Source organism: Argiope bruennichi, chromosome 1 (genome assembly GCF_947563725.1).
Source record: "Argiope bruennichi chromosome 1, qqArgBrue1.1, whole genome shotgun sequence".
NCBI lineage: Eukaryota > Metazoa > Arthropoda > Arachnida > Araneae > Araneidae > Argiope > Argiope bruennichi.
In genome coordinates this window covers 141,479,249-141,736,383 of record NC_079151.1, presented here as the reverse complement: position 1 = coordinate 141,736,383, position 257,135 = coordinate 141,479,249, and the positions used below count along the sequence as shown (strand labels likewise).

Below are 257,135 nucleotides of genomic sequence, written 5' to 3'. Positions count from 1 at the left end.
TTTTGGTTTTTCCTATTAACTTGATTCTAATACTTTTGTTATATATATATATATATATATATATATATATATATATATATATATTATGGGAAAGGAAAATTTAAATTATTCTACACGGAAATATTTTCTGAAAGTTCTTCGTTTGAAAAACTTTTTAATAAAATTTTGATTTAATCTTCCCAGAAAATTTTAGAATTATTTTAATACTATGCATATTCCGAAGTCTTTCTATCTTTTAATAAAAAAAATCTTTAATTTTCAATGAATTTGAAAACTACTTTAATAAGCACATTTGTAGATAATTATGCAGTATATTTAAAAAGGGATGCTACTTACTTTAATAAATAGTAGTTTTATCAAAAGAAATCATTTATTTATGGTCAAAAAAGGACATAACGAAACTATGTAAAATAATAAGACCGAGGGATCGAAGCCAATTTAAAAGAATGGTATAAATGGTATCTTTGTAGAGTCTTTTAAACATGTTATTCCACTACATATCAGCTTGATTCGTCTGTGAGCCAAGACTTTTTATCTTATAAATCTATTCATAATTTGCATCAATTATAACAAAATACATTATAAAGTGTTTCATAAATATAGATTTCTAAATATTTTTTTAATCAAAAATGCATTATAAATTGCAAAATAACATTATTAGTTTCAATTTTCTAAATTTTTCATGAAAAAAATGCAATTAAATTTTTCTTGCAAGCAAATTTTAAATAGCAAAAAAAAAAAAAATAGCAAATTTTTCTGCTTTTTTTATTTCTGTATATGAATATAAGACACGATATTTATATTAGATGAGAAAAATAATTCATTATTTTTTTGCGAAAAATTCAGTATTTTTTTTTTCTTTTGCGAAATGTGAATAATTGTGATATATGATATTGATTGTTAAACGAAATTTTTCAATTGAGTTTTGAATTATTTCGCATATTGAAAAGGAAAATGGCTGAACTTACGAACAGCTTTCGATAATCCTGGATCCAGAACGTAGGGAACGATGGCTCCGGGCCAAACCATTCTTTTATCCACCACTGCATTCCTATCCTGAAAACACAAAAAAACACGTTTCTTTTGGTGAAGAAAAGACCATGAATATAAAAAAAAATCTATATGAATATGTATTCAACATAGATTTCTATGAATTAAAGAAATTCCTCACTCAACAATCGCCCCTAATCAAAAAGAAGCCAATCGATGCAAAATTTAATCACGCTATCAGGTAAAAGAAAATTTAAGGAGAAGATCGCCCAGACAACCGAAAAAAGATTTGTAACAATGTTTAAGATATGTAAAACGTAATCAGTGCCAAATAAAATGAACATTATACAAAATTTTGCTGATGTAGAATCCTCTATAAATAATATAAAAATTCCTGTGTGAGAGAAAATTCTTGTTGTCGCTAACTAATGTTTTTAATAAATTGTCAGTCCAGAAAAACTGTGATGAATGACTGTTAGGAAATTAAACACAGGGCAAATCAGACAGAGAGAGTCAATTGGTATATGTCAGTCATTTTGTGGATCACAGCTTTTGGCGACTATTTTAAATCATAAATTCGGCATTAAAGATTCATACAAAAATGGGCAAGAAATTCAACAAGTAGCAATAGATGCTTTTGTAATTATTCGCATTATAATCTCATTCTCAATTCATTTTAGGTCTTGTCATGCTATAAACAGCATATAGATGATGTACGTAGAAGGTTTCATGTAGTTCTCTATACGCTAAGCCATCAACTATTTTAGTGTCAAGACCTTTTGCGTCGCAGAAGGGAAGACTTGAACCGATACATAATTATGCACACTGGATTTCATATTAGTCAAAAACTATTTATTTATTTATTTTTGCAAATGAGTCTAAATTTAACTTGCAGAACTTTGGATAACTTTATGAATGGTTCAGGAAAAAAATCTGGAAATTAATTAATTTCATCAAATATCTGGAAAAGAAATTTATACGAATGAACTAGAATCTGATGGATGTAAAGGTTTCCATGTCTTTCTTCAAATAGTTGTGATTGCTCAAGTTTGCAAGAATGGCATCCTCGATGCTCATAAAGGCTCTAATGGTGCAATTAGAGAAAAAAAATTGCAACTTGACGGCATAGTAACACCCTCAAAAGATTATCATTTGCAAAAAGCAGACCAACAATAGAAGTAGCTTCTTCTATTTCCCAAACTTGAACCACACCGAGTTTCCTGAGATTCTCTAGGAGATTCTTCTAGGTCTTTCTACAACCTTCATTTCCCCTTTTCGGATCCTTATTTCGTTCAGACTATTATTGCAAAAAAGTGGATGCCACTATTTATCATAACATGGCCCCTAACTGTGTGTGTTATACAATTACTCAGAGCTTTGTTTCGTTTAATTATATTAATGTTTTGCAACATTGAGTCTATTTTAGATTGACCTCATAATTTTGAACCTCGATCAGACGATAAGGAAGATTTGGTCCTTCTCCAAGTTTCCGTACAGCACTAAATGTAGAGCATTTGTCGCCTACCACAAAGTTAGTGCTCACTAGATCCACATAAATAATAGAGCCTTAGTGAAATCTCATCTCGAGTCTGAAGTCCTCCAGCCTCAAATTTACTTCTTCAATTGAAATTTTAATAAATTTACCAAGTTCAAGATATCATATCTATTAGGACAATTGTTTACGATATGGAATTAACTTCAGAGTTTAAATTTCACAGAATGCTTTTTATAATAAAAAATAGTTATATTTGTTTGATATTCTTGTATAGATATTCTCCATATATTCCATATATTCTTGTATAGATTATCCACTGCCACAATTTAGCTCTTCAATCCAAATTTTATATTCAGTGTTTTTCAAGACTGATTATTGTTTACATTCTTTTCATATAAATTTTAAATGTTCACAGGTATAAAAATGATCAACACTTTGTATTGAAGGCATTATCAATATACCAATTTGAAAACTCAGTTTGTCAAATTAATACAAGATATAATTTCTAAAAACAAAATAATTGTACAGTTAATTGTTTATTGTCACTTTTATATCCCAGCAGGAGTTGAAATATTTGTTTCAATTTCATTGAAACCAACAAATAATTCTTTATAATATCATTTTATGTGATTTTAATATTTGAAAATTAGTTTAATTAAACAGTAGAATATGCCAAAAATTTTCATTTTTTGAGAAAGAAAATGTTTACCTCTGCATCTTCAACTCCTAAGATATCTCCTCCGAATAAGTCGGGGTTTTCCAGGGGGAGATCTCCCAAGTAGTCTAAAAAAAGATTTTTTGAATAAATATTTGTAGTACATAAATTATATGGGGTTCAAAAAATTTGTAAAATATTTCATTAAATTGATCGTGATTTTAAGGTTTGATTGGATAGGATGAAAGGCGACAAAAAATGACTTCAAATTTAAAATGACGGTGAATAATATTAAATAAAAAAAGAAATCATCTTATCAAAAAGAAATCATTAATAAGTTATTTATAATTTCTGAAGATAAAAATAGATATCTTGGGAATAAAATTTACTCATTTCTACTACTTTCAGTTGAAAAAATTGATTATTTCATTTATATAATTAGGTTTATTTCTTTTGCTTCACGCATTTAAATTCTGAGCAAACTTGTGCAATAAAAAAGTAAAATTTATATTTCTTATAGATTCTATAATTCGCGTCATTTATAACGTTATAAAGTTTTTTTCTTTTTGCTAACGGTTATTATGATTACAAATTTAACAAATTTACTAACAATGAAGAGTAATTATGAATATTAATTAAAATGTCAAATATTTCACCTAGTTAATAAAAGAACTGATAGTTTGGATTGAAGAAAATAGTCAGTTTTGTGAACGCAATGCAAGTTCAATCAGCCATCGTGAGTCAGACTTCCGATGATGCTTTGATATGCAATTGTGATGATTTGGATGCTTATTCACATGGCATTTTAGTCATCTGACCAAAATTAGTTTCACGAAATCCATCTCAAAATAATTCTCTTGGCTTTCGTTAAAAGATATAAATCGAAGAAAACAAAGTAATAATCAATTGAAAATAATTTATTTAAAAATGTGTTCATTTATTTATTGCTCTATTTTCTAATTATGGCTTTGAAATTTTCTAATTAGGGCTTTCTAATTATGGTTTCTTCTTTTATTATCAGTTTGTGTCCTTTTCAAAGATTCTTACCTTATTTCTTCTGATGAATTAAAAATACTCTTGAATCAAACGTATAACAGATAAAAAAACATCTTAGGAAATATTACTATAAAACAATACATAATTAACATTGATGCAATTTTCTAAAGAACATATTTTTTAAAAATAAGATTCAAATATTTCTCTTTAAACTGTTTCTGGTTAGTTTTGTCTGAATACTATTTCTTTAATTTAGATTAAAGCAAAATATATTGAAAGGAATTCATTTTATATTTTAAAGCATAATTTAAACTTTCAAAATGCAGCATTTACCTTCTTCAGCGGCATAAGAGAAGCATATGCAGAGAAAAATAATTCCACCCTTGAAAATCCCCATTTTACTTGATTATGACTTTGGGAGCTTTAAAGCAAACCCTTTCGATAAAAAAATGTTTTACATTTATAGAAATTGTTGCTTTCGGTATGGGAATCCTTCTGCAGAAGCTGTCTGTTAAACAGATGTTCTGTTCTCACAAATGATAACAGAATATTTTCCATCATTTGCTTCAGTCAAATAAATTCACGATGTATTATATTTTGATTTTGTATCTAATTTTTCAAAGAAACATTTAAATAGGAAATAAAATTTGATTGATGTAAAAAAGAAGAGACAACGTATCTAAACAATAACTTTTCTATATTTTCAGATAACAAATTTACTTCATAAAAATTATGAAAACTGATTACGTTCATGAGATAATTTCAAAACCAGGTTTTATTAGTGTATTTATCCAGATAGAAAAACTTAAATTGGCTTAAAGTTTCAAATGATATACGTTTTCAAGGATAACGTGATAGGCATAATTTTTAAAGTCTTAAAACATTAACACAAACATTTGAGAATTAATAAATTTAAGTCAAAAATAAAACAAAAGAAACTTCTTAATCAGGATTTAGTAAATAAATATGGGAATTTCAATTCTCTTTCACAGAATGACAATATTTATGTAATGTGTTGAAACAATATTACATCTATAGGCTTTGTAAACAAGAACCTGGTGATAAAGTCTCGGCTTCGGAACTGGAGGGTTTCAGGTTTGAGATCCGATTCCACCGAAGAACCGTCGTGTAAGCAGGGCTGGTGCTTGTTAAACCTCCTAGGCAAACGTCCTCCTGCTGGTGCTTGTTAAACCTCCTAGCAGACATCCTCCTGCTGGTGCGGCGTGGTGTGGAGCGAGGGGTGCCGCTCAGGTGCCGTCCCCGTCATCTGACCGCGGTTCAAAATGACGAGGTCCATCCCAAAATAGCCCTAGTGTTGCTTTAAAACGGGTCGTTAATATAATTAAACTAAACTAAACTGTAAACAAGAATTTTTGAATAAAGGAACTCTGCTTAAATAATCCCAAATTAAAAATCTGTTTTCGAATAGAAGATTGCCCCCCTTTTTTTATTTACAATAAAAATTGTTTCTGATATTACAAAATACTATACTATACTTCTTATATAACATACACAAACTTATTTTAATTTCAACCATAATAACCTTACAGAAAAAATTTCCATTAAAATTTTTCACAAGACAAGAATTAAATGAATGCAATATTTGGAATAAATAATATTTTATTTGTACTGCGATTTTGTAGTGAAAATATTTTATTAAGTATGAACGAGGGAATAATCGGATGCAATTATTTAGATGGAATCCAATTTAAACCTTTTTATTATTTCTCATTGATGCAGCTTTTATATTCGAAGAATCTTTATAAATACGTTTCTTTTTTTTTTTTTTTTGTATTTATATACACTTGTATTATGCTACACTTTCTTTTTTTTTGTAAATATATTTATGGATAATATTTCTTCCTATAGAATAATTCCATCTCAATTTTATATAGATTTAAAATTTTCAAGTAAAGGCTACGTGTCAAATGTCAGCTTTCTACTCACTGCATACTTGAATGTTTCATTCACTATGGAGAAAAGTAATACCAAAAATGACTTGAAGTTCACTTGAAAGTTGATTGAAATAATGTTATTGAAATTTAACTTTTTTCATTGATTATTTCATATATAATAATGATAAATAATAATTCAAGTCCAATTTAGAAACTTAGAAACGGCTGAATGACTGAAATGCAATGATAATAATACCAGAACTATAACCTGCTAATTAATGGTTATCATCATACTCAATGCAAAACTATCTCTTAGGATGGACTCCCCGTAATCGGACATGGTTTCGCATGCTTTCTAGAAAACTACCAGTTTTATTAAGCTTCAAACTATAGCTTGCAGAGCATCTTAAATTCTTAAAACTAAAATAATACTCCAAACATTTTAAAATTCCATCGGCTTGTTTATTCTTTCAACTTAACAGCATATTACAAACCATTGCCGGATTCCAAAAGGTTTACAGTTGATCATCAGCTATTATACAAAAAATAAACGAAATAATATTAATAAAATATGTTTATCAAAGAAAAAATCGTTTTCTTTTATCTTTTAATAATATTTTAACTAAATAAAAATAGTAGCAGCTATAAAATGTCTGAAAAGAAATCGTCTGCTAAATGTTTATTAACAGATTTAGATTATGATATTTACCGAACACATGAAATTAGAATGATCTCATTTACTCTCTTACTTATTCGATGACTTCTTTCCCCCGTATTCGTGGTGCTACTATGTATGAGAATTTCTTATGCGAAAAATTAAAAATGTCTTATTTTAAACATATTTTTCATGCATTATGGCACCAGTTGTAACCTTGTTTTAAAATGTTTTGCAGTGGACAATGCTCATTGTATAAAATATCCTGTGATATTCTATTAAGAACATTATTATTAAAATTATGTTTATATCCAAATTATGTGTCACTTTTTGATAATTCTATCAAAAATAAAGAAATAATATCAATTTTATCATTTTAAATTGAATAATAGGAGTAAAAAATAATCCCTTTTACATTACTTGACAAAATTTTTATAAGGGCAACCGAGCTCTAAAAGGTTGAAAGAAGACAAGTCATCAAAAAATATTTTCAGAAATCATTCAATCAACAAGAACATTTAATGTACACTGCTTTAATTCATCGAAGAGCAAAAAAAGTGCGCTAACCATGCAATAAATAGTTGAAAATTATATGCTATATTCTTAAAGTAAATGTTCATACTATTAATTATGAATCATTTTATCTCAGTTTAAGAAACGTTCCTTTAACAAAGAAATCTTAATAATCTCTATGTTATACAAATTATATTGCTGCATTTACAATCTTCCACAAGAATCTAACCATTAAAAAATCGAGGAATATTGGATAATTTTCTAGTTTTTATAAATATAAGAAGAAAGTTTTAACTTAAGTATGCTTTATACACATGCATTTGTGCAAATGGATAGTTTTACTACTAAAACTAGAATATATTTGGTTTAATGGCAGCTGCTTGATAATATTCTTCTATAGATGAATAAATGGAAAACTTGGAGGAAAAAAATTTCTGTACAGTGAATTTTAGGATTACTGTATGATCAAAGTTTTAATTTCAGGTTGATGTTTCAAAAACAGTCTTTGTATTCTACTTACATTAATATAAAATTCATCATGTCATTTCAAATTTCAAATTCATTTTGTGTCCTACCATTGGTAAAAAACTTAACAATTCTTTTATCAAATTTAATTAAATTAACTCTTTTACAATTTAAAATAATTTTTTTTAAAAATTTTCTCAATAAATTTTTATATATCAGGATTTAATAAAGTTTTTTTTTCTTTTAATAACATGACAATATTTTAGGCCGGTATATTTTTGTAAACTCCATGACATATGATACAAAAGTAAGTAGTATCAGTTAAAATGCTATACATTGTTGATAGTTGGGGAGAGAAAGACCAAAGTTACTTCACTTAGTTCCCTCGTGTAATGCTGGTGTTTAGAAAGGAAAAAAATCTTCATTAATTGAAAATTTAATCGGAATTTTAATATTTTTCTTCAATATCCTTGGGATATTAAATCACTATTTTACACAACTTTTCAATTTAAAAAAAATAGATTATAAACAGCACCAATTTTATTTCCGAACAAATTATTTACTAGTTTTAATAAAATGTTCAAAATTAAAAATAATTTTCAAAAATATATTTTATTGCTAAACTGAAATTAAAATTAATTTTAATGTTTCATTAAATATAATATTTTATTTGTGTGCTTTTTTTTTTCAACCATCATAACGTTTACGTCATGATGAAAAAAAGAAAAAAACTCTTTTTGATCATTCATTCGAACAGAATTTTCACTTTCAGTTTTATTAAAATAATATTATTTTTTGACTGGACATGAAACCTTTTGACACAGAGAACAACGGCTAATATTAATTTATAAATATTGTGATAACCAAATAAAATGAAGTGAATCCAACAGACTCTAACCAATTATATTTGAAAAAGTGTTAATATTATCCTAATATTTTTTTAGTTAATAACATCTGTATAGTTTTATTAATTTAATTATTCGAGCATGGATAGTTAATTTCTGCTTGTATCATCGTCTTAATGGGCTTTCCTATTGCTGTAACCAGCAGTCTAATTTGCCAAGAAATCCGTCGCTGTTATGCAACACGGATCACAGTAGTGTTTCCAAAAATGGAGGAGCAAGATAAAAGTGCTAGTACAATGGCAATGTTTTAAAAACTGGAAAATCACCGGGTTTTCGATAATTCAGTCATTTATTAAGGCTCTCTGTATTAACCATAATGGGATTTTTATCTCTGATTTTAAAAATTGCAGTATTTATATTTTGAGAGGCAAGAGTAAAATGAAATATTAGCTTAACACGCAAATTATAGCAAAAGTACTTTAATCTCTTTATTAAACTAGAATTTTATTTATTTTTAAAGCTAAGCAGTTTATAAAAAATATCATTTGCATGCACCACTGTATTCGAAAAGCCATTATAAAGGGTGTTCCAAAAATAACGCAAGATTTGAGTTTGCTACCATTCGTGCAGTAAAATGTTGGCAACCATATTAAAAAAACCATTTGACAACTGATAGTAGAGGGTTAGTAAAAGTGGAGCGTTACACGATAGAACAACGTGTTGACATGAGATTCGAATTAAATAAAAAACACAGTTTCTTAAGTTGTTTTTATTTAATCGTAAAGTATACAGGATAGGGTTATATGTGGAATAACACATAGGGCAAATATCTTCCACTGCTTTCCTAGCACATACGCACACTTTTACCGAATTTTTCAATGACCAGTTTGCATAGATGTGGCTGAATTTTGTTGATGCGGTGTTGAATTTCCTCCCTCAATGCACACGTGTTTGTGGGTTTGTTGGCACAGACCTTTGACTTCAAATAACCCCATAAAATGGTGTTAAATCACGCGATTTAGAGGGCGAATTCTCAAATTTTCGAACTGTGGCCACAAAATTTTCATTATTTTTGAAATATTGTTCAACAATGAAACCAATTTTGTTCTATCGTGTAACGCTCCATTTTTACTAATCCTAATTTATCAGTTTCAGATGGGTTTTTTATAGGGTTGCCAATTCTTTACTGCACAAATGGCGGTAAATTCAAATCTTGCGTTAATTTTGAGACACCCTTTGTCTAAATTAATGCAATGTCATCTAAACTTTCCTTTCCATTAACACTACTATTATTTAACAATTTCTAATTTTTAAAAAATAAACTGAAATGAAACTTTTGAGCTACAAATGTTTTTCCTTTTCGTTTAATAACAATCAAAATCTATACTTTACACTAAAAGTCTATGTAAAATGTAATCTTAGCGTAAGATATCAAACAGCAGAAACATACGCATTATGTAGATGTTAGCACCATAATGTTTGGTGCTTATATTTAACGTGATATGAATTATTATCCGGTCGTTGTATTAAATATCGTTACTATTTTAATAATCAAAGTGTGCATTCGGAAAGGTTCGTTTATTCCAGTTAATTTTTATTTATTTTCTTTTCTTTTGAGTGAATATCAAACATTTTCATCTTCACATTATCAAAGAAATGTTGAAATGTCATATTTGATGAAACCTAGTTCCAAGACTATGCCCATTTACTCGTGAAAAGTGCAACTATTAAATCCCTGTCTTTATTTTATTGCTCTGCATAGCTTCCTAGTTCGGATAAATATAAACCAAAGGTTTATTTACAAAAGTCTGTTCTTGGAAATATTTCCGTACCAAGTAGAACTTTTCTGAAACATTTCGAAATTCAGGGAATCTTTCATGGAAGATTCTTTCGCCATCTACTATTTGTTTTCTCTCTACCGAGTGATTTTTGTGTTTTGTGTAACAAAAATCATTACATTTTTATAATAAAATATTTATCTATCCCTTCAGTTGTATTCGAAAGCAACAATCCGTTTTTATGTACAGGATGATTACAATTGAAGTATATCAATTTAGAACTCAATTAGAAGAGATCATCTCGTAAACGTATAAATTTTTATACATAATATATAAATCATAAGAAATTGATATGTGAAGAAAAGCAATTCACAATTTCATTACCAGGAGCAAAAGTGGTATTTGAAAAGTTGAATTTGGAAAATGAAACAGACATAAAAAATAAATGTATGTAAATTTTATGTGATTGAATAAAATTTCAGTATTCTAGCACATATATAAATATTCAGTATTAACATTTTTTAACATTTGACTTTTTATATATAGATGCAATGGGTTTATTAATTTAATGATTCAAATGTTATTTTTTAGCCACTCTATTCTTTTATATCATAATTTAGTTTACAAAGAGTGTTTAGCATGTTTTCCTTGCACATTTTGTACTCTCCCATCCTTTCACAAAATGTCTTTGTCAATTATAGAATTCAACATGTTTTAATCCATCTGTAAGACGTATAATATAATGCACTTTACATAGGCTAAAATTTTCCTGAATACATAAACCGTTTTATAGGAATATCTGAGAAAATTTAATGTCAATAATTTTTTTATATTGTCTTTTGTTCTTTGTTGTATCGCCTTAATCTTTCAGATTCCAATTAAATTTGCAAAACTGAAAACTTATTTCTTGGCAAAATTAGAAGATTAGAATTTTAGTAGAATACCGTTTCTTATTTTAAGAAATAAATGAGAAATTTTCCAAGTAAAAAAGCATTTTTTTGAAATGCAATGTTTCTTTATTCTTTCAATTACATAACCGATATAAAAGGAGAGTACAAATTGGGAGCAATTTCAACTAAAATATCCAGTATTAAGTAATATCATTGATTATAAATTGTATTTTATGTCAGTTTTAAAATTGGAGATACATAACCAATAAACTATAGTCATTAAAAAATATTTAAAAATATCAAAACAATCTAAAAAAGCAAAGGAGATTATTTTTATAAATATTTATTGCGGTAAAGGATTCTTAACTATTATATCATTCCATTTCGAAATCAGGATCAAGTTTATCTTTCAAGCTTTCATTTGTTTTTTCAGTGAATTTCAAGATTACAGTGCACCCTTGAAGAGTGCGAAATTTGAAAATGCACTTTATCTTAATTGTTTCCATTAAACTGATCAATCCAAGAATTTTAATTCTATGTGGCTGCGTTGTCACACTGAAAATGAAGCCAGAGAAATCGTACATATCAGAAAAGACAATTGCCTGTAAAGGTTTTCGGATGTAAAGAAAGAGAAATCAAGAAATTAATATAGACTGATGACAAGAAATGAGGAATGAAAAGTTGAATAATCTTGTAATACCAGCTAGAAGTGAAAAGAACAACAGTGAAGAAGAGGTTAAAGATCTGTTTTACAAAAAGATATGAAGATTGTAAAAAAAAGGGGGTAGGGGTTAGCGTTAATTTGCTTTGGAAGTCTTCTCAAAGGAAGAAAGAAGAGTACACTTTATAATAGGTATGGAAAACTCTACCCTTCTTACTACTGAACATATTAAAGAATTGCGTCAGTTCAGGGTCCCAAGTAAAACTCGCCATAATAATTTTTAAGGTTTTATAAGACTACTTATTAAGCAATATTAAAGAAACTTTTCAACTAACATTTGCTTCCTTTTTCTCTTTTATTTTCAACAGTATTATGTTTTTTTTAAAATTATGCTCATTTTCTTAATTAGAAATATTATGATCACGATGGTCTAGTATTGGATTTAGCCCTAAAGACTTAAAATAAAACAGAATAAAGAAAATTAAAAATTTCTAATCTGCATAGCGTTACCCCAACTGGCGTAGAAAAATTCACGCATTTGCGTTACCGTAACTGGCGTTGAAAATTCATACATGTGCATTGTGTTCTGATTATTTACATCTATTTTCAACGCAAGCGGCCTTGATTTAAATTATTTTTAGGTTAGCTGTATGTTTTTGTAATTAAATTGTATTTATGTTAGTTTAAGTTTATCATTTTTTAATTAATTTTTTTTACCTGTTTTCGACCGATTATTTTAAACGATTCGTTTTATTTTCTTAGTGTTTGATACATTTAAAATGAAACATTGTTAATGAATTGATCTGGTCATGATGAATCTGAGAAAATTTTGTTGACAAATTCTTGAAATATTACATAAATTAAGAAAGATATTCTTGAGTGTCCATAAAGTTTAAACGCTCAGTGACTCTGTTTTCAGTAATCATATTACAAAAAAAAAAAATACTTTGTTTCAGTAAAAAATATTATTATATTAATTGCAGATTAATCCTTTCTACTTTAATTTAAAGCATAAATTCTACGGGAGCTAACAGAAAATTAGAGAGATACAGATTACGTTATGACTGAAGGCCTTTATAATATTATGAGTGAATTGAAATTTGAAGTTTTAAAATATTTTGATGAAGAAGCTTTAAAGTAGGAATTACATAAAATATTTAATTACATAATTACATAAAATAATTAAAATTTTAACGAGCATTAAGATTGGCGAACCGGCCAAAAGCGGCTAGTGTTATATAAATTAAGTTTAAGTTAAGTTTTAGTTTATTTTGTTTAGTTTTGTGATTACTATCGCTTTTATCGTACAATAATGAAGTAAGCCTATTATCTCTACTCCGATGATGAATCACACCTCTGTGTGAGGGTTGAAGGAAATACTTTGAATTATTGCACTTATAGAAATGTTATAGAAAATATTTTGAAATAGAGCTGGGATATAGGAAATGCATTGAGTTACTGCTTTTATTCATATACAATTCCGTCGAGTTAAAATTTTTAATACATTTATTTGTGCATAATTTATAACGTTACAAAATTGAAAAAAATATGTGTAATTAAGTGACATTATTTGTATATAATTAACACAACAAATTTTTTAAAAAAATTAATATTATTGAAATCAAAACAAAAGTAGATATCAATCAAAGATCATTCAGAAAGCATAATTATTTTAAAATTTTTAAAAGGACATAATTTCATAATTGTTTCTTTTGATATCGACTTTCGATGTTGTGTTCTGATATGGTAATTATTATAAAGGATTTTGAAGAACACTTATCGTAAAAATAATATCTAAAATTTTCTGTCCCCCAATTATTGTTGCAAACTCATTTAAAAGATACAAATTAATAAAAACAGTTTGTTTAACGTAAATAAAACTAAAAATTCAAACTCGAAGTAATAAATATAATAACTGTAACAGAAGAAAGGAAGAGCGATAAACAAAACCCGTGCCTTCCTTCTTTTTATATAGCTTAAACCGTTTTCACAAGCATGCGCAGAGGAAGGCAAATGAAGATTTTTATATCAAAATTTTAAAAAAACTGCTATAGCACCATATTATTACATTTTTTAATTTAATGCCTTTCTTTCATTTACCTAGTTTGCAGGTTAACTTATTTGTTAGAAATATCTATTTCGTCTTTCATTTCTCGTGTACAAAATATACGAGAAAAAAATCGTAAAAAGTAATCTTAAAAATTCAACTTCGAGATTTTGGTGAATTTTTAATATTCAGATCACCCCGGGTCCATGAAAAATGTTTTTCAAAATATTTGTGTAGATCTGTGAAATAAATTATTATTTTAAAACCGCAAGGACCTATATGATAAAATTGGATACGAGTTTTTCTTGCTGACATCGGTCTATTTTATGGTCACAAATCTGATAATAGAATGTTTGTCTGTTTGTCTGCCTGTTTTCTTATGAATATAATAACTCAAATGTCCAAACAATTAGTTGAATGAAATTAATTATACAGGTTTTTCAAAATTCGGTACCAAAATTCGTGTTGAATTTCGTATATTACCCATCAAATTTTGGCCAGCTGATTATCTGAATTTTTGAGGAAATGTGAAAGGGTCAAAAAAGCAATGAAATAGGTAATGAAACTTGGTCCATGGTCTTGCTAGAAACGTTGTAGATATATATAAAATTTTAGGCTCAGTTAGTCGAAAGGAAAAACACTTAAAAATTATATTCAGCTGTCTTTACTGTATAGTGAAGTATCTATTATATTAACCAACGAGAAAGTCGCTGAGAGGAATACTCTCAGTAGTCATAAAATTAATAAAGTAGTTAAAATAACAAAAATGAACAAGTGAATTGAATTGCAGTTTGTACATTGTCCAGTTTTTCTATCTAACTTTTAGATACGCATAGTTAAGTAAAAACATTAGCCTTCTATTGCAACAGAAAAATTAATTATCGTAGAAATAAGACTTCAAGTTTATGCTTTTATTTTCCATCTTTTCTGTACACATAATCTTCACAATTGTACAGCTTCTTTATTCTCGTGATGTCGGCTTTGCTCAAATTCTTCCATCCAACCTCTTTCAAAGGTTTGTCGCTCTTTTTCGGGGACATAGTTTTCAGCTTGCCGTATTCCTTGGAGAAGGCGTATTCTCCGTAGAGCATGACAGAATCGTAATCGAAATCCGTCAACATCTGGTGCAGTTTAAGTGGAAGCTTGACGAACTCTGATTCCATACCTACAAAGAAATATCGAAAATAAGTGGAAAATAATACCGTAGATATTAGCTTCACAATAAGTTCGGAAAACTCATACAGGATAGGAGAGCGAATGTTTCCCAGAGCGACGCTAAGGAGACTGCATATAAAATTTCTTCCCTATTAGCACAAAATACTGAACAACATTGTAACGACATCTTTCCACCATTGGCCCACATTCAGAATATCGAAGAGCATCATGGAAATATCGTACAATATCTTGTGCTAATAAGGTTAGTTTTTATTATCATCTGACTTTTATAGCCTCCGTATTCTCTCTCTCTTGATTACCAAAAGGCAGATAACAGAGAAGAAAATTTTTTGTAAAAGTTTGAGCCTCTAGTTTGAAACTTCATAGCAAAATAATTTTCTAAGGCTAGATTCGTCTATTCTTATGTTTTTAAAAATAGCCATGCATTATAATAAAAATAATGTGTGCAAAACATGTATTTAATACTGTAGTAATGCGTGGGTTATAAATTATGTAAATAATGCTAATGAACTAATTTTTTTTTCTAACATGCACAAAAATGAATTATTTAACTCTTCAAAACAGTTATATATTCAACTGTCAGAATGCGTTTCCAGTAAATCTTCATAGAATTAAGACATTTCGATTTCATTTTTAGTTCTATGTTCATACTTATCTCGTTGTCTGGTAAACAACTAAATTGGGTAATTCTGAATCAAAAAATCTAATTTGCAAAGGATTTGGAATATTTTTTAGATTACGCATGTCATATAGAATACTTTACATATAGAATTCAGCCTATTAATCTAATGATTAAAATAAAGCCAAGTTGCAGAAAAACCACTTATGAATTCGTCAAACAAAAATGGATATAAACTAAAAAAAAACTAAACATGAAATCAAAACTTCTTATTTCTATGAAGGTTCATTGGAAATAGAAATTCTGATAGATTAGAAATAATTTAGACTAGATTTAAAAAAAAATTGAATTAAATAGAAATTCTGGCCTATCCTGAGGTTCACTGAAGGCATAAAATATATGCATAATATAATGAAGATTTGAAGATTGAATATATATTATTTCATATTTGAAGATTATAACTGTATAAAATCATCCTCAAAAATTGTAAAAAGCAGTAAAAGAAGGCAGAAGGGAAATGCTTAAAAGATTGATTTGAATTATCATGGATTCTTGCAGTCACTGCAGTGATTTTCTTGCAACTTGCAATTGATACAATCATTCCATACTGTATACCCAAAAATTTACTTCGATACTTCTAATGCAAACCTAAGAATAAAGGCAGAAGAGTCTCCCGATTAGAAAAAATATTTATGTTTATGTACAATCAATTTTATTATTATACTTAATATGTCATATCTCATATTAAGTCATGATATTAAGTCATTAATATGTCATCATATTGTCAGTGTTTTTTTATCATTTTTTATTACTATGGAAGAAGCTAATAGAAGAATGAGCTGTTTAATGACTTAACCAATTTTTAAATGTTTGGATTAATTTCTTCAGAAATTAAAAAAATGCTAATTGCAAATGGACGCTGTTAGCGAAATCCAAGAAGTTTCTCATAGATTCTTAGCAAGAAAGCAAATTTGTAAAAGATTGTCTACATTAAAATAAAAACTCAATCTAAAAACCCAAATTTTTTCTCTAATATTGGCATTATATTTTTTCAAGGAAAAAGTGTTAAATATTTTAATTTTACCTTTTGTATTTAAAAACTCTTACTGTACTTGATTGTTTCATATTTGAAAAGATCCAATTTTATAGATGATTTTTAATTATCTATTTCCAAATAAGTTAGAATTTTCAAATTTTGCATGCTTGTGTGGTCTTGATCGTAACGCACTATTTTAATAATGCCTTAACTTAATAGTGGATTAATTTAATTAATTTTTTATTCTATATTAATTGAATGTATAATATATAGATGACACAATCTAGTTTTAAAACTAAAAAAAGATCTATTATAAGATTTCAGTTTTAATAAAAATAACTTAAAAACTACTTTTTAATATGTTAATAAAAGTGTATTTAATTTTTTTTATTAAATTACTAATTTTTTTTCTTTCAACGTTCACATTTTTCCTTGGTATTCATCATAATAAATGGGCAGATGATTTTCTTTCTAGGGAAAAAAATAATTTACTCATTTATCAAACAAATTCTGTTTTGAAACTTGATTATATTTTACATGCAAGTATGAAATCTCACCTGCTTTAATATTGTCCCAGTAGATGTTGAGCCAATCGTCTCTGTCATCCCTGTTTTGTTCGTGAAAAAAGCCGATAGCATGCCCTAATTCATGTAACACTGTACCCATGTAATTGCAGCCGATGCCTATGGAGACAGGTTGAGCTCCTCCAATCTTACCAACGTAAGAGTAACACCTTGGGAAATAAGAATTACAATTTTTAAAAAGTGGAACTATCACAAGCAAACTTCAGGATATTATTTATTAAACTTGATGGATACATACTTGAATTATTGATACTTGTTTATTAAGTTAGGTATCGCATGTACAAATCCGTCTGGCAATTTTAACCCGTAACTGGAGACATAAATCTCCTCACGTGGCCAGAGACATGGAATCAAAATGACTCCATTGATTTTTTTTCTTTTTATCTTTTGTAAACAACACTGGAATTTATTTTGGAAACACAATACATTCTGGAAATAATGCATTTACCAAAAATATTTAAAATATTAATATTAAAAATGTTTAATGTTATAATATTAAATATTGGAAAGATGTTATAAGAAAAACCTGAATAAGGTTTTAATGACTATTTAATTCGTTTAGATATTACGGAATGACACTAATGTTAATAATTGCTAGAATTTAACAAATAAAATTAAGAATACCGTATTTTATAGATATTTGTTTATTTTTTTTTTTTTTGAATTATACAAATTAAGAGCAATTTTAGAGATATAAAATCGATGACTCCATAAATAACAATAAAAACTTAAAAAAAAATAACTCGGTTATATGTCTGTATTCATATCAGATATTTGCCAACATACTGCTGAAAGAACAACTTTAAGGTACTGAGATGATTGTAGTACAAAATACCTCTTAATAATCAGAGCTAATGAACAACGAGGAGTCACTTTGACTTCCATCTTCAGTTACGGGTAAAAAATGCTGAAAGCAAATTCTGAATAATAATAATAATAATTGGAGCAGTGAAGTTTTTTAATTCATGGATAATTGGCATGGCTAGTAAAATTTTGTTTTACATTTCATTTTCATTTCCCAAAATTTAATAAACTGAGTTAGGTCTGTCCTGAATAGGAATTAAAAATTTTAGTCAGTAATCATGTCATCCAATCTCCAAATTTGTTTCTTTGGATTTTTCGACTAATGTAAAAGATAGTACCCTTCAAGCGTTTTGCATTAATTTATTAATATTTTTAAGGATTTAAAACGTCATATTACAGCCTCTTTTCAGTCTATATTTCTCAGGTGCTTTATGAAATCGAGCTATAGCGTTAAATAGCTATTGCGAGTACCGGTTGAACACACTATATTTACCGAAAGGTCTCGCATCGAGGATAACTAACTTCTCTAACTCTATTATAGTAACTACATTGTGTTTCTGTGTTTTACATAATTTTGTATTGTGTCCAAGGCTTTTTGAGCACCTTGAACATCATAATACAATATGTCACTGATTAAAAAAGATATCCATTCGAGCATAAAATTAGCCCTAATATCCAAACCATTGTCAATAAGCTCTCATTTATCTGGTAATGATGTGTTTAGGAACTAAACACTAAAGCAATACATGAAAGAGCATATTAGACTGAAGCGGACTTTTAAAAGCAAAAACTTTTCCTTTATGTCTTTTTAACATTGATGCTTTGCATCCAGACATTTGATTAAATAAATTTAAAGCAAATCTTCTGAACGAAGATTTCAAAAGAACTAGTCGTTAATGTTTTTAGTTTCAAAGAAATTTGTAAGATATTTTTTCATAAGATTATAAGCTCTGAACTTTTTTGGAAAAACATATTAAAACTTTCTTAAATTTTTAATTAATTTAAAATCTAATCAAATTTTTGAAAAACTAGATAGGGAACTGTCGTCACTTAACTATTCTAGAAGTAATTATGAATCCAATTTGGCAATTTCAGATAGAAATATCTGCCCGACAGAATGCTTTGAACGATTTTTGCAGCGTGAAAGACACACGATGCATCAAAAATTTATAGGTAATATGCCAGCTTATAAACATCATCAAGTTAGTTAATTAATATTGTTTTTCGAAATTTATCCCTAAAGTGGAAAAGAAGTGTGTTCTTCTCTCTGAACTGATTTGATATGAATCCATTCAAACACTCAATGACCCACTCACACTATATCAGTGGTATCAAAGTAATTGCCACTCGACCATTACTTTTATACCACTTTATAGTGCACAAGAGCATCAGCATTAAGATTTTATCCACATATATTAAGAAATACTTGATACTTCCTTATAGAGAAGATACTTTAAAAATTGGTCAATTTTTATTGGGCGAACTTTAACTCTTTGAAGGGTGATAGGATTGCATCTATCTCAATTTTTTAAAGATTTTTTGGGAAAAAACAAAATTTACATTGAGATTGTTTTTATTTGTAGAGAAACAAAATAATTTTTCTGAGAAAAGATTTGTCACAATGGAAATCTTTAAGATTCCATGAATATATGCAAAATAAATTCACCCATTAAAAATGCAATTTCCTTGTCAATTATTGAACTCATCATCCTTTAAAAAGCTTTAACCAGTGGAATGCAGTTCTTGAATTTAAGGATCAGATGCTTTCAGTTTTGATTGAATGTTATTTTTAATTAAATAAATTTCATATAAGTTTTTAAGGTTGATAGTCGGAAATATTGTTATTAGTATCACAGATATACATTTTTTCACAGATATCTATCACAAACACTCTCAAGTATGACATTCTTTTACAGCATTTTAATAGAAACCACCCTCTTTGAAATAACCAGACCGAAATTGGTCATCGCATTCAATAAAAAAAAATCTTTCTATCTTCCTGGGATTTTTAGCAGGAAAAAAACAGAAATTCTTTGTCAGTAGGAGTCGTGTTTATTATTCCATTCCAACAAAGAAACAAGAGCTAAAATCCATTAGTGGACGCTAACCTCAGCGGAAAGCATCACTAAAAAAATTTCCATCCCAGTTGTAAATTATCCCCTCAAAAAAAGTGGCATGGACTTCCTATTGAATATATACACAATCATTGTATACATAATAGAGTGTGCCTTGGGAACATCGGATAAATTTTCAAAAAAAAGCAAGGAATGGGAAACTGAAAGGAATAGTTCGAGAAATTGCAATGCAGTTTATTAAAAAAAAGAAAAATTATGAATAACTTGGTTTATACGAGCTGTGAATTCGCAGGAAATAGAAATATATTTCAACAGATCCGTTCAAAATAAATTGAAATGTGATATTTTTTGCAAAAGCGTCTGCACTTTTGAAGGATTAATTTTTTCTTCTGAAATACTTTTATTCTAATGTGTTGTAAATTATTTTTATTCTACAGGCATTCATTTTAAAATACTAGTTAATAACAAGTTATGGTAACAATTTGTGATAAATCCATTAAAAACTAATATAAAAGCTTATCTAAATTAATAATGTTCAATCAAAACTGAAAGCATCTGATCTTCAAATTCAAGAACTGAATTCTACTGGCTAAAACCTTTCAAAGGATGGTGGGGACATCCCATATTTGGTTTATTCTACTTTTTCCAATCCCAATAATGGACAATGAAATTCTATTTTTAATGAATGGATTTATTTTGCATATATTCATGGAATCTTAAAGATTTCCATTGTGGCAAATCTTTACTCAGAAAAATCATTTTCTTGCTCTGCAAATAAAAAAAGAATTTCAGCAATTGAAAAGACATTAATTCAAAATTGCTTCTTTAAGGTATTCTAATTTATTTTAAATGGTACTGAAGATTTTTTTTAAATATAAGACGTGCTCAAAAAAATTTTTCTTTTGTAATATGATAAAAATAAGTATTTAAAAAATCTTTAAAAATTGAGATAGAGGCTATCCCGCCTCTCCTTAAACGATTAAGATTTATTCAGTCAAAGTGTTTATCGAAATGAGGCTATTTATAATACCTTTTTTGTATGTAATATTTGGCGTTGGGAGCAATCCTATTGAATGTCGTCTATTTGCAACCATGCTGAGCAAATAATTAAATATCGGATTATGTTAAAATATCGAATTTATGTATGAGTCAGTTTTGTAAAATGGGACAAAAGTTGATATGTAACTACGCATAGGCAAGGCAACAATGTCAATGATACTTAAATTTCCGTGTAATTTAACTTTAAGCAAATAATATAATTTAGCGCAAACTGAATTTGTTATGCCAATATCTAAAAAAAATTCTATCTACAAATGGCGTATTCACTGCTGCTCAGTCGTTATTAGTATGATATTTCCTTTTAAACTCAAATTTCAAAACAAGTAATGTACTTTATTGTAAAGTGAATATGCTGTGTCAGAAGCTGATGGAAAAGAGATATCTTAAAAGTGAAGTCCACTGATACTTTATACATTAACTTAAGTTTTACATTAGTTGAAAAAAATGGAATGTTGATTGTTGAAATAATATATAAATTAATACATTTCCCTAAATTGTAAATAACCTTCTTTTTTTCAGCAATGTCGAAATAAAGAGTCAGTTATTACAAAAAATTTCGTTTGCCGTATCAATGTTTTACAGGAATTACATTAGACAATCATAGTCTTGAATTACATTATACTGTTACTACGAATCACACCAAGATATACCTCAGATATGGTTATGTCATACAACTAAACAAATTCTTGTTCTTCTTGTAAGAAAAGAAATGGTGGGAGGTCGAGTTACTTCCCCACCGATGGCGGAATGTACTTTTTAAGTAAGGCGTGGATCATGGGTCACGCTGGGATGGCACTTATTTTGAATTCACTACATATTAATTCTCATAGAATTCCAATAATTCACAATACCCAATAAAATTCGGTAGGTCGGGGGTGGCACAATATTATAACAATATATAAACAGCAATTCGCTTCGTTGCGAAAGTATTTTGACATATTCAAAAGATCGTATCTAAATAAAGATTAAAAATTAAATAGTTATATTAATGGAAATATACGAAAATACTTACCCTTGTCCTCTAAATATTCTGATATAATCCGTTTCGTTGGTTCTTTTCACAAATCGGATGCACGTATCTTTTCGGTACAGATAATAAGCACCGAGAAACTGGCTCTCATAAGAAGCTGTGAAAAATTTTGAAAATTTTTTATCTCAAACTATCTACGAACTTTTTGTACATGTCAGGGGTATTATTATTTCGTTACAGGATATCATATCTAATCGGGAATAATTTCTAAGTCATTAGAGGTATTCATATATTTTCACTAAGAAAATTACTTTAAAAACCATAAAAAGCTATATTTTATGTTGTTTGAAATAATAAATTATAAACTGAAATAAAATCCCGAAACTAAAATTTAATATAATTCTCGGTGTTATTAGCTATAATTTTTTAACGTTTTTTACTTACTATTATTTTAAACAAAAAGCAGCATTTTCATAAAAAAAATCGATTTATAAAAGCAGATCTCATAGAATCAAAACTATTTAAGTGATGAATATTTCTCGAATATTTGTAATTTAAATCAATAACTGAGTTACATCGAAAAAATTGCATGTGCACTACTTCGGTTTTATGCGATAATATGCTCTATGCTATTCATATTCGAAAACTAATTTCCTTTACTTCCTGAATGTTTTCTCTATTTATTATTAAGTCATTCACAAAGTTTTACACCTTTCAGGTGAACGATTATGTTTCTAGAAGCTATGGAAAGAGAAATTTTAAGTATTGTAAACAACTAATTCTATATCTTGAATGAAATAATTAAAAAGGCCCTATATTAGAGCTTTTAATATAATATAAAATGAAAGTGATAAGTTAACTTAGAGTATAGATATTTGTAAAGCTGTAAAAATGAGTAAAACACAATTTTAATAAAAAAAAAACCAAGTTTTAAAATTTATATTGCCTTAATAATAAACCTACGAATTTATATTAAAGGCAATAAATTATTAACAAACAGTGATAGATGAATTATTGATTAAAAGATATATTATTTAGGATCAATGCTTTCAAAATGAGATATTAATTATTTCGAAAAAAATAAATACTTTCTTGGACTTAAAAAAGTTTCTAAGGGGCACTTTTAAGGAAAATCTCAAATAAAAATGGGATTAATGATTAAACTGGGAAAAAGATAAGTAAACAATAAAAATAATGTGATTTTTAAGAATATTTTTTGTTGCAAAACTATTCATTATTTGAAATAAGATCTCTAAATGTTATTTTTCTTTTTCCAGAAAAAAGGGTTTTGACTTCAGATGCCAATTAAAAAAGGATTAACTTTTAAAATTCAGACTTACACAATGCAGGATCTAAAGTGTATGGCACGATTCCTCCAGGCCATATCATCCTTTTATCGATGATGGCATTGCGATCCTTAAATGTTAAAAAAAGTCGTTAATATTTGATTCATAGTTCATTCACTTCAGGTTGAGTGAAATGTTTTCTGCCAAATTTTTTCCTTTACTTTTAAATGATAAATACATACGGCGTGTCGAGACGAGATTCAACTCATTTATTACTTCCGCATTTGAACTGGGAATTGCGCCATCGAGATACAAATGAAGATGCGAATATATATAGAAATCCGAAGGGGGCTTATCTGGATATTGCATCAACCTCACATTCTAGCTTGTAAAGTACCCCGTGAATTATTTTGATGCATGATATTATACTTTCTTCGATACATTGGGATCATCCCGTTGACCTGTCAACGCTCTCGAAAATGCACCAATCCTCAAGTAATTCGCCAAAGGATACTTTCGCGAAGCTACCTTTTAGCGATAATATCTGGTTTGGCGAAAATGGTTGACGGGATAATCCCAAAGTATCCTTTCTTCTTATATCATTTTTACATTTTTTGCGAATAACATTATTAACTTTGATTAGCAACTTGCTGCATATTGCCCTGTCCGCTTTTTGTATATTGCCGCATTGAAAAAAGGCAGTTGATTCTCCATGGAAGAATGGTTATCACACTGGTATCATAATCAAGAGATCGCGAGTTCGAATCCCTCTAACGACAATGCAATTCACAGTTTGTGTAAATATTTAATTCCTTGATTTATGTTTCCCTTTATTTTATGTCCCAGAAGATTCTGGACATTTCTTTAGTTTGCCAGACAAGTGTTCTGGACTTTTCTTACTGTCTCCAGAAAAGTATTCTGGAACTTTCCCTGCTAATATAAAAGCAGAAGATATGTCAGTCACTGTGTTCTCAGTTGAGTTAATAAATGAGTTTAGCTCTACTTCTTGTGTGTGTCATTGAGTTCCACACTAAAGTACCTACGTGACAATATTAATCCGCGATAATATCGATAGATTCTGAGGAGAACCTTCTTGTTAGTTTGGGCTCGTCTTCAACTGATTCCCCAAGTGTTTCCTTTACGGCTTTTACTGTTCAAATACATCCATTTTCATCTCAAATTGCAATTCCATTCCAGAATTTTTTCATTTTGTCTCTGAGAAGAGCAAAACAGGCACCCCATTCCCATGCGTTTGCCTTCAGCAATCAATTCGTGGTGCACCAAGTGATTGAAATTGAATCTTAGATTTATGATTTTCAAAGCAGCATTGTTGTTTTTTAGCAAACATCAAGTTCTAAAGCAATAATTCGTGTTGAAGCCTTTCTGTCTTTATCAATGATTTGCTTTAATTCCTCACAATCAACTTTAATAAAGAACTCGTTTCATATTCAGTGCTCGAAATTTCTAGCTTTAAACTTCCGAAACAAAATTTTGATTGAATCATAATAAACAGAACTGGTGTTTAACTTCAGCAGTACTCCTATATTGTATAATATTGCATGATATTAAACAATATTCGCAATATTATATAATGCTATTAAATATTGAATAATATAATATTACACAATATTATGCAGCATTACTGTGCTATTTAGGAAGCTTTAACTCATTTTTGTGAAATTCGGTCGCACTGAATTTGTTATGGAATTCATTGTTAATGAACATTCTGATGAGCTGACGTGATGGCTCCATTTTAAACACTCATTTTGCGCACAAGATTATAAATTCTTAACAAATAAATTATACAGTCGTGTAATTTCAATTTTCATCTTCCGAATGCAAAATTTCCTTTATGGAAAATCTAACAATCACAGCTGTTGAAGCGAAGATATCTCCCTCTAGGGGAAAGCTTTTTACTCAATCCGATATGCAATATAGCATTGGAAATTTAAAAAAAAAATGTCGTAAATGGCAAATTAAGACAACAATGATCCTACCAAAATGTATTAAGTACATATTTTCAATCTGGAAATGCTAAACACATCTAAGTGATTAGAAAAACTCATATTCGACACTAAATACAAATACGGGTTTACAGTTTTCACTTCTAGGGGGCATAGAGTCCCATTTATGCCCCTATAAAACTATGGCAAAGCGGCATAAGTGGGATATACAGGTATGTAATCTAGAGAACGTAGTTAATATCATATATGTCAGCAGGACAGAATACAGTGAGAATCGTCATCTTGGAAACATAGCCAAAATTTTAATGAAGTTACTTTTCTGTTTTTCTGTAAAATTTACAAGTATGATTCGTTTTTCATTTCCAGTCGTCTAATAAAAATTCCTTAATATTCAGTTCTAAAATTTATTAATATTCAAACAACCATATAAAATTAATGAATGTTAATATAATCGATTACTACTTCCTAAATCATGTAAAAATGCGTATTTTGTGCAGCATCTGCTCTTATTTATTTTTAAATTTAAGATATAATTTTCGAAATAATATTACCAATGATTTCTTTGTGGGTTTCAATATAAAATATTTTCAACTTTCACAAATAAAAATATTCGTTTACAATTTTGTAAAAAAAAAACAAAAAAACAAAAAAAAAACCTGCAGTATAGAAAATAAAAAATGTTTTGAGATCAGAGCCTTTTAGATATCGATATTTTTTAAAAGAGTAATAAATAAAATAATCTCTGGCCATTTCAGAATTTACCATTTTAGCGACCTCCTGTTTTCCCATAATATAAGTAATATTAATTTAGTAATGTCAACTAAATTTTATTAATTACATCTTAGCACATCAAGTTCCAAATTAAATTAAATATATAGATGTAGTTCTATGTTACATTAAATATAAAGCATTCTGATTGGCTCTGCATGCATTCAAAATGGAAAAATGCATTCGCAAATGAAGCTGGAGAAATCGGTCTCGGTGTTGAGACTGAGGAATGTATCAATGCTTTATTCTGCAATATCTTTAGAGAATGAAGGCAGAAGAGGGCAGATGACTAATGATAAAATATCTAATCCTCATGAGTTTATAATAAAACTTGTCGAAATGAGACTAATGTTTCGGACTAGGAGATTCAAATATGTTTTTTTCCTCATAAAGAATGTATAGTAAAATTTTATTTTTACGATTTTTTTTTCTTGAAAATGAGGGGGGGAAAAAGAGACACTGATGACTTTTTTAGGGGCCATGAGCTTTCATAAGAAATAAAAATTGAAGAAAATTAATTAAACTTTAGGGATGGGAGGAAGGACTTTGATTTTACTAAATATTTTAGAATTTAAGATGAGATTGTCACTGCCCTATCGCTTAAATACTATGCTAAACTAACTAACTACTTTATTTTTTCGTGTACGAAGTACGAAAAGCACAAGTTTTTAATTGTCAAAATATTTGGTCTTGAGATATTGATGAATCATAACTGTTTATATTATTTTCAATTCTAATAAATAACTTTGAACCCTCTGTCTGCCCATTTGTACATGAGCTCTTAACTCAACTACAGAAAGAATAAAATTTGATTTTTGGTCGTTACACAAATATTGTAAATTGTCACGAATTTTAAATACAAGTTTTTGTAGGAATGTCTTTCAATCTGCCTGTTGTTGTATATGAGAACTTAAAAAAAATTTTACGAGTTAGGTATTTAAAATTTGACTCATGATTTCATCATCTAAATTGCAAATCTGCATCAATTTTAGGGTCAAATCCATTGAAGTGTAGATTAGATCTCTAAGTGCGTAGGTCCATTATACTCTTAAACGGTACTAGTAACTCGAGTAAAATTTGATATCCTATTTTGAATTCCAAATTGGGGAATCGTATATCGATTTTGGACAAATTATGTTATTAGAAAGATGTTTCTTTCAAAATATATACTCGGTTATCTTCAAAATATGTCTCGCTTTTCCCAGATTTATGAAACAAAAAGGCTGATACTATTTTGATTCAATTACAAGTAGGACATAAAGATTTACTCGGGGTCACTTACTAATTGTAAAAGAAGCAACAGTATGCCTGCAGTGCAACTGTTCAAACATGTGCAGTGCAAACATGTCTGTGCTACATATGCTTTGAGAATATCCGAAACTTAATTTGCAACGTTTGCATTAAAAAAAAAATATTTCAGTTTTATAATCTGCAATGCATGGAAAAATTCAGCATGTTTATCATTTTAAATTTTAAAAATCAATTCGTTTTTCATCCTTTAATATAGGCACTCTTGATATCGATTATTTTTATTTATTTGTAAGTCATTTTTTATCTTGACATTATTATTTACTATTTTGTCTGATATATTGTCAGATCAAAATATTGGCACAACTTGTACTTTAAAAAAACAGCTATCTTCATTTTTTATAAGGAACTAAATCCATAACGTTTTGTGATGGTAGAATAGAAAATAGTTGGGGTAGAACACACCAATTCAACACCCAATTTTCTTTAAACTCTCTGAATTTGATGATAAAATTCTCTGTGTTAAAAGCTGAATAGAGCATTAGTTTATCTTTTTTTATTCTTAACATCTTAACATCCATAGAATTTTACTATCAAGTTTTAATGTATCAGTCAGTCTTATCGCAATGATTTCTGATTACCGTTTATTTAAATTCAGTTATTTGATTAATTTTGCAAATAATTCAATCTTTTTCTACTTCTAAGATTATTTCTAACTTATTTCAGATTTTTTTAAAATTTATTTTATGAAATAATTTTTTTTTATTTTTTTCTAAATTTTAAATATTATTTATTTAGAAATATCTATAATTTTGTGAAAGCAATCACAAAAATTGATTAATTAGCGAATGACTCGCTAACTAAACCAATGCATTTACCTCTGGATCGTCCACTCCGAGGATGTCTCCTCCAAAAAGATCGGGATTCTGCAACGGAAGATCACGAAACTGTTCTGTCAATAAAATGCGCTTTGTTATTCACGAATTTCAACTTAATACTTAAAAAGATAGAATAAAATTCGTATCTCTAATTCTAAACATCATCATAAAATAACATCATTATCTTAAATATAATTATTTATTTTATCACTTCCGTTTCAATAATGTCATTTCTGCAGATTCATAGAATTATATCGAAATAATTTATGATATAAAATACTAACTAATAGGAACTATAACACTGAAACAAGTCTTAAAATTAAATATTTTTGAACTATAAAAATATTTTTTTGGGGGTGGGGGAATTATAGGTTATTCTGTGAAAGCAGTCTCATACTTATCCACAGAGGTTATTGAGCATTTCGAAAATAAATAGTAAAATCTATTATACTAGCAGCTTTATAAAATGTTTTGAAAACTTTTTTACGATTGAAAAAAGGACAAGTGATTGTAATAAAATGAATATTACTAAAAAAAGGTGTGTGTTTTTAAAGATATAAGCGAGATAGAAAAAAAAACAGCCAAATTTTTGAGGATGGTTCGATTTTTTTCTAACCTTGATTAAAAAGATTTTTATTAAATTTTTTATTAATAAAAATTTAAAAACCACTCCCAGTGAGTACTTACTACCAAAGAAGTACCTATGTGCCGAGTTTTCGATCCAATGGTCGATCTTGTACAGCGTTATGAATGATTTTTATGCTAAGCAATTTAAAATAATTTAGGCATCAAAACTTAATTATTCATCATACAATTTAAAAGCTATTAATGTGCTAAAATTCTTATCCTGTTCATCCATCTACTTTTCACAATTTTAAGCTCAAAAATTCAGAGATTTTACTATCATTATCTATATATATATATATATATATATATATATATATATTTATCTATAAAAACATAGAACAAAATTTTCATTTGCAAGAGAAATATTTCATCTATCAAATTGCGACTTAAAATGACAAAATGAAATGAATCATGCAAAATTATTAAATATAAATTTTGTAAGCTCATGTTTTTATAATTGAATTCATAATTCAACAGAATAATTACACAGTTTACATTAAATTATTCAGTTTAACATACTTAGTTTCTTTTCAGATAGGAAATCCAATGTAAACCTAATACCCGATCAGATTAGACTATCTCAAATAATTTAACGCTCATAAATATAAAGTATTTCTTTCAATCCCAATTTTTGCACGTGTAAGAGAATCTCCTTTTCTTTAAAATTTTTAGTGAATTTAGCTTCATTTTTTTACAAATTAGTATTTAATTAAATGCTTAAAAAATGCAATACGGTACAAAAACATTCCTAAACTAGCAATTGATAAATTCATTTTTCTTCCTTTTTTAAGGATTTATATAGTTCTAAAATATAATAACAGTTTAAATCATTTATTAGCTATAACCATGGCTTTATAACAAATAAAATTAAATGCTGCAGTAATTAGACGCTATGTGGTAATTGAAAATGATAAATCTGTCAAGAGATTATAATAATATATATATCTTCTTAAATTAAAAGCTAAACATTATTGTTTGTGAGTCAGAAAAAAATTTCTCGATTTTTTTATTTTTTATAAAACCCTTTTAATACTTAGAATTACATATAAACAATTTCTGTTTCGAATATTGGCTTCTAAAACGAGTTGATATCAATTGAAAAGATTTTGTCAATAATAATTTACTTATTTTAATTCCAGTCATAAATTAGTATAAAAGATATAGAAATAGCAACATTTATATTGAACATCATTTTCACATTTTTCAATAGATTTGATTTTTTTTCTAAGAGCTCAACAAAAAAAAATTAAATTGATTTGTCTCACCAATTTCGCCATAACATCTTCCTGACCATAAAAGGAAGAAACACAACGACCCGAACCAAAACATGATGTTAAATAACAGCAATCGGCAAGGAAGTCATATTTTTATAAAAAGATTAAAAATGTCACACATTTTTCCTTTCCCATGATTATTATTGACTTTCTGATTACTTGGCATTGGTCTGGATAAGAATAGTTTCAATAATATGAGCTTGTAACATTTAAGATATGTGGCCACGTTCAGGTTGAAAGTTTTAAAAATATTATAAATTACTTTTACTTTTAAATTTTGACATAAAACGGAGTGAAATAAAAACAGTTATGAAATAATAACCTTTTAAAACTAAATCTTTAAAACCTTTAAAACCAAATCTTTTTAAAAAATCAGTTTTTTTTTTTACTAAAAGAAAGTATAAAACAAAAACTTTTTTAGTTTAAAGGTTTATAAATGATTTATTCAAAATCTTGTAGATAAATATTATTATATAATAGCTGCTGTACTGAAGGCTCTACCTATGTATATTTGTTCTAAATATACAAGAAAAAGCAAAAAGTATAATTTTATGTCGTACAATTTTTTCAATTCTTGTATTGAATTCCTTAAAGTGTTTTAAAAATATGTGTTTGTTTGTTTTTTGATAAAAAGAAGATATAAAGCAAAAATTTTCTAATTTAGAAGTTTATAAATCATTTGCTCAAATTCTTGCAAATATTTATTATAATATATTAGCTGCTGTACTCAAGATTCCATCTGTGTTTATTTGTTCTAAATATATAAGAAAAGGCAAAATAAAAATAATTTTGCATCGTACAATTTTTGAATTCTTATTTCCAACCCCTTAAGAGTTTTATAACTCCGAACTTCAATTGCAATAATATAATTACACAAAAATTTTGAGAAATTGATTACAATTAGAGAAATAGCAATATAGAAAAAATTAATATAACGGAAATCTTTTTTTTTAATTTTAAAATCATATAATTTTTTTTTCAAAATTATCGCGGAAAAACTTAAAATCGTTTTACACACAATTTTCCTCTTTAGAGAGGTGTAAAAAAATTTTTTAACAGCGCTATTAGTGCTTTTAGTAGTTGCTAAAGAACGTGTGTGCTAATTTTTATTCAATACTGTCTAGGGCTATAGAAAAGCGCAAGATTCAAGTCACTTTTAATTTTATAACATATATTGTCTAAAACTGAATTTAAAAAAAATATGTTGTACTTTCTTTTAGCTTTTAAATGCTCAAGTTCATTGATAAATAACATTAAATTTTCGCGTTATAAAGAACAAACAAATCGAAAATATGTTTAATTAAGTTTATATTTGTTAGATTTTACAATAAAAAATTTACATTCTCTTTAATTTTTTTAAAACAAGTGCAAAATTCTTTAAACGAACAGATTGTTTAGTCTGACATTCAGAGGTTATATAATGTGAAATTATTATAGAAATTTAAGCAAAATTATGCATTGGGTTTTAATTATTTATTTTAATTTTTTTTATCTAAAAAACTCTGCCAAAGTCTAGAATTTGATAAAATAGGGCATAAAGATTCGAACACAATTAAAGCAAATATGCAAGTATATAAATCAATGCAAATTACAAAAAATGAATACGAGAATAAAACAAAAGATTTTTTTAAAAAGAAAAATACCCAAAGATTAAAAATATTGAACAAAAAGAATATCTGATATTTTCCTCAAAAATCAACTTTTCAACTTAATCACCATTCTTTCTATTACAGTTTTTCTTGGTGGAATCATTCATTCATTTTCATTCGACGTCTTTCGTTCTGTTTAACCCTTCAAAAAGCAATTAAAAGCTTCAATTCTTATTGCCGCCATATTTTTAATTGCTTAGTAAGAATCTAACAACCCTTGAGATTCTATTTACTCCCCCCTCCCTCATCATTGCAATGGCGATAAAGCAGGTGCTTTATATCCTGGTATTAATTGTCATGACTCAATGTCTTCTCGTTATCTGAACATGGTTTAAACATGCGTGATAAAACTTATTCGAAGTACCATTCTCTTCTTTTTAGTGCTTGTGAGCCTCACTACAAAAACATAACAAAATGTTCTTTTTTTCTCTACTTCTTTTTTCTTTAGTAGAAATGGGATGCGATAACCTTTAATGACCTTACATACTGATTCGAATCATTTAATTTTTTTAAAATTTCATGAAATTTCACAGGTACTTAAACTAATGTCTTTGGAATGTTGTGTTTACATTTTACAAATCATAAAGTTTTAAATGAATTAAAATTATGAAATGAAAGCGGAAGTAAAAAGTCCGTCTTGATGTTAAAAGTAAGCAATGTTTTTATTACAGAAAAGAAAGCATTATTAAAAACTGTATTTAAAAGAAATTTTGAAAACTTTATTTAAAAGAAATTTTGAAAACTTTATTTAAACGAAAAAATTATATGTTAATTAAATTCATATAATTTTAAATGCTTTATATTTGTTGTTTATAACGGAATGGAACACTTATCGTATGATAATTGTTTCAGAAATTATTCACTAGAAACTGTGCAAAAACATTGAAAACTTAATATTTGTTATTTAATTGACTGTTTTAAGATCAAATTTGGAAATTCTAAATTTATTACTTATTTGCACTTATCATTTTAGTACCCTGAAACGATAAGTGCAAATTTCAAGTAGCTACTATTCGGCACCTCAGAAAATTCTTGTAGAAGATAAAAGCGTGTATTTTCTGATTTATAGTATTCTTTAAACTACTTTTCAATATCTATTTTAAAACTAATGTTAAAACAAAAATTAGCATATATATTAATTTGAATTCTGAGAAGTTTTGCATTCTAAATCAAACAAATTTGTTTTTCCAACCTTTATTTTTATTTCAATTTTCTAAATCCAGCTGAAATCTGAAAATTTAATAAAAATTTGTCCTTAAAAAAATATTTTTTTTATGATTAAATTGTTAAAAATCCTTTTTATATTGAAATATTTCTCTGCAGCTAAAAATTCGAAGATCAAATATCGCGAATATATTGATGAATTTGCCTCCTGAATCATGCAAATCTTGTAATCACTTTGATAAATTTTATAAAATCTAGATGGCAGCATGAAGTTCTGTGTAAATATATTATAGATAATTTTAGTTTTAATGAATGTCACTTGTAAACAACAATTGATACCAAAAGTTTTAATTGGAATCCAAAATTATTTTTTATTGAAAACAAAATGGTTTTTATATTATCTTAAAAGTAAGAAAAAATTTTACCCATTCGATTTTATCACATTCATGTCGAACTTTTTTCTGACTTTCCCAGGATTTTTTAAAAAAGTCTCTTTTAACAACTAAGATTTTGATTAATTATCAAATCCATGTTAAGTATAAGCAATTGAATCCAATTCATTTTTTTTCACTGGATATAATGTAGAATATGTTTATTGTATTTTCCTAGAGAGTGACTTGCAGCATGCTTGAAAAAAGTATGTGCATACAGCACCTTCTTTTTATTGAATATAAAATTTAAGGAAGAGACGCGAATGAATGTACATTTTGCGACATTTTGCATTTTAGTGTAAAGACCCAATGACAAATTTCGTATAATAATTTAATTTTCGTCACAAAATTGGGCAAGATAGAATATCATTTCCTTTATTGAATATGACCTATTCCCTTCTAATTAAGGGCAGCGGTGACTTGGTGATAAGGTATCGAGTTCGACCGAAGAAACGTCATGTGAACGTGTCTGATGCATATTAAATCCGTCGGGGCCAAACGTCCTCCCGCTGGTGTGGTGTGGAAATTTGTCGAGGGTGTGCCTGCTCAGATATAGACCTCGTCATCTAACTGCGGCTCAAAGTTACGACGCCTGTTCCAAAACAACCTTAATGTTGCGTTGAAACTGGATGTTAATGTAACTAAAGTAAACTATCCCTTCCAAATAAAAATCTTAGGACATGTATGTCTTCTGTATGTGTGGTGATAGGAATAGTAGGTACTTCCCTACAGCATTGCATCGGATTTTACTGTGTCACTGAGTCGATATCACTCTTACAATCTCAATACATCTAAAGAAAACTGCACCAAATCGCATTTAAATATTGCTCAGAAGGGTGACATTTTGCTACTCTCATAGAGTATTCATAAAGTAATAAATCTCCTTTTCTAAAACAGAGTACTCTTTTAGTAAATCTTACTCTTTGATCTCCTCAATAAATGCTAATGAATTCATCAGCAGATTTAAAAGGGAAATTGTGTAAGATAATTGAAGAACCGCGGGGTACCTGATTATTTGCATAGTGTGTTCTATTCGGAATTGCGAATTGCGAATATGGGTTGAGCTATTTCTGTTTATTTGGTTCACACGAATTTAAAAAGTGAAATTAAGAATTAAATAGCTTTTATTTTTATTATTATTGAATCTATATATGAAAACTACGGTTTTAAATTCATTTATATATTAAATTTATGATTTTTTTTTTGTTTCTTTATTTTACTCCCCTTATCTAAATATTTTTTTTTAATGTTTTAGCATTATAATTAAAGCTTCTCTTACTTTTTAATATTTCACATTAGGACATTTTTAATTTTTAAATATGTTGTCCCATTTTCAGAGTAAATATCTTATTTCCATATTTTTCTGTGCTATTAATCCCAGTTTGCTCTCATTTTATAGATTTTCGAGGTTTTAAATTTATGTTTTGTAGTTACATAAAGTCAAGCATAAACGCACCTATTCAGCCCCCAAATTAGTTACAGTATGAGATTCATTTCTATTTATACAGCCTGTTGCACTTCTTTGAGTTCACATGCATATGGATGGACGGGCCAAGAGATCTAATTACAAATTTTCTTTTCCGACTCATTTAGCTCTAAAATGTCGGGATTCGTTAAGAGTTCGAGTCAGTATTTTTTATTTTCTTGTATCTGAAGAATAGAGAAAATATTGTATTCGTCAAAAAATTCGAGCTCGAAGTTTTGACGAGTCTTCACGCTTTGGATTCTCTGAGTTTAAAAAACAAACTTTTGAAAAATGTCTATCTATTTGTATTTGACGAAGATAACTCAAAAACACTTTGAGTTAGAAGGTATATGATTTTTACACCAAATTTGTAGATATCTCCTAAATTTGGTGCAAACTCTATTTAGAGAATATTTGTCTAGATGGCTGTTCGAATGCAAGTTAACACAGATTTTTTATATTTCAGAGTTTAATCAAGCAAGGGCTTGAACGTCTGTCGATCTGTACTTTCAATAGCATGCAAACGCGATAACTCAAAAAGTATATTAGATTTGAAATGTGATTTTTTACTGCAACTGTATTTCTGTGTCAAGTTTTGGCCTTCAGTCCGTTGTAAAAAAAGTGCCTAAAATTCACTTTTTATTAGAGACTAGCCGCCTTTGGCGACCAGCCGGTTCGCCAATCTTAATCCTCGTTAAAATTTTAATAATTAAATATTTTACTTCTTCATCAAAATATTATAAAACTTCAAATTTTGATAGTCATATAATTCACTCATAATATTATAAAGGCCTTCAGCCATAACGTGATAGGTATCTCTCTCATTTTCTGTTAGCTCCCGTAGAATTTATGCTTTAATTTAATGAGTAAATGATTAATCTGCAATTAATATAATAATATTTTTTATTGAAGCAAATCATTTTCTTTATAATATGATTACTGAAAATAAGAGTCACTGAGCGTTTAAACCTTATTGGCACTAAAGAATATCTTTCTTTATTTATGTAATACTTCAAGAATTTGTCAACAAATTTTTTTTCAGCTGCATCATGAGCAGATCGATTAATTAACAATGTTTAATTTTAAATGCATCAAACACTAAGAAAATAAACAGAATTATTTAAAATAATCGGTTGAAAACAAGTTAAAAAATTACTTAAAAAACGATGTACTTAAACTAACATAAATACAATTTAATTACAAAAGCATACAACTAACTTAAAACTAATTTAAATCAAGTCCGCATCCGCTGAAAATAGTTGTCAACAATCAGAACACAATGCGCATGCGTGAATTTTTAAAGCCAGTTATGGTAACGCAAATGCGTGAATTTTTCTACGTCAATTGGGGTAATGTTATGCAGATTAGAAATTTTTAAGTTTCTTTATTCTGTTTTATTTTAATTCAAAAATACTTCAGAATGAATCTAAAAGATCGATTAATTAACAATGTTTAATTTTTAATGCATCAAACATTAAGAAAATAAACAGAATCGTTTGAAATAATCGGTTGAAAAATGTTAAGCATAGCCTCATTAGTGAGTGAAAAAAATACTGAATCTTTACTCATTTAGCGGTGGGGAAATGAAGATTTTTTTGGGGGGAAAGTTAGTTTTTAATTAATAATTAAAATATCAAATAAAGGACCTCCGGCGCACATTCCGACCTCCAAGGTATGCATGTGCCAAATTCGGTAGCTGTAGGTCGAACGGTCTGGTCTGTAGAGCGCCAACACACACACACTTTGAGCTTTATATAAGTATAGATTATACAAGAAGTTTGTGAGAAATCACTCCCGATGGTTAAAGATTACAATTATTTGGCCTGAACACTTCGTATGCATAAAAGTAAAGGAAAATTGCACTCATGCTTGTAAAATGAGGAGAATCTGAATGATTGTGATATTTCTGGGTATTTTGATTTTACATTTAAACAATAGTTTTATAAATTTGCTAAAACAATAAAAATAAATTAACTTTTATCTTCTCGGCAAGCATTCTCATCAGCATTTTTGAGCTACATTTGCATAGTAAGACGCGACTCAAATGAATGCACATTATTAGTTTAGTTTTAAGAATATGTTAAAGGTTTCAATTTCGTCACATTTTTAAGGTGAAATATAATCATATAATTCTAAATTTTTTAAAATTTTAATTGGGAATATCCTATTCCAGACTTTTATAAAGTTATTTCTGTTTGGTCACTTAATTCGGATTACTTTGTTTTGGACGCCACTCTAATTATTTTAAAAATCCTTCCTAAATGTGTGATTGGGTTATAATCATCAAATTAATAGGGCAAGTAATCATCTATTCTTTTTCAAAAACAATAAGAATTTATCATTTTTAGTAGTTTATATTTTCTATTGAGAAGTTCTTCTGAATATAACTGAATGCCTATGGCAAAAGGAGATATCGAAAATGAGGAACTTTGATGTTAAATTTTTAAATGTATCATTTTCTACTAACTCAGTCACTTTTACTGTTGCAGCTGTCTTTTTATACTAGGAATTAAATTTCGAAATGAAATTAATTATAAGCAAAACCAGTTATCGATTTCCAAAAATTCTGCTTGCTGACATTAGATAAGAAATTTTTATAGTTCTTTATTTGCTATCCAAGTATTTTCATAAAATATATGTCACCAGCCAAACAGGAAAAACATTTCATATTGGCACATAACAGCAAAAAAATACGGTTTTACTAGCATCTATTGTTGTGCCATACGGAAAATCCTACAACCAGAGAGGAAAAAAGAAATTGAGAAATAAGCTTATCCAGTGATCGATTGATAGCTTTGTTAGATTAATTTCCTCTTTCTCGATTTCTCAAAGCTTACACTTATTCACTAGGATTAAGGAAAAATAAAATAAATATTTCAAATGATTTAGAACGCAAGCTTTTTAAAAGATTGCCAAATAAAAGTTAATTTGAAACAAACAATTGCAAAACGGTACATTAAACATCCACTTCTTGTATTATGATTTTTTTTCGGTAATACATAAATTCTTACCTGACTTCTCCTTTTCAAAATAATAATATTTTATATTTATTACGGGTTATTTTGCAGGAAGATTGATGTAAAATGTAGTATTAATTTATGATGTTACGATCTTTAGGTAATATTATGATGTGTTACCAAATTAATTAAAAAATTCCAAGATTTTAAGTCCAAAAGGCATAAAAATAAAAAAATAATTTTATTGTTCAAAAACTAAATAGACTGAAAATAATGAAAAAGAAATATTAGAACAGTCAAAACTAAAAAAAGAAGCATAAACTGTGCAGAAGATGAGCTTATAAAACATAACATAAAAAAACGTATACGCGAGAGCCATATATTTCATTGAGAATTTTAGAGCAAAACAATAACAATTTGTTACTTACGCAACTGTCCCACAGCCCAGACTCTGCTTCGTGCGATTTCTATATATTCAAAGTTGGCATCTTGAAAAGAAGTGAAAATGAAATAAAATGGATGGTGAATAATTTTCGATGAATAATTATTGCAGCAAATGAAATTATAAAATAGCGAATAAATGTAATAAATTTAACCCTAAATTGTTTCCTTTATTTCTATCTTTACCTGTAGTCTACCTTATCATTAATCCCTATCAAGCTCTCTTATCATTAATGCACTACACTGCCTCGGATCAGCAGATAACTTAAATTGAAAATACAAATCTCGTGTGTTCAGACGGCTATCGGAATGCAATGATAAATGGAAAATTGTAATATTTTTGTTTAACATGACATTTTCTAAAATAGTTAAAAGATATATATTAAAATAGTTTTTCTCATAATGCTTTACATTTCTTTGCATTTGCATCAAAAACTGGAAGGAATTAAAAAAAATTCTTTCATTAAAAATAAAAACTTTTCCTGAATATATAAGTCCTTTAATAAATAAACAAAAATTGATTCTACAGGTTACTTTTTAAATAAATTTTTTTCTTCTCTTTTTTTTTTCTCTCTTTTCTCTTCTTTTTGTAATTAGAGGGTCTTGTAACATCTAATATTTATTTTTCAGCTATAAATTTCCAGAAAACTATTGCATTCTGTTTTTGAAATATCTATATATAAACATTTTCTGAGATAATAATATTTTGCTTTCGAAGGATCAGTTTCGCAATTGGCAGATTTTAATATCCCACATTAAAAAAGATGAGATTAAAAAAATCCCATCAGTTTAGCAAAATTTTTCGTCTGGCGTTTATAATAATTTGGTAAACCAAAATAAAACGTAAGAAATCAAAATTCCATCAAAAATAAATTTTCATATGAAATACTGAGTTTACATTTTATTCTTCTCAGACATTTAATAAGATTTATTTTTAAATAAATAGCTGTTATTAATACATCCTTCATATTTGTTTATTCTGTGATATCAAATGCTGAAAAAATAGCGAAAAAAATAATTATAGAAATATTTAAATTTTATTAAAGTACGAAAGTAGAAGAAAAATGAAAAAAATTATTTTTATTCCTTTCGACGAACGTTAAAATAGTTTTTTTTAGAAACTAATTTAATTTAAAAGTGGGATTGAAATAGAATTTCATGAATTCATCCATGCTTCTGAGAAAATTACGAATATCAAAAGTAGTCTTGTTTTTTGATGATTCCTATGCACAATTTTTATGGAATAAATTATAATAAAAATATAAAAACAGCAATTATATCAAAAAAATTCATTTTTCTGATATATTATACCGTTTAAAAAATCAAAAGAAGTTTTCATCAATTTTTTATTATTATACTATTATCGGTGCAATCCATAAATCTCCGTGAGATGGTTTTTTCTGAGATTGAAAAAAAAGAAAAAAGAAAAAGAAAAACACCTTTTAAAATTGTATCCACTGAATTGCTTGTTAATGAAAAGAAAATTTGAAAAAGTAATGAACTAAATATTTGGAAGGTATTAAATTTGTACAGAAATTGATAAAACAGAAAATTTAATTTCAAATAAATTCTCTCAAAAGAGATGTCCTTCTTTGTAGTAAGAAATCGCATATAAAAGGGCCACAGTTCAAAGATTTTAGACATAATATTTTATACCGACAAATTTTCTGTGAACTGCATTATATAGGGAAGGCAATTCTCTTTGAGGCCGTTTTGTACTTTGAGATATAAGTTTTGGCTAGTAATTACTTCTTAGGTAGTAAGTGCTATTAAGAAAGAGTTTTAAAATGCTACCAAATGATTTAAATAATTAAAAATAAGCAAAAGTTTTTTTTTTCTTTTTTCAGGAGCCTATCATCGCATTAAAACTGTTTAGCCCTACTTATAAATTTAAAAAAATAGCTTTTCATTGACTCAAAGTTTATTTGCGCGCAATTTTGTTTCCTTCATCATTATTAAATTTTTCAAAATTTCTTTTTAAAACTTTATAGAAAATATTTTGCTTTCGTTAAATACAAGCCAATGTTATTCTTTTGTCAAATTTTAATATTGCTGTAATCATAATAAAAAAAGAAGAAAGAGAAAATTTAAAAACAGTATTTCCATCTTTACTTTTATTAACATAAGAAAGATTTTAGGCAGCCCTTCTTTCTACAAATTGCGTAATATAAATATTTGTATGAATAATACAATTTTTAATCATGCAATCAAGCCAGATTAATGAATCTTAAAACATTATAACGTAAAAATTTTACATTATGTAATATGGCCTTTCATTTTATATTACCTTTAATATTATATAAAAATGTCAAAATAATTTAATTTTTGAATTTATTCTTTTTAAATCTGACAAATTACTTTTAAAAATAATTAAAAATATCTTATTTCTTTCATAAATGTTTATACTTTGTGTCTGTTCCCATGCGATATTGATTTAATCGCTGTTTAAACTTAATGAATTAATTAACTTAATATTCCTAGAAAACATAATTTCACTTGCCATCTGATATCTAAATATGATTTTTCTATTATATTGCTAAGATGTCACATAATTTCTATTCTCTCATATACAATGCTAAAGTATAATCGTCAAAAATTTCGACGAATCTCTTCATTTCAGGCCTGAAAAATACATTTTCGGAATTATGTCAGTCTGTATTAAGTTCGTCTGTCTGTTAGCAATATCATAAAAGCGTTTTGAACTTGACACATGAAATTTGGTATGTATGTTTTACACTCAATTTGTATACTCCTATAAAATTTTGAGATGAATTCATTGGAGGAAAGTTCTCCCGGCTGTCGTTTGACAGTTATCGTATGCTAGTGGATATTTCATGCTTTTGTGAAAGTGGCTAATTGAGCCTAGTTAAAGATGAGTTCAACTTTGTTCATCAGACACATCGATAAAACCAAGACCTTTGTAATATCTTTTTGTATAGAAAAAAAAGGAAGAACAGTTCGAAAGAAGTAGAGTGAGCACATATCACAATCTAAAGTATGAGATAAAAGCATCAAAGTTATAAAGAAGTTGCTTTGGGTTATAGGAACTTCGAAATGTAAAGGCAAAAAATGAAGTGGAAATATGCAAAAGTTCAATTAAAAATGAAATATAACCGTTCAAAATTTATAAATGTATTAAAGTGCTCATTAAATTTTAACTAATCACATAAAACGCTCCATTATTCATTTTTTATGTTTATTTTACTGCAAAATGTGAGCTTTCTTCTTTATAAATCGATTTTTCAAGATCTAAATAATATCACTGCGAATTCTATAAAGTGAAAATATTTTAATTCTATGTCGAGTTATTAGCACCAAATTTGGGAGACTTGGTGACAAATTTTGTGATGTGGTGACATTTGTCTTAAAATTTTGTTTAGGAAATTTGAGAGTTGTCTCTTGTCTAGGAAAAGTGAGAATTCTCCAAGAATATTTAAAATCTCGGCTGCAATTGCCGAAATTTTTTTTCTGCTATCAGGTAAAGATCCCACTGACCCTACAAACTAATACATACCTATATCATTATTTCCTATTATCAGTAAAATTACTCAACATTGTATACGGCAATAAATTATTGACTATCTGAATAATTAATTCTTACTAATTTGAGTTTAAATCAAGATTTTTCTTTATTCACCATCTCCTGAGACCAGTCGAAAACATTTACATCTGATTTGCAAACCAATTTCAGCAGAATAGCAGCTCTTTTCTTTTACATTCAAAAAGTTTTTAATAGAGTATAGATAAATGGTCTAATTTACAAACTCATTGAAATTAAAATGCCGTTTCAATCATCAAACTCATTGCAAAATTTTTAATTCCGTCTTTGCAATTCAATTCTAAATAGCTATAATCAAATTACGAGAATCCAGTTTTTGAATTCAAGATGAATCAATTCCATTAAGTCGGCAGAGTTAATTGGCAAGGAAAGAAAGGGAAGAATAAAAAATGTTGCCAATCAGAAAATAAAAATTTCTAGAATCGCCGTCAAAGATTTTTAAATAAATTAGTTCACTAGTTTGCCAAACACATCTTACAATAATGAATACAGCATTAAATTTCAGTGAAAACATTTACCCATTTAGTAGATTACATCTGTAAGTTCCCTTTGAAAATAACAACTATTCATTTAACCTCCTTTGTTACGAAAAAAGCACGAAACAGCATCCAGGTTTCACAATCATTCCTTATTCCGCAAATGAAAATTAATTTGCATATTATAAATTCGTAAAAGCTTACATGTCAGCCTTTTTTAATAAAATTTTTTGATAAATTTGTTTTAGATAACTAAACATTTTTCTATGAACTGCGACGATTCAAATATTATATTTTACAAAGTGGAGTAAGTCATATCATTGGCTCTCCGACCCGGCCGAAGGCACACGGATAAATAATACTGAATGACCCGACCGCCGCAACAGCAACACCGGCGAGAACTGTGGTTGAATCCTAAGGGCCATCACCGGTCACGGTACAACCCTCCCTTTGGAAAGTACGTCCCGTCATCTATGGGAGGAGCCATACCCCCCCATCCCTTTTCTTGTATCCTCCAGGTTGGCGAGAACCAACCACCATGTCGGAAGCTTCTCATCCTCATTTCGAGGTGCCCTCTGGGTGTGTGTGGGGGGGGGAAGTACAGTAATAAAATTTAGATTTTAATTGATTGTTCCGAGCAAGAATTCTAAGAATATTTTCCTAATTTTAGAGAGCTATTCAGATTAATACGCAAAATAGAATATATATTATTGGAGTTATTAGCATGCATTATACAAAACATGATTAAATTCCGTGTAAATTTTCAAAAAAAAAAAAATCAAATATGTCAACTGAGAGAATTAGGAATATTAAAGTACATTATTTCACACTCCCTAATACCATTATTCCATCATTTTGTATTCTACTTGATTCAATGTAAAATTTGCACTATTGCTTCTCAACTTAAAACATGAAAATAATGAAAAACAACGACATAAATGATAAACTACAGTTGTTGAACTTTTAGATGTTACATCATAATGCTATTTGAAATGCAACGGTTCAGCTAATTAAGTTTTCTAATTACATGTTATATTTCGCGGAACAGTAACTCACTTCCTCATTTCTCAAACAAATTGGACAGATAGTAAGTAAAATTCTTTTTTGCACACACACACACACACACACACACATATATATATATATATATATATATATATATATATATAGTATATACGTTATTCAGCCTGCTGAAATTTTACACGGATTTCGAACATTATTCGTAACGGAATCAATTCGCCTTTTATCAAGAAAAAAAAAAAAAAAAAAAAAAGATTTATCATAGTCTCGAAATTATTTTGTTCCGACATCAAAAAATTAAAAACATTTTTGATGTCTGAAATATAATAACAAATATATGCATTGTATCTATCATTAGAATCATCAATCGTTTGAAAGAAGATTCCTTTAGTTTAAATCATGTTCCATATATCAATTTTAGCCAGTCCAACTTGAACCTAGTTCAAAATAATTAAAGTACTGATATACAAAGAAATTATAAGACAGCTTAAAGAAATTTGAAAGAATGAGAAATGGGTTAATTTGTAAAAATCATACAATATTTTATTTTTAAAAAATAGAAATGTAAAACGAAAATGAAAAACCCCTCAAATTTTTGTGGTGGCAAAAGGTATATATCTTCTAAATTTAAAATAAAAAGGTAGTATAGTCTTTTTTTTTCGAATTAAAAAAAAACAAACATAAATTTATTTTAAGGTAAGTGGGGGGGGCTTCATATAACCAGCATGAAAGTAAACAAAATAAATCACCAAATGACACGAATTCACATTATTATTTTTTATTTTATTCATTATTTATTTATTTTTTCTGTTTTAGTAAACAAATATGAACAATGGAATAGCTGTAAAGAGAGATGCTCGATTTGTAGAAAGAAGTTCAAAGAAAAATTTATTATTCATTTCTCAGATGCTGAGTAGTAACCCGATTCTCTGGTTTAGAAAAACAATTGTTTGGAAAAGATGGATTATAGAAGAAAACAGTTTTCGTATTAAAAAATGTGCCACTTTGATTCCCCAAAAACTCGAATTAAGAATTAGAATTGTTGCGTTATTTATTCAAAAAAATTGATTTTAAAGTGGCAGACAATTTCCTTATCTATTATTTCTTGATTATTTTTGTTCCAAATTGGAGTAATGAGAAAATTCAGCTATATTAAGTTAAGAATTCTTATTCAAGACCATGTAGGATAAGAGTTGAGAATATTTTATTTTTATATAATATTGTTACGGATTTCCCTCGATCACTATCAATCCGCCGGGTTCGTTTACTTGTGTGTATTTAGTGGTTGTGTATGGTATGAAGATAACACAACACAATGATCAGTCCTAGACGAACGTTTATTGACACTACGACACACAGGACAGCACAAAGACGACAACTATATACAGCACAGATAAGACAATTATCTTCAGCCGAGACGTGCACACAGCAGCACACAACAAGACTCTACTGCAGACAGTAGAGCACAGCTTAGTTCAGCACTTGACTCCGTCGCTGCTCTGCTAATCTCTGGAAGACCCGTTGTTTACCATCAATTCCGACTACTACTACGGCAGCTGCAGACTGCATCCTTTTATAGGTCTCAGGAGGCGGGGCTAGAAGCCTCTCAACCAATCAGAAACTTTCGAGGCGTATCTTGGTTCCTAATGGACGAATCGGGAAAATTCTCGATGTTTCTGGTATAATCTATTTTGGCGCCAAAGTCGCCAAATTCGTCACCAAGTCGCCAAATGGTTGCCAAGCTTTGGGACCTCCAATGCGGCACCCGGACTCCGTCCAATATAGATGACTGTAAAACAGTCTTTCTGATGATGGAACCAACTATCAGAAGTTGCATCACAGATTCGTAACAATATAATATAAATTCTAATTGATTGATCTGATTGATTTATTGATGGATCAAAATCCTCTCAATCTATTGGATTTGGTATTGACTTTCCAGAGGTTACATAAAGTTAGCGCCTGCATGATTAGTGCTCTGTCTTGACTGCTGAACTATCTGCAATTTTGTTAGCTTTCAAAAAAATTTCCTTTTTTAAAGAGACTTTTTACAGTATTTATTCAGATGGTAAGAGTGCTTTAGAGACTCTATGTAACTTTGCAAATTGCAGGCATCCTTTTGCAATTGATATTCTCTGTTGTTTAAAAGATATTCAGACTAAGGGGTATAAAATCTTATTCAGATGGATTCCTAGTCATGTTGGCATAACCAGCAATGAAGTGGCTGACGCTGCCAAAGCGGCTATTCATATTTTACAGTGCCCTTGCCCACATATTTATCTAATTGACGTGTATAATAAATATATACTTTCAGTTTGGCAAGAATCTTGGAAGCAAGAAATCCAAAACAAACTGTATTTTACTAAACCGACAATTGAATTGTGGCCTGTTACTTCGGTTTGATGGACCGATGTAAAATTAACTAGACAACGAACTGATCACACCCGCCTAACTCAGACTAATAGAGATTCAATCTTTTGTTTTGTGAGAGAGTGCCGATGTGCTCGGATTGTAAAGTTAACCTTACAGTTTTACGTATTTTAATTGAATGTCCCAAATTTATTTCTTATAGTATGCATTCCTTTAATTCATCATCATTAGATTTGCGTGAAGTGGTTGGAGAGCAACCTCACCGAAATATTCTTGAATTTTAAAAAGCTACTAACTGTATCCATTGTTTGAATTATTGAATTATTGTCCATTATTGAAAATGTTTTTAATCTTTTTGCCAAGAGGAGACATAATTTTAATCATTTAATTGTGTGGTAATATATTCTTACAATGTGTTCTGGCACAGCATAACCAATTCTGGCTCTTGTGCCATAAAAATACAATCCAATCCTAATTGAGTTACTAGTAAGTAACATATCAAAAGAACTATAAAAACAAATATGTAATGTAATAGCCAATTCTGGTTTTTAACATTTATTCTATACTTAAAATGTAACTGTATTCAAATAAGACCGAAAGATGGCAAACAAGACAAAATTTATAAAGATTTCAAACTTTGGTTAGATAGTCCATCGACCTCAGTGAAATAAAAACCAGAAAACCTGACCTACTCTCAAAGTTTCTCCTGTGATTTTGAAATCTACTTATACAATTCCATTATAAATATTAATAGTTAAACATAAAATGCGTGAAAACTTTGAATAATGCATAAATAATTCTTCTAAAAATCCTTTCACAAAATTATACTCTATTTATTATTTTTTTATATTTATTTATTTGAAAAAAAAAGAAAAAGAAAAAATAATTCCATGAGAAATGATACGGCAAGAAATAAGATCAGAATTTTGGAAAGTTTAATACCAGGAAATGTTTCAAACATTTCACAATATTTGCTTTAATTAGAATTTCGCGATTATTACTATACTTTCTTATTTCTATATATCTTTCAACATTTTACACTATTCTGAGTAATGATCGTTCATTTGAATATCAAGTTATATAAAATTTCAAAACATTATATATTTTTTTGTAAATTCCATACTTATTTTTAAATTTTTTTATACTTTTTCCTTGAAAATTTTAAAATTTTTCCTTGAACAGTGAGATTGTCAACAACTTTGATTTAAAAAGAGTAATATTTTGTGAACTGTATAAAAGAATCCAACATTAAACTCAGGGGTTGACTTTTCGAATTTCATAAAGCTTCGGATATTTTTGTTAGATAAATTCGAGACATCAAAAATGTCTTTTCAACAGGTGTTGTTATTCCTCACTTTAGCCGTTTTTGCATCTGTTTTTACCGAAGCGCATAAAAAGGTGTTTTGTAACGGTAAGTATTTTTGCTGTAAGTTATATTTAATTTGTGCCTTTATTTTACTTGTTTGCTTATTGTTATAGTTGTGAATGTTATAGAACTGATTGTTCCAGATTAATGGGAACAATCTTTATTTAAGAGCCTACACTTCGGGCTAAACCATGTTCCAGATTTGTGCCATTTTTGAATTATTATTACTCTTTTATTTATTTATTTATTTTTTACTTTCTGGAATACCAATATACAAAGGGAAAACAGAGCATTGCATCCTCAAGCAATTCGCCTCAAGATTTTTCATTACAATCATAAAAATTTGAGATTGTACAGGTTTTGTATCATTAAAACACCCATAGATTTGATTAAATTATTGTGGATTATATTATTGGATTATATCTGTCTGTCTTGTGATGAATATCATTACTAAGAAAGGCAACAAGATTATAATGAATTTCGGCATTCGGTCTTCTCACCAAATCGTAAATTTATGTAAATTTTCTACGAATTCTACTTTGGGCAGCTTATTTATCTGACCTGAAGATGAGAGCAGGGTGATTCAAAAGCGAAACAAATTAGATGGATGAAAATCGGCATATGATTTTATAAGTAAAAGTGTATATCTGAATCTAATTTGGGATTAAATTCCCAAAAATCAACATATCAAACGAAAAATATCCAAAATACATACTTTTTGTTTCGTTATATTAACTGCTGCTGAATATTTGAAGCTAACAATAAAATGAGCTATATTCAGTGCGAATACGTGAAAGTACAGGAAAAGCAATTCTGCATTAAAGAAACATTCTTAGCCGCCTTTGGTGACCAGCTTATTCGACCCTATTATTAACTTTTTAGGTTGTTGAACTATGAATATAGAATGCTTTTTTAAAGGAATTTTCATTTGATAAGACTGATAACTATGAATTTTGTTGAATCAGTCCTATACAAATTACTAAGTGAGAAAAGTGAAATGCCTGCTTCTGAAATGATCTCCAAAGAAAATAATTTTTTAAATCTTAATTTTAATATTATCAAAAACAAGTGATGGCGTGTTTTCCATAAATGAATTTGATTTTCATCAAAACATTAAAACCGTTGTTACAGATTGCCTGCAAAATTGAATTTTTAAAACATATTAAACATAAAAAATACTATATAAAAATAAAAATAATACAAATAATTATTACAATTTTTGAACTTAAAGGTAATGCTAAAAACCATTTTTTGTGAAATTACTACTTTAGAATATACGATCTTCAATTTCTATAATTAAGTCATAGAGATCACCTATCTAATGGCACTTAAGCTTATTTTCATTCTCGATTAAACTTTCAGTTTGATGCCCATTTATTTCATCTTGATTCACATTTTCTTTCCTCTGACTGAATGGATGTTTTGGTGGCATGGGGATTCGTGTTTTGAGCATTTCTTATAATATTTTACAGCTCCATCAATTAGCGAAATGAAGCATTAAGTGCGGCGGTAAAAACGTTCAACGAAGTATTCTGAAATATTCATGCGGCAATTTGTATACATTTGATTTTTTCTATTTAACAATAAGTAATGGAAACAATTTCTGTGCCACGCACGTTAGTATTTTATACAGATAAATAGTTCCTATCAAGAGCTTTTTAAAAGATTAGTTTGATTTATATATATTATTATTTCTCTTTTCCTATCTTTAAGATGTTTGCTTGGTTTTAGAACAAAGAGATTGCTCATTTTGATATATAATATATATACTAATGAATTACAAATTAAAAATTAGGAAATAATTTTAAATATTTTTAGAACAATAATAAAAATGAGTTTTAAAGTTTTTTTAAAAAATTAAATTTTATTTAATAAGATTTAAATGCTTCTTAATCTTCTTAAAGATTAAGAAGCATTTAAGCATTGTTGATTAAGTACTTCTCAATCAACAATGTGATTTACTAGAGATTAATTATGCCTATCAAATTGTTTTAATGTTAGTTTTAGAAACAGATTCGTAGTCATTAAATGTTTCACTAAAAATACTCAAACCTTTGAAGAGGTCGTTACTAGTAGCATCACCATTTCATCAACTTGTTGTTTAACACGATGAAATTCTATTTATATCAATTTATATAAATTTTGAAAAGAATGATAGCAAGAACATATATGAAGTGTTTTCCATAATTAATTAAGTTCATATTGGTTTGATCCATATCCATTAGAAACCCACTTAAATATAAAACAAGCTTTTAAAGGTGCTTCATTTTCCATAATGAATCAGTTTTCCATCTACTTTTATCTGATTAGGATCTTTCATTACAGAAGAAAGACTTGATCACGTTTTGTTTGCATAGATCTTATCAATCAGTACTTCACGAGACAGTGTATTGAAACAGAGAATGCTTAACAATGGCTTGAGGGCTCACTTTATTCCTTCGCCTTCCGTCCTTACACATTATGAAAGAGATTGCATAACTTTTAGGGAAACTGTTCAATTTCCTTATTTCAATAGTTAATGAAATTTGGCATAGAAATTTGAATTCGTCGATAACAAAAGAAACTTGAGTATTGTTTCTAATTCTCTCTAAATATGATTTTGGTTTCGAATCATTAGACAATGTTATATTTTTTATGATCCCGTTGGATACTTGAAAAAGATTTTAGAATCATAAAACTATTGTTTTTTGAACCTGTGAAAATGTTTTAACTTCGACATTATACGGCGGATGACATGGCAGAACATGATAACATGATATGATTGATTTTGCGCTTCATAAGTATTGTGAAATAAAAGGAAAATGAATTTGGGATATTTTCCCTACCACTGACTAGAGTTCAAAATTTGATATTTCTAAAATGTTGGCGACATAATCGCATACCAAATTTTATTTTTCATGCGTTCATGTACTGACAAAGATACAAACTGACCGAAGGTTAACCAAAATTTGATACATGTTTATAAACTGAAGCATAAGACGAGAAATCCACATTCTTCATTTCATTTTTCTGTATATTGACATTTTTTAAAAAATGTATTCACATGTATATGGAAGGATGAAAAAAAATGGAAGAACGTATTTTCTACACATCTAGTTAAAACGCAACATTCCATACTCTGAAACATTTTTGTTTTTCTACGTTATCGGTTTTCCAAACAGGCAATAGGCATAGTTTTAAAAATAAGTTTTTTTATATTTAAGGGACCTCTAAAGCTTGGAAATACATTAAAATTTCGAGGCGATATTTTTTGATGATTGCAATATTTTCTCTTTGTGTACTCATGTATGAGAAACTAAGAACTCAAATTATTTAGATTATCTAATGGTAGCGCAGTGAGGATAAGTTGCGCTCTGTGGATACGATAATTTTTTTCCTTCCTCCTAACATCAATAGAGACTTAACAAGTACAAAGGCATTGCGAAACGGTAGTACGGTGTTATTTTATCGTCCTCCCAAAGTATTTTAAGATAAACAAACTAAAACTCTGTCATAAATGTATCTCTTAAGACAAGAGTTCGGACCATTTTAACCTTTGTTATTGCGCCACTATTATCAGATATTCTCTTTTAAACCTTTGAGAAGTGCTGATTTTAAAATTTAATAACCATTTGTTACTGTCCCATTGAAGTCACGTGGTGATCCTGAGGTAGGCATGACATTCTATTGTGAGCAATAGTTGGCCTCGTATGAACGTCGTATCGTTGTAGACAGATACAATAAAAAGCGCTTATCATAATGTTCAGGTACAAACTGCATTGTATAAATAGGAAATTCACCAAGACCAAATAGAAATATCATTATTGTCAAGTTTATCGTTATAGCCGGAATAGTATGTACACGTTTCTCTATATAATGAAACAATGCTATAGTTTTGACTTAATGACTACAGTATCAACACTCGAAATATTGAATAGTGTTTAATAGTAATTTTAGAAAATGGTTATAATTGGGTGCACTTATAAAAGATCTTATATTTAATTCCGAATTCAAAGAAAATCAAAATACAGCTGTTTCCCACTATTTGGTTTAACATATTGGAAAGTAATGACAGATAATAAAACAACTTGATAAATCTGAATTTTAAAATGCATATCTCGCACTTCCAGTATTATTAAAAGCTTTCTTTTCATTTCAGAACAAACTCTTATTTATATTTTTTGACCTCTTAGTACACTGGTCAGAGCGTTGTAAATATTTATACGCTTTATTGTATATTTTAAAATTTAAGTCTCAAGTCTAAAAATGAAAATATCGTATACATTTTAAATTAATTTTTATAATTTCTATCTCCATTGTAGGAAACATAAAATCATTACACTGTGTAATAAGAATACGTATAATTTTTAATAAATAAGACATTTATGTAAAATGTATTCACACAAATGTATTCACAAAAATTTTCACAAAAATGTTTAAATTTTGTTTTTCGTTGTTGCTGTCATTGTTCGACAACAACAAAAGTCACTGTTCGTTGATAAATGACATAAAAAATCAACGAAAGATAAGGCTAAAATGAATCAAAACTGACACTTGAAAAAATCCTTGACAGATAACTGCTTCTTCCTTTTAATCCTCTTCCACGACGCCCACTTCCTTTGCCCACAAAGCACAAGGGAATTATTCCTCCGGGTAGAAGAGAAAATTGTTTAACTGGATCAGACTATCTCAAGCCGGACAATACAAGCCTGATACCAAGAGTCTACTGTGTCTCTTAAAATATCTGCAGTTATTGATATTATAATTTCATGCAATTTATGACATTTTTAAAAAAATTAATTAATTAGATTCTGCATGACGATAAATTTTTTTTTTTAATTTTTCCTATTTTGTACAACGTATACCTATTCGGAGTTGAAATCTCTTTAAAGGCAATAAAAGAATAATTAATATGTTATAGTTTCCTCTGTTCTGATATCTTCCGGGTATTTTAAATTGTTTCTTTTTTACTCCGACATTTAAACTATGCTGAGGTATTTTAATTTCAGTTTTTTTGTATATATATATATATATATATATATATATATATATACAGTACACTCCCGAGTAACCGGCCTAATGTGGCTGAAGGGCAGGCTGGATAACAAAATTCATTGCTCACCAAAACCAGAAGATAGAATTTTTATACCAAAACTCATGGTTATAATATGTATTTTCTCACGAAACCCTGCATTTATCTCTAGACAAGTAGAATGTGAATGCAACTGAGGCCCTGTGAATCGTAGAAGCAGTTGCCAGTAACGTATGGAGTTAAAATAGAAGACTCTATGCTGGTAGTTTATATATGTTTAAATACTGCAGTGCAAATTTCAAGAATTTATTAGAGAAAATGTAAGTTAAAATATACAAACTGTTCACATTTTAAACATAAACTCTGTAATGCTTAACTTAAATGCAGGAAACATAAACAAAACATCAACGTAAATGTTAGCCCTAGTTCTTAAGAAAAATGACTGAAATTGCTTTTATTTTTCACTGATAAATGATTACACAGATTTGAAAAGGTAATCTTAAGATAAGAGTCAAAACTTGATGTTACTTTTTTTTTGTTTTGTTTTTGAAAAGTTCTTAATAAATGCTTCTGCGTTTTAGCCCTGTTCCGAGACGCTATGTCCTTCCACTTACACAAACAGACGATATCAGCTGGCGTCGGTTGTTCAGCTGCCTTCCTCATTTAATTGCAATAAAAGAAAACTAGGCAAGATAGTACCGAAACCGAATACTCGGGAGAGTACTGTAAAGATCTGATGACCGTGATGTATTATTAACGGTGTTTATTCATAATCACCAATAAGTTTAATGGTGATTATAAACAATCACTAGTAATTGTACGTAATCACCGATTAATCACATTATTATACCATAACATATATATACTCACTCACAAATGTGTTCGTGAATATTTTTTATCGTTTTTTTTCTCCATCTTTCTTTTCTATCAATTACGTATTAGTGTTTTTATATTTATTTATTACTTTATTATAATTTATCTTTAATTTTATACTTAAGTAATTTCCACTTTCTTTTTTAAAAAATTCATTTATTCTGTTTTCAGCTTAAATCCTGCAAATACTCTTATGTTTTTCTGTGTTACTAACTTCTGTTTCTGTTTTTTGTGTAATTTTCTTTTCATTTGTAATGTCTTAAGAATTTAATAAGCTAAATGTATTTTTTTATTCTTACTAAAAAAGATGTTTTCTTGTCCATTTAACCTTTCAATGTTCACAATTGCTATGCGGAGATATCAGGTGGATTTCTATATGCTGCTGATTAAAATCAGTAAAATAAAAAAAAATTATGTAATATATGGTATAGTATTTCTAACAATTGATTTTTGTTTTCATGAATTTGTGCATTAGAAAACTTGATGCAAGAAGTGCAAAGTGTGATCGACGGTGCTCCTAGCTTGGTAAGTTTTATTTATTTATTTATTTTTAAGATTTCGAACTCTAATTTAACTATAAATAATTACAATTTTGAAATCAGAAATCGCAACAAATTTTATATATTCATTATTCTTATTTGTAATTAAATATAATATATAAAATATATAAAAGTCTTAAACTTTTAAATATGAAATCGGAACAATTGCATTACATTCCACAACAAACACTTTACAAGGAAACCATTAATTTTGGAAAATGTTATTTTAGATTTATTTTCTATGATGCTTTGCAAAATCAGATGCACATCAAAATACGCATTTTGAAGTTGTTCCTTTATTGTATAGCAGAGTCCTGATGGAGTTGATTATTTTTAAATATATTGTAGACATTTTATATATATATATATATATTTGACGATTAATTATTTGAAGTGTGATATAAGTTTAAAATAAAAAAATCAATTTTTTGAGAAAATTTTATGCAAATTGCTTTTTATCCCTCAACGGCTTGATTATCTGCTGACTTGTGTATTTGTGTATACATGACTTACGAATAACTTGAAAAGGATTTATATTTAATGGAAATGATAAATATGGATGATTTTCTCATGACCTTAAAAATGATTTATGAATATCTTAAAAATGATGAATATAGAAGATTTTCAATATGAATATCTTGAAAAAAATTTGCAGATCTACATCTAGTTTTCATTGAAAAGAGGCTTCATTTTATCTAATCGAATGCTAGTGAACACGGTAATTCATTAATATAACAATCAAGATAACTGAAATTTGGTTTGGTGTACTGACTATAAAAATTTAAATGTGAAATTTTTAACTTAATGTGAAATTTTTAACTCAATCAAACAAACAGAAAAGGTAAAAATACATACTCAGTCCGCTTCATTGTACAAAGAATGTATTTCACTCACAGCATGGCGTATTGAGTAAAATACAAAAAATATGAGGGGTTCTTTCTTTTATCCTATATGTACAGAAAGGAATAGCTGCAATCGTCAAAAAATTTGTACACTAGATTAGAAGGAATTTCGATGTTTTAAATGTTCCTGAACCCGATAAACTCTTTTTACAAATGGTTTTATTCGGTCTGTCCGTTAGCGTGTAACAGAAAAAAATAGCACAAATCTTACAAAACAATAGCTTATCATCCTTTTATAGAAATAGTGATGATTTCGACTAGTCAGCTACCTAAATTCGCTAGGCTGAGAGAAATCTGCAAGCCAGTCGATTGAAAAAACTTTATTTTGTAAGTTTCAAATAAATGTTTGCAAAAATGTCAAATTTTATGAATGATAAAATATTAGGATACTGTTAACACTTTATCAAGCATAATTCGTCTGGTTCCTGTACGTGTCATTAATCATTAGATTATTTATAAAACCGAATATCTGCTTCAATAATATTATGTACAAACATGGATGCCACCGATTATGGAGTCATGATAGATAAACATGAGCATATGCATATTTACAAAGTTAATAAAATTATATATCCAAAAATAAATTGACATGTTAAAAATGCGCTGAAATGTAAAAATCTAGCAGTTGCATTTTTCTATCTTGTTTTTTGGATAATAGATAGCAATATCTGATTAGGTTCGCAGCCCACAGTGCACCACTGCGATTGTTATTAAAATGAGATGAGATGCTGTTCCGTAAGGTGCGCGTATTGATGTCTTTTCTTGTCTTTCGTGTTTAGTGTTTTGGGTGAAATATGATTATTAACGGAATGTACCCAAAGACATACGTCTACTTGCCTCCACTGTACGGATCATAAGGATGTTCATTCCACTACAAAACTATTTTGACCATCTTATTAAAGGAAGGATTTCATATTATAAACTACTTAGGGCCAAAAAGTATTTTTCAGAAAAACTTCAGAACAGATGAAAAAAAATATACACATCGTTCGTTAAAATCATATCGAAACATCTAAATTCTACTTTCAATGCCATTACAAATAGTGTTTTTACTCCTATTGTATCAATATCTGAATTTTACCCATCACACGCACACAAGCACAAAGTCTGTAGGACTGTAGTTTTATTTTGGAAGGGTTAAGAGATCGCATATCTCCGTCCCATTCACAGCAAATAAAGACACACACTCAATGGAAGTATTTCCACGTACAGACTGAGCCTCCCGCGATACATTAGACAAAAGGCTCACTAGATGGTGCTGGTGTTAGTTGAGAACAAACAGATTAAGATTTTGACATTCTTAATAACTTTTTGTAGCAGATACGGAATCTGTTTCTTTTTATTTATTTTTTTAGATTCTAGATGCAACACTTAAATGCATGAGAGCTGGCAGCCCTGAGGATCGCGAAGCAGAGACGACAGTGAATTGCAATGGCAATGTGAGTATACGTCTAAATTTCTTCCTAAAACTTTGAGTTTGAACATAAAGAGTTGCAAAATAAGATGATAATGTGCAATTATAATTATTATTGCACAAAATAATTATAATTATTAGAATACCAATAAGATGAAAAATGCGCAATTTTACATAAATCTGGTGGCACGAATGTAGTGTAAAGAAGAGATACGTAAAAGCATACCCTACAAAAATAAAGCAGAAATAGCATTATATTTGTATTGATAAAAACCATTGTAAGAACACCCAAATTTTTTGGTCACTTCTGACTTCTTAACCCTGCCACGATTCCCATTTGCGGATTTGTTAATTTATTTAAACTTCCTTATAGAGGATTTTTTTATAATATTCCATTGAGAATTTATTAGGTTGAAATTCTCAAATACTCTTCAATAAACCTCGAAAAAAGTATCGCATCCTCGAAAGATATCGAAGAATTTACTTATTGTCAATAGTCTAGTTATCGTTAAGAAATAGTGAAGTGATTCTAATATGTCATCCCCTTTGGAGTTTTAACAAAACAAAATTTTTGACGAAATCGTACTAGCAAACAATAAACCAAAAAAATGAGAACCATGCATATTGGTTTAAATTTTGATTTAAATTAACATTAATTTTTACTGCACGAAACGATTTTTATAGCTATAACTGATTTTTTGAGAAGTAACTATCCTTTTTCTTATGATTTATCGTTTCTACGATTGTTAGATTTAAACGAAATTAAAACTAATAACTGCAAAAATAATATATTCACAATATAAAACATGATGGTTTATATACTTTTTTTTCATACTGGTTGTTAAATTTTTATTGTTGATTTTAATTTAATGATTTTAAAAGATCCTTAAATGTTATCTGAGAGAGAGTGTAGCGTATATTCTATCCACAGTAATGTGTGAAAAGCATTTTGTAGCAAATATATATATATATATATATATATATATATATATATATATATATATATATATATATATATATATATATATATATATATATATATATATATATATATGCGCAAAAAAATAATAGTGATTGTTAAATTTAGAAATTAGGCTATATGGATATAACGCATTGTTTCTTTTTATTTTAGATTAAGACGATAGGAGTGAAATATGTTCTTGGTGTCCATGAACCAATGAAGGTAAAACATTTATTTCCTTTTTTTATAAAAAAAAAATGCAGCAAAACTTCTCTTAACGGGCATAATCCTTTCAAGAATCTTACTCATATATATATATATATATATATATATATATATATATATATATATATATATATATATATATATATATATATATATATATATATATATATATATATAAACATAATTTTCAAAGCAGAGTTGTGGCCAAGGAAGACACTTTGAATTTTTAACTTCTTTTTATTTACGTCCCGAGAAGCATGATTTAAATACAAGCAGATGCGACAAGGACAACACAGAACGACACAACAAGAAATGAGGAAAAGCTAAAAGAGAGGGAAAGTAATTTTCCCAGTGCTTATATACTTTGAGATTTTGATAGGGATTTTCTGCACGTGTCGAGCACAGGCAAGTGAATCATAGAGATTTTTTAAAAATAATGTGCTTGGCTGGACCGTTTTTATCCCTTCACTCGGAGTGTGAGAACTTGTCGGCTTTTAGCCGACTCGGCAATTTTAGAACTCGTGTTCTCGTGTTGAATTAATTAAATAAAAGTGGAATGGGATCAGGAAATAAGAGAATATATTAGAATGAAGTTGATGTGGGCTAAATTAAACTGAAAGTTATAAAATTAATTAAGTTTAAATTAGATTACACACACACACACACACACACACACACACACACACACACACACACACACACACACACATATATATATATAAATATAACTATTGATACCTCCTTCGTTGTTTCAAGTTCATTTCCACTTTCTTTTTAGTGCTTCTTCGGGCGATAACTTCTTACAAATATGCCCTTTATTGGCCAGACGGAGAATGGGTTACAGGGCGGACATTTGCGCGAAGTAATAACATTTTGTTGGCGATAAGTCATCAAATGTGACAACCATCTTTATCACTTTCTAATAACCCGAAAAGCGAAAAATGGATGCATCAAAAGTGATAAATCGCCAAATTTTTGGCCATGTATTTTGAAACTTCAAAAGTTTCAAACCAAAGCAACATCATATTCTCGCATGATAAAAAAATTACTCAAAGATATTCATTATTTGTAATTATCTTTCTTTTATAACAAAGCTTTTTAAAGACATTTGTCTTATGCTATCTTTTAAAATTTAGCGAAAATTAGATACATTATTATCGTTAAATGGATTTTAACTCGCATGTCTTTTGATTAAGCTGGCCCTTTTTAAGCCAATATCTTATATTTGCAATCTCTCTCTTTTTTCACTGAATTTTATTGCTCTACTAAGGTTATTATTCCCTCTTATCCTGTTCAAAACGCATGCCCAATTTTTTTGTTAGCATAACACAGAATGGAGCTCCATAAGTTCTTAGGTAGTTCTGGATATGCTCTTCCATCAGCTTGTTGATGCCATTGTTATTTACTTCTAGCCCCATAATCTTGGTCGGAGAGGGCACCTCGTGAAGGCTTTAAAAAAACTTACTCACACTCCTCGGAGTATCCGGCTATCTAATACTATCGGCTAAAGCTTCTTCCATGCAAAAACAAAAATTTTCAAAACAAGGATATGATGTTACGATGTCTCTTCTTCATTCATTCTGAGAAACATCGCTCGTTAAGCAAGCCATTTTTTTTTAACATTTTGTTTTGTTCCTTATGCGATTCACTCGTTACATGGGGTGCTCGTTAAATAAGGTTTGGCTGTAATGATAATAGAACAATCAAAATGGTATTAAAGGGAAAAGAATAATACAAATTTCTTTTGTCTTTTAGAAAAGATCTTTAAGAAAGAAAAGATCAAATGATGTGGAACCCCCTCCCCATCGTAAAGCAATTTTTCTCTTGCCCAGGCGTTCCTTCAGAATGTGCAGCACAGTCGTGTGCACAAATTCTGTCTGTCGGGCCAGCTCACGAATGGTTTGGCATCGATCACTGTCCATTATTGCGGCAACAATATGCACTTCTGCTTCTCTGACACTAGGACGACCTGGCCGGTGCCTGTCTGCCACATTTTGGCGTCCTTCATTGAAGGCTTTTACCCATCTTGCAACAGTTCTGTAAGGCAAAGTAGATTCCCCGGAACCTCTTGAAGCCCTAGATGACATTGTCGCGGTGTACGACCTCTGGCACATTTCAATTTTTATCTAATTTCGTTGTTCTTGTTTTGAAAACATCCTGACAACACTTACTTTAGACCACAAGCTAAGACTACAAGGATCAGTTCCTCGTGTCACTCCGCATGCGCGTGTCGTAGGAAGGACGAGTCTTTTTGCTGAGAGGTAAGGTAGGTATGTAGCTAACGTGTGGTATACGTGACATTGGTTTTGTTTCGAGGCGTTGTTGCCACTATTAAAGTTCCAAACCCGTATCTTGTTTCGCCTTTATAATTATCTACATTTTTTTTTTTTTGTCATTTTATTTACATTCTAAGTTGTTTATGCTCTTCAAAATATCTAGAAATAAGTTATATGAAATTAGATTCCAAGAGGCCTTTTAGTATATATGCTTTTTTTTAGGAGACCAATGTCTAAGCTCATATTGCTTTGATACTCTTGCTTAATCACCATTCTAGAACTGAATTCCAAGACTTTGTTTTCGAAAGGATACAAAATTCATTTCGCAAAAAATACATACATTAGTACTTCATTAATATTAAAATTTCGTTGATAATATTCGTCGTTCTTCGATTCTGGAACTAGGATTCTTTTAACCTCAAATTAGACACATAAGGTTTTGTTTTTCTGAGAGTTGAAACTTAGAAGAAAGACAAAAACAACTGAAATTCATTTAATTCGTAAATATATTAATTGGATTATAGCATGCGAATAAAAATCAAAGTATAGTAAATATAATCAACTGCATTAGTGGATATGTTCGTAATAATTTATTTAATATCATTGAGAGTTTTGCTAATATATTCCACAAAAATATATTGCAGTCAGGTATCTTGCTTTATACAGTATAATTTCATACATGTCATATTAAAAATATTGTTCTTAACCTAGTTTGTGAATTTAACAGATTTTCGATTTTACTCACATCTTTTCGCCCCTATACGACCATTCATTTTAGTATTTAATACACATACTTGTAATTTCTTGTATTCAATGTATAATTTTGGATAAAAAAATATTTAATAGGTAAATTTTATTCTGCCTTTTTTTTTTGTTTCATTTTCCAGTTTGCCGAATGCGCTTCCTCTGCTATAGTAGACTTAGAGGTAAGGAACATATTATTACTCTAATTTTAATCTGAAATTGTATTATTTTGGTACAAATGTATATTTTTCCTCGTAATTTATCTGAATGGCTAATGCTATATTACTTTTCTGACAGGGTTCAATCTCAGATGAAGAAAGAAGACGTATTGATCAATTGCAGGTAATAATTTTAATCCTTAAATTTCTTTCTTTAACGCTAGTCTTTGAAATCCAAAATGGGAAAAAAAAAAAAAAACATCTGGATATCAAAGATAATTGTTTAGATTCTCATAAAATGAAATTATTATTGTGGTCTTGAATATATATATTATTGATATTTTTAAATATGATAATATGGGGTAGAAATAAGTATCGTTATTATAGAAGACGAATGATATTGGCTTGGATTTTCAAATAGTCTTATATTATAGTCACTTACAAGTAATAATATCGATTCTAGAGTTATTCTCGTTAATTTTATTTTAATTTCAAAATTAGGAAACCAAAATACATTTTCATTGCTGAAGTGGTATCAACGATAAAATTCTTCAAGTAATAATTTAATAAAACTTAACTCATTTTAATTATCTACTATTTTAATATGATTTTATTCAAGCTGTTACTTAATTGAAATAATCAAAAAAGTATATAAAATTTTTAAAAACACTTTTTATTGCTACCCTAAATTATTTATAATTCATACTCTTGGATTTCTAAATAATCATCTTACACCGACATGTTTTTACTTTTTCAACAGTATATGTGTATTTATTATGTGTATTGAGGATTTAAAATCACGAGTACAAGTTTTAAGGAATATAAAGAACAAAATAAATAATGAGATCTGAAATATAACTCTACAGAATACGTTTAGACCAGTGATTCTCAACCTTTTTTTGGCTTGGCACACTTTTATCGATTTCAAAATTTGGCGGCACACAAAGAAAGAGATAAGTTTCAAAGTTGTTTACTTACCTATAACACACTGTGTAAAATATCGAAGATAAAAACAGTAAATAATTTTTTCTAGAAAATACTTTTCTTTTACAGTGTACTTTTCTTTAATTTAAACAAACTCTCTTGTAATATAAGAAAGCATTATAATTCTTACTATATACATTTTTAAAATTTGGTGGCACACTTTGAGAATTCGGCGGCACACAAAAGTGCCGCGGCCAAAAATAAATTTATTACACACACACACATACACATCAATAAGATAAACATTTTCATTTGAAATATTTTTTTAAATTAGAATTATATGTCATACTTTATTGGTATCATGCATTTGTATTAATTATATCCAAATTCAAAAGCTGTTATGAATCATAATTTTTCCAAATAATATCAAAAACAGTGATACGTAAAATTAAAAGAATACGCCCTACACCATTACCTTCAGTTCAATAATTAGTGTATCGTATTTAGAAATAACTGATGTATTAAACAGCTGTATATTAAGACAGTTCGGAAACGTCGAGATTTTCCGAGTAGCGTAGAAATACGCGCAATTTGATGTTATAATTATTTTACGTCGTAGCCAATGGAGTTGTCACTGATTATTGTAAAAATTAAAATATGAAATCAATTTTTTTTTTTTTTTTTTTTTTTTTTTTTTTTTTTTTTTAGGTCAGAGCCTTGAAATTATACGAAAAAATTCATGAGATGAGAGATTAATTTATCCAGTCTTCTTGAAGATAAATCCAGTAAATCAAGAAACAATTTAATATGTGGATAAAGAAATCATTGATGCTTTAATAAAATATTAACAATAAAATTCACTATTTTTTCATTTTACTTTCAACCAATCTTGATTTATACATACAATCATATGATACTGAGCGTAGAACATTTACTTTTGTGAAGCCACCAATACATCCTATTGCCTTGGATCTAACCTTCTATTATCAAAAATTTTGATTAATAGAATTAATCTTTTTTTTCAATGTAATCTTTTATAACTCTTCCATTTTAACCTTCTCACTACTGACTCAGTCCAACCAGGCCTTGTGTATACTAATGGGCCGTTTTTTACCCATAAATTTTTAAACAAATTCTCAGTGTAAATTTTATAAAAATACCGACATCAGATGTAAAATTTCGGTTTCTTTTTCTTTTTTTTTAAACATTGTAATCATATTTTTCTAAATGTCATCGATGTCTCAAATAAATATCACGTTCGAATATTCATCAAATACTGCCGACTAACGGCTTCAAATTTTGTCTTTTCGGGGGAAAAAATATGAGGCTTGGGGAGGACATCGTACCCCATTTTTTCCCTTGGCTATGTTCTTAATTACAATTAGGTTTAGTTTAGTTACATTAACGCCCCGTTTTAAAGAAACACTAGGGCTATTTTGAATGACGGGCAGATAATGAGGACAACACCTGGACTGGCACCCGCTTCTTCCACACCACAATAGTGGAGGACGTTTGTCCCCCACGGATTTAATATGCACCAGAGCCGCTTACACGACGGTTCTTCGGGGTGTCGGGTCTCGAACCTGAAACCCACTGATTCCGAGGAGGGGGCCTACCACCAGTCTACAGCAACCTTAATTACAGTTAGGAAATAGAGTAAGAAATTACAATCTGCTCATCTTAGTAAAAGAAGGATCTCAAAAATTAATTTTCAAATGTTTTTTATTTGCAAACTGGACTGAGCAAACCAAAGTTTAATATGAACAAGAATAGAAAATAGGAATAGCATTTTGCTCGCGAAAGTTAGCAATTATTTTATTACCTTTTAATTTCTGCTTACAGAAAAACCTTCAATTTCTCCATTTTTAAACAAGCATATATCATTACTATATCCAATGCTCAAATAAAAATAATTATTTAGTTACAAAAATGCCTTTTCTCACTGTCAACAAAAAAAATGGAGTAAGTATTTAATTTTATTAACCAACTAGTCGCCTCAAACTACCAGCTGGCTAGCCAGGGATACTGGTCATATTTGATTTTAGATAAATCTTTTTTGTAACTTTATATTCATGATTCTGTCACATTGCCTGACATAAAGGTCTTAGTTAAGTTCCCTTTATTTAGTACATGAACCTTTCTAATAGAGGCAGTCTTAAAACAGTAATCGCTATTCAAAACGTAAATATCTGATTTATCTACCTTCTCAATTTCGGAATATTGAAAATTTCACTTTTTTTTATTTGTCTCGTGAATGGCACAGATATTAAATAGCCTCTTTCTTTTTTAGCTTCCGACAATGAAAGAAAATCAAGTGATTAAGTATGTGATAAAACAATGAAAACGGCTTCAATTTTAGCGCAATAATGAAATCTAATATTGAAAATCAGGCAAAAAAAAAAAAAAAAAAATCAAAATTCCACAAAAAAATTGCAAGATTATCCAATAGATATAATATAATATATATATATATATAATTTCAAATTTGTGTAAATTTTTTGTATATTTCCGGATATTATCGCGAAAAACGACACAATTCTACTTAATTTTTAATTAATTAAAATTTTAAAAAAACCTCTCCAAGATGCCTATTCTCACCCTTCAAGATACATATGTGCGCAATTTGGTAGCTGCAGGTCAAACAGTCTAGCATGCAGAGCACCAACACATGCATCTCTATTATAAAAGATAATTAAAAATTAATTTTAAACGATGCAGAAATTAACCATTGTGCAATATTGGCTTTATTGTTTAGGAAAACAAATGCTACAAATTATAAAAGTATCCATAAAATGTTAAATAAGAAATGCACACACAATCTTGGACAGAATTTACAATTTTATTGTTTGAAACTTACATTAAATACATCAAAATCTGTTCATGTAACAAGTTTCAGATCATATTTCTCATCATGCACTGATACATTCAATCTTTTAACTACACTTGTCACTACAGCTTAAAAAATTTAGGAAAACATGATTATGTTGAAAAACAGAAGTTAAAATCAAAGTAAAAAACTAACAGATTAAAAATCTGTTATTATCCTATTCAATATTAGATTGAATGGCCACTTAAAATAGTTTCAAAAATATGTAGGTAAAAAAAATATATATGCCAACATCAATAATTTAAATGGCTTAGTTATAATTTTATTTAAATTTCACATTTAATACATATATATTCAACCTTAAAACAAATGCTTATGGTAATATTTAGTTGTTGTCAATAATTTTACACCTCTTTTATAAGAATTTTTTTTAAAAAAAATGTGTCACTCAGTTTAAATGGCCATTCATTAGTGATAACTATCATTCAAGTTAGTTAAATAATTAAGGTTTAAATCATTGCATGGACTAATTATCTACAATGAAATTCAAAAGATATGAATAAAATTTTAATTAGCATAATATTTATGTGTATAGCATATCGAAATCAAATGAATATATAACAAATAAAAATTGCTTAAAGATTCTTAAATAAATACAATTAAAAATCAATGTTAATTGACTAGATTAAGTAAAAAGAAAATACAAGTTAAAAATTGAAAAAAGAAAGGGGGGGGGGAAACCTAGATAAAAAAAAGTAACAATGAAAATGACAAATATAACACTTAAAATTTTGGCCTAACTTAAAAACATAAATCACCGGTAAAATTTGTTACAGTCATAAAGCAGGAAAACTAATTTCATTGCTAATCAAAAACAAGTGCAAAAAAAATAATTAAAAAAAATGAGCAAAATAAATTACAAAGCAAAATTTTTGTATATAAACTTGGCATATAATTATGTAACATTATGTTAATATAATCTCATGTGAGTACTCTGTTTTAATTTCAGATTACTCAGGAATTGTTAAAAATAGCCAATAAAATTCAATTTTTGAAAATTCTAATCAAAAGTTCCTGAGGGAAGTACAAAGCTGAAAATGATTTTTAAATTATAATTATCATTGTCAACAACATGGAAATTATATAGCATCAGTTAAATACTTCATATTTTCTTCATATCATTTTCAAATAAATCAACATTAAAGTAACAGAAAAAACATTTATCTTTACTGAAAATACAAATATTTGAACAAAAAAAATATGTATAAATATATATGTTACATAATACACAAAACACAAACTAATAAAATTTATCACACAATTTTTAAAAAAATTCTTAAACACTCATTCAGATATTCAAGTAAAACAGTTACTGAGAAATTAAAACATTCATTTTAAGCTCGAGCCAGATGGTATTTAAATAAATGTTTACGATCTATACGCTTTTAGATTAAAGAATAAACACATTCAAATTAATATTAGGGTTATGCATTAAATAGCAATCCAAAGGCTAATGTGAAAATCAATATATAAGCTAATGCTAGCAAAGCAAGGAAGAATCGACAAATGAACTAAGAACATAATCTCTCTTATTTCATTCAAGAAACAGAACTTCAGATTGCACAAATAATCAGTTTCTGAAAGCAGAAGAGATCGGCCCGCTGAAAAGCCGATGAATTTAGTCTTGATGCTTGGGTACAAAGTGTGGAAAAAGAAGTAAAATAACCTCAAGTGGGGAACAGGCTGTCATATTCAAAAGATACAGGAAATCAAGATTATTTTTTCACATTTTAAAACTTTTAATAAGTCTGATGCAGTACAGGCTTTTCATGTTGTGACTTTATAGTATTTGGTAAAACGAACTAACCTGCCAAAGAAATTTTTGGGAGAGCAATGATACCATTCACATATTGACAAAAAGAATGTGGCTCACAAATGGTTCATAAAAAAAAAGCTCAGCTTTACGCACATACACACACACAAAAAAAAGATTATTTATTTGGAGAGCTAAGGAGTAAATATCTTTAATTAAGGTACAAAAATTTCAGTTATAACAAATCCAGTTTGGTTTATTATTTATTTGACAACCCTAATAATATAGAGCAAATGATGTAGATGCCAAAATTGAAAACTTAATATTTTTAAAATTAACAGTAAGTGTAAAAATTATACAAAGAATTGCTTATAATGAAATAACATCCTTTTAATTCAAATTCAGATTAAAACATCAATATGAAATATTGTTTATTGTATATTTTTTCTAATACCTAGAAACTGGATGTGTTATTTTACAATGAAATGAAGTACTTCCAACAATTGATAAGATAGAATTTTTAATTTGTTCACCTTTGTTCAGGAGAAAGCTAGAAACATCCTTAAGAAAATGATACAAAAAATAAAAGGAGATTTAAAAAACAAACCAAGTGCAGTGAAAACAAATAAGAAACTAAGGAATAACAAAAGTATAAATTTATAAAAACAAATCTCATTGAATAAAACAAAATGTAATGTAATACAGAGAACAATTTTAAATATTTGCAAGAAATGAAATACTTAATAGCACAAAATACACAAACGTTTTCAGAATATGAAGGAAGACAAGGAAAATATTTTAGGTGTCATTATTAAGCTCCGATGACCAATTTGGGAAAGTAATAATTAATGTTATTTTTGGTAATATTTCGAACGAAGTGAAACGTATAACAATTATGAAATTATAATATAGTGTTTATACACAATACTTAAGTATATAATGAATAACTTGTCAATCAAATACAACAAATTTAATAATACAAATTATAACCAAGTTAAAATTTAATCAGTTTCCACCATTAATTTGACGGAACAGATAAAAACTATTATGTCAGGTATATCCACATACACTTTTTTTTTCTGACTTAATATTCAACTGTGAATTTTATGATAAAAATTATTCAAATAATAACTCACATAAAATAAAATGTAATTATCCAATAAATAATAATAAATAATTTTTGATGTCAGAATTGTGAAGTTTTCTCAACAGGGAATTATAATATATAAATGCACTGCACATGAGATTCTGATGACGATACACTGCTCTTATGATAGTAGTGCTAGATAATTCTATTCTACGGAACTACACATACATATACCAGTGGTAAAACTGTAATAATATATTATGTAAATAAGGGGGCTGAGTCATAAATTGACATCATAATTGAGAAACGTTATCAGATCCTATAAATGAATAACCAATCTACTCAGAGAAATATCTCAGTTACATGAAATAATGTATAAGAAAACGAATGTAAAAAAAAAATTAGGGGAGGAGGGAATAAATAAAAAATAAAACTTCTCAAAAATAAATAGAAATTTTATTCTCCAAAAAGGATAATCATTATTAACTGTAATTAATAATTAAAACTGGCCAATATCTTTAAAAAGAACCATAACCTTAAAATTTTTTTAACGATTGCTGATCTATAATACATATGGAATACGTAAAATTTTCTTCAATCGAAACTTGTAAGTTCCAAAAAGAACACCAGATAATTTGAAAAGAATTCTGTTTCACTATTTACATAACAAGAAGTCATTTGAAAACCTTGCTTGGAGCAATGATGCAGCTGAAACTTTAAAGCAAACAAAAAAAATCAAAGAAAGGGGAACCATGGAAAATTTGGTATTCTGCAGTTAAATCATTATTTAACAAAATTTGTATCTTTTTTTAATACAAACATTTTAACAATAACTGTACAGATTAACATTAAAGGCAATTAATTTTTATATACAAAGTGGTAACTTCATTATTTAAAATCTGAAAGAAAAAAGAAAATGAACCAAGGTTCAAAACAAAAAGATTAAAATAATAAAAAAAAAACATAACACACAGCACAAATACTACTTTGGTAAAAATGCAACCACAGAAAGTTAACACAAAAATCAAGTACACAAGATCACTGTAATAGAAAAAAAATAAATTAATTTGTTACAATACATATCTAAAGTCGAAATTTAACAGGAAAAAAAAAAATACTTTCAGAATATTCTCTAATGAGATGCTTTAATATCCTACATAAATAAATTAATAATGATTAGATAATGCACAAACACAGCATAATGAGGTTAAGAGTGGATTCAATATCACAAAACACAAAAGCTCCCTGTAATAATTTACTTTCTATGTAAACAGTCTTAATGTCCATCAAATAACTTTTTTTGCTAAATGCAAAAAAGAGTATACTTATGCAAATTGCCACAGTTCGAAGGTATGAATCAGACCCCTAATTCTCAACATCTCCCAACTAGTGAGCAAATAATCATTTCCCTCCAGCAAATGAGGGATTATATGGTGGTTGATCATTGACTGGGTATGGTGGTGGGTTTCCAGAGGGAGGTGGGTATCCTCCTTGGTAACCTCCAGCAAGAGGGTATGGAGCCTGAGGTGGGTATGGTTGAGGTGGGTACTGAAAGTGTTCTTGGGTAAACTGCTGCTGTGGATATTGTTGTTGGAACTGTTGCTGTGGATAGCCAGTGGGAAAGGTTTGAATAGGGTAAGCCGGTTGGGCTGAATAATGAGCAGTTGTCGTCGTAGTGGTCGCTGCCGGCTGACTCGCAGCTATAAAGGAAAAGAAGATGTAAATATATTACATAATGGTAAGAACAAACACTAAATTTAAGAAATTACAATCTTAAATTATTCATTTATTCAAAAATTAAATAAAACAGTCTGGACAATATAAGTTCTTTTCAATTATTAAATAAAAATAATTACATTTTGGGTTATGCTTTACATTTTTAATATATACTATATTAATCTAAAAGCACAGAAATTCTTACTTTTAGTGCTTAAACAATTTAAATAAAGTTATATTTTATGAAAATATTTTTCAATAAATTCAGTCATAAGGTGTATAATAACTGTAACAAAACTTATGTACTAACTGTATGATGTATTTCCTCGGCGATTGCATCGTTTAGCTAGGAGGCAACAACTGCAGCAGAAACATGACACCACCACTATGATAACAACAACCACTATAGCTGTCACCAACACACCCACTATAATGCCAATCGTGTTGCTAATAAAATAAAAATAACAACAACAAAAAAACATATAGTTTACAAATCTTAAACAGTATCACATACATACATAAAAATACAACTAATTATTAAGCCAAAAACAGTATTAACTAAACTATATTACATATAGACATAAAAACATGCAACATTATTTAGTCAAATGAATAAAGTAAAGAAAATTACAAAAAAGTGAAATACAATGTAAAAATAGCATTTAATCATATATTTTATTTAGTTATTTTTCATAAAAAAAATTTGTGTAGAGAATTTTGAACATCATTCTTCCAAACATCGTCACATCATCAATATTTTAAATTGTACATAAAAACCAAGAATAATTGCAATATCACTTCAAAAACATTTAAATTATTAAGGAGTAAAAATTACATAATAATTTATTAAGTAACTGATGCAGATATACATTATTTCTTCATATTTATTAAATCTACACAACATAATTTCACAAAATTACTTACTTGTTAGACTTCTTATTTAAATAATAATAATGTCTGATCCTTTTTTTTTTTGTTAAATTTTTAGTAAGGGCATTACGTTAATTACTTCTTTTGCATTTATATTTTTCTCCGACTGCAATTTAAATCTTAGTATGATCAGGAGAGGCAGAAATTTAAAAATAAGTGGCAAGATATCTACAGCAAGCAGGCAACAACATTTCTTTAATTTATCCTCAAAATAACACACGATAATTTCATACTTAAATAAAGCTAATAAAGAATTTAATAGCTAATTATAATTTTTGGTAATAATTATTTGCATGGTGTTGGGAAAATAAGAATCATGCAACCAAACGATGATTAATAGCAGAAAGCAAAGAATCAAATAGCTTGTCCAGTAATGGCCATGATCTGCATATATAAAACAATTGGTAAAGTTAAAGAACCAGTCCCTCATACAAAACCATTGAAATCAATTTCACTAATTTTTATTTCTAACGAAAGTTAAAGACACCCGGAATGTTATCAATTGTCCTTTGCACAAACCACCATCTATCTTCAAGAGAAATCTCAAAAACTGCAAATTTATCTGTGGCAAGACAGAATTTCCTAGTCAATGTCATTATATAAAAAATATCTCAAGTACTGCTTTCTTGAATTTGTTTTTTTCCATATGAAAATTCATAGCTTCTAGATGCATCATCGAGAATCATCTACACCCCTTCACTTCCATTTCAAGATATTTCTTTCACTTCCATTTGCAATATAAAACTTAGAGGAAATAACATCAACATAATTATCGTCAATTTCTGTCATCGATGAATTTTGCCAGATTGAAAGCATGGATAAGTAATCAAAATGCTCTAACATTACTAATAATTTTTAAAAAACCACATTTTCTTTTGTTTTGATAGTATATTTTATCAAAATTGATCCACATGACTATATTAATTCCATTAATCAGGTCATTAAAATTGGCTAGAATTAGATTAATTTGGTCATTTCCCCTCACTTTGAAAAACTACATTTAATCACAATAAAAGTATAATAAAAATTTAGTTACATTAATAGAAGTAAAAATTACACAATAATGACAGAACATTCTGGTTGGTTAATTCTATTAAGTGGTGAAACTGTCAAGTTGGCACTCAAAATTAGTGTAATCGCTCATGTAGTTGAGATTGATGTTTGTGTCAAAGTTTTATTTTAACACAACTATCTTGAAATCAAGTTCTTCCTTTTTAATTCAAGAGGGGAAAAAAGATGGTAGAAGATCATAGACAATGAATTGAAATGAATTCATATCCATATGAAGTAAAAATCAAAATCAAATAATGATTGTGGCTAGGAACTCTGTCATTAGTTTTCCCCACAGACATGAATAATATTTTTCCATCTTCTCTCAAAAATAGAGGGCAAGTGGCCATTAAAAACACAACTAGAGGACATAATCTTTTATGTCAAATAGAAACTGGTAAAAACAGACAGCTATGTTCTATCATTATTGTGTAATTTTTGCTTGTATTTATGTAACTAAATTTTTATTATATCTTTATCTTTTTTTTTATTGTGATAAGATGTTGTAATTGATTTTTGTGGTAAATTTGTTTATGGCTTTCCTCATTATTTTAAATTTATACATAACATGATATCAAATAAAATATATTGGACAAATTTTTATATAATTAAATGAATGTAATATTATTGGATGTGGATTTTCATATTATTTAAATCTTATAATAAAGTAAAGTGACAGCCAAAACATGTGAAAATAATAATTAAATTATTATTAAACTTAAGTAATGAACAATTTTTTAAGTTAAATGAATTAAAATTATGGCAATTGAATGTATACTATGTAAAATGATATCAACTGTCAAAAAAACTTTTCAAATCAAAGTTAGACTGTTTACCAAAGCAATATAACTCAATTATAACTATTACTCTACTAAAGAAGTTAATAAATACTTATTTAAAATAAATTATTGCTTATTTATTGCTTAGTGAAAATTTGAGCATTAGTATTAAATTCTCTTAATTAAAAGTATTCATCTTCATATTTCCTCTGATGAAGAATTTTCTTGATTATCAGTTTGTATTCTTCAATTCCTCAAGTAAAAAAAAAAAAAAAAATACCTGTAAATTTCTTCAAAAGAATTATAATGAACAACATGAAAAAATATTCATACACCTGCAAAATTCAGACAAATCTTTTTAATGCTCTAAATGTATAAAGAGCTTTTCCATATGTTTGAAAGTATAAAAAACTAGCATCTCCCCCTTCCCCTTTTCTTATGAGCTCAGTAAAAATTTAATCAGGGAAAACAAATCGAAAGATGGGCATATATTTGTTGTATTATCTTACTAATCAAATCTTGTATGCAACTCTAATTTCCCTAACAGTTTCAGCAACAAGTGATCAAAACTGATAATGACAGTAACAATCTATACAAATTTTAATCTATCTAAGCAGATCAACCAAAAATAGTCCATAAAATATGACACCTGATTCACTTGTTACCATATTGGTTAATCCACAAAATATAGTTCAAATTATAGTCTGAATGAAGAACAATTAAATTAGGCATCTAAATGTCTATTGACTTAATATAGTCAACATCTATCACATTGTCATATTGATTTTGTAACCAACCAATTAAAAACAATTGGTAAAAACACAACATCTTATTTACATATTGTCAAGATTGGACATAAATTTCTAAAAATTTTAAGGAACATAATGAATTTTGTTGTGTAACCAATTAATATTTTATTTTCAGTAAAGAAATGCAAACCATAAGGATATATACAATAATTAACTTTTTTTCACTTAATATAAATGAAACAAATAAAAAGTTTGATCACAGAAACTGTATTTCCTTTCTTTTTTTATTTTATAACATTTTTTTTCTTTATTCAGTATATAAGAATATACCTTCTATTCTGTTTTATCACAAATTAATAAAAGAATTACAGCAGAAAAAATATCAAATTTCGTAATTATTTCATTTTAATATTTAGTATTTAATTAATATTTAGAAGTATTCTAAAAACAACATAAAATCAAAATTTCTTAAAATGAAACATCAAACATAAGACTTACATTGCAGATGCATACTCTGCATAGCTGCAACAAAATCGTCGCTTTTTAGGACCACAACAATAAACTTTATCCTTAGGATCATAAGGTCCAGGACAAATCAAAGGTGTTGTGTCAAATAATTCTTCTTTAGTGCATACAATACTGGAGACTGAAAAATGAATTTTAAAAAATTAATATAAATTATGAAATTTTTTTATAAGATTATTTATGGTGTTCCATTAATGCTATAGAGAAGAAAAAAAAAAAAAAAAAAAAAAAAAAAAAAAAGAAGGAAAAAAAACTTTAAAATAACATATATTCAGCATTAGAAATTATGAAAAAAATCTTTGCATGTCACATGTAAATTGTATAATACAATGCATAATTTCAAAATGTTTTAAATTTTATTAAAAATAACTAGTTTATACAAAATGTTAGTTTTTATAAAATTTTTTATAAAAATACTCTCATTTATACATTTGTACTTCGTTTAATAATATTTCATCAAATACTATTTTACTATTAAAAATATTTACAAGATTATCAGTCTTTTTATAGTGTGAGCAATTTCAATTTTAAGTGCATTATCAAGCACATTCAAATTATTTTTCCTTTACTAAATAATTAATACCAAATTTAAAATCCAAAATAATTTTAATATATAGCTTGATATATGTAAAAGACAATATAAAAAATAATTATTGCTAACGTTTAAGATATGAAACATGTTAGAAACAAAAGAAAACCTCTTTAAGAATTTTAAATTTATAACTGTTTGTTAAATTCGATAATAATAATGCACTATATATTTGAATAAGATCGACAAAATAAAATTAGATTACTTTTATATTGTTATGGGCCAGAGTATATTACAGAATTCAATACATATACAGAAAAATGGATTTATTGTTAGGGTCTTAGTGTATATAAATAAACAACAAAATGTACGTATTTATCTCTCCTTTCGAATTCGAGTAATTGGCTGAATACATATATAATATTAACATACGTAAAAGATTTACTCCATCCTTTCTTTATATGATTCAAATTTATCATACTATCTATTTAGTTGCTGATATACATGAGTTAACAAAATATACTACATATCTATAAAATAATAAACTGGAAAGATCAAAGGAGTTTTTAAATATATACATAGTGATGAAACAATCCTAACTTAAAATATAAATATATATAATTCAAAAGAAATCGAAGACCGAAAATATTTCCCGAACATTCAAACACATAATGAAAGATGAATTCAAGCAAAAATATGGAATATTTAAATGAAAGATATACACACCTTCCGAAACATAAACAAACATCAATATCACAGGTAACAGGACACAAGCATACCTACACATTTTGCCGTTTCCTACGCGTATATTACTATTCTAAAGACTAAGGACTTTTCCGCACATAAATTTCACGAATAAATTACTTAGACCCTCACGACATTTTAATGTAAAATTAATCTCAGCCCCTTCCGGAAAGATTGCACTGCCTCTTGACTCTCAAATAAAAATAAAAACAATAATAATAAAAGCTTCTGCTCTGACGTATGGCTTCTTTACACACATTTTGGCATCATCAAAATATAATAATAATTCTTTAATATTTCAAAATACTTTTTTAAAATTAAAATCATGGCAAATTCTAAGTGAAATCTTGAAATAAGGTGATATATTTTTTAATCACAGTAGATTCAAAAATTTTTTTCCGGAAAAGAAAGTAAATATTCCTCAATATTTTGGCAATTTTCCAGAGAATATAAATTTGATAATAAGCTGGCAAAATAATTATAAAAATATTCTGTTTTGAGAATTTTATCATATAATATTTATTTTAAAATGAATATTCATACTCTGCAAAAAGAAAAATTATTACGTCATTTCACCTATTATGAAGGAATCTATTTGCTTGAACCGGCTTAACTGTATAATTCCTCAGAAATTATTCGTATCTGTGTTAAATTGAGAAAACGGCGTGTTTTTTATTTGTTGATTCTCATAACGTGGACGAGATCATCGTAATTGTAAAAGATGTATTAAATTTTCCGATTGTAAACTCTTTGAAATTTATTGTTTCTTTATTTATATCAATTTATTTTATTGAATATAAATTTGACGAACATGGGAATTAGAAATTGACAAAGGTATTGTCGGAATATTTTATAAATTATTTTTCCAATAAGTATTTTTTTTTAAATCAATACTAACAAAAGTTCTAAATGTATAAAGCACCTTCGAATTTCGAAAGAAACGATCTTCCTTTTTTTATACATTTTTTCTGTCCTTGTTTCATTATTTTATTGCAGAAATGAGACCACGTTTTCATAATCATGAAACACATAACTATCATTTAATATAAGTCACCGTATCAGCTGGAGATTTATATAGCATTATAACATATAAAGGTTACAATTTCCATCGAATATGAAAATTAGATAAATATATATTAAGAAATATTAAAAGAAAACCGTATTAGGTACATATTGTAAATCAATTTAGAATGCAAAGGTAATTAATACCTGAGAATTTTTAAGGTATTTTATCCATATCTTGCTCCAGGTTTAGAAATATTTAATATCAGGGTTTGTCATATTTAAACTCTGAGGATCATGAAAAATAAATGATATTCATTGACTAATGCCAGTTTTTTTTTTTTTTTTTTGCTAGTTTGACATTTGAATTTAAATAGCTACAAATGTTAATTACCATGCACATGTCATTAAAACTCAATTTTGTCATTCAGCTGTCAACATACTGCTTGTATGTGTATGATTGTCATTCTGACGTAATTTATGATGGATACATCAATACATAAAACATTTGGGGTAGCTGAAGAATTGCCGATTGATGTACTTTTTCTGCATTGCTCGAAAGCTAACTTGGGCACCACATTTGGTGTTATAAAATGCACCCCCCCCCCCAAAAAAAAACTTCACCATATAAATTGGCATAACCAAAATAATTGCATTAATCAAAAATTCATTGTGACAACGCTTTCATGTGTATACCCATTCTATATCTCCTTCTTAGCAATCCAACCAAATTTAATCAAACTTTTCATATTTATTGCTTAAGAGAAGATAATGTGTTTTTATTTATGTGTGTACTTTTCAGTAAATATATTTTTACTTTCTTACATGTAACATTTACTTGAAATATGGCATAATGGATTTTATGCTATAATTGTAAACGCGTTGCTGTGTTATAAATAATTCAACTTTTGCTAATGAATATTAAAGCATAATGAGGTTTCCTGATAAATTATTAAATAGTTTTTTTTATTAATCAAAAGCACAAAAGTATTTTCATTCTGAAAAGCTGTAAGTTTTTCAATTGTCTTAATGTTTGATTTTATTTCTTTTGCCCTGATTGCCTGGTACAAGTTAGTTGCACTATTAGTTGAATATTATACTTTCAGCTATTTATCTTAAATTACCCTGAATATATCTAAATTAAAATATATTTTGCACACAATACAACATATTTAATATTTTAATTATTTTTTTCCCTGAATGCTTCATTATGAATTTTTACCAATCAATTAAAAAGAATTATGTGCATTGAAATATATTGATAGTTGATCTTTTATTAAAAGGAAACCAAATATAAGAAGAGTATTTAGTTAAAATTACTTGTTTGCTTTAAAAAAATTTGAAATAAAAAAAATATTAATCAAAGTCGAAAAAAGCTGTTGCTTTTTAGCATTCAATTTTTTTTAAGGATACAATAAGTATTTACCTTCTTTCTAAAATTATTGCATATTTTCTTTTTTATTTATCTTTTATTTCCTAATCTTATGAAAAAAAATTGAAAAATGATTACTTGCTATTTGTAATATGCATCATCAAGATGAAAAGATGAAATTCATTAAAAAGTTGGATAAACATAAATCCTGACCCTACTAGCAACTTTATAAATTAAAGCATCAAATAGCCGAGGAATCAGATGCTTAGACTCTATTCTTAACTAGCATTATTCAGAAACTATAGGTTGATGTGTTTCTTAGCACTGTGTTACTCCTTGCATTTACTTTTATTAGTGATTGCAGAGAATATTGAGTCCTAAAATTAAAGACTTGAAATTACAGACTTTTATAGATTAAATCATTATTTGGCTGTGAAGTCAGATCCTGCTGTTAATTAGCATAATTCAGAAGCTAGTTATTGATATATACTTTATTATTACTTCCTGTTGTCAAGTTGGTTGGTGGAGATTTTCTTGTGTTATTCTCCATCGTAAGCACAAGTATGAACAGTTCCTCTATAAAGCATCTTAATTTACTCAAACTAAAATCAAATTCCTTTCCTAATATATATTTGAATATTCCAAGATTGCCTTGACTAACTAAGTTTATCACAGTTTTTTCCTTATTATGAATTCTTAACTGATATATTTGGCTAAATGTACTTAACAAATTGAGATTAGTGACCCCAATAACAATGTGTATACACCCTGATTTTTTTTTTTTTTTACAAATTGTGTATTGAATACCAATGCTTTATTTCCCGTTGCTACATTTTTCTTTTTTTTTAATTCTTATTCAATTCTTTTTTGGTGTTATTTTTTATCTTGTTTTTTTGGGATGTTGCCATTTTTTTAACACATGAAGATAAATGGGACTTGCCACACTCATTTTCACTGATTATTGATTTGTATTTAAAAGGAAAAATATTTTATTTTCACTATCTGTTTGAATTTGATGTGGCAGCCTGTGAATTTGGGTCATTGAACGGGCAGAATTTTATAAACCTCTGTTTATTATTTATTTAGTGTACACATTTATAATATTATTTGCTGATATTTATAAAGAGTATGATATTTATAATACCATGCACATTTGAATAGAACTTTTCAAAACTTTTTCTTTTTTAAATCTTGGAGATTTTAAAGTGAGTATTCCATCTTCATGCAAGGTTTTAGTAGGAGTCTTAGCTAAGACAACATCTAATTCATTACATTACATTCAATTCATGTGAAATGAGTCCTATTGAAAGTGGATGAAGTGTTTCAAGGATAGCTGAGAGATAAGATCTTAAATATCTAAACTTTTTTTTTCTTCTTATTTGTCCAATCAAAAAGGTACGAGAAAAAGGCTCGCCCTTCTCCTCTTCAACTATACATTTACTTTCTCTTTGGGTAACTCCAAATCATGGTAATAAATTAATATATCAGATTAGTGAAATAAGCTTTTTTATCCTATTTTTAGGATTACATGTTATTATTTTTTTTTCACAGAACTCCTTTTTATAAATTTAATGTCTATAATTTTGTTGCATTCTCTTCTTCCATTTAGACTGGCAGATTTTCATGTTAAACTTATTCTATTTTCTTTTTCAGATTAGGAAATAAAAATGGATATTGAAACTATTCAAGGATTTTTAGACCATACAAATCCTTTGGCTCGTCATCAAGTAAGTTCATTCCAATAAGAACAAAAATTTTGTATCATTAAGCCCTATGAATGTGAAAAAGAAATTAAAAATAGTGTGCATTTGCAAACTATTAGCATTTAATAAATAATTATAGCATTCAGAATACTGTTGCTAATTGAATGAAAGATTCAAGATATCGTGCAAATATAATATCACCAAATTAATAGCTGACCCAAGACATTTTAATTTTAGCATTGTGTGTGGAGAAAATTGTAGCATTGTATACATTTTATGAACATGCAAGCAAATGATGCAGAAAGTACTTGCTCTTTATTTCAACATTTAAAACTTGTTTTGGGAAACAAAATCAAATTTTCCCTTGGAAGATTTGTTATGTGCTAAGGCTTTAATATAAAAATTGAGATTCTTAGCAGATACATTTAACCCTTTGTGGTTGTATGCCTACACTCAATCACCAAAGTGTTTTTACCGTTCCGGTCGTATGTCTGCTCTCAGCCACCGCAGTAAAGAAACATACTAAACTCATTGTATCTTAATCTCCATTTAGGATTTATCAGTTTACACTTTCTATGAAAGAACAGAAATGGCTTAGGAGCTTATTCAAGAACCAGTACAGTGCTTCTACCACTTCGTGGCAACAAAACCTAATATTAATAGAGCTGCCTCTAACTCACAATGAAAAATCGAGGGTGGGAAATGCCAGACAAATTATTTTCGCAACCCTTGTCATCAAAAACCAGGACTTCATAATGGAGGCTGTTTTTAAAGATATCACACGATGACAAATTATAAATCATAATTTTTAATATAAAACATTGCATTAAAACATATTGTGTTTACAATATTGAAGTTTGCAAAAGAATGAATAAATTGTGCTTTTCCTTCATAATCTTGCATATTATGTATTGCTCACTCAATGGAAATTAATTCCAACAAGCATGACACCAATGTCCAAATTTAATATGACTGCAAAATGATTAAGCAATCATTTGGGTGTTCTATTTTTGGTATAAATATTCTTGGGGGGGGGACTTCTGAAATTTTAACAAATTTATCCAAAGTCAAAAGAAATTAAAAGTGTTTTAAAGCTAACCTTTGAATTAAGCACATAATGGATATTTACATTTCTTTCAAAAGACTCTTGAATATTTTTAATATAATAGTATACACTCTTTTAATCAGTTTCTGTTTTATGCTTCCTCATAGGGGAAAAAAAAAAAAAAAAAAAACTGAATATTTTTTTAGTGAATGTAAAATGTAGAAATTTATTATTTTATGTACTGTTCTTTTACATAGGCCCTTCAATATTTTGAACAACTGAAAGAATCGGAAGATGGCTGGAAATTAAGCATAAACTTATTATCTAATATTGATAAAAAGTATGTGATTTCATATTGTTTTTTATTTTATTAAAGTTTTTTTTTTATTTGCTGTTTTATTTTTCTGATTGAAGATGTTGAACTTCTATAATGTTTCTGATTTTGCCATGTAAACTTTTTTTTTATTTTCGCTATTCTTATAAATATATTGACTTTATGGATGTGAATGACAAATTGTATATACATATTACTAATATGAAATTAATTAATTACTAATTATGAAAAAATTATTTCTATACTATGTATTATTTGTTATAAATTAGTAATTAGAGTTTTCGAATACACATCTTGGACATTTTTACTACATGACACAAATTAATTTTCTTGACCTGCTTCTATAATTTCCAAAAATCATGAGGTTCTGATTCTTATTCTGAACACTTATTCTGTAGTGCACATATAATTTTTAACAATTCAGAATGTCCTAAAACCTCTTGCATGCATATTATTGCACTGGTAGAGTGCAGAAACTTCTTATGCCTTATTACTTCTGTAGAGTGTATGCAATTTTTATTAATTAATTCATTTCATAAAATCCTTGAACAACTTAAGAAAAGTACTGTTACAGTTGTAATAATGTTATTTATTTGCATTTTGTTTCCTAATGAAACTAAACACACATTTTGCTGATCCATTTTTAATTCGTGTAATTTGCAATTGTGCAGTTTATTAAATGCAGTGATATCTTCAAAAATGTTAGTAACTGTGGCACCAAGGTTTTTATATTTAACAACATCTAGAACTCATCTATTCATTTGTGAACATGAAATCTTGTATTGTCTCTGGTGAAATAAAGAAAAGTTGCCAATAGGGAGGAAATCGCAAAGCTTTATTTTCAAAGAAAATTATCCCCACGCAATATTTTTTGCCATTATGAAGAAGGTCTCATCAATCTCAACAAGGGGAATGTGGATCAAGATATAAGTAATGCAATCTCATAAATTTTAATTATAAAGCAGGGTTGCATGCCACCAGGAGAGCCGGGAAAACATAGGGAATTTAAAAATCAACTGAAAAAAACTTCAAAATTTTTCTTAAATATAGGGAATTGTAAGTTTCTTAGTTATTTTTTCCTCATCTAAAAAAATACCATCTTCAAAGATTGCAAGAATCAAAAATAGTAGTCATGACTTCCAAAAACAAAACAATAGCAATCGAGATTGTGTAGTGTGGAAACTCACCCCTTCTCTACTCTCTCCCCTTTTTTTCTTTATAGATCATTCCAGTTTCAATTTGTGAGACAGGTCTTTTCCTATGAGATTCTTGAATTGAAGCCAATGAGCATGCTCAAGACTTCTGTAACTGCATGAGAATTGAATACATTTCTCTGGCAGGAACATTTGATCTGCCAAAGCTGCATGGTGGTGTTTAGTCCACCATATTTGAGTTTATTGAATGGTTTGCTTATTATTTGAGAAACTGTGAGCCTTTTGAAAGTAGATTAGAGATTTTTTTTTAAACAATGAGCTGCTCAAAATCCATATTTAAAACGAATTGGGTGGATTTAAAAAAATGAAATCTGATTTTGCTGAATGGTTTTGAGGAGTGCTGCAAAGTTCAAAGCAAAACTGCCTGCCTGCCAGTTCAAAAGAGTCATCATTGATGTTGAACCTAATACTAAATGGAATCAGGAAAGAATGATATGTCAAATCTGAAAATGTCAAATTTAATGTCCAAAAATAAACCTATTTTGAACTTTTTAGTTAATGAATAATAATTTAAAGCTGAATTTTTATGGACATTAAAATTTGTTGCATCACATTCATTCTTCAATGCACTCAATGATATATTGTAAATATTTTCACATATGTTGACTGAAACTGAAATATCTAAAAAAAATGTTCGTGAGGCTGTACAAAAATGCTGCATCTTATTTGTTGAGGATTAGCTCCATAAAACCTGCAGAAATTGATGCCTATATGCATGAATGGGCAAAAAATGAGCAAATAAAAAAAGTGATGCTGCTTTGGAATGTTTTTTGTTAAGTTATCATTAAATGATTTGTATCATGATTACAAAAATGTTTTTTTATTTATTATTATTTATTTATTTAATCTGAGTCCTTAATTTTATGTGACTTAAAGTTAAAGAGCTTGAGAGATAATATATCCCCCACTTAATATATAAATTTTGTCTTGCCAAATTCTAGATAATAAATAAACAGAATTTTTTCTTGTTTGTAAATATAAATCTTCTCTTAATATGCTATTACTACAAATAATGTTAAATTGTTTCTTCCTTTTCTTGCTTTTTCCATTCCTTAAACTTATATTGCATTATAAGTAGCACATGAGTGTTGTTTGCACATCTCCTCGTGTCTTGAATATATATGTACAGTGAAAACACGGGGACTTCTTTTTCCAGTTGTGAGTAGTTCCAGTTCCAATGTAATCAAGCCATACAATCTGCAGGTATCACTTTAAAAAAATCAATATTCATGCAAACTAAGCTGAAAATATGTCTTTGCGTTGATCTGTATGCATGCATTGAGCTGAGGGAACTACATTTAATCACAAATATTACAAAAGATGAAATTAAAAAATAATAAGGTACCCTTTAAAATGATTAAATGTAAATAGAGACAAAGATTTTTTTTAAAAAATATTTACAAAAAGACATACTACAGACAGTGGATTTTTATTGCTACAGGAAAGAAAAATATTATGAATGATTGAATCAAATGGGATGCCACAGCACTAGAAAAATACAAGAAATTTAAAAATCATCTAAAAAATGAAAATTTTGAAATTTTCCTTAAAAACTGGAAAAATACAGGGAATCTTATTTATTAATTAATTATTATTATTATTGTCTAAAGAATGGCTATCTCTTTAAACATCGGAAGAATATAAGATCATAGCCATAGCTTCAAAAGCAAAACACCATTCATGACTACTAAACCATGGAAGCTCTTCCTCTTTTTTCTACATAGATCAGTCCTATTTACAAGACTGGAAAAAAAAAAAAAAACATCGACAGAGGAATAATGACTATTAGCCTGCAGAGCTATTGAAATTGAAAAAGAAAACATTTTAGCAGAATGTTTTGTAGTTATAGAAAATACTACTAAAAAAAAGTATTTGAAAGCATGTCTAAAAACGTAACAATTTTAAAAACTGCATTTTGTTTAATACATATTGAAAAACAATGCAGTATTGTGTGAAAAGCAAATGTTTGATTTCCTTCAATTAATTTCTTTTTACCAAAGGAGAAATTTTCCCTGTATGTTCAAAATGTGTTAATATCTAGTTTAAAATTTTCTTGAAAATACTAAAACTAATACAAAGAACAACAACAGTTGGATTCTTTTATTGAAGAAATTTGCAGATAATTGTTATTCTAATACTTTTTTAGTCTAAAGAATTTTCCGATTTTGGGGCATTTATAAAATTTTTTATATTCTCACATGGCATCTTGGCTGTGGTAAGTGAATTTAATAAAATATCAATATGCACACCTTCTATATAATGGTCTTTATTGTAGGTAGAGAGGATTAATATATTTATCCACTGTTTATCATATTTAAAAAAAAAAAATTTCCCCCAGAAGAAAGCTTTCTTCTGTAGATGTGGAGATTCCATTAAATGTGTTATCATATATAAGAGGATATTTTTTTATTTATATTGACATATCTTTTCTTATTATTAATCAGAAATTTGACTTTATTAATTATTATCATGTTTCTGATTTGTCATAAAAAGAAAAAAGTCAACTTAATTTTAAATAGTAAATACCATTTTATCTATAGAAATTTATATATATAAATAAAATATGTATTTTAGAGTATTTATTTTGAGATTCCACTAAATTTCAAATCATTCTCTTATAGGCAAGATCAAGTAAAATTTTTCTGCTTCCAAGTTGTTTTACATTTTGTTAAAAACAAGTGAGTATCAATGTCTGTGTATTATTATTTCTAAATGTTGTTTATTATATAATTATATATAATCGTTAAAAATATCCTTCCCCTTTTGACCCAGGTCATTATCAGATGTAAAAACCCTACCTCTGTACTATTATTGATGACTAAATTAAATTTTTTTAATTATTATTTAAATTGACTAACTGATTGATATCTGAATAAACTTAAATATGAATACAAGTAAAGTTCAGTAATTTCAGATCTGCAATTTTTATTATTTTATGTTATGCAGAATCATTTTATTCTCCCTTCATAGATCAAATGGAAGGTTGTTGCTTATATTTTCTTTCAGCATATATATATATTTTAAATTTGTAGTTGGCATTGCATTTTTTTCTATTAGTGGATCATTATTTGTTTTAACCAAATTTTGTGATTGAATTGAGTTTTCATGAGAGGAATTTCCCATTTCAAGGATATAAAACTTTTGTTATCATATATTTATTTGTGTGTAAAATGTACTGCATATATATCTATATATATATATATATATATATATATTAATCACTGATATTTTTCACTACAACATTTGTTAATTTATATATAACTATCAGAGCCGAGATATTGTCAGCAGGAGATGATAGCTCATTCTAGATTATTCTTTTGATTTGATGCTTAGGATGCTAGAATAACATTCTAATACAAGTATTTTATACTGCAATAGTTTATAAAGATTCAGTTTAAACAGTCAATTTATTTTTTTTTAAAAAGCAAGCAATAAGATTTTTTATTAAATATATATATTTTTTAATTCTTAATGAAAATTTTAATGATAGGAATTTTGACTTAAATTTCATATTGAACATTCATTATATAAAAAATTAATAAATCTTTGAAAGGTATAAGACCCTTCTAGATTTTGTCTTTGAAATATTTTAAAAGTGCATTGTCAATGTTTAGGAGTGTTTTTTTTTCTCCAATAATTAATTATTCCATATTAAGACAAATGAAATGGACAATGGGATCTTAATGGAATATAAACACAATATGACTTCGGCGGTAAACTTTGAAATGTTTTTATTCATGTTTCACATAAGAAATTTGCTTTTTATTTTATTGGTATATTATTATATTCTACATTGTTGACAAAAGGATTATTATTAAAAATTCTGATTAAAATGTGATCAGTATTTTCGGAATTCTATGCTAATTTTTTATTTTAAAATCTTATTTACTTTTATGCTTATAGTTATGATTCATTTACTTTTAGATATCCATATGTAAATTCTGAGCAGCAGCAAATCGTACGAGATTTTGTTAAACATTGGATTCAAACACAGGTAGTTTGCAAAAGACTTTGATTTTTGAAAGAAAGTTTTCAGTCACTGTATTTCTTTGTAGATTGTTTTAATAAAAATTCACTTGTCATTATATCAGCATTCTGTTAGATTTTTAACTTTAATTTAAAAAAGAAGCCATAATATATTGCATGATATAAATGTGGCTGTTATGCAGTCTGCTGTTTCAAGCATCTAAAAACCACTGTCTTGTTCATAAATATATATGTATAACACTCTTATGTTCCTGTATGTGAGTATAAAATGCATAGCTGTTTTTATACATTCACTTAGTATGTGGGAGCAAGATTTGTTGCTTCATAATAATGCTTACATGTTTTCAATCATAATTTTCCAATGAATTTTAATAAATGTAAGTTTGATTTCACCATTGAAAATTTTCAACTTCTTTTATTTTGCATGGAATTAATATCAATTCTGAAATGTGATTGAGGATAAAAATAATTTATATATGAGTGGCAATTAATTATTTGAAGAAATATAATTTATAAATGACTTTTTCATAATCATGGAAAAATATCTTGTATTGGTTTCAAAACTTGCTAACGTAAATTATTTTATTGCGAACTTTTTTCACGTATTTTGATTTTTTATGGATGATTTCTATTTAATATAGTGCAGTATAATTTCATTTCTTTTCATATAGTGCAGTATAATTTCATTTCTTTTCATATAGTGCAGTATAATTTCATTTCTTTTCATTTTCTACAGAGTACATCATGTCAACCTGACGGCTCTTTAATTCAAAACAAAGCTTCTCAAATAATATGCATGGTTTTTCTTATGGATTTTCCTACTCGTTGGCCTACATTCTTTGATGATTTATTACAAACTCTTAATTTAGGAATAACATCTACAATTATTTATCTTCGAATCTTATTGACAATCAATTCTGAAATTGCCGACAGAGAAATTTCTAGGACTCAGAAGGTAATTTTCATTTTATATGTAAAACTGATAATTCTGATATTTTTTAATGTATACTTGCCTTTTTTCATGTTCTGCCTTACATAAGTGTTATAATTCAAATATGTAATAAATTTTATTTTTTTATTTTATTAATTTTTTTTTGTTGTTGTTTATGCCCTGTAAGCATTTTTTATGCCTATTATATTTGTTTTTAAATGTGATTCTAGGAGCTTGAAACTTTCACCTTTATAAAAGACACAATGCGAGAAACTTGCATTACAAAATTAGTAGATTCATGGCATCATATATTGGTAAGATTTACATCTGTTATGAAGAAAATTGCCTTCCAATCCTTAGCTATTAATTTCAAGATACAAATGAGTATTTAAAATTAGATATCTTTTTTACTATGAGTAAGACTTAAAGAGCTATTTTTTGGAGGATTTTCGGTCAGTTTCTCTCTATTATGATATTCAGTTACTTCTGTATGCTATTATTTTGTATATTTGCATCATATTGCATTACCAAATGAAAGACTTTTATAAAGTTTTAAAGTATAAAAAAATTAATTTATTTAGAAAAGTCCACTATTAATAAAATTTAATTGTGTTGCAGCTTGCCTTTAATTGTAATGTATTTAATATTTGAAAATACTACAAAATTTAAAAGATGTGAGATTGTTCTAAGTAGAGTAGCAATAAAAATGATTGTTTCCATTGAAGAGTCTCATTATGAAGGGAAAGAAAAGTTGTCCCCTGTTTTACGTGAGCCATACAATTGAATTTCTATTACCTAGTATTAAAATTGTACTTTTTTTTACTTCATTCTTTTCTTGGATGATTGTATAAAAGCAACTTTTAGATTAAAATATTATCTACAGGTTAAAAAACAACAACATCTGTATGGTTATTACTCATGCATTTCATGGCCCCTCAAATTTTAAAATATATCGTAGACTATAAAAGTCACTACTAGACGCATGTTTCATTTTTAATTTTGTAGATTACTTAATATTTATTTTGGAGATATAGGATCTCTTATTTAGGAAAAATTAGAAATGTTGGTTAGTGCAAACATAAGAATTAATAAAATTCTTTCCTGGATTAGGAAAGCTTTTGAGCTTAGTATTAAAAATTTGGATTGAATGCTGTTAAATCATATAATTTTTAAATTGCATTATTATATTTTAATTCAAATATGATATATTATGTAGATTCTGTGTTACTTATATATTATTTAAGATAATTAATGCGTTAAAATTTTAAAATGTTTAGGTAGCTTTACTTTAGACTTAAGTATTGGCAACATATTCCTTAGTTTTGAAGCATGTATTTTTTCATTTTCAGGTTACATACAAAAATGTTGATACTGAAATTGTATGCCTTTGCCTTGAAGTAATTGGTGCTTACATAGCATGGATTGATATTAGTCTAATTGCCAATGATCGTTTTGTCCAAGTATTTATTTCTTTTCTGTCCATTCCAAAACTTCGAGAATCGACATGTGATTGTATTGCTCAAATTATCAATAAAGGAATGGATCCAGTTGCGAAAGTAAAGCTTGTGGAATCCTATGCTACTGTCTTGAAGCAAGCTGGTGTATTAAATTTTACTGGGGTTAGTTTTTTTTTTTTTTTTTTTTTTTTTTCCCCTCCATCTGTTACTTCTTTGATTCCTTTTTTTCTTCTTCATGTATTTATTAATTACACAGCTTTGCCATTGTTTGTGCTTGCAACTAAATTGTATTTGTGATTTTTTAAAAAAATATTTTTTTAGAGCCCTGATGATGAAGACTTTATGGTAAAGCTTGCATCTTTGGTAAATACTATGGGAACTTCTATATTAAACAGTTGGACTAGGTAATATTCTATTTCAATGCATATTTCTGGCTTTCACTTTGCATCTCAATTGATATTCATGTATTTTGTTTCTATGGTTATATATATATATATATAATAAAAGCCATCATATCCATCATGTGTGGATTTTAAAATTGGCAGTTTTATAAAATTTGAAGAAAATAAATAAAGTCTTTTTATTATACTCTAACCACCTTTGGTGACCAGCTGGTTCGTCAATCTTAATGTTCATTTAAATTTTAATAATTAAATATTTTATGCAATTTCTACTTTAATAGATTCTTCATCAAAATATTTTAAAACTTCAAATTTTAATAGTCATATAATTCACTCATAATATTATAAAGGCCTTCAGTCATAACATAATATGTATCTCTCTAATTTTCTGTTAGCTCCCATAGAATTTATGCTTTAAATTAAAGTGGAAAGAATTAATCTGCAATTAATATAATAATATTTTTTACTGAAACAAAGCATATTTTTATAATATGATTACTGGTAACAGAGTCACTGAGCGTTTAAACTTTATGGGCACTATAGAATATCTTTCTTAATTTATATAATATCTCAAGAATTTGTCAACAAAATTTTTTGAGATTCATTATGAAAAGATCGATTAATTAACAATGTTTAATTTAAATGCATCAAACACTAAGAAAATAAACAGAATCGTTTAAAATAATCGGTCAAAAACAGGTTAAAAAATTACTTAAAAAACGATGAACTTAAACTAACATAAATACAATTTAATTACAAAAGCATACAACTAACCTAAAATAATTTAAATCGAGTCCGCTTCCGTTGAAATGTAAACAATCAGAATACAGTGCGCATGCGTGAATTTTCAACGCCAGTTACGGTAAGGCAAATGTGTGAATTTTTCTACACTAGTTGGGGTAAAGCTATGTAGATTAGGAATTTTTAATTTCCTTTAATCTGTTTTATTTTAATTCAAAAGTACTGCAGAATGAATCAAAAAGATCGATTAATTAACAATGTTTAATTTTAAATGTATAAAACATTAAGAAAATAAACAGAATCATTTGAAATAATTCGCCGAAAAAATGTTAACCCTTGCCTCATTGCTGTTGGGGGGGAAGAAAAAAAAACCTGAAGCCTTACTCATTTGGCGGTGGGGAAAAATGAAAGGATTTTTTTGGCGGGAAAATTAATTTTTAATTAATAATTAAAATTTCAAAAAAAAGGACCCCAGGTGCACATTCCCAACCTCCAAGGTATACACGTACCAAATTTGGTAGCTGTAAGTCAAATGGTCTTTTCTGTAGAGCACCAACACACACACACATTGAGCTTTATATATAAGTATAGATAGATATGATATTTATGTTAACCGTTTGCTTCCTACTGAAAAATTTTGTTGAAACTATTAGGAATTGAATTCTTGTAGTTGCTTATCTGAAAGAAGCATTGATATTCAATATAAGCACCATTTTTATATACAAAATTTTAGAACAGTTACCTGCAAAAGATTGCTTCAAAAGCAATATTTTACTTAATATAAAATCTGTTTAATTGCTGCTGTGGGGTTTTTTATGATAGTAAAACACTTCTATTGTTTTTATTGGTTTATTCTGCTAATGTATGTCATCATATTAAACATTTTAATATGTATTAAATTGGGTAAGTTAGATAATTTTCCTGAAGTTAAATTTCTAAATTTTTGTCCATTTGAATGAATAGAGAAACTGCAGCTGTTTTGCTTATTTAAAGCATAGTCATCTAAATTTCACTTTTAAAATTCCATCTTTTATTACAAATATTTAGGGTTTAAAAACTGCTAAATTAAATTTGATGTAATTTAATTCATAGTTATTACCTCTATAAAGATCAAAAGGTTATCTGAATATCTAATGATGGCTAAATTCATCTTTCCATACATACCATCAGAATATATATATATATATATATATATATATATATATATATATATATATATATATATATATAGCTAGCCCAGTGTCATCTGTAGCACTGGAGAGAGTTTTAAAATATCACTGCTGATTCGAAATTTTAACTTGTGTTTTAAATCCTAAGTGGTTTTTTTTAATATGTAAATAAAACTATTCATGAATAGAGATTAATTATGAGATCATAAATTTCATGGGGTATTTTTAATGCTGGATTGTAGCAAAGATCAGTGAGCTGAGGTCTGCAATTTTTATTATGCTGATTCATTATATTCCCCATTTATGGTACAGTTGGATGTTATTTCTATTATTTTCTTTCAGCATTTTTTTAAATTTTGTATTTGACAATGTTTTTTGTTATTAATAATTCAAGATTTGTTTCTATCTGTTTTAATGTTTGATGAATTTGTTGGTTCCTCTGGAAACTTTTTGGTAACCTACTTTTCTCTATTTATCTGTCCTGTAATGATGCCTACAAATAGTGGTAGTTTTTCAAATTTTTCATCAAACATTGCTACTCCTGGCATTAGTTCTATAAGATTATCATTATCTAATTGTTCATTCATCATCTAATTTATTTATAACAGTAACATTCTTAAACAATTATATACTTTATATAATAAAAAATATTAAGGATTTCAATCTCAGGATACTAGTAGAAAACAGGATTTCTAATTTATTTGATTAGTAGATCTGAAGCTTATGATTTTTTTACATCCTTAATTTTATTCTATTTAGTTTGCTAATTGCTAATTTATATTAAATTTTCTCTTTATCTAGGCTTCATAAATTAAAGGATACAGCAGGAATGACTGTTGTTGCCAATGCTATTCATGATAAAATTGAGCTTCTTTTAAAATTTTTAAATAATGATGATGATGAAGTATCTCAAGGTGTTATTGAATTTGCTCGGGAATATTTGCAATTTTTGAAAAATAAAGCCAGTGCTGGAGTGTACACAGCTTCCGATTCTGTTAACGTTGAGGTAATTAATTCATTTTGCTTGTTTTCTGCTTAGAACTTTTTAAAATAGAGTTTTATCTGGAAAAAAAATTTATAAGTCTGCTTTCTTCTAAATAAGAAGGTTCCAATAAGAATACTTTAAATTATAAATTGGAATCTATTATTAAATTTAAGGAAAATAATATTTTTATTATTTATATCTTGGATTAATAATTAAAACTGAAATGATTTACTCTTCTATCTATTTATTTCCTTACTTTTTGCTATAAAATAAAACCAATAAGGGTACATTTAAAACTGAATAATCATATAAAAAAACCTTTTTCTGAAAACATTTATTTATAAAATAATTGTGTTCTAATCAGCCTTTAAATTAAAATTTTATGATAGATTTCTTTCTTTTTTTTAAAATTTTATTTTGTGATTTTAAATTGTTTGAATTTTTTTAAAATGTAAAATGACTGTTTAAGTGTCTACATATTTCAATAAAGGATATTTTATTATACATTTTTAAAAAAAAATATTTATATTGATAGACTATTATGCATGCTATATATAACTGGAATGCACAAACTTTGGAATATTTGTCCCTTCTGTCAATTATCTTAAAGTAAAAATTATGCTGATCTTTGTACTCCTTTCATAACTTAAGATCAATTATATAAATGAATTGAAAATATGTGTTTTTGCTTTAAAAGCAAACATTTTAATTTCTAATTAAGCAGGTTCATGCAATCAGGGCATATCAAATATTGATAGAGCAATTTTAAGCTGAAATAAAGGATGTAGAATTTTGCTGCAACTTCTTTGTGCTCACTTGCAATCATATTGTGTAGCACATAATTCAATCTATAGATCAAACATATGATTTGATTTCTATTTCCTTTATATGGAGTATCTTTTAGTGAATTTTAATAGAATTTACTTTAAAAAGCAAGGTATGTTTAACTTGTAAAGAATGAAAATTTCATCTTTTAAAATGTTTGTTATGTGTAAAAAATTAAATACTGTATTTGCTATTTTTAGAATTTTGATTAGATTGCTGATTGTCTTCAAACTGTATAAATTTTTTGCATACTCCTATTGAGAGAATTCATGAATAGTAATAGTAACCATGGCCATATAACTAATTTCTAAACTATTAAATATAGCTATGATTCAAATAGTGTTTTAAATTACACTTTATAAATGTCACATTGACATTGAAGCACTGTAGTTTATTTCATCTAAAATTTCACTTTTTTCGCAATATATTGAAATGTCCAGTATATTTTGTATATGGATATAAAAGAAATTAAAATGCTTATAGTTAATATTTTTCTTAATAAATTTTTTCAATTCCATTTTAAATATGTGTTTTTGTCTTTAATTTCTGTATGTTTTTCTTACAGACTATTTTGTTTATAGTAATAAATAAATATAAGTATGATCCGTCAACTGATTTTTCTTGCCAGGTAAGCATTATTTTGACCCTTTTGACATTTATTTATGTGAAATAAAATTTTTATTTATATAAATGTTGCAAAATAAATTTTTGTAAATGTCAGATAAAGTATGCTGATTTGTGAGATGTTTAGAGTTTGAAAACAGCTGATTTGTGTTTTCAAACTCTAAATTTTTCTAAAAAAAGTTTCAGTGTATAAAATATTTCTATTGTACTAGATGTATTTTATTCACTTTTTGACTGACATTGATTAAAGGAAAAAAGTCCTTTATATGATGTATATTACATCTTATTTGTTTTACATTCTTTACTAAAAACATATGCAATGAACCTAATTAACTTTTATCATTATTTTTTAGCTGTATATGTAAATACTGAATATTTATCAAGCACATTTTATCTTTCAATCATTATTTGGCTTTATTAATTGCTAAGTTCATATGCTATGCATATAATATGCAACTACAGTTATGTAGTTGCATATTACAAATTATTTTAATTGTTTTGCACTTAAGTGTTCTTGATCAGATATATCAAATTTCAAAAATCTTTTTTTTTTATTGCCTATTCTGCATAAGTACCCAAATTCCCCTATAAAATTTGAATTTTCTTTTTTTACTTTCATTTCTTTTTGTTTTGTTTTGTTTCAGTTTTTGATGCATTTGCTTTTCAGGATCCAGAAGACGCTTTCTTTCTAGAATATAGGAAATCTTTAAAAGTGCTGTTTGATAATTTAGCTATGCTGGTAAAGAAATTTCATTTTTTCATCTATCTTTTATTATTTGTGTAGATATGCAAGATCCATGTTTTATTAATTAAACATGTGTATTCATTTTTCATTGTTTTATTTTCTCATACGAATCTTCTCATTGTATGAAGAAAATAAAACTACTTCCACATTTATTACCCCATAAATAGTCCAATTTTTTAAAATGTAATATGTTTTAGCTGAAATTTATCATACATTTTTCAGTATGTGAAGTATGATTTTTGTTATAATGAATGAGGCCTAGTATAATCCTTATTAATTATTTCAAAAATAGAGTAAATCTTCACAATTATTGAGAAAATTAAAATTTTATAATACATATTTTGCATGCTTTTACTTTATTATGTAATATACTTTAACAGAGAAATGATATATTTCATGAATTTTTTTAATTGAATTGATTGTATCTCTTGTATATATATATATATATATATATATATATATATATATATATATATTATTAATTGCACAAAGAAAATTGTTTGCTTAGCAAATTTAATTTAAACTAAGGTTATAAAAATGAATTCCAGATTTAAGGTTTACCTATTTCTAAAATATTTGCAGCATGTAACTGAAACAGTAATTAGTTACTACTTTAATTTTCATTCTTCCCATCCAAGCAATTGCTTAAATTTTTTTTATTTTTTATTTTTTTATGTTTGCTTGATTATATTTTTTAAGTAGATAAATTATTACTGAAAATAAATGAATATAAAAGCATGCTTTCCCTGTTAGATCTATCATAAAAATTTATAAGCAGTTTAATCTCTCTCCCCTTTGTTTCAGGCTTTGCACAGGCTCATTTACTCTTCTAAGAATAATTTTGATATCTAAGTATTGTCCTTCTGATTCTTAGTTAATGATCCTTGAAATATAGTTTCATTTAATATTCTGCCATGTGATTGCAGTGGTTCTTAACTATAATGTTTGTCAGAATTTTCAAAGTTTATGAAATGTATTTTTCTTTGTTAACATTATTTGATTCTATTACAGCTTTATATTTTCTCTTAGGACTTGGATCTTGTATTTTCTCGGACCAAAGGTGTGATTACACAAACTTTAAACCAGTGGAGAAACCTTCCATATAATGATATTGAAGTAGCTATTACTTTTCTATATCTTCTTGGAGAAGTTGTGCCTGTAAGTGTTTATAAAATTTCCCTACTTCCATCCCATTATTTATTTATTAGCATTTTAGATACTCATTTTCCTTCAAACTTTTCAGCATACGAACAGATGAGTAAAATAATAATTTATTGGCCAAAAAGGGCCATGATTTTTTTATTTTTTATTTCTTTGCAATTTTCCATATTGCAATTATATCAGTTAAAAATAATACAAGATCTTGCCTTGACTTTTACAGCTAAAGAATAAGGAAATCAGGGGAGGGGGGACACAGGATATTTGCAGTTCTTGGAAAAGGCTGAATGAAATTCTTGAAATATTGAAGGAATTTGCTGAATGAGTAAATTCTTGAAATGATGCTTTCCAAATCGTTTTTACAAACATAGTTATTATTTGTTATGATTCTAGAAAAGAAACTGAAATAAAATCAGTTTCAAACGGCTGGATATAAATATTTGAACTTCTAGATCAGTGAAAAAGTTAAACACATGGAACTGAAATGCTTATTAATTGCTGCATTATCTTTTATACTTCTTTTGAATGCAAGTGATTGTTTTATATATATATGTAATGACATTTTAAAATTTTAATTTCAATTTAATTAATTTCCAAGATTTTATCTTAATTTAGCCCATAGTAACTTCATTCTAAAAATATTCTCTTATTTCGTGATCCAATTCCACTTTCTCTACTTAATTAATTCAAGATAAGCTTTATAAAACTGCTGAATCGGCTAAACGCCATTACTTTCACACGCTCTGCGTGAAGGGGTAAAAAATGTCCAGTAAGCACATTCTTTCTTAAAAGATCCCTGTGTTTCCCTTACATTGATTGACATGCGTCAGAAATCCCTATCAGAATCTTATTAATATATTAGCACTATGAAGAAATATTTTCCCTATCAAAATCTAAGGTTATATAAGACGAGTGATAATTTATTTCGTCCCTTCTTCCCCACTTCAGCTTTTGTACTGCACTGTGGGGGACGTCTTGTCCGCGTCTCTGCTTGTAAATAATTATGCTTTCCCGATGTATTAAAAAGAATTTAAAAACGTAAAAAGAATCTTTTCACTATCTTCAAAATTGCATGCATCCTGCTTCACAACAAATAATGTTATATAATATGGCTACTACTTTTTTTAAGTGTATCACTTTTTAACCTTAAAAAGTATTATTTTATTGAAAATCAAGTAATAAAAAGTTATAATATTGCCGCATTGAAAAGAGGCAGTCGGCTCTCCATGGCCGAATGGTCATAGACTGATCTCATAATCAAGAGATCGGAAATTCGAATCCCGCTAGAGACAATGCGATTCATAGTTTGTGTAAATATTTAATTCTTTGATTTTATGTTTTCCTTTATTTTATGTTCCAGAAGATTCTGGACCTTTCTTTAGTTTACCAGATAAGTGTTCTGGACTTTTCTTACTGTCTCCAGAAAAGTATTCTGGAACTTTCCCTGCTAGTATAAAAGCAGAAGATGTGTCAGTCACTGTGTTCTCAGTTGAGTTAATAAATGAGTTTAGCTCTACTTCTTGTGTGTGTCATTGAGTTCCACACTAAAGTACCTACGTGACAATATAATAAAGTATTACTCATTTTTATAAATATTTGCCTATTAAATGTATTAGTTCATTTCTTTTGATAGAGACATCTTTTACATTTATAATTTTCTTTGTAATAAAAATACATAATTACTAATTACTTGATTTTTCTTACAACTGCTTGTTTTAAAATTGAATGAAATTTGTTTATATGACTTCATTTTCTTGAGAAAATAATGCTTTGTTTTATTTAATTGAAATTTGTAGAATTGCCAAGGGAATCCAGTTGGAAATACATCTGATAAAAAAACAGAAATGAATGAAATGCTTCACTTGGTAAGTCTGTGTTGTACAGTTTATGCATTTATTTATTTAATTAATTTGCTATATCACTTATCTGCTTGTTTTTTGTTGCAGTTAGTCACTTCAGGTGTAAGTAGACAAGGTCATGTAGCTGTTATTCTTCAATTTTTTGAAACTGTTGTGCGTTTTGAGAAATTTTTTAATCAAGAACCTCATCATATCCCTGAAATACTTGTAAGTATTTCATAGTATTTCCAAGTACTTTTTTAAATTACAAAAATCAATTATTTTATTTTTAAAAATCATTACAATTAGTTGTGGAAGATACAATTCTATGATTATTAGTATAATTTTCTAAGAATAATTTTCCATTGATTTTTTTTTTTTTTTATAGCTTAGCTTTATTTGATATTGCAATTTTAATTTTGGTTACAATTTTTAGTTGTTAATCTCCATACTGTTTTTCAACCCCTTCAGTTTTCTACTGTGTGTATTTACTGTGCAATTTTTCTGAAATATTTTAAAGTTTGGGCATTTTTCTTTGAAAAATGTATTTTTTGGAATACCAGTTCTATGATCTGAAGGATTGTGCATATTAAATCATGCAGAAATACAAATGTCTTTATACTGATGATATATCTATATTCAAGTTCCAATTAAGAATTTATTCTGTCCATTTATCTACAAATTGAATGTATGGAGTGTAACAGCTATAAAGTTAACTAAAGGGATATGTGAAAATATGCTTGTAGCACTCATTTAGTCAAAGAGAGAGAGAGAGAGACTATTCGAAAAGTCTGAAATAATATTTCTTCCAAAAAAATTAAGAAATCTGCATAAAATATTTATTAATGAGGATTGCATGATCTAAAATAAAAGCCTCTGAAATACTTTTAGAACTATTTAGAACTTCATTTTCATATAAATGATATTGTTTTTTTCTTGATGTTGCTAATGAAAAATTAGCTAATATGTAATCTTATTTAATAAATCACTCTCTGTGGCTTGTAATAATTAAACTGGCACCATGTCATGTATTTTTGAGGTATTCTTGTAGTAGATGTACCACTCTGCCATTTATTTCTTAGATACCATCATTGAGCATCAGTGATCAAGATCTAGTCTATTTCGAAGTTTCTTGCATTCAATTTGCTAGCAAAGTTATTAGGTTCTAGTTTCTGTCTCCAGAGTCTTTAAGTGTGTGTATAAAAAAAAAAAAAAAAAAAAAAAAAAAAAAAAAAAAAAAACTTTTTTTTTTAACATGCTTTAAATGCCCATAAGTATTGCAAACCAAATTTCTTTGACCTATCTGTGCCATTCTTTACAATGGACAAGTATAATAGAGTTCTGAATGGCTGTGTCATCTCTAATAAGTGTCTAGAGATGTTTGAAAAAAAATTTTAATATAAAAAAATTCTACAGTTAAGATATAAATACTGAGGAGAGAAAAAAAAAAGTGCTGTTATTATTAAAGATGGGGTTGAAAAAATATTTCAAATTTCATGTTGTTTTCTTTATTCCTCCCCTCCCCTTTTTCTTTTTGTGATAAAATTGTACTATAATTTGTTATTAGGGAGCATTCCTGGATGAAAGAGGGCTCAGAAATAGTGATTCTCATGTTAGAAGTAGAGCTGCTTATTTGCTTTCCAGATTTGTTAAATGCCTAAAGTAAGTTTTTATATAAGATTTTTTTTTGTTCAATATTTAAATTTTTAATTAAATGTACTGTGAAGTAAATTTTAAATAGATTTATTATTGTTATTATTTTGAATAGTTACAAATAATCTTTGAAATTATTTTATTTCTGATAAATTTCTGGTATTTAATATAAATAATATTGAATAAAAGAACAATTTATTTGAAAAGATAATCATTGTTTTTAAACTTTTGTGAATAACAATCATTTTCATCTTAAAATGGTACAAAGTCTGTTCTATGATTTGTTCTTATTTCCTTAAGTTTTGACTTTATATCTATAATAATTTGTCCTAGCAATAATCTGAGTGCTCTAAAAGAAAGTTCAATACAAGTGGAATACATTAAAATCAGTTAACAGATGCCGAAGTATTATTAAATGTTGTATCTAATAAATGGTTAAAGAATGGATTAACATTGCTTGTTATTCCTTACTATGGTATCATTCTTGAGTTTTTTGATGGGATGTTTAGAGCAAAAGGGAAATCAAGTTACAGTAAAAAAAATGTGATAAAAAAATAATCATGAAATTTTTCAGAATGTCTATTTGTAGAGTACGTTTCACACTGTTCCTAAACTTAAGAATAACAGAACATACTTTGTATAATACATAATTTAAGCTTGTTGAGAGAAATTTATATAAAATTCTTAAAGATGAAATTTTGCAAAATGATTGAACATGGACATGATTCCTTTGTGCATTAAACATCTGAAATGTAAGTAATGAGGGAAAATGTAGGTTGTATGTTTTGATATGACGATTTAAGGAAGTTTATATTCTTATAATTGTCTGTACTGGATATCTAAAATCAAATCCATTGTGATATCAAAGGTGTTTTTTTTAATCATTATATTCTAATGAAATATGCATTGAAGATATTGTCCCTTCAGAAATATAATCTATAGTATAATGATCCATTATTTCTGTTGCATAATGTAATAGAAACTATTAGACATAGTGACACTAGCTATCTATACCATTATTATTACTTATTATTTATCTATGCCATTCTAATTTGTCTACTATAGTAATGAAAATATAAGTGCATAGAATTAATCTATGGTTATTATGATGTATCTTAAATATGTTTAGTTTGATTCAGTACTAAAAGAATCATTAAAGTAAAAGAATTTAAATTTTAAAAAATTGTCATCAATTTTCATATTATGCTAAATTTTTTTTTTTTATTTATGTTGCAAAATAATAGTTTATAAAAATTTGTTAGTTAACATTTTCATTCCTTTTTTTTCAAATTTATATAGTATATCATTAGCCCTTGCAGTTTAATTTTTAAATGAAATCCTTATTCTTTTCTTTTTAAAGGGGACATATGCCAAACTACACTGGAGGAATATTGAAACAACTGCAAGATTTACTTGATTTACAAATTCCTGTTAATGGAGTTTCATCCTCATTAGTTTCACCGGATGATCAACTCTACCTCTATGAAACTGCTGCTATACTTATTGTGTCAGGCAATTTTGGTCCTGGAGTATGTTTCCATTTTGCTTGCAAGTTTCATGTATAGATTAGTATTTCTTGAAATATGAAATGCAATTTAAAGATTTTTTTAAAAAAGTATAAAAATAAATGTTCTAGGTTTGCTGGTTAACAGTTCTTAATATCCTTAAAGATAAAAATTATATCTTGGAAGAAACGTTTATTCAAAGTATGAGGTATTGCTGGCAAAAAATTTTGCCCATCAATTCTTCAAATTGCAGATGCCCTTCTAGAAACATCATTCATATTTTGAAATGATTCAAATAGCAAGCCTTTTGATATTTCTGCAATTGCTGAAGTATTGTGGGAAGGTCTGTGAGATCTAAATGAAAACAAACAGTAATCCAAAGGGATCAAGCCTAGTGAGTACAATAGGTGGGACAAGTGTTCTCATGTGTTCCAACCATTTTGCTATGTGTGATGAGCTGTAAATCACTCTTGCTGCAAAATCACTTTTCTTGTCTTGCAACTCAAATTGGATACCTTTTTGATTGATGCAGTATTCAAATTGTTCAGTTGTTGATGTTAGAGAATAGTATACATCGTTTCACTTGATTTTAGAAGCTAATACATTCTGTTCAACCACACTACACTCTGCTTCCCACCAAGTGCAAAAATATATAATCCCCACTTTCCAATCATCTAAGCCAATGCACACTCATGTCTTGCATTAGAATATTATCAAGTTTCCATAAAGATATTATAGCTGCTCTTGTTCTTAATTGAACAATATGTTTTATTTTGTTTGAGACTAACCATGTTTACCTTACAAACATAATATTTAGTGAACTCAAAGCCAATTGTACATCAATGGTAGTATTTTGACAGATACTTTTTTTTAGCAACAAACTGTGATTTAATAGTTGAATCTATGAGCAAAGTCTTACTCCCATCACCATCAAGTGAAGAAATTAAAACTTTCGTAATGAGCATGTCTAGTATAAAAAGTTAAATATATGAATAGTTTGAATTCATTAAATTTTTCAAATTTATATTAACACATAGTAAATTCGAAGAAGACCGGAAAGTTAATTTCTATTTTAGAGAATATTATATTATTAGCTTGCCAATATTTCTCTTTAGCTGAAATCCTTTGCAATCTATGACTTTAGCTTGGATTCTAGCATTAACTTTTTAAAATGGAATATTTTAGGGGCATAGAAACTTGACAATTATTTGTCCAGTTGATCAAATGTGACAAAAAACATTATTTTGACCGTTTTAAAATATTTAATTTGTACCCAATTGTCACAATTTTTTTAATGCTTTGCTGACGCAGTCGCTGATAAATTGAACTGTTGATAGAATTGACTGAACTGTTCAGATTAAATAGTTTTGCGGGATAATGAAAAATAATAATAATGTACTCATGTTCAAGTAATGCACACAGCATAAAACAAACACAAAAGACATTCTCTATTAGATTTGTTAAACTGCCTTACTACTCTCTCTCTCTCTCTTTTTTTTTTTTTTTTTTTTTTTTTTTTTACTCTGCTGCTGGATTGTTAGAAACAAATGAACTTGCCAAGCAAACAGATATAGACAAAAATCAACTCTGGAAGATATTAATTTTTATTTATTTATAATATCTTAAATGAGATTTTGATCATTGCATGTGATCCTTTTTTATGAGGTATATTGTTGTTTTCATTTTTCTAAGTCCTTTTCTGAATTTTTTTTATTTATTTTGTAAGCAGTAATATAAAAGCTCCTATGAAGTGGGTTGTCAAAAAGAAAAAAATAAAAGTATTCCTACAGTCCAAATAAGGCATTTGTGTAGTTGTTTTTGCATGTAAATAGAGTTAGTAAGGAGTTGTATAATTTAAATCTTCATTTGCATTTCTGGAGCAAATTAGTTGAGTTTCCATGAAAATTTTATAAATAGATAATTAGGTTGGGAAATCTTCTTTGAATGCATTTTTTTTATTAAAACCAATCACTCATTTTCTTTCATAAAATTATTCCTCAAGTCTTAAATTAACTTTGCTTTCATTCTAAATAATTAAAATTTCCTATATGTGAATAAATACTAATGTTATGTTTAGATGCATACATTCTATTGTGAACAAAAACATAAATTTTGTGTTTGATCATTTTAATTAGGTTTATATTTAGGTTGCATATTATAAAAAAAGTATAAAGTTTTAAACAAAATTTTAAAAAAATGTTTCATGCATATTTTTAAAGCATTATTTGATTATTCATAATTTTACAGAATAAACAGGCTATCCTGAAAAGTTTGCTTCTTCCTGTTGCTCAGAAGTTTGAAATGTTGCTACAGAAGCTTCCAAATACTTCTGAGGAAAGACAACGCAGAGAAATTGCCAAATGCATGAATCATGCTATTGCAGTTACAAGGTAAAAATTATTTTATGTATTCTTGTTTTAAAAATGTTGAGAAGTGACTGGTTAAAACCAGATAATTGTAAAATTATAACCAATTTCTATCAATAATTTATAGTATTGTGATATAGACATTGCGTGATGTGCAGGTCTGAGGAAGAATGATGACAATATAAGTGTCATTTTCATCATTTAGACATATTTCAAAATTATTAGATACATCACAATATTTTTTATTACTTATATTAATTCAAAATGAAACATAAGTAAAATTAACTTGATTTATTTTTAAAATATTCTCTGAAAGTTATTAATGATTTTTTTAAATATAGCATGCTGTTGGATTTTAAAATATTCTCTGAATAATAAATATGCTTGTTTGTTTTTTAAATGTAGCAAGCAGTTGGATTTTAAAATACATTCTAAATAATAAATATATACTCTGAATAATGAAAATTACTTGGTGTATCAAAAAAATAAATGCTTTTTTTAATGTGAGGAATCATGCAAAACAATATTGAGCAGATATTGATTTGATAGTCAGATTTGTATTTGGTAAGTCAGATTCACATTTGCTAAGATGATAGCTTGCAAGGGTAGCTCCAAAAAATTTGATTTTTACTTATCAGCTAATAAGTCCCAGTTTTTGTTTATTTATTTATTTTACAAACATAGCCTTGTTAATAAAAACATTTTTAATAACTTTGTTGTCTCAGAATTTTTTTTTTCCATCTCACAGGATGAAAGACATATAAGGATAAAAGGTGTATTTGTATTAAGTGATTAAATGGTTGGAGAATATTTCACTATTGATTGAAAATCATAGATGAGAATCATTTAGTGTGCATTTCTTTATAATTTGTTCTTTGTATTTTTCAGTCGCACCAGTAAAGCTTTTTCTAATCAACAGACTATGAAAAGCAATGGATGTGTAGAAGTGTATTTGCAAGCTTTACAGATATTTCTAGGGGCTTTAAATGTAAGAATTGGCACTTCATTGAGTGCTTTTATTTTTGTGTTAGTAAAGTATGGGAATTAAATTTTGCTTCAAGAAGTAAAATTTAATGAAATTGACCTTTCTATAAGATATTGGAAATATTGTTTTACTATTTGATTTATGTTTTACTCCATTTGAATTATTTCTTGGAAAAGTTACAAAAAAAAAAAAAAAATGAAAATAAAGTATCATTGTATGAAATAGTTTTATTTAAGTATGTTATTGGAAATATTGCAATAGATTTTCTATCAACAGTTTACCTTAAAGTATTTCAGTACTTGAAATATCAAAACTAGCTACATTAATCCTGATTAATAATTATTGAATCATCATCTAAGTAAAATATTTTTTTTAAAGGTTTCTAATACTTTAGTATAATATTGAAATTTAATACAAGTTTGTCCCATATGTTGAGAAAATTGTTTGAATTATAAAATGTTATCAATGTAAAAGTGTTGATCTGCATTTAAAAATTTTTTATAAGGTTTTATTAATCTACAAGATGTATTCATATTCTATTCAGAAATCATTATTATTTTTATTCTGAATAGGAAAGTAATCTCTCATTAAAACCTTATCCACAGTTTGTAAAGATATTGAGTTGAATTAAGTTTTAAAATAATTAATCATTTTGGTATAGATGAGTAACATTTTTATGCAACATTGTATTTCAAGTTTCTTAAACATTTTGTTTTTAAATTTATTATTTCTAAATATAAATATCTCTTAGAGATTTTCAATATTATATTTGAAAAATTTCCTTAGCTTCCATATGAACAAGCAACATTACAATCTGCAGTGAGACAGTATCTTCATCGAATGGTCGTATGCTTAGAATCTGAAGTATTACCATATTTTCCTATTGCTGCAGAACAACTGCTGAAGTCTTCTGATATACGTAGTATACAGGAGTTCATACCTTTGATTAACCAAATAATTATGAAATTTAAGGTATTTATGCATTGTGTTTGAACTCTAGAATTATTTTGTAGGTAAGGTATTTATGCAAATTTAATTTTTTTAAAAATTAAATTTGAAATAATAATTAATATAGCAATTCAAGAAGAATCTTTTCTTCATATCAGTCATTAAAATCGAATTTTTTCTTTGCTTACTTGTGATATTATTTTAATTTCATTATTTTAAAGTATATATGCTGTAGCTGGTTGCTCTGTATTTTTCCTAATTTAGGATTCAAACATTTTTGCTGTTGATCCCTCTGTCCACAGAAAAAAACCTGTGTTCTTTTTTATTCTTATTTCTTCCAAAAGAGTATACTGCAGGAATAAATTAATTTTTATTGATTTACAACTCAAAGTTCTCATTCAAGTATAAAATGTTGATTTTTATCCTGTCTGAGGGTGTTTTTCTCTTAGAATGTCTAAAACTTTCTCTAATAAAAAATTCTATACAGAGCTTAATAGATGTTTTCTAATGTCAACTAGAAATAAATTAGTAAAATAACATATTACTGATAATTATAAAAGTACTCAGTTAAAAATAGTTATTTAAAAAATTTTAATGAGGATTTTTATCCCATAACTGGAGACATGAATTTCTTTATGCAGTCAGACATGTAGAGTAAAAAATACTTCATTGTAATTTTTCTTTTTTGTCTTTTATAAATAACATTGGAATTTGTCTTGGAAATGCAGTATATTCTAAAAATCAATTAATTACCAAAAATAATAAAAATATTAATATTAAAAATTCTGCAATAATGTTAATAAATAATTATGTTATATTATTAAATGTTGAGAAAATTTTGTAAGAAAAACCTAAGCAATCTTTTAGTGAGCACTCACTTTATTTTAATATTATGAGATGACACTAATGTTAATAACTGTTAGAACAAATAAAAATGAAGAATACAATGTGGGTTTCAATGCAAAATATATAGAAATTTACTGGTACATTATATAATTTTTGAATCACAGTTTCAGAGATGTGAAGTCAGTGATTCCATAAATAGTAATGAAAACTTTGAATAAGAATAACTCTGTTATATGCACATGTTCAAACTTACACTTTTGCCAGCATATTGCTGAAAGTACTACTTGAAGGTATTGAGGAGATGACTATATTCAAGACACACACACACACAAGATAATTTTGGCCAGTCAACAATGCAGAGTCATTTTGACCCATCTCCAATTATGCGTTAAGCTAGGATATTTTCTTAACTGTTTTTGTTTACAACTGTGAGACCCCATTTGGGATTGCAACCTACAATTAAAGCAATCTTTAACTGTAATTATCTTCTGAAAAGAAAAGCCATCATATCCATAGATTGAATTTTGTTTGATTAAGAAAATTGTTGCTTTTGAATGTATGCAGTCACTTCATTAAAATTAGAGCATTCATTTCAGAAAGAGGTTATACCTTTTGTCCAAGAAATTTTTATGCCATTCGTGACTGCAATCTTCAATAGCTTATCTGTTCCCATTGATGAAAATGATCAGCCAGCTCAAAGTGAACGCCAGTTATTGCAGCGCAGCTACTTCCTCTTTATTGCCGCCATAGTAACTAACAACATTACAGAAGTCATTGCTGCTCAAAGTATGTCTTTGTATAATTGTTGATTAAATTTGCCTTTATGATATTGCTTATTTATGTGTTTTATATCACTGACTTCTAAAGTCAGTGGGCTTGTCTATGACAAGTACCATTAGAAACAACATGTGTTTTATTTTCATTATTAAGGTTGTCAAGGTGTGCTCTTGAATTCCTCACATTTTATTAATTTTTCAGAACTATAACAGTTTTAAGATATATATATTTTACAACAAGAATTCTCAATCTTTTGTTTCTTTATTAATGCATAAAATTTTCTTATTTGCTTTTTAATTATATTTAGAGTTGAATAATTTCTTAATAGTATCCTTTTTTCTTCTATGAAAATTACGAACTTAAATTTAAAAGTACTAAGTCTTCTAATAAATTGCTGAGGTAACTATTTATCTGCAGAGTAAGAAATGGTGAATTATAGACTGCATTATTCTTCAAATTGTTTTTTAGAATTAACCTATCCTTTAGAGATTAATTATGTGGGTGAGTTATTATGATAATATATGAAAACAAAGTTAATATATAATGTTTAAAATATTATTTGCTCTTATAGAAGAAAAATAGAAATAAAAGTTTTTGGAATTAGTAAATCCTTATCAAAATTCTATTTATAGATTCAAAGATAAATAGTTGAAATAACTCCCAAAATTTTATAAATTTCAGGAACATTTCTCTTTTGCTACTCAATCATTTACTTACAGATATTAAATTGATACTAACAATAAAATTCATTATCTTTATCAAAATGCCTTCCTGGTCGTATTGAATTTTCAATTATCATTTAAAAAAAGTATGTAACAATTTCTTTTAACTTACCTTCCATTTTCTCCCCAAAAAATTTAAAATTATTGAGCAGTCAAAAGTGTTAAGTAATTTTGGGAAATTATTATTAAATAAATGTTTTTAAAAATTGTGTTTTTATTTGTAAATGAAATTTTCAAAAGAAATTAATTTATTACAGGTATGCAGAACTTGGAGCGAGTGCTATTAACAGTTATTCAAGGTGCTGTTGATTATCCTGACCCTGTTGTGAGTTTGATTTCATTATGTCTTAATATGATTTTAAGCTAATTTTATTTAAAATGTTTTTTAATTGTTTTCATATAAGATACAAACATTCCCTCCCTTGTTTATTAATAATATTGAATCAATAAATATTCTTTTTATATTTAAAAAAATGTAAAATATTTCTGCTTTCGTAATTTTTTTCCCACAGGCATTATTATATGTAGAAACATCTTACAGCATCTGAAAAAAAACTAATTTAAGTATCCTATCTAGTTACCTCCTCAATCAGAATAGGAAAATTGAAAAATTATAAACTTGAATTTTATTTCAATTTTAGTAGATATTTCCAAAACTAAATTAGATTATTTCATTGTATTAAAAAAGTAATGCTGTGTAATAGGTTTAATGGGGATAACTATAATATATATGTATACATAACTATAATTAATAACTATAATTCTAACTATAATAGGAGTTATCTGGTACTTGGAGATATTTAGTTAATAATGCAAAAGAGATATGCACTGATATGAAGGAAAAAAAATCAATAATTTTAAAAAATACCCAGAGTCTTAAAAATCTTAAATTGAAATTTTTTACAGAATAAAATTTTAACCATTTTAGAATTGAAGTAGAAATCATTTTGAGAAAAAATGCCACTTTTAAAGATTGCCCCCCCCCCTCCCTTTATGAAAATGTGTATACTAATGAATGAAAACGTGTTTCAAAATGACTGTAGTGATTGGATTTTGAAGCGTTAGGAAATAAATGTTCATAGATGGCGCTTGGCAACTAGCGCGAGTTTAATTAAAGGAGTGATGTGATTCGAGTGTTGGCTCTTGGAGGAGAAGGAGTTACTGAGCAGAGTAACTCGAACGAATCTGAAATAAATCTTTTAAGTTTTCTATTTGCCTATTTATTGAAAGCACTCACGAACCAGCCACGACAATGACTTTATGTGATTTTCTTCTCTTCAATTGCTTTATGCTATCTTAATTTATAAAGAATCTCTTTTTTAGTCTGTGCTTTGTAAGTTAAGGTAATAAATATCAATTATTAATCCTCATACATCACGTTTCCCTAATAGAAATTAAATCTTTGATTCATCTGATAATATTAAATTTTCATAAATTGAAGTAATTACAATTTTTTTACTATGTATTAACTTAATGCCAACTTGAATTAAACCCATTATCAATAAAAGCACATATCCTATTTTTCCAAGGAACCATTTGTTAGGCATTCAAAATCTCTTCTATTTTAAAGATGCCAGCTGACCACAATCCTTCTATTTCCTTTAGAAAATATTTTTACAGTGACATATGTGAAACAACTGAAAAGATTGTGGATTTGGTGTACACAATTTGGATGCCTAGTTATTATTGAAATAAAAGTTTCTCTTACCAAATTGAAATGCAAACTGTAATATAATTTGCATAACATCTATATTTTTCAAAATTTTACGATCATATTTTGATATTTTACATTTTGGCTAATATGCAAGAATGAAATGGAGATATACCAGGCATATGCAAATAACCATTGATTAGATAACAGTTATACAATTGCTATTTTCCATTTGATTTCCTTATTTTTTTTATCAGAAGTATTTTAATTTATCTGTCCATGATTAATAGAACTTTCTCATGTATATTTTATTAATTCTTATTAAAATTATATTATTGTCCTATTGTTAAGATTATTTTTCTGATTTTAGGCCCAAAAGACTTGTTTTAGTATTTTGAAAAAAATGGTCGAATTATGGGGTGGAGATAATGGAATGGCTGGTTTTGTTGAATTCATGTACAACCACATTGTGCCTGCCTGTTTCATGGCTCCTCTTAAAGAAACTTTTGATCTGAATGATGCTCAAACTATTTTGGCTCTTTCTGAAAGTGCTTTATGTTTAAAAACTGTGCTCGATAAAAGAGGGGCTGAATTTGTGACATATCTAAAAAGCAGGTACTTGCCCACACTTAATATTTCACCAGAAAAGATCGAAGAATATTGTCAAGCCTTAGCATCAGATTCTAGAGCTTTTAAAAATTATTTAAAGGTAGGTAATATTGCTTTTGATATACATTAAGTTAAAAGTGTTTTCTTTTGATACTTCAACTTAGAAAATACACATTTAGCATCTTCTTGCAATAGACATCCAGCTGTACGCTTGTATTCAGGTAACTTAATAATGTTTTCTGACTTGTTACATTTGTGTTTCTCATTCTTTATTAGTATTTCAACTAGATTAATCCTAGAGCAGTCTATTCTTCCCAGATTCTGTACATACTAAAGCAAATCGCCCTATATATTGTTGGAAATAAAATTACATTTTAAAAAAGGGATAGATGCCATCTTGCAAAACTTTCGCATGGTGTGAGAATTTTTCAAATTCTTCAATTATTGTTATATAAAATTAAAATTGTTTTTTTTTTTATCAGTTGCCTTTATTGTTGTAATGAATTTCTTTAGATCTTCTGTAAGCTATATCCAATCACAGTAATGATCTTTTCTACCTTACATGGAATCCCCTCATCTTCAAATGTAAAAAGCATTAAGGTGGAAAAAGTTCACATCTGAAATAAAGGCTTGTTTGAACTTAAATATTTAATTTATATATTTTGGTACATAAATATACATATTAATTTTGTTAATCCTCTTTTTTATTTTTTAAATTTCTTCATAATACAGTAGTTGTAAAATGTCAGACAGAAAATTTGGGTGAAAAATATTTGAATTAGCATTACATTGGAAATAAAGAATGATTGGTGTAGGTTTCATAAATTGGATTTTAAGATGTAATTGAAAGTGGAGTTCAAAAGAAAAAATATTAAAGAGTTTTTGAATCAAATCATATTACATTTAAAGTGACTTGAAAAAAAAAAAGGATTTAGTGATTGAAAAAAAGGGAGGGGGATTTCTACAAATTGTTGTGTTATGATGGCATTATATGTTGATGGCCAAAAATTAATTTAGAATCTGCTATTTTAATCATTCTTGTTGAAAATTTTGATTTAAGTAAGATAAAATAGCTTTATAATGATCCACACATATGTTTAAAAAGTATTTGAGAATTTATATACTATTTTAAAAAATTTTATTATTATTATCACAAATCTTTAAATATTTTTTTTCTTGCAGTTTTTCTTTCAAAATGTCAAGACGTAGCAATGAAGTTTCCTAGATGTTTGTTTATGAAATAAAACATTTGTAAAATTTATGCACATAAGAATATTGTTGGTAAGCATTTGTACAGTGTAAAAAATGTATGAAATATGTTCTAACTACTAATTCAGCTTCCATGGATGAATATTTTTTTATCATTTTTATATAGATTGGATAAATTTGTTGCTTGTTCATGTAATAACTTTCTTCTCTGAAGAAATTCAATTTTACACATTTTTTTTTTTAACCATGAATGACATCTTCTTAAGTGTATCGTTTTATATTAAATATACTTTTATTTTCTCCTAATGCTCAATTATGTAGATGCCTTTATACAGTTCAATAGAAATATTTTTTAATTTTTGTTCAAATACTAACACCTTCAGTACTGATGTTGTTGAATTTTTATGTGCTTTATTTATGAAGTGCTTATAATATTTATTTGGAACTTTAAATATCTTTGATATATTATTATAATTGCAAGAAACAAAGTTTGTTGATTCCATCTTTATAAACCAAAAGTTGAAATTTTTTTTTGTTTTCAGTCCTGATGATGTTAGAAATTCATTGATGGTCAATTTCGTTTCACTGAGGATTTACAAAAAGTGCCCCAACTTTAAAAAGTTATACTTACACATATACATGTCATAAATCCAGCCTTGGTTGAACAATTATTACTAAATATATGAAGTGAAATTGCAAGTTCTCTGTATTCTAGGTGATCTCTATCAAAGTCTTATAATATTTATTCAGTTTTCCATATGTCAAAGTGGATGCAGTTCTTCTGATTTTGAATTTGCCAATATTTACCAGTTGTGGTAGAGAAACATTTTATTATTTATGTATATCAGAGAAAGACAGGAAACAAAAAATCATAAACAGTTAGATCCGAACATAACAAATTTAATCTTTCTGTTGTGCAGCTATAAAGAATGAACTCTTGTAGTATAAAGAAGGATGCTTCTATAGATATTCCTCATGAAATAAACAAAGCTTCCAAGCATATCCTTTGTAATGCTTTATTTAAAAACTGTTCTAAGTGGTTTAATTGTGAAGTAAAACTTTTCAAAGTTAGGATGCACTTGTATAATTAGTCAGTATTTAATAGAACTAGGCAATTTAACTTGAGATTATGCATATTGTTCTTCATATGTGCTGATTATGTCATGGAATCATATTTCCTACACATTTATTATAAATTGTTTATATTCTTAGTAACATAAATAAAAGAAATAGTAAGTGGTATAGTTTATTTTAAAAGGGTGCATCATCATTTATTTGACACTTTCTGAAATTTGTGAATTTTATTTTATCTATAAGATTATTAATACATTTTTTTTCTCTATCTGAAAGGAAATTAACAGAGAAAAAAATTGCATCACCATATCCAACTGATTTTAGCAACATCATCAGTAATCAAATTCTTTTAGCATTACTCTTGTTAGTATGTACATTAAATCACTTTGATTATAATGCTAGATGTATTAGTAATTATGAATATTGAGTTGCCAAAAATTATATCTGTTATATTAATAAGCAATTTGACTACTAATAATGTTGTTAAAATGAGTTGGATATAGTGATTCAATTTAGAACTGCCATTTTATGGATTTGCTATCATAAACTGCCCCTAGTTGTGTATAATTTACAGTCTGTAATTGAGACATTTGTGACCTTTTGTCACAATGAACTATTTATATTGCTATAATTAATTCAGAGAAAATGCATTATTATAACTTTTTCTGTGTTGCTTTCTGGAAATTTCCATATCTCTTGATGTATTTTGGAGTTGTTCTGTTATTGTATCTAATTATCAGTATAAATTTGATGGTTGATTAGGTTGCTTTGCCTTAATATTACAACTTTTGTCCATACTGAAAATAATTACGAAATTGTAAACTTTTGTTTCGTTTATTTGTTATATATGCTGGTATGAAAATTAATGAATGCGATTGCATATTTTAGCTTAAGCAATAATATTCTCATGTGATGCTTGTATCTGTAAAGTTTTTAAAATCCTATTTAGCAAAAATTTGAAAAATAGGGATCATGGAATGATGGATGAGTCTTACAAAACCACTTTTATTTTGTGTAGGGAAATTTCAGTGTAAAAGAAAATAGAATATTTCTTAGGAAATATTAAAAATTATTGGGAGGAAAGTGACCAGTTGAAATTAAAATAGTTCTTTTTTTGACTGCTTACTCCCCTTTTTTTTAATTAAATTGAATAATTGTGTAAAACAGTTTTTGAAGTTCAGCAATTTGCTGTGATCAAAATTATTTTCTATAAGGGAAAAAAAACATCCATTTTAAGTGTTTCATTTTGAAAATGTATAGTAACAGAAATGTGAAATTTCCTAAATGTATTATAAATAATTAAATAACTTGAACATTCAGATTTCATTTGTAGAAGATATGTTTTTTACATTGTTTCCCAATTCTGAATTTCCTAGGCATGCCAAATAGTCATTTTATTTTTACTCACACCTCATAGACTTAATGTCTAAAACATAAAATATTCCTATAAATTGTAAACAGCAAAAATATTGAAGGTCATTTAAATTCTGATTGAAATTAAATGTTTAAATTTAGAATATCAAATTGTAAATGGAGTTAGTTCTGCAAGATTTTACATTCTGGTTATGCTTAAACAATTTTCAACTTCATTATAAATAAATCATTGTTACTTTTTTGTCATTCTGTTAAAGAATTCTTTGATTTTTTTTCCCCCCAAATTTGTAACTACTGCAAAGTAAACATTTCCTAGTAAAAACTCAAGCCTTGTTAATGGTTGCTACTTTGTTTTCATCTGTGATTTTTACAGTGATACATTGTAATAAAATAATTTATTCATATATATATTTGGGTGTTGATTCCTTTAAAATGTTTTTTCTTTTAAACCAACACAAAGATTATTAATAATACATCAGATATAAATAAAACAAATTACAGTAATATTGAACTTCTGAGAAGATGATTGAAAAAATAATCCCGAGTCTGTTGCCATCTATAATATTGTAGTTTATATATATATATATATATCATCAATAATTCTGTAGTCATTTAATCATAGATTTTATCACATATATGTAGACATATACTTGCAACTGAAACCAGAAGGAATGGTCTCTCCAAAACTTTCTTGCATACTTTCTAATAAGGTGTTATCCCAGAGAACAGCTTGCATAGTATTGGTGCATGATAGTTACCAAAGGCTAATATTTCACATGAGTCTAGACTTTTTACTGTCTGTATCATGTCATCCTTGGCAATTAATCTGACATGTGGTTAATTGTATCCAATTATATTTGTATTTTACTCGTATTTTTCCCCAACCGACTAAAACAAAAAATTTGATACAAAACTGCATTTGTAGTCATAAAATCACATGCCAAATTTGATATATTTAAATCATTGCGTTTACAGGTTTCTGAAAATACAGATTGAGAGATAGTCACCCCTTGTTGAGTTTGGTTGAAAATTTGACAGGCGTCTACACAATAGATTTTAAATTTGCGTACCGAATCTTATCAATCTAGCTCTCTCCGTTTTGTAATTATCATGTTAGCTTATATTTGACGAATTTACTCTGAACAAAATTTATTCAAAATGCGATATAAATCTGCATGTAAGGACCATATACTAATTTCACCCTGTCTAGCTCAAAGCAATTTTGAGTTAACTTTGTAATTGACAGACAGACGGTTATTTTCGGACTCGTAATTTCTAAAACACCGATTCGTCAAACCCTCGAGTTCGAATTTTTCGACGATTACTATACTTCTTCGTATACGAGAGAATAGAAATACGCTCGATATATTACTAATTATAGTATACAAATATTATTCATATGTAAGGAATATCAAATACAAAGGCAAATTGTCTTTTGAATTAGTTTTTGATGAGTGTATTACATACTGATATTTGGGAATTATATTGATATTATGAAAATTCTTTTATCCAAGCTTAAAATGAGGCTCAAATCATTTGCCGACTTCAATAGTTTAAAAAAAATGCTTTTCATCAGCGAAAATAAGCAATTCAAAAGTAGAGAAGTATTATATTTGCGGTTTATTCCTTTAAGGACAAGATGTTTACAATGTTTTAATTCTATGCAAATCTATCAATCATTTCTGGATCCAAATTATTTCGCAATTCCTTTTCGATTGAAAATAAAACATAGGATTCCAATTTCTTAATCTATTTTGTTTTTAAATATTTTTTTTATGCAGAATTTTTAACAATGCTTCACAGTATCGTAATGAAAATCAAATCAATTTCATAATTGCTAAAATTTTCTATTAAATATTTGATGTAACTTTCTTTCAATAATTTCTTCAGTAAATTATTTTTCAAATTTGTTAGACCTGTAACAGGTATTGTTTCAAAAGACTTAGCATCATTCTGTTTTTTTTCTGCTGTGCATCAATAACTTTCTATCATTTCACTTAAAATTCGAAATGAAAATGATTAAACTGTAACCAATACAAAAACTTTGCTGTAGAAGGGATTTAAAAAAAATGGGTGTACTGTAAAAACTTTTCAACATTGGTTTCAACATCATTCTTCTTTTAAAATTAAACATAAGTGTAATTATAAGAAAATTTCAGTTTTTTAAAAGCATATTTAAAACAGAAGCCTACTCAACATTGAAAAATAAAACGTTGTATTCTTATCTTTGTCAAGGAGAATAAAAGAAAAATGCGGGACGAAATATTTTTAGAAACAATGAAAATTATTCCAGTTTCCTTATAACAGTTTGTTGTAAAATAAATTAAAAAAATATTTTTTAAATTGATGAAAAATTTCAAACAATTGGTATCATTGAAAAACTTTTTTTTTTTTTAATTTAAATTGATTTTTTTATAAGACCCAGCTATTATAGCAGAAAAACTTGAAAATGCCTTTAAATTTTTAATTAATTAAAATTAAGAGGAAGCCCATGGTTGCTATATTTTTATGAGATGATATGGCATAGCACCTTCAAAACACGTCTTCAGAGAATAATAAAGTGCTATTACATTTAAACATAAACGCTTTGTTTTATTATTCACATTATAGTAGCTTTTTTTTTTTTTTTTTTTTGTACTAAGATAAATCTAAATTATAAGTTTGTTAGTTATATATCTTCTCATTTTGTATGAGATGTGTAATATATTGAGAAGTAAATAATAATAATCGCCAAATGTCTTTTTCAGAAGAAAATGGCATACACAGTAAGAACATTCTGAATACTAATATACAAAATAAAGTCAACCAAATAATTTCAAAAATGTTATATAGAAAATTTGTTACTAATAATCAGCTTGTAAGAACTATTCGTTTGAAAAGTGATCATTTTGACGATTAATATTTCCATCTTGATTGAACCTCTACAAATTACATTTCTGCGGAAAGAGTTGATTCTACCTGAAGTGGGACCCAATGGTAAAACTCTAGAACCTGCTCTGATAGTCTCTGTCGATGAAGTTCATAAATGACATATGGATGGCAATAATTGCATTGAAGTATTCTCCAATGACAATAAAGAACTAATACAAGAAACATCAATGAAATTCATGATGAATACAATTCTTCCAAAATAATTATCTTTCCCAGAACATATCTTATTTATAAAGTAAAAGATAAAAAATAAATGAGATTCCGACTTGCATTTTATGTAATAGTGAACCATTTCTGGAAAAAATATAATTTCTTGCCTGTATCCATATTAAGCAGAGGAATTTTGTATAAATATTCAAATACACAAGACAAAGAAAAAATATCATCCATTACAATTTTATTTTATTTTTCGAAATAAACAAGTAATGCTGGAAAAAGAAGTAAATTGTGCGAAGAAAATGACAAACCATAAGACACATTCAAAGCAGAACTATGAATACATGATAAAACTTAATACTGATGTTTAAAATTACTCATGGGTCATCTCGTTTCACAATATGCCTTTTACATTAAAATACCGTTCACATAGAAAACATCTGATGATCTTTCAAAATAACTAATGACAAAAAAAAGATGCTTACTGAAATGAATATGTACCATTCCATCACAGTATGAAGTCCCAAAAGATACTGTAACAGAAATGTTACATTGCACATTTAAAACCGAAATAAATTACACACATCGCAATTAGAACTTCAATCTAATTCATGAAAGCTCCAAGATGCAGGTGTAAGAAACTGCAAGCTGATATTTAACCAAAACATAATTGTGGTAGTACAACAGTAGCTAAGTACAATGCTTCCAATCTTAATATCACAAATTATACATTTTTTCAACTAAAAAATACATCAACAGGGAATTCTGTAGTCTACAATTTTAAAACTATTCACCAATATGGGAAATTTATCACAGTATGTACACTTCTTTAAAGAAGCATACATTATGCCCTGAAATACATAACCAACTTTTACATAACTACAAGTAACATAGAATGATTATAAAAGAATACTCTAACTCTGAAAGATTATTTTGGTGGTTAAAAACCTTAGAAGTCTATTCTACTAATCATTTTTAAGAGTTCACTCAAAATTCAACCACTCTATGAAAGTGTTTGCTGCTGGTTCCTTATATCCGGAGACCTGATTCAAATCTTGCAATTTGTTTCTTTTACTTTTGGAAAAATTAAAAAAAAAAAAAAAAAAATCAAGTATTATTTACCCCCTCCTTTATGCTAATGGCTAACACTGACAATTTTAGAATTGACATTAATTGCATCTGTGCAAGCTATAAGATCAGATTGCTTTAGTCTCTTATGCTGTAAAAGACCAAAAATCTATTTCAGTATGGAGTGAATTTTGTTCAGACTTTAAGCCACAGTAGATATTCAGGAGTACAAGGTATTTATAATTTTACTATGTTTTCTTTAAGAGTGAATGGTCAAACAAAATTATACACTATTCACTTTGTAAATACAATCAACGGAAATTAGGGTATTCTTTTATGTATTCTTTTATATAATCCTCTTATATGCTGATTACAAATACTGGAAATAGAGGCAAATCATATACTACAAAAATAAAGGGAAATAAATGAAAAATGTAAGTTTCTATGTTACAGAAACCAAAAGCTTAAGAATAACTAATAATAGGGCTTAGTTAACAGATATGTTATGCAAAATAGTTATTTTTTTTTATACATCAAACATAGAAGGGCTAGTAGATTATTTTTTCACATACATACAAAATTTGTACACTGTTTACATTTGATGTTATCAACTAATGCAAGTTACTGAAGAACATTTTATTGAACATATCTTAGAGTACATATGGGGGAATACTTAACTTTGGTCAGTATACTTTTCCTTGGAATGTTACTACCAAGATCACATCTAATATTCCAAGGCAGAAAAATGACTAGATGTGTTCCAGATTCTATATGAAGGATTTTACACAAGGCATTGATCCATGAGCCATTTAATTTAAATGAGCATGAATTCTTTTTATCTCCAAATACTGTTAATAATTATTAATTTTGTTTCTGATATGAATACTGAAAATTGTCTACAAAAATTCAATTTATAAGTTATGTCCAATTTCAAATTAAAAAAATAAAAAAAAGTGATATAAAAGGTATCTAGAAATATTTTAGGTAAATTTAACACTGCAGATATATACTAGAATTGGAAAATACAAGTACATTCTTGTTATAAAATTTAATTTGTTGAATATATTAGTAAAGTTCTTGGGGTTAAATGGAATATTATTAAAATTACAAAATTCCCATTGGTTTTACAAAATGAAACTGAAAAGTAAAATTTTATAAAAAGAAAACCTCAAATTTCATTCATTAGACTCAAACAAACAAAAAATGCATACATTCACAAAAATATAAAAATACTTATTTAGGAGCATATAAACATACCTAGTAATTATTTCAAAACCTGTAAAAAATCTGTTAGAAATAATTTGTTGTACATTCTATTTTGTTCTAATTTTAACATTCTTAAAAATTTTCAATCCAAAATTTACTAAATTTCTCTATTTAGAATAGAAACTACTTATTTCATGTGTGTATAAGAATATTCAATATAATTTATAAATGTAGAATAAATACAATTACATGAAGTTACAAATTACAGAACAATGCAGCAAGTTTCATTTCATTAAAATTGATCAGATTTTTAAAAATCTGAAGGTGACTAGCAAGTTTCTTTTGGATAACTATTTTTTTTTAATTGAAAGAAAATTTCATGTTAAGCAAATGTTCTTTTTTGAATGGCATTCATTTATGACTAACTGCACAACGTTTTTCTAAAACACACTGTACAATACACTATTTTGATTGGCTTTCTAGAGTTTAATCAATACAAATAAAGCTAGAAAACAAAGTAGTGGTCTCTAGATGACATCGCAACTGTAAAATTATAAATAATCATTTAAGTTTTATTTTAAATTAAACATTAGAAGCAATTTTAATACCTGTTATAATACAAAAAAACAAAACAAAAAAAACCCTGAAAAATAGTAAAGAAGCTAGTAATTAGTCAAATTTATTCCTAAACCTTCTATAATGAATTAAGTATCAAGCATATCACAAAGAAAATCAAACTAATTTCAAACAATGATTAAAATTATAACACCTTTTATCCTTTTTGTTTTTTTAAAACCATTTAAAAATGAATGTGAATGAAAGAAAAATGTCAAAATTACACAGAAGTCAAACAGAATTAGAGAGACTTCTTCACAGCAATTGAAAAATATATATATGTAAAAACTGGCACAGTTAGTGCCACCATAAGCAGTGTGTTCAGAATCAGTTTTTCCTGTCTGCTTTGGCGCAGTGAAGCAACCTCTGTCAGATGTTGGAAAACTTCGTCATTTGTCTTGTGTTTCGCGCTTTGGTTGAAACCACAGAACCAATTTCCAAGCTTCCTCAAGTAAAAGAGGAACGTTTTCTCCTCAATGATTGCAGGCTCATGAATCTCTTCTAGAAGGAAATAATAATAATAATTGTCAAATATGATGATGAAAGTAAAGACTTGGATAAGAATCCAGTATAATTTTTAATCACATTTTAATTCCCAAATTTATAATGAATTGATTACAAGAATATTAAAAAAGTTTTGCAAGCATGTCTCTTTTTTTTTCGTTATAATTTTAATATAATGTGTTTTTCTTTAGGGATGGTTATTATTTTTCCATTGAAAATCATAGATTTTCCATTATTTTCTTTTCTAAAGCCATTGCTAATTTACAATGGTACATTAAATATAAATTGAGGATTTTACACCAACATCAGAAGAAAGTATTGTCAGTTTTATAAAAAATAAAAGATTTCACAGTTGGATTTTATATCCTTTGGGTTTCCTATTTAATTTTTGAATTGGCATATACAGGAAAGATTTATCTAGAGTATTCAAAATTATATAGGAAATTTTATTAACAAAACTTGAATAAGAAAAATAGGGTCAAGACTTATTTAGCATGGTGACAATGGCAGCTTTAATAATATAATAAACAAAATTTTGATAATGAATATTAAAATTAAAAACAATATTTGAAATAAGTTTCATGACTAATTATATACAAACTGGATAGAGTGATCTTAATCTCAGTCGGGAAATACTTTTATTTAAAAATTGCTCATTATAATAACATAAGAATAGATATGCAATATACCTTTAAACAATTATTTCAATCCATTCATTCTAATTTTAATTATAGGAATAAATAAATATTTTATCAATGTATATTTTCTGTTTGCGAGTGGCCAAATCAAATTTTCTCTTAAAAAAAGTGGATGTACATTTTTGTCTATTTTTCAGGAATCCAATCAAAAATTAAAACTTTTCTGAGGCCACGAGAACAGTAAAATAAAATTTAAAGAATTTTCTGGGACCTTGAATTGAATACTGTATTCATTACAAACAACAAGCACTGCAAAATTTTGTAAATAGTTATTTTTGTTTCGTTTTTCTACTGTAAATATTTTGTTAATTAAATAAAATTCCCGTAACATGCCTACCAAACCGTTCAGTGACCAGAATGGTCACGGATACGGGGGTATGAGACGGCGTTCTGTTCTATTCATTACATTATTTATACTCACTACACCTTGACAGTGAGAAAAATTCTTATTTATGAGCTATATTCAGAAATAAAAATTCATAAATACAAATTACAATTTTTTATAAACATGGTTTTCAACTTTTGAGTATTATCTTCATCTTCATATTTAGTTTAGTTTAGTTATATTAACGTTCCGTTATAAAGCAACATTAGGGTTATTTTGGGACGGACCTCATAATTTTGAACCGCGGTCAGATGACGAGGATGATACCTGAGTTTCACACCCCTCTCCACAGCACACCACACCAGTGGGAGGACGTTTGGCATGACGGATTTAACGTACCACAGACCCCCTTACACGACGGTTCTTTGGTGGAATCGGGTCTCGAACCTGAAACCCTACGGCTCACAAGCCAGGACCTTACCATCAGGCCACCGCGGCCGTCCTTCATATTCTAGATATTTCATTGAATTAATTTTTTATGTCCCCCCCCTTATTGCATTTACATGCTCTTTCAACATCAAAACATCGATTTATTCTATACTCCATTTATCTTTTCAAAGTCATTAATTAAAAAAAAATATTTATTAACAATTTTTCCAAAATTTAACAAAAATGATTAAAATAATACATGATATTTAATTATAAAGATATTTTTCATTAATTTCGCAATTAGCTTCATAATAATCATTCGATCAAATTTATTTTTATCATTTTGAAATTAAATAAATTTTCAGACACTTAAATAAATCTTTATTACTTATTAGTGTATCAAATGTTGAAAAAGGAACTAGAAGTCATTATTGAACCCATTTGTAAAAATATTCAAAACAATGTTAAAGAGAAAAATGCAGTGCTTTTCATAAGTTGCTATCTTACCATCAACCATTGCTCCAGCTTCTTCTTTGCTCATGTCATTTAATTTAACTTTCTCTTGCAGGTCAACATTCCTGCGCATCTCAAAGTTTTCTTTGTCATCATCTCTGTCACCTTCATCAAATCGTGTCCAATACGTAGTTCGAATGAGCTATAGTATAAATTAAAAGCATTTTAACCAATTTTATTAAATTGAAAAATTCTTATGTGCATTTTAATAAGAATACAACAAATAAGTAATTCTAATAATCTGTTAACAGACCATATAGCTATAAATACAAACATTCAGTGATTTGTAAAATATTTCTCTTAAACAAATTCTGGAAAATTACTACCATGATACAAGATCAAAATAACCGAGTGTTATAAAGAAAGACAATTGAAAGTAAAAACGGAATAAGTTTTTTATTCCTACTATTTCTTTTATTATTAATATAATCATACTTCTTAAAAATTTGATTAATGTATTTTTTAACTCAAACAGTTTTGGAAAATATTTCAGAGCTATGTTTTTATGAATTTCAATATTTTTATAGTCATGAAAAGGAAAAAGCCAAACTTAAATTTTTATGAAAGAAAAATTAATTTTTTAAAAGTTGATTTTGTCATAGACTTCCAATTTAGTAATGTTATCCAACATTTAGTAGATTCTAATAATAATACATAATGTTATAAAGGACCCGATAGATAATATATATCAATTTACAAAAATTCAGATATTTTCTGGCTTAAAAAAAAAAAAAAAAACTTTCGACAGGTATATTTTTATCTACTGAATCTCAAAAGATATATAAATTATGAATTGAACGCCCATTTTTTGAGCCTTATACAATTCCACCCCTTTTAACAGAACTGAAAAAAATTTGGCTAACATGTTCATGAACATCTAGATTAACCACTATTAAAAAATTATCACCCTAAAGGGGATGAAATGGTAGTGGAATATTAAGTTTTTCAATTCAATCTAACTTTTAAAAATTAATTTTTCTGTAACAAATTCCATTTAATTTTTTCCCTAATATTAATAAAATTTTCGATATTAAATACAATTTACAATAATTTCTTTACCTCCTAGGAAATATTAAACCTACTCACAAAATTTTGACAAAGTTAGTTCCTCCCCCCCTTCAGAAATTTTTACTTTTGTTTTTATTTCTTAGTATCTTGAAATATCAAAATGTAGTAATTTATTTTTAAATACTACAGTTTAAAATTTTTGCTATTCGCCTCCTGTTTCTCACCTATTTTACACTTTCAAATTTTTTACTGACTTATTTGACTTATCAGATGCCAAATAAAGTGTTTTTTAACTTGAATTCTATCAATAAGAACTTATTTCACTAGATGATTTTGTCAGCTTTTATTGAATTATATATTTTATTACGATGGCTAAAAAGTCTCATTTTTTAAATATGTCAATGACTACTTTTTCTATTTTTGGCATCTATTTTAAACTTCGCATTAACTGTAATTCAAACATTTTTGATAATCATCATATCATCATGGATAAAAATTCAAATACTGGATTGCAAATATTTGGTAAAACATTAAGAAAGATTTGAAAATCATAATTTCTAAGGTAGTATGGTTGTGAGTGTATATTACAAAATCTTTAAAAATATTTCTACAATTAATAAAGAAAACAAAATTATATTATATAAATAAATTTTAATTTTATAATTATTGGAGTTTTGTTTTAAGTAGCAGTTAATATTAAGATATCAATATATGTTAACACATCAAACATTATATTTAAAAAAAAAATATTAAATGTTTAGAAGTTGCCAGTAACAACTTAGAAACTTCATATTTCTGTCATAAAATTAATATTTTAATTAGACTTGAGGGTTCTAAAACATTTTAAGGCATTGAATTCGAAAATTATATCATTTAAAATTATAAGCACTTTGTTTTTTCTTATTATATAACAGTTAAATGCAAGTTTAAAGCAACTTGTAATTATATATAAAACATTAACTCAAAGTGTCAAAAAATATGCCGTTCTTTTCTATATGGATTAGATTTTATATTAACAGTTTAGAAGATAAACCATATTTAAGCAAGCATATTCAAAACCACAAAATTATAGTTAATATTTTTATGACAATGAGTTGACTTATAAAGTCATAATATATACTATAATAATCAACTGTAAATTTATATCCCTTTAGATAACATGAACTAGTAAATATGCTGGAAGTATAAGAAATAGTTGGGAGCAAAATATTCTATAACATTTTCTAATCAAATGCACAACATTTATTTAAATAAATATTTGAGCAGCAAATATATTTAAGCTTTTTCAACCACAAATATCTTACAATAAAAATAGTTTACTGTAAAAACAATTTAGAAATACTTCATATTTAAAATTTAATCATCTGTGCACAGTTCATGCAAGTAAGCACAATATGAGTGCAAGAGATGGAATATATTAATTATTGAAAATGGACCAATCTTGTGATGCTTGTTATCACTGATTGGCTGGAAAGTATTAAAATTTTAGTACATTAAATAGCATACAAAGACAAGTATTATGTCAACTTGTATGACAAATTAAATTCATCATTTTGCACTTCAGATATGTTCTGCAATAACTGATAATTCTTAAAACTCTAACACATTTTTCAGACTAGTTGAACCCACAAAGGTAACTAGATCAACAAGAAATACCTGAATGCATAACTGATTTATCAGCTTAGGATCAATAATTTAATTTAGTTTAGTTACATTCAAGTCTTATTTTGATGCAACATGAAAGTTATTTTGAAACAGAGGTTGCAATTTTGTATGTGGTCAGATAATGATGACACAAAACTCTCACCTTCCATGCTATATGAATAAGAGAATATCTGCCTCAATAGGTGCACGAAGATTTCTTACACAATAGTTTTCAGTAGAATCGAGGTTTGAACTTGAAACTGTTTGCCCCAAAGATATTTAACATAAGACACTTTTGAGCAGAAAGAGATTAAGAGGTGATTATTGAAACCTAGTTTTCAACATAATAGTATTCTTAAGAGGCATTCAGCAAAAATAATTAGTTTGGAGTAAAATAATTAGGAATACACTTCACAACTCTGATTGATCAGTCAATTGATACAATGAAAATTTTCAACAGGATTTTAATTCACATTTCACTTATAAAGAAGGAAATTGCATTAAAATTTTTCTTCTAAATTTAATTTAAAGGACCTTTGTTTATTTTTCTTAATTTCAATTCTGAAAATATTTTCTACTCATTAAATAACTAAGTAGAGCTTTACATGAAAAAAGTACTTACTCTATATTCTTCAGGTGGTTCAGTTATCAGGCTAATGATAACAGCTGAAATAATAGTTATGCAAAATAAGATGCAGGCAAAGTACATATAATGTACTCGCTGAATGATCAAAGGACGTAGATCCGGTTCATTACAACCTGGTTGACGATATATAAAGTCCAAAACCATTCTTGTAACTCCAACAACGAAGCCCAGCATCATTGCCCAGAAGCATGCCTGCCAAAATGTTTTAAGGGTTAGAACACTTTAAAAAAATATTCATTTCCCCAAAGAGATTTCTCTTATTCAGTAGAGTAATAAGATTTTAAAAAAACTTCGTGATCAAAATTATACTTTTTGCTTAACTTCACAGCAGTTATCTCCATAGCATAAATGTTAAAGTTCATGTGTAAGTTTTATGTTAATGCATCAATTGTCAAAATAAGATTTTGTGACACACTTGCCTATAATTGCAGACATCATATTTAATAAAACTTTGCTATACTTGTCACAGTCAAATAACTTTTCCTACAGATCCCTAGAAAGATCCAATAATAAAAATATATTAATCTGGATTTACATCTTTATTTGATTATTAAAATTACATCTGATAGTAAAACAGCAAGTGTTTAGATAGGTATTCAGATAATGAATGTTACAAGAACAACTAACAATTTACCAACATTAGGTTAAAAAGAATTTTTTTTTATACACTTGACGGCTTAAAAATTACATTTGCTGTCGGAAGAAACTCTAGTTAATAAATACTAAAGCTTTTAACTGATAATTTTGATTGCAAAAGAAATAAATTTAAACAGTTTTTATTATTTTGTTTATTTCATATACATTTCATTATATTAAAAACTAACCTACAATCATATTGAGTAAAAAACTTTAGATATCAGGAGAGCATTATTACTATATTGAAAAAAGCAACAAGAAAAAAAAAAAAGATAAATTCTCTTTCTTAACTTCCAGTTTAAATTCAGAATTCCAGATAAATTTAATTTTGATAAAAAGGATTACAAATGCCATTTTAAGAATAAATAAAAATTAAACTACTGAAACATGATAAAAAATACTTTACTATAATTCTTAGTATAAGTGAAAATAAAATATTATAAAAAAATCTGAAAGAATAGCTTAATAAAATCAAATAAAAACTTTTAATGTATAGTCAAATAAAAGAATTAAAATTTTAAATGCTATCACTTAGAAATGCTGTGGAATAGTATAGGTACTAGTTTATTTTTTACCATGGATAGTTGTGTCTGAAAATTGATAAATATACTTGCAATAGATATAAGAATAAATAAATAAAACTTACTGGTTCATTCATTCTTTTCCAAAGAACAGCTAAGATGTACACAGCGGCAATTGGAGGAGCTAAATATGCTGAGACAGACTGTATGTAAATGAAAAGTTGTCCACCTTGCAACTTTTGGATGATAGGAATCCAACCAATACTTACAATAATCATGATGATAATGAAAGTTCTGAAAAATGTTAAACATAATATTTTTTAAAAAAAATGGCTACTGAACTTGTAAAAATTCACAAGAAAGTTAAATTCTTTTTCCATCCCATCCAAGAATAGATAAAAACACTCAAGGAATTATTATATTCATTTATTTTCATTACCATTTTTATTGGCAGAATATAATTAGTACATAAGTTTCAGTTACCTATTTAAGTATTGTTAGCATTAGATTATATACATATAACCATTAAACTGACAAAATTAAAAAGATTCTCTTGATTTAAATTTTAAAAAAAATTCAAATGCGGAATTAAATGTGCTTCACTCAAAGAAGCTTACAAATTCCCCTCGCTCTTCAGTATTGTGTTGTCCTACTGATCTGTTTATTAAGATATTCAAATATTTAGTAAACAGTTTTTCTTCTGTTCTATACCATAAAGACAGATTAAGATTTATTTCATGTCCTATATCATGGTACACATGGGGAGGGGTGGAATTTTTTGAAAGTTTTAAATAAACAAAAGTAATTTTTCAAGAACAAAATCACCATAAATGCAAAAATTTTATAAAATTTCTGAAACGTATCTATCAGAAAATTTATCTGATCACATAAATTTTCAATTTCCATTTCTATCAAACAACAAGGCAGCAAATTTTAGAATGTTAATTTGACATATTTAATTTAAAATTTAGAATGTATAATAGTCAAATTAGTATGCTATGAAAACAAACCTTCCAACAATCATGAGTTCCCAGACTGTAGCCTTCTTTCGAATCTGAGGCCAAATATCCATAGTGAATAAGGTGCTGGCACTGTTATACACTGAAGTTAAATCGCTCATTAAAGCTGCCAGCATCACGGCCATCATCAATCCACGTAAACCTGAGTAACAAAATGGAATGACACTTAATATACATTTCTGAAATTGAAGAATGAAATGAAAAGTTAAATATCCACAGCTAGAGCTAACTAATGAGAAAAAAATACAATAAACTGAGATCTGATTAATGCAATTACATCATCACTTATAATCAGGAAGAACTGAAATTTTAGTTTCCTGTAACCTGAAAGGTAAAAACATCCATTTTAAAAAATGGATATTAGCTGAGAAGCAGAGGTACTTTCATTTTTAATCCCCTTTTCTCAAGTTATTTGATATTTTTTGAATGCACAACACATTATTGCCTTTGAGCAGAAATTAATTTCACAGTCAGCATGAAATATTAAAGACTTAATGATATAAAATATCTGTACTATTACATAGAGCATAAAATTGTATTGACACAATGTCTATCTCATCAATAAAAAGTTACAGAAAAAAAATTTTTTAAACCAAAATCAATAGGTTTACAGGTCTTAAATTTTCTTAATCTGCAATTCCTTTTTACAATAATTCTATTGTTTCAATAACACTCAATTTACCTTACTTTCAAAGGGAGATTATTTTGATTATATAATGACATTTTATTCTATTTAAAAATATTTACTACTTAAAATCAATTAAACACTATTCATGAAAATTTTCAAATAAGAATCAATAGGTAACATAAAAGATAAAAGGAATAAAAAAATATTAATTTTCCAAATAAGCAACTGAAAAGACAGTAATTAATTTCAATTTCATGTAAAATGAGAAAGTTTTCTGAAATGCATTATTAGTATATATGAAAAACTATTCAAATCAGTGTGTAATTAATAGAAAACAAAAAATGAAGTTTCCTGTTCCATACAGAACACTTAAAAAATGATATTTTTCAACGAAATAAATTTTAAAAATTTTCATTTTCAGAAGATACTCATTTTAACATATACAATAAAGAATGATTTTCAAAACTATAAAATACACAAATAATGCCACACAATCTATTTTAAGCTTAAATAAATTTTAAAAAATGTTAACATTTTTATTTACTTTTCTGTAGCATTTATAAAATGTTACCTGAAGGCATAAGTTCCAACACTAATCGAGGATAGGCAACATTAGAACATCCAGCAGGATTTTGACAATACTCCATACAAATATCAGGGTCAACACAAGCAACCTCATCTAAAATAATAATATAATTACTTAAATGGAAAAAAAAATACATAAAACTGAATTAAGTATCCACACAAACAAATATTTTCAGTCATAAAAATTAGTTAAAGGGTACAAAAAAATTTAATATTTCCAAAATTATACAACAAAGGATGCAAGATCTTTCTTTGGTTAAGAAGTTTTTCAGGTTAAAATAAATTTATTTACAATGTGTGATGTAATATATGCATGGGACTAGTTCAATACCATAATAGGCACACCAAAGTAATTCTTAGCTTTTTGTTCCCTTGTTCCCTTGTATAAGTTCCTTTTATTTGTTTCAAATTTTGAAAGCCATGATTAAAAAAAATTCAGAATTTTAAATGTTTTCAAAAATTTTGTATTTTATTAAATCAGTTTGAATCTAAATGGGATCATAAAAAGCCACATGACCAATTAAAGAAAAATATTTTATTACAGATGATTATAAAGAATTTAAAAACAAAATACAGATTTAATTGCAAATAAAGAAAATTTTGGTTGACAATTTTTGAAAAATAGATAAATTTGTATTAAAATAGTTAAAGATTTGGGAAAGAGAGAGACATCCATACTAGTTCAATGAAAGGTTTTTGAAATTTAGTTAAAAATGTGGTTTAGAGAAAAAGATACCAACTATCAGTACACAATAGTAACTTATTATAAGAAAAAATAATAATAATAGAATTTAAACAATAAAAACAAAACATAGCATCAAGAAATTTCAATTAGTTAAAATAAAGAATGGAAAATATGTACAGAGATATTTTCTTATTTATGAAAATGAAGATATTTCTACATGAATGAAAACTAAATGATTTATTTATGAGCATATACCTGTATAAAGTACTCTGCTTATCATCCCTGGCATGACAATCAAGAAAATTGGCAAAATTTTCATGAAACCAGCAAATAGTGTACCTCCCTGTGCATGTGAAAGGGATTTTGCAGCCAACAATCTTTGAACCATCATCTAAAAAAAAAAAATTAAAAAAAAAAAAGATTTTTTACAAGAAAATAACAGTTTTCATTAACATATCAAACAAAATAAATCAAGAGTTAGTAAACTGATGTTATTTGTTACGTATATATAACTGAGAAGTGAAAATAAAAATACATCACAGTTTTATTTTTTTTAAAAATTACCACATATTTCTACGTACGAGTCAAGAGTTTTTGAAACTTTCCCTACAGCTAAGCTACAGGAATTGGCTTCAATACCGATTGGCAAATCTTGTAAAAATGTAGTTATATTTTCATTATCTGGGTGTAAGTAATAAGTCTTTAAGTATCACCAAATATAAAACTTTATTTCTAAAATGCATCTTTCTTAAAAAAATTATTTAAAATTAAACGTTATTTATTTGCAAAAATGAGTTATTTTCAAAATTGTTTATTATTTCTAGTTTGTTTTGCTGGAAAAAGGATTTATTGGGACATGCTATGTAGCCATGCCATTATTAGAATTTTCTGTAAACGTGATTGCCTGTTTTAAATTTACTGTATAAGTGCTTCTCTTCCTGCTCATCTTTCAAGTAAGAAATAAAATGTACCATAAAATCAGGTTATTGCAAATATAACAGATCTTATAAAATGCAGTAAATGAATGGAAGGGGAGAAGATGTGTCAGCTTCATATAGAATTAATAGAACCGAAACTATTATTTCATCTGGTATTTTAATTTACAGCAATTTAATTGAAAAATATTGTATTCTTTTTCAGCAGTTTGGCAATAATTTTGTTCTTATGGTGACAATGTTAGAAAGTCAAACTTTGAATTTTACATATGTTTTCGAAGAAAAAAAATCATTCTCAGCTGATACGCAGACTATTGGCATAAGATATTGTATGATATTCCCACAATGTTGTTCGATCTTCTGAATGCCAGCCAGTATCAGGAAGATATCATAATAATGTTAAGCAACTTATGCTGATAGGGGATCAATTTAAAATCAGGAAATATATAGTTAGTTATATGGTCATTCAGAAGTTTGCAGGGGATGCAAGTTTATTACTCAAAAAGGGTAAAACCAAAGAAGGTAATATTGAAATTTTTTTTTAAAAAAACTCATTGTAACAAAAATTTAACTCATTATTACTTAAAATTATTAATTTATTATTATTTGCTGTTTGACACAATCCATATGATTGATTCCAATACAGCTATAAATTTTCTTATTTGGAAAATATATTTCAAACATAAAAACATATTTGAATTTCATGAATAATTAGTTTAATTGTTTAAGATTAATTAATGATTTCTGCTCTAACTAAAATGATTGCTTTTTCTGATGCCCAGAAGCAAAGTCATAGCATGGCAGATTTTAGATTTATATACAACAAGATTTTTTTTTCTTCCTTTAAATATGATTGAATTACTCACTTGATCAGTGCACCAATACCAAATAGAAGCAGGTGTTTGGCCTAACAAGAAACCTAACCAAGGCATGTCAGGATCATCCCAAGACCTTAAAAGCATCCAAGCATCATCCTTAGGTTTGCCACAATCAGTACCATTGATTCCAACAGATGGAATAGCCTGCCCATATTTTTCATAAAGTCCTGTTATGCCTCCAACTTCCATAAATGCTGAGAAAATAATTAAAATAATTGCTTTAATTTGTAGTTTAATCAAAAGTTTGCTTACTTTGACAAACAATCCCTGAAACATGTTGAAATAGAAGGAGTAATTCTTTTCTTCCACCCCACCCCCCAAAAATAATTTTATGCCATCCGATGGTAAGGCTTTGTTTAGGGACTGGAAGGTTCCAGGTTTGAGACCCGATTCACCAAATAATTACTGTCTAAGCAGAACCAGGGCTCATTAAACCCATCGTGGCCAAATATTTTCTGCTAGAATGGTGCAAAAGCTTGAGAGAAAACAGAATGCCAGCTCAAGTATTGTCCTCCTCAAAAAATTGCAAGGTTCACCAAAAATTACTTTACTGTTGCTTTAAAATGAAACATCAATGAAACTAAATTAACCAAATAGACATTGAGAGAATCCTATCCCATCTTATTTCTTCACAACTTCTTCTTTAATGTAAACTAAAAATAAGAAAATACAGGCAGAAAAATCTGATACAATTCTTTTACATCAAGACACAGATTTTGCATTTCAAAATAATTAGAAATATTAGTTTTAAGAGCTATCTATAATTTTTCATTTTCAAGCCCTTTAATTACTAACAATAAAAATTGATATATAAATGCTCATTGCTTTTAAATTAAACATGCATGATAGCATTTTATTTATATTATATATATATAGCATTCAATATTCGAAAACACAATAGTTATTATGAACAACTAATTTGGAATCCAATTCATAAATTGTATAATATACTAGGGAAGAATTAATTTAATCAGATATTATTTATCTAGAATTTGGTGCAGTATAACCAAAACTGGGTCATAAAAAATTAGACCCTTAATACATTTTTTTTTTTAAATTTCTTAACTGAAAAATATAAAATTTATCATATTATTCATATTATAGAAAATGCAATCAATTTTTAAGAATATTCATATTCAAAACATTCTCAATAAAACATTAAATTTTATTCATAATGATTGAAATACAAAGTAGTTATGGCATATTTAAAATGCATGGCTTTTTAATAGTATTTGCACTTTTAAAGTTAATTTAAGAAAATGATCAATATTTATCAGCTTAATTAATTTTAAGAAAAATTAAAGAATGAAATTAACAACACACCTTTAGCAGCAACAATTGTTGCACCAGCTATCATGACGAAAAATTGCAGAGTATCAGTGTATATGACTGCAGCTAATCCACCTAAAGAAAAATTACATTTTTTATTAAAATGCATTAATTATTTTAAAATGTGCATTTTAAAATAATTAAAATGCACATTTTTTATTAAATGCACATCAATTAACGCATTATATCTTAGGAACATTTTAAAGAGGAAATCTACCATTATTTTTTTTAAAAATAAAATAATCATTTTTTTCATGTGTAAGTTTAAGTACAAGTATTTTCTTAGCTAATGCACAATTACAGTCTTAAGGAATAAGCAAACATTCTTATTACACAAAATCTAACATAGTCAGATAAAAAAAAATCATAATTTTATAAAAATTTCTCTAGTGCAGTTCTAAAAAAATGTGTTTAGCTTGAGGATTCAGAAATATTAACAGCTTTGATGGATCAAGTAGTTTCATTTTCCAAATGTAAACAAATGGTTATTAAGAATTTGGTTACTTTTTCCTTTTGATGGGTTGAATATGAATTTCACCTGTTATACTGAATACTACCCAAAGAATAAAAAAAATCAATGAATAAAAGAATAAAAAATAGAAGCTTTGGTAGCCATTTGAGAAAAAGAAATAATTTGTTTGAAGGAGCTCAATTGGTTTGTAAAATAGTGGCTAAAGAAGGTTTTTCATTCAACCCCATTTAATTCCCTATTTAAAACCCCCACACCCATTTAAAACCCATTAAAGAAGGCAAATTTCATTTCAACCCCATTTAATCCCAAAATTATCAAAATATATAAAAAGTCTGCACTCTTTTTCTGAAAAAAAAAAAAAAATGAAAATGACATTTGATGCTTTTAAATTTCACTGTATGGCTTTTCCCTGACATATAATCAAGTTCTATTCTGATTAACATGTCATTACTTATATTTTTCACTAACTGAACATAAGACACAAAAATTCAATTTATATACATATAATTACTTACATAAAGTGAAAAATGTTATATATATATATATAATTGTATGTATTGCAAATAAAAGGTACAATCCGAATTTAAATTTTTTTTCCATAGTCATAGATAGCAGACAGGAGAGGGCATATATCTTGGAAATTATTCCAACAGAAGTAGTATAATTTTAGAGAGAAACAGAAGTGTGAAATTTTTTTAAGTGCTTCTCTTGTTATTTAGATGATTGGCACTAAAATTTTATCTGTTCATATTAAATATTTTTTTTAATTTGATCTAATGATTAAAATCTCAAAGTTCCACTTTACAGTAGAAAAAAACTGCAGTTTTTTTTTTTAAAGTAGCAGTCATTAAGCAATCTTAAAGTAAGAATCATTGAGGTACTTGTATAATTCGCACATATTTATTTATTCTTATTTAACCACACATTTACCTCATATATACCATATATCTTTATAAGTGTATAAAAATTTGAAATGTATATTCTAATCAATTACTACCACTTTATGTTATTATTTTATTTTAACCTATTTATTTTAAGATATTGCAATTTTCTTTTATAAAAATTAGAACTATTATTTTTTACTTTTATAAACTTACCCGTTATGGTACAAACTCCCGTAAGAAGCAGAAGGCCAACTATAGCCCAGTAGAGATTCCAATGAAGAGCTTGATTAATAAAGACAGCTCCAGAGAACAAGTTAACCTGAAAAATTTAAATCAAATGCCTTAACAATTGCATAAATAGCCCAATAAATGCAAAGAAGAAAAATTAAGAAGAAAATATTAAGATTATGAACATCAGAATGAGAACCAAGATCTAAATATAATTAATGAATTTAATTTAAAAAATAAAATAATTTTAACAAAACTTTTAATACTTTAGATAAGATTTTAAGAAAGATAAGATCTTGAAGATTTGGGACAGTGAAAATTTGGAGATTGGGAGCATATAATGATATAAAATATTAAAATCGCTTTTAAAAAAATTGGCAGTTTACAGTAAAATACCTATTAGCTGCAATATTTTCTAAGCTAGTTAAGAGCTTTTAGGTTTAGATCCCTTTAGTTGAGTTAATTTTTTTCTATGTAGATATTTTCAATTATTCCTATTTCTTTTCTTCTGGGTCATTTATTTCATAAATCTTCACTTATAGCATTTGTATCCTTTCTATTACTCATTTGGGAAGGAGGAGGTGAGAAAAAGAATAAAACTTTTTTTCCCGCCAAAAAAAAAACTTCAAAAGGAAATTTCTGTATTTTAAAGTTTTTTTAAGATAAATCTTAATATGGAAACTAGTGAGAAGTAAGTTTTTCATGAAATACACACTATATAGATGGGGGATCTCATAATAAACATGACTGACTTGAAATACATTTATTAACTTTACATAAAATTAAAGGTGGCAGTCTGCAAGTTTATTTAGAAAATATTTCAATATTAAATAAAGCTTTTTGAATTAAGTTTGCAATGATAATTTTATGCAAGAATATTTATGTTAAATAGAAACTAGCACATTTTTGTCTGTATAATTTTGTATGCAAAGAAATCTAAATAATTTAAACATTTCCATAAATGTTTAAATTAATTTTCCATTAATAAATTACGTTCAATTTTCCATTTCCAGTTTACTCTAAAGTAAACCAAAAGAAAAAAAAAACTTTTTGAAGCAATAAAGCTAAAGTAAAAGGATCAAAAAGTTTACTGCATGCAGATGCAAATATGTGCGAAATCAGAAAAAGTTTGCTAAAGTACCTTAATGTTAGCAATCCCACTAAATTATAAAACATTTTATGTAAGAAATTCTAGAATATTTTAATAGTTTTTTTGTTCAATACTTTTGCCTTCATTTACAACTTGATTTTTGATTAGAAATCGATGCATATCAAAATATCAATCTACTGCATATGGATAGATGGAAATACAAACATTAAAACATAATGTGAGACCCTTCCCATAAATAAATGTAAATAAAAGCATACTTCACAGGTCTTCTCAAAGTCTTAAAAACAAATCTTAAGTTTTACCTTTGAATAAATGCTCATATTACCAAAAAACCCACACAAAAAAATGTTAAAGAAAGTGAGAATGTGAATTGAATATTACTTTCACAATACATTAATCCAGCAATTTTTGGAGAAAGTATAAATAATCATCCCTTGATTAATAGGCAGGTGGTTAAAAAAATGTAAAAAAAATTATCATTTAATGGGAAGGTTTAAAATAATTATATAATAAAAAACAACAAAAGTATAACAACAAAGTATACAACATTTACAAAGTATAACAACATTTATATAAAATCCCCACTAAGAGAAATAAAAATAGACATTTTTCAAATTCAACATTAAGGAAAATCAATTTTTAATATAGATTTTAGGTACAGGTTTTAGAATTTTCTTATAACATAATTATCATTTACTAATCATAAGATGATCTCTAATTATATTTATTTTAACATAGTAATTCCAATACTAATAGAAAGAAGCCTATTAGCTGAAGGCGAAATGCTTGAAAACTATTTCTAAATTTCAGATTGATGTGATAAATAATTGGCATGTGCAATTTATAGCAGCTAAGTTTGCTCATAAGATGCTAAGTAAACTTAGGCCTTTGCTTGCAACTGTTGAAAAAAAAAAATGACTAAAAATTTTATAATACCTTTACTTTAGCATGGCAGAAGCCAAAATACATACCAAATGTGCCAAGAAGCACAAACTTGCCTATGAAAATTAGCAATTTGAAGACAATTTCTGTTTTCTGACATTGTATTTAGCACATGTGGCAGCTTCCACATTAAAAGAAAAACGACATAAAATGGCAAAAATTCTTGCTAGCAGCTGCTAATGAGCTTATATAAAAGTGTCAGTTACACATATGAATACTTTTCCATCTTAAATATAACATGCCTTTTCATGTTATATTTTATCTAGGCAAACTTGTACCAATTTCTTACGATTATAATCAAATATTCGGTACAATTTTCATCTCACAAGTTTGCTCCAATTCAGAATTGAAATTGCATGGTATGGTTATATGATAGGAAAAGTATCTACATATGTTTTGGTAACAAAAATTTATATAAAAATAAATATTAAAGCAAGAAAATTTTTCTAATTCATATTGACCAATGTAGTCCTAGACCCATACAAGACCCAAATCACATAACCTACAAGAAAGAAATATATAAGACATCCAAACACATTAAAATGTTTAGAACAAACATAATAAGACAAATATTAACCATTAAATAAGAATCAAGAATATATATAAAACATCAGATTTAAACAATAGAAAGAAATTTGATGTAAAAGCTTATTTTAAAAAATTTAACCAAAAATCTTGATAGTTGAAGAGTAAATATGCTTTTGAAATCGGATATGAATTAAATAATAAGGCCACTAAATATTATTTGTTGTGGGGTGTAATTAAAAATGCAATTCAGAAATTATTTATTTAAAAAGTCATGACTGATTTTAAAAGCTGTAATAAAATTAAGAATCGTACTAAAATAAGTTATAAATTTCAACTTAAAGAAATTATATTAACTAAAAAGTTGAAAAGTCTTAAATAATGTTGATATGAAGAATTTAACTGTTTGGAATATGTATAGGGAAAAATGAAATTTAATTAAATGGTTTTTATTCATGTCATGAAGTTAAAAATAAAAGTACCTTGACTACTAATGTACTTCAACACTTAATGAGAACTTAACTGAAAGAGGAAGGCAGGCAGCAAAATACTACCAAAATTGCAAGGATTTCAAAAGTAAATTAGTACAATTTAGCAGTTTCCATATCATAATACGTGCAACAATAGAACTCAAAATAATGCACAAAAATATGCACATTCTAATGCTGCACTTTATTATTAATAAAAACTTCAAAGGAGATTTTACAGTTTTAATAATTATTTAGATTTTGTTTTATAATACAAATAATAATTTGTTTTATAATACAAATAATAATTTGTTTTATAATACAAATAATTTGTTTTATAATACAAAGTAATAATATTTCCATCATTACTCGAGTTTGTATGCTATATTTTTGTATCAGCTGCGTATTTAATCCATTGCCTTAACTAATGAGAATAAATGAATCCCGTTTAACATTTAAAATAAAGCAACATTTAGAACAGTTTGTCTACGCTGCTTCAAAGGAAAAAATAAATTGATTAAATCAGGTATTGACAGTTACAAGATTAAAGCAAGTGCATAGCAAAAATTTTAAAAGGATTAAGTTAATCAATTACCATAAAGTTATCTATTTAAAATATTTAAGTGCTTATCTACATTAAACGGCCAATTTTTATAAGCAACAGAAATTATAATTTTGAACATATTTGCATTTTTCACCAAAATATTTATCAATTATTTCAATAAGTCATAAATTATATCATCATATCTTTTATTATTATCATACAAACTTAATATCAATTCACTACAATGAATTATATACTTCAATGAAATGAATCTTCAATGATTTCCAACAGCTGACCAACAATTATTTCATAAAATTTAAGTTTTAACTTGCTATTAAACAAAGTATTAATAGTAAATAGTAATAGAATATATTTTGTAATGATGGAATAATGAAAATCAATACAATTCATAGCAGCATCTCTACACAAAACTTATTTTAATTTTAGAATTATGTAATAGCGGCTAATTTTTGTTGATATTTTATAAGCGTTCTAGAATGCTGCAATACTGATGTGTAAAATCTCCTTGAAGAGTAGCAGTTTTTATTAAAATGTGGGTAGCATGATAAATCATAGCCATTTGTACAAATTTACCTTTGACATACCCAAGTATAAAAATGAAATAAACAAAAATTGTGGACTAACACACACTTCTAAGTAAGGATGATTGCTTATTATATTTTTGTTAAGATTTTGTTACTCCTTTGTGCTCCCTGGTACCATTTGACAGGGGAAGATCACACCCCACAATTATACGAATAATCAATTAGAGCTGAAAAATAAAATTAAAATTTTAAACTCTATTCAAGTACTAAACATTCAGAATATACAGAAATTAACCTTAAAGCTTATTCTAATATTTGAAGTGTAAAGGTTCAATAAAATAGATATGAAACTAAAAAGAGCTCAATATAGTTTGTAAAATAACTGCTGCAATTTGTCCAATAATGAATAAAAATCCATGCATATAATATTTTATAAAAATATTTTTCTTCATAAACGAGATAAATTAATGAAATGAGGTTTGACCATAACTAATTTATAATTCAACTTTCATAAGATAAATATTAATTTTCATTGTTACATTCATAATTATTCCTTCATGATAACATATATTAATACTTATTTTTTCAAAGAGTAAATAGGATTATTTAGTAACATATTATATAATGTAAAATGGCTGGCCTTTTCAGAGCCCTTTCTAGTTCCAATTGAAATTTTGACATTGACCTAATAAAAACACATGTTTCAAAAAGGCGTTAAAATGATTGTACAGGTGGGGGAAAAAGTCAAAGGCAAATTCATAAGGAAAATCTATATTTAACACATCAGCCAAGGCATTTTTAATCAACACTCCATACACGAAATATTGAAAAATCGAAAAAAAAAAAGTCCTGCTACCTTTTTTTGTGAATAACAAGCCTATTGTATTCAATTCTATTCATTTGGTCTCAACAATTTTCTGGCGTAATTTTATAAACATTTTTAGAAAATATATTTTTGTGAATGTAAGAAAATGCCATTATTATAATATTCAAGACCCTTGAGTTTTGCACTTTAAAAATATAATATGAAAACTATATTGCATAACTCAATAGTGTATTTATGAGCTGATGTATTCAATAAACATTTTGCAAGATAGTTTTATTTTGCAAGTTGAGGAGTAAATTCTAAATTTGTCCCAGCAGCAAGTTAAATTGTACGATCATTTTTCCATCTTTTGAAAATATGTCAAAACATTTTTTTTCTTTGTTTCTCATTAACAACAGTAGAATCCAAGAAACTAAATGCTTTGGACAGGGAAAATATGCTGTAAACTTCAGAGATTATTCACAATGAATTATTATAAGATTTTTCTTCCAAAAAGATGTAATAGTAATGTATTAAATATAAAGGGGGGGGACTATTAAACCTATTATTGTTGCATGCAAAAAAAAAAAATGGACAAAACTAATTTTTAATGAAATACGTGTAATATATGGCATCACATTTTTTGTATATTTCATATTATCAGCAAGCATTACAGAAACCAAGCATACAACAAAACAGGAAGTCTGCAATTCAAGTTTTCTAAACTTCTTCTAAATTCAGTTACAAATATTGACATTTCTTTTTCCTCCTCATTTATTTTTTCAGCTTTCAATTGCTTTTTTTCCCCATCCAATGTAACAACTTAAGGAATCCATAATAAAACATGTAATCTTGTTTTTGTTAATCAATTTCAACAAATTTAATTTGTGTATATATTATACTAATACTTGAGATTAATATTGAAAACAAGTAGAAATTCCAGATACTTCAGATTTTTCAATTTACATCTTTAGCTAACAAAACTGCATGCAGCAATATTATTATGAATTAAATTCAAAGGATTCTACTGTGCAATTTTATCAAGCTGCTGTTCTATAATGCTCTGAATAGGGCAACTTATTATTATTATATGAAGTAAATTCGAATACCTCAATCCTATTTTTAAATACAAATAATTCTATCAGAAGATAAGACTTAATATTAAAGGCTATATTTGTATATATAATCATTGCTTTGAAGAAAAATTGTAATAATTAATAAAATCAATGCAAATGGATTTGATAATCCATTTGCAGTTTCGATATATCTAGATAACTTCTTATGATTAAATATTATGAAAAAAATATGAGATAATTGACTAGTAAAATACATTAAAGTTTTAATGTACAATTATATAAAATTAATATAAAACCATTTAAATAAATATTAATGCCTTGACAGTTAGCATGACGAAAACTGGATTAAATGCCCAACATTTCCTCCAAGATCATACAATTGTAGTTCAAAATTTCTTTGCTACATGTCTAAGAAACATTTATAAAAAATATCCTATAACCATATGATGCAATACATAAGTTATTGATAATAAGATCTGAAAGAAATTAAGAGAATCTCTTGTGGCTATGTGTATTGAATGGGTCTTTATCAAGTTATTTTTTAGGATAGAAGGATCATTATGCAAAATTTAAAACAGCAAAAAATTATTACTACTTACAGATATTTTTGTGAAGACATACAAAACCAATGATAAAACAGCAAGATAAGTCCTAATACGCAACCCTCCAAATCTTTTTGACATATATTCTGGGAGTGTACAGACCTAGAAATTTAAGTTATTCAGCATAAATTATCAAAGTTTTATTCCAAAAATATGTAAGTAAGCAAACTGTTTAGTAATAATTTATAAGAAATACTTAAAAAGAGAAATTTATACTTTTTAATATAGCCTATTTCAATATAATGAAGGAAATGTCCAAATAGGCTTACCCTGCTGGCAATAAAAACTGGTAGAAAAACCCAACCTGTCAACTGAATGATGGCTAATGCCTAAAACAAAGAATTTTAAGTGATATAGAGATTATATTACAAGTATGAATAAGCACACATTTACACATTCATTAACGTATGAGCATTTATTATTACAGATTAAACCATATGATTCAGTTCCTAAAAAGAAATAAACTTAAATATATTTTAATAATTCAATAGCTAATAAACTTATTTACAAAAAAAAATCCCCACTTTTAAACTTATATATAATTAATTTATACATGTATAGATGAATTTTAAAGGAGATATAACCACAGCAAAATAAAATTGAATTGGAGGATGAGGATGATTATACATTGGTTGTTTAGAGGCAGAAACATTTTAAAAAGAATACGACAAAAATTTATAATTTACAAAAGTAAAACAAACTGATCTTTGCATAATCAATAAGGAAAATGTTACAACCCTAATAACATGGCAAAACATCTAAAAATATATTATTTAGATTAATTTTGCTGCAGCTAGATTTAGAGAATTAAACATCAAATTTTACAAAGACAATGGACCTTCAATAAATGAAATTCAAATACAGCTAAAATATATTAATGTTCTTTTTTTTTACAATAAGATGGAAAAGAGAAATTATGGATTTCATACTAAAACAAGATTTTTAAATTTTGCACCTTTAATAATAATTTTTTGATATTTTTTAAAATGTCTTATTTTATTTACACAAATTTTTAAAAATTGTTTAATCTTTAATAATAAACCAATATAAAACAAACTAAAAGCATAAGCAAAACTTTAGAACTTCATCTTTACAAAATAAAAAAAATGGATTTTTTCCCACTGATTTTTAAAACAGTCTTTGATTTTGAGTTAAGCATTTAAAAACACTGCTATATTTTCTAGAATATAGTTTTTTAAAAACCCTAGAGAAAAGTTAAATAAAATAATAGTTTAGAAATATTTCTGGCCCAAATAGGAAATTTAGAAAATTATAATTGCCAGTTGGTAGCTATGAATAATAAGTCAACAATTTTGTTGTTTTGACTAATAAAATACTCAATAAATGATATGAAGTATTTTAACATGTTTTCTGGAAGTCTTCTGGCGAAAAAAAAATGATACTTATACATTTTAATTAGAATGCTCCAATTCATTCTTCTTATTTTTTTTTAGGAATAACTGTAAATCCAAATATGATTTTAACACAAAATTAACTAGTGAACAATATGCTATGAACAAATTATTATATAATGTGTTCTTTTCCAAGACTGCATTTGTCTTTAGTAGATCAACAAGAAATTTTAATGTTTTATGTTTTTGATTCAGGTACATACATTAAGTTCAAAAGCTCCTACTCCTATACCAGATGCAGCTCCAGAGCCTGCAAGCCCAATAAAATGTTCACTTCCGATATTACTAGCAAAGAGTGAAGCTCCAACCTATAAATAGAAATAATTAACGCTACTTTTTTCGAAATTGTATTTTGACAAAAAACAATTGGACAAGAAACACGCAAGAAATTTATGTACTTACTGGAAGCCAAAACATAAATCTTCCAGCTAAGAAATAACCACTGATTGTTGATCGATTAGATACACACATTGACTGAAAAGAAAAAGAATGAAATTAGAAAATTATTGGCTATTTGTAAGTACTGTAATTACTATATGGAAGAAAAAAAATACACACACACACAAACAATATATGTAATTATTAAATTAAATTATTAACAATATATGTAATTATTATTAAATTAAATTATATGTAATTATCAAATTAAAACATATTGAATAAGAATAAAATGTAAGGAATCTAGGGAAAAAAAAATCGAATAATCATTTTCATTCTTCTGTATGATTAAAAATAGAAGTTAAATAAGAAATTAATAAAAAGAAAGAAAGAAGCTTGAAACAAATATTACCTGACAGGAAATTCTAAATTGAACAGTTAATGTAATTGAAATTTAATTTTAAAAATTCAAACACATTTTATGCAATACATAAAAGATGACAATTTTTTTTTAATAACTGCTTGTTTTAAAGGGAAGAAAAACAATCTTACGTTATATAAACAAATAACATGCATTTGAGATAATGAACTAAAAGAAATGGTAGAAAAACTGTCTAAGAAACCAAAGAAAATTTGATTGTGAACAAGACAAGCAATATTTTTAAACCAAGAGAATAGAAAATTTATTGTTCTTGCTATAATTTAATTTGTATTAGCGGCAGAATTTCTAAAATCTATTGTAGAGATAAAAGAAAAATATCATAGTCGGAACTGCCATCCTAATTAAACATTAGTAAAAAAAGGAAAAATATTAGGCAAGGACAAAATCTCACCTTGATTAGAATTTACTATGTTTAAAGGATTACTAGTAGTTTCTTTAGATACAACTTAATTTCAAAATTGTAAACATTATTTAAAAAAAAAAAAACACCTTTTTAGCGTTTTCTTTATTGTGTAAGTCAGAGATGCATAACCCAAAATTTTTTGAATAATGTTTATGTTATTTAGAAAAGATGTTATAAAAATAGCAATAAGTTATCTTTAAAAATTATAAATGAAGGCAAATATCTGTAAGAAGAAGTAAAATATTTTGAAAGAAAAATTGCCATCTTTTTGTTATACTTTTTTTAAAGTTTGTATTTCTAGTTCTATATATTATCAACAGATGACGCCAGTAAAATCCATTTTCTGAAACAGACTCGGGAACCATGAATATAGAAACGGAGTCCGTTGTCAATGCCCAATCGCGATGTTCGCAGTTTCGAAAGGTTTTTTAGTGAATAATCACAATTGCAGTGACAAGTGGTATCGAATGAGTGCAGCGGTTTTATAGTTCGAAGATGAAAGAAAAAAATTGCTTCATCCAATTTTCAGCTCATACTTCCGCTGTCAATGATTTTTTGCCTTCAATGAGACTAAGTTACATTCACGGTATTTTGGTACGGACTTCTTACGTTTGAACACTGGTCAAAGAACAAGGCGATAACCAAGTTGGCATCCCCTCTCGAAGTTTACACACCGCATTAATGGAAGGACGTTTGACCCGTGATGTCAGATTTATGATCTATCAGGTCCACATACATTGCAGATCCTGAGAGGAATCGGGCTCCGAACCCGGCACCGAAGCGAAATTTTACCACTTGGACACGTCGGACTTCTTTCTTCAACCAACTCTTCTTCAGAAGAACATCTGATATTTCATTATCGCTTCAAGGAAGGGTTTCTATTTTATATAATCATTGGGTAGTGTTCAAATTGCTTAGAAATGAATAAATCGAAAATTCCTTTTCTTGTAAATGAATCAAGGATTCTGTATTTAAGTCGGTATTTCCCTAAGTAGCGCAAACTCTTTTCATAAAGGAGACCAGATACAAAAATCAAATTAGTTTTTAAAAAGCTTTTCTTACCGACCATCTATTACCCAAGAATTAACTAAGCGCCAAATTTGATTCCTATGGTTCCAATAATCTTCCTTACAGGATGTTACATTCTGTGCATTGCGATTTTTCATATCATGTGATTTACAGAAAATATGTCAGGATAAAAGCTTTTATATTTAAACTTCCTATTTATTGAACACCAAATTTATTTTAAATCTCCGGTTTCACAGCGTTTATGTAGAATAAACTGCATTAAATTGCAATAGTAAAATCTTTGTCGGGATTTTTAAAAACCACTTATAAATTTAAGGATATCTGAAAGCTGTTCATATATTGTGTAAGTATCATTTAGTTTGAAAACTGACGATGAAAATTCTTAAGAAAGGGCTATACACAATAAAAGGTGAATTCTTCCATTTTCTTATAACATTTACTATAGAAGAAAGAATGATCATTCTCTTCAGTTATCATAGCGGCTCATCATAGCAAACAATTTTTTGAACTAAATTTTAATTTAGCTGCAGTATCTTAAAAGGAATCTGAAAATCACTTTTAACCATAAATTTGATTACTATTTAACCAAAGAATATAAAACTTTGTTAAAAATTTCTCATCACCTGCGTTCTACTACAGACTTCTTCATTCGAAAAGTTCCAATCGTTATGAAATTAGTAGAAGAAACAGCAACGAAATTTTCTTTTCCCGATATCTCCGGATAAAAGGAACTCTGCTTTCCGATTAATTTATTGGAAATTAATTTCCGCTTATAAACACAATATATAACTCACAGAGGAATAACAATAATAAAGAAGACCGGTCAAAAGAAGCAATTAGAAAAATGTACGCTATACCATAAAAACACAGGAAAATGCTTCATGAAGTAATCTGTCAAATATACGAAAATATTTGCGATTAAAATTATGAACTTTTCGTCACATGAAAATGGATTCGTGTTAAATTGAAAAGTATTTTTTTCGTTATGATCATACAACTTTTCCGGTTAAGCAGAGGCGAAGTGGAATTAAAGTAGCGAAGAAAATAAAAATAAATAAATAAAAAATTTAATGATAAACGTACTTGAGGGGGGGGAATACGAAAGAATGCATTTTTCAGTTTTAGGATGAACACTTTTTTCAAGTCACGTAAAAGTCATAATTTTAATCGCAAATACCTCCGAAAATATTACAGATAAATCCATAAAACTCTTGCCAGTTTTTCAAAGAATTATTATTATAGCATAACGTACATTTTTGTAACTGGTGTTATTTTTTGGGTTATAAGAAATAACTTCCTTATTTTGCCCCTATTGTGCTTCAACTTGTTTCAATAAATTCAGTATAATCATTTCCATAGCTATAAAAGACACCGTTTTGTCTTAAAGGGAAAAGGAAAAAGAATTTTATCTATCGCCTTGTATAATTAAAAGTGCCGACTCATTGTAGTGACTATGCATCTTTAACATATCTTTCATATTGTCTAATAAAAAAATAAACCTCTGCTAAGTATGTCAGTTTATATGGCAGGATCATCATCCAGATGGTGTGATCAGTAAAACCGATAATGAGTTAAACAAATTTATATAAGAAAAACAATTCAGATTTTTTTCCTTTCTTTCAAACACGAAAATGTCAAAAATATGGTACTTTCATCCCAACCTTTAAATGCCCCTCTCCCTAAGAATGAGTTGTGAAACTTTAGCACAACTAAAGTTTCACAACTTTAGTTAACTCTCAAACTTCAATTGGTATTAAAATTAAAATATATCACGCCACTATCAATCGCTAATTATATGAAGTACTATTAAGCCGCTAAACTGGTTGAAGTCTGAAAGGGCACATTAGTCTTCAATTCACGATATTATGAATATTGCACACTGTCTTAAGAATATTATACAATTTACGTATGTATCACAAGACCAGGGACGTAAGATTTTAAAGTTATTTCAAGTACCATAAGATTAAAATTTAATCATTAAATTTTCAAGCGATTATAATTATTTCATCTAAGCTGAAGCTTTGAGGAAAAGTAAATCCGATGGTATATTTGATAAAAAAAATTATGAAGTAATGTGAAAAAATTAAGAATTCTCTTTATTGGCTGCTAGTATTGATTTTTTTTTCTTTTCATATTTTTTTTATAATTCCAATGAATTTATATTTCAATTGAGCAAACAAATTCGAATTGAATTCCCTTTTTATACAGGTACTAAGATCATTCATTCGCTAAAAATTTTTCTAGAACAGTCAAATAGCAATGCGAAGAATGAAATATGAAATCGGGGATTACATTTTACTTCCTTCAAGTATTGTTTGATCGCATATCCTGTTTCATCTCAAAGTCATTTCTGGGTCAATATGCAAAACAGAACTTTCTAGAATCATTTACATTTCAAGAAACTCTGAATTAATGAGAACTCGGGAGAATGACAGCCTTTCATAACAGACGATCATCAAATAATAGGTAAATCCAACTGATTTTCCTCGAACTTTCCAAAGTACAATAATGAAGTATTGATGATAATTTTTCTTTCACAAGGTAAAAAGTTGTTATAAGATACCGTATAAGCTAATATTTTGTAAAAGAATACAGAAATGAAGATGCATAGCCTTTCTATTCTAGAAATAATTTGAAAGCAGTGATTAAACAAAGTATGATTTCTCCCATTTTGCACAAATAAAAAACAAGAAAACTCAATTTAAAAGTATTGAAGAAGGTTTAATGCTGAAAATACATATACTTATCTATGAATATTTTTTTTACAAACAATTATTTTCTACTTAAATAAATATTTAAGAAGAAAAATAATATCGTCTTAACTGCTAAGGAGCCAATGATTCGTAAGCAAACAATTATTCTTTTAATCTTGGAATGCATAAATAAATTTAAGTTAGTTAATGTAGAAGTCAAATTTTTTAAAATAAATCATTTTCAAGATTTTGCTTTCAAAATCTCTATTATAATATTATATTATATATATATACACACACGAGGGAATGAGACATGATTTGGATTTGTAAAATTTACTGACAACTGGATTATGATTCATTATATTTATTATGATAACCAAACTCAAAATAATTTAAAAATATACTTCTATTAATTATATATTTGAAAATTATGCATATTATTACAAAAATTGTTTTAATGACTTCTTTTTACATTTTAATTTTTTTTACAATTACTATCAAAAGTGTATCAATCATGATTAATCTATTTTTTATCAATAATTATCTATATGTGCATCTTATGACAGATAATTTGTATACTAAAGCATCTGAAAAATGGCCGAATATATTATATTGAGTAAATTATAATGAATAAAAATTACAATGTTTAGTGACGTGCATGTACAAGTCAACCAATTTCTCTACTTATCTACTCCATAAATTGAAATAAGACTTTTTTGAAGCATTTTTATTAGTTATGAATAAAAACGTGTAATTAAATTTGGAAAGTCATGTTCTATGCTTCAAGATTAAATGATTTTTAAAATTATTTAAGTAATAAAGAAATCGTAAAAGTATTCATATTTATTTAAGTCTATTAGTCTGTAAAATGCAAATATTTTTTTATATATCTTTACCTTAAAAGTACACAAAAGGGAACAGCTGAACTCTGAAATCAAGAATTAAACTAAATACAACCGATATTTGTGTGTGAAGATCTATGCTGAATTTAAAAAAGTATTATATAATTATTTATTCTTCATTTTTATATTTCTATTTATACATAAACGACTGATATTATTAGATAATTATATTTTATTATCAAAAGTAAGATTACTTTTCTTTTCTACTATATAAAATCTTTGTATTTCAATTTTGACTTCACAGTTATGAGCTTTGATCTTGCAGATTTCTATACCGCTGTGAGATACTACACAGATTCTGAATCGCCGTTTGAATATTTGGTTACATAAGTCCTAGATTATTTTTTAAAGAATTTTTCTTAAGTACTTATATAAAATGCACAATAAAATTACAAAATATTTATATTTTACAATAACATCCAAAAAATTCAGTATTTCAATACAAAGATTTTAGAGATTACGAAAATTGAGAAGTCTAAGAAATTGATCATAATATGGATTATGCTAAGTAGTCGCCCATGCTTTTGCAAATAATATTCTCTTTCGCATATAATGACAAATCTGATTCGCGCATCGAATTATTGAATTTTAATTTTAAATATGCAATTAAGTGCAAGTATTAAGCAACTTAAAATGCAAAAACTACTTAAAAATTCTTCAATATCTCAAATGTCCTTATATTATTATAGAAATTAAAAAAATAAAGGCCCTATATAGGATTTGTCATTTAACTAGGAAGTTAAGTAAATTCATAAGTCAAGGGGTCAATTCTATGCCACAAATGTTTCTAATAAATTTAGAATACACTATGTAAAGCAAACAATTTTATGCTTGTTGGTAAAAAAGTCAACATTTACATTTAGAAATAAAATGATACCAATGTTGCAGAGCAATTAATTGATCGAAGATATCAGTAATCCAAAACAAAATCTCGGGAAATAGCATCGTAAAAACAGCACTAACAATAACAAAAAAAGAAAAGGTCATTATTCCCCAACGATTATCTAAAATAATTAGCGTTCTAATCAAAACTCACAGCGTGTTTCTTTCAAGTAAGCCCCGAAGGTGGAAACGGCAAACGAGCCTGTCCAATTATACACAACAAGCCAGCGACAATCAGAGGGAATATTGCTTTCTCCCCGCGACACGCCTATTACAAGCAGACAATAGCAGTTGCAGGGCATATTCATCTCCATTTTCCACGTTAATCGCCCAGCGTCTCTCGGAACCGCAAGGATGAAGACCGAAAAACCTGCTTTACTGACTCCCGAGCACGTGCGGGAAGCGGACTCACGTACCGGCCGCACGTGAATCGAAAAATGAATGACCTGTGAGAATGTTTGGGTGGTGAACTCGCGTCTCGGAAAACGAATGCTGTCCTCTGAGGTGAGCAAGACCTCTTGAAAGACAGAATCGGGACCTTTTAATGAGCTAAAAACAACCTCAGTTCTTTTCTCATGCCACTATATTCAAATGAGATTTGGATTCCGATATGTTTTTAAAAATGGTTAATTCTGCATTAACCTCTTCGCATACAATGACGAGTCTGACTCACATATCGGATTACTGGATTTTTAATTTGCAATTAAGTGGTAATATTAAATAATTTAAAATGCAAAAATCACTTTAAAACGCTGCAATATCTCAAGTGCTCATATTATAGGAATGAAAATATTAATTGCCCTAAATAGGATGTAATCTAATTAAGAAGTTAAGTAAATTTATACATCAAAGGATTAACTGTAACATTTATTTAAAAATGCTGAATTTTCTTATATTTACAATAATTTTTTCCCCACGAAATTTTTCTGCATTCCATATGTTATTCATTCTGTTCTTAATTCTCATTAATAATTTTGTATTAGAAAATTTTCAGAATCTTATTATAAAAATTTGTTATACAATTATGATGCTAGTCATATGCAAGCAAACATCATTGAAATGCAAATTCACTTTATAGCACCAACTTCGTGAGATATAGGATTACATAATGTTTCATTTAAGTCATATTATTTTAACATTTATTATAATGATTATGTAGAGCATCTTGTGGAACCATCTTTTCCTTTTTTTTAATTAAATTAAAGTATCATAATTTCAAAATAAAAGAAATAAGTTAAATAGATTTTAAATAAAATAGAATCAAGAAGTCGTTGATTAAAAATATAAAAATAAAAATTCATTAGTTAATATCTGCCCTCTGTCGAAAAAAAAAAAACTGTATGAATCGATTAATTTAAGATTTTAGCAAAAATTTACAGGGACATAAATTTTTCGGAACTTTCGGTTGAACCAAATCAAAATTATAAACAGACAATCGCTTTTTTAACTTTCTTAAACTTAACTTTTTTTAAAAAAATTTAACTTTCACAAAATGATAACAAGGAGAAGTTTGAGTAGAAAATATATATTCTACACAGGTTTAAGAAAACCTTCGACTATTCGATTCCGAAGGCAAAACTCGAGGACAGCATTCTCTAGAAGCGAAAGGTGTTCAGTGCCAGAAGGATATATTAAAAAAATCTTTTTTCTTATGTTTAAATGATATTATATATATATATATATATATATATATATATATATACTAAACAGTATTTACAAAGTAAAATTTGTGAAAACAAAATATTTATACATATTTATGTAGTATGTTTTTACGTTCTTTTCTCTTATCTGCAATTTTCAGAATCGGGCGCATGGTGGCAACTAGCGCCAAATCGTAACGTTTTTAAGGTGATAAATCACCAAACAACCTTTTCTTAATTTCCTCATATAAATATTAGCTTGCCGAGTTTTGATAGGTTTGCTAGAGTCGGCGAGAATTTGGTACCCGATTCTCCTATTTTACCAAACTGGAATGGCTGCCCATTACTCTATTTAATGAATCCATCAGTGCCAACTATGCCTTAATAAAAAATAAAAATAAAAAATCACAGAACATAAAAAAAAATAAAATTATTTCAGAAATACGAAAGAAAATGTTAGGGTCAATAGAATTGAAGCAGAAAATTTAGCCAGACCTTCAATTTCATCGATGGATGCGCGTAAAACAAACACGAAAAGCACAGAGCGTGTCGGATTTACTGTACTGGAGGATTTCGTCAAAGAAAAAAAAATACAAGGGACTAAGGCGAAACGTGGACCGGTTTTCAAATCAGGGAAAAAGGACCAACTAAAATATCTAAAACTAAATAAACATAGCCAGCCCATTGGACTGAAGTAAGAAGCCTTTCCTGAAGGACAAGTAAGGAAAACATCCCTATGCGGACTAGGGAGGGAAACCTCCAGAATGTTCTCGAAAAGGCGATCGAAGCCTGATAGAGTACAAAAGTTCTAAAATTGTTTTTGGCGGAATAATTGGCAGCTTATCAACATAAACTCACAATCATCTTCTGAATGAGTGTGGGGTATTTTTAGAAGCAATTTCTATTTTTATTTATCCGAATCCTATCAAAACCTACTTTTGCTTTAAATATGTTTGAAGTCAATTTCGTGACGGGTATTTTATCAATACCGATTTCCATAGGTTAACTAACAGATGTTGATAAATTACTTCTAAGCGATGAAATGATTAACATTCTTTTCTATTGTTTCATTTTTAACAACTATAACAGAAAATGTGTTTTATTTACTGTCACTGGAGTCAAAGTTTAACTTTATCTTAAAAAAGATATTTGAAGCATTTGTTTTCTACTTGAAGTAATTCACTTGATTCTACCTGATTTAATTCAATATTTTCTTTTTCGTAAAAAGCAATCTAAAGCAATAAAAAGGTTTGAAAAAAATGTAAGTAAAAATTATTTCATTTAACATTGCACCATAGAAGAAAAAGAGTCAATATAAATTTAGCAAGATAATAAAATATTTATATGCATATCATCCTCAAAACGAAATGATTTAGAAAATCAATCGCGTTTTCGTTGGCAAGTGACATGAGGCTATATTTAAAAAATCAAATCCGTTCAATTAATTAATGCCTTTCGAATCATCCTTCACCGAAATATAAAATCTGTCTATAATTTATGTATTATCTCTCTCTACTGACTAAATTTTTCTGGAAAATTCCCTACAATCAAATATGACTCTTTTCTGGAGTCGAAAACCACACGGTTTAATTCCACTCCTTTAATTATGCAGAAATGTGAAACTGCATAGTAACCGCAGAACATGTGTTATTCTCCGATGATAAGAATGTTCTCTTGTCCACAAATGTTTCTTTATGTATCAACTGATTTGGTACTGGTATGTTAAAAACAATAAACCGCATTACGGTTTAAGGGGAAAAAAGGGTTTTATAGCATTGAAATCTACTATTAGAAATATAAACCAAGAGGCAAAGTGAAAGTGATATTTTTCAAGAGTGACTATTCGGAATTTTCAATTATAATGCTTTTTAAAATTAGTTTTACATTTTCATTGGAGTATTGGATTAGTAAATGTTTTCAAATGCACTTATCAGAAGATCATCCAAACGAGATTTCTTAAAATTATGCATCAATCAGTGCAGACTAAGCAACTAAAACAGAACGGCGAGTTACTTCACATTATAATTTATTTTATGCTTTACACTAATTAAATGATTGCTTTATATTTACACAAATTGTTACCAGATAATCTCCGTTTCATAAAAAAAAATGAGAAAAAGGTGCTATTCTAAATTATTTAGAGATAATTAAACTATAATCAGTATTCTTTCTGATGATTTTCAGTTTATTACTCCATTTATGCATGCTTTTAATACTTGATAGAAAAAACTTTTTCATTCTTGGTTTCGAAGCCCTTTTCTTTTACATAAAATTAAGCATAAATTTTAGAAATATTTTTAATTCCTTCCTAATTAAATATTTGTAATTCATTTAACTGATTTCACATAACAGACAAATGCCAATCGTGAATAATTCAAAATGTTTCATTTGATGTAAAATTTATGTAAAGTACAAATTAATTTAAGATTATATATAATTTCTTTTTGTAATTTTATTTCTCTTAACTTCAAATTTTTCCTATTAAATACCATCAGCAGCTTGTTTAGTAAGGTTATGAGGTCAACTACAGATCATTTGCTCATTTCAGTTAACAAATAGAAAAATTACATCAGCGTTATTTCTATGATGCAAGTTGAAAACAGAAATCACACAAAAACAAATTTTTTGGATATTTGAGAATCGGCTGCTGTTCAGTATAATCAGTTTAAAACTTGGTTATTGTTTCCCACCGTTAAAATTGCTCAATAAATAGTCGCTATTTTGTAACTTGAAGTTAATAGATTCAATCTGCGATAATTTCTATTGCGAAAGCGGATGCAGCGAAGTCAACGTTGCAATTTACTCCTTTGATTGTTCTAATTCCTTATTATAAATAATAATAAGGAAATATAAATAGGATGATCGTACTAGTTAACTTCCTTCAAAAATATTTTACGGATTTTAACTAATATGTATACAGTTTATTTTCTTTTGTCCAGGAAACAAAAGAAGTCACTCATTCACTATGAGATACAATTTTAAGTATTAAAGTATAGATAACTGATATGAAAAAGAAATGGATAATTGCCCAAAACGACACAAATGTGAGCATTGCGATTTCAATTCATTGGCCTTTTGATCAGGCAATCCCAGTTTCTGATTCTTTATTGAAGCCTTGAGAATATATCCCTGATCTGTCTCAGTTTTAAATAAAGCCATCAGATTGCTTTGGATCTTTTCACCAAGAAAACGGATCGTGTTAAAAAAACTTAAAGTAAGTTGCTTTTGAATATTTCACTGCCCTTCCCAACTTTCATTTTAAACAAACATATACATAAACAGTATGACCACAACAATGGCACCTCAGTATTGGAAGTATTGTTTAATTTTCGTTCCATGTATCGCTGCTGCGAATATTAGAACAGCCAGATTCCAAATTTGAATCAGTTTTCTTATTTTCGAATCACCTCGTTCTGACTCTTTATCGACTCACTCTCCGTATCTTATTTAGGTTAGTTTCACTTGGTTTAGATTAATTGAATGATGTATTTTAAATGCATGAGACACATCTCCTACTTTGAATCCTTGTCAGATGAGACACCAGAAGATTCTCTGATCAATATCTACTATTCTTTCTTCTGGAGCAGACCTTTGGTATGCGTACATCATTTAGCAAAAATATTGGTCTTAGTCGAGGTTACTTGACGTGATTTGTGATAAAGGTGGTATGAGGTATTAAATAAGAAAAGCAGTTTTTAATCAGAGATGAATAAAAAATTAGAATTACATTTGGAAAGCCATTTGCCATACTTACAGATTAAATGATTTTTTTTTGATGAATTAAAAAAGTATGATTTATTTAAGTCTATTGTTCTATAAACATGTGAATATCTGTAACTAAAATAAAAATATATAATTTTGTTTCCAGAAGTTCGTATAAAAACAAACTTTCTCAAGGGTGAAAACCACTTGCTTTGAGAATATCGAAACACGATTCAAGACATGCATAGGTAATTATCTCGAAAAGTACTTATTTTCAATAAATCAAAGATAAATTATTTCAATTCTCTTATTTGTTTTGACATTTAATAACTCCAATACAAAAATAAAATAAGAAGTAAAATAAAGAAAAACTTTACAAATTTTAAGTTGAATCATTTGACTCAAACTAGCTTAAGAGTTTAATATCATTAAAAAATCTTTTATGAAGAGGGATATTTGAGGCAGGAATTGTATGATATAGCAAAGGAGGGGGGGGGGACTTCGTAAAAATATTAATCAACGGATATGGAAATAAAAATCCTCTAGAACTCCTGTTCTAGAACGTCACAGGCTGAAGTTCAGAAAACACTCTACTTAGTCACAAAACGCAAGGCTTGTAAAAAGTGAGGTAAGTGCTAACTTATGTTGGATAGAATAAACATAAGAGGAACTTGAAATAAGTAAAGTCAGATTCAAGGATGTTAACTAATAAAACAAATAAATTCCAGAGAAATAAAATTATTTGAGAAGAACTATAAAATTCAAAGTTTTGAGTCAATTAAATTTATAAAGTTTTAAATTCATAAAACAAATATCATGCCTTTAATCACAAGAATTGTTTGAGAACGCATTAAAAAAACCGTAACATCACATTAGGTTTTGAAAATTATTTTATCCTGAAAAGAATATTGAAAGACTCGTCTGCATCTGTGCTATGCAACGGATTCATAATTGCACCAATATCATTTATAATTTTTAAAAATTAACAGTTGATAAATGAAATTAATAACTACATTTCTTTTTCCTTTTGAACTGCACGTTTTTAACGAAGAAATGTTAGTGGAATTAATGCCATGTCATAACTATCTATCAAACACAAATGCGCATGCCATTTAATTGCACGTTGCTTTACGTAATTCATCGATATATCTATTTTCCTGGTTCAAGATGCGCAATGGATTCAAAATTATACCTGCGCAGTGTAAATGTCAGCATAATTTGCCATAAATAAACAAATATTTAATTTTATTTCAAAATATTAATCAAAAATTTTTTTTTTAATTCTTTACAGTTATTTATATGGATTTACTAAGTTGTTGCTGAAAAATATAATAATCACAAAGCTTATATTAATGTATAATGCATATTAATGCATATTAATTAGTATTAATGCATAAATTCGATATAAAAATAAAAAGACGACAGCGTTTCACGCAAAATTCAACGTTCTCTCAAGAATTTTTCAGTCATTTTTTTCAAAAATGTATCCACCCACTCTTTCGTTCCATTAGTTCTTTTTTTAGAAGCGCATTCTTATTTTAAGTAACGTGTATATTTTCTCAGTCTTGAGCCTGATCATGCAAGAGTTGCGAATACTTCAACCTTCTCAACAGCTCACATCATCAAGATTGTCATTTATCTCACTGATGTTTGCACTCAAATGCGAATCACGTAAAAAGAAACAGAAAGGGAAAAGCAGTGCAGTGGGAAAATTCCAAGTAGAAATTCTCAAATCATCTTTAATCTGTTCGCCAAATGATTCATCCCATATATTTGGAAAGCCCTTTTTGTGAAATCACCAAATATTCCGATCATCAATCTGAGAATTATTTTGATATTCAGATGCCAAGTATGGATACGATGTTGCATAAAATTAAAAACAAAATAAAAATTAATCAAATTATTAAACTGCAAAGTGCTGCTTTTTTATAATTGATTAAGTGAAGAATATATATTTTTTGCTACATTTTTTCTCAAATCGAGTAATTCAGTATGAATGAATTCATCGATAATATTAGAACACCAACATTTTATATGCAGTAAAAATTGAGAAGAGTGAGTTTTCCAAAGCATTTAGTAGCATTTTTAAAATGATTCTTAAACATGAAAATTTTATTTAATAAAATAATTAAATGATTTTTAAACACAAATTTACTAAATAAAATAGCAAATTTATGCTTAAAAATCAATTAAACAAAATAGATTTCTAAATAAAAAAAATTTACTAAATAAAATATTTGATCTTTAAACATGAAAATTTTATTAAATAAAATATTTGATTTTTGAACATGAAAAATTTGCTTCATAAAATAATTAACTATTCGAGACATTTAATTAAAAACCGACTATTTCGGACACCATAAAAAAAAATAAACGCACTTTTTATCCTGCTAGCCTGGGGCATGACAATTTTATTTTGGAAGGCATTCAAGTGTTTGAAATGTTTTAGTTCCGTAATTAAATACAAAAAATTGAATTACAAATAACCACTTCATTGTTTCAAACAATGTTGATTGATAGCTGCTAAATTTTAAATCCTGTTTATACTAATGATAAAGATGCGATAAAAATTCATTAATGTTTTCATAAACTAAAAAAATTTTTCGAGCAAATTATATCGTAAGACTTATTTCTTTTATTAGAATATCTTTAAGAAACATTACCTTTAATGGGGTTCCCACTTTCATTTCTTTATTTTCATTTAAATTCTCGCTTTAATCAAAAGCGTCCCCAATTGAATTCAAACTATTCAACAGTAATTCATTTTAATCATCAAACGAGCATGGCAGTTGAAACTGCAAATTTTCATTAACCTTTTACAGTAAGGCATTATAAATAAAAGTTAAGAATAAAAGAATATTTTCCAAAATAACATGCAATTTAAGCTCACAAATAAGCTAATTAAAAAAACTTAGTTGCCTTAAATATTTTTAATAAAAAAATCTAATAAATATTTTTAATTATTAAACTATTCGAATCCCATAAAAAAAGAGGGAAAAATAGAAGTGCAAATAGGACTCATTGCGCAGAATAGTATTAAGGCATGGTTTAACGAAAGGCCATACAATAATAGCTGTATTGCAGGAATAGAAGATTAGATCCCTACAAGGTCCATTTCACAGATCATTGAATTCTAACAAGAAAATTAAATAATCGGAAAAAAAACCCAGCTACGAATTTCAAGTTAAAAAAACTGAAATAAAAATTAAAATTTCATAGTTCCTTTGAATTTGAAATTGCATTCCAATTCTAAATATGTTTCTAAGAAAAACAGAAAAAATACAAAACGAATTCTTAAAAATAAAATAGGGATTCCCCAAGAAAGGGGTGAAAAAAGCTCAATGAAGTCGGCATTGCCATTTTCCGAAAAATATCATGGTAGACTTGCATTTTCATCTCCGATTCAATCTGGTCACGCTTTATTTAAGTTTACATAGTGATAAAGATTAATATCGATTGTTAAGCTTGAATATTATTTGTTTTTAGATAGATCTGCAAAGTTTTCTGTTGTCACGAACGAGCTAAATGCCGGTGAGAGTAACTGGACACTAAGCCTAACAAATTGCGCATTCATAGCAGCGCACCTGGCGTAGTTCGAAAGCATCATTGTAACATTCGTAGCAGTTTACTCGGCACAAAGGCATTTTCAAATTAAATGCCACAATTTGTACTTAATATGATCGTTTATTAAAAGCAAACAACAGAAATAATAGATACATATCACATAAATATAGAATAATTGAAAGTTATTTAAAGATAAACACGAACAAATTTATATGTACACTTTCAGATTGAATTTAAAAATTCTATACAGTCAAACTTATTTCCTAACTAAATGAGATTAGAGATTTATATAATACTAAACTGGGAATTTATTCAAACTGAAATAAGAATACGCGCTAAACAAAAGAAAAATAGTTAACCGTTCCATTACTCATTGCATATTATTACACGAATCAAATTTCCCCGCTTCAAAATACGAAGCGATTAACTTGATTCACTTCACAAATAAATCGAATAAAAAAAATTGGAAATAAGCATATACATTTACGGACAAAATACATGCATTTACAATCTGAAACAAATATTCTTAATAACATGTGCCAGTTTTCTACTGTTTCTTTTTTTCTTAAAAGCATTTTTTTTTTTTATTCACATGGAACCATTTAAAATTCAAATTCCAACAACAACTGTGTTTCAGGCAATGAAATTAATGAAAATGAGTAATTTAAAAATATGGCAACCCTATTTCATTAACACATTTCACGCTTTAATCCGAACCAAGATTCAAATTTTAAACAGAAATCTTAAAATTATAATAAAAGAAAAAAAAATCCAATTTTTCAATCTAGTTCCTGAATAGAGAGCCTATTTTGTCTTTATTCCACAAGAAAGCATTCTTAGTATCGATTTATTCAAACAAATATCTGTAAAAAATTTAAATATCGAAGATATAGCGATTATTGTATATATAAATCAATCTTCATAGTATAATTACCTATAATGTGTTATAATTGAATTTACACTTTCTATTTAATTAATACTTTCTACTTAAATCAAGATCAGATATATAAAATATAATAGTTAAACAAAGATTTTGTGCATTATCAAATGCCGTAACAAATCAAAAAGCGTTTAAAGGGCAGATGTTTCAAAAAGAATCAAAACTACGTCTTTGACCTCATTCTGCACGAACAATGACTTCACGTTCCAACACACTTCATATCGATTGTTTTTCCAGCAAGGTTTTAGGCCTCGTGGATGAAAAAGATCTTTTCATTCATCAATTATTCATTCTATACGTGATAAAATTAGAAGACGAAACGCTTTTTAGAAACGTAATTGAATGAAATGAATTTTCTATTCCATTTATTAGAATTTTTTTTTCCACAACATTTTAAGCGATTAAAAAAAAAATGAGCGTTCGAAAACTATATTCTTTTAGGACTTTTATTTTAAAGAATTTACACTTGACTGTTCCTATATGCTGCAAAATACGTGCAACTTTCTTTTAACACATGCAATACGATACAAAACGTATAATCTCAACGTGATCTTTATAACTTATTTTCTTCCAAACGGAAGTAAATAAGGTATAAAGTTATAACTATTTTCTTATTTCTTTATACAGCGATTTGCTTTTTGGAATCGTAATTTTGCTGAGCACATGGTCTAGAAATTTTTACTGTATCTTATTGTTTGACTCTAAGCAATTTTTTAAAAAAAATTTAATATTATGCAGCATTGATGCATTATATTTTGTGACAAATGCTAAACAAAACATCGGTTTATTACAAAAGATACACCGATTATGAGATTTTAATTCAACATTAGCAATTAACAATAGATAAATAAGATTTTCTATATCTTACAATTTGATGGAAATAATAAAATTTATTTAGTATCAGGGATTTATTTTTATAAATTTAATTGTTTATAAAAATATTACACACATTTTTTTACAGTTTATACTTTATAATGCACTTATAATAATAAAATACTCTATCTTATTTAATTTTAATCTTTTGCATCTTCATGATATAAAGCTACGAAGTTTCAATTCAGAGTGAGCTTCTCTTTGACAATGATAAAGCCGAGCAAAATCAATATTTCCAAAGATTAGACCCGGCTTCCCGATTTTGATCTTTCGCACAGATGCTTTTTCGGTAAAACGTCTTAAAATGCAAGAAAAATATCTGAATACTTACATAAAACCCTGTGGCCAGGACTAATATGAAATAACAGACCACCACCGCCACATCGAACGAGTCGAATTTGTCCGGCACGTCCATGGGCTTGAAAGCCGATTCAGTCACCGCCGAATCAACAACATATTCTGAGGATTCCATCATCGTGCCAGTCGGAGTGGAAATGTCCATGGGTTGATGAGGATTTCAGACACGTACGGAGGGAGAGTCGACGTTTTGTTTGACAACAAACTTTTGACAGTGAAACAGAGGATGAATGAAAGGATGAAAGGTGTTCTCTGCTCAGTAGAAAACCGGTGAATGCAGAGGATTCCAGAATCAAGGGCAAAAAGGTTCGCACGTGTGGAGTCTACTACTGATGCGCGCGCAGGTTGAGACGTGACGTCATCGAAGACCCTACTGGTTTTTGATTTTCTGGAGAGAGAATTTCGCATGTTCGTGTGAAAAAAATAAACGGGTTCGAAAATCACCGCTTTTTATAATAAAAACTATAAATTTCCTCTAAAAAAGTTTATGCGAAAAGTTTCCTCTAAAAATGAATAATCAAGTCAAATTAGCGATATTATCATTTATTTTCATATTGAAAAATTATATCACAGAAAAAAGTTTAAAAATTATTTCTATCAACCGCTTTATTAGAATAATCACACAAGATTACATAAAAAGATTCTTTTATTTAATCAATAAAATGAAAAGTTTTTTACAGTTTCCATTTTAAAACTATACTGAAAAATAAAAACAATAAACTATTTTTTTTCCCGACATAATTCCTTCATGATTGCTATGTGCAACTAAATTAAATAAAATTTATAGCTGTGTTATTATATTAAATGTTGATTTACATGATTAATATCCTATTTTAAAATTATACAAGAACTATTAGAAACGGGTCTGGTCTGTTAACGTAACTTCAAAGACATGTGAGAAATAACTGCTCATATTATTTAACTACATTGTGCCAATGATATAAATAATGGAAAGACTAAGCTGTGCTAAGCTATTATGTCCATTTTTCCCTTGTAAGAAGCACAACGAAATCTTAAAATTAAGTTGAAGTGGATATTTTGAGGGCGTTACATGTCTTTTAATTGATTCTTATAAATAAATATGCTTCGCAAATTATAAGGTGAAACTAATCAAAATTTCATTTAATACTAGTGCAATAAAAAGTTCAACATTTTGGAATCACTTAGAAAAAAATTGTTAATTTGGAAGAAATGTTTTTTTTTTGTTTCAAATAAAAATTATGCTCTATATATGATTAGTGTAGCACAAAATATGATTTGGTCTTTTTTTTTTTTCCCTCACAAGCTTTTAAATTATTCAAACCTGTGTTAATTTAGGATAAATGAAAAATATTCATTTCCTCAGTCGATTGAATATTTCTCAAAAATGTTGCCAATGGCAAAATAATACTGACTGGCAACATATAAACTGATATTTGAATGCAAGTCAATAGAAAGATCCTTCAAGCGTATAAGCCATTATAATGTCAAAGAAAAGTGATTAGACTCTAGAAATCTGAAGGGAAAAAATATCAAAAGTGTATTTAAAAATAATCAATAATCTTTTTATGTCATTCCAATTTAATTTTGAATAAAATCTAATATACAATCTCTTTAAAATATGGAATTAATTTTTCTATAATTAGAAGTGTAAATACATCTGAAAAAAAATAATTCGATTGGATGCCAATAGATTTCCAGAATAAATTAAATGCTTGTGGGTTTTTTGAAACATAATGATGACATTTCAAATATCGTTTTTTTTTAAATCTTTGCTGGCATATTTTTTAAGAAATATTTTATTTGTATAAAAATGATCATATAGATGAAAAAAATGTGAAAACGAATTAAGAAAAATAAATATGTTAGAAATCTGTTTTTTTAAACATAGAAGCAATAAATCATTTTGATTGTTACTAAATTCTTCAATTTATCTTATTCTATTTTTATTCTTTGATAAAACGTTTCGGAAATCTAAGGTGTGTTCTGAGAAAGATTGAAAAAATTCCACAGATGAATGTCATAAAAATCTCTGAAGAATTGAGAGCAAAAATTTCTATTTCATTTACTGGAAAAAATACGAGGAGTGTTGAGATCAGTTGACATGCGTGATTATTCATTTAGGTTTTTTTTTTTTTTTTTGTTAGAAAGAAGAACGGAAAAGACCAGACTTTCCTACTGAGAAACCAATGAAAATATACTTGTTGAAATAACTTGATATTTGAAAATGAAAGCAAATTTCACCTTTTTTGATGGTTGAAGGAGTTTGATGGTGTTTAAGATGAAAAATCATGAATATAGTATGACATTTAATCAGTATAATATTTAATACATAATTAATAAATATTTAATTGAAATAGGGAAAATTGGCGGCGGAGGAGTTCTTGAGTGAGAGTGCTGGTCAACATCAGAATTAGACAGTTTGTTATTTACGGGTGGTGTAATAGATCATTGTTTTTAGTTAAATATTTAAAAAAAGAACTTGAAATTATAACCCCAAAACTGAGTACCGAGAACAACTTTGTTATTTATCAGAATAACGACTCTAAGCATACAGTTCAAAAATATTTTTCTATGATGTCTCTATAACTAGTTAAAGTTTCTATAATTTCATTTCAGTCATTGGATTTAAACGCAATTGAACATATTCAGTAAGAATTAAAGGTTAGAGTTTAGGAACACATCATTAAAACAGAGAATGTTACAAAAAGATGCTTGTCTTGAAAATGGAGGAATATATACACAAAAATTACAGAAAACCTTTGGGCACTCAATGCCCAAAGGTTTGAAAACTGTTTTGGATGTTAATATTCAATCAAGTACTTGAATTATCAAAATATTATTATGTTTGATGATTTATTGATTTATAAATTTTTCATTGAAATGTTTGTTGACTTAAATAAATTTTATACTGTAATAAAATAAAATTTATAAATGCATTTTATACTGTATTCTTATTTGGTATTCTGTACTTTGCGTGGTTTTGTTAAGAATATAATAAAAGTATTATTCTAAAATTTCTGTTGTAAAATAATACGTTTTATTAGAAATTCGACAAACACTGAAAGTGTCCGATAAATTTTGGGAAATATTCTATGTTAATTTTTCTCAATTTGTCTTTCGTTTTTAATTAATTCAAAATAAATAATTTAAAATCACTCCATCCTAAAAGAAGTGTAGCTACACGGTTCCCATAAATTTTAGGTAGTTAATCCTTTTTATTAATTTATCGAGGTTTTGAGCGATTAATATTAGTTTCTGTATAACAATCTAATTTAACAAGTTTTTATTGCTTAGTAGTTTATTATAACAATCTAAGCAATCTAAAATTTTTGCTTAGTTTGTTATTATTTTCAGAAACATGCTAACACTTTAAAGTAATTATTTAGAGTAATATTACAAAGTGTACATTTTGATAAAATTTGTAAAGATATATTTCATTTAATAGAATACGACTCTTTAATGTATTAAAAAAATTTTAAGTTAATTCTTCATATCAAGTTCTGGCACAATAATAATTGAAATTTTTAAGTGGAAACAATGAAATCCTTTAAAAAGATTTAACTGACAAGAATAAATTAATTGAAGTTATTTTTTTTATTGGTTCACAGCATTAAAAGGCTTCACTGGTATATTTTTTTATTTTCTTAATAAAATTTTATTTTTTTAGTTTCCAAATAAAATAAATTTTTGAAAATTGAATTTATTGAGTTGAATTATTATATTTAAATCTATATGCATTTAAAGAAGACCAAATGTAGCATTTTGTTTGAAATTCTATTAAGCTACATTGTTTTAATATTATAATAAAATCAAAAAAAGTTTGAAAATTATTTGAATGTCCAAGAGTAGAATGAGATAATGAAACCAATAAAAATACAGATTAAATTTCCTTGCAAATCATTATAATTGGCAAAACTCTAAGATGTTTCATAGTATGTTAATAGACAGATAATTCTAGCAGGAAAAGAGTGGCTGTTAATTTAGAGCAATATTCTAGAAGACAAGTTTTTCTCATGAAAAAATTTGCTAAAGCAAAATTCTTTAACAAAGAATTTTGCTTTCGCTATTTTTGTTTTTTACAAAGAAATAGGATACACGTTGAAATGGCGAATAGTTACTAATGCTTTCCAGGAAGATGCCACCAACTAAAATGATCCGAAAAATTGCAAAATATATCAATATTTCAAAACGATGGAATGATGGACAATTCAGTTTTCACAGGCATTACAAAATCTAGCGATATGTAGAAGTGTCTTTAATTTAAATAAAAAAATAGCATAACATAGGCAAAAAAAAAATATTTAACAAATACTCATTGAAAGATTCATTTTGATATTCATATTAGAAATGACAGAAATATATTGTTGGATGTAGTATCAGTTTACTATTACCTTGAAAGCAATAAAAAAGATGAATTTAATTGTAAATGGAGTTCGTGGAAAATAGTTTTTCACAATAGCCTATTACTCAAACAATGGAGTGCTGTTAATGTGTATTAGCAGATCCTGAGTTTATTTATTTTATTTTATTATTATTTTAGTTTATTTTAAATAAATATTTGCTGATCAAAATACGTTTTATCAGAATTTGTCAGTGATTCAAAGGATAATTTTAGTTAAAATTCATATGAATTATGTATGAATTAATTATTACTGATTAATGAAAGCATTAATACCTTTTTTTTAGTTATTATGATTCATTATTAATCTTGAAATACCTGCGTTTTTTTATTAAATGACAATAATGAATGAATGGTTCAAATATAATTTTGATTCCTTAAACAATAAAATTAATTATAAAAAATGCATATTGGCTTCAGAGATTTTATATTATTTTGTTCTTAAGCAAATTTAAATGAAGGAATGCATTTATTACAAAATTACTTAGCATATTATTATACTATGCCTGATTTAAAACTCAATTATAAGGTTAAATTTTTGATCATACGATTTCTATCGTACGAACAAAATGTGGTCTTTGAAATGGTCATTGTTCTAAATGTGATCAATTTCTATCTAAAAAAAAAAAAAACGAATCTTCCTTTTGCACAATTCAGATGTGTTCTTATTATCATTATTTCATTTGTATTCTAGAGCAATCAGTACATAAACAGGTCTGGTATCGAACTTTTTTTGCATTTTCCTTTTAAAAGAGTTATTTTCTTTTCCCTAATATGAAAATTGTGGCCCTTGTGCAAGGCTGTGAACCCCGTGAAGTGCTCAGATTTTTATTTTCACAGCGCATATGTGCATTTTCTGCTTTGGAGTATAAAAAAGAAAATTGTGAATGGATTTTGGTTGCATTTTTGATAGATTGACCAAAATTGGACACAGAACTATAATTCTGAAATCTGTCTTGACACAAAGCAGATTTTATTTCTGCAAGTTAGAGCGTTTTTGAATTATCGTGTTTACATGCATGCGAAAGTACAGATTAACAGATGGTAAATCCCTTGACTGATTTGGTTTAAAATTTGAGAAGGATGCAATTTTTACCTGTAATTTTTTTTATCTAAAATTTTTATCTGTTTTTCAGTGGGTTTTCTTTTGAATGTAGACAGAAGAAAAAGATTATGATAGTAATAATATAAAGATCACTTACCAATGATGTTAAAAACCTACGCCTGCAGCACAATAATTATTAGATGCAAAAAGATTCAGTGAAGCAGTTTACAACGTTCATATAGTTTTTTTTTTTTTTTTTTTTTTTTTTTTTTTACATTTGACTATTGCCTTCACCAATAAGTAATAAGCAATTTATTTGTCACATGAGTTAGCTTTTATACAAAAAGATTTCAGTTTTTGAAACTAAAGTAATAAAAAAAATGAATACAAGGTAATTACAAAATAGAATACATTGAATGTATGTAGAAGATATCAATTAGAAAAGAACAATTCTGTACAAGTTAATTTCCTGCGAGAAGCCGCTCTGAACGGAGGAAACGTCTTTAAGTGCAAATCGCCGTATTCGTTTAGTAATTGAAATAAGATTAATAAATGAGTGAATGCACTTAAATATATCATATTATTATATTCTCACATTAAATGGCAGGATTTTGGCAATGAATGTCCATTTGGATGCAAATGAATTATTCTAGATTATTAGGCCGGTCTATTGAATTGGACTATTTCTTTTATCTAAAATTTAAGAAAATGTATAAAATTTTAAAACAGTTTAACATACTTTCCATTTTTGTAATAAAAAAAGTAATATTTTAAAGCTATTCGGGGACATTTTAAAATCTGAAATGGAATTATGTTCATCAACATATAAGATATTTTGCCAAGCCAATTTATAATCATGAGATACACGATGAATTTGTGGATTCTTTTTGAAGGCGGGAGGGTGATAACAAATGATGTAGCATTTTTTTTTTTTTTATCTACAACGTAACAAAGGGAAACAATGGTTAACATTACACACACACGCACGCATGAGCACACATACAGCACAGTATATCGCATTATGTGTGAAGCAATTTACAGAAAATATCCTAGCTAGAAATATTATTATGTTAATATTAAGCAAAGAAAATAACTTTTATTTCATTTTAAAATTTTAAAACCCTATCTATTTTATGAATAGTTTCTGCTAGATTACTTCGGGCATTTTCTTTTCAATACTACAACTAATTTTTTTTAATGTTATTACGATAAATATGCTATTTAAAATATTTTCAATTAATACAGTGAAAACTCTTTTTTAAGTAAGCGTTTAAATTCCTATTTTTCATCTGATTTCCATAATTGAAAAAAAATGTAAAATTATAGTTATAATAAGTTTTTTGTATAAAATATTTTTAATAGAAACAGCAAAAATATTTTTTTAATATAAGTTTTCGTAAATCTATTCAATGAATAGCTTTAATTAGATGTTGAGATATATTTCCCTTCTGATTTCAACAACTCAAAATTTTGTAAAATTATACTCACAATAATTTTTTCACATAAAATATTTTCAACACACATAATAAAAACGTAGATTTAAATATATGTAACAACTGAAAATGGATGTAATATTTTCAATGGACATAAATGTGATGTACAACTAAATTATTGAAACAGTTTTTGATCTTTTTATCATTCAGTAGACGAATTTGCTCCAAAATTTGTTATAAATTTATAATTTGGATGTAAAGCGTCAAACAAAATTTCTTACTTTCAGTTCATTGTATTTTTGAATTATTATATTTGCGTACACTTTGACGAGAAACTACATAAAAATATTTTCCCAAGTGATTTTTTTAGCTCAAAAAAGTTTAAAGAATTCAAAATGAACAAAATCTCGAGATAAAACTTTTCACCTATTACAATACCCTTTTTAAGTACAAGTTCATATATTAAAAAAGCAAAAAGGGTCAAAAGTTAGTGTGACAGCCTTTCAGCGCCCTTTTTTAAAGGCTGTATTAGAATAACTGCGTAGCTTAACGGCCCTTAAAAGGTCGCACTGAAGAGGAATTGATCTTTCCAGATGACAATGACGGTCCTTACTAGAGCAAGATTCTGTTTCAGAATCTTTCAGTAGAAATTATTGATCGATTGAGTCGACAAGTACGATATTCTGACCTCGATCCTGTCGAGCTCGAGGGATATGTTCCGAGATGACATACTTTGGGCTTAATCTTCTCCTTACCCTGGAGCACTTAGTGTATTTTATTCATGTCTGTCAATGATTTGCATGAAGGCCATGAAGCTCAATGCGTCATCATCAAAATGTCATCATGACTCATATGCATATTTGATGTCTTTTGACTTAATAATTGATTTGGTGTGTATTCTTAAGATGGAAATAATTTATTATTGTATACTATTTAATTATTGAAAATAAATAAAATTATGTAAAATTTTAATTTATTATTTCATACTTTTGGTTTCGAAAGTCAGATTGATAAAAATTAATAATATCGGCATTATGAATGTATTTCAAACTGCTAGAATAAAATTCAAGATACTGCTCTCTTCAAAATAAATTTTCGCACAATCCATCTAATTTATCAAATAAGTTTCTTTGACAAAAAAATCCACGAAATCTTTTTATACTAGTAATGACAAAATGTCTTACTAAATTCACTTTTTTGATGAACATAACAGAGCCAATTTTGTTTTGTTTGCCGAAATCCATTAGGTGAAGAATTTTTTTTTCATATATGGCAGTATTATTATAACCTTCAATAACAAAATTTCTTACAGAGGGAATTTTCATAACTTTCTTTACGTAGGAATATTTCATATAGTCATAATAAAATCAATATTAAAAATTTTCTTTCATATTTCAAAACGATAGTGCAGAAAAGAACCCACCAGGAAATTCTAAAGTACTGTGATAACAATCTGAAATGTTTATTTACCATTTCCATTTTGTTACTGTTGAATTCTTAATTCGCTGTTATCGTCGAATGAGCTTTGAAGGGTTTATTGAAATTTATAGGTCTGGATAAACCTATAAACGTAGCCATTTATCAAATTTATGTGCTATCAATTTTCACATTCTTGGGAAAATCCGTGCTTTAATTTAAAATTTACTTTACAGCTAAGCTAAATAAAACTTTCATTTTGAAAATAAATTGCTCATGGAATACTGCTAAGAGATTTTACAATCTTGAATACTATCTGTGCTTAATCCTGAAAATCCTTTGCAACTGAATTAGATAAAAATTTGATTTTGAAAGTAAATTTCATATAGAGAACTTTTGAAGAATTTCTTTTTTCTGTTATGGAAAAAAATAGTAGATTCAATATTTTTCTGTACCATCCCCCCTAAAAAAATATGGATCTAAAGACTAGAATACATTATGCTTCGAAGAAGAAAAGCATTCCAATTTAGCATCAGCACACAAATATTTAAGTTTTTACCTGTAGATAAGGTAAGTTTTGTATCACAGATGAAAATTTTTACCGAATTCTTGACTTTCAATTATTTGATATAGTATGTTCTTGGAAGCTATAGTAAAGTTATTTTCTGACAAATTTCTTAAATTTGATGTGAGCTTATAAAACGAGGATGATGCTTCAGCCAACATTTTTTTTCCAAACTTCCACACCTGAGAGAGGATGAAATCCTAAAGGAGCTGTTCCCTCTTTATTTATGCACCTGAGGTGGTCAGAATGACTTTTACAGGCACTACAAGAAACGAAAAGCTGGATGAACAGCACTTTTGTTTAGGATATACTTTCCATCATTAAAGTGGAGATAATTCGAATCTCCTACATTACTTTTCCCAAAAGGAAAGATAAGACTATTTATGATGACTTCTCATCAATGTATTGGCGTGCCTGCCGAAATGGTAGAGGTTTCAACCTGACGTCAATTGCACATGAATCTGATACTTTAAGATCAGATTACCATCACTGAAATGGCATTCAACACCATTCAGACTTTTGTATTCATCTATTTAGTAAGGATACTGACATCAACACCACATTTTTAAAACTGTACTTTCTTAAAGAATACCTTTCTTGAGAGCACCGCAATGTTCTCCGCTCTTCATCCACCCCAATTTTTTTTTCTCGTCAGTCGTATCCATTGACCAGCTAACTCTAATTCCAATGGTGGGAATGACAAATTCACAAAACCACCACACATTCAGAGTTGCCAGACTCACCAAACCAAAACATATTAATCAAAATCCAAACTCACTCAGTCAGCCAAGTGGTGAAAAATAATGGATATTGGGGAAGATATTGACTTTCCACTTCAAGACAAATCAAAACTTGCCAGCTTTCATATTCATGTCTGGTTTTGATATGGAATGGCCAGGTCTGCGTGGCATATAGTGATCGTGATTATCCTGCTTGAAATGCGGTTTTTGATGGAATGGGCTTTTGAAGTACAGATTTTGTCACCGCATCACCATGGCCCTCTTAGTATGCTTATATCTCGAATGGCATATACTGAATTAACAGTTTCATTATAATAAAAATGACAGAAATTTATGGAATCGGTAACAGAGCTTATTTCCATGCTTGTTTCAAAATTTAAGTTTAGAATTTTATTATAATATTTCGTATTGATTATAAAATTATCCTATATTAAATTTTCAATTTAATGATTTCAAAATGATATATCGTTTTGTTCCCAACATTTGAAATTAAATTAGATACTATTAAAGTTAAAGTTTTAAATATCATTATGATATGTATTTCCAAAATCTAATATAAGACATTTCTCCCCTTAAAAAAACCTGCGACATTTTTATGATATTTAAATCTGGAAAAGATAGTATTTTTGTGAAAAAAAATGACTTAATGCATTTACCATTGTTAAAATTTCAACAAAAACTTCTATTCAAATACAAATCCTGTTCCTATTGATAATGTTTTCAGTTTATTTAAAATAATTAAAATATACATATTTAGTTATACAAATTCATACTCACGTGAATCACACATCAAAAGAGGCGGGTTATTTCAATATTAAAAGAGTAGGAAAAAAAAAAAAGATGTCACAGCACAACAAAAGACAACAAGATGCTAAAAAATAGCGTAGATAAGCTACATATGCTCGTCATGTGACTGAAACAACATGATGCAAATTTATTTCATTTTATATAATTTTTTTATTTCATAAATTGGTCTCAAGCAGTAATAAGGAAATACTTATTTCAAAAATTGCGATTTTTTTTTTTTTTTTTTTTTTTGCTTTAATCGATGCTTTAAGAAGTATTTTCAACTTTCTCAAAATTCTTTGGAAAAATTGTGTTTTCAGATTTTTAATGTTTATATTAACAAGGCGCGTAGCTTTGCTTTCTTCTGAAATGCGTTTATTTTATACGTAATCTGACTTTTAAATTACTACCCTTTGGGCGTTAGCAAATTTTAGTTTAGAAAATTCTATTTAAACAGAACGTTTAATTTTAACTATTAAAATCCTTCTAGAATCTCATCAGCATAAATATTATTTTCAGGTGTTTACTTTCAAAATCTGGCATATGCTTTTCCACCAGTTTTTCGAGAAGTGTATAAAATTTCAAATATTAATTTGTTTTCTTAACTCCATAATGTAAAGTAAATTAAAGTTTTTGAATAGAACATCGAAATGAGTTTGCATGGCGACCAAAGGGAAATTAAAATGCAAATTAGCAGTGCAATTCCAATTTTTGTTAATGTGAAAGTCAGGATAATGTTGTTTGGCACATTGCAGAATCATTCAGCTGAAAAAGAATATAAATTAAAACTTTTCAGAGGAATACACGAAGACAAAGTGCAAAACATTAAAGACTTAAAAGTTTATTATTATTATTTGTAATTTGCATTTTTTTATATTTAACTTTTAATTGTGTTATTGTTTATTAACAATTACTGACTTACTAACTTTACTTACTTACTACAATTACTAACAATTACAACTGTATTACCCTTACATATTACTTTATTTATCAAAAACATTTAATGATAATTTTCTTACAAAAAGGCCCATCCCACGGGGGGGGGACACCTCGTAATTGAGGATGAGAAGCTTCCGGCCTGGAGGTTGATTCTCGACACCTTTGTGGGTACACGAATAGGTGAGTGTCTGGCTCCTCCCATAGATGACGGAGCGTACTTCCTTAGGGAAGGGACCTACCTTCCTTGGGACTCGATCACAATTCCTACCAGTGTTACTGTTGCGACTCTCCTGCCATTCAGGTGTTTTCGTATACATTCTGGAGGGTCGGGATAGTCAGTTCGTGATTACAAAAAGGCCCATCATTTTGTTTTGAAGTCACATGAAATAATGAAGGAATACCTTAGTATTATTTTTCTTTAAATAATATCTTTAATGTCTTTTTTATCTATTATTTTATCTACTTTATTTATTACTCTTATTTAAGCAAAAAAAAAGGCATTTTGTTCTAACACAAACATTTTTTTTATTAAACTCTTGGTATAATTTTGAGACTGTAAAGAATTTGTAATCCTGAATAGTAAAATGAATTTATTTAAGCACAATTAAGTTAATGAATTTTTATGCAAGAAAAGTCTAGAATTATAAATTTTATTTGATTCATTTGCATTTATTTATTCCCCTTAATATGAAATTGCCCATATGCCAATCACATTATTGAAAAGTACAATATAGCTCCATTTTCAGAAATGCTTTCATTTAACCAATAGTCTGGTTCGCTTTGAAATAAGAAAGAAAAAGTTGAGTATGAGAGAAAGAAAAGAATAAAGGTAATGGAACAACTGATTTTGACTAATATTTTTAATCAGAGATATTTTAATATAGCATGTAAGCATACTATATGTATGCAATATTATCGTCGTTATTAAATTATTATGTTATAAGAAACTTAAGTTTTTTTCTTCATTGGTCCTAATTAATTTGGATGATTAAATTTCTGCTATGCACTTAAAAATACAGCCATTGTCATAATTAATAGAAAGTAATATATATATATATATATATATATATATATATATATATATATATATATATATATATATATATATATATATATATATATATATATATATATATGTCCTTTCCAAATCTAAAAGTATAAAAGTTGGATTCAAACTATGAGCAAAATTTAAATGAAATGTTAAATTTAGAATTAATGTTAAATTTGGACAATGAAGATATTTTCGAAACGAGATTTTCTGCTGTTATTTTAATGGATCGTGTGCAATTTAAATAAGCTAAAGTAAGAAGAAAACTGATATTGAATTGGGCTTAGTTTAAGCATTGAACAACAACCCCCGTAAAAAGATTTTTGATTTGCATTCTTCGCTTAGTTTCATTTTTTTCCTTGTATTTTTTGTAATTTTTTTTATTGGGGAATTGAAAAGAAAAAATAATATGGAAAGACAAGATATTTGGTACTTCCTAACATGGCAAAATTTCAGTATTATAAGAGAGATTTACAGTACGAGATTGGGGGGGGGTATGACAATGCATACCCCTCTTGAATAAGAGCGATCCATTGTAGAAAAGGGGAACTTGTTTACTACTTCTTAGTAGTTTTTCATATTTCTTCTTGGGAAGTTCATTGACCCAGCCTTCCAATATCCCCTTCAAACTTCATTGATTCGAATTTTTCTTTCAGTGAAGTGCTTTTTCGAAAGTGCTTTCATAGACTCAAACAACATGGAAAAATTCTTCATTTCACTTAAAATAGTTTTCACCTGTAAATGTCATGTCTGTTTTAAATGGTTTAGAAATTCACAAATGGACCATGATTAGAGGAACTACCTTATATATGGTATTTATTATTATGGTATTTCTAAAATTATTGCTCTATCATCTATGGCTTCTTATCATCTATGACTCTTTACGGTGACACATAATCTGATCATTTCTTAGTTTTTTTCCCAGAGTTAATTCTTCCAACAATCGCTTTTTCTATATCTCCTTCAAATTTTCTTATCTATTGTTACATACATAAAGTTATTAGAAAAAAGTTTGACTTCCAACTTTGGCTGTCTACTAACAACAAGCAGATTGAGTGTCACTTATTAAGGTTGGATGTTGGGAATATACATCCCGTAACAAAAGACGTTGAATGTAATTTCCTGCGTCACTTGAGAAATTTTCAATAACGTTCCTCTTTCAATATTAAAGAATGCAAGCTGCATCTCAATAAAGACTTACACGCAATTAATAGTAATTTTTTAAAAAATGTTTGAATTTAATTTGACTCTTTCTCTAAAGATACATAAATGAAAACAAGCGCAAAACCTTTACAGAACTATTTTATTGCCAGTTAATTAAACACATCACGATTTCGGGTGCTTGTGTTTTCGGGAGTATTTGAATTTATAACGTATCCAATAACTTTTATTTAATTTTTTTATTGTATTAAATACTCATAAATAAATATCTGTGCCAGAGCGCTGAAACATTTTTATACTTGAAAGACTCAATTTAAAGTATAATTTAATTTTAAGAAAACCCCTTCAAATTCTTGACATTCACGTTTTTAATAGTTCAGTACTTTGAAGTGGAAACTTGGAAAATGTTTCTATGCGGCTGTCATCGTTCTCTTTTACATTACGAAAGTATAAACACTGACACAATTTTATTCATTTTTATTCAACGAGTTGTTTCACGTTTGATGAGATGGGAATTTGTTTTTGGTTTTTCACTCACTTCTTGATGTGCCACACCCTTGAAATCTAATTACTTGCATCTTCTGGATGACAATATACTATTCTAATATTTCTAGAGTTAAATCTTTAATAAGCTGATTAATTTAACTAAATTTTAATTTCATATATTTGGTGTCGCATGAAGGACGAATTTAATGAAAAAAGTGACATCAAGATTCCAAAATATTTGTAATAATGAATTAAGAATTAAAGATTTAAAAATAGAGCAATATAACAAATATGTCACAACGATATTTAGATTACGTAGTACATGTCATATGTAGTAACGTTTGTCATGTGATTCTGTCTTAACATATAATGTTCTAGATAGGGCACCGTTTTTAAGACTATAAAATTACGAAACAGATAAAATGGGATACGTTAAAAATAATCTGAATTAAAAGATGTTATGCTGATATTTTTGAGGTTCACATGCATTGGAATTTAGTTTATTTCTTAACTATTTTTATTTATTTCATTCTTTATCCTCTAGATATGCCCATTTTATTCATACAAATTGTGCCTCATTGATTAATTTTTCAATTTTTTTTGGATATTTTTACTGTAATAATAATAATCCTTGCTTACATAATTCATTGTAGTTTTACTTTTATTTGATTAAAAAAATGTGTGTTTTTCATTTTCATAAATATATTTTCTAATTTTTTTTCAATAAAAAAAAAAATGGAAACATTTTTTTTTTTTTTTTTTTTTTTGTAAATAAAATGTAAGAAAAATTACCCCCCAAAATGAGAGAAACTGAGTACTCTATATTTTCGTTATCTCGTTTAAAGTTTGAAAGAAGTGACTAAAACATAGCAAATTAAAAATAAAACTGATACTACAACTTTTTAAAAAGTAAAATGTTTCACTTTACTGTGATTAAATTAATCGAAACTCACCTTAATTATCTCTTGTTTAGGACAACAAGTACCTGTGAACCGTATTCGTAGCTCAAGTATATACAGCATGAGCTCTACATTTTGAAGTCCTTCAAATTCAGTATCTTCGGATTGCCCACTCTCTCCGAGCTGGGGAGCGAAAAACATCGTTCCAGAGCGCAAAGAACGTCATACTAGTGGAAGCATTTTTTGCAGATGACAAGATTATTCATCTTTTAACTCGTTACCTCGTAATAAAATTAATTCCTACCCCTTCAAAATATGACAGCATGAAATTTCTTGCCCAATTACCCCTAATTACCAGGTAATTTTTTTATAAATTTTTTATTTCAGTTCTGTGACCTTTCTTCCATAAAGAGCTATTTAATGAAAACGGGCACTTTCATAACTAAGTTGTAAATGTCATCTGGATAATAAATCGTTAAATTCTTAAATACTAACTATTTGCAGTAATTCTAACATAAAATCTTATTTTTGTTTATGCTTACAGAAAAATGTAGTTAATACAACTTGATACTGTTAATATGTTTCGCAGACAAGATTTCTCATATGAATAAATCATCTAAAACGATTTATTCGTTTAAAAAAAGGTTAGAAATTAAGAGTTTAGAAAAATAATGCTGCTACATATTTTCAAGCAAGAATAATATCGTAATTAGAAAATTATATTTAGCAAAATCAAACAAAGTATGATATATTTATTGATATTATTTTTCTCATCGTTACTAAACCTTATTAACCAAGGCTTTTCCTTGTTCTCAAAATATCTTCATACCATGAACTTTCTTTGGCATTTTCCTGCTATTTATTAAAAAAAAAGATACGTGGAAAAAATCATTCGTTGTACAAATAGCTTTAAAAAAAAGAGAGATTTAACAAAATGTGACAGTTGAATAGAAATCAGCCTGCTGGCTGTTACATCAAAAATGTTTACCAGAATTATTGTTAACAGGTGGAAAGACAATATAGATAAAACTATTAGAACAAAAATGCAGGAATTAGAAGTGAAAAAAAAGCACACTAAAAGCCATTTTCAGATTAAGGAAAACGTTCTTGAGCAATGTATTGACTAAACACAGATTCGAAGAAAACTTTTAGTAGTATTGACAGAGATTACCTACAGGAAATCTTGAACTTCAATAGATTTTCTGAAAAATTTATCAGTATTATCAGAAATCTGTATTGTTGAAGTAGAGAACAACTTATTGTAACAGTACACCATCAGAGGTATTTGATATCAAAACTAAATGAAAAATATGTCTTGTCTGGAATGCTTTCATAATTATAACATAGTTAATTTTTGACAGATATTAAAACATCAAAAAACAAGAGTACATCAAAAAACAAATCTGCATTGGAAGTCTTACATTTTACTGAAGATATTGTTTTATTGTCTTCAGATTATCTCGAAAAAATTTATAAAGTACTTTTTTCGAAATATATTTTGATTTCTACCATGAAGAAAAAAAAGAAGATAATTTGAAGAATATTGTCAAATAGATAAGTTTAAAAATAAATGAAAACGAAACAAAAGTAATGAAAACAAATAGTTAAAAGAATGGCCAAGTTTTTGTAAATCAAATTAAAGACCGAAGACTGGCCGCTTTTCATATATTGAAAATAAAATGGAAGGTAAGGACGAAGAAATAAAATATGAAATTACAAAGTTCTGTCCTTCCTTCAGAACAATGCTTAGACTCTGGAAAGCCTCAAATATAAACAGAACCCTCAAATAACATTGTCTAATGCAGCAATATTACCAGTCCTTCTTTACGATAATGTAGATTGGAAAAATTTATTAAATACCTTCCAAATTACTTTACTTACAAAGATTCATAAACTATTCTGATCAAATAAAATTTGAAGTATTGAATATAAAAATAAACATTTGCTAAATCTATTTCCTCTAAAATTAAAAAATGAAGCTGGGCATGGAATGTACATTTATTTAGAAATCTGTCAAATGATAATTCAATATTTAATATTTTCTCTAACGACAGCGCTGGACTGAAAGAGGGCAGAAAGCGCCACTCTTGAGGGCAAGGAGGGAGACCAAAAGATATTTCTTTGGCTATGGAGGAGAAAAAAATTCTTTTGAATGGCTGAGTCCGGGATGCGTGTGTATATATATATTTATAAAACGAAACAAAACAGTTTCGAAATCGCAACTAAAAATTATTACCTATTCAAACAAAAACCAAAAAAGAACTTCATAGTATTTAGAAGGCGCAACTGCAGCTACTTCTAAAACACAGATGAATTGATACAAAAGTATTAAAACCAAATTAATAGGAAAATCAAAAATAAATAAATAAATAAAAATTAAATATAAAAAAAATATAAAAAATAAAAAAGAATCCGGCCTGAAGACTTTTTCAAGGGTCACCGTCAGGCAGGGATTCAAAGAAAGGGATTTTTTCTTTGAAGGAATGCAGACAAAGGTCTAATAATGATTCCTCGTGACCCGAAAATCCCTTGAAATAACGCCCAAGAGATATACCATTTTAACAGAAAGGAAAATACAAAACAAAAAATTAGAAGAACATAACCACTACAAAGTAAAAATACAATAACAAAAATAACAATAAAAACAAAAAATAGCACTAAAGGAAAAAACGAAAAGGCCAGAACATACCATTAGCAGTCAAGGAAATTTTAAACTATCGATTGTGATTCCCGCTTTTTAAAAACACTAATGGTAAAAAATCTAGCGGTAAATTAGGTAAAAAATTGTAGGCTCCCAGCGCCATCTATTGAGTGATCTAATATGCGAGGAAAGTTTTATTTTTATTTAAGCCAAAGGATTAATCCCAAACCATTGGGTTTAATCCTTTAATCCCAAACCATGGTAGTTCAAGGGGTTAAATACAAAGTTTTTATAATAATGAAACTTTTTTTGTTATTAAAGTCAATTCAAAATCTATATTCTTTTTTGCTTTGATAAGATCGAATTCCTTTTAAACAGTATTCTTTTTTTGATTTACGAAAGACTAATAACTTTTAAATTTGATGGATTTAAAATTTGTGTGCATATCGCAATTCTATTTATCGTATTCCTAGCAATTCTATTTATTGTATCCATCACGGAATCTACGATAGAAACATTTTGAATTAAATAATATTTGTTTTAAAAGGTGTTTATTACGCTACATGTTGTCCATGAATTTTGTTAGTGACACAATTTTCGAAAAAGCTAGGTTGCATGAAAATTGCTGATGATTTTTGAATTGTGTTACGCGAAACCATGTTAGAATAAAATTATGTAATGGATATTCCGTTCACATTGGAATGACGTATATATTTATTTTGTATTATCATGATTTTGTTTTTACTTCTATAAGGAGTTAATTTTTGCTCTTCATGCACTATAAATGCAAGAAATTAGGAAATAATTACTAATTTGCATTTGCCCCATACTTTTTGATTATAGATAGATAAGTACGGTAGCTATTTTTGCAATTTTAAAAAGTTTAATTCTATTCTTTTATTTTAAATAATTCTTGCTTTTATATAAATAGCGCAATATTATAGTTCTTTTAAAGTATTTTGAATCTACATTTTTACAAAGCCTGAAAAAATTGTTAAAAAACCCTAATCAATCAAACTCATTTAATTAACTAATTGGATTTATAGTTGAAAATAGTCGAATAATTTACTTTAACAAAAAATCGCTACTCTTAAAAGTCCCAAATGACAAATGGAACTAAATAGAGTGAATTAATATTGAACTTGACAAACTAAATGAGAATTTAGTGCAGGTAGTTGAGCTGGATTCCAACTGGGAAAGAGCTTAAAATCGAGATAATCCTGGCTAATCCATAGACGTCTAGCCTTTTCACCGTTGATGTTAATAATTGCACGAGCCTACATATTGTGGGCCTTAACTTTATTCACAAGCATTACAATTCTAAACTGCCAATAAATTCTGAAATGAAATGACCATATTCTGTGCATAGTGAACGTTGGAAAGAATTCTTCTAGAAATGTAGTTTTTTTAAAAATGTGCTTATCTTTTTAAAATATTTGCGGAAGATTTATTAATAACCAAAAATTGGAACTCATTTCAATTGTATTTGAATGAACCTATTCTTATTATCTGCTGCTTTTTGAAATCGATGTTTTTTAATATTTTATTCCCGGAAATGAATCGATGAGAAAGGAATTAATGCGAGATCACCGTGAACTGTTTGATAAATGCATTTCAGAACGAAGAATAATTCAACAGAATCACTCACGCTGCCATGAAATGAACTGCAAAATCGCACTCAGTTGTGAGAAAGTTCCGGGTTCTCAACTATTGTATAGCCCGCAATGTTTTGTCTATATTCACAAAATTTACTCTTCGTTAGGGTGATGTCATCCTCTCAAACGTTTCTGGAATCTTAAACAAATATAGCGTTATGCAGTGAATGTAGATGATAAAACGACTATTGCTTAATAAACCATTTCATTCGAATCATCAACGTTTTCGGCTGTTTTGGAATTTGGAACTCATCCTATTCTGAGCGTTTTTAATTCTCCACCACAAATATCAAAACTTGTGTAAATTTATGTAAGAAACAGTGAAAGTTCAAAATTATCAGTTTGAGAATTTCAAGTTTTAAATTCGGATAAATATTCGTCTTTTATGTACTCAAGAATATTTTAACAAATGCCTGAAGCCATTAAAAAGATGCTGGGATAGCACTGCCCATATACTCATGTTAAATTTTCTTTCATCCGATTCTTAACTTAAAAGGTAGAGTTTAAATAATTCTTCGATAATTCTTGTAGCCGAACGAATGTTAAAAATTAACCTCGATCAAAATACTTAGTAGATATCAATTCATCCTCACATTAAACCAAAAATAACCGCCATGCTTATTCAATGTTTATCTATAGCGCATGATGTAAGAAACACAAAGGCAAAATTCTGTATTAGGTACAAAATTTACATAACCTGTATTATATGAGTAAATAAAACATTATTGAATAAAATACAAAGACAACTCTTTTTACATGGATAATGAATTATTACAAGACTTTTACAAAATATCTTTAAAAAATAAAATAAAATTTAATAAACGTTTCAGTAATTATTTTATTTAGGTATAAAAAGATTATATAATGTATGATCTTTTTATGCTTTAATGTATAATCTTTGTATAATTATTAATGTATAATCATTTTTTGGTATAAAAAGATATGTATTAAAACATTTTAAAAAAATGAATTGAAATAACATTTGGTGGACATTTGCACATGCAAATCAGAAGCATAATTTTATTTATTGTAAAGAAATGTTAAAAAAAATGAGCATCTCTTTATTTTCAAGCTGCTCTTGGAACTTTTAACTTATAATTGCTTTATTAATATTAATTGCTTAACTTACACAAAAATATTGAACATGCAAATCAGTAGCATTATTTTATTTATTGCAAAGCAACGTTTCAAAAACTAAGCTTCTGATTTTTTTATTTTGCAGTTGCTCCTAGAACTTTTAACTTATACTTGATTTATTAATATTAATTACTTTACTTACACAAAAATATTGATTATTTTAAACAATATTCCTCAAAAGTTTTATTTATCTGTTATTTATTTGCAATTAAATGTACAAATAAAAACATGGATTTAGAATTCTTATCTGGTCTTGCTTCAATGCTAATAAAAGGAAGTTATGAAAAAAACATTAATGAGTGAGTTACATATTAACGATACAGTTGAAAATTGGAAAATCTCTGAAAGGAAAGTGATAATTTTAGAAAAGTAAATACTCACTTTTCTTTTCTATATGGAAATCTACACCTAAAAGTATAATATTTTTAAAGATGTTCCTCACAATACTCATGATCCTTTTTGCTTAATGAAATTTATAAATGTAGATTTAATTTTGTGTTTATATATCTGTGTTTTACCGTTTTTAAATAAAAGATTACATATGTTTTCTTCCTTATTTTTATGTTATTTGGCCCTCTACCTAGTGAAAATATTAATCATTGTACAAATATAGCACAATAAAATTGATTGTACAAAAACAATTAAATTAGATTAAAATTAATTAAATCAACGTTGACCCACTCATTTAAAGAATTTAGAAAGGTTTTAAAGTCTACGAGGAAATATATAAGATCGCAGTGCAAGAGAAGTCAAATAATTTACAATAATAGCAACACCAAATTTAGGAGAACAAAATATCAAATTAGATTAATTTAATATCATTGTCTTAATTTAGGTGATCATGTTGCCGTCCTCATTTTCTGACTACGGCATATGCTTAGGACGTGCGTTGCAAGCAAGCCTTCATATAAGCCAGTACAATAGCAAAATATTAATCTAAGATGATCTAAATGCATAGTTGAGAGCCCAGCATTTGCAAACCACATCATGATGAGTCATATAAGAACAAACAATGATAGAAATTAAAGAATGATTGAATTCATTAGTTCTGATTACTAAAAGGAGTGTCCTTTATTTCGAATTCGGACATGAGATTCTCAGTCTTAATTGCGTTGATAAAGAACTCTACCTCAGTTATGATGATAATTTGAAAAAAATAAGTAAAGTGAACAAAATAAACATTCTAAAATTTAAAACTTAAAAAATCTTTTCGACTTGAAATATTTCTAGAAAATATTAGACGAACAATTAATGTTAATTTAATTCTTCAGATTCAAAAGTTAAGGATTCAGTAAATATTGAAGACAAAATTTTTCATTTTCTGAGATATTGTTTTGAAATTTTCATGGAACTTTTTTTTATATCAGTCTAATGCTGTAAAAATATTTTCATCAAAATTCATTGATAATTTAATGATTTTTTTGGTATAAAAGTATTAAAATATTATAAAACTTCAAATTGTTCCATGCGCATTAAAATAGAACATAAATCTATTTTTATCAGATTTTTCATATAGATATTTTAATCCTACACAATATTTTGCATGCTTAATTTTATTGAAAACACAATTTTTACATTAAAACTTGAATCATTTAACATTTTTTGCAATTAAAAAAATTATTTTTCTAATATTGCTCCAGGATTTCAATTGAAAATTCTAACATTAATAAAAGATCTATTCATACAAATTTATATCATTATATGATATATTTATAAAGAATAAAAATACATTTGAAGGTTGTAACTAAAAATATGATGATAGTGGAGTATTTAAAACTCAAGCACTTGAGGAAACTGTGTCACACTGAAGCTGTTTAAATGTAAACAAGCGGGGGTGGCCGCCAAATATCAATTTTGAAAAAGTCTAATGTTTAGTAAACGAATAAAGATATCAAAATAATTCTTTTTTGGAAAACAATTATTCGCAATCTAACTATTCATAAGAGATCAAAATTAAAAAAAAATCACAGTTTTACCGGATTATTTCCATTTTCATCGTTTAGTGTATCCTTAATCACGATCTTTTTTCTCCTATCTTGTTGCTATGAGTTTTGTAAAAACAACAAAACACAATGAATTTGTAAACACAACAAAAATGATTACCAGCATTTATAATCCCGCAATGGAAATTTTTTTAACGTAATTAAAGGAAGATATTAAATATATTTTTACAGAATTAAAATAGATTTCATTTGTATATATCCTATGTTTCCAATAAATATTTTATAGATATTGTGGTAATGATATACTTACAGTTTCGTATAAACATGTGTATGAAATTTTATGTCTAAAGTCTGCTGTATTCTTATTATTCATTAAGAATTTCAACAAAGTTTGTGATTTATTATATTCTCGATGTAAGTTGGTAGAAGTGGCGTCCCTTTCATTAGAAAAATAAAATTGCATATTGTCAGAAAATATCGTACTTCACGTCATTTCATGCTGTTTATGATATTACAATTTTTAACTTAGAATTAAGGGCAAATGAATCGAAAATTAAATTGGTCAAGCTTTCTTAATGTTTTACTCGTGAAAGTGCAATTATCACTGTATAGTAAATTCTTGTCGAACATGGATGTTATATTATCAATACATCGCTTGCAAGGTGAAATCGCGTTCTGAAAACCTGTAGTCGGCAGGAGTTTGCTGCATAGCATCTTATTCATAAGATGCAAATATCAATATTACTTCATTTACGAATACAGTTTTCATTAGGTTTTCGATTTGTAAGATCCTGAAAATCATCAATTCTCTGAAGTATTCTCAGTTCCTTTAATTGTTGAGTTAAAAGTGCATTTATTTTTTCATTATCACATTTATTCTTATATTACATTAAAAAATATTTATTGAAGATTAAAGTGATAAAAGATTAAATGTCACCCCTCATCAAAAAAAATTATTTATTGAAGATTAAAAGTGGTAAAAAAATTAAACGTCACCCTCATCAAAAAAAAATATTTATTGAAGATTAAAAGTGGTAAAAGATTAAATGTCACCCCTCATCAAAAAAGAAATATATTTATTGAAGATTAAAAGTGGTAAAAGATTAAATGTCGAAGCCTCATCGAAAAAAAAAAAAGGCAACAAAAAAATTAAAGTGCAAAGGTCAGTTCTTTATAATGTGGTAAATATGACAAATTCTTGTAACCGTTTAAGTAATTCAAAAGATCAAAGAGCAATTTCTGCTTACTGACGAGCAATTTCAGCACTTTTATTTTGCGGTTTCCCAATATTTTGGCTTTTGGGCCTTACAAAGTGTAACGACTTGGGCCATAGAAATCCCTAAAAAGGAAAAATCTAACATGCGCCGTCTCTATCCTTTGAGGAATTCACTCAGTCTAGATGGCCGATTGAATTTGGAATCTGTAGCTAGCTTGTAATAAGAATCTCTGTCTCTGGAATTATTTCCTATATGTTTCGATGCTTTTATGTTGAATACGAGTCTTCCAGTATTCATAAAATATCCAGTATTGTAAAAATAAAAGATAAAAAGACTGATTATTTGGAATATGCAAAAACAGATATGTGTATTTCAGATACAAGGTTACCCACTTTCATTCATTAATTCATGACAATTAAAAGCTTCAATGGTTTAAAATGAAGATTTGGCATCTCAATTCTATGTAATTGCACTCAAATTTAAAAATAATTAGTAAATAAATATATTGCATCGAGTTATAATTAGAATACACACGCCAAAATGAAGTGTGTGATGAGGTCATTGGCAGTCACCTCATCTGAAGAAAAAATTTAAAATAGACGGATCTGCAATTTGAGCTGCAAAATTTCGGAGAAAGCTGATAAAGACTTATTATATTTGGGAGTTTCTTTTCTTATTCCGAGAACTGAAACCACCCAGATCGTCTCATTTAGTATAATAATGACTCATTACGCCAGTGGTACACATGTTATCAAATTATTTGCATAAAAATATCTCGAAGAAAATTTTTTTAGGGCGGTTTCAATAACTCATTATCTTTCATAAAATGAAATCTGAATAAGTTTATCTTATTATTCTAAGGATATCTTTATTTTCAATCACAGCTGGTTACTGTTACCAAATGTTCTTTTCGTTTCTGCTTTCTCGTATATATATAAAGAGAAAAAAAATTGCAGTAATCAAAAGATTTGAGATTTTGATGAATCTGTATGATTCAAACACTATCGAGTTTGAAGAACTCATTGCTGAAAATACTTCTATTTGTCTGTGAATTCAATAACTCAGAAACCCATTGAACTAAGGACGAAATTTAATATTTGTTTTTCCAAAAATTTTGCAGATTTGTACTAATTATCGGACGAACTAAGTTTATAAAAAATCTGTCTGTTCTTCTGCCCATATCCATGTGAACGCAATATCTTAGAAATGCAAACACCTAGACAGATGAAATTTGGTATATTTATTTGTAATTATAAATTACAACTAGTATGGTGAAATTTGGTATACTGATTTGTCATAATAAATTACAACTAGACTTGTGAAATTCGGTATATTAATTTGTCATAATAAACTTAATCTGTTTCAAGGTTGAACTTTGGGTTGACCCTGTATAGGTCTATATATTTGCTACTAGTACATGAGAGAAACAATTCAAGAACGCAATAGTTTAGATAAGCGAAATTCGACGTACGATATTTTCAGCAGCATTTTAGATATACATCAATTCTTGGATCCTTTTGGTGGAATGAAAATAACTTAATATTCATACACGATTTTTTACACTGTTCTACGAAACACTGAAAGCGTCATATTATGTTGTACGAGAAAATCGAAAAGACAATGTTCTAGCTGTTTATTGCATTTCCGTGCTCAAATCAATGAAAAGCAAGACATAATTTTTGGAAAGAAATTAGAAAACCTGTTAAAGATTTGCTGATTCACCACATCTTTATATATCGAAGGAACATCCGAAAGCAAGTATTACGGGAAAAAATAAACATTAGAGAATAACGCCTGTAAAGACTATTTATCATAAAGAAGTAAACTTTCGTATTTGTCAATACGTAATTTTTGTTGTTGTTTGTTTGCAGCGAAAGTATCAATAAATGACGATTCAATAAATCTAATTCTTTTAAAATCGCAGTTTTTTAATGTGGTTCCACGTCCAAGAAGGTCTTGGGAAGTGGTAAAATCATGCAGTGCACTTCACAGATTATCCCACACATGTTACGTAGGATTGAGGCACTTCCTAGATCTGATTCGAATGGATTGGTTCACTAGATATTTAGCGGACCAATCCCTTCGACGAATATTCGCTTCTGTCAGAAAATCATTAACAACGTGAACTCTGATTGGGCCGGCGTCATGGCATAGGGCTAGTGCGACTTCCTCGTGACCTGGGAGCATGGGTTCGAGTCCCGGTTCGGGCATGATTGTTCTTAATCTGTTCTGTTTGTGAGATGTGTGAATGTGCCCCCCCCCCCTGTAAAAAGGGGTTGTGCAAGCGAATGTGATGTGTGAGTAGTTAAGATGTACTCTTGGCCCTAGTTGGCGCTACTGAAAACAAGAGACGCTCCCTTGGCTTAAATTGGCTGACTTTGCCAGCGAGCTTTTCCATGGCAAGTGCCATTATAAACAACAACAACAGCAAAATGTGATTGGTCCCGCATTTTCGTTTATAAAAAGAAATTCCAGATTCGAAGTACAACTGTAAAATCTCATACAGGCTTCAAGAATCTTATCTTTATAGTTGTGTGTAGTGACAGTATTATAAATGTGCAGCAGAAAACGATTGCTCAAAATATTGTCACCACAGAAAAAAGATTCCTTTACCACCAAAATAGATATTATATTAGAAAGATAACAGTAAGTTCTAGGTTCTCTCTCGATAAAGATTCGTTGATAATTCCTCAGGGGCCTGAATCTCGACTCATCGGTGTAAAGAACACGTCTTCAGTTATGGTATGTCCAATATCTTGGTTCCGCATATGTGATATCCTCTCCTGTATGATATGCTCAGAGGGAGACATTGTATTGGATGTTTTAGGTAAAGACTCTCTGTATATGGTTTATCTGGGAATTCATTTTCTAGATGCAGCAAAAAGGCACGAGAAAGCTCTGTACTCGTCGTCTTCCGTTCAATGCTACATATCCAGCATGCTAAGTGTCTGAGTGGGTGTCGTCACTTTTGAGCGATCTTTTCATGGTCCTCTAAAGATAGTATCACTTGTTTCGATTTGATTCTACAACTTTGATGCCATTTATGGCGCCTCTTACAATCATCAGACCAAGACTGTCTAGCTTCAAGCCTACCAACGGCTTTCCATTTCGTTGAATCTAAACGATTATGAGAATTCATTTCTACTGTAAATAGTCAAACCTGCGGGTTTTAACGTTATATTCATAACACTGCAGACAAAAATCCTAGATGTTTTGTAAGGAAATTTACATTAAACTCCTTTTATTAGAAACTGGATTCTAACATTGCGCTTCCCATTTTTCAAAATAAATACAATACAAACTTTATCAGTTTTGAATTATTGTGAGAAATAAGTTTGTAACTTTAATTTTGCACTCGAGTTTATTTGCATAACAATGCGGCAATATTTTGCAGACAAAAGCAATATGATGAACGAAGCAATGCGGAGGAATGTACCATTCGGAACAACACAAATGTATAATGGAAAAATAGAAAAATACCTCAAAACAGTACTATAAAAGTCGCACTTATCAAAACTAACTTTTTACATTGCTATGAATCGTTAAAATATCGTCATCAAGCTATCATTAAAATGTAATCATCCGAAAATTTATAAAAAAACATATTAGACAAACTTTGATGCAATATTTATTTTGTATTTATATTCTTTAAATTTATTTAAGGTTTGTAAAGATGTCATTTTGTGACAGAAATTTTTTTACTCATCTGGTAATGTATTGCGAATTTTGAATTTTTATACATTTATATATTCTAGAGATTAATATTCCATTTCGATACTTTCAAAACTTCATATATTTTCATTCTTAAGTAATTAAGAAACATGATTTCTAATAATGCATTTCAGAATAGAAAAGGATTTCAAGATTTCATAATATTTAGAAAACAATTTATAGATTTTAAAAAATAAATGGAAAAAATAATTAAAATGAAATTTTTTTTAGATTACTAATAGAAGCATGTTTTATATATAAAAAAGTTATTTCATTAAATTTTAGTCAGTCTCCCAACATAGTTCTAAATCTGATAGAGATAGCTAAAAGAAATCATGAGTCCTATGCATCAAAATTCTAGCCCTTAATTAAAATTTAAACCAAAGCTTTCAGAGGAAAGAGCGTAAGTTTGGCTGTATGTTCTTCGTACAAATCTTTCAGTGGAAATATTTCCACGAGTTATCGACAGACTTATCCAAAACGGATGTACGATGCATGAGAGCAGATAGGAAAGATTCACAAAACATAATGCATACATCATACATACCACTTAATGTCATAAAATATATAAAACATGGAACATACTATAAGCCATATAAATTGGCAAAATACAAGGAATAATAGAAGATCTCTTCTTGTAAGTTCATTAACGGCAAAAATATTCAGAACATAGTTGAGAAATATTATTGTCTAACTAAAACAATTTAATTCTAAAAGTGAAACTAACCGTATTAAAAACTAATAAAATAAACTAACTTAAGATTAATAATTAAAATTGAAATCCAATTAGCTTTCAGATTAGACATAGAATAAACCATGTGACACACACAAATAAAATTTACTATATAAATAACCAGAATATTAAAGAAAATAAAAAAAATAAAGCATAATAGTAAGTAAATCAGTTTAATAAAGAAATGATAATTTAATAAAAATGATCAACCCCTCCAAAATGCTAAAAATAAGAGCTAGAGAAAAATTATTAGGAAACTTTTCAGAAGCTGAAGTACACTATATATAAAACTTGGGGTGTGATAATGTAAATGCTCAAGAGACAGTAAAAGGGAAACTCCACCCCGTCTGCATTTTTATTTTAACTTGGTTGATAATTGCATGGATTTTCTTTTATTAGTGTGTTATCCCGAATACCCAAAATGACATTTAAAGGCATAATGCATGGAAATACATTGTAATAATTAATGCATTCAAATCAAATTTTTAAAATGCTTGCAAATCGAAAATAATAATAATAATAAATGTTTACATAACAATGTATTTTAAATTTGATAATATGATTTACTTTCATTTCATAGTAAAAATGAGTTCTGCATTTTTTTAATTGTGATTCAAATAATACATAAACTTTCGGTTATTCACAATTGTTAACCTCTAAATATTAATTTGTTTTTGTTAAAAAGGAATAAACTAATTTAATTTTTTTTATGAAAGAAGACCACAAAAACTGGCATAACCATTTTGCTCAATTCATTTATCCGCAATAAATCGTGCTCTATAGTTTCGTGAAAATCTAGAAGTTTATTGTATTTTAGATAGAGTAACCTACTTAAATATATATGAAAAAATAAGAAATATTTTCTACTTAAGTTTGACTTCCATTTTTTATTTTTTATATCGAAAAAATATTAATGAACTGCATGTTCCAAAATTTTCAACTATTTATTCAAATAATTGGAAATGTTAAATTTTAAAGCAAAATATAAATCATGGCAAGGACTTAATCTTTCTTCCTTGTCAACTATCGTTGAAAGACTGAATGAGCTGATATTTAAAGGGAAAGGGGAAAACGATCTGTTGCAGTAATTTATGTTCAAGTCGGAATGATGAAAATAGACCGTATATCTGGCCTCTTCCCAAAAATTCAATATTTTCTCTTTGAAAAAAAGAAAAACAACCTCTTTAAGTGTTTCTTAAGATACAAGATCTTTTTTACACGCTCCTCTTGCGATTCTAGGCACGTGCTAGAATATTAAGAGATCCGTGTCTCGAAAATCGAGTAGCTCTTAATTTTTTAAAAAACAAAATTCGATTATTAATTAAAAAAATGTTTTTAGAAAGCTTTTTTAAATGAAATTATTTAAATTTGAAAATTTATATTATTTTGCATTTAATCAAAAAGCTTTAAATATTAATGATATGATGGAAAATATTTTATTTTTTATAAACAGAGTGCCCTATCTCGTTTTTACATAAATTCAGACATATAATTTCGTATTAAAAGATATACTTTATTCTTTAAGCTAATTTTTCTCTCATTTTAAATATTTGTTTATTTTTGTTTAAATGAAACGTTTATTTTTTATTTGCACAAGCTGTCGCATTAATATAGATTAAATAGTTATTCATTCGTGGTAAAATCAACAAATATTTTTATCAATTTGAAATTTCAAAGAAGTATTATTCGCGTTATTGATTTTTTATAAAGGTGCTTTCAACAAATTGCTAATATTTTATTAAAAATATTTCTTTTTGAAATGGAAATATTTAATTCTTAATTAATATGGTTTCTGTAGGGAAATATCGAAATTTTAGCGTAAAAAATTACTCATTCATTATTTCGATCTTTATTTACTTCATTTTTTATAATATTTCATTTCAAAGAGAAAGAAATTATGTCTCCTAAATAGAAATGACATTATCCGAATTAAATTTTAATTAGATGTAAGCAACAATAGTTTATAAACAACCTCGACTTCAGGACCAGAAGAAAGGGCTGCTGTGGCCTGTTGGTAAGGTCACAGGAGGGTTTCAAGCGCGATATCCGATTCCGTGTAAGCTGATCTGGTGCATCTTAAATCCGCCGTTGCCCACCATCCTCTCGCTGGTGTGGTGTGGAAGTTTGGTGAGGGGGTGCCAGCTTAGGTGTTGTTCTCATCATCTGATCGCAGTTCAAAATTACGTGGTCCCTCCCAAAATAGCCCTACTTAGTGTTTAAAAACGAGACGTTAATACAATTGAATTGAACTCAGGATCAGAAGGTACTTGGCTCATGCCCGTGTCACTGATATGGCGTATGATTTGATATGAATGGTTGGTTGAATGAATGGTTTGTATAATTAATAGAGATAATGTAGAATACACTTTCTTTATTGTATATATTATACACTTCTAACTTTTATATCTCAACTGATTGCGGAGAATGATCGCATTGTGCTTATAGAAATATGCAATCACAGAGTGAAAACAGCGTTGCTAGATACAAAAAAGATAAACTCAAATGATAAATGAATTCCGGGTAGTATTAAATGTAACAGTCTTAATTAAAAATCTGGTAGTATTAAAGATAACAGTAGCAACCAAAGTCACGGTGCGAATTTTCAATCCGTATAAGATCCATCATGTTTTGATACTGGAGCACATCTTAGAAAATTATATTCCTGTTGTCAGGGTGGGAAAACTTGGGGAGTAGTTGTCCATCTCATTTTCAAAGTATTGTGTAGAATTATGAATCTCATTTTGTAATATTTTTGGTGTATCTCCAAAGAAAGGTATTATTCAAATGAAATTAAGTAGTGGAAAAGGATGGTGAATGGCTTAGTATAGCTTCTTATTTTTATTCTTGATTACAAGGTGAGATCTTTAGAAACTATTCTATTAGTTTCTCTCAATGCGCAGAATAATACAGAATTGCTCAGCAACTCAATAGCTCAAACAGTGACACACTTGGAGGTAACAAACAAAGTCTTTATTCGTATCATTTTGATAGCATCATTAAAAAAACGTATAAAAAGAAATTAGATACAGAAAACTCCATGTTTCATGGAATCGAAATTCATAATACTGTAATTACACACACATTGTTGCCACTAACATCGTAGCTTTTATGTCTTTTTAATACAACCAGAAGAACTATTTGATTACTATGATACAGAGCAGCAATCTAATCAATCCTATGTCTACCTTACAGTAAGATCGAAAGACAATATGATCAATATTTCTACTCCCCCTTTCACTCTCTTTAAAATGCTGTAGACATTTTTTAATAGCATAGAATCTTTTTAGGTGCTAAGGAATTTGTGTTCAAATTACGTTCGATTCTATCAGTAACAACATATGATTCAGACAAACAAACAAGTAAATGAACAGACAACGGAAATTCCATTTTGTCATATAGATAAGAATGGATGCTTTGCATGAATGGAAAGCTTATAGAAAATTAAAAATTAGTTGCAGTACTTAGAAATTTTTAAGATTAAATATTTGAAAGTATTTACTTTTATCAAGTGTGAATTTGCATGTGACTATAGAGTTTTGAAATACAAAAGGAACCATTCAATGTACTCTTTCATATCCAGAAATATTGAAAAGCACAGAAATTTTTTTAAAGTAGGTAATTCTCATTTGTTTACTAATGTATAAAACGCAAGAAAATTTTAAATAGTGTAAAGGCACTCAAAATTGATTAAACATTAACGAGATATAAATATCTTTAGTCGAATTCTTTTATTGCTAAAAAAATATATTAACCAGTTTATTTTAATGATTCTTATAACTGCGATTCCAATAATAAATACAGAAAAACAATGACATCTGATTTTTAAAAATATAATTTAGACATTTTTGAAGTTATCATTGATTATTCAGTGTTTTAACTGCTTAGTAAGGAAATTAAGATCATAACATAATAGCACATTTACAATTACACAATAGATTGTAATTAAAAAATGCATGTAATTAATTTCTATAGCCATGTAAAGTGTGTTGCTTGCATTCAGGAAACATTGGATCGATCTCTGACATAAATTATCAAAGTTATTTGTTGTAGTTGGGGGAAAAGAATAATTAATGAATTCCAAGGCATGGATAGCAACATTTCCAAAAGTTATTCATACTTTTGGAAATGTTGGAATGGAAATGTACACAGAGAATGGCAAAACGGTATCATCACGAATAAGCTGCATAGATGCAGAAAATCACCATTAATCATTAATCAGAGAAGGGAGCAGCCGATATTAAGAGGATTTTAATTGAAAAGACCACAACAGAGTAACTTGCAATTCATGGAATCAATAAAGCAATGTAAAGAATGCAATAAACGGGGATAGTCAATAGTGTAACTTGTTTACCCCTTATTTAACATATGCAAATTATATAACTTATAGGAATTTGAACAATGTTTAATATTCAGAGGCAATAGTCACAATGCCTATACTATTCGATTGCACATCAATGACAAATTCTATCATTTGCATTTCACTACCAAAATTGGATTTAGGGAAATGTTGAAGATTGAAGTTGGACCTCATCCGAGTTTAACACGGAATGTTCCAATCTCTTCAAAATGCTGGATCATTTTTTGGAGAAGTATAATTGTCGAAGTGCTTCTAAAAGAGCAAACAAAACTTTATACCTACTGAAATGCTTTAAACGTAGCAGAAGAATTGCCATTTTCGCTGTACGTCAGTAGTAACTGCTTGACAAGTAATGCACGATCTGACAAAGTCAATTCACCGAGGAATCCTTGTATTATAAAAAAATTGCTACACGACTTCTTTATATATATATAAGAAGACATGTATTTTAAAGATATTTTAAGATGCAATTTTAAAACTTCGCTCTGTTCCATTCCGGGAGGCATAATTTACGCACAAGAAGCTAAGGAGAACTGACGTCCGTTCACAAGCGATACAAGAGCAGATGAGAGAGAAAAGAGAAAACAGCGACAAAAATATTTTTCCAGATGATTTTATACCATGAGATTTTTATAGGGATTTCTTTACACCTGTTGATTTAGGTAAGGGGAAAATAAGTATATTTTAAAATAATCCGTTTAACTTGATGAATTTTTTATCCCTTCACTAGGAGCGTGAGAACCGCCGAATGAAGCATGTTTACAGAGCTTTTGTAGCATTAATTAAATAATGAATCTCAGAAATTGAAAATTTTGAAGAATCATTCAGTGTTTTACTATTTGCAAACAGTCTTTTGAAAACATTAAAGATTTTTGACGCATAAAAGAATGTCATTTAATATACAAAATGCGTAAAAGATGTGAAGCAATATAGAAACAAATAAACTAATTGTCACGGGATATATGCTCAAGGAACATGCAATTAAAATATAAGAAACTATTTAAACATTCTTTATTATTCTTAGCACATTTATAAAGAACATTTTTCATTGTAAATTTTTATTACACTTCAGTTTTAAATAGTTAATGAAGATAATTGCTCATAAATGAATTATGCAAAAGTGAGGTTTCTTGTTTACTACAGAGTTTAATTATCTTAAACAAAATAACACTAAAATAGTGAATTTAGAGTCGAAAATAACCGTTCTTATGGAATTTCAATTACCCCAATTTCGTTTATGAGAAAAGTTTAATTAAAAAATATGAAAGAGAGTGTCTCGTTTTAATTGGATGTGAAACTGAAATTTTAATTGAATGTTATTATTTATTACCAGAAAACTGTAATTGATAAGAAATAAATTTCTAATTTTGATAGATAACTTTTTAAGAAACCTTTTCTTTCGTGGAAAGATTTCATTTGTTTTAATATTGTTTGTTTGTTTTAATAATCCAAAAACAGACTATTTTTCAAATTTCATGTACGCATTTTCCTATCAATTTATTCTGTTTGAAAAAATTATGTCAAATGAAAATTCTTTATCTTAGATTAAGTTCTATAATTCGTGATTTAATTTATTAAAATATTTAAGAAAACAAAAGAAAAAGAAAGATAACTTTTTTTTACGTTAAGTGATTAAGTTGATTTACTAACCATACAGGAATAATTTGTTTCGGTGTTTATTATATTATCTAACTGGGAAAAATTAAAGATAGAATTTCTTCGAATGATAAAATGTAATTTTACAATTTTTCATTAAATAATAAGAGCCACCACTTCTTGTTTATTGAAATTAAATTGAGCAAATTTTTCTTTTCTTTTAAATGTCGTTGAACGATTAAATATTAATTTAATTAAAAGAATGGAATAATTACTTATATGAGATTAATGTTTGGGATAAAGATTTGCCGAAAAAAATGCAATTCACAAAATTATATTTGCATTTCGTATTTTATTTCAAAATGAAACAGAAATGGCGATCAGTTGCTTTTTTTTCCGGACAAACTTATATGTTTTACTATAGAATTCGGCAATGAAATTTAATACATGGATCATCGTTTAACATTAAAAGTTTAATTCTTTCAAATAAAATGAAACCTCTTATTGACTTCCGTTAAAGATCATCTTATTATAAATTTATGCTCACTTTTATATTCAAAAATATGTCTTTTTAAACTATTATTTTCCGTAAAATTTTATTACGTTTTGCATATTATATCTTACTGTGTTTAAGATGAAATTATATTATTTCCATAGTTTTAAAACTTAATTAAAATGTTCATTTATTAACTCAATTAAATTTTGATCTCACATGGATGAAAAACCTGATTTTGGATTTGAAAACGATATTTATTTCAAGATTCTGTACAATTTGAATACATAATAAATTGCATTAAATTATAATAAATTACATTAAAAGTAGGAAATAATTAAAATTAAAATTTTTACTGTTTTGTATACTAAACGTGTGTTTTTGTAAATTGCTTTTTTGTAATTTTTATAATAGTTATTCATAAATTTCAATTTTTGTGACAATATATTTCAAATAATTTTTTTTCTAATAACTTTCGCATAATGATGGCGATTTTTGTCTTTTGTTCAATGACATTACTAAATCAGAAATGACGAAATGTACATTTATTTTTTCTATACAATTCAAATCTTTAGTGACTACTTAATCTGTTAATGGCGTGATGCATTTTCAAATCTTTTGACAAAAGCTTTTTGTAATCAGTAATCTCTATCCTGTATATACATTTCCCCATTAGCTGGTAATCGTTACCTTATAAATTCTTTTGCAAAAAGAGATTTGTTACTCCAGGCTATTTCTGCTTCAAACAACATCACTGACAAGGTTAAGCTGAATAAATTAGATGCACAAATCAAACAGCTTTATATCATCCAGAAGCTGCTAAAAACTATGTGGCAGTATTGATGCTAGGGCTCCTGATTCAAAATTATGACACCTTGCCAGATCCTTCAGCAAGAACCAGACTCAAGTGGAAAGCGGCAATATTGTCCTTGACTCTGATGATCAAATTCCTCAGGATAACAAAACAGCTGCGAACATCTTGGGCAAATTTTATAAAAGCATAAGCCACTTGAGCTTTGCCAGAGATGATAAACAGTTAAAAAACAAAACCAAAAAATGGTCCATAATGGCCGCACCTCTCTTTTGGAAAGTCCCATTTTTTATGATCTATTCTTGATGCACGAAATGGATGTTGCCCTTGAGGCAATGGACTGTAGAAAATCTCCGGAACCAGATAATATCCATGGGCTTATGGTTAAACAACTCGGTGCTCAGGGAAAACAAAGACTTTTCAAGCTCTTTAACTTTTCATAGAAACTGGGTCGACTTCCTCGGAAGTAGAAGAAGGCTATAATTATCCCTTTCCTGAAACCTGGAAAAGACTCTAGCTCCGTGGAGAGGTTTAGGCCCATCTCGTTGACATCTTTCGTTTGCAAGCTCAAGAAGAGGTTTGTCCTGGCCAGGTTGAACTTTTATTTATCCTCAAATGGACTGCTCCCAAAGGAGCAATATTTCTTTAGAAAAGGACATAGTACAATTGATCAGATATTATTCTTTTGCCAGAATGTCAGAGATTTCCAAAACTTAAAACCAACAAACCATACTGCGGCTATCCTTTTGGACATGAGTACAGCTTTTGACAGAGTCTGGAGACAAAAGCTCATTACGAAACCTTATGATGTTTTTAGTATTAAGGGAAGAGCCCTGCCTTGGATTTCTGACTTTTTACAGCTCAGATCGATTAGAGTAAAATACAAAAACACTTTGTGTGACCCTTTTAAACTGAGACATGAATTACCTCAGGGGTCAGTATTGTTTCCGTTATTGTTTTCTCTATATATTGCTGGTATCGAAGAGGTAATCAGTAACTACTGTAACGTGGGACTTTTTGCCGATGACCTCATCTTGTGGCATTCTGCCTCTGACATAGGGATAATTGAATCTAACCTCAACTCTGCACTTACTGAGGTATGTGCTTTTGCTGAAACATATAAACTGACTTTCAACACCTCAAAGTCCTTGGTTAGTTTCTTTACTACCAACAGACGACTTTATAACTATCAACCAAGTGTCTTTATGAATGGCTGTCAATTAAATTATGCAAAAAATGCCAAATACTTGGGCTATGTTCTCGAGCAAGAAATATTGATCAACCGACATATAGAGGCTCTTGTAAATAAATGTAGGAAAAGACTCAACATACTTAAATATATTTCTGGACCAGACTGGGGCGCAGACGCTAATACACTGAGAACGACCTACATCTCTCTGATGAGATCAATTCTAGAGTATGGTTTGCCAATTTACTTTTGTGCTTCAAGAATAATTACTGGCTTTCGTAATAGATGTCCTAATCATATTATACTGTATGAGAGTAATCTACCACCTCTTTCTTTGAGAAGAAGTTACTGTCTTTCAAAATATTACAACAAGCTCTTTAGTTACAATGATCAGCACAGAACTTCTGCTTATCTTCATTCATGGCATAATAATAAGCGTTTAAAGAAACACAGCCCTTTTTCCTTCGCAAAAGAGATGGGTCTATCTTCTGGAGATGTGGAACCACATTCCTTAAAGCCTTGTTGGAATTTTAAGTTTGACCCAGATCGAATTCATTTCCATACTGATCTCTTGGCCAAGATTAGCAAAAAGTCAGAGTTACCTGAATTTACTAGACAAATGTCTCTGGAAACAATTCATAGCATTCCATCTTCGGCTCTGAAAATGTACACTGATGGCAGTAAAGGAGATGGTGGCATTTCTGGTAGTGGCGTGCACATTGAGACTTCTGAAGGAACTACTGATATTTTTTTTAGTAATCCTGTCAACTGTTCTGTATTCAGGTTCGAACTTATTGCAATCTATAAGGGACTTCATTTTATCGACACGTCCTCTGAAATTGTCTCTGGATTTTAACGGATAGTCGTGCCTCTATACATCACCTTTCACATTGGACGAAAGTGGGGGACAAGATTAGCATGCATATCTTAGACCTTATTGCCAGGCTCTCAGATGAACACTCTATACACTTTCAATGGATCCCCCTCACTTGTTGGTTTAAATGGTAATGAGATAGCGGATAACATAGCTAAGACTGCCTCAGCTGACATATTTCATGGTGATGAAACACTAACTTATTCTGAAATCTCCTCTATCAAAAAGATGGGGTCGAGTACACTTTGGAAAGTCCCACCTGCTCACCCTTGGTACTTTGGCAAGAGTCCTGGTTGGTGTCACCGCCTGAATATCTCTAGAAAACAGCAAACGGCTCTCTCTCGTCTTTTGAGTGGACACACCAAATCCCTCACCTTCCAACACGGACGGAGAATCTTTGCTGAATGTTCTTAGTGCAAGGCAGATCACGTCTCCCCCAATCACATTCTTATATGTTCGAGATTTTAAGGGATCCGCTACTGTTTTTGGATTTTTTAGAGATCTTTGGTTTCATGGAGGTGGTATAGCGCAGCTATAACACCTGGGACTAGAAACAACAACACCCACCTTATAAATTTTTAAAGAGACACATTCATTTTATCAACAGCGCATTTAGCCATATCTTTTATATTTGTCGTTTATGTTCCATATCATATGGAACATTTAAAAGACAGAATCATTCAAAACAATTGAATAGATTACAAATGGAACTAATTCCTTTGTATACAATGATAGAAATTTTTAAAAAATTTAAAGACGGAAAAAGCTTAAAGTTTTGCTTGCATGCATAATATATATTTCTCTACGTAAATTCCCTTGGGTGCACAAGCAACATCCATGCTGCTGTTCTTTTTATTATCATGCAAATAATTCCCTGTGAGCTTTTACAGTCATTTATGGTTTTCGAGCAAAGGATGTATTAAAATAGTCACCACCAAATGAGATGAAAGGATGGGTTAAATCAGAATCTACATTCAAATGAGATGAAAAAAAAGTTTTAAAATAGAGTCTATATATAAATGAAATGACAAGATTGTTTAAAATAGAGTCTTCTTCCAAATGAGACGAAAGGATGCATTAAAACAGATTTTATAACCAAATGTGATGAAGTTAAAAATGATTTTAGAGGATTTAAATAACCACATGTAAAATATGTATGCTACATGTAAAACATGCATGTCATATATAGAGCATCAACACAGATGAACCACTGAATTCAGAATTATTAAATTTGGCACGTTGTTAGTTATTTAATACACAAGATGTGCAATTTTTAATTAAAACTCAATCTAAACCTTCACAGTTTTTTTCTCAATAACTGAAGATCATATTATTAAAAAAGAAGTGATTTTATATCGCCTTAAAATTTAAAAAGAAAGAAAACATTTTCTAATTATTTTTCCATAATATTCTGTTTCCAATATGAAGCAAAATTGTATAAGATGCATATTTAGATTTCTTCACTATAATACAAAGCACAAAACGCGCCATATTATTACAGTATATTTAAAAGTCATGAAGAGACCACTCCTATATTTTTCTAAATTCCCAATTTCTTAAAAAAAAGAATTGTATTGAATTATTTTTACTAAAGAAATTATTCTTATGAGAACCTGCATCTAATAAAGTTGGTACTGTTAAAGAAAACTATAAATAGAAGTAGGAATTTGAATTTCTTTTATGTACTGCTGAAAGTATTAAAAAATAAGAAGAAAGGAGATATATTCTTATTAAGGAAACCTTTGTTACAAATAGTTATGAATGGATATTGATTAGTACGGAGCTGACAAATATAAATTAGGTTTTCAAGAGCTTCAAATGTAAGAGAAAAGTCTTAGTCTGTCATTTCATTCCGAAATATCAATATATTCCTACACTTTCACGATCCTTCATTTTCATTGATTCAGCCTAATAACGCTTTCTATATTCAGTGGCGCAGCTCAGCTCTCTGTTCAAAGGAATCTTCCAGACTGCTGTCAAAGGAATTCTTGCGCAGTCTTTCCTTTGAAACAACAACTCTATGATGTCAAATGCAGAATTTTCCAGCATGCTCTTTTCTCTCTCTTTATAATAAAATATACAGAAAAAAAATTTCGGTGTTTTAGACAAACTTTCGTCCAAAATATTTATTTAAAATTTAAACTTTTAAGGAAAATTTTGAATATTATAACCGTATGAGTGTAAGATAATCCAAAATTAATAGGATATAAATGGTTGAAAATTGGTTTTATATATTATTAAACTTTTTCAAACAAAGAATAATTCTTTAAACCCTTACTGCAGTTTCTACATTGAGATTCGATCAATTTAGAAAAAGATTCATACCAACATGAATTTAAGAATCATGAATTGCATTTTAAGAAGCTAATTTAGAGGAATTAAAATGCTACAGACATATTTAATAATTGCATTTATTGGTCTGCTCAAAATCGTTCTTTTCTAGAAAATATTACGTACATTTTTTTTAATGTGTTGTATGTTCATACTATGTATATTTTTTGATGGAATTAATATAATCTACATTTTATTTCGATCGATGCTTATTAGTGTGCAACATATGATTATGATAACAGAAAATAAATTGTAGGAACATGGATAAGTTATATTAATAATTTCGTTCAAAACATTAACGATATTTCGTGAAAAACAGTTTATCTGTTTACAGTAAATATTTTTTTTTAAAGCATATCTCTTAAATATTGTTATTTTATGAGAAAATAGAATAAAAAAGATAATTAATGTTGATTATTTGAGAATTAATAACGATAACAGCATTTGTCATGTGATTAAATGAAGTATTGGATGATTCCTTTGATAATGTTATTTGAATAAGGATATCTCATTTCTTTTCTCACTATTTATTAAATCGTTGCCGAATCATGACGTTTGTGATTTGGTAGAGGAACTCATATCGTGGACCGTACTTTCAAGGTAATGGTCTAAAATTACCCGAGGAGAAAAGAAAACAGAGAGAAGAGGGGTTGTTTGACCTCTCACAATTAAAGAGTAACGACCACTAAAGTAAACTAAAGGGTCAGAAAACGCAATTGCACTTTCCCCCCATAAACATTTATCTTGAATCGACATGATGAAATAAGTGCATTGGTCGAGAAATGTCCATTTATTTGAGCACTGTTGTTAGCTATCAATTTGCAGTTCCATCCAAACATTAAATGAAAGCAAACTTATTTAGAAGAAGCTAATCAGAGTTTCTCAATTTTATCGAATGAATTTTAAGTTAATCTCTATTAAGAAAAATGATACTTTTTCTCTAGATAAAAAAAAAAAGAATTTTATATAATAATTCCATTGACGATGGAATCAGGAAAATTGGAGAAAAAAAATTCTCAAAATTTATAGATTTTGTAGGGTTTTTTTTAAAAAAAAAATATGTGCTTTATCATAATAAAAGAATATGTATTTAGAGCTCAGTTCCAGAAGTATGGGATCAGGGGCAAAATTGGCATGCATGTTGAATTTGCGTAATAGACATAATAATAGATATAATTTTTTTTAAAAAAAGTGGCATAGATATTTAGAAAAAGGAAGATTATATGAGTAACTAAGATTTAATGGATCTATTAATACATTGAAATTTTTGATAGTTTCTAACTACATGAAAAAATATTTATGATTTTCTTTGTATGAATGCGAAAAATGAATGCGAATTTGTATGAATGAGAAAAGTTGTATGAATGCGACATTCAAATTTTTGTTATGAAATTATTGAAAGGGAATAGTATATTCTGTGAATGTAGATCACTCAGCCATGTGAAAGAAGCGAACAAAGCTACACATCAGACCGATCAATTTTACATGTTACATTCTGCAGTCGATAATGTCACATTTAGAACAATCATAGTACAACATGGTAAAACTAAAAAAAAACTATTTTGCAAAATTAATAATAAAATAAATGTTTCACAGTTGTAAGCAAACTTTAAATTGTAAATAAGTAAAAATTTATTTATATATTAAAATTTAAACTTAGCTATTCAAAATTAAATTCTTTATCCATTAAATAAAATAACACCTCTCTTTTCATTTCGTGTGCATTTTATTGCTCAAATTCCCCTTTCTTTAGCTTTGTTGGCTAAAATGGGAACTATTCTTTTTTCATCTTAAATTAGAATCGTCTAAGTAATATGTTTAAGAAATCGTATTCAGTACTTCACTTAAGCTCAAACTAACTTTAATTATGATCACCCTATAGTTTATAAAAACCTTTTCGGAAGAAGAGTGATTTGGAACACAATAAGCCCTGAATTTTTTGGCAATAGAAATTTTTTTCAAAAAGCGACATTTAAAAGTTTATCAAAATGCAACTTTTCCAAATAAATATTTTTAAATGGAACAAAGCAACTTGATATTTAGATTAACGGTCAGCTTCATAGCTGTACAAGAATCGAAGCATTTTAGAGCATACCTCATAAATTCGAACAATGGTCAGATGAAGAGGACAATAACTGAGTGCATGTATTTAATTTCAACATAATATAAAGGGGAAAAATGTTTATATAAATTAAAAGTCAAACTAAGTTTATTCAGTTTCCTTAATAGAATGCAGTCTATCTTATTGTTTCGAGAAACTATAATATTTTTTGTGGAAATAAAATGACTTAAGAGGAGAAAAATTTAATTTATTTCAAGAAAAGTTTTTTTTTAAATTCATCAGCATCAAAACAAGAATAAATAAACATTTGTTTCATATAATGATATCACGAGTATAAGGATGCGAATCTACTTGACAAGTGGTGTGGCTCTCGCTTTTCTGATATTCAGCTAATGCTGTGGGATCGATTTGACCCCACTCCAATGATGAGACGACCTTGTAAAGGAAGGGACTATCATGAAAGGTGATGACCTTAAAGATTCAAATTTATCTCTCGCTTTCGTGCTGTCGGGACTGGCAAAGTTGTCATTCAACAACTTTGGATCTTTCGGCACGGCGAATGGAAAAATTCTGATGTAGTATACGCAGTATCCGAACTTCGACCTTATGTTAAAGCTTATTCTAGATTGGATTTTAGAGCCAGAGAACTGAATTATACAGTTAATTAAGGAAGAGTTAAACTTCGATAGATGATTTCTCCAAATTTATATTCAATCGAAGTTGCTCCTTCCTACTTTTGATATTAGTTCTGAAACTCGTAACCATAGCAGTCATATTTTGAGTGCCAATCAGTGCATCAAATTCAAAATATAAAGCCCTGTGCCTTTATTGTTAATATTTAGATATGGTTTTCATATTAAAAATTGTTTAAAAACTAAACGGTTCTGGAACTTCCTTCATCTTAATTCGTTTTTCAGTGGTTTCAGTGGTAAAGTATCTGTTTTAGTTTTTTTTCTAAAAATACGTTTAATTATATTTATATTTAAGAATAGTTTCAATTTCTTATTTCTTATTCTAATTTCTTATTTCTTATTCTAATTTATTATTTCTTATTCTAATTTATTGTTCCTTATTCCTAATTTATTATTTCTTATTCTAATTTCTTATTCCTTATTCCTAATTTATTATTTCTTATTCTAATTTATTATTCCTAATTCCTAATATATTATTCTTTATTTATTATTCCTTATTCCTAATTTATTATTTCTTATTCTAATTTATTATTCCTAATTCCTAATATATTATTCTTTATTTATTATTCCTTATTCCTAATATATTATTCTTTATTTATTATTCCTTATTCCTAATTTATTACTACTTATTCCTCCTTCAAACTTACTCCATGTTAACATTAGCCCGATAAAGTATAAAACTGTTGCCAACATCATGGCAAAATACTAAACACTTTAATTATTTTTATTTAATAAATGAATTTTTAACATCTTCCTGTAATGACGTATTTAATGTCCTGCTTTCTAATATATCTCGTTATCAATCTTCCCACACCATTATAAAATATGTTCCGTGTAAAAAATAACAGTAAATTAAGTGAGACATTTAATTTGCTTTTGGAAAAATAAAAAAAGTCTTACGAATAAAGAATTTTATTGCATTTTCAAAAGATTTCTAAGCATGTTTGAAGTTCATGTATCAAAATTTCAGAATTTATGATTCAGAGAGTGTATTTTATTTTTAGCGAGATATTAGTTATCTAATCTTCCGTGAAATGTTTCCGGCATTAAGAGCTATTACCTGCCTTTTGGAAAATCAATATGGTAGTGAAGACTATTTCATCTTTTTCCCCCCCGAACTTCCGATCTAAAAGAGAAAATGGCGCATTTAAGGTTTAATTTATCTTTTGTAAATGGCAGATGATTGACCGAAATTATCGAATCGAATTTATGAAATAAGCCGCATTTTACTAAAAGAAGGAAATAATTTTCATAATTGTTAGAGCACTGCATTCGCATTCCCACACCATTAATTATCTTAAAGAAGTCATTTTAATGTTTCCAATTATATGCGGAACGTTTGTAATATCTTGAATATTGCTTTAATTACATAGATATTTATCCTAGGTATGCATGTTAGATAACAAAGTTGAGTTTAGAAGATAGGATAGAAATTTATGAAATCGCTTCAAAACTGCGAAAGTTTGTATTTGGAGAAATGTAAAATTTGAATTTTTATACTGTTCCCATAAACAAAATCTTAAAGTGATAAAAATATTTTCTAGTGCATTAATTAAGTAATACGCAAAATTTCAACATTTTTATAGAAAAATATTACAGAAATATGAAAAAACAAATATGCTGACCTCGACTACCTATCGATACCTCTACAAAAGTGAAAATGACTTTGGTTAACTCACATTCCAAAAATAATTCACCAATTGTACATCTCTAAGGGAGCTTTCATAAGTAATAATTTTTAAATTTCATAAGATAATCGAAAGATGTACCAGAAAGCAATGCATTATCTTTTGTGCTGTATTTTTTGGAAGAAATTATTCTTTGTTCTCTCGACTTACCAGCGACGGCATTTAATCTAACTGAAAGTGCTTTTGGAATAGTATAAATACTATATTAGCATTAATATTAGTGAAATTGGAAGTATGAAGTTCACATCTGAGGTGCAGAATTAATGGAAATATTTTCCTTCTTTTGATTATGCAAAAAATAAAAAAAGTCTGCGAGTATGTAATCTTCATAGCCATAAATCTTAACAGAGTGGACTGAGTTTATTCAAAATCTTTTCCATTCATTTTTCTTTAGAGGTGTTTCTAGTGATACTTCGGTGAATTTAATCATGCTCATTTTCAGTATAATAAAGATTGTTTGATGCAACGGATATAGGCAAATATTTTTTATGAATATATGTATTTCTACTTTAGTAACTTATCATGATATGTAATTCCCACATTCGGTTTTGTGACCAACATTGTACACTTTTAATGCTTTTTCAGGGAGCATACTTCTGAGATCTTTTCAAACAAAATTGAAAATAGGAGAATATAAATACATGCAGATGCAAATAATATATTTATGAGTTGTGACATTTATTTTTATTTTTTAGAACATTTGCATTTTAGTTTATGATGGATCTCCAATATATCTGATAAAATAGATGTCTGGGTTTTAAAAAAATACTTTGTTGAAATTTTGGTCATCATACAGTATAAAATATATTTAATTTTCTTACTGGAAACATATATATATATATATATATATATATATATATATATATATATATATATATATATATATATATATATATATATATATATATATATATAAGAGGTCAAATGAAAACCTAAATTCTGCGTTAAATTTTTATTCTTGAAATATATTTTTTTGTAATTTTTCATAAATTTCTCTAAATTCACAAATTTGGCAATTTTATATGTATTTATAAAATCTGTGCATGCAGAATTGAAGCCGATGCCAAGATAATTGTCTCATTATATATTTATTACTCTACAGAATTTGGAAAATTTCTCATTGTGCTGCAAAAAACGATTTCATTTGAGAAAGGGATATCTTCATAACATAAAAAGTGATTTTTAGAGGACGGCTATTTGCAATGCGTAAACATATTATTTAAACCCTTTTTAATTTTTTGTCACTGTGCATTTATTTAAGTCACTGTGTAATGTGCTCTCATTTATGCCAAAGACCTTTAAACGATCAATCCTTTGACATATTTAGTTCAAAATTTTACAAGAATCTGCATCTAGGATGTTAAATCTATGTAACAAATTTTACAATCTAGCTCTTTACTTTTCATAGTTATGGCATTCATTAGAACTCGAATAACCGGATAGACAGACTTCCACAAAAGGAATTTCCTTCAAAATTTGCAAGATTTGACACTGAATTTCTGTTCACTTTTCTCTTTCATTGCAAAAGAGTCGACGATGCGGTACTCACACTTTTAAAAGTTTTACTGTAAGTGTAAGTTGTTAAACTTCCTAACTTTCGACACATTCATGGGTAAACTGACACATTCATGGGTAAACTGACTTCTTTGACACTTATTTTAAATGACTACATTAATTGCAATTTTATTATTTATCTCAATTATTTACTGGTACATTTGCTATGCGCGCCAAAAGAAAACATTATAGTGTTTATGTCAAGGATGCTTAAGTGAAAGATACACAGACCACGAATAATTTTTGAAGACGTTTTAAGCGGTTATTTTTATATGGAAGTGTATTGAAATTTACGAGAAATACCCAATCTTGATTCCTTCTGTTTTACCTGAGGGTCCTCTTTTTTATTTGGTTCAAGTGGTATCCATGTTTATTAATACATACCAAATAATAGATGTGGACTTTGGCCAAAGTTGTGAATTTTAAGTATGAGCAGTTTTATTTTTCAAATTTCACTTTTGAATCCCATATTTCATGCTTCATAATATAGTGAAAAATAAACCGAATAGCCTTTTGGACGCCTTTTTTTCAATAGATCGATGCCAATATTTGATATTGTAATAAAATTTTAATAACAAGATCACGTAAAAATATCATTTCTCTAAGTTTTTATCTCCTTGCATTATCCCATTTACATACACGCGGCTATACAGACAGACAATCAATTCTTAAATGATTTATACTTCATTAGTCTTAAACTGTGGATCAAGTTTTATTCCCTTAGTTTTTAACATTTTGTAGTTACCAACTTCATTTGTACTCAAACAGATATACTAATTTCTAGTAAAAGGATTTCATTTAAGAATTGATAAAAATATTGCAAATTTGTTGTTAAGACCTAATACTAAATTTCATTCATCCATATAGCTCAAAGCTGTTTTTAATTGTCCTATTCACAGATAGACAGAGAGACATACATAACTCCAGAAATTAGTTTTTAGGATTCAGAGAGATTTGGAAAGTTTTGCGTAAGGACAAAAGGCCTGAATTTTCTCCTCTTTTGAATTTTCGGACTCACGAACAAACAAACAGACTGACATAGACAATTTACAAAACATACTTTTGTAGCATCAGAAAACTATAATTTACTTTCGCTAACGAAGCCACACAACAGCTGTTCTGGGATGGACCTCGTAATTTTGAAACGTGATCAGACGATGAGGACTACATCCCTTTTTAGTTTTTAAGAAGGCTATATGCACTCTTACGAAATTGATATCTCATTTAAATGTAAAAAAATTCATTTCATGGAAATCACCCTAAGGGCAGCACCCAATGCTTTAGAGATTTGACAATTTTTTTCAATTTTTTTTAAATTTCTTAAAAATAAATGTTCTTATATAAAACTCAGCTATGAAAAACCATAACAATTATCTCAATAATTCATACAAGACACTGCTATCAAAATAATCAAGATTGATTGTTTTAGCTACCATATTAACGACAAACTCTCTTTCGCAACAAATAACGGGTCCTAATTACACAGTATGCTTTAGAAGGATACAAATGTCGAAATAGCAGTGAGTATCAGATTGTACTTATATATCTTTTGTTTCATAATCTATACTTGGCTCTGGTAAAGTCAAATCTTCCTAAGAAACGAGCCTCAAACTTATATAACTTGAATTTTTTAAAGTAACCTAAAAATTTAAATCACCTAGACTTAAAATATGACACACACAACATATCATCATATATCAAATTGTAATTTGAAATAATCTAAAAAATGTTATAAACATTTTAATTCATCATATTATCAAGAGTAAAATTCAAATCAACAGACGAATTAAAAATGGAAAATTTATTTTGGAATGTCAAAGTACATTCCTCTATATAACAATAGAATAATTCTGTATAACAAATGCCTTTACATTGGAATAGAAAAATTCCTAATGCGTTATTTTAACAAAGGGTAAATTACGGTAAAAAATTTAAGAGTAAATTATGCCTTACAATTTGAGAAAAGCTGAAAAATAACATTTCATAATTTCAAGTGAAAAAAAAATTATTAATACTAACAATTTATAATTATTTAGAAGATTATTTTTATTCTTAATATGTCAATGTGTCTAAGAAAACAATTTTCTTCTTTACCCAAAGAAAAAATAACTTAGAAATTATAAACAGTTTACAGAGCAAAATGATTAAATCTTTTTTTCTAAATTTTTGTTTTCTTAGAGTTTTCTTTTACCTAAATAATGATAATTATTTTCTATCAGTCTCTTAATTAATTTCTTCTTTTAAGGAAGATTTTAAGAATATAATTTCTAATTTGCGATTATAGTATTAATACAAATAAAAATTCCATGTGTAATAAATTTAAGAAAGCACACAAAAATTATAAAAAAAGAAGAAATTATTTGTAAGCTTTATTAAGGGAATAGTGAAAAAATAAGTACTGTTTAGTTTTTCTTAATTCTTAAGAATCAGATTATTTTTTTGAATACCAGATAATTAAACTCTGACATTTTAAACAGCAGTTAATTAAGCTGAGAGTTATAAAAGAATAGGATCACGTTCAATTTTATGTTTTTAAAATTCAAATAAAATTTTGAAATGGTGAGATTTTATTCGTTTTTCAGCTTGAATAACATACGTGATTCTTGTCATAAAGACAATCGAATTTACTTTTTTTTATTAAGAAAACCTTTCTTCAGGTTCTTTAGAAAACAGAGCTTAAAACAATATAGACTAAATCTCAGAAGTTACCTTTCCTTATATTATATGCAACTGCCAAAAAGTTTTTAAGTGCGTTTTAAAACAGAATAATGCAGGTAAGGGACCTCTTACCATTAATCGACGAACGATTTCTTTAATTAAGTTGTAATTTCGCTCTTCCTAGGCTTCCTAAAGCTTCAAAGACAAATACAAACTTTTTCTGTTGACCATTGATATTCTTCTTTTTTTTTGTATCTTATAGCTGACGGCAGTAAAATGACGAGAATTTGAACAAAAGAATGATTCTAAAGTCAAGTGATGCAATTGTTATTGCGTTATCTAGCTTTATGCGGACAGTATTACGCTTACAATCACATTGGTATCACCCTCTTTTTCTCGAGAATAAAAAGCATTGTTATAGTTAGAAAACTTTTTAGATCGTTGAAAAGTGTAACTTTAAATAAAACATTAAATTAATATAGCCAAATTAAATCTTTCTATCAAGAAAGAACATATAATTTCGTTTAAAACAGATAAAATTGTTTAACTATATGCATGAGATATGAATCTTTGAAAGAAACAGCCAGACTCCTTCTCCGATCAATTTTCTTTTCAATTTTTTTTAAAAACCTAGTAATTAAACCTGAATTTAAATAAGTTTGTATCCTTATAAGACAGCACTATATAGTTCTTCAACTAAAAGTTTTTCGGTCTATTTTAGTTTGATTTAAGACTGTTTTGTATTTTATTACTTTTGAGACTTATCTTGTTTATTGAAGAGTACTAAAATTGCAAAGGCGATATCTGAAACGACAGTCTGCATTCAAACTTCTGCAGCACATTAGCCAAATGATGTTTGATTAGACAAATTTATCGTGCTCAGACTCCGTGTGTATAATGATTTTTGATGAATTCGAGTTTGAAAGTACAAGTCTCTCATTCGAAAAAATCCAAGTTCTGTAATTTAGTACATGTAGATCCTGATTCTGGCATGATAGAAAACTGTTAGTTAAGAATTGCACGATTTAAATAAGCCTATTTTGATAAGTAAGGCGCCAGAATATAAATTTGCTACATCGGGATTCACTTCGCTCTTTCATGCCATCAAATTCAATTCTCCATTTATCGTTTTGACTGCTAATTTTTCACTCAATCAGAAAATGATTTCTGCTGACTATATTTATTGTAAATTTTTTTATTTTTAAATTACTGCAAAAGGAACTGTTGTTCTACTGGTAAATGGATTAGTCGAATCAGAATTTCCTCCGAGACTAATTTTGTTGTATGATAATCTATAAGACCTTGAAGTGAAGGAATTAAAGGATGGTCCTTTCGGTTATCTGATGTACTATTTATTACTCTTGGCATTGGTTGGGACTGCTTAATGGATAGATCAAAGTAAAGGTTACTGAAAGACTTGTTCTAAGGTATGTTGATCCGGAGGGCTTTGAAGTGACGGAGCTGATTGATGGTCACCAGATGGTCTTTTCGATTGTCTGATGTACTGTAACACTTGGTGTTAATTGGGACTATTTAATGGAAGGATCCAAATAGAGATTTCTGAAAGATTTTTTCTACTACATGATGATCTGGAAAACCTTCTTATGAAAGAGTCAATTGGTCACCAGATGATCTTTTCGATTACCTGGTGCACTGGTATGATCAACATAGATCAAAGTAGAAAAGATTATTTTACCGTATGATGATGCAAAAGGTCTTGAAGTGAATGAGTTAACTGCTGCTCTCCGAATAATATTTTCGATTATATGGTGTACTGCTTTACATGGTATTGGTTGGGACTGCGTAATGGATGGGTGAAAGTAGATATTCGTGAAAGACTGGTCTATTGTATGATAATCTGGAAGGCCTTGAAATCTAGGAGATGGTCATCAGATGGTCTTTTCGATTGCCTGGTGTACTGTTGCCCCTGGTATTGTATGGATTCTTGCATTGACGCCCATAAGGCTTCAATTTAGATATTTCACTTTCTGCATAACATGAAATTCACTGGAAACGCGCCTTAAACAAGAGTAGGGAAAAGCAAATGCGCCAACGCAATCGTGTTTAAAACAATTTCACTATTTCTCCACTACCATCTCTCAGTTTTATACTTTTCTTCCTTTCAACAGATACATTTGTTTATTTGAAGTAGAGAATCAGCTTCTAAGTCGTCAGAGCCACGCTGCATGACGGTCTCAAAAGAGAAGGGAGAAGCAAATTTCAGGTTATTATACAATGGCCGATTTAACTATTTTCGAAAATGGAAATATTATAATTTTGGTTTCAATTTCATAAAGGACTAAAGGATTATCACAGATGGAATATAAAGAATAGTATATAAATGGAGCAGAAAGAAATATTTAATTATAGTTTATTTTTAAAAACTAATTTATCACATGCATGAGTTAAACTTCTCAACATTGGATAAATATCCTACCTTCAATTTCATTAAATAATTGGGCTGTAAAATAGGCAATTTCGGTGGCAATGACATATGTTATTTATGAAGCTATTTTTGTTTAAAGAAAGCACTACGTGATGCAATTAGTGAACAAGCGTTTACATTCAGATATCAATGAAATATTTAAACAAAAGACTAATAGTTTGCACGTTGTAATACTTATGTTCTCAAATAAGAAAATATATTAATATATCAAAAAAAAGAAACTTATTTGCGTACAATTTAATATAATAAAATTATCAAAATAATTTTAAGATAGGACAGGATCATTTTTTCATTGTTGCACAAAAATTGCTAAAGTATGACCATAAACAATTTCCGAAATTGTACTGTTTAAATCAATGGGATTATTAACTTGACATATTTGAATGACAAAGAAGCAGATGTGGCCACTGTATTTCTCATAAATTGGGAGTAGAGAAAATCAAATAAAAAAATAATTTTTCAGACTTTCAGAAAGAACAAATATTTAGATTACATAATTTAATATAAATAACAAATATTTAAAAGCAAAACTAGAAAAAATGATTAAATGCATAGAATGTTATACTTATATTAATACATTAGTATTGATGAAAAAATACCTATATTTTAAATGTGCTAAAAAATCGGGAGCTGAACCTGGAAAAAAGACACTTCCATTATAACACAATTTTCTATATTATATATTTCTTCTCCAGTAAGAATTTATTAAAAAGCCAATTACAATGTTTAGAAGATAAGTAAAAAAACCTCAGCCATTTTTTTTAATTACAATTACTTTACTAAAACTATATATAAACAAATGTTCAGATGATCCACATTTGACAAGCTTCTCCTATATCAAAATATTTTATTTCAGAAGGAAAAAAAATGACCAACAATATTGACCATATACTTTTTGTCTCCTCTGTCACGCTTCAGTAGAAGCATTAAGATAACGTTCGTGCTGAGAAAAGCAAAACATTCTTCTATTACAACTATTTCAGGTTCTTAAAAGAGTTTAATGATGCGGGTTGTTTATGTTTCCCGAGCTTGGACTTCCAAGCAGAACAAAATATTCTTCAAAGAAAAGATGATGTTTTCACTGAGCGGGATTTGGCATTTCGCCACTGAAAGAAAAATGGCGAGTAGAATTCTGAATCTGAATTCTAATCTCTTCTCGTCGTAAAATCCTCTTCCAATGTGTATCAGATTACTGAAGCAGATAGAAGCCTTGAAGAAAATGTATATCCTTGTTTTGGCAAATAGCCATATCTTAATCCGAAAAATGCACCCAATATGTTTGCAAATGTAAAACAGTTTTAAGAATCTTTTCATTCATAGATGAATATGTCTGAATTTAAGTCCGGAAAGCAGTAGATATTGTGGGGAAGCGAGTAACATGATACAAAATAAAAAAATATACATCAATTATAAACTTTTTTAAAATAAGAAAGTGATTTTGTTTAATGAGTTTTTTTTCCTTTTAAAACCAACTTTGCAGAGTGAAAACAGGAACGGACAGAAGAATTCGTGATCCATAAAGCTCACTATTCCTTCTTCAAAATGATTTATCCTTATTGATTTACATTTAAAGTGTGTGTTTTTTTCTCTGAGCTGTGAATATGTTTCGTCACCATAATTTATAAAATTTAACACATCTTCGAACACAAACAAATTTTATAAGAAGATAATTGTGTTAACAGTGCTGTGATATCTTTCCTTTCCCAGATGGTTTTACTTGTAGATATAGCATCCATGTGAGAAAACACATTCTTATAAAATTTGCAAAAATAATAAAACTAAATATCTATGTTAAAAAAAAGCAAGTGGGAATAGTCCATGCCACGTTTTCTTGCATATTCTCCCATAAAGTTGTTATTCCTCTCTCCCTGCATAAAATTTTGGACCTTGGGTAAGGCCGTGAATTCTTTGCATAGTATATACGAATAATAGTAACGAGATACTGATTTTTGGCGTAAATCTAGGAATTTCACTCGATTTACGGTGTGATCCGTGGCGATTAATCCAGAATTCCTTGCATAATACGGACGAACAATAGCAACTAGATAATGATTTTTGGCGTAAATTTAGGAATTTTACTTAATTTATCCTGTGATCCGCGGAAATTAAGCCCGAACATGTGGCTACTCGATTCTGTATTTTAGACGAGTTTTTGCAACCTATTGGAATTAAAATGACACACAGAAATACATCTGCAGTTATTAAAGCATATACCAAACAACATGCCAAACAACTGCAGTCAAAGCATAAACATGTTACGATATGAATTTAATAAATTCATATCGTAACATGTTTTAGTTACCGCGTTTATATGCTTGTGAAAGTACAAATTGACAGAAAGTCAACCCCTTCACAGATTTGGTTCTAAATTTGATAGGTATCTAAGTTTTACCAAATTTTATTCATCTTTGTTCTTTACTTATCGTGTTAACTTGTATTTCGACCGCTGAACAGACAGACTTCCCCTGAATGAATTTCGCTCAAAATTTGATAGAAATCTTCAAATTTGCTGAAAAGACCATACACGGAATTTCACCCTCTAACTCAAAACGTGATTTAGTGATCTTTCTCACAAACAGACAGATAGACAGATATAATGCCAAAAATGTATTTTGCGAACTCAGGGATATTTAAAACATCGAAATACGACAAAATGAACTATTTCGATTTTTCGACGATTGCAGTATTCTCTCTATACTTCGTATAAGAGAAAGTGAAAAAAAAAGACTGATTGATACAGTAACTTTTTTATATTAAATCAATTCTATTGATTTCTTCTAAAAACTCTACGATATTACTTCCTTCCTATCGAGGAAAAATCGCAAAAATATTCGTAATTCAAGCAGCTTTACTTTAATGTGACTGAAGTCCAGCAATATTGACAAAATTGAACACTGCAAAATAAGATACAAAATAACTCGAATATAAATAGCAGATAAATATTTTATTTCAAAAATAAATGCAAGTATGAACTTGATATATTAGACAGGCTATTTCAGGTCACGTCAAATTTTTGAACATGGTAACTTGCTGCAGGAATTTTCTCATTGACGCTATTATTTATCATGTCCAGATATATTTAATTTAACCAATTCCATTTTAAAATTTTTTATTCAAATTTCGCATTAGAAAGAACTTTTAAACGTATGAAAGTTTTCTCATCCAAGTGAATCACCATTTCAATAATATAAGCTTTTACCTTTAGGGAAAAAAATACAGCAAAGTCTCAACACCACACGAAGCTAAAAAACTAACTTTGATTTGAAAATCCCATGATGTTTAAAATTGTAAAGTGGTAACTGGTAAGTTATTTCATAATTATTTATCCCCGATCTGATGTTCATTATCCAAGTGAATTAGATTTTGATAATTTAAGTTTCATTTACCTTTTTAGTTAAAAAATGTAATGAAATCACAACATCATATAAGGCTTAAACATGATGAATCATAAATGGTTATAAAATTTTGATTTGAAAGCAACCAGATGTTTGAAATTGTGAGATGGTAACTGGTAAGTTATTTCATAAAAAGTTACCTCTGATCTGATTTCCTTAATCAGTGAATTAGATTTTGATAATTTTCATTTGCCTTTTTAGAAAAAAAATGCAGTTAATTCTCAATACCGCATTAGTCTTAAAACCGATAAATTATAAATGTTAATATACTTTTGATTTGAAAACAACATGATGTTTGAAATTGTGAGGTGTGAACTGGTAAGTCACAGACCTCTTATCTGAAAACTTAAAATTATCAAATTTTCCATTGTAGATTAAATGTAATAAATTTGATCTTAAATAATAATGTTTTTTAAGATAGCGACACTAAATTAAAATAAAAAAATAAATTGAATAAACCAGTTCAAATTCTTTAAATTATAACGACAAAAAAGGTTTCAGAAAATTATTGTTTGAAGTTTTTGTATTTCAATATTATTCACTTTTTTATCAAAATGTAAAACAAAAGAAAACTAACTGCAACCAAACTAGAAAAGTAGTATGGAAGATGGAACAAACAATTCCACTAAAAAACAAAGTACTGGATAGAATTGTAATAAGATATTTACAAAGAATAATGAGACATTTGTAAAGACATAATAAGAAATTTCTAAAAAAGAAAAAAAAAAAATCATTTTTCTCCAGTCTTAACAAAATTTAACGAGAACTCATTAGTATAGAATTTAAACTCTATTTTTAAAAATAAATAAGTATTCTAAGTCTCTTTGCCTTTATGTATTTTTTCGTTATCAACAAGAGGCTTTAATTCTGTTAATTATCTATTTATTATCTCCGAAAATAAGAGGACCTTGAAAGACATATTGATTTTTTCAGACAATTCTCTTTTCTGGTAAATGAATTTCTTCAAAACTTCCATGGAACTCAACCTCTCAGTACTTTCCGGTCTTTGAATTTTATTTCGTTAATATTCAGATAATGTAAAGATTATTTGACTAATTAAATAATTCTAGTTACGGCACAAACAAACTTGTTTAAAAAGAAACATTGTTTGTGAAATATGAAACGTTACAAAAGAAATGAAATTCTTCATTATACGCAAGTTGATGCTTTGTGCATTTTTTTATTATTAATTCTTCATTCCTCAAATTATCGACTTTCAATAGTTTGAATTAATACTTTGCTTTTCGACCAAGTAATACATACGAAAAGCAAAAATATATCATTTGCTCGAGAGATATTTCTTTATAGTTATTCTCATTCAGTGTTGAATACAATCTTTTTGGAAAAGAGCAGACATTCTTTCATATCAGAAGGAATTCGTCTTAATAACCGCACTTTTTGTTCATTTGATCTTCAGGTATGTAAGTGCATTTTATTTAATATTCACAATCGAAACATAGTTTGAATGCTCTTGAATAGATATGATTCTTTTATTAAATATGGAATGATCAAAATAACTAAATTATTAAGCTCGTGAAAAGTTTGTAAATTAGTGTTCAAATCAAAAAAATATATTAGATTATTTAATTACTGTCCATTTTATCTATATTCTAATTTTCATGATACTGCAACTTCACTTTTTTATTCTTCTTATAAACTACGCAGATACAAAACATAATCCTTCTTCTACAGCTTTCAACAAATGATGAAAATCGGGCAATGAAACGATAGATGAAACGATTAAAAATAATTTTGCAAAATTCAACAAAAATGTGTACAACTTTTAAATTGGTTTCATTAAAAAGACAATTTTTCAAATTTTGGTGTAAGGGTCAATTTTGACAATTTTTCAAAAGGTGTAAGATTGTGCAATAACACACACACACACACACACCACACACACACACACACACACACACACACACACACACACACACACACACACACACACACACACACTCTATTATTAATATAGAGATGCAAATAGATAGTGTAATTTTTGGTCCATTTAAAGCATATCTCACATTACTTTTGGATGCGTGGGGTTTATTTATATTTAGAGGGATAAATACATACATCCATTATAATTTATAATTCAACATCAGACTTTTGAATTAATGAATAAATATAATGTAACAAAACAAACATATCCACGAATGAGCTAACACATTGTGTTAGATGATAGCATGTCTTATTAATGTAGTTGTATTCAGCTTTTTGAAAACAATTTATCAAATGTTTATAATACATAATGCAAATGTAATGTTTTTGATCTGTTACTATAAATTCCAAAGATTATGAGTCTTTGTGGGTTTTGTGCGCTGAAACTTATTTCACATGCAGTTGTTGACACTGGCATACAATTTTTATCAATCTTTTCATTTCGTAAAATAATCAGCAGACTGTTCAGTTGCAAATATACATTTTGAGATGAATGAAGCTTCCTGTTTAGATATATCTTATTTCCTTCGAAAAATATGGTGCATATTTTCCCGATGGATTTTTGAATGTTGAGATTTGCTCTAGTGTTAGTAGCAAAATGCTGCCACTTCTATTCTCAAAAATATTGGTGATTGTAATGCCCAAGGCATTTGTGCTTATCAGTGTAAAGATTTCAACGATGCATGTGTGCACAGTAAATTTCGTTATGTTTTTGGTGAAATAAAGAAAAGTTGCCAATAGAAAGGATATCTCAAAATGTTTTTTCTGGAAAGAAACTTCTCTGACAAGATATTTTTTTGCCCAATAGAGGGAGGAGGAATCTTATCTTTCTCGACAGATGAACCAGTAGTTACGTCCAAGAATGAAGAACATTTCATACTTGAATTGTATAACAGCAATATAATTTTTTTTTAATGAAAATTTTAGGCATTATGTTTTTTCATATGCAGACATTCTTACATGGAAATCCTCTATCGCATTTAAACTTATATCGTACATATAAACTTTATTATCGCAATTAAACTTATAATTCCATGATTTTAATTAAAGAAATATTTTGCAAACACAATTAGTGATCATTTTCTTTTATAATGCATCGCTATTTAGTATCCTTTTTTCATTTACAAAATAAACAAGTTTTTCATTTACAAATGAACTCACAAGTTCTGACTGAAAAAGTATGAAACCGGAAATACGATAATTATGAAATGGAAATTTATTTACTGATATATATAAGATGAACCAAATCAATTTGTTTTCAAAATTTATGTTACAATTAATAATTTAATTCCGATATTAGTGATAAAATTATTACTAGTTTCAGGTGCTTGCTTTAAAAATAGCAATCAAATCTGCATTATTTTGAAAGTTATCTGATATTTCCAGCAAACTTATTGCAATAATTTTTCCGATTTAATGCTTACAATTCATTCAAAATATCGTGAAATCGTATGGAATAAAAATAATTTCACCAGAAAAAAAATCTTTTTATTGTTTTGCTGTGAACATAAATATAATAAAATATCGAATATTTCGAATTTATTTGTAAATTTAAATAAGTGAAATAATGCATCGTAAATTTTCGAAAGAACAATCGAATGTGGCCTTGAACTTTCAATTCGCCATGAAAATTTATGGAATATGGGATGATACTACAGATAACATGAAAACTTTTGGTTTGCATTTTCATTGCACTGATATTTTTTGTTTGTGTTTCTTTCAATTTCTATCAACATATTCTGTCTCATTACCGTATGCATTGATATAAAATAGCTATCTACAGTAAACAAGAAAGTTTTGTCTATGCAAGCTAAAAATACAAGAATATTGCAGCTTAGTCACAGAGAATGAATATTTATTAAACATTAGGGAAAAGTAAAGATGGCGTGCGTTGAAAACGGTCGTTCCTAAAATCTTTGAAAGAATAACGTTTGCTGTTAGTAAACCTTGCTTTTGAAGTATAAATAAAATATTCTCGCCAAATGTCCATTATTGGCGAAATTCTCTTCTGTTGAATATTTTGTATTCTATTAAAGCCATTTCAAACTGAAATATCATATCAATCTAAGATAAAAACATTTTTTTATTAAAGTCATTTCAAACTGAAATATCATATCAATCTAAGATAAAAACATTTCTTTATTCATCATTTCCTGCATTTGTATTCTTGAAATCGTTTTCAAATAAAAAACGGTGATAATTGAAAAATTTAAGTAAGTCCTGTCCAAATATCTAATTCTTTTCCCTATTTATAGAAATATTTCCTATTTTTTCTATATATGAGATTTTAATTTATTGAAAAAAATGTTGGAATATACGAACAAGTAATATTTCTACTATATGCTATAAATATACTTTCTTTATCAGCAGAAAAACAAAATCGATTACATTTTTCTAATGTTACATATTATCACTCACTCGAGGATCATTTAGATAAACTGAAGTTGGCTGAACTCTATTAGCCATTACATAATGTTATAATTTCTTTATGCAGCCAATGTATCTTTCTTTCTGACATTGGTGACTTGACATATGTTGGCGATATAAAAGGATATAGATAAAAGGATTTTAGTGATATTTAATTTTTGGTAAACGATTACTTGTTCTTTGAGGATGATATATAGATCAATGATAATAATATAGTTAATATTTTGTCATTTTCATGAACTTTCGAATTTTCTTAGAAATTTGTTTTTCGGTATATCCACTATATTTGGGAAAAAACAAACAAACAAATGCTGCAAAACATTGTTAGCACGTCTTTTAAGTGCCTGCGATAAATGACTTATAAAAGCAATAAGATAGAATCTAAATTTTTATAAAAATTGGTTATTACAAATTTAATGCTATTAATGTAATACATTTAAAAATAATGATTTTCCAATTTTTTAGGATAGTTTTAATATATTACTACATATTATTAGGAAAAATTATAATGTTTTAAAATAGATTGTTTTTAAAAATATGAAAATCATACCTTTATTGCTTATTTCCAATATTAGCTATTCCTTTCTTATTTTATATAATTTGTGTGTTTGCAGGTAAGGGTTTAATTAAAAAAAATCTTTAATTGCTGTCTAGTCTGTTAACATCAAGTACAGCATTATGAATCCGATTACGTTGGCTGAATGATTTTTCACAAATATTTTGGCAAACAAAAGAAGTCTAGAACTTTTCAATGGATTCTGTTTTGTTTTTACAAACAGGAAGAGAACTTCTTTACATTTTTCGTCATCGTCATTTAAATTAGCTTCATTTAATTTGTCTTTTATTAATTCACCAATTGCGAATAATTTAAGAAACTACAATAATGAAACCATAGTTCATTTACTACTCAAAAGTGATCTCAAAACATGAGAAAAAAACCTAAGTTTTTGCGTATGAAAAGGCATATAAATGTGAAACGTATAAACAGTGATAAATTTTAAACAAGAAATTCGGCTATTGTCTAAGTCTACTGGGCTTAAGAGACAACGCATATGGACCAATCACAAAATATTATTAGTTTTATAGCTAAATAAATAAATTTACAAAAAATAAAAATTTTATGAATTATAAAATATTACGATACCGACTATCTTTACATTAAAGTAATAAAATATCATTAAAAAGGAATTAAAGTATTCTCAATTACTTATTGATAGCATATTGGAATTTTAATTTTATAACTAATTAGAAGCTTCGATCCCTGCTCACTTTCGCTCGCCAACCCCGATGTTGTCCTGGAATCATGCATGTCCTCAGGTTAGTGAGGGATTGATTCCCTTTCTCCAGGCAACAAAATTTAATAAAAACAAGTTATTTTTTAAATGCCGTGAGCAAAAACTCTTAATTCTAAATTTAAAAAGAAAGAAATATTTGAGCATTATTTAAAATTTAGAAAAAATCTCTTCATAATTTTAATTTTTACGGTAAGAATAAAGAATTAAAACATGAATTAAAAATTTAAACAAATTAAATAAAAACTTTCCTAAAACCGTTAAGTCTCTCATTGCACTTTTTTTTCCATTTGATATCGCTAGACTTCCCATTATTATTTAAGTATATTGCTTACATATTCGAACGATTGCTAGCCGAAAGAAGAAAAATTTCCTTCACAAGAAAATGATAAGAAAACCGGGAAGCTATTCATTAGTGTTGCCACAAACGTTGTGTCTAAAAGTATAATTAATAAATAACATTGTTTTAAACTCATTCGCTGTTAATTTGATGTTAATTAAAGCTTTAACATCAGGTTATTAGGCTTATTTGTCATCATATCACAGTCAAGCGCAGTATAAATACTTGCTACGGCGCAATAAAAACTTTCATTAAATATTTAAAACAATACTTACAAAGTAAATTTCAAGTGTCATCGGTCAGGTGATTCGATATCTACCTATAACAAAGCGAATAAAACACAATGTTTACATAAAATTTGTTAATGTAATAGATAGTTTAGATTTGTCTTGATAGGATGAGTAAAATAATAGATTTTATTATATTTATTTGTAGATTATTTTTTATAATTCTTCATAACAATTAAATATTTTTAATTGTAACTAAAGTAATTGATAATTATGGTAATTTTTTAAGAATTCTTTTTTTATTTTACTCATTTGTTCTCACAGTGTACATTTAAAAAGCACACAAATGAAATATATATATGTATTTACACAGCTACCAAAATTAATCATTAATGTTTTGATAAAGTTTAAAAATTGTTGGAACATGAAAGTTTTATAATGTAAATTGCTTAGAAATACAATCTACAAAGATCCATCACAGACAATAGACATTGTTTCACAGCATATTTTTAATTTATTTAAAATGATAAACCGAATTCAGTCGTGTTTTTATGTAAACCGCATTGTACAATAATTATTTTAAATCGTATAAGTAAGAACTTCGTATTATTCTTTTCAGAATTCCTCCAACTCCATTGTAAAATACTTCAAAACTGTAACTGCCTAAATCGTAACTGTAACAAATAGTAACTTAAAACTAGCACTGAAATGATGGCTATTAATTTAATGTCTGTGCATTCCATTATTATCTAGCCTTTTAAGTTTAATACGTTGCTGATGAGATGCCAAAAATAGAAAAAACTGACCTGACATGGTAGTCACCTGGTAAACGCCATAATGTATGTGTTCTAACATTTAACTGTTAGTTTTTTGCGGTCAATTTCTATTTCATTCTTGAAGGTTATAAAAATTAAAAGATGTGTCGTGCGTTAGAAATACATCTATCGAATATGAATGGATCTTATTACGTCTAAAATTATAGCATTCATCTCCTAATTATTAATCAGAGTCATTGTGTTAAAGAATGTAAATAACTGGTTTTAATTTTCAAGCATTTACTCATTAGCAATTATAATTCGTTATATTAAAATTTTCAAACTTTTTGTGTGTCACAAGATATTGAAAATTAGTTTTCATACTCTGTATAATTTTTAGGCACACATAAAAAGAAAAATTTTTTTCAGGAGGTATATGGTTATAAAATTATATATAAATAATAGAGACATTAACGAGTTTATAGTTCATCTGCTAGAATGTTTTTATGGCAGCTGTCCTTAAAAAAATCTGCTGTCTCAGAATAGCCGTTGTGTTGCTTCAAAATGAGAAGTTAATAGAACTAAACTAACCATTAAAACCCTCGCAAAATTAATGCATGGCCATATCAGCGCTGATTCGAGCATGGAAATAAGCTGCTTTAATGATTTAGGGCAATTAAAGCTGTGCTAATTTGTTTCCCGAAATTCGGGAATGCTATTTGATTGGATATGCTAAAATAATCTCGATTCTGTGAAATTATCAGTTGAATAATTCAAAGCTCGGAAGTTCTGTTGCTTATTACAAAAGATATCTCGTTACTAAGAGCTTGTTAGAAGTTATCACCTTTAAAGAATAATATACGTGCTGTGAATTTGAAACTCATTTTGAAAGTTTTAGCATAATGTTCGCTCTCATAATTCGCTCTCATAAGCCATTTAATTCAAAATATCAATATTATATATATATATATATATATATATATATATATATATATATATATATATATTTGTGTAATGATATTTTTAAATCTTATTTTCCTAAATGATTTTATAATTTAACCCACATTAACGTCATTTTAAAATGTTATCTTATTTCCTGATTCAATTTCACCTTCTTTTTTTTTATTTAATTAATGCTTTACGAGCTCTGTGAAACTGCTTTAATCAGCATTTTCACACCTCTCCAAGTGGAAGGAGAAAAATCTGTCATGCTAAGTAAATTCTTTTAAAAGATACCTATATTTCCCTTTCCTAAGTCTACACGTGTCGAAAAATCCCTATCAGAATCTCATAGTATAAAATCACTGGGAAAAATATTTCGGTCTCTTTCCTCTTCTCTTGTATCTTGGACTGACGTATCTCGTCGCATACAGGGTGACCGGTAATGTCCTTTAAATTATTATTTAAATCCTTTCCGCTTTAAACTCAAAACATATTAAAAATGTATTCTCCAGTATTGCCATTCAGTTATTCGAGTTAAGAGCGTCGGCGATATGAAATTTAATTAACTGAGGAAGTAAACAATAATAATAATAATAAACTGAAAAACGCACTTGAGTATCTTTTTTAAAGTTTATGATGACTTTTTTCAAGTCATGGAAATTTCATAAATTTAATCTCAAATATCTCCACCAATTTTAAAATTAACTCAATGAAAAGATTTCCTTGATTATATTATAGAAAAGTACATTTTTCTAGTTTGACTTTTTGGTCGATATTCTTCATTCTTTGAGTAATTTTTTTCAACTTCCTCATTTTGCCGCTAGAGGGATTGTAACCTGTGTCATTAAAGTCATCATAATCACTTTATTAAAGGTACATGCTACTTTCCTGGTTATAAGAGATGACATTTTCAACTTCAAGGCTTATAATTATATTGACATTAAATTCAGCATAGTCACTTCACTATTACATATTACTTCTTTATACAAGACGCTGTTACCAACTTAAATTTTTAATTTACCGATCATTCCTTACTTCGCTTGTATTTTCTGTTCCCTCTTTTTGTTATATGTCTTAAGCAATGTTCTGTTTCACTCCGGTTCACCTTCGATTTACTTCATGTGTTATTTTTGTCGTTATATTTTTATTTTTGTTTTTTCTCTTTTGCTTCTATATTATCGCTACACATATGTCAGATAAATGAATGGAATTCCATTGTAATAATATACATAATATACTTTTTTATCATAGCTATTTCCATTTTTAGCTAATTTTCAAATATTATAATAAGGCATATATTTTAAATTTTAAGTTTACTCCGGATAACATAAATGATTATATTTTATGTTTGCGCCAATTAATACTCTGGCGAAAATGTTATGAAATCTAAATTTTTATATAATTTTTGATTTTATAAGTAAAATCCAGTAAATTATTATTGGTACATTTAAATAAAAAAAAAAAAAGAGTTCCACTTTTTTACGAGCAATACTTACCGATATTTGAAGTTTAAATGCTTCATTATTTTAGACCAATTAACGAATGCATGGAGAAACGCCGTACTTTGATATGCAAATTCTGCATATTCTGCATGAGACGACCATTTAAATGGTTTAAAACCTTCCTGAAAGTGATGTACACAGCTGCATAATGTGGTCAGATTTAATCGTAAAAGAATAAGAATCTTTTCTGACAACAACACTATTATTACAAGAATATTTTGCGTAATATAATTAATAGGACTGAAGATATATAAAAGTCTTTAATTCGTATTATTTTTTGGTAATGCTTTTATTAGCTTAAACAATTGCAATTTTTTAAAATCCCAATTAGAATATTCATCCAGTGGGAAATACCTTTTTCGAACAGTTTAGAAATTAACTATACGGGCAAGATTAGAGTGGGCACCTTCTACATAAATGGAAAATTCCTTTAAATAGAATGGTAATTTCATAGTTAAAAAACATGAATTTGAAGTATTTGATGTTTTGATGTTATTTCCATTAGAAAACATGTTTTATTTTCCTGTTTCAATTTTAAATTATATTCGTTAATTTCATGATCCAATATGAACACGAAAACGACAACCTGAAGATAATAAAAGCGGATCATCAAAAAGAGCAAGAGCTACAATTTGGGGAATTCTTTTTTTTATGATATGCATTAAAATATGTTTTAACGTTTCAATGTTGAAGTTTTCATAACTGTGGCTTAACCAGTTGACCGTTTTGAGACTATACAGTCAGATAGTGGAATCAGATTTAATTTAAATGTTGAAAAAATTGGTGAAGGAAAAAATCATTGATTGTAATCAATGTAATCAATATCATGTAAGATTTTTTTATTTCTTTTCGTTATAATTCAATTCATTGAAATAATTTTTATTAATCCTTTCTTCACGCTTTATTATAAAGAAAACAGAAACATGAAAACATAAATAAATAGAAATAAAATGTAAGCTTTTCACATAAGAATGAGAACAGAAGAATGATTAAAAAAATTCAAACAGGATATGACTAATTATATGTGCTTATACATCAATGTAATATTTTACATCCGAATATATAATAAATAAATAAATATATTTTCGTTCAAATATATATATTATTATATAATCATTTTCTTATGATGAGATTCAATCTCCCCCGGAGAGTGCCTCGTAATTGAGGATGAGTAACTTCAGACATGGTGATTGATTCTTGCCAACCTGGTAGGTGTAGAAAGAGGTGGGGGTCTGAATCCTCCCATCTATAAGGGATATACTTCCCAATAGAAAGGTTGTTCCGTCACCGGTGATGGCCGTTAGGACTAAATCACAGTTGCTGTTGCGGCGGTCCGGTCATTCAGATTTTTTTGTGTATCTTCGGACGAGTTGGAGTAGCCAATTTAAGGTTATGAGATTAAATTCGTTAATACTTATTTTTAATTTCAAAAGGAAATATCTTTTCGGTGTTATTTGTAATGTATTTTGATTCACAAATGAATTAATAAAAATATATTGATAAAATATCAGACGTAAAAACTCATAAAAATGATCCTTTCCTTCTAAAAACTTTATTCTATTTTCATACAGTTTTGTGTCAAATTTTTCTAACACTATAACTAACCACAATACCAATTTTTTGCTACCAGCAAACTTTCTTCAGACTTTTCTTTCTTTCTTTTCTTGTGTACGATGTTTTATCATAAAAACATGAAGTGCTTTTCTGCGCTTGAATGAACGATCGGAGCAGAAAAAGAAAGCATTAAGATATCCTCTCACTCCAGATATCTTGCAAGGTCCTGTCATGTAAGTTATTACCCGAACGTCGTTCTTTCTGTCCGCGTTATATGCAACATAAAATCTTTATTTAGCCATTTCCTAGTAATTCAGGAGGTTGCTCCAATAAATAACCCCATTCTTTTCCTAGTCTTTCCCTTTTAAGCTATTATCTTGAAAAGCATAGTAATGAAATTGGTTTGAATTAATTCTGAGAATGCTTTATCCTTTCTCTGTTGCGTCGGATACTATGGGTTCTTATTTTCATTGAATTGACGCACTTACTTTTCTATTGTTTCAAACAATGTGCTTAAAAATGGCAAATGTTCCTTATTCAATCTTTCTCGAATAATATTTCATTTAAGTAATTCATCTCATGGTAAAAAGAAATAAAAGATTGATTCTGTGGAAAGAAAAGCATTGGATTAGCATCCGTAGTATCATTGAAGATATTCAAAATATATTTTTCCCGAGACGATTTCTAGATTTTTCTAGATGTTTTGAAAATATAATTATCTTTACAAATAAATTATTAATTTACCAATAATACCCAATAAATTATCTTTACATAAAGTTACATTTAAAAATAACATCTGAAGTTATTCTGACTGTATAGTTTTATAAATTTTTTTAAAAAAATTATTTATTATGTAGTGTGATCATGTTCCAATCTGTTTCATTAAACTCATTTATTTATTGAAATATCAACAGACATCATTGTGTATATAGGATTTAACTTAGCTGCTCTATCTAAGTCAAGGCAGAAGTTGCCATAACTTTACTAATTCAAGCAACCAGTCTCAATTCAAATTCATTCATCAAAATATTCTGTCGTGGGATTTTTTCAATGTTGAAAAATGCATACCCTTATTTACAGCCCATGTTCTGGCGATGACTGTAAGCCTTTTAATAAATAAATAATGGTTCTCGCTCCGGCGACCTTCGAGGTCTTACACCCTTTCGGGTAGGCGGGTCGTCGAGGGGTAGACCAAGACTAATGTTAAAAGTAAGATTTTTAAACAATTTTTGAAGTTTTTTTTCTGATGTGGGATTTAATTTGTACTTACAGTAATTTATAGTAAACTTATTTATGTTTTCAAAATTCTTTTCACTTACTTTCTTCTTAAATTATAAATTGTTTTTTCAATTCATGTTTTCATTCTTATAAAATAATAGGTTTTAATATAAAATTAACAGAAAAAGCATTCCATATTAACCGTTTATGATGAAAAAGTCAATAATCAGAGCGACGCAAGCCGGTCGCCAAAGGCGGGCAGTACCTAATTATTATAATAATAAATTGCAGAGCATGATAAATTACGAAAGTGGAAATCTTGAGTTAAAAGCAAAATTTGTAAAAATACGAGGCTATGTAACTATAAAAATAATAAATGTAATCCTAATAAACTTTAAATGAAAAACAACAACATTCTTTAGGGTTTTATTAAAAACTAAAATATCTAATTGAATGTGATGAAATCAATTTGCTAAGGGTATTTATATCGTTCATATTCTTTGCATTCAAGGAAGTAAAAGGAGCTAATTCGTGACATTTTGCTGTTTCATTTCAGATGTTCGTTATCTGCTTTTGTTCTGATTTAATTCCATTTAGGGAAGAAAGAGCAGCAGTTAAAATTTGAATGAAGGTCATCATTTTTTAAAAATTTTTTTTACGATTAAGCTAACTTTTCTAGAATGTCTAATTATTCGAAGGGAGAAAGATACGTTATAAAATTAATGTTGATAAAAAGCTACTGCTACGAAATGGTAACTGAAGTATTCTTAAGCACTTTTAATCAGTTTGTGCTTAATAAAATACGATCTAGATCAATACATTTTAAAAACTGACATTTTCAGTGATTGAAGTACATTCCACACTGAAACTGTGATTTTCAATCATGGTTATTTGGTTAATACATAAGTTCAACTAGAAGGCATTTGCGTTCGAATATTATATATAAAAATATTGTTCTTTATCATATTCTAAAACCTTCTGCTCATACGTTCAGGAGACGTTTATTTAGTCAAAATAAGGCGAGAGGAAAGATGGAAAGAGAAGATGTTTATATTTAAAAATAAGTGAATTCGTATTATACGCGCATTTAGGAGACATAAAAACTGCGGATAGCTTACAATATTATCAGAAAACGATTTTAATTCACAATAAAAGCCTTTAGAGCAATTTTATTTACTTTAAAGGGCATACACATTAAATTATATGAATAAATAAAAAAATTATGTTCTTAAAATTTGCTAGTTAATTTTTTTAATAAAATAATAATGCATTTTCTAAATGTTAAAACACTTTTTTTAATTTGTTATTGAATTTTTTGATAGAATTTTGAGATAGATAAGGGTAGATAATCTCAGACCTATTTAATGATATTATATAAAGTATGAAGTCACTTATGAGAGTTTTTTCTCCGCTTGAAGTAGCTATATGCGCAATTAATACCCAAGTTTAAATTTAGAAAAAAAAACTGAATTAAAATATATCTAACAGGCTGGAATCAAACTCAGGGAATGACGAAGAATTCCGGAAATGCGCTAATCCTTTCACGTATCACCTTTTAGAAAAGCAGAATTGTCGATAAGTGGTAGTCTTGGGATACTGAAAGGAACAGTAGTCCTTTATGTTTTTTATCTTCTGCAAAGGGAGAACAATTACATTTAATTCACTGACAGAATGATAGTTTATGCTTTCAGAAACTGACAGAAAAACGTTTTTTAAAAAATAAAAAATGCTATTAATTTCTTTTATTATTATTGAACAATAAAAAAAATGTAAGTTAATGCGAATCTAAATTTTACTCTGTCTTTTAATAATGTTACGAATCTGTAATGCTACTTCCCAGAATAGTTGGTTCCACCATCGGAAAGAATGTTTTACAGTCATCTGTATTGGACGGAGTCCGGTGCCGTGTCGGAGGTTCCAGAGCTTCACGACCATTTGGCGACGTTGGCGCCAAAATAGATTATACCCGAAACATCGAGAATTTTCCCGAACCGTCCAGTAGAAACTGAGTTACGCCTCGAACGTTCCTGATTGGTTGAGAGGCTTCTAACCCCTCCTCCTGAGACCTATAAAAGGAGCAGCCTGCAGCTGCCGAGTCGTCGTGGACCAGTGGAGTCGAAGAGTCGTCGGAAGAGACGGTAAAGAACTGTCAGACTAACTGTCAGAACTGTCAGAACTAAAGACGGCGAAGCAGCAACGGAGTGAACTAGTGCTGAACTAAGCTGTGTGCTACTGTCTGCAGTAGTCTGTTGTATGATGCTGTTGTATGCTGCACGTCTCGGATGAAGATAATCGTCTTCTGTGCTGTATATAGTTGTCGTCTTTGTGTTGTCCTGTGTGTCTTCGTGTAAATAAACGTCGTTGTTTTATTTTCTACTGCCACCTGCTGATTGAGCGTTCTCCACACCATATAACTCCCATTATCCAAACGAACCCCGGGAAATTTCGTAACAATATAATAGCATAAAAGAAGTTTCATAACATAATTTCCATCTTGGTTTTTTTAAAACCAAGCAATGATTATTTTATTTTTGAAAGATATTTTAACCTTGAAAAAATATAACATTTTTATTCGCAATTTATTTATTTCTTTTATTTTAGTGTCCAAATTACATTTATTTATATTAGAATATAACAACTTTATCGATTCAAATTTTGTGATATTTAATCTTCATCTTATAAAAAAATTCAAATTCAATTTAAAGTAATTCGAATGATGTAAAATCTAGCTTATATGATCAAAGACATCCATTCAGAAAGTAAAATAAATTACAATTTCATGAAGTTATTAGGCCAGTAGATTCATACTGATAAAATCTCAAATTTTTAAAAATAAATATTCTATTGTTGAAATATAAAATGTTTTCTCATAATTGATGTCATTGCAGGCTTCTTCAATTGCTTGTGAAATCTATCATTCTTTTCTTTTATTTTTTCACTACAATAAGTAGACAGCTACTTCGACCCGCCCGAAGGAATGTGGAAATATCTGAATGACCACAAGCCAAGACAGCATTGGTGGGAACTAAAGTTGAATTCTGAGGGGTATCACCGGCCACGATACAACCCTTCCCGTAGAAAACTCCATCTTCGGGCGGCGAAAAAAAACATAACTCCGGAAGTTTCTTATCTCCATGTCTGAGGTACCCTGAAGGAAACTGATTGCATCATATGTTGCAATCAGTGTTCTTGGTAGAGAAAACTATGACTATGATGCATGATGCATCACAAAAAATATCATGAACTGCTAGAAATAATGAAAAAAGAAAATGTCTACTTACAAAGAAATATATTTTTTATTTAATTTAAATGACAGTGCTACAAAACTTTGAACAGTGTAATTAAAGGATAGACAGAACAGTACCGGAGGAGAAGGATATCCTTTTATTTTAACACAACAACTATTCTAGATGCACATATAGAGGATAAATATTTTCCTTTCTTATTCCCTGATATTCAAAGCACACATGAAGAAAACACTGCTGTTTTCAAAGTTTCCACTCTTCAAATTTTGATGAATTTCGATTCTTTAATCTTTGCTGAATGAATAAAAAAAAAACCCTTTACTTTGTATAGAAGTATAAGAAAAAAATATTATAATCAGCAAAAAAGTTCAAATTCGAGATTTTGAGCAACTCTCCATATTTCAGACTTCTTTGAATTCGGGGAAATTTTTCGAATTATGTCTGTCTGTCTGTGAGCAAGCTAACTCTAAAAAACTTTGAGCTAGTTGGATAAAACTTGTATATGGTTTTTTCACAATTTGTATAGTGTCGTCAAATTTTGAATAAATTCCATTCAGAGGAAGTCTATCTGTTCGAATACAAGTTAGCACAATAACTACAAAACGAAAATTAATACACAGATTTAACATCTGAAGTATAGATCTATATACGTAATCTGTACTATCATGCGGATATAAACGTGGTAACTCAAAAATTTAATGACTTAAACGAATCAAATTTAATATGTGTTATTGTACAACAACTACAGTTACAACTATTCTACGTCAAATTGTTCTGCAGAAAACTATTCTGCATCAAATTTTTGCTTCACGGAGCAGGAAAAAAAAATGGCACACAAGATGTATTTCCGGTTTTCAGGCTCTTGTGTATTAACGGCATTTCAAAAATTATACGCCAAAAAAATAATAATATCGCCGCATAGCGAATGCTAATAGGTTCTGTCGAAACTATCATTCCATAATAGTATGCGGCTAATAATACACGAATTCTTTATTATACTGTTATATAATCCTCAAGTGTAGATTTTGAAAATAAATATCTGAACTCTCATGACGTTCAAGGTTGTATCCAAAATGCACAATTTTATAAAGGAGTGGAAAGAAGGATAACAACTTCGTTAGAATGTATGCGGGAAAGTTTCGGAAAGTCCTTTTCCTCTGATTTGGAATTGCTTCCGTCAATGTGTATATGAATGCAATAACTTGGTTTGAATTGCAATTTTGTCAAAATATTTACTAAATATATTCGAGTATTTTATCATAAAAATTTCTTTATTACACTTTAAAATCAGTGACACCAATTTAATTTCCGCTTATATGAAAGTTTATTTCGCTTTTAAAAGTGATTATGTTTTTAGACTGGTATTCTTTCTTTAAACCGCTTTATATAAAAATAGTTATTCATAGATTTCAAATTTTGACTTGATCAAGCCAGGTGAAGACAGACTGTTGAAGCAATTTATAGTAAGGTAAGCATCATGCAACCTTATTTCGGATTCCAATATTTTTTAATTTTCCGCATATTTTCTTCCCTTAGTGTCTTCCGAGACGATACATTATACCTGTTTTCTCTTCATAAATTTTGGGGTAATCTAGCAGATATAATTTTGTCTACATTCCTTAGCCAATTTCTGAAAGTACTGCTTAGAAAATTTATGACGCCAACTAAAATGCTATGTCTTGAAAAAGTTATCTTTACTTGTATTTATTTTCCTATAAAGCGAAACGAAACTTTAGTGATGATGCGTCTTTATATTTCTTTGTTCCTGATGGACTTTTCATTATCCATTTTCCATTATCCAGTTGATTTCTCAGCATATTGCTTAGATGATTGACTTTGTGTCCAAAATCTAAAAAATAAGTACAGGGAACGTAAAATTGCTTAGTAGTTTAGTGGAAGATTCAGATATTACTTCGACAAATAGGATCTTTCAAGATGTTTTATGCGTTTTACTCCCTTCTGATTATCTATTTGTGGCTTTATTTCTTTTTCAACGAAGTTTTATTACTATTAAAACCAAAAAACATATAAATCGATTAATATATTAAGCAAGTAAGTAAATTGATTTTTTTTTTTTTTTTGTGCGAAGACGAATAAAAATAGCATTTAGACGTAGAAACAATTGAAAACTGAAGCAAAGCTTAGGGATCATAATTATACTGTTGATATCCGCATATAAATTACTTATTTTAACTCTCAGTTGCTAATCTATATCTAATAAATAGTTTCTAATACGCATTTCATTCATTGTTTTAACAAAATAAAATTTCAATTTTTTTTTTTTGCGGAATATTCATGCACAGTGACACAGGAAAAAAAAAGAAATCACCCAGCTATATTCTGGTATCTCTCATCTCTTAGTCATAAAAAAAATCTATTGACAACAAATCTATTGAAATCTATTGACAATAGAAATTTCCAAATATGTGATGAATAATATTTCTAAATGATAACCAGTGGGATTGGTCTCAACAAAACTTTCAGGCCTACTCTCTAATAAAGATGTTATCTCAAAAAACACCTTGCATGGCATTGGCTTACAATACTTATAAAATGTTAAACTTTGGCGCGAATTTAGCATTTTTATTGAATCTATCATGTCATTCTTGGCGAATTATTTGGCGATTCATTCCTGGCATGAGGTTAATAAAAACCAAAATTCAAATCTGTGTTTTAGACATTTTTTTCCTAAACGATAGAAATAAAAATTTGATTTTGATACAGAATAGAATTGCAGTCACAAAATTTCATATCAAATTTGTTGCATTTTAGTCATTCGAATATTTGTTAATCGTTTACACGTTTCGGCAAATAAAGACTGCCAGACTGCCAATCCCTTGTTGAATTTGGCTCAAAAATTAGAAAGATATACAGCTATAGATTTTAATTCTGTATACCGAATTTTATCGATTTAGCTCTCTTCGTTTTGTAGTTATCGTGTTGAATTATATTCGATCAACCGGACAGACAGAATTTCTCTGAGCGGATCTTGCTCCAAATTCGTTAGAAATCAAAATTTTTTTAGTTATCTTTGTCTCAGACAGACGGACAATTTCCAAAAATGTATTTTTTGAACTTAGGGAGGTCTGAAACGTAATTATTCGTCCCAATCTAGAGTTCGAATGTTTTGACGATTACTATATTTTCTTTATATAACATATTCTAGAAAATGTTCTACAATAATGGAAATTAAAGATAAGCAGATTAAATAAATGATTTAGAGTGAATGATGTGTGATTTGCATTCTACACTTTTAACACTCATATATCTTATATATGTATCTTCATACTATGAAATCTTTTGCACAGCAAAAATTATTTGTATAGTGTACTAAATTGCCGGTAATACATGAAAAAAATTGATTTACAGGAGGAACCAAATTCACGGAAGCTTCAAATTTATAATAGAAAAAGTATTGAGCGAAAAAAATCTCGGTTTGCGTGAATATTATCAAAAGAACACTGGCCGTTATTTCGAATGTAAAAAAAAAAAAAAAAAAAAAAAAAATACTTCCAAAGTAACAATAAATTGATAAGTGAAAGAAAAAATATGGAACTCTTCAGATAGACTATGTTTCTAGCTGTATACCTATTTGATCATATAATTATTTTCATTTATTAATCATATAATTATTTTCATTTATTATGAAAATAATTATATGATTATTTTATAACAGTTTAATTGAAAATTAAACTGTTTTAATCAATCGCACATTGATTAAAACAGTTTTAATCACACATTGATTAAAACAGTTTAATTGAAAATTAAACTGTTTTAATCAATCGTTAATTGAATCGTTTCGTTAATTGAAAATTAAACGAAATATTATATAGTAATAAAACAAATGTCATAGAGAAGTTAATAATTTTCACCTTATACTGGCATATAAATAATTTTCGTGCAATTATTATTTGAAACATTATTGGTTCCAAATTGAGTAACACTTTAGCTTAATTTAAAAATGTTTTACTGTGTTTTATTTTCTCATAATATCTCTGCAAATTCGGTTTATTCATTTATTAATACCTTGTATATCTTGAAAAATAATTCTTTTTGAGGTATGTAAGAACAACCTGACCCAAAAATGAATCTCAAAATAGCATGTGCAAGTTTTATATATCTATTGTTCACAGATAACAGACAAAGAGACATATGCATTTTCTTTGTTATAATACAGAGAGATGAAATTATGTCAATAGATATAATTAAAATCAATGAAAAGTACTTATTTCTTTAAAAAAAAAGATTTAAGTAAATTTGATGATAATAATTCTTACAATTCATTTTGATGATTATATTACACATTTTGAATTAATATTTTGAAAAAAACCATTTTCTTCATATTTTAGGAACAGTGAAGTTATTATCTCTTAGATTGGCATCTCATTTTAAAACAGTCCACTAATAAAAGATGACAGAATTTGTGATGTCAAGTAATCATTATATGTTGATGAGGACATATGCACAATCACGGGTATTCGCACAGATTTCAAAGACGCTCATCTTGTGCCTCAAAATCCGTGGAAGACTCCTGAATCTATTTGGTAAACATATCAATATTAAACCAACAATAAATTTAGAACATTGTGTTAAAGACAGATTTTAGCACATCTTCTTGCTTGTGGCTTCATATTGTCAAAATCTATCCCTGCACATATTGTGACACTCTTTTCTCCAAACTTCCACACCACATTGATAATGAGATTCTCGAGCTTCTGGCCTCGATATAATTAAAATGGTTCCTCACACATTCAAATTGAGATGAAAATCGGCAATCTTCAATTTTTAAGCTTAATAACTAGATCCTTATATCACACAAAACTCTATGTACACAAAGATAATAAATGAGCAATTTGTTGTTAATAATACATATTTAGTTTTCACGGAAATTCTGATATGAAAAAGGAAGTGGGTTTGTGTTTATTTCAATTTTTTTGTCATTTAAGATGTCCAACTACATTCAAACATGATTGTTTAAAAAAAAATCTCATAAAAATCTTTTATGAGACTAAATAATTAAAATAGAATTAAAAGATCACAAATAAAAGAAACTATGAATATTAACATTTTTTTTTTATTTAAAAAAACTGCTTAGTCATTGAAAAAGGAGCCAAATCTTCAATATTAAAAAAATATAAGTAGAAAATAATAAAAATATTTATATTTTATTTCACATATATAATTCTCAAATGACATACAATGTAGTCGACACAAAATGAAAATTATTTTAATAAATAAATAAATATTTTATAAATATTTGAAGTTGGCATTAGTGATTTTTTTTTGTCAAAATTACTCTGTTTAGAATTGGAAGGGACTTTAAAACTTTAATAAATGATCTTAAAATCAGCGGTCTATTACATCCTGAACAGTTTTTAACACATGCATGCCAAATTTCAACAAATTACTTTTGAGATATGCTTTCCTTAAATTAATCATTGTTAAATATTCTATGAAAAGTGTATTTAAGGAAGCATACTTGCATTTTAGTTCATTTAAATTCACTAAATACAAATGTTTTCAAACTTATTTAATTACCTGAAACAGTCAACTATAGCTGTGTAGCAGTGAGTTAATGTAAGCATTTCTAATATTATTTTTAGATAATTTTTAATAATAAAATTAAAATAAATCATTCACTTCCGATTTAAATTACCATAATTTCCGGTTTTATTATTATCTGCTATTGATAAACTGAGCTTCTGTGTCTGTTATTCGATTGAACACAGAATAAAAATAAATGAGTTTTAGAACCTAAAATATTTAAACTTGAATTTTAGATCATAAAATGAAATTCGAATTTTTTCCGATACTTTCATAACTTAGTCGGATATCTTACATATCATTCACAAAAATTATTCGACTTTTATTACAACATCTGAAAATATATCGAAAAAGAAATGCTATATTAGACGCACAACTTTCTAAGCATTCTTCCTTTGACAGGGAATCTGTTTTCACTTCCTCTACAGAGACTGAGTAAATGAATTCCTTGCATTCTTTAGAATCTTCGCTGTAGTACCACATGGGAAAGTTACCGCGGCACATTCCAATATCGGACTTTTCGTGAAAGAATTTAAATGAAAAAAATATTCAATACACATCTTACAGTAAATGCGATTAATCACGGTGACTATATATTACCGGTTTTCATTCATAATCACCGCTATATTTATTGGTGATTATGAGTAATCACATGATCTCTAATTACTACATTTACTGTAACACATATATATAATATCTCTAAATATAAATTAAATCCTAATTAATTTCCTAATTTTTATCTTAAGTTAGTCCACATTAACTTCATTCTAAAATGTTCGCTTATTTCCTGATCCAGTCCTCCCCTTTTTTGTTTAATTCATGCTACAAACTCTAAAATTGCTGCAATCGACAAGTTCCCACACTCCGAGTGAAGGGATGAAAATCTGTAAATCTAAACAAATTCTTTTAAAAGATCCCAATAATTCTCTTAACTAAATCGACTCGCGTAAAGAAATCCTTATCAGAATTCGAAAGTATTTAATCATGAGGATAAATATTTCATTCGCTCTTTTCTCTTTTATGTTGTTCTGTGAAGTGACGTACCTTATCGCTACTTGTTTGTACATAAATTATGCCTCCCGGGATGAAAAAAATCGAAGTTCAGAATTCGAAAGTGTCTTCTCTCTCTTCGGCCACGAAACTACTTCAGAAATATGTGTTTATTACATGCATATATGCTGAAAAAAATTCAGCATTTATACAGAATGGTCATTAAAAGGCAATAATATAAAGCAATATTTTTACATACAGATGTACTTAAAAAATTTCTTTTTCGTATTATTATCATATTCTTATTAAAAATTTTATTTATGTTGCTTGGAAATATGGGAAATTTTTAGGGCACAAGATATATCTCATTTTTTTTTCATACACATGAAAAAATGAACAATTTAAGATAATTTTAGTGATTTATGAAGTATTTACTAATTTTTATTAATAAAATCACTAATACATATTAAGCGGATTATTATGTTTATTTATTCACTTAATTTTTTTCTTACACATGTAAATGCGAACAATTTCAAATAATTTTAATGATTCATAAAGTATTCATCAATTCTTATTAAAAAACACTAATATATAAAGATTATTATGTTTACTTATTATTCATCATAACTATTCGAAACAAATTAATATTCTGACGGGAAAATTTGTTATCTAAGATAATATTAAAAATCATTATTCTTTTTTTAAAGCTGCGATTGGCTCCGTAATCTTTATCACAGCAGTGTTGCCACATAATTTGTTCCCGGAAAGTTCTAGTGTCTAGACGCATAATTATTATTATTATTTGTTGACACGATAGAATATAATTGAAAGGAAGATGTTTTCTCTTCACTTCATTTTTTCCTCTTTGGCTTTCAGAAAATTTACATTAACTTTAAAAGTGACGGGATATTTCTTAATTAAATTTGTATATACCTGCTGTTAGATGACTAGGAAAAAGAAACTAAAGTCAATGTTTAAATTCATTGGCTAATGTAACAAATGTCTTGAAAGCTTGATTAAAACCGATTTTTAAATTTAATAATAGCTTTAAATTCAAATTCATTGTCGTTTTGTAATAATAAGAACTAAGAAAACATGTTAATTACCCTTTTTTTAAATAAAATTTATAAACATAATGAAATATTATTGGTCCCAAGCTATGTAACTTTTAAGACGAAATTTTAGTTGAAAATTATCGAGTAGGAAATTCGAAAGAAGTCTTAATAGTCTCGAATTTTGAGTTTAATTTTTTTCTGAAGTTGTTTACCTGCTACAGAATAAACAACTCCATAAAAATTCAGATAGTTTATGATCCATATAAATCCGAATATTTCGTTTTCGTAGGTGCAATTTTTCAATGAATATGTTCATTAAAATTCGATTTACTGCTACAATACCACCTATTTTAAATTAATCACATTGCTATTTATTCGACGAACTGTAATAATTACAGTAAAAACATCAGAGTAACATCAATTTTACATTACCCTAAACAAGATGATTCTCTTTATAATGTGAAAGTGGATTTTGTTGGACTAAGAGAACTTCGAATTAGGAAGTGTTGATAATAAACTGGAAAAAATATGCCGCTTCATTTCGAAGAATATTTGCTGCTTCTTTTTTATCGAGTCAAAGCATGTTTCACTTCTATTTTGTATAATCTTCTACCCAATGTTCTGAGCAGGCAGGTTCGGTTTCTTATAATCATCAGTATATTCTACTTGGAGCACGGTGAAAAGGGAGATTATTATTCTGTCTACTTTATTTACATCAATATCTACATTAAAACAATATAAAAAAAGGATGATATATAATATTATTTCTATTTCCACCTCTGTTTTCTATATCAAATTAAGTGGTTCCGGATTTTCTTTCCGATTATTTCTCAGCTTAATATGATTTAAATAAAAAGTTTTAAATAAAAATTAACGATTCTAGTTTCAAAAATGACAGAACAAAGAGAAATTCCAGAAATTCATCAAGTCGCTCATGTAGGAATTGAAGTTGCAGATCTTGATAGGAAAATACTGTTAATAAACAGAATACAGGATGTTCCATCCAATCATAGCCCAATAGTTTTTTCTAAATGGTTGGAGATAGGTACATACATTTTTGTTGAAAAAATACTTTAAAAATGTACAGAATTATATTTTATTATTTGTTTCATTGTGTTATTTGTTATTTTTAATCAATAATTGTACCGTTTGAAAAAATTACGAAATTGAAATTTTAATACAATCTCACAGCTCTATAGCTCATAAGCAGGGAAATAGTTTTGAGATTCTAATATTTAAAATTCCACTTTTCTTCGATTAAAATTAAGAGAGTTATAAAGCTTCGAATTGCATTTATTTTGAACCAATCAGCAGCCACTTCGAAGTAAGCTATCCTAAGATTAGCTGATTTTTCTTGAAGCGGCTGCTGAATGACCAAAATCTAGTAATGTTTTAAGTTTCATAAATCGGTCATGTAGGGTCGCAGAACTGTTATGACTTTTTATGTTTAAAATATTCGTGCTTGGAATAATAAATAAAACTAACGGAAACGGGATGGTGTACAATAAACAACATAAAATATGAATCTTAACGTTATCTAAACCATTTTTTTGCAATAAAAATATATAATAAATATTCACAATTGTTATCACTAATAATTTGGAACGTTTTTATTGAGGCACGATCAGAGCCATTATTACGCTTTGCTAGCCATTATATTTTGAAAATAATAAAATATTTACATTTATGCTATCGCAATATTTATGTAAAAAATTTAAAATAGTTACATTAATATTACCTTCACATTAATTTATATTATATTTGCTATAATATTACTTTGCTGGTTTCCTTGCTTGGCAATATTGGTCATGTGAATATTAAAATAGCAGATTTACATTCTTTGAATTGCTCATATGTAGAATCCATCTCATTTTTAAAGTGTTTATTCACTGCCGCCACTGCTTGAATTAATAAAGAATTCACATAAAATGAAATAAATTAATACTATTAAAACAAACCCAACCATTGGTTGAAAAATTGCAGAATAAAGATATAGCAAATCACTAATATTTAATATTCGGTCAGAATCAACGAAATGCCTACTCTAATTCTTAAATTAATATATTTCCTAAAATCTAGCGATTATGATGAAAATCGATTTAAATTATTGATATAAAATTTTCATCATCAGTTCACATGCCAGAAAAATTGTGTCAGTTGGATAGATACTATTTTATTGACTGTATATTTATTTTAATCTGTATTTGTGGCCACTTGTAAGATCTTTCTACATCAGAATTTTTCACACTTTAATCAGTATTCCCCCTACCCCCCCCCCCCCCCCAAAAAAAAACAACCGTTGAGTATATTTGCATTTGATATGAAATGATAAGAGAAATATATTCAACATTAAGATCAAGTGCTTAAATATGAATAAATGGCAATAAGATTAAATTCAATAATATGAATAAATGTTTTAAAAGATAAATTTTTCAGCAAAATAATCAATTATTTAGCACAATGAACGAAATGGGCAAAGTAATTATCAGGGCTGAGATTGCTTTGGTCATTCGCTTCTATTTGTTTCCTATACGCTTCTTTGCCTGTATCATTGCTTCCAGAATCAGACTGATTCTTAATCAGTTAAGTGGGCATGGAAAGAAATGAGATCCGACACGGAACAGCAAAGGTCTCACAAGCAATACCTCTTCGCAATTTTCCATTATTGATTGCAATATAGACATAGGAGTTGAGTGAAAGTGTGGTAGGATTACAATTACGCGGATTGATTGAAATAAGACACAATTTGGGAATTTGATTTTAAAAAAAGGGAAAATAGATTATTTCTTAGGGGAAGAATGAAATCTGCTTCTAATATATTAATTTGATGACAACAAAAATTATTTTATTTCCATTTTGTATATTTAAGTCCTGTATGAAGGTGTCACTAAATTTGTTTGAACATATCAGAGAATGTTGTTTGGTTTTTTTTTTCTTTTTCATTAAGGTGGATTTTTTTGTAGATTTCTTTTTTTCCCTTTTATTAGTGATCAGATTAACTGGAATAGAACTTAAAGGAGTTCTCCTGAATATACATTTAAAAGATAAACAGAGAAAAATGTTAATATAAAAATACTAATAAATAAAATACATTAAAAAAAGGAAACAAATAGAATAATAAATTTAACAAAAGTACTTTCCAGAAGTTTCTGTTAATTCCTTACCGTCAGTTCTGAAATTAAATAATCGAAGATATTATAAATCAATGCAGAAATTACATATAAACCGTAAATACCTCGAGTATGCTATGAATTCTTGAATTAATTAGACATTGAAATGAATTAATTAGGCAATAAAATTACAAAATGGGAAGTGTTACCTAATTAGATAAGGGAAAAATCAGTACAGTCAAGGGAATAATTACTGAAAAGACATTTTTTAGTTTAATTATTTTCTATTTCTTAATTTGCAATTTATTATTCTTTATTATAAATATTAAGGACTCTTGAAATGAATTATTTCACAACTTCAAAACCAGATAGAGATATTAGTATAGAAGCAAATTTTAATGAAATTATTCGATTAAATAAAAGCTAAATTATAAAAATTGATAATAGCTAAATTATAAAAATTAATAATAGCTAAATTATAAATCTAAAGAAAAACTCGTAGCGGAATTTTGTTTCTCATGCAACCGCTAATTATCTCCAAAATATATAATTTTAGTAATAATTGCTTCTGCAAAACATTAAAGAAAAATGTTAACCAAATATGAATATTTAGTAAAAAAATATAAATGCATGAAAATGTTTTATACTGGATTTGTCTGTCTTAATTTTATTTTTAAAATTTACTTATAATTTTATACCAGCAATAAAATGTACTCAAAATTCTATTTAATATCGTCGCAAAGAGTCTGAAAATAAATTAATAAAAAGTATGATTGTGGTAAAACATCCTTAGCAATATTTACAAATATCTATTAAAATCAGAATAAAAGTCTTTGGAAATAGCATAACATTTTTTTTTTTAATTTTAAAGCAATGTAAAAATTGATGTGGGGCAATTATATGCTTTGTAAATATTCAGAAGGAGTACAAAAATTTTGATTAATTTTATAATTCTACAAATACTTTTCCCCTTTTTCAGAAAACACCTAATACTCAAGAAATTATTGTTCATATTTGGTAGTATTGAGATATTAAAATTAAGATATATTAAAAGAGCAAGGAAAAGAGTTAAGATAAAAAATAAATCTTAATAAAAAATGATGGACAGTTCTAAATAATTTAAAATATATTAATTTAATAAATTTGTAAAATATAGTATTCTGTCCTAATCATATAATAATGGTTGGAATTCTAATTTATTAAACTTATTTATTATTATTAAACTTATTTATTATTATTTTTCAAATGTTAATGTGTTCCATTGATTAACGAATTAACCCTTTGCACTCGAATGGTGACGAGATGGTGCATTTTATTTATTTAATTTTGATTGTTAAAAATACCTGCTGAGTAGTAAGAAGATGTAAATTACTTAAATGACAGAATTCAACTTAAAACAATTATATATATTTATTTTTTGGAGCAATAAATAACCTTTGTATTAGGGGAATAATTATGCATCAAATTATTATATTTTTATTATTTTTCAAATGTTAATGCGTTCCATTGATTAACGAATTAACCCTTTGCACTCGAATGGTGACGAGATGGTGTATTTTATTTATTTAATTTTGATTGTTAAAAATACCTGCTGAGTAGTAAGAAGATGTAAATTAATTAAATGACAGAATTCAACTTAAAACAATTATATATATTTATTTTTTGGAGCAATAAATAACCTTGGTATTAGGGGAATAATTATGCATCAAATTACTTTATTTTGATGCAAAGATTAATATTTTAGATTGAAAAGAACTGACTGTAATTCTTATACATTATTTTTTTAAACAATAATGTATCTAAAAATAAATATAATTAAGTATTTTCTTTAATATAATATAAAAAATGTTTTGCTGCCATCTACATGTGTCATTTTGATAATATCATAAGATCAGAGATTATTCATAAATTATAGCTATTTGCAACTTAATTTAATGGTGCTCTTGCTTCTCCAATATTTACATTTTGGTGACAAGAGTTTTGACCGAATTATCTCTAATATTCATCAAGTTATCAATATAATGTGCAATCATTGTCACAATTATAGTCTTATAATATCTTCAAATGCTTAGTGTCCGGATGTTCTCGAATTTCTCCGTTATATTTCTTTCAATAGTAAAACAGAATTTTGTTTGCTATATCTGAATTCATACTTTAATAGTTTTAAGTATGAATTTAGATATAGCAGAGATATATCTGAATTCATATTTAATTGAATTAGATATAGAACAGCTTTAAAATTTAAGTTAATCGATGGTAAGTAAATGAATTTAATGGTCACTAGATATTATGATTTATCATTTTATTGAATAATTAGAATTCCTTATGGACATTAAAAGCTTTTGTACAATTCATTTGATTAAATTTTATTAACACTATTTTTATATCTTCAAAGGGTTTAAAGTATTTTCTATAGCATTTAAAGCAAAATCATAATGCGAGGCTGAAAATGCTTTTTTATCACATGCTGAATTTCATCACATCTAATTAACTGATCGATTTAAACATATATCCGAATTATATAAACACTTGTTGCCAAAATGTTTGAAATATCAATCAATAAATAATTATGATCTTATTGAAAAAAGTCAGCAGAGAAAAATTTATCAAAAGTGGAATGCTAATAATTATCATGACTGTTAAGCGCTAGAGCTTTCTGTGTTAATATCAACGATGCATAATTCACGAGTTATGAAAAAAATTCCTAAAAATTAAGGCAATCTAATGTGAATAAATTTCAAACATGGGGTACAGCGATGATATTAATTCTTCTTTATTTATTGGTGATGTGGAAATATAATTTTTTTTTTTTTTGCTTAAAACGTAGCAGAAGCAATATCACGAAGCAATTAGATTTGCTTCCCTACAACAAAATAAATGTATTCGAGATTTAATTTCCTGATGAATAATCTTATTCTCTTTGCCTATTGTATCTACCTATGAGTATTAATTAAATTTATAACTAACATGTACAGACAAAGTTCAACAAAAAGAGAAATTTTTTCCCCCTTGTCTGCTAGAATACGAACTTTTATCGAATGTTTGATATTTCAATCACTCGCTGTCTAAAGTTAAAGCAGAATGATCAAACAATTTTTTTTTGTACATAGCATGAACCAGTTAACTGTTTCGAACCTCTTCGGAAAATGTGCATCTAAATTGTCATAAACACACACAACAAAGAGAAAAGAGCCACAAAAATATATACCATGAGATTCTGATAGGGATTTCTTTACACGTGGCGATTTAGGTCAGAGGAAAACAGGTATCTTTTAAAAGAATTTGTTTAGGTGGACACATTTTTATTCCTTCACTCGGTGTGTGGGAATTGCTGATTTCAGCATTTTTATAGAGCTTGTGTTGAATTAATTAAATAAAAAATGGTGGAACTGGATCAGGAAATAAGAGGAAATTTTAGAATGAAGTTAATATGAGCTAAATTAAGATAAAAATTAGGAAATTAATTAAGATTTAGAGATATCATTACACACACACACACACACACACACACACATATATATATATGTCTTTGAATAAACTCCTCACAATGCAAAATGTACTTTTCCCATGAGAAATATATTCGTCAAAAGTAGTTGACTGGTTAAAGACTTCTTCAAATTTAAGTATAGATCAGATGAACGAACATTCAGTGTCATATAACTATTGGAAATTAATATTTAGTCTTAGTTTAACACGTGCAAATTTTTGGAACACTTAACAATAGTTAATGAAATAGTTTGGAATCGCGGATACCACCTGCTGCTCCTTTGCGAGGCCGTCAACCCCAACAGGGGTATTCATGGTCCGTTAAACGGCAACAAAAGACGGGGTAGCAATGGAATTTTCCACCGTCGACAGGGGGCCGTGCAATGAATGATTTATGAAGGCTGAATGTCAAATTTTATTTTCCGTCCTGCAATTTTCTACCATAATAAAAAAGAAAAATTTGAAAGAAAAAGGAACATTTGAAAATTTTTTTAAAAAAATGTCAAAAAAGTAATTTTGTAAGAAGTACAAGAAAAATTTATGCGAACTTTTAAAGAAATTTTAGTTTAAAGTTATGAAAACTTTTAAAGAAATTTTAGTTTAAGCTTAGTTTAAAATTAGATAAAAGTTTTTCTCTTATATTAAATTTGCAAGCATTAAAGATTTTATGAAAAATTATTCTGGTTGATAAAAATTAAATTAGTAGATTTTTGCTTCAAATAAAAAGAAAATTTAATTAATTTTATATTGTTGATTTGAGTGCCTAATTCATCATATTTTATTATTCAAAGCTTTTAGTTTATCCACGGCAATTTTATTCGCATTTATAAAAAATAGCATTGGATTTTGTGCTAAAAACATTAAAAATATCATTGAAAAAGCATAGCAAAAGCTTTTTTTGTATTATTATTTATACACTTATACATGACAATTAAAAACATTGACACATTAGAGAACTGAATCGTTCGTATTAACCCTTTGCACCCGGATGGTGCCTCTCAGACACCATTCAAAACAGTGAATCATTTTTACATTTTTTTTTCCAATTTTGATTGTTAAAAATACCTACAGAATGGTAAAAAGATGCAAATTCATTTTTCGGGAAATTTTAACTTGAGGCAATTATATATATTCATTTTTCGGAACAGAAAACGAACCTTTTCATTAGTTGAATAATTTTCCATCGAATTGCTTTTCCGAGAGCAAAGGGTAAATGTCTTATTGATGCCAATTAGAGATACAATAAAATATTGAATAATTGAAAATACTCATCAAGTATCTTGCTGAGACATACGGTGGGGAATCTATTATCCATGGACTTTTACTGAGCTAAAATGAATTTTACAAATATTGTTTTTATTTGTATCTTAAAAATCATAACTAGCATAAAATGCGAAGGGTTTTGCAATAATCTTTTTTTACAATTATAATATTTCTTAGTTATGGGCGAAAATGGGTACTCATAATATTAAAAATGAAGTTAATTCAGATCATTTAATTAAAGCAAAATAAGACGACGCATTAATACAACATAGAAACTAATTATTTATCTTCCTTGGGGAGGGGAGTTCGAGATCATGGATTTCAAACATATATTTAGATGAAATGCTCAATTACATACGGGACTGTGACGTGACATTAGCAAATTATTTTGTCTAATAATTTAGAAAATATCTTAATTGAGTATTTGGTTTTTCTAAATAAAATATAATCAAACTGATGCTATTTTGATTTTAAATAAAACAATATTTTTATAGAAAAATTTTAATTTAAATTCTGGCTGCTTATAATGATTCTTGACCGGATATCGCTTATTTCTATCTATTTACTCTGTTTTCAACTGAGCTTGTTTCATATATCACCAGTTTTAAAAAATTCCTTTTTCATACAGGAGTGTACTATTTCCTACCAGTATTTTGATAAAATAAAAGCCCCAAAGGCTATACATTAAGCCGAAAATTTTATTGTAGCAATCATATAATCAAACTAATGCCAACGCAATATTGTTACTAGCTTGAAGCATTTATATTTCTTTGATAAAATCGCAAGATTATGCGTAACGTTTGTTCAGCGATATGGTCGTCATGGAATTTCTGAAGCAGTAACAGTTCTATACATTGATGATTCAGATGGATAGGTTTATATTGTTGTATCAGTTTATTTAGTCAATTGTTTATTTCATATAGCAGTTTATATAGTCAATTTTATATTGTTTTAAGAATCACTGTAGTTTTTCCTTGTTTTTCTAGTTTTCATTGCTGGCAGGTTTTACTAAAGAGATTTTTTATTTTAAACGTACTTATTTGACTGATATTCAGGCTGTTCATGGCATTCAGGAGGAATTATAAAAATAATTTTGATATCTAGTTACATTTATTATATCTGTGAGAAATCATTTGTCTGCAAATGGAGCTTTTCCATTACTTAATCCATGTTTGAATTAAGCCCAATTTGATTTCAATTTATTTCCTATCTTATTTTGATTATATACAGAATATTTTTTGACAATACTGGTAAAGAAAAATCTAATTGGATGTCAGTTGGAGATTTCGTTGATATACAGTAAATTAGATCCAATAATTCACGCTTCCCTGCGAACCACGGACTTTTTTTTTCTTTACTTCATATTCTTCCGTTCTTCCAGTTTTGGTAAGACCAAGACGTATATTTTTTATTCTTTAATTATAAAGATCTTATGTGTCTAACTTAAAATTAGTTTGGTCTGTATAGTTAATACTTTTCTTTTACTTTATTTTCTTCCATTTCCTTGTTTTATTAAATTTATTTTTTTTCATTTATTTATTTTTTTACACTTCTTTTGGTGGGTGTATTTGTTTTCTCTTGCTGGCGTCCTGGCCTAGAGGTAGCGCGTCTTCCCCATGATTTGGATGTCCAGGCTTCAAGTCCTGGTTCGGGCACGGTTGTATTTTACCCTGTGTTCTATCTATAAAGTGTGTGAAAGAGCGCACTGTAAAAAGGGGTTGTGCAAGCGAGTGTGTGAGTGTCATCTTCATATGAGCTTGAAGTCAGTCTGCCCTCGGGCCCTTCCACCCTTTTGTTTTCCTTACAACTATATTTACTTTCATGAAATTTCGACCTTCATTGCTCAGTGGAATTTTATTTGTAATAGTTTATATGTTTGTCTATTTGTTTGCATTTTGATACTTATATTTTTTTATATTTGTTGTAGGCGCATCTATATATCTTTATGCTTTGATCTATTTTGCTTACTTTTATTAAATTCTTTGGTTTTACTTTTTATTGAATTTTGATTTTTGCTCAGGAATTTGTTTAACATTTATTTCTGTAAGTTTCATGTTATACATTTATTGTGCAAGAGCTGTAACTAAAATTCAATTATAAATAAATAAAATGGCCATAGTTGGATCTTATTGCGTTTGTTCCATTAACATAATGGAAACATGGCTCATTACTTGAATGAAAAGACTAAAGGAAAGAAAGGAATAGAAAACTTTACTGGCCAGATTGCTTTTACCTAAATATAATAATCCTTGGTCACATATATAATGTAGATATATATTCAAACGATTTAAAATGAAATCAAAACTTTTTGGGGCCTTATTTGTGAAGACCAAGACTAATTTTATAGCTCCACTTCTATTACGTTTTAAGTTTAGATTTGAACTGAAAACCATAAATAAAACGAATATGCATAATTTGAAGATCATACAATTTGTAGATCATGGCATATTTCATAAATTCCTTTTTTAGTGTCTTTTCATAGATAATTGCAGCAAAAAAATACAGGTAGACAATTTTAAAACGTATTCTTAACTTAGCTAACTATATTATTGATCTATCACTAATGTTAATCTGAAATTTTTTTCAAAGGATATTTTAATTTTCTTCGAATATATGAATGCTAAAGTTTTCATAGTGAATATCAAAAAATAGCATATTTTTGATGGTTAAAGGAATTTAGTAGTTTGCCTATATTAATGTTCTGCATAAATTGAACGAAATAAAGAATAATTTGGAATACATGAATTTAAAAAGATTAATTCAAGATATATTATTTTCTTTATGCATAATATTTTCAACTAAATAAAGATAATGGCATAAAAAGAATTTTATATGGTTTAATATTTTTTGAAAGATAAAATTTAGGAAGCTGAGAATTTTTTTTGAATATTTTTCGCTTCTTAAATTATATATTTTTTATGTTTTACATTATCGCCTTTTGACTTTTGCCGTGCTTTTTTTTCTAATGAAATAATTTTTATGGTATGTCTGTTGGTAAATGGAATAAAGATGAAGACATTTTTTAAATTTAACTCTGATTCTTATCTATTTAAATATTTTGAATTAAAATCATCAAAAATAAAATTTAATGTGTTGGAAATTTTGCTTATATTAATTTTTTGCTTTTGTCAAAATATAAATCCTATTTCACTAATACCGTATTATACAATTGTCGCTTTGCATATAGATAATAATTCGGTTCCTTGCAAAAATATTTTAATTTATTAGCAAGCATTGAATTTAAATAAATTTTAAGGATAATCTGATGTTGAAGAATTAAGTTGATGTTTAGAGCATCTGATTCCAAAAACAGTGTGAATACTTTCTTAAAAGAAATATCTAAGTTACAAATATTGCCATAAGTATCAAAAATAATCATCTTAGAAGTTAAATATAAGTATTCATAAAATAATTTTTGGTGATATGAATTTTTAAATGATATTACTTTCTCGTGATATCAGAACACAATGGAACCTAGTTGCTAAATGTAATATTGTTAATAATTTTAAGATTAATACTCTTGATTTGTTTTTGATACAAGGAATGAAATGTAATTCTAGATATTTCATTATCAGCTTCTATGGTAATTGCTAGAAAATTTCATGATGGAACATACCAAAAAGTCGTTGAAATTTGAAGACTCGTGATCTATGCCGTAATCACTTGATAATAACATGATTTGGATGATTTCTTCGCTTAGTCATGATGGGAATAATGTAATAGCTGGTTAAATGTAATGTCTTTAATAACTGTAATATTACTATTTTTGATTTTTCTGTGGGATACCAGGAATAAATTGAAATCTTGGATAGTTCATTATCAGTTTCTTTGGTAGATGCTATGGAATATCTTCGCTTTATGACGGGGTTACTATACAGAAAAGGTTACTATGATCTTCCACTTTTGAAATTCGAAATTGTGACCTGCATACGTTGTGAATAACATTTTGTTTAATACATGGAAAAAACATGGGGAACTTAAAGGCAATATTACAGAAATGGAGTAATTCAAGTAACCCAGGTAGCACAGCCTGTTGCACAATATTGTTCAATATTATATGATATTATTATATCAATATTACACAATATTATACAATATTGTGAATCTTGATTCAATGTCATACAATATTGTACAAAATTTGTGTGCTACTAGGGAACGAGGTCATCCTGAAATCACTACTTTCCAGACACTCTTTAAGATAATCTTTCTTTGAGTTTAAATGATGGAAACGCGAGTAACAACAAGTTTAGATTAAAAAGGAAGCGTTTGTTTCAAGCACAAAATCACTTTTCAATATCCAACTTCTTAACAACTATAGCTATCAAAATACCATCAGTACAAAAGTTGTTCGTTATTATAAGGAAATAATTCTCTATTTCATTAACTTCTCCAATGCCAAAGTAGTTTAGAGTTGACGGAAATGAGCAAATATACTAAAATTTTTCCTTTCGATAGTTAAAATATGATTTTAGGAAAAGGAAAAATTTAATTTCCAGTTATACTGGTTAGAGAGCTGTCTAGGATCTTTAGACAGACTTTAGTAAGCAGCTTGAGCAACAACAGGCAAGCATTGAAAAAACTTTATTTCCTTATTATGCAATTTATTTTCCTTATTATGCAAGACAAATAAATTTGTAATAACTACAAATTTTTAAATGATAAAATATTAAGATACCATTAATAATTAGAAGATATACCGATCTAAACGGACTGTTAGCTTGTCAACTGTATGTTGGAAATGATTGTGATAGATTAACTAATGAAAGGTGTTTTAGAAAATCTCGAGCACATTGACGGAGTGCTTAGAAAGGTTAAAAAATATTATTTATAGTACACTTCAGACATAAATACACTGCTGACCATTAAAACTGTAACACCATAAAGGAGAGAAAATATAAAAAAAGATGCTTATTGCGCGTAAAACAGTATGACATGAAGACAAAATAATTAAATTTGTAAGCAGTTAGGGGGTTTACAGGGGTGCGAAATTAGTAGAAACATCTACCACCACTGGCAGTTAAAACGACCTTTATGCGGTTAGGCATGAAGTGTATCTGGGGTTGGATGACAGAAATGGGCTATTCATTCCGTACTGCTTCAACTCTATTCCACACTTCGTCAACCGTATTAGCTGGAGAGGAGTGGCTGGCATGTCTTTCGGCAACTCAAGACCAGATGTTTTCAATGGGTAATAGATTTAGAGACCTTACAGGCCAAGGCAACAATCGAATACCCTGTGTATCAAGGGAGGTCAAAGCAAGACGTGCAATAAGACTTGTGGCCTTGCATTATCTTGTTGGAGGATGGAATTTGGCAAGCCTCGAAGATAAGGCACAACAACTGGACATAAGACGTCAAAAATGTACTTATATGCTTTCAAATTACCGTCGATCAGAACTAGATATGTGCGAGTCGTATACCCAATGGCTGCCCAAACCATCACACCAGGTGCAAGATTCCTTTGTCGATATCTAATGCAAGCAGGCGAAGTCTGATCTACTTAGAGCTATCAGACATGTATACGGCCATCAAAATACTACACGCAAAATACTACACTTGTCTGAAAAGACGGCATTGGTCCACTCCTGTATCCAGCTTTGTCATTCGGCACACAAGTGTCACCTCTTCTCCATGTTGCATTTTCATGAGAAGCCGAAGTAATGGTCACCGAACTGACAGTCCGTGCTGCTGCAAAAGTCGTCGCACTGTACGAGCAATTACAGAGCGTGCTGCAAACATACCCATTTATTACTCTCAGCAGCTCATTGATTCCGTATTCGTATGATAGTGGGTGGATTTTGACCAGTGTTACGGCTATATCACGTAACAATAATTCGCAATCTCGATAGGCAACGATCCTGTCTGTATCGAATTTCGACACTTTCTAGTAAGCATTTCTTCGTATTAGTCAAGGTATAGCACGATATTCTGAGTAAACTTCAATTTTACAATACGATTTCCGAATGAGAAATCTAATACACAATTTTTTTTAAAGCAGTGCTTCAGATGTCGTTTCTCTCTCCTGCGTAGTCTAAATGCGCTGAAATGCTAATCATTTGTATATCCCAGCCTCTTCTTTCTTTCATGTGATTCTGACCTTCGTCAGATCATTCCTTCCCGTTGTTGCAATTTTAATGGTCAGCAGTGTAAATGACAATATTGAAAGTTTTGTTTCCTTCAGTGGGATCATCCTCACCCATAAAGTTTACAAACCTTAAATCAAAACTAATCATTAAAATGGTTTGAACAAATAGTAATCTACTAACAGAAAAAGAAATTGCTAAATTAAAAAAATAATTGGAGTAAGAAAATAATGAAAACGACTTCCAACAGCTCCTTGAAGTGAGAATATAAGTTAACATGACATAAAAATAATAATAGCACAGCTCATCTTATTATCTTTGCTACAATTCAGCATGAAAAAATAAGTAAAAAAAAACTGTGAACGCATTAAAAAACATTTGAGTCAAAATAGATTTTAGGATTTCGCAGGGGCGGAGATATTTTTAAACTCCACCTAACATTATAGACTCCTCATATATATTGATTTCTCAAGTATTATTGCCCTGGTTTCTATACGTTTCAACATTTTTACTTAAGTTATATATATATATATATATTTGTTAATGTATTACAATTAAAATCGGGAATGCCAATATATTTATTCCATATATATTGTATCCTGAACTTTTAATAAATTCAAAAAATAGATATTAAGAAAGCAATCTAGTGTTTACAGGACTTTTGAAATACATGTTTTTACTCTTTATGATGCGAATGTTTGCATTGCATGACATGTAAACAAATATAATATAAACACAATCAGCACAAAGATATGCTTTATATGCTCTTGGGTATGAAAATGGGTCGATTCAACATACTGTTGTCAAATATAAGATAACTTATTGTCAAAATCCTGTATAAGCCTGCCATTATGAATTTTGTCGTAAAAATCATAATGGCAGGGATTGGAATATGGAATTGCCCAGCGGTGTTGTAAATCCGGACGAAGTTTAAAAACATTTTTGCCCATGCGAAATCCCTAACTTTGTCCTGAAGTCTAGCGACTCAAACATGTTTTTCTTGTGTGAGAATAAAACTTTGCATGAATAATACATTTTTTATGGGATTGTAAACTTCTTGTCTTATTTACAACTTTTTACTGGATTGTAGCAAAGACCAATGAGCTGAGATCTGAAATCTGCATTATATTTTCACTTCACAGTACAGTTGGAAGTTACTTAATTCATTTTTTCAATTCAGCAATTTTTTAAAATTTTCTATTTAGAAATGTATCTTTTATATTAAGGGCTCACTATTTCTTTCAAACCTATTTTAATTATTACTTTTGATTTGAATTTTCGTGAATATTTTCTGTAGAGAAGATTCTACTACAAGGAAACAAAGCTTAGAGAGAGTGAAAGAAAATTGCACAATGAAGGCAAGACATTGCCAAGAGAACAGAAATTAGTTACAGGATCGCATTTTTCATATTTTATTTACACTTTTTAATAATGGATTGAGAGAAATATTAATGAACTAAGATCCGAAATTTTTATAATTTTATAACTATATTGATTCATTAGATACTACTGCTAATATTTTCCTTCAATTGCTAATATTTTTAATATTTGGCATTGCACTTTTTTTTATATTAGTAGATCACTGTTTCTTTCAAATTGATTTTAATGATTCATTTTGATTTGACTGTTCATGAAAACTGTGGAAAAAGAAAATTCGAGTCCATTTCAAGGAAATAGAACTTTTAATGTTATTATATATTTACATCGAAAGTAAATAATTCTTATTTTTAAAGCACTCTGCCCATGTGCATGAGATTTTCGATTAACATTTTCGTTAGTTAATTAATGGCAATCCTATCTGAGATAGGATAACAAGCAATCAGACAGTTTGGCAGACAGGCAATAGGACAGAATAAAATAATATGATTAAATTAAAGATTGGTTTCTTGGATTTGAAAACTCTGTACGCTTGAGAGGCAAAATGTCAAATCAATTCTATTATTTCATACTACTTTGCCATTCTACTATTCCATACTAATTTGCCATTCTACAATTTCATAAAAATACTTTGCTATTTCTGTCACTCACCGAAGCTTATTTTCAAAAGTATTAAAATATCTTTTTAGTAAAATAAATGTAAAAAAGAAACTTTAAAGGCAGTTTTATTATATTGAAGAAAATTATTTCTCTAAGGCTTGAAGCATAGAAGGCAATAAAGTCATAATAGGATCTTGTTGTGTCTTTCCATATATAGCTTTAGATTTTAAATCGATTCTGTCCTTTAAGAACTCCAAATAAATGCAAAGTAATTTTATTCGGACTCTTACAAATTTTATAGCGCAATTGATCGATGGAAAAGAAAGTGCTTGGGCAAAGTAGTGTATTTGTCCGGATTCTCTTAAAAAAGATTCGTTAAAAAGGATTCTTCGAGTAATAATATTGTCAATATCGAAACTATTCTAAAAGATTTCAGAGAAAGAGCCATTTATTTTTGCTTAGATTTCTAAATGTAATAACGAAACACACATATACACCCACACACTGAAGAATTTTCGAAGGAAGCATCTGAGATAGATTACAATTTTTAGAAATTTTTCAAATTTATTTTTATAAATGCATTTGAGAATAGCATGCATTTTTATTTCTTTTTATGAAAAATGAAATTTTTTTCACATTTGCTTGCACAGAGAGGGCCAAAACGCTGATGCTAATTTTTACGTGTAAATGAGGCATAAATAAGGTTGGGTTGCGTTTTTGAAATTTACTAGCGAAAAAGCCAAATTTGGCTATACTGCGATAAATATACGGTTGATGTACAGGCATACAATAGCATATGAAATTGTTAAAATTATAAGACAAAGCTAATTTAAGATTTAAACAAAAATACTTTATGATTAAAACTAATTTATAACGAGTAATTATTGTCTACAAAATATGAAATGTAATCAACAAGTAAAATCATTAAATAGAAAAAAATATCAAAATGCAGAAAATAAATGAAAAAAAAAAAAAAAACTGGAACAAAAAAAATTTTTTAAAGGATCAGTCTGATATCAAAGATTGCGAATATAATTGACAGCATCATAACCTGGCATCTTTATGTCATGGGCAAGGGTACCCAATATCGAAGGATAAAATCTTTGAATTTAAAGCATAGAGTAAGATAACGCTTTCCAATGTATGGAACTCGTAACCCCTAGGTGGTGAGTAAAATGTTGTCGAGATTCTCAGAGGGTTGGCGGAAAAGGGAAGTGTAATGGTGGACATTGCGAAGGATTTTGGTAGCTACATAATGTGGTAAGAGTAGAGTACGTAGGTGGAGCAATAATGATATGATTTGGGGTATATAGGTTAAAAAACGGTTTAGAAACGTTGGCTTCAGACAATAAGGTAGATGACATGTACAATTGCATTTTCCACCAGAATCTACTCGATTATCAGAACTTTCCGTAAACAATTATAAGACAGCAAACTATTTTAATTCTCATTCATTTCATGACACAAATTATAAACATCATCACTGACTTTTGCTTAAATATTACTGTGATATTTATTTTTATCTGTAGCAGAATTCTCCAATATATATATATATACCTTTTGTCGGATATCGATCTCCAAACTCTTTATTATGGATCAATATTCCTAATTCTCAATACTCATGTGATGTAGTATATAAAATTCAATGCTCTTCAAAGCCTTACTAAAGCTTTTAATCTACTTTAACTACATCTAATTATATTCACGGACATCTAAAACTACGACGAACACAAAAAAATACATCAAAACATAAACATTGAAAACAGAAGTGCTCATAAAAAAGAAGTTGCCAGATACAAGAAAGATGCAACAAAGTTTTAAAATAATCTCGGAAGAAATCTCGGTTTTAAAATAGTCAGTTTTCTACACCTTTCTTTTTTATTTTTAAGGATACCAACTCTTTTCATTTTATTTGCTCAAAATTGAATCTGTTGCTTTCATGCGAAATCAAAAAATTCCTTTCTAAACAATTGTAAAAAACTTTACAAGTTAGTTATAATTTAACTTTTAAGTAAGGTGTGAATTCTATTTTTAACTTATCTCCAAATCATTCTATGGAGCAACAAGTAAAAGAAAAGTTATCTTGAAAGTATAAGTGCAGGCGGAATTCTTAAATGTACTTATATCAACGGTCCTTAATGATTCATTTAAGAAATATAGTATCTTGTTCCAGTGAATGTTCTGAATTCTTGAATTCTTTCTCAATAGAACGAAGTGAAATATTTTGTTAATTTTTATTTTAGTTCAGGATCACAGGAAATTTAATTCTTCATTTTCGCTTTTTTTTAAAAATTCCCTATCCACTCAGAATATTTATTTTTTGCTTGATTCTAAATTAAATTTATGTAGAAATGACAAGCTAAATAAAGCTCAATTTTGAGAACGAACTTTCCAAGCTTAGCTTCAAAGTTAGTTTTTTTTAGTTCAACTTTCCAAGTTTAGTTTAGAACTTTCATTCAAAAATTTAATCTAAATTTGTGCTCAGATTTTTAAAAAAATTAGAATTTTTATTTGAATAGCATGGTTTAGATATAAAAGCTACTGCATTTGCAGAGCGTGTCATCTTTATTTTTTACTGTCATGATTGTTAATTGACTGTATCAGATATTGTCTTTAAGAGCACCTCTGGTTTCAGGATTTATATTAAAATGACAAAAGATTCGATTCCTTTCTTTATACTGCGCAATAACCCAATAAGCCCAGACTCACCCGAAATCGCCCAGTTCAACAAAACCCTGCCTCGAACGTTTTCAGACGCACAGCTGAAATCAAGAGGCGAAAGGTAATTTGCGGTTAGCCGTTCATTTGGAAGGGATGATAAATTTTTGTTTTCGTGCACAAAGGATTACACCAGGTTTAAATGCGTTGAAATTAGCCGGGCTCATAGAGGTAATGTAATTAAAGTTTGAGGTTAGGAGACTTTGAAATCCCAATAAAATCCCAATATCTCTATAAAAAGACTGATTTTTTTAAAGCAGTTTTTACTTTTTCTAATGTAGCTTTTGCAGTGACTGACCTGCAATTACCTAGAATGACGCCATAAAACTACGTCTTTTTCATGAATACAAATTTCGAGGTGTATAAATTTAACAGACAATTAGGGGGAATTCATTGATAGTCTTTCTACTTTTTAGAAATGCCAGATTAATGAAATTTCGTTTATTAGTCTGACAACGAAATATGCATTGCAATATGCATTTCATAGTAACTTTTTAATAAAATGAATTTGAATTTTGTTGAACATTCAGAATTTAAAAATTATAAGAGGAAGAATTCTGATAAAGGATTGCAAAATGTCTTCTGTTAGGAGTATTCAAATTTCGGTGATCAAATTTTTGCATCCAGGCTTCACGAACGAAGATCATTTTTTGAGACATTATTCTGTAAGAGGTCCGTTGCATACGCGAAACTGTTGAAGAATAAAAGAATTTTCGTGGGTTCAACATACTCTCAGTGTAGCGTTAAAGATTATGGTATGGCGGTACCGTTCTCAGTATCTGACTCGGTTCAAAATCACAATATTCATTCACAAATTACCTTTCGTACAATACCTTTACGGGACGACATTAGAAAAAATACAATATTATGAAAAATTTAAAAAGAAATAAGCATTACAATACTAACAATATTTTAAGAAAGGAGGAGTAATAAAATAATTTAAACTTGATTTGTTTATTATAATATTATTAGAAAATTTACTCTTAATCATATAGCCAAAGTAATGTGTACACAAACATTCATCACAATGTGAGGGTATATAAACGTAACAACTCAAACAATGGAAATATTTTTGTAAAAGAAATATTTGTGGAAATATTTTTGTAATATTTTTTAAAATTAAAAGAAACGATTCTAAAGTACAAAGACTGAAATTCCAAAAAGCTAATAAAATTTTTTTAAGAGAGCGAGAAAATATATATTGAGAGCGAGAAATATACTCTTAATCATACACAACATTCTTCGCGATGTGAAGGTATATAAATGCCGTAATTAAAACAATGGAAAAGTTTTTGTAAAACATATTGATAATATTATAAAATTTATTAAAATTAAAGAAAAAATCTTTTGTACTCAAACTGAAATCACTAAAAAGGTATTTGAAAACATTTTTTAAGGGGTGAGAAGGTAATGTCTAAGATATTATGCTAAGAAGTTATTGAAAAATTTTTTAACGTTTTATTTAATACCTAATTAAGAATTTAATTTCTATTTCAAAAAATATTTTTTAAGCGAACATCTCTTACTCAAATAATTACTATGTAATAAATTTATTATCTCTTTGTGCAACGGATTGCCCTTGAGAGAGTTTCGAATGATTTTTGCATGTCGAATCACGCAATCAAGCGGTGAGAATGAGGAAAAAAAGAAAAAAAAAAAAAAAGAGAGAGAGAGAGACTTTATCTTCAGTAGAAACTAGTTATTAAGTTTTTTCCCATTTCTGTTTCAAGCAGACAGAAAAAAAGCATTTTTTACATTTGTATTAATTGGCCATAAATATTACCAGATGCACTTCAATAACCTTTTTTATTAATTGAAATAAAATACAAAAAAAAGAATAAGAAATGATAAAACGAGTGGGAGACATAATTTAACTTTTTTACTTATTTATATCAGCTATTTTTATTAGTCTGGAACCTGTCTTTTACTTTTTCGAATGGGATTATTTATTATACACAGAGTTTTTTAAAAGATGAAGAACCATGTGAAGGATATTTTTTAGTTATTTATAATCCCAATATTAAAAAAACGAAAAAAATTTCTCAGATGAAATACATAAAGTTTCATGAAAACGACCTGCATTACCCTGCAGTTTTCCCCCGATATTAATTACTATATTGGGAAAAACACATAACGTGATACTCAGTCTTTTCTATATAGATGTTATTTCATTTACTGAAAATAAACATGACATTGACCAAACAAACAGGACGTTTGTTTGTGTTCATTAGCTCTTAAATATGTCAGTAACATTATTTGCGTTAATACATGAAATCAAGCTTAGAGTATTCCTTAAACTTAAGCAAATTCCTTTGTACTTTAAAAAACATTTTGTCAAAAAAAAAAATGCAGTTTTCTTGTAAGTTAACAATGGCTTAGAAATGAGAAGAAACAATTTAAAGCAAAAGGAAAAGCCATTTTCTTCTATTTGTAAAGCTTCTTTTTGAGAAGAAATAATTTAAAGCAAAAGGAAAAGTTATTTTCTTCCATTTCTAAAGCTTCTTTTGAATTCTACAGTGATCATTAGTTGAATTCACTTTTTTTGTCAATTTCCAAAAGTAGTACGATGTTTTGTGAATGCCATTGTAAATACGAAGAAATTTATATTGAAAGCTTTTCATCACACTTCACTTCACATTTTTTCAAAGCTAATCTTCTATTATTACGAAATTAAATTATCAAAAAAGTATTATGGATAAATATGAAGTTTCATTTATTTTATTAAAAATTTTCTCTCCTTTTAATACATTAAAAGATATTCATAAGTAAATCACGAATTTCTGGATATTTTAATCATACTTGTTGAAATTTCAAATTCCATCTTCCACGTCTTTAATTTTCGCTCTGATTTCTACGTCTTTTATTCGGATGATTTATTTTTCACACACAGATTTCTTTACAAGAAATCTAAAGTTAAACTGCAATATTAATTTTGTGAAACTATTAATTCTGTGTTATTTTAATTGTCTTTCTTTATACTCAATAGACTGCATGCATAGACCTTTCTGATGGAGACGAGTTCCACAGCATCACAGGTAGCATTACTGAAAACGTAAATGTGCGATTCATCTGTCTTCAATACTTTTCGGAATAGTAACTTCAAGTTTTGATTCATCTTATTAACAACAGAGATCATTCATTTTAAGGTAGCCGACTACTGTCGAAGCAATATTTTTGAAAAATTGGATTTTTTAAAAACTATTTATGGTCTTTAGATGTATTGTCAATTATAAACACTATATATACAAAAAAATTATTTGGAAATATAATATATTTTGAGAAATAGGAAAATTTGTAGTAAATTTTAATGAAATTTAACCTAAACGGTTAACACTCTACACAAAATTGTAATGCAGCAATCCTATTTTTCTTTGTACACAAGTTATAGAATATAATGATGAATGAAATGAACCAAAATCTAAGAAACATTTTGAGATGCAAAGAAATTATGGGTAAAAATGTACGTATATATACATTATTTCCATAAATTTACAACTTAATTTTTCTAAAAACACCTATGAATGAAAAAGTATTTCACCAACAATAAAACTTTTGGTTCATTTCATTGCCCACAGTATTTGAAACACACGCTGAAATTTTTATGTAAATACCTCTATTAGTTTTTGAGATATCATGTTAACGGTGGATAATTTTTATAAAAATTAAAGTTTAAGAAAATTGAAGTTAAAGAAATATTTTAGCTAAAAAATTGTTTAAAATTATCCTGGATGATAGATCAGACCTTCCTTTTTTTAGAAAATACTATTTTGGAAAGAGAAAAGCTTGAACTACAAGAAATAATAATAAAAGAAGAATTCGCCAATGTGGTC

General features: G+C 27.8%; 6 protein-coding genes across 7 annotated transcripts in view; 2 read left to right on the top strand and 4 right to left on the bottom strand.

Moving 5' to 3' along the window:
- The window catches only part of LOC129980801 (astacin-like metalloprotease toxin 5), a gene marked incomplete in the record, with an annotated part of 13,098 nt that extends 8,510 nt beyond the window's left edge, over positions 1–4,588 (bottom strand). The window contains 3 exon segments of the mRNA XM_056091185.1: positions 969–1,056; positions 3,195–3,268; positions 4,470–4,588. Coding sequence (XP_055947160.1) covers positions 969–1,056; positions 3,195–3,268; positions 4,470–4,533 — 226 coding nt within the window.
- Positions 4,589–14,762: 10,174 nt separating this feature from the next.
- LOC129980788 (astacin-like metalloprotease toxin 5) lies at positions 14,763–30,317 on the bottom strand. The gene is made up of 6 exons (XM_056091174.1): positions 30,245–30,317; positions 28,353–28,426; positions 23,549–23,624; positions 22,251–22,365; positions 17,274–17,449; positions 14,763–15,050 (listed from the first exon to the last, which is right to left on the bottom strand). The coding sequence occupies exons 1-6, from the start codon at positions 30,306–30,308 to the stop codon at positions 14,797–14,799; spliced, it is 759 nt and encodes a 252-aa protein (XP_055947149.1). The 5' UTR covers positions 30,309–30,317; the 3' UTR covers positions 14,763–14,796.
- Positions 30,318–47,068: 16,751 nt separating this feature from the next.
- Positions 47,069–61,997, top strand: LOC129980808 (uncharacterized). 2 transcript variants are annotated; one of them, XM_056091196.1, is made up of 7 exons: positions 47,069–47,196; positions 53,511–53,560; positions 55,832–55,915; positions 57,023–57,073; positions 60,240–60,278; positions 60,394–60,438; positions 61,887–61,997. In XM_056091196.1, the coding sequence occupies exons 1-7, from the start codon at positions 47,109–47,111 to the stop codon at positions 61,932–61,934; spliced, it is 405 nt and encodes a 134-aa protein (XP_055947171.1). In that variant the 5' UTR covers positions 47,069–47,108; the 3' UTR covers positions 61,935–61,997. The 2 variants fall into 2 exon arrangements, with proteins under 2 accessions (XP_055947171.1, XP_055947179.1); XM_056091204.1 differs by lacking the exon at positions 47,069–47,196 and adding an exon at positions 52,905–52,979.
- A 2,001-nt stretch (positions 61,998–63,998) lies between these two features.
- Positions 63,999–74,146, bottom strand: LOC129976353 (protein shisa-5-like). The gene is made up of 4 exons (XM_056089884.1): positions 73,910–74,146; positions 72,628–72,775; positions 68,932–69,068; positions 63,999–68,605 (listed from the first exon to the last, which is right to left on the bottom strand). The coding sequence occupies exons 1-4, from the start codon at positions 73,968–73,970 to the stop codon at positions 68,307–68,309; spliced, it is 645 nt and encodes a 214-aa protein (XP_055945859.1). The 5' UTR covers positions 73,971–74,146; the 3' UTR covers positions 63,999–68,306.
- Positions 74,147–74,570: 424 nt separating this feature from the next.
- LOC129963609 (exportin-T-like) lies at positions 74,571–111,585 on the top strand. Its single transcript, XM_056078084.1, has 24 exons — positions 74,571–74,761; positions 77,955–78,028; positions 79,307–79,389; positions 83,219–83,275; positions 84,522–84,591; positions 85,321–85,539; positions 85,746–85,829; positions 86,865–87,134; positions 87,294–87,376; positions 90,085–90,289; positions 91,659–91,721; positions 92,385–92,456; positions 93,492–93,620; positions 95,417–95,485; positions 95,567–95,686; positions 97,026–97,120; positions 98,472–98,640; positions 100,864–101,006; positions 101,871–101,970; positions 102,754–102,939; positions 104,358–104,547; positions 105,518–105,585; positions 107,282–107,620; positions 108,703–111,585. The coding sequence occupies exons 2-24, from the start codon at positions 77,969–77,971 to the stop codon at positions 108,727–108,729; spliced, it is 2,901 nt and encodes a 966-aa protein (XP_055934059.1). The 5' UTR covers positions 74,571–74,761; positions 77,955–77,968; the 3' UTR covers positions 108,730–111,585.
- Positions 111,586–116,523: 4,938 nt separating this feature from the next.
- Positions 116,524–157,862, bottom strand: LOC129965366 (sodium/mannose cotransporter SLC5A10-like). Its single transcript, XM_056079201.1, has 15 exons — positions 157,529–157,862; positions 140,152–140,223; positions 139,953–140,057; positions 138,607–138,666; positions 138,335–138,439; positions 131,706–131,811; positions 130,131–130,211; positions 128,796–129,001; positions 127,250–127,385; positions 126,296–126,403; positions 125,088–125,238; positions 124,203–124,371; positions 122,897–123,112; positions 119,617–119,764; positions 116,524–117,654 (listed from the first exon to the last, which is right to left on the bottom strand). Exons 1-15 carry the CDS (start codon positions 157,697–157,699, stop codon positions 117,395–117,397), a joined length of 2,094 nt encoding a protein of 697 aa, XP_055935176.1. The 5' UTR covers positions 157,700–157,862; the 3' UTR covers positions 116,524–117,394.
- Between the last annotated feature and the right edge of the window lie 99,273 nt (positions 157,863–257,135).

Bases quoted from the DNA above. Each gene is read 5' to 3' on its own strand.
- LOC129980788 (XM_056091174.1), bottom strand. From the start codon at position 30,308: ATGTTTTGGTTCGGGTCGTTGTGTTTCTTCCTTTTATGGTCAGGAAGA. The intron at 23,625-28,352 runs GTAAATGCATTG...TTAACATTTAAG, and splicing joins TCGGAGTGGACGATCCAGAG to GATCGCAATGCCATCATCGA. The intron at 22,366-23,548 runs GTAAGTCTGAAT...AATTTTTCACAG, and splicing joins CACTTTAGATCCTGCATTGT to CTTCTTATGAGAGCCAGTTT.
- LOC129980808 (XM_056091196.1), top strand. From the start codon at position 47,109: ATGTCTTTTCAACAGGTGTTGTTATTCCTCACTTTAGCCGTTTTTGCA. The intron at 53,561-55,831 runs GTAAGTTTTATT...TTATTTTTTTAG, and splicing joins TCGACGGTGCTCCTAGCTTG to ATTCTAGATGCAACACTTAA. The intron at 60,439-61,886 runs GTAATAATTTTA...TTTTTTTTTTAG, and splicing joins GACGTATTGATCAATTGCAG to GTCAGAGCCTTGAAATTATA.
- LOC129976353 (XM_056089884.1), bottom strand. From the start codon at position 73,970: ATGTGTAGGTATGCTTGTGTCCTGTTACCTGTGATATTGATGTTTGTT. The intron at 69,069-72,627 runs GTAAGTCTTATG...TTATTTTATTAG, and splicing joins GCAGAGTATGCATCTGCAAT to CAACACGATTGGCATTATAG. The intron at 68,606-68,931 runs GTTAGTACATAA...TTTCCTTTATAG, and splicing joins CCGAGGAAATACATCATACA to CTGCGAGTCAGCCGGCAGCG.
- LOC129963609 (XM_056078084.1), top strand. From the start codon at position 77,969: ATGGATATTGAAACTATTCAAGGATTTTTAGACCATACAAATCCTTTG. The intron at 79,390-83,218 runs GTATGTGATTTC...ATTCTCTTATAG, and splicing joins TTATCTAATATTGATAAAAA to GCAAGATCAAGTAAAATTTT. The intron at 93,621-95,416 runs GTAAGTGTTTAT...TGAAATTTGTAG, and splicing joins TTCTTGGAGAAGTTGTGCCT to AATTGCCAAGGGAATCCAGT.
- LOC129965366 (XM_056079201.1), bottom strand. From the start codon at position 157,699: ATGGACATTTCCACTCCGACTGGCACGATGATGGAATCCTCAGAATAT. The intron at 125,239-126,295 runs GTAACATTTTAT...TTTGTTACTCAG, and splicing joins GTTGGAACTTATGCCTTCAG to GTTTACGTGGATTGATGATG. The intron at 117,655-119,616 runs GTAAGATAGCAA...ATTTCCTTCTAG, and splicing joins AGCTGGAGCAATGGTTGATG to AAGAGATTCATGAGCCTGCA.